The 205,250-nt window shown below is 46.1% G+C and overlaps 4 protein-coding genes across 12 annotated transcripts; 3 read left to right on the top strand and 1 right to left on the bottom strand.

The window, feature by feature from the left end:
* The first annotated feature begins 20,840 nt into the window (after positions 1-20,840).
* DNAAF9 (dynein axonemal assembly factor 9) lies at positions 20,841-136,189 on the top strand. 3 transcript variants are annotated; one of them, XM_053927301.2, is made up of 37 exons: positions 20,842-21,250; positions 37,054-37,133; positions 41,694-41,813; positions 44,793-44,917; positions 45,772-45,868; positions 46,752-46,858; positions 52,202-52,279; positions 62,661-62,759; positions 68,867-68,922; positions 71,923-72,058; positions 74,019-74,100; positions 75,090-75,126; positions 78,007-78,091; positions 79,470-79,546; positions 81,210-81,254; positions 81,578-81,623; positions 83,044-83,155; positions 84,539-84,609; positions 85,561-85,611; positions 86,189-86,276; positions 96,034-96,137; positions 100,381-100,527; positions 101,578-101,666; positions 102,091-102,192; positions 102,705-102,822; positions 104,843-104,931; positions 106,225-106,383; positions 111,568-111,693; positions 116,758-116,795; positions 122,502-122,637; positions 126,130-126,216; positions 128,798-128,904; positions 129,234-129,308; positions 131,113-131,318; positions 132,401-132,466; positions 133,715-133,808; positions 134,355-136,189. In XM_053927301.2, exons 1-37 carry the CDS (start codon positions 21,168-21,170, stop codon positions 134,465-134,467), a joined length of 3,531 nt encoding a protein of 1,176 aa, XP_053783276.1. In that variant the 5' UTR covers positions 20,842-21,167; the 3' UTR covers positions 134,468-136,189. The 3 variants fall into 3 exon arrangements, with proteins under 3 accessions (XP_053783277.1, XP_053783276.1, XP_053783275.1); XM_053927300.2 differs by having other exon boundaries at positions 20,843-21,250; positions 78,004-78,091; XM_053927302.2 differs by lacking the exon at positions 100,381-100,527 and having other exon boundaries at positions 20,841-21,250; positions 78,004-78,091.
* Positions 136,190-146,347: 10,158 nt separating this feature from the next.
* Positions 146,348-156,564, top strand: SLC4A11 (solute carrier family 4 member 11). Of its 5 annotated transcripts, none has more exons than XM_053927306.1 (21): positions 146,970-147,133; positions 147,595-147,647; positions 148,690-148,734; positions 151,021-151,173; positions 151,298-151,347; positions 151,613-151,838; positions 151,938-152,019; positions 152,252-152,375; positions 152,728-152,937; positions 153,011-153,104; positions 153,217-153,342; positions 153,421-153,534; positions 153,625-153,757; positions 154,009-154,082; positions 154,430-154,694; positions 154,771-154,877; positions 154,969-155,137; positions 155,233-155,406; positions 155,597-155,792; positions 155,877-156,046; positions 156,136-156,564. In XM_053927306.1, the coding sequence occupies exons 3-21, from the start codon at positions 148,704-148,706 to the stop codon at positions 156,197-156,199; spliced, it is 2,562 nt and encodes an 853-aa protein (XP_053783281.1). In that variant the 5' UTR covers positions 146,970-147,133; positions 147,595-147,647; positions 148,690-148,703; the 3' UTR covers positions 156,200-156,564. The 5 variants fall into 5 exon arrangements, with proteins under 5 accessions (XP_024415464.2, XP_053783281.1, XP_053783280.1 ...); XM_053927305.1 differs by having other exon boundaries at positions 147,595-147,693; XM_024559696.4 differs by lacking the exons at positions 146,970-147,133; positions 147,595-147,647 and adding an exon at positions 146,348-146,433.
* A 2,423-nt stretch (positions 156,565-158,987) lies between these two features.
* On the bottom strand, positions 158,988-172,385 carry ITPA (inosine triphosphatase). 3 transcript variants are annotated; one of them, XM_071221778.1, is made up of 9 exons: positions 172,001-172,383; positions 167,859-167,916; positions 167,705-167,769; positions 167,014-167,087; positions 166,188-166,219; positions 165,432-165,547; positions 161,284-161,330; positions 160,875-160,951; positions 158,988-159,459 (listed from the first exon to the last, which is right to left on the bottom strand). In XM_071221778.1, exons 1-9 carry the CDS (start codon positions 172,064-172,066, stop codon positions 159,371-159,373), a joined length of 624 nt encoding a protein of 207 aa, XP_071077879.1. In that variant the 5' UTR covers positions 172,067-172,383; the 3' UTR covers positions 158,988-159,370. The 3 variants fall into 3 exon arrangements, with proteins under 3 accessions (XP_071077879.1, XP_045050401.2, XP_024415246.2); XM_045194466.3 differs by lacking the exon at positions 161,284-161,330 and having other exon boundaries at positions 166,188-166,315; positions 172,001-172,385; XM_024559478.3 differs by lacking the exon at positions 161,284-161,330 and having other exon boundaries at positions 172,001-172,163.
* A 4,593-nt stretch (positions 172,386-176,978) lies between these two features.
* DDRGK1 (DDRGK domain containing 1) lies at positions 176,979-187,843 on the top strand. Its single transcript, XM_024559707.4, has 9 exons — positions 176,979-177,152; positions 178,349-178,543; positions 179,783-179,892; positions 180,140-180,241; positions 183,369-183,491; positions 183,862-183,900; positions 186,545-186,601; positions 187,130-187,178; positions 187,543-187,843. Exons 1-9 carry the CDS (start codon positions 177,062-177,064, stop codon positions 187,707-187,709), a joined length of 933 nt encoding a protein of 310 aa, XP_024415475.2. The 5' UTR covers positions 176,979-177,061; the 3' UTR covers positions 187,710-187,843.
* The last annotated feature ends 17,407 nt before the right edge of the window (positions 187,844-205,250 follow it).

Genomic DNA, 205,250 nt, shown 5'->3' with positions numbered 1-205,250 from the left:
GCAGTTTATGCTTCAGAGCTCCCCAAAGTATCAGGCTAAACTTGGACTGCAGCTGGGCCTGCACCTTTGTCTAGTTTCTTCCACAGACCTATCCTGGTTCCCTCACTCCCTTATAGATTTTCCCGAGAGCGAGCCTTGACTTATCAAGTGCAGCTGAATCCCTCTCTCAGGCTCTGCTTCTAGGATGCCCACCCTAAGACCCATCTAGTGGGACACAATGATGAATCGGCCCAGGGGAAGATATATGGCCCTGGCATAGCTAGAGCTTTTGGGGTCATTGATATGGGTTCTGGGATAAAACAGATCTGTCTCTTTCTAAGGTTATGGGCTACATGTAAAAATACTTTAGTGATATATGTTTACTTCCTAACATATATTTCACTCTACTTCTGGTAACAGTATACTCCTTTCTCTTATTCTTGGCTCCTCAACTTGGGTAGAGCTCACTTCTCTTTGAATCCATAGGTGGGCATATAATCCACACTGACCAATCACATACCCATGACCACAGAGATTGTTTAGGGTGGTCATGTGACCCAGTCAGAGCCATTGAAATATGACGTTGTTAAAAGAAAAAACAAACTCTTAAAAATTTTTTGTTTGATTTTATTGTCATTCAAGAACAGTTGTCTGCATTTTACCTCCACCCCAGCCATCCCCACCTGCCTCCCCGATCCCACTCCACCTTGGTTTTGTCCATGTGTCCTTTATAGTTGTTCCTGAAAACCTTTCCCCCTCATTATCCCCTCCCACCTCCCCTCTGGTTATTGTCAGTTTGTTCTTAATTTCAATGTCTCTTGTTATATTTTGCTTGCTTGTTTATTTTGTTGATTAGGTTCCACTTAAAGGTGAGATCATATGGTATTTGTCTTTCACCGCCTAGCTTATTTCACTTAGCATAATGCTCTCCAGTTCCATCCATGCTGTCGCAAAGGGTAGGAGCTCCTTCTTTCTCTCTGCTGCGTAGAATTCCATTGTGTAAATGTACCATAGTTTTTTGATCCATTCATTTACTGATGGACACTTAAGTTGGTTCCAGCACTTGGCTATTGTAAATTGTGCTGCTATGAACATTGGGATGCATAGGTTCTTTTGAATTGGTGTTTCGGGGTTCTTATGATATAATCCCAGCAGTGGAACTGCCAGGTCAAAAGGCAGTTCCATTTTTAGTTTTCTGAGGAAATTCCATACTGTTTTCCACAGTGGCTGCACCAGTCTGCATTCCCACCGACAGTGCACTAGGGTTCCCTTTTCTCCACATCTTCTCCAACACTTGCTGTTTATTGAAAAAAAAAACAAACTCTTTTTTCCCCCTGGACTACAAGCATCAAGAATGAGGGACCGTTGTGAGTAACACGGGTATAAAGCTAACACAACGAAAGATAGGATAGTACGGGGGCGGGGGGGGGGGGGGGGCGGGGGGGCGGTGCGGTGCGGTAAATTGTGTCTTACTCAGTTGACCTTGTTGGAGCTCTTGGTCCCGGCACTGCTCAGACACTCCTACCTTAGAGTACAGAGGCTAGTGAGTTCTCTTTTTTTGTTTAAGCTGATCTGGGTGGGTTTTATAACACTTACAACTCAAACAGTTACGACAGATGAAATGAGGGCAAGCCTGTAGATTCAGGAAAATGCATTGCTGCCCTGTGAAGAGACCCTGGGTGACAGTGAAACCTATTCACAGGAAAGAAAGAATTAGAATTGAGAGATGGAGAGAGGGAAGCAGAGCAGGCGATTGCTATGGGCAATGTTCAAGTGCCAGGAGCGTCTTTCAGTTCTCAATGATTGGAACTAATTCCCTTCTTTTGCTTAAAGGAGGAGTAAGAATTAAGCTTCAACACTTTCAAAGGAAAGAGTTCTGACTTACACAATATCCTTTTTTCCCTTTTCCTCTGAGTCATTATATTTTTTTCTTATTGAGTTGAAGGCAACCTTTACATTCTCTGAACATTGACCTTTTTTGTCCATTGTTTGCTGTAAATAACTTATTCTACCACTTCTCTTTTCCTTTGCTTACGCTATTTCTCAGGGTTGAAAAGGCTGGGATTTTATGGGGTCTAAGTCAACAAGTTTGGATTATTAGATATTGTTCTTTTAGTTGAAAGCGATGAAAACCCAACACAATCTAGTTTGAGTTAAAATACAATACATTAGCTAACAAAATTTGGAATTCTAGAGCTATTTGGTCCTGAGGTGCAACTAGAATCACCTCCAACTTTGTCATTAGGACCATTTCTCTCCCAGTCTGTCCGTTCTCTGCGCTTCTTTCCCATTGAAGAACTTCATCTCTTTTGAAACAGCCCATATTCTTATATTTATAGTTCCAAAGGGAAAAGGCCTTCCTGATGGTGGGGCATAGCAATCCCAGGAGAGCCTGATGGCCTTTATGAGCACTCCAGCAGATGTGCATTGCATATCCATTTCTATCTCTGGTGGCTGTATCGGTCATTTCAAATTACTCAGAATGTGCTCCACACCGATTGAAAACGTCTCGTTATAAAGGATGGAAGAAAGGAAAACCTGGTAAGCATTTGATAGCTACCATGCTCATCTCTGCTTTTATGTTTGGTTTATGAAAACCTTTCTCTCCCCAGATTATATTTGTATATATGTATACATACATATATGTATATATATTTATTTATATATATTTTTAATCCTCATATTTTTTCTTTAAAAATTTGCATTTTCACTTCAGAGTTATATTTCATCTAGAATGTATTTTATTTATGGCATGCAGTAAAAATCTAACAATATTTTTCCCATATATAAAGCCCATTGCCTTAAAAACATTTGTTGAATAATCTTTTCCCTACAGCTGGAAATGCCATATTCATTACAAACTAAATTCTACATTTATGTGGCTCTGTTCCGTGACTGTGCATTTGCTCCATCGATTTGGTCTTCTGCTCTTGCAACAATTCCATGTTGTTCAAGTAACAGTTAATGTCACTGGGGAGCTCTGCTTTTTCCTTGGTTCTAAACTTCTAACGAGCATGGTTTGGACTGTGATTCTCTTTGATCCTGTCTTCATTAATCTGATTTGGCCAATTTTTTAATTTATTCAGTAATTTTAAAAAATTAAATATTTTTATTGATTACGCTATTACAGTTGTCCCATTCCCCCCCCCTTTTATTCCCCTCGCCCTGCACCCCCCCACCCGCATTTCTCCTCCTTAAATTCATGTCCATGGGTCATACATATAAGTTCTTTGGCTTCTCCATTTCCTATATTATTCTTACCCTCCCCCTGTGTATTTTCTACCTACCATTTATGCTACTTTTTCCCTGTAACTTTTCCCCCCTCTCTCCCCCTCCCACTCCCCCCATTGATAACCCTCCATGTGATCTCCATTTCTGTGATTCTGTTCCTGTTCTAGGTGTTTGCTTAGTTTGTTTTTGTTTTTCTAAGTTCAGGTGTTGATAGTTGTGAGTTGGTTGTCATTTTACTGTTCACATTTTGATCATCTTCTTTTTCTCAGATAAATCCCTTTAACATTTCATATAACAAGGGCTTGGTGATGATGAACTCCTTTAACTTGAACTTATCTGGGAAGCATTTTATCTGCCCTTCCATTCTAAATGATAGCTTTGTTGGATACAATAATCTTGGATGTAGGTCCTTGCCTTTCATGACTTGGAATACTTCTTTCCAGCCCCTTCTTGCCTGCAAGGTTTCTTTTGAGAAATCAGCTGATAGCCTTATGGGAACTCCCTTGTAGATAACTCTCTCCTTTCCTCTTACTGCTTTTAGGATTCTCTCTTTATCTTTAATCTTGGGTAACTTAGTGATGATGTGCCTTGGTGTGTTCCTGTTTGGGTCCAACTTCTTTGGGACTCTTTGAGCTTCCTGGACTTTCTGGAAGTCTATTTCCTTTGCCAGATTGGGGAAGTTCTCCTTCATTATTTTTTGAAATAAGTTTTCAATTTCTTGCTCTTCCTTTTCTCCTTCTGGCACCCCTATGAATCAGATGTTGGAACATTTAAAGTTGTCCTGGAGGTTCCTAAGCCTTTCCTCATTTTTTTTGAATTCATTTCTTCATTCTGTTCTGGTTAAATGTTTATTTCTTCTTTTTGGTCCAAACCATTGAGTCTGGTTCCTTCCCATCACTGTTGGTTCCCTGTGCATTTTCCTTTATTTCATTTTTCACAGCCTTCACTTTTCCTCTATTTTGTAACCATATTCAACCAGTTCTGTGAGCATCCTGATTACCAGTGTTTTGAACTGTGCATCTGATAGGTTGGCTATGTCTTCATTGCTTAGTCATATTTTTTCTGGAGCTTTCATCTGTTCCTTAATTTGTGCCATACTTTTTTGTCTCAGTGTACCTATTACATTGTAAGGGGCAGAGCCTTAGGCATTCACCAGGGCAGGTGAACCAGGTGTTCAGGTTGCTATGTTGCTGTGTTGCAGCGCTGTATGTGGGGGAGGGGTCCATGATGGAACAGTGCCGCTTACTCAGCTCTCCGCCCCCTTTCAGTCACTTCCTCCACTATGCAAAAGCAAAGTGGGCCTTTCTGGTGCTGGTTCCCAGGTGGATGTTTTTGCGTACCTTCTAGGACCCTGTGGGTCTCTCCAATGGACTCTCCTGTGAGACTGGGAGTTTCTTCTGCTGCTGCCTCAACCCCCACAGGTTTTTTCGGTCAGGGGTTTCCAGGCTTTATTTCCCGGCCCTGGAACCCTGGGTTGCACCCTGTGCCTCACTCCCCAGTTGTTCCTCCTGGTTTATCTGCATGCAAATGTGGGACCACCCACTCTGCTGGCTCCTACCCACCCCAGTCCTCCAGCAGCTGCCTTGCTGTGAGTCCTCTCCACCCCAGCTGCCTGTCTCCACCACTCCTGCCAGTCTGGGTAAATATTTCTTCTTTAACTCTTTGGTTGCCGGACTTCCATAGAGTTCGATTTTGGGGCAGTTCTGGCTGTTTTTTATTTTTGAATTTGTTATTGTCCTTCTTTTGGTTGTGCAAGGAGTCAAAGTGTATCTACCTACGCCTCCATCTTGGCTGGAAGTCCTTGTCATTAAAAATTTTATTTCAAATTGTTAGTTTTTACCAAAGCAACAAATGAAAATGATTTAAACTCTTGTTTCATGGATGTAAAATTTTCTCTGGTCTCTCAAAGAATAGTAATTACAGTACATTTTTACAAGTTTATTTCTGCTCCTTGTCATTGCCTTTGTTTCATGTTCTTCTTTTTCTGAGTAGGTCTCTGATTCTCATGTTAGCAGCTTTCCACATTAGGTGACTTTTGGCCCTCTATTGATATGCATATGGACCGGAACTTATGTTTGTAAGTGGAGTGTATTGATTGGGGCCTCAGAGTCATGGGCAAGTACCTGGAAGTTTCATTGGCAAACTCCTCCAAATGCCAATTTCTGTAACTATTTTTCTCTGGGCTGGCCACTTTCTCAAGAGAAATCTCCTCCTCTCATCTGCTTATGGGAGGGAGTGTATGTGTGAGTGGAAGGAAGAGAGTGCATAGTGGTGCTATCTGCCCGGCTCAGAGTACAAATAATGCCAGGGTCGCCATTCAGAAGGCAAACTTCATTCAGCTTCCCAGGGTCTGCCTCTCCCTCCACTGTGTCAGGTCTCTCTAAGTTGAGAACTTTGAAGTCTAACCTTTTCAGATGATGAATAATTTTTCTGTCCTGGTAGAGGAGGGCCAAGGTTTTCAACTATATTTTCCATTTCCAGAACCAACCCTCACTCCTGTCTTCAGAGATATGTGGCATTTCCAATCTCTGAGCCTTTCTAAGGTGCTGAAGCACAACTTGGTTTTCCTTTTATCAACTCACCCCCGTCTACTTAGCAGGGGTGAGGAAACTGCAAGCAATGTTAGAGCAAAAGTCTGAAACCAAAGGACTGTGAGCAGTAGTCAAAATTTTATTTAACTCATCAAAGAAGGAACCAGCAGGTAGACCACACACACACACACACACACAAAAGCTGGTTTGCCAGTGCCTGAAAAACAGAGAAGTGCGTGTGTGTGTACAGAGTTAGGGCTAATGAAAGGAATTCCAAAGACAAATTGCTAGGTAAGAATCAAGACTGGTTAACTTTCTGCAGGGCAATAAAATCCTCGTGTTTAACCACATGACCGGGCTATAAAACCATAGAACCTGCTGGTGTCTAAAGTTAGACTGTAACTATATAGGACCATAAAACTCTGTTTTTTCAATAGTTGTGACTCAGTTAGATACACTCTGATGATGGAATTACATTCCCCAGGACACAAGCTTCTATTTTCATCCAAACAGGGTTTGAGAAGATATTTCCTTGATATCAGGAAACAGTCAATCATAATTTTGCCTTTTTTCCAAGCGTGGAATCACTTTCTCTTTCTCCCCTATGCCAGGTGATAACATCTAACATATTATTGACATCAGCCCTAGCTGGTGTGGCTCGGCGGATTGACCTGCAAACCAAAGGTTTGTGGATTTGATTCCCAGTCTAGGGTACATGCCTGGGTTGCAGCCCAGGTCCCCAGTAGGGGGCGTGCAAGAGGCAACCACACATTGATGTTTCTCTCCCTCTCTTTCTCCCTCCCTTCCTCTTTCTAAAAATAAATAAATAAAATCTTTAAAGAAAATTTTAAAATAAATATTATTGACTTCACTAACTCAGTGTTACCCCAATGTCTGTTATTTTTTCCTTGTGGGTTTTGTATTTTTGCCCTAGTTTACTGTATTCTAGTAAGATTTGGAGGGGAATTCAGCATTAAAGCATGAGCTCAATTACCCATTTTGGGGTTTTTTTTAAAGATTTATTTATTTATTTTTATAGAGAGAGGAAGGGAAGGAGAAAGAGAGGGAGGGAAATATCAATGTGTGGTTGCCTCTTGAGCACCCCCACCCCTCACTGGGGACCTGGCCTGCAACCCAGGTACATGCCCTGACTGGGAATCAAACAGGCGACCCTTTGGTTCGAAGGCCGGCAGTCAATCAATCGAGCCACACAAGCCAGGACTCAATTACCCATTTTTGACCACACATTTCTTTCTGCTCTCTACCTTCCAGGACTTTCTTAAAATTCCTGGTTTGTTGGTTTTTCAGACTCCTGATGTTGTTATAGACCTATTAGTTTCTCTCTTTTGTGTCTTTTCTGGATTTCATTTGGAGTTTTCAGCAGGAATGACAGTGCATGCTTTTCACCATCTTGAACCAGCCCTTATGCTGATGATATCAATGTTTGATTCCAAATATCAATCTCACCTTCAGGGATGGAAGCAAATGCTTCCTATTAGATACACATCACTGTAACTTGGCAAGAAGGCAAGAATTAGTAGGTGTCTTTTCTCCCAGTCTCTCTACTTCTTACTCCTCCCTCTCCACCACTATAAGACAGATACCCCTAAGATGGTCCTTTGAAAGGGCTTCACCTCTGCTTTTCAAACTTTAATGGATGTAAGTAGCACTATTATAAATGAAGACTCCACCCCCAAAAGATGAGGAAGGTGACTTGGAATCTATATTTTAAAGAGGACCCCATGTCAAATCTGAGACAATGCCAGCCTCAAATAAATGATGCAGGGATGGACTAGAATATATTGAATAAAAAGGAATTCATTCATTTATATTGATATTAACACAAAACATGTTAAGGGAGGTAGAGAATAAAGTTTTTCATAGGAAAATGCCAATTGGTCAATGTAAAAAGATGATACAAATGGAAAAATCATCCTTTTACAAACATCCTAGTAATAAGGGATTCAAATGGGACTCATCAATGGAAGGTAAAACCATTGCAGAGAAAGGAGTTGGGACAAAAGATAGTCAAAAGATCTGAAAGTATCACCCTAAGAATATTGAGTAATTACAGAGAGGAAAGATGCCTTTACCGTGGAGAGATCTGGTGCTCACCATCTTGACTAAGGGATTACACTTCGCATAATTACTAATGTGACGAGCTGACTGATGTGATGCCCTGAGATGAACACTCTATCACTTCATATTTCTATCAAAATTCTGAACACAGATTTATTTTTTAGAAAACCATATGAAATCAAGGCCCTATGCATTATGATATCATAGTGATTCTCACATAATGGCTTATTTAATGGACATGATCAATCCTTTGAAACTTTCAGTTCCCTTGTTCCACAGAAATGACCTTACATTCTGGAAATCACCAGAGAACGCTCTTGTGTAGTCCTCTCAGAATCCTCCATTCTCCCTCTGCGAATGTCACCAGTCAAGCTTCTGTTGTATGAAAACAACGAGCATTGTGTCTTCCCTCCTGTTCCTTACATCTTTGTGAAATGTATCTGATGCCAAGGCTGAAACTGCTGAAATATACCTTGAGGCCACTTTCTTACACGATAGTCTTTTTTTTTTTGAGTTCCTTTTCTTTATTTTTTAAAGTATTTTTTATTGATTATGCTATTACAGTTTTCCCAATTTCCCCCCCTTTATCCCTCCTTTGCCCTGCTCCCCCATCCTCCACCCCCCCTTAGTTCATGTCCATGGATTGTACATATAAGTTCTTTGAGTTCTCTGTTTCCTATGCCATTTTTTATCTCTCCCCCTCTGTTTTATGCCTACCAATTATGCTTCTTCTTCCCTGTTCATTTTCCCCCTTATTCTTCCCTTCCCACTCCCCACTGAAACCCCTCTATGTGATGTCCATTTCTCTCATTCTGTTCCTGTTTAGTTGTTTGCTTAGTTTTTGTTTTCATTGTTTTTCTTTTCTTTTAGGTTCATTTGTTGATAATTGTGAGTTGATTGTCATTTTATTGTTCATATATTTTATCTTCTTTTTCTTAGATAAGTCCCTTAAACATTTCATATAATAATGGCTTGGTGATGATGAACTCCTTTAACTTGAACTTATCTGGGAAGCACTTTATCTGCCCTTCCATTCTAAATGAAAGCTTTGCTGGATAGATTCATCTTGGATGTAGGTCCTTGCCTTTCATGACTTGGAATACTTCTTTCCAGCCCCTTCTTGCCTGCAAGGTTTCTTTTGAGAAATCAGCTGATAGCCTTATGGGAATTCCTTTGTAGGTAACTCTCTCCTTTTCTGTTGCTGCTTTTAAGATTCTCTCTTTATCTTTAATCTTGAGTAACAGGGATGATGTGCCTTGGTGTGTTCCTGTTTGGATCCAAATTCTTTGGGACTCTCTGAGCTTCCCAGACTTCCTGGAAGTCTATTTCCTTGGCCAGTTTGGGGAAGTTCTCCTTCATTATTTGTTCAAATAAGTTTTCAATTCTTGCTGTTGTTCTTCTCCTTCTGGCACCCCTATAATTTGGATATTGGAATGTTTCAGGTTGTCCCAGGGATTCATAAGACTCTCTTCTCTTTTTTGAATTCTTCTTTCTTCATTCTTTTCTGGTTGGATGTTTATTTTTCCCTTTTGTTCCGAATCATTGCTTTGAGTCCTGGTTTCCTTCCCATCACTGTTGGTTCCCTGAATATTTTGCTTTATTTCATTTTGGGTATCTTTCTTTTGGATTTTTTTTCCCATTTTTCAACCAAGCTCAGTCAGTTCTGTGAGCATTTTGATTACCAGGGCTTTAAATTCTCCATCAGATAGGATGGCTTTCTCTTCATCATTTATCTTTCTTTCTGAAGTTTTGCTCTGTTCTTTCATTTGGGCCCTATTTCTTTGTCTTGGCGCACTGGTCTGGTTGTTCTGGTTGATTTTTCTTTAATTCCTTGGTTGTCAGAGTTCCATGCAGTCTGATTTTCTGGCTCTTCTGGTTGTTTATTGATTTCAGATTGGTTGCTATCCTCCTTTTGGTGGTTTGAGGAGTGAAATGTTTCTGCCTACGCCTCCCTCTTGACCAGAACTCCTCTTACATGATAGTCTTAAAGGGACAATGTTAGACTTCCAGAATCTCACTAAGATTTTACATGACAACCACACAGTTTCTCCTCTTAGCCCCTCCCTCCCTAGAACTAAGAAATGGGTCCATGGGGGCTGGCCAGGCGACAGTGGCACAGTCAGCACCATCTAGCCAGACTTGCTCCCTGAGCAGAGGCTTCTCATTGCATTCATCCACCCAGTCATCCAACTCGCTCTGGACCTTTCTCATCAGCCCACTTGACCCCTTAGGGAGTTATAACAAGAAAGTGTTTTACAAGAGGACCCAGACACTTGTGGATGAAATGGCTGCCAAAGCAGGAGAGGGAGGTGAGAGATTTAGAGAGCAGCAGCTGCCCTAATCCCCTCTTCTCTTTGTTCCTCCAGCAGGAACTCCCCTTGTTTCCCTGTGACCTTGAGAAACAGGCCCTCCTGCAGAGCCCTGTTCCCCTTCGTTATCCAAACTGTACCCTTCTTTTTTCATTTGTACTAATGATAACAAACAGGCACATTGTTCCTCATCTTTAATTTTCCCTTTAATGATGAATTTTGAAGGTCCTTGTTTATCAATACCTGTAGGTCCCTCATTCTTTTTTCTGGCTGCATAATATTTTATCATATGAGTGTACCAAAATTTATTTAGCCTGTCTACTATGAATGGACATTTAGATTGGTTTCAATTTTATTGGTATTATTAACAAGCTGGCAATTGGTATTAGCATGAATACCTTTTGATTCAGTGAGGATTACATTTGGCTGAAGGTAAAAGAAAATTTAATTTAAAACAGTTTAATCAAATGAAGTATATATAGTTTTCTCACAGAAAGGCCTCAGAGGAAGGAATTCCAGGACAGGGACAGTTGATCAATAGCTTTTTCAGGGAGTCTGGCTCTACACACTTTGCCTTCCTTTGTGAGTGTGTGTGTGTGTACGTGTGTGCGTGCATGCTTCATCCTCATACTCATTAAATGGCTTGAGCTCCTCCAGACCTTGCTTCTGCATTGCAGGCCAGAAAAAAAGACAAAGGGCAAAGAGCCAAAAGACACGTTCATGGGTACTGTTCTTCGACTTTTCTTTGAAGTTCAACCAGTGTCTTTGGCTTATATTTAATTAGTCAGAACTGTGCCGAGTGGCTACTCTGGCTTCAAGATGATAGGTTTTTATTGAGCTTATTGTTACCATTGACAAGATCAAGTTCTTTTCTGTAAAGGAAGAAAAGAAAAATGGATATCGGTAGACAATTATCAGTGCTTGCCACATACTTAAACATGTATAATGTCACACACATATTTTTAAAAATCTGTAGGATAAAGTGGAAATTTCTGGGTCAAAAGACATGGACAGTGTGTATATTTGTGATTTTTGTTAGATATTGTCAAATTATCCTCCATAGAAGTTATACCAATTTTCACATTTCCAGCAAATGTAAGAATACGTATTATTTTAACTTGGCTAATCTTATGGAAAATTAAACTTTAATCTGCATTTCTATTGTGAAGAATGTAGAATATGTATAACTGGTTTGGTTTCTCTGGAGAAACCTGACTCGTACTGTTATATGCAAATATTCTTGTGTAGCTCATTGAGCTCTGTTTTTCTAAAATTTATCCCTATTAATTTCGTTGCTGTATAATATAACTTTGAATGAGTATGCCACATTTGATTCACATTTTACACTTGATCCCTTATTGATAGATATTAAACACCCCCTCTGAAATCTTACTGTTACAAAAATGTGCTGTAAACATTTTTGGACTTACTTCACATGTCCCCATATGAAAGAGTTTCTTTAAAAGTGGAATTGCTGGATATAGGACATACAAGCACCTTTTACTTTACTGGATATTACTGAATTGCTGTCCCAAATGGTTATATCAATTTACCCTCCCACCAGAAGTACATGAGAATTCCCATTTTTCCCACACCCTGACAACACTCAATAATGGCAAGCTCTTAAATTTATTTTTTTCCTAAATTAATGGGGGTGATGCTATCTCATTATTTTAATTTTCTTTTCCCTCATTACTAATGATGTTGAGAGTATTTATTGAGTTTCTTCAGCTTTGAATTATCTATTCTAATTCCTTGGTCACGTTTATGTTGAGTTGTTTGTCATTTTTATTGCTTTACAGGATTCTTTGATAATCTGTCAGTAATACTTATTGCAAATATCTTCTCCTCAGGGTGTGTCTTGCCCTTTAAAAAATGTTTTGTTGAGAAATAATCCCCATACCTTAAGATTGACCCATTTGCAGTATACGGTTCGCTGGGTTTTTGTTATAGCCGCAGAACTGTGCACCCACCACCACCATCTAACATTAGAGCATCTCCAAGAGACATCCTGTATTTATTAGTCACCACTCTTCATTGGCCCTCTCCTCCAAACCTCTGGCAACTACCCATCTACTTTCTTTCTCTGTAGGTTTGCTTACTTTGGACCTTTCATAAGAATGGAATCATGCAATTTACAGCCTTCTGCAATGGCTTCTTTCACTTAGGGTAATGCCTTCAGGTATTATCCACATCACAGCACGGGCAGTTAACTCGGTTATACTATGCATTGTTGTACATATGTTTTGAATTTGAATTTGGCCCAATATATCAGTCTTTAGATTTCTGATTTTTCTATCTCATTTAAGAAATCCATCCCTTTCCCTGAGTTAAAAAGATGTTCTCTGATAACTTCAAATCTTTATTTTTTTTAAAGACTTTATTTATTTACTTTTAGAGAGAGGGGAAGGGAGGGAGAAAGAGAGGGAAAGAAACATCCATGTGTGGTTGCCTGTCACTTGGCCCCCACTAGGACCTGGCCAGAAACCCAGGCGTGTGCCCTGACTGGGAATCGAACTGGTAACCCTTGGGTTTGCAGTCCATGCTCAATCCACTGAGCTACATCAGCCAGGGCCAAATCTTTATTTTTTTGTATTTAAATTATCTTCTGTTTATTTTGCATACTATGTTACATAGAGATTTCATTCTTTTCCACATGGGTAATCAATTGTTCGGCACTGCTTACTGAATAGTTCACCAATTCCCCTACTGTTTTCTAATGCCATTTTTATTATACAACAAGGAATCATATATGTTTAGGACTGTTTTCCTCTCCCTGTGCCATTATGGTAGCTATATAGTAAATCTTATTACTAATATAGCTTTATAATAAGTCCCATTTGGTAAGGCAAGTTTCCTTTCCTTGTTCTTCTTTTCCACAACTGACTTTGCTAATAACAACCCTGGGGATTGGTTTTTAAAGTGCCATTAAAAATATCCTGTTAGAATTTTGTTGGAAATTGCATTGAATTCATAATTTGGGAGGAATCAACATTTTAATGAGCATTTGAAAAACCATGGGATCTATTGCCTCCTATTCCACCTGTTTTCCTTTGTAGTTCTCTCTTTCCCTCTGCTCTGAAGTGAACCCTGAGGTAAGGGTTTGAGTGCAAGTACCTCTTTCACTTGGGAGGTAATCCCAGTGCAAACCAGCAGGAGAGCGGGGAAAAGATTCAGGAAAGGGGAAGTAGCTCATGGAGTTATCAGCTACATTCTGAAGTAAGTTATCACTGTGGGCAATATCTACTGAAGAACCCTGGGAAATGCTCTGGAATATGCATCTCAGAGTTGTCCCTCCTGAGGAGAGGGAAGTGGAGTATTTATTCAATTCCCTTCAGCCATGATTGAGGGCTTCTAGCAGTCATTAATTCCCCAGCACCTCCAGCCTGGGGAGGTGAGCCAGAATGTCAGACAGGAAATGGTTAAGTGCCAAGGAGCACCAACTGTGTCTGCTCAAACCACCAAAGGGTGTTTTGAAAAGTCATATATAAGCAAGCCTCTCCTCTGCCTAACATCTTTTACTGCAGAGAAGTCCAAAATTGTTAGTATGGCCTATAGGGTTCACCATACCAGCTCCCTTCCTGCCTCACCCTGCCACCTCCTGTCCCAGGAAGTTTAATCTCGGGCCATATCGCCCCACTGTCCATCTGTTCCTTTAGAAGCAGCTGGATTCCATCAAACTCTCACTTCTTTGCATTTATTGTTTTCTCTGCCTCTAATGCCCTTCCCGTATTCTCTTCCTTGAAAAGCCCTTCCAGAATGTAGAGTGGTTACCAACATGAACATTGAAGAAATATAGAGCTAGAATCAAAACTCATTTCTAACCCTGGCTGATGTGTCTCAGTGGATGGAGTCTTGGCCTATGAACGGAAATGTCACTGGTTTGATTCTGGGCCAGGTCCCCGGTTGGTGTGGTATGTGAGAGGCAATCGATAGAACATCTGTCTTTCTCTCCCTCCCTGCCCCTTTCTCTGAAAGTAAATAAGTAAAATATTTTTTTAAAAATAGCCAGCATTTGCTTTGCTTAGTGGAAAATGCAAGATGCTGGGATACAGAGAGGGACATGTAAAGTTGAGCAGGTCTGGGGGTTTGAAAGAAGAAAATGGGACATTGGTATAAAATAACAGGGGTTCAGGGAGGGCCGAGGACGTTTGCAATCTGTGCTGTGGTGTTTTTCTTCACTGTTTCTCCATGGAAATTTAAACAAAATAGTTAAATAATTTGTCGAGGGAAAAAACCTGTTCTGATACTTATTTGGTCAAGTCACTTAACATTTATGACATTCAGTTTCCTTACTTATATAATAGAAATATACCTAATTGTTACCTTATAGAATCATTGTGAGGATGTATTATATATGTTGCTCCATAGCAAATCACACCCCTAAAGTAGTGACTTGTAACAAAAAAAAGTATTATCTTAAAGAGTTTCAGGAGCAGCTTAGCTGCTTCTAGCAGCGGGTCTCTCCATGTGGCTGAAGTCATGATGTCAGCTGGGGCTGTAGTCATCGGAAGATTTGCCTGGAGCTGACATGATGACAGTCACATGACTGGCAATCTGGTGCTGGTTTTAGGCAGGAGGCTTCCATTTCTCATCATGTAGGTCTCGTAACAGAGCTGCTTTAGTGTCTTCATAGAAAGGCAGCTGCCTTTCTCCAGAGCAGGTGATCTAAGGAAGGTGCTGCATGTGTCTTTTATGACCAACATCTAGAAGCTTCACATTTTGACTTCCGCCCTACTTTATTGGTCTCAGGCCAGAAATAATTCAGCGCGGGTGGGGATTATACAAAGTCATGAATACGGGAGGTAGGGCTCATTGGGGCCTGCCTTGGAGCTTGGCTACCACAAAGATTTACATGAAAGGTGCTGATAACACAGTGTTTTCAAATTATAGCTTTTTATTATCACTCATCTTCTGGACTGCTTGCATAAATATTACTCTTCAGAGATGCTCTCAACCACCACAGGAAGTTATGAAATAGTCTTGGCAAAAAAAAAAATTGAATCTGTTCAGACTTTTTATTATTTTGCACTTCAAGATCATAATTTGAGGCATTGAGGGGAAGGCAATAATTATCTCAGGTAAGGTCTCTTAGCTGGTCCAGGCCTTTGTACCTTTCTCTGTTCCCACAAGCCCAAACACCATAGCCAGCTACGTTTACCTCTCAAATACATGAAAAAAAATTGTACAAATAAATAAATGAAAAAATGTCCGAACTATGGAATACTACTCACCAGTAAAAAGAAATAAACTACTAAGATATATAATAAGGTGAATGAATCTCAAAATCATTATGCTGATTCCATTTATATAAATTTCAAGAGCAGACAAAACTAATCTGTGGTCATCAAAATCAAATCAGGGTAGGGGATTTGGCTACAAAGGGGTCCCAGGGAAATTTTTATGGTAATGGAAATGTTCTGTGTCCTGATTAGGGAGCAATGATTCTACAACTGTATACATTTGTCAAAACTCACTGAACTTTACATTTTATTGTGCATTCTATTGTATGGAAATTATAGTTCCATAAAAAAAGATTACTGGTGAAAAACTTTTAAAAGACCTTTATTAAGTGGACTACATATAGTATCTCAGATCATCCATGAATAGATTGCCAGATTTAGCAACAAAAAACAGGGGGGCCCAGTTAAATCTGAACTATATCTAATTGCTTGTGCATATGTACCTACATGTAAAAGAAAAATAATATGGGATATACACTAAAAAGGCATTTATTACTTATAGGAAATGTTTTAAGTATCTAAAGTATATACTTTTTCATTTAATTATATCTTTCTGACCATTTGGTTCTCCTTCATAGTTCCTTGCTTTATAAAATTTGCTTATAAAATTCCTTGAAGATACAATCTATGTTCATTTTTTTTTGGTATCATAGTTTCTACACTGACAGCATCTAACTAATTTAGTTCTTTTGTCTTTTGAACATGCATTAATGAGAAAAAATGCTCAACATTAGTGTTACGAGCCAGCATATCTAACATGTACTGGGATAAAGTTAAGAACCCTGAAAATAGCTCTTATAAATTTGGTTTGTTGAAGCAAATACCATCTTTCATGGTATGACTTGTTTTTCCTTTCTTCAGTATCATGTTGCTTCTCTTGGCCAATAACTTTTTAAAATGTGATTGGTCCACTGGCAAAAAGAACACTGTCATCGATATTTATTCCTTTCTACTTCAACACTACATGTGATGATTCCACTTGTTCCCATGCTGGAAGAGTCTTAGTAATATTGATGTAAAAGAATCAATAAAATTCTTCCTGAGAGGAAATCCACTCCAAAAGGGAGTCATGACCAGCGCTGTAACGATCACCCACTTCAAGTCAGAATTTTTTTGTTCATGTTCATAAGTACTGGTTCTATTAAGAACAGCCTTGATACTTAAAGGAATAAATTTTTTCCATTAATGCATTCATCAGTTCCCTCAAGCAATGGCCTTGCTTCAATAACACTGTTTTCTTTCAGTTTGCATAACCCTATTCTAACAAGATAATTATAAACTATGAACAAAAATAAATAGGATTTCCCTTCACAGATTAGTTTTAAAATTAATAAGAATTTTGGAGGCCTTTTCTTTAGAAGTAAAGTATGATTTCAGTGCTTCCATTCCATTGAGGATTCTCTCAACTCCATTTGTTAAAGAGAGTTCATAGGTTTTTGAAGGCAAAAGAAATGGAGAATACTGAATGCCTATGAAATCATAAAAATCTCTTAATCGGTCAGCTTGAACAGTATAAATGCTGGCATAAGAGAATAATCTCATGACAATTATACCCGGGTCAGTAGGAAGGACATCCGATGCTATGTGAGCAGCAATATGCAGAATATGAGCAGGGTGGCCAATAGCTTCCATAGCATCATTCGTGCCTTACTGCCACTTTGAGTAAACAATGTCTGCATCTCCTGCAAACATCAACCAACATTTACATTTGTATTATTTCCACCAAAGGAGTACGATTTTCCTCATTAACTCCTAACTCCGTAAGAAAGTCTCTGCAAAAAATTGTTCATTTCTGAAGTCTCTCTCATCTGGAAGGGATTTTATTCAAAATAGCCTTACAAGTGAGCCTTTTTACACAAAGAGTAATTCACAAGCAAAGGAAACATTTTTTCTGCATTGTAATTACTTGCATCCATGATGATGCCAAACAAAAATGAGCCATTTAGAGCTTTGATAATCACTGCAACTGTAATGGAGTTATTACATTTTTAATTATTGCGGTAATTTTGTCCTGGAATTGGGAATTTTGCTTGCAATTTTGGAATTAGAAAATACTCCCAGTGGCCGTACATTCAAAGAATCATCTGAGCTGAAAGACTGATAACAATATACAGTGTGGGCGGCCATTACAGCTTCTGCTGTGATTATTTTATCTTCTTCATCTAAATGAAAATCTTGTTTTATTGTTTACTTTGATACAAGTTCAGGAAACCACATATCTCTTATTCTTAGCTCTTACTATATGCTGGCTTAATCTGACTTTGTGCCACTTTCCATATTGAACAAACACTTGCATACTGCACAAAGATCTTCAGAAGGACTTGTTTCTCCCTTAATAAATGTCCAGTGTTCAGAAAATTCATCATAAAATTCACACATGCATTTTTGCATTTTGGGATCCAAATGAAAAAGAGGTAACAATGTTCAATGAGGATGCCAAGACGATTCAGTGGGAAAAGAATAGTCTGTTCAAGAAATGGTGCTGAGACAACTGGATAGCCACACGCGAAAGAGTGAAGTTGGACTCTTACCTTTAAATCAAATATAAAATTGAACTGAAAATGGATCAAATACCTAAAAGTAACAGCCAACGTTATTAAACTTTTAAGAGAAAACGTAGAGGGAAATCCTCACGACCTTCGTTTAGGCGATGGTGTCTTAAATAAGACACTAAAAGCACAAGCAACTATAGAAAAAAAATGGACAAGTGGGATATGATCAAAATAACAAATGTGCTTCAAAGGACACAGGATCAGGAATGTGAAAAGGCCACTCACAGAACTCTGATTGGCGTGGCTTACTTGGTTGGGTGTCATCCAGCAAGGTGAAAGGTCACCCGACAGGGGTTGCAGTTTTGGTCCTGCTCCAGGCAGGCAACAGATGCAACAGATGGATTGTTTCTCTTCCTCTCTTTCTCCTTCCGTCCCCCTCCTCTAAAAATAAATAAATAAAATCTTTTTTTAAAAAAAGCAACCCACAGAATGGAAGAAGAATTTTGCAAATCATGTATCTGACAAGGGACTTGTAACTAGAATATATCAAAAACGATTACAATTTAATAAAAAGACAACCCAATAAAAATGGGCAATAGATCTGAACAGATATTTACCCAAAAGGATATACAAATGGCTAATAAGTACATGAAAATGTGCTCAACATCATTAACCATCAGGGAAATGCAAACCAAAACCACAGTGATGGTAGTAAGAATATGATGTTATATACACAGATGCCAAATTATAATGTACACCTGAAACTTATATGTTATAAACCAATGTTATCTCAATAAAAATAGACTATAAATAAAACAAACAAACAAACAAAAACACAAGGAGATGCTACCCACACCCATTAGGGCACGTATAATAAAAAGGATGGATAATCAGCATTGGCAAGAATGTGGAGAAATTGAAACTTGAATATGTTGCTGGTGGGAATGTAAATGGTGCTGCCACTTCGGGAAACAGGTTGGAAGTTCCTCAAAAGTTTAAACACAGTGTTACCATGTGACCCAGTAATTCTACTTCTAGGTTATATACCCAAGATAATTGAAAACATATGCTCACATGAAAACTTGCAGGAGAGTGCTCACAGCAGCATTAGCTAAAAACATAGAAAAAAAGTAGAAACAACCCAAATGTTCATCAACTGACAAATGGAGAAGAAAGATGCGATATATCCATGCAATGGAATATTATTCAATCATAAAAAATGAAATCCTGGTATGAGCTACTACATGGATGACATTTGTAAAAAAATATGCTAAATGAAATGTCAGTCACAAATGGCCACAAATCATATGATTCTGTTTAGATGAAATGTTCAGAATAGGCAAATCCATATGTAGAGAGAAAAATGAGTGGTTGCCCAAGGCTGGGATGGTTGGGGAGGAGTAGGGGAATGACTGTTAAAAGACACAGAGTTTCTTGTTGGGGTGATGAAAGTGTTCTAAAATTGGCTGTGATAGTGATTACACCATTTCATGAACATACCCATAGAGGTGTGTAAAAAAAAAAAAAAAAAAAAAAGGTAATAGCAACCATAACAAGAACTAAATGGTTGTCTTTGATAAATCTCATGGCTGAGACATTGCATTTGTCACAAGTCCAAACTTATAAATAACAGCAAGAATTGAATCTTGAAAGGGTTGCAAACTTCAAACTTGCACGGGCAGGGGGCGGGAATGTTGAACTCAGTATCTGATACAAAAGTAAAGATGAATTTCTCGTCGGTCAGCAGAGGAAAGCTGTACTTGTAAGGCACGGTCTGCCTAAACAAAGCTAGGACTCATCCTACAGGTTTCGGGAAGCCTAGCGTTCAAGGATTGACAGTTTCAGAAACGAGAGTCTCCAGCGATTGACGGACTTGCAGTAGTTCTATTAGCGTGGTCACTGTTGTAAGGCAACTAGGACCGGCTAACTCTCAGAAGCCTGGTCCCTGGAGTGAGGCACTTGCTGATTGGCTGTGGTCAAGAAGCGTGGAGCTGTCAATGATTGGTTGACTTTCAGAAGCTTGGGACTGTAACTGATTTACTAACTTTCAGAAGCACGGTTACCGGAGTGAAGCTGTTGTTGACTGGCTGATTTTCATAAGTAGCCACTGGAGTGAGGCTGTCGCTGATTGGCTGATTTTCAGTCTGTGGACTGATGTGAAGTTATCTCTATCTTCACGACTTTTAAACTTGAGCTAAAAATCTTTTCCTTCCTTGGATGTGAAAAATAAGTACTTTGAATTTCTAGTCCCTTCTTTTGGTCTTTCTTTAGGTAAGCCTGCTGGAGACACCATATGATTGCCCAGATCTTTTACTTATGAAGGTAGAATTTTCAGCTAGTATTCCAGTTTAAGCGATTTAAGCGCCAATTACCTTGGTGGAAAAATAGCCTTAATATTTTGTAATTGATTGCAAAAAGATTAATACAGGGCATTTAAGGCATCCTGACAAAGTCAATACATGGCGCAGGACAAAATCATTAAATACGTCCTGTATGTACCACGACTCCTGGCCACCCTGTCAATGACGTATTTTCCTCGTTTTACACACACGAAAAAACCGAGACTCGGTGGGATTACGCCCTTGCGCTGGAAAATGGGTCAAGATCTGAACAGAAATGGCCCGGGATCTTTTGGGACCTTATGAACCTCTAACGCCTGTGTCTGGAATACAACTGGGCACGTATTGCTAACCAGAGGTCAGCTTTATGTTTGAAGGGAGGGCATGCAATTGATTAGCGGCGGGTTTGAAAACAGTAGCGAGGTACCACCTGGGAGACTGCGGGAAGCAAGCAAGGCACTAAGGTACTGTCGCTGTTACCACTGTCGCAGTTAGCGGCTGTCTCAGAGGAAGGCTTTGCTGGAGGTTGAAGCCGACTCAACAGGGCGGGGCGGAGCGAGGCCCCACCCCCCGGGCGCATTCGTGTGCGTGGCTGGGGGCGCAGAGATTCCCACCCCAAGGTCTGGGGCCTCAGGGCAGGGCAGAGTGACAGCTCGGTAGCCCTCTCTCTCCCTGGGTACCGGCAATCCCTGCGTCCAGCCAAAACACCTCCCAGTTTAAGGAGGCCGTGGCCCTGGGTCAGTGCGCGGACCCCCCAGTCCCAGCCAGTCGCCACGCCCCCACCCCAGCTCCTAGCCCACAGAGGACTCCGCCCCGCCTCCGACGTGCCCCAGCGCGCTGCGCCCCCCGCCCACCCGGCACGCCCAGCCGCCCCGCCTGGCCGCAGAGGCCCTGGAGCCGCCCTGCGGGCCTGTGCGACCCTCGCAGCGGCACGGTTCTCCTGCGTCACCCGCCGTCCGCCGCCATGGACGTGTATCCTCCACACCGGCTGGGGTTGCCCCGCGCGTGGTCCCCCGGCGGCTCAGGCCGCGGGTCGCCCTCTGTCAGGTATGTGGGACCGAGGCTGCAGAGGGGTGACCGGGCCCGGGATTGCGGGTTGTTGGGGTCTGGTGACGCCTCCTAGTGCAGGGCGTGGCCGGGCAAGGCTTCCATGCGGATGGTTTTTCCTTAAACGGCTCCGTTTCCCCAGGAACGGCACCCTGTGTAGAGGCTCCCACAACGGCTCCCTTGTGAAGGACCCCCTACTGTGAAATCACCACCCCATAGAATGTTTCCCCCAGCAAGGATTTCCCTGTGGAGAATCTCCATAGTGCCTTCTCTATGGATAGGTCGCTTTCCTGCCCATAGATTACTGCCCCTAGAAACCGCTAGAGAGACGCTCCCCATAATAGCTCCTCTGTACAGAACCCCTAAATGTGCTTCCCTAGAAACAGCTTACCTCTAATGCCCTCTGTCTTGGGTCTCCTCTAGAGCCTCTCCCTTTAACAGAGGCTTCGCTAAACAGTACCCCGTTCCGGATTCCTACATGCATATGAACACTGACAGCATCTTCCCTATTGCGCATTTTCTCACCTCCCGCTGCCCCAGCCTGCGTCGCGATGCTCCCTCACTCCACAATGAGGAGCTCAGGCTGAGGGGAGTTGGAGGTCATTAGGGGCGCAGGAGGGGAAAACTAACTGGATGGGTAGGAAAAAGAGGCCTAGGAACCCTGAAAGCGGCAGACCCCAGGCCCCTAAGCCTAGAGACAGAACTCCCGGTTGCCTCAGTACGGAGAGGGTGATATTGGAAAGGGTCCCCTCCCCCTTTTCATAAAGGAAGATCCGTTTTTCGATTTCTGCTCCTTGTGCCTTTGGGGCTGACCTTGATAGTCTGAGCATTGTTTGTGATGGAGCTGGTCTGGGACCGCCTGCGGAATGTGGAGGTTGGAATGATGGAGGGATTTGGCAGAGACCATTGAGAGGGAGGGAGGGAGAGAGAAGGAAGTGGGCTTTGGTTCTGCTAAACTGCCATTAGCCCAGAACAGGGGTTTTTTGGTTTGCTTTTTCTCTATTTTAGCCACTTACGAAAGCAATTATGGTATTGTTACCTTGAAAGGAGTTGTGAACTTAGATGTTAGTACTGCTTTTCCTATATCCTTGTGTGGGAGATTAAGGCATTGTATTTTTAACTGTTTGCTCACCGATCTGTTTTTTGTTTGTTTGTTTGTTTGTTTTTGTTTTGTTTTAACTAAACCAAATTCAGGCAGAGCAAGAACTAAAGCTTGATATCCTGTTCTCTTCCTGGCATTCCTTCCCCAACCCCAAGAACTAATAATGCATGTTTGTTGAGTGAATAAAGGATGGGGGAGGTGAGGCTAGATTCCCATGGTTACATTTGAGAGTCCTTATTTGCTTTTAATTTGGCAGGTTACATTGTTTGAACTTCTCCTCTGCCCTTCAATGGAATCCCTGGTGGACTTAACAGTTCCCAAGTGTTTAGCTGCTCATGATAACCATCTCCAATGTATCCTAACATCCTAACATTTCTGGAAGCAAGTTTCACTGTTTGAACATTTGAACATTACGTAGAATGAAACCACACAGAATACTTTAGAACCTGGAGCAGCCATCTGTTAAATCTAGGCTCTGTGTAGTCTTGGGGTTCATCCCAGGTCATTCTGAGCTTAGGAATCTTGAGTCTTTGAGATTTTTATGGGAAAAAAAGAGTGTCCCAGTAAAATCCATCTCTAAAATAACTGCTGTCTTTCCTGTTTCTAAAAAATGGCATCGTGAAGCTTTTTTCAAAGTAGTGTTTTTATGTTAAAAAGATAAATGTTGGTTAGCCTTATTAATCAAACTCTGAATCGTCCACCAAGTGGTTTGAGTGAAGCTTGTTAGTCTTCAGAAAATTATTAGTCTTCAAGGGGTAATGCCAGGAACGCCAAGACCTGGCTGTTTTGTACCTTTGGTAAAAGAAATTTGGTGCGGGTTCCCCTCCTTTCCCCACCTCTACACAACTGAACATGCTTTTCTTACCCATTCAAGCCTTTCCCTGACTTTGACATTGAACATTTTTAGCAAGTTTGGGCTCAGCATTTTCCTGTTACCTATACCTGGCTTCTTTGCTGCACTCTGACTCCTGAGTGATGAAAGAGGCAGGCCTAACTGGTGAAGTTACATTCCTAAAGACCCAGAGACAGCACTTTGCAAGCGTGTGGTTTAGCAGTGGTGTTTATTTTCACAGATGAGGAATAGAGATCAGGAATTAAAATCTTGTTGCTTAGAACTAGAAGTTTCTTTTTAAGGATGTTGTAGTCATTAGTGCTCTCCATCAAATATTTTTGGTTTCTGTCTCCTGGGCATGTGGTACAATTGTACTTGCTTGTCCCCTTGAAGTTGGATTTAGGTATGGCCTTGCGAGTTGCTTTAGGTCGGTGTAATGTGTGCCGGAATGATGCCTATACCTTCTGGTATGTAATTTACCACTCTCTCCCTCTGTTTTGGTGACTGTTGGTGCTTCAGATGATGGCTAGTCCATCCTTCTGGGACCCGGAACAAGCTTCCAGGTGACTTATGTCTAACAGGTAGATTAAGCAAGAAGTAAAGTGTTGTTGTTTCAAGCCAGTTCGTTGTTTCGAGATTTGGGAGTTACTACCAAGTCACTATCTTGACTTGTACTAAGGAACCAGTGGAAAAAGCCAAAATATGCTTTCCTACTTCAAAATCTTTTTCTGCAGAGGGATCCCCTACTCAGTATTTGTTTAATTTCACTGCCTCTTTATACAAATAATCCAACATTCACTGTGCTAGGTGTGGTGGATTCAAACAAATAAGGCAGACCCCTACACTCAAAGAGCTCCTTAATAAGTGGAAAGAGACAAAAACAATAAAAATTGTGATACGGAGTGGTGACAAATAAGTGCTGAGGAAGAAATAGGGCCAAAGGAACAATAATAATGTAAGGGGCACAGTGGATCTGGGTCTCAGCTCTTAGAAGAATGCAGTTGCCATTTACTGATTTGGGAACACTAGAAGAAGAGCAGGTTCGTGGAGAAAAGAGAGTTCAGTTTTGGCCTTGTGCATTTTGAGTTGCCCAATAGATACCCAAGTGGAGATACTGGAAAGGCAGTTGGATATATGACTCCGGAGTTCAGGAGAGGGAGGTGACGGGACATTCCACCCATATGCTGATAACTCCCAAATTTTGATTTAAAGCTGTGAGACTAGGTAGAGATGCAGGGAGTAAATGTAGACAGAGAAGAGGACCAACATCGAAGCCGTGGGTGTCCCCGGTAGAAAAGACAAGTATAGTAATGTCGTCCAGCTTCGGAGGGAAAATGGTTTCCGAACTCTGGCATAGCAGAAGATTCAAGGACAGTTATGGAAAGGCAAATGATAAGTACTGTTGGTGAACTGATGAGGACTGACAATAGACAGATTTGGTAATGTGGAGGTCATTGGTGGCTTTGATAAGAACACTTTTGGTGCAGTGGGTTCGAGCGACAATAGGAGGGGAATTGATGACCCCTCAGTATAGATAATCATAGTGATTTTTTTTTCAAGGATTGTGGAAAGGGAAAGCAGAGTAATAGGGCTATGGCTGGAAGGGCATGTTAGAGTCCTTTTTGTTTTTAGGTGGGCAGATGTAATTATAGCATGCTTGTGAGTTGATGGGATACAGAGAGGCAAACTGATGATTAAGGAGAAAGAAGGGACAGTCACAGGGGCGAATTCCTTGAACAGGTGAGAGAGAATGGGGTCTAAGACATAAATGGATATGCTGACCTCAGGCTAGATTAGTGGGTGGACAGTTCATCATGGACACAAATGCTGGTACAGTGGTGGCTTTGTGGTGGAAGTAAGTGGAAGTTCTCTTTTGATTACGTCTATGCTTTCAGCTAAAGAAGAAGGAAGTCCGTCAGCTAAAAATGAAGAGTGAGGGCGGTGCTGGAAGTTTGAGGAGAAAGAAGATACAGCATTCATACAGGAGAATTGGGGGAAGTGAGCTGATAAGGAAATATTTTAGGATTGCCAGGCAGCACCCAAAGTACCCATTTGGTATTTGTTGTCGTAAATTTAAGATGAAACTCAGCATGGTCGTATGCTTTTCCTTCAGCTGTGTTGAGCTGCTTGGGTGTGGACACTATGGGAGGGAGTAGCTGAGGGGTAGGATAGAGGTCCTCCTTAGAAGACAGGGATAAAGGAACTGAGATATGAGGGCAGTGGAAAGAATATCTGTGCATATTGAGATTATCATGAATTAAGGTGGGAATGGTAATAGCAAAAGAGACAAGGATCCAGAATCTAAAATCTTTAGGGTATGTTGAGGACTGAATGACCCAGAGGTTTGTAGATATCTGATGTCTGTAACAAGGAGGGATAGGGGGTGGTTATCGATGGCATGAAGAAATCATGCAAAATAAAATTTCTCAAAACCAGAGGACATGAGTTTCCAAATTAAATGTACTCCCCAATAATCCAGCACAATTAATTTAAAAATAGCCATGCCAAGGCACATCATCATGAAAATTTTGAGTACTGTAAAGACAAAAGAATATCTATAAATCACATAGATAGGGACAAGAATTATGGGATTGATTGGAAACTATAAGATAATGGAGCAAGCAGTGCCTTCTGAAGGAAAATGGATTCCCACCCAGAATTCTGGATTCAGCCAAACTCTCAGGCAGGCTTGAGGGCAGGATAAAGACATTTCACACATGTAGACTCTCAAAGTTTGACCTTCCATACAAGCTTTATTGAGAAGCCATTGGAGGATGTGCTCCAGCAAAACAATCTGATTAAGGGTTTCCTGTGCCGGAGCTCCTCTATTCCGTGTACAAGTCGGATTTCTTACTTGTTAAGGGACTCATAAGGAAGGCCCTTCTTTGCTACCCCTGGAAATTACCGAAAGGGTGGGACCATTTTCCATTGCCATTTCCCACAGTGCTTGCCCTCGTGCTTACTAGGTTGGTGTCTGGCATATAGTCGCACTCACCAAATATTACTTATTGAATGGATAGAGGAAAATTACCTGTGAAGCTGTGGGCTATGTTAAACTTCACGGGTGTTCAGAGAATATAGAATCACAGTTGTGAGCTAGAGGGTGAGAAGGTGGTTTGTGATAGTGGCGTTCTGCAGGGATGACGTAAGTAAAGCCTCACAGAGGCAGGGTCTCTCTTCAGGGGAGGTGTATTGACCAGTTACCATGCGCATGTTTCTCTTGGGTTTTGTCGATGTAATCCAGATGGTCCTTGCCTTAAGAAAACTCCAGATGCAAAGCAAGACTATGACCTTGTATGTCTGAAAACGTGAAGTTTCACCTCCAGTGTACTCGCTTGGATGCTGGCCAGGGAGGCTTGGTGTGGTGCCTATAGAAGGAAAAAATGAATGCTGAATTCAGCTTTTATGGCCTTGTTTCTGGACCAGGGGTCTAAGTATCTGCCTTTTCACTTGTGAGGGAAAGTAATTGTGGATGCTTTCTGAATAAAGACTTTGAAACGGACTTTACAAAGAGCAGATTGTGTGAGGAAATGCTAAGAAAGCTGGAGAAGAGGAAGAAAATGGAAAATAAGATGCTACACACTAGAATATAGTGAACAGACTTCCAGATAACATTTTCCATTTGTGGTGAGTAGCACTTTCTGAAGCTCTTGAATTTAGTTTGCAGAGTGTCTTGTGTACCCCAATTTGTGAAATATGTGTAAGCATGAATTGCAGTTGGGTACAAGTTTTAACCACTTTAGATGAAGTGACCTATCAGTTAGGAACTACATTTGGCAGCTGGTAAAAGTCACTTAGCAATATTGACTTCACTTTGGGGTGTATCTGTCTTGCAAATATGTCTAGAGGAGAGGGCAGGCTAGGTCTGGTATAAAGTAATCAGGGAACCAGGCCTCTTCTGTGTATGTATGTTGCTGTCTGGAGCTTCCGAATTCCATTCTCTAGAGCTTCACGGTCACAAATGGCTGTAGGCCCTCCAGCTGTGCTATCTTGTGGACAGGACCAGCGATAGAAGGAAAGATAAAGGACAGCTCCAGGTGAGTCAGTTCCTTTCCTTCAGAGAGCTTCTTAGGCGCCGCCCACCAAATGGCTTCTGCATGACTCATTGGTCAGCTCTGGAACTAGCAAGAGTTTAGCAAGTTGTTTGAAAAGTCTAGTGGTCTCCAGATGACAATCAAAATGGGAACGAAAACTATAAAATACCTAGGAGTCAACCTAATAAGGAAAGTGGAAGACCTCTCGAAATACAAATTTAAGCCCTGGCTGGTGTGGCTCAGTGGATTGAGCAGCGGCCTGCCAGCCAAAGGGTCAAGGTCCGATTCCGAGTCCCCAGCACATGACTGGGTTGCAGGCCAGATCCCCGGAAGAGTACCTGGAAGAGGCAACCGCACATTGAAGTTTCTCTCCCTCTCTTTTTCCCTCCCTTCCCCTCTCTAAAAATAAATAAATAAAATCTTTTTAAAAAATTAAAAAATAAATAAAAATTGAAAACTTGACAGAAGGGTATAAAACAGAGAGGAATGGATGGAGAGACGCGTCATGTTACTGAGTGGGGCGCTCAGTATTGTCCACACTCAGTATGATCACAAAACTAAATCTCAATGGGAATTTTTATGGATCTTAACAAGCCGATTTTACACTTCATCATTAAGAGAAAATATTCAATAAAAGCCATGGGATCATTGAAACAATGATAAGAAGGACTTACCCTAGCAGATATTAAAAATAATCCAAATACTAGACAGTTCAAGAGATAACATACTTCAAAGCTCTGATTATTTTTAAGTGTACTGTTTCTGTGAGAATAGATAAATGGATCAATTAGAGATAGAAAAGATCCAGCTACTTAACATATGTTAAAAGGGGCATTCCATCTCAGAGTATTATATGATCTTTGGACAGTCATATTTTGGGGGTAAAATGTAGTTATATTTTTGCTTCACAAAGGTAAAAAGCAAATTCCAGAGGACCAAAGAGCTAAATGATTAAAATACACACATGTAATTAATGAAATATTGGCAGTTTTTTAAAAGATTTTTTTTATTTTTAGAGAAAGAGGAAGGGAGGGAGAAAGAGAGGGAGAAAAACATCAATGTGAGAGAGAAACATTGATTGGTTGCCTCTCATACATGCCCTGACTGGGGACCGAACCCACAACCCAGGTATGTGCCCTGACCCCGGGGGTTTAACTGGCGACCTTTCGCTTTGCCAAACAACACCCAACCAACTGAGCCACACACTCAGGGCATTGGCATTTTATTATACTTGTATAATAAATACTAAATGAGAAAGACACAAAAGGGAGACATAAAACCCCTAAGCTTCAGTGTAAAATTAAAACAGACTTAACTATATACAACTTTTAAACTTCTGCCTGAAAAAGATACCATCACATAGTCTAGAAGTTTGAAGCAAATATTTGCAGCATATAGCCAAAACAACTTTTAAAATGTGATGGAATATACAAATTACTTGGGGACAAAACCAAATAAATGACCAAGTAGAAAATGGGCAAAGAACATGAATATGCATTCATAGAAAAATATAGATGATTAATAAACATTCGACAACCTCCCTAGTGATTAGGGAGAATATAGTTTATAACAGTGAAAATTCTAACCACTAGATTACCATTAGCTGAAGAGTAATAGCACTGTTTAGAACGTTGTGGGGAATAGGTGCTCCGAGAAATTGCAGGTGAATGTTTCAAGGAAACAATTTGGCAAGATCTATCAAAATTTAAAATGCAGGTACCTCTTAACCTGACAGTGCTACTTTTAAGTCTTTAGCTCCAGAAACTTTTTGTACTTGGCGCCAAAGATGATTGTATAAGGTTGCCCACTGAAGCATTGTTTGCTATTACAAAGTAATACAATTCCGAATGTTCAGTCCTACTAGCTGGTAAGTGACAACAAAAGAATCCCTGACTGTTGTGGCTTAGTTGGTTGGGCGTCGTCCTGCAAGGTGAAGGTCTCAGGCTCGCTTGATTCTGGGTCAGGACACATTCCTGGGTTGCAGGCCCCATCTAGGTCCCAGTCCCAGTTGAGGCGTGTGCGAGAGGCAACTGATCGGATACTTCTCTCTCACACTGATGTTTCTCTCCCTCTCTCTCCCCGTCCCTTCCCCTCTCTCTAAAAATAAATAAAATCCTTATTTAAAAAACCCAAAAGAATACAGTACAGTAGTAAGCAGTTCATCACCAAACCATTATTGTGTGAAATGTTAAAAGGACTTACTTAAGAAAAAGAGATCAAAGCTATGGAAATAAAATGGCAACAAATACATATCTATCAACAATTAAATCTAAAAAAACAAACTAAGCAAACAAGAAGAACAGAGACAGAATCATGGACACAGAGAGCGTTTTTTATGGTTCCAGATGGGAAGGGGTGTGGGGGAATAGGTGAAGAGGCGAGGGGATTAAGAAGCACAAATAGGTAGTTACAGAATAGCCATGGGGAGGTAAAGTACAGCATAGGAAATGGAGTAGCCAAAGAACCCCTGGACATGAACAATGGTGGGGGGATTGCCTGAGGGAATGGGGGATGGTGGGTTGAGGGGGGCAAAGGGGGAAAAATTGGGACAACTGTAATAGCATAATCAATAAAATACAATTAAAAATACAATACAGTAGTTTTTAAAGTGAGGTTGAGTTCTAAGCATTAACTTGGAAAGACCTTAAGGTATAATGGTAGGGAAAAGGACATGTTTCAGAACAGTTGCATACCTCACAATTATGATTTTATATAAGAACAACCCCCCCAAAAAGAAACTCACACTATGTATTTTACTGAGTGTTACACAAAATTGTTCACAGCAGTTTTCTATGATAAGATGAAATCAGATTGGTATGAAAATTCCAAACAGAGCATACATATAAGGAGAATACGTTTGTGTTTTAATTATTTAGTTTTGAAAGTCAAAAGGTTAGCCTAAAATTATGGAGGGAAATCAGGCAAACATAAAATTTTCAATTTGAAATACAAACAAGAAAATAAACTTGGCTGTGTACAGTAATTAATACACAGTAATTGATATAAAAGCAGTGAGCAGCAAACTGTTACCTTATAAATCAGAAGATGGGTAGACAGAGATGATGGTTTAGAGGTTAAATATATCATTTCTGGGACTGACTTTACTGCCAGGAAATCAGAGAGGCGAGGTCTATCAGAAAGAAAAGACTGGGAGTCAGGGTACCTGGTTGCTCAGGTCCTGGTGCTGTTAATCTTTACTCAGCCTTGTGATCTTGGGCAAAGTGCTTCTTTTAGGTTTTGGTTTCTTCATCTTGTGGTGTGTCTACATCCTGAGTCTGAATTCAAGGAAAGTTAGAAATAAAGAATAGTATACAAGCAGCATATTTAACATAGACTGCATTATTGCGTCTGCTGAGTCTACTGGTATCCTAAAGGAGGGACTTTGTAAAGTCATGGGCAACCAGAGGCCATCTACCCAGGATGTGCCCGCTGTGCTCAGGTAGACCTGGGAGTCGGGGGGCAGTACTACTGCTGGGTGGGCTCGGTGCATGTGTGAAAGTTTCTGTTAAAAAAAAAAAAGTCTGGATGAATACACAATGGTGGGCTCTGGGAGTGAGGAACAATGAGAACTTTAGTTTTATATCAAATTAATATTTTATATGCCTAGTTGAAAAATGCACTAATGTAGGTTGAAGCAAATGTGCCACGATGTTAATGGTGGTTAATTCTGGGTGGTGGGAATGTGGGCAATGGTAGTTTTCTTCATATGTACTTACCAGGTCTTTTTTCAAGTAGGCAAATATTTCAGTTAGGGATAAGTTTAATGGTTCAGTGACAAATAATAGGCTATGTCTGGTTAAAAATTAAATTTGGGAAGCAAGGAAATGTACAGAGGAAAAGGAGGACTGAATTTAGCTTTATCCATTGGACAAGAAAGTAAGAAATACCAGTTAGGATAATGTTTTACTCTTCAGGAGTAAAACATTGTATGTGCTTCCACTTTATTTGGCCAGGATACTTGTAGAAAAGAAACTCTCTTTGTTTCTGTGCTCAGTGTTGTCTTGGCTTTCCACAGCAGAAGTGGAGGAGCTGCTTGTTTCCTGGTCACAAGATCTGTTTATGTTTTGTCCCTGGCTCCTTGTAAGTTTGAAAACCAAAGAGTTCTTGGTAACCTTGGCAGTCAGACAGTCTACTGCCCAGATGGGTTGGGAAGTGGGCCAAGGGACCAATGGGATGAAATATTGCTAGTGTAGAGAATGATTGCAAAGTCAGTCTTATGTCAAACATGAAAAAGTGCGGAGGAACAGGTAACCGTTTCCCAGGGAAAGGAGTTGTCTTCCTCTGACATTGATCACCTTGCCGTGTTTGTTCTGCCGCTTCTAAAACCCTGAGTCACTCAGCATGTTCCGCTTCCCTCCAGCCCCAGATTTATTGTTATGAAAATATTCAGACAATACAGAAAAAGGTAAAAGAATAGTACAATGAATGCTTATTACACCCACCACTTAGATTCAACAGTTTTTGACATTTTGCCAAGTATGTGTTATTTTTATTCTTTTTTTTCCTCACTCTTCTGTTCTCTAAAACCTTTTTCGAGTGAGTTGCAGGCATCAAGACACTTCACTCCTAAGAAATTCCTCACGCATCTGGGAAGAAGAAGTACACTGTACTAACATAATATCATCTCACCTAAGAACGTTAACAGTAATTGCTTAATGTCATCAAATGCCCAGCTCATATTCAAATTTTCCCACGTCTCATGGATGCTTCCCTGTTGTTTTTTTTTAATCATACTACATTTCATACATCGCATTTACATTAGAAGAGTTCTCGCTCTTTGTTCTTTTTGTTTTATATGACGTTGACTTTTTATAACTTAAAAAAGTGTTTTAATTGTGATAACATACACATAAAACGTGCCGTTTTAACCATTTTTAAGTGTACAGTTTAATGGCATTAAGCACGTTCACATTGTTTCGCCACAGTCACCACCGTCCGTCCACAGAACTCCTCGTCCTGCCCAACTGAAACCCTGTGCCTGTTAAAGAGCAACTCCCCGTTTCTTCCCTCCAGCCCTGACAACTACCCTTCTACTTTCTGTCTCTGTGAACTTGACTGTTCTAAGAACGTCATAAAATGGAATCGTACAACATTTGTCCTTCTGTGACTGTCTTATTTCACTTACCCTAGTGTCCCCAAGGTTCAGCCCACATATTTTAGCATGTGTCAGAGCTTCCGTCGTCTTCAAGATTGAATCGCATTCCACTGCAGGTACTGTGTACCCCACAGTTAGTTCCTGCATCTGTGGGTAGACACTTGCATCACCGCTGTGAACTTGGGGGTACAAACATCTCTTTGAGTCCTGGCATTGAACCCTTTCTGGATATGTACCCAAAGTGGCATTGCTGCATCATGTGGTAATTCTGTTTTTAATTTTTTGAGGAACCTCCACACTGTTTTTCATAGGGGCTGCACTGTTTTACATTCCCACCAACAGTCTCCAAAACTTTCCATTTCTCCCCATCCTAGGTAATACTTATTTTCTCTTTCGGGGTTTTTTTTTTTTTCTCTTTTTTATGGTAGCCATCTTAATTTTTGTGGGAGTAGTATCTCTTTTAGCTTTTGATTCTCATTCCTGTAATTAGTGATGTTGAGCGTGTTTTCATCTGTTTAGGCCATTAGAATATCTTCTTTGGAGAAATAACCTATTCAGTTTTGAATAGGTTTTTTGTTTTTGTTGAATTGTAGGACTTCTTTATTTATTCTGGATATTAGCCACTTATTAGAAGAATTATTTGCAAATATTTCTTCTCATTCTGTGGGTTGCCTTTTCATTCTGTTAATTGTGTCCTTGGATGAACATAAGCTTTTAATTTTGATGAAGTCTGATTTATATATTTTTCTTTTGTTGTCTGTGTTTTTGATGTCGTAGCCAGGAATCCTTGTCAAGTCCAATGTCATGAAGCTTTTTCACATATGTTTTCTTGTAAAAGTTGTATGGTTTTGGGTTTACATTTAGGTCTTTATTCTCTTTTAAATTAAACTTTGTATATGGTGTAAGGTAAGGGTCCAAATGCATTCTTTTGCATATGGATATATAGTTTTTTCAAAACCATATTTTGAAAAAACGGTCCTTTCTCAGTAAATGGTCTTGGTACCTTTGTCAAAAATCACCAGAACCACACTGCTTTGATTACTGTGGCTTGGCAGTAACTTTTGAAATCAGGGAGTATGTCCTCTAGCTTTGTCGTTCTTTTCAATATTGTTTTGGCGATTCTGGGTTCCTTGAGATTTCATGTGAATTTTGGGATGGATTTTTTGATTTCTGCAAAAACATGTTGGGATTTTGATAGGGATTGCTGCAGTTGCTTTGTGTAGTATTGACAGCTTAACAGTATTAAGTATTCCTGTTCATGAACACAGATGTATTTCCGTTATTGCCATCTTTAATTGCTTTCAGAAATGTATTAATGATCCAGTGTCTCTGAATCCTCACCAGCATTTGGTATTGTCATTGTTTGTTATTTTAACTTTTCTAATAGATGTGAGGTAATATTCTATTTTTAATTTGCATTTCCATAATGGATAATGATGTTGAAAGTGTTTTTATGTCCCATCTCTGAATCATCTTTGAAGAAATGTTTCCTCATGCCTTTTGCCCATTTTCTAATTGGATTATTTTTTCCTGTTGAGTTTTGAGAGTTCTTAATTTGTGTGTTATCCTTTGTCAGATATGTGATTTGCAGATATGCTCTCCCTATTTGGAGCTTGTCTTTATTCTCTCAGCAAGGTCTTTCACAAAGCAAAGTTTAAAAATTTGGTGAAGTCTAATTTATTATATTTTTCTCTTATGAATCGTATTTTTGGTATCAAGTCTAAGAACTTCATCAAATCCTAATTCCTAAATGTGTTTTTGTTTCTAAAGATTTCATACTTTTACATTTAAAAAATTTAAATGTATGATCTATCTTGAATTAATTTTTATGTAAGGTGTTAGGTTTAGGTTGAAGTTCATGTTTTTGTCTGTGGATATCCATTTGCTCCAGCACCATTTATTGAAAAGACCTTCCTTTCATTGAATTGCTTTTGAACCTTTGTCACAGTTAACTGTATTTTTGTGGGTCTGTTTATGGATACTGTGTACTGTTCCATTGATCTATGTGTCTGTCTCTCCAGCAATACCACTCAGTCTTGATTACTTTAGCTGTGTAAGTCTTGACATCAGGTAGAGTGATTTCTCCCACTTTGTCCTTTTTTATTTTTCAAAATTGTTTTAGCTACTCTAGTTCCTTTGCCTTTCCACGTAAGTTTTGAACTAATCTTGTCTATAGCTATAAAAAAAATCTTGCTAGAGTTTTGAGAGGAGTTGTGGTATACCTGCACATCAATTGGGGGAGAATGGGCGTCTTCACTGTGCTATATTTTGCAATCCATGGACATAGTATGTCTCTCCATTTATGTAAATACTTTTGTATGTAATTTATCAGTATTTTGTGTATGTCTTATGCATGTTCTGTTAAATTTTATATTTAAATTATATTGTACTTTTAATTTTGATTTTCATGTGTTCATTGCTTTTATATAGAAATGTAATTGATTTTTACATGTTGGTCTTACGAACTTGTTGAACTCACTTATGAGTTCTAGGAGTTTTTTGTAGATTCTGTGAGATTATCTATTTCATTTTCAATCTATGTGCCTTTTATTTTATTTTCTTGCCTTATCTCATTGTCTAGAACTCCCAGTATTCAGTTAAATAGGGTGGTGGAAGCAAACATCCTTTCCTGTTTCTCATTTTAGAGGAAAAACTTGTAGTCTTACCACTAAGTATAATCCCAAGTTTATTTTGAAAGTTTTTGTAGAAGTACTTTATCATAAAATTGAGGAAACTTATCTATTCCTAGTTTTCTGAGTGTTTTTATTGTGAATGGGTATTAAATTTTATCAAATGATTTTTCTGTGTCAGTTATATGGTTGTGTGGGGTTTTTTTCTTCTTTAGCCTGCCAGTATGATGGATTACATGATTGACTTACCCATAGGAACCACCTTGCATCCCTGGGATAAACCCCCTCTTGTTCATGGTGTATATATAAGTCCTCACTTAGTATCAATGATAGGTTCTTGGAAACTGTGACTTTATGGAAGACAGTATATAGCAAAACTAATTTTACCATTGGCTAATTGATAAAAACAAGTGTTAAGTTCCTTTAGTATATTTGTGGTCACAAGAACATCACCAAACTTGTAAATAAAGACTCAAAACACTTCTGATATTAACATTGAAATAAATGTGAGCTATATATACATTTAAGAAAGATTAAAAAAAACAAGTGAGGTAATTATTTTCCAATCCACTCATTCCAGTCTCAGGTTGCAGGTGACTGGAACCTCTCCCCGCAGCTCAGGGCACAAGGCAGGGACCAACCCTGGACAGGATGCCCTTCCATTACAGGGTGTACTCATGCACACACCCACACCCACATTCACTCACACCCGGGCAGTTTAGACACACTAATTCACCTAATGTGCATAACTTTGGGGTGTGGGAGGAAACCAGAGTACCTGGAAAAAGCCCATGCAGACATGAGAGAACATGCAAACTCCACAGACAGTGGCCCTGGCTGAAAATTGATTTTTTTTTCTCATCAATGTTATAATGTTATTCAAGGACCTACTGTAACTTCGTGTATGTTTTCGAGTTCTGTTTGCTAATGTTTTATTAAGGGTTTTTATACCTATGTTCATGATAGTACTGGTCTTTTGGGTTTTTGGCTTTTTTTGGGGGGGGTACTGTCTTTGGTTTTGGTATTAGATGAAAGATTATGAACATCTTTAGGGAAGACAGTGATGATGATCACTAAGTCATGGAGTGGATGACTTGGGGCGTGGCAATGTCAGGAAGAACCTGGGGAGACAGGAATCCAGGGAGGAGAAATAGTGTTGTTGTCTGGAAGTATTGTTGCGTGGGTGCATGTAGGGCAGCGTACCAGAGCAGATTCAGTGAGGGTGGGGGGTGCAGTCCGACTGTCAAGGATGGAACAGCTAGTGTAGTTGGCTTACAGAGAACCTTAGTTAATATTGATGTGGTAGGGCAGGAACTATATTGACTGTAGGGAAAAAATTAATTGTAGGAGTGCTAGGGATTGAATAGTGGAGGTAGATCCTGGACCTGGATGTGACCAGAGGAGACCCAGTAGAGGGATCAGTCTTGAGAAGGAAATTGAGCACCACTCTCTCCAGCTGCTGGGAAGGAGAAAGGGTTGGTGTGGAGAGTGTGGGGTCCCTAGAAGTGATATGAATGTCTGGGAATGCCTCTCCTTATGCTTTCTTTAGGAGGAGGGGGATATTCCTGAGGCCAAAGGAATAATAGATCTGCACCAAAACGGGAGCAAGTACCCTGTGCTGACATCTCAATGGGCAGAGTTGTGATGGCAAATCAGAGCTTTGTATAGGTCCTTAGACCATTTTTTTTAGTTTGTATCTGTTTGGTTTTTTGTTTTTGTTTTTGACAGACTGGTGAGGACCACAGTTAGGGCAAATCAGTGTGGAAACTCTTCAGTCATCCTCAAAAATTGGAAGTCATTGGAGGTCTTTTCTGCCCAGCCGCTGAGTCCCAGTATTGTCCAGCGTTGAGCATGAAAGGGCCTTTGGCTTCACCCTGTGCTGAGCCAGAGAGCCTCTGACCATCCAGTTTGTAATCAGCAGCTCCTACTTACTCTTCTGAACAATTCTGCATGGTCACTTCTGGAAAATAAGAGAAGGGAACACTTCCTGATTCATTTTGTGGTTCTGATACCAAAACCAGACAAGGACCAGTTTCCATCCCTAGCAGTCATTCCTCCTCATGCCTTCAGGGGCTGGCACTCAGGGAGCTGATTTCTGTTCTTGTCGCAGCTGCAGCCGACTCCGCCAGGTTCAGAGCATCCTGACGCAGAGCAGCAAGTCTCGACCCGACGGGATCCTCTGCATCCTAGGTGAGTGTTCTGAACATGGTGGGACTCGGGCCTGGGGCAACTTGGCTTCAGTTCACAGGCAGATACTGATAGTAGTGTCACTGTGAGGTAAGCTGTGGGTTAATGCCCCCCGCTCTAGTTCCCCTGAAATCGGTTGCTGTTTCAGTGAGGTTGTGTGAGATATCAGTACGACAGGGAGCTCCTACCACAGAGCTGGCACACCATACATATTACCTCATTTCTCCTCCCATATTACAAGGGAGCAGTTCATTTAATTTAAAAATTAAGGCAATACATGAGTAATAATGAGCAGAACTTCCTAACCATCCCGGTTACCCCGTTCCACTCCCCAGAGATAACATTGTCCACTGTATCTTTCTTTGTTAACACAAATGGGAACATTTTACACATATTGTTGTTAACGTAATTTTTAAAATTTTCACTTGATGGTATTATCGTGGAGTTGTTTAAATATCAAATTGACTACTAAATTAGTAGTAGTACAACCTTTGGCATCTCTGGGCCATGTGGGAAGAAGAAGTTGCCTTAGGCCACACATTAAATACACAAACACTAATGAAAACTGATGAGCAAAAAAAAAAAAAAAAAAGATTTTGAGTAAATTTATGATTTTGTGTTGGGCCACATTCATAGCCATCCTGGGCCGCATGTGGCCAGCGGGCCCCAGGTGAACCCCTGGACTACTCAGATATAGAATACCACAGTGTTGCAGAAATTAATGTGTTTGAGCTCAGGTGAGAAGGTGGAAGTAAAATGTTAATAAAACTTCAGGACAGAACCGTATGTGAAGGGGAAGCAAGAAATCAGTGAGGGGACTTGTATATTCTTAAATAAGCTTCTGAGGTTTAGTGGATTCTTCTTTCTGGGTGGTTAGAATTGTCATAACAACTTATTGTTGGTTGATTGACTGAATCTAGCTTTGTAACCCCTGGAGTACCCTTCAGAGCAACTCTGACTCCACTCACCTCCACTGCAACATCTGTCAGTTAGTTATTGTGGTGTAGGAAAGGTTCTAACTGGTCTTCTGCCAGCCTTCTGAAAACAGCTCGATGGCACAATAATTGACACATAGTGAACTGCACATATTTAAAGTTACAGTGCGATAAGCTTTGACATGTGTGCGAAACTACCACCACAGTCAAGGTGGAGCACCTATCCATTGTCTCCGTGTTTCCTTGTGCCCCTTGTAGGTTCCCCATTCTGCACCCTCCCCACTCCCAGACAACTATGGATGTGCTTCCTGTCACTGTGCATTAGTTTGCATTTCCCTCAGTTATGTAAATGGGATCATACAGTATGTTCTCTTTTTACCTGACGTCTTTCATTTAGCTTATTTATTTTGAGATTCATCCATATTGTAGCATGCATCGTGTAGTAGTTCATTCTTTTGTTTTGGTGATTACTATTTTATTGTATGTATATACCAGTTTGTTTACCCATTCAGCTGTTGCTGGATATTGGGTTTCTGTTGTTTGCCTATTACAGACAAAACTGCTATAAACATTTTTATGCAGAGTGATTGTAGCACTTTATATTCTTTCCAGCAGGTCATGAGAGTTCCATTTCTTTTAGCCCCTCGCCAACACTTGGCATGGTCAGTCTTTTTTTAAAACAGCTTTAGAGCAGTTTTAGTTTAGTTCGTAATCTACTGCTACTTGAAATTGTTCCAGCTTTAGCCATTTGGAGCTCTGTCAATTGCCAGATAGCACAGAGTTCCCATGTACCCCTCACCCAATTAAGATGCAAATTATTAGCATCTTAAATTAATATGGTACATTTGTCACAATTAATGAATCAATGTTAATACATATCCGTACTTTCTTCACATTTCCTTAGTTTTTACCTAAAGTTCTTTTTCTGTTCCAGGATCCCATCCAAGATACCACATTGGATTAGTTGCCATGTCTTCCCAGGCTCTCATTGACTATGACAGTTTCTCAGACTTTCCTTGTTGTTGACCTTGGCAGTTTTCAGCAGTGCTAGTGAAGTATTTTGTAGCATGTTCCTCTATTGGGGTTCTCACATTTCTCGTGATTAGACTGGTGTTAGGAGTTTTGGGGTGGAAGACCAGTGAAGTAACATGCCATTTTCATCACGTGATATCAAGGACACATACTATCAAGGTGACTTTTCACCGTTCGTAGTGACCTTGGTCAGCTGGCTAAGACGGTGTTTCAGGTTCCGCACCGTGACATACTCTCCCCCCCTGCCCTCTCATACTGTCCTCTTGGGAAGGAAGTCGCTGTGCAGCCCCCTCTTCAAGGAGTTAGGAGTGATGCTCTGTCACCTCGAGGAGGGGAGGATCTACCTAAATTATATGAAATTCTTCTGTGTAAGAGATTTGTCTTCTCTTTTATTTTTTTTAAAGATTTTATTTATTTATTTTTAGAGAGGGGAAGGGAGGGAGAAAGAGGGAGAGAAACATCGATGTGTGGTCACCTCTCGTGCTCCCCCTACTGGGGACCTGGCCTGCAACCCAGGCATGTATGTGCCCTGACTGGGAATCGAACTGGTGTCCCTTTGGTTTGCAGGCTGTCGCTCAATCCACTGAGCGACACCAGCCAGGGCATCTTACTGTTATTTATTTATTCAATCATTTGTATCAATATGGACTCATGGATATTTATTTTAAAGTTTGAGTTAAAAATCTAGTACTACTTCATTTATTTGGGTGGGGGAAAGGTAGGTTTTCAGTTGTGAGTATGTAAAACAGTTTATTCTCATATTATTATTTATTCTCGTATTATTTTCCATATGAACACCTGTAAACCTGCTTTTGCCCCTACCCTGTACTTTGAGTTATAATCCCCTACTACTTCAACTTGTTCCGGCTTTAGCCATTTGGAGCTCTTTTAATTGGCTCCTATATGCCTGTGTTCCTGCCTTTGATACACCCCTATCAAAGTTTTTTTGTTTGTTTGTTTATTTAGCATTTTTGTACTTTCTGGGGCTATAAGATGCTCCAGGCTTATTGTGCATTTTCCTGTTCCAGTCCTAAAATCAGCCATTTCTCTGAGGAGCTCTGATTTCTTTAATGGAGAATAGGATTAGAAACCAGGATCTGGACACTGAGTGTGCTTAGTGCTGCAGGGGTGTCATTCTTGCTAGGCCACGTCAGCTGACAGAGTAAGGATATATGCATGTGTACATTAATTGGTGTGTATACACACACATCTATAAATGTTATGTATGCATTTGTATCTGTATTAAGCTAAACATGAATTCATATTAATGCCTTCAGCTCTAACCCATTGTCAGATGGATCGTTCTAGCCTCCTCCTCTTGCTCATCTATGAACTCCCATTCCACCGGTGAGAAATGAGGCACCTGACATCTACCATCCATTTACTCGTTTGATCCCAGTGTGCATGTGTAGTAGCATCGGATTGTTACCCATAATGCCTCTGTGGGGATCAGCTTGATCAGCTAGAGCACGGTGCTTACTTACAGTTTCTTTTGCCTTTAATTTTACGTGGTCAGTTTAGTGTTCGCAGTTTATGTGGCAGTGTATATTGCTGGAACCCTTAGAAGAGGACAGGCTAAGACTAGGCCTGCCCTTTCAACCTTCGGCATTATGTAGGCCGTTCCTGCTTTTGATTCTTTTTCACCCCTCCCTTCACTGAAGAGTTGGATGGGAAAGAACAGGGCTGTACTGCTTTGATCTCAGCTGAGAAGGGAGGCCTCCCATATTGTAAGTCCCCTGATGCAGGCAGTCCCTAGGCCCCTCTGGTCTGAATAACCATTACTTCTCACTTTTCACTGGTCTGATGACCGCTGGCAGTTCTTTTCCCCAAGCTCCAGCCATAGTTCCATTCTTGGAGCTCTTCCTGCCTCCTTCCTCTTAGTCTCACATGGACAGCTGCCCCCTGCCCCTAACACATCCCTCTTGCCCAGAGCTGTAGATACCCAGGAACCGGGCGATACATGTGTCTGTGGCATTGAAAGGCAATAGTGAAGGCAGTGTTATTTCTTTGCCGTTTTATTTATCTCTGACCCAGGCCCCTGGACTGCGAACTTCATGAGGGCCCTTTGTAGGCCCAGCACACCCACCAGCATCCTGCTCAGTGCCTTGGGCCTGGTAATGTTTGCGAAATGATGGGGGGTGGGGTGGTTCCAGCCACTTGTCCTCTTCTTGTTTCAAACCACCTCAATCCTGTTTTACTTGACCCCACGTGTTTTGGTAAGGGTCTTTTTGAGAAGTGAATATTTTCCTGACACCAATTCCCATTCCAACTGAAAATATTCCAAAAGCTTTAACCAGCCATGATAGGATGTGGGTTATATTTTCCGGTTCCTTCTGTTCTCGAGAATTGCTTTTTGGCAATTAACACTTTCAATTATCTGTGCAGTTTGACTGTCTCTTGAATCCGAGCAAGGGTGCTTGGTACTGAGGCCTGCTTCTTTCACAGAGAGTGGCTCAGTGTGGTTTCTGGTACCGAACTGGTCTAAGCTGTCGCCTCTTACTTAACCATCAAGGTTTTGCTGGGCAGGGCAAACTCTTGGGGCTCATTTGCTCCCCACAGTGGAGCACAGCTGATCAGAGCCTTCTTTGCTTTGCAGGAATCGATAGCAGGTACAATGAAGGCTGCAGAGAGCTGGCCAATTATCTCCTCTTTGGTTTGTACAATCAGAATGCCGGTGATTTTGAAAAAACGGGGTTTTCTGAAGAAGTTCTAGATGGTAAGTACATTTTGATAAACTCTGTATGAAAGAGTAATAGGTGGTTTATTTCTTCAGATCCTTATTTCATGGTCTTCTTATGGAAAAAAATATCAAATTTAAAATAGCATGAAGCCCCAATAAATTTTTACTTTTTTATTAATAAAAAAACAACATTTCTTCTTTGTTTATATATCAAGTAATACGCTCTTGTGAGTTACCTACCGGATAAGAGACTAGCAACAAGTAGTTTTCAGAATATGTTTGTTGGGTAAATCAGCTTTAGAGAAAAAAGTAAACATCAGTGTTTGGCTTCGGATCTTCTCCGACAAGGTACCAGTTTTCCTCTGAATGGCCTACTGCCTCTACATGCTGGGAGGGTTCGGATTATGTGCATTGTCCTGTGAAGCCACTTTCAGCTGTGAGTCAAGGATGACCCTGCAGGATATTCCTACAAGGAAGACTTCATGTGGGTCTTCAGTTTAGGAACAAAGGCTCTTTGTCCTGCTCTGTCTTTGGGAATTGTTTCCTGTGTGACTTTAATTCATGACGATGCCCATGGCTACAATGAGGGCTTTCTGCTTACATTCCCTTTTCCTCAGCTCTGAGACACTCACCCTGTGTTGGTGCTGCTGTGGCTGATGCCCAGGAGCTATCTCTGGTATCACATACTTAGCATCAGGACTTGTCTGCCAGACGGGTCAGGAGACACGGGAACAGACAAATCAAATTGGACAGGAGACAGAAAGCTCTTGTGAAGCAGCTGGGGGACGCTTGAAAGGAAACATCTGATGTTGATAGAATCTTGCTGTGTGGAGCTAGTACAGTGGTTCTCAGCTGGGGTTAGTTTTAGCCCCTAGGGGATATTTGCCAATAGTTGAAGCCATTTTTGATTGTCACAACTGGGCAGAGTGCGCAGAGGCCAGGGATACTGCTAAACATCCTACAAGGCACAGGGCAGCACCCCCAAACAAAGAATTGTCTGGTCCAAACTGTCAGTAGTGCCGGGGTTGAGAACTCTGGTCTAGTGTGTGTGAAAATTCTTCTGTAGTAGAGCCCTTAATACTGTCTATCCTTAGGGATTGAGGAAAGATTTCTTGCTTATTCGGAAGTACAGAAAGAGGCTGGAAGGATTCCTTTCGTTAAATTTTTTCTCAATTTGAATTTAGCTTCAGATTTTGATTTTAAAAAATGTTTCTGTGCACTGTAAGCATCTCCTGGTTTGGAAGGAATTCATCTTGGCACCTCCTTTAGAAAGTTATAAAAAGACAGACGCTTGTACCGGCCGCACATTTCACGTCAGCCAAGGTTGCTAAAGACGTAATAGTACTGAGCTGGAGGAAATAGTTTAAATGCTCAAAGGAGTGCCTTTTTTTTTTTTTTTTTTTTTGATCTTTGTCTGTCCTGTCACCTGGCACAATGGGTACTTATGAAGTGAGGATTTTCTTCAAACTTAATAAATTCATATTTTAAATTGAGGTAGTTGGAAAGCTGAGAACACCAGGTTTATGTTTCTACATTTCAGTCTCTAATTATATGAAAGGAAAAGAAGCCAACATGAAGGAATCATTTTTAAAAGAAACTTTTAAAGTAGTTGACATCTTTATCCAATTCTCTTATGCTTGCTGCTTTTACCTGACCGTGCACTCTATTAAATGTTCTTCATCGTGATGCCGTCAGTCCTAAGAAATCCTGAGATTTCTTAATTAGGTTTAGTAGCTATTACAATATTTCTTTTACTGAATTCTTCGCAGTGTGTTACACGTTAGAATATATGCTACACAGGAAGCCGCAGGCTCCCCAAGTGACATCAAACTCTTCACCACTCAGCAGGCAGTCTGCCTGTGATTCAGGGCAGGGCTCTTGCAGAGGGCCTGGGTGAGGAAAACCAGCAGATGAGAGGGACTCCTCTCCCACCCCCTGCAACCTCTTGACTCCAGGGCTAGCCTGAGAGCCAATGGCGAAGCTGCTCCATACTGTGCTCCCGAGAACACCTTGGGTCTGACCGGGGGTGCAGCTCAGAGTGGTTTACAAGGTCACCATCATGGAGCTTTATGTCAAGATGCCACCAGCTGTGTGGTCAACTGTGGTCAGTTTTCATCAGGCTCGTGTTTTTGTACATTACGGCCTGTCGCAGTGTATTAACATGTTGGCATTGCTGTAAAACTGCTGCCTCGGCCACCTTCTCCGGCAGCTGCCCTTGGTCATGGCTCTGCCTTCTGAGGAGCCACGGAAAGGAGCCTCTGCTTTTCTGCTGGACGTATGACTGCTCTCTTGCTCAGTATTCAGCTGCTTTAATAGTCCTGCCCTGTTCCGTGGCTCTTCTTTTAGTTTATCTAAGTTTATTTGCTTTCTTGGGATTGCTTTATTTCACCACCCATAGATGGTTACTCCCTAAATTTGTAAGTTGCTGATCTATTTATAGAAGCCCTGTCCACCTGCCCGTACTTCCTTCCTCCTGGCCTTTCCTGTGTACAGAGTTCACCCCTGTACACAGTCACCCTTTCCAGAGCCAACAGTGTCCCTTGAGTCAGACGAGCCAGCAGCCAACAGCTTTAGACACTGATGCCTGTAGGACTAGTCACCGGCCGCAGTCCGTGCTGTTTGCCTGCCTCACTTGCTTTAGACCGTGGAGTTTCCATTTTGAATTCACCTCTGCAGTGAAGTACACACAGCTGAGTTTTGTACCACAGGTTCGACTGTGTTGTACTTTGCAAAACACTCCGAAGGCTGTTCTTTTTACCTCGCCCGTGCCTGCATGGCCACGACTAGAGGGCCACAGTGGTGGGAGCGTCACACGGGGACGAGGAAACCCTTGCTGTCCGCACTGAGTGTTCTTCAGTCATTTCGAAGCACGTTGCTGAATTAAAGGATTTTCAGTGTAGAGTTTTGTTACATTGTCTTTGAAGTAGTTTTAATGGTTTTACTAACTATGTGAGCAAAAAGTGTCTAAAGAAAATGCTTTGACAATCTTGTGTTTTAATTTTGGTTTCCTTACAGATGTAATTATACTGATTAAATCAGACAGTGTCCATCTGTACTGTAATCCTGTAAACTATCGCTATCTCTTACCCTGTGTGGCACATTGGCGGAATCTGCATTTCCACTGCATGACCGAAAACGAGGTGAGGAGAAAAGATAGAACAGGCCCTTGGAGGCACTCTAAGAATATTCTTCCAGGAAAATGCAGATCTGGAATAGGAGTCCCCTAAAAAAATCAAATTGCAGAGTGTGGTTACACCAAAAAGTTACTTGTTTAAGTGGAACTTCTCATACTTCATTATGCGGCTACCTTTTGGATAAATTGTACGCCTGAAAGAGACAGAAGGGACTCTTCAAATTGGGACCTAGTATAGGCTTGTGAACATGCCTTCCCATCCTGCTTCGTCACCAGCCTGCACACTCTCAGGGGACTGGTGCCTACATACCCCTCCAGGAGAACTGGATAAGCTTTGTGACATTTCCGTGTTTGGATTTCTTGGTATCTGTTTCTGTTTCCTTTGAGCTGTTTCAAGGATTTGGCTGGGAATCAAGTTGGGATTTCAGATTTAGGATTTCATGGAAAATGTGACCTGATGTGGGTCAAGAACCTTTCTTTCCATGTGAGCGTTTGTGGGATTTTTGAGGACAAGTTTTCTCTCTCTCTCTCTCTCTCTCTCTCTTCCCCCCCCACTCCCTTTCTCTCTCCCTCTCTCTCCCTCCCTCTCTCCCTCTCTGGCTCTCCCCCTCCCTCTCTCCCTCCCTCCCTGTCATGTTTAGGTGTGTGGTCCATTTTGAGTTGATTTGTATAGTGGTATGAGATAAGGGAATGAGAGTGTTTCTGACCAGAAAACATAAAATGTTGGCATTGGAAACACCCTCCTGGGTGCAGTCTTTTGTAAATGTTTTTGGGGGCAACTCTGATAAAAGGCAGAGAAAATATGGGACTTTGCATGATGTCTTGTCAGAGCCTGTTTTCCTTTCATTTTTCTCTTTTTAGTATGAAGATGAGGAAGCTGCAGAAGAATTTAAAATTGCCAGCTTTGTGGACATGGTTCGAGACTGTAGCAGAATTGGCATTCCTTATAGCTCCCAAGGTGAGTGAGTGGCGTGAGCCATTTTAACCTTGCTTGGATGGTATGTGAATCCCATGGCCCTACTTCTTTCACTGGAGGCATGCAGCTGGGAAACCCATTGATCTGTTTTCACTGAGTCAGAGGCTGAAGCAGAAAGGAATTTGGGAACTTTCCTATGTCAGCTTGTATTCGTAACTGACGTTTCTGCAGCAACAAAGCAGGCCACCTACAGTCAGCTAGAAGAACCCATGATAAGGCATTTACCACAGTTGCCATCTAGTCTGTACCCCCCAGGGTGGGTAGAGTGTAGACGTGAGGCCTCTTAGTAATAAGAAATAGTCATCGGGTAGCTGTTAAAAATATGCTGACAGTAAGGCTAAAAAATTATGGGTAAAAGTATAGGAAAAAATCAACAAGTTTAACAGTGCTTACATCTTATTTGCAAAAAAAAAAAAATCCTTGCACATTGAAGATGCTGTTACAAGAAAGGAAACTTTTTGATTTGGCAATTTTCTCTTGAAGAAGTTGCTTGGATATGTTTCTTAAGGGAGAGGAGCCAAGTTTGGGTCTGTTAATAATTATATCCACTAACTGATGCAAGTCAGATGTAATAGGCCACTACTTATTTATTTATGTATGTATGTATTTATTTATTTATAAAACCAGAATGTGAAAGTATACTATAGAGAAACCTGAATTTATGTAACTCGTTTATGGTTTGAATTTTCCTCGGCTTTCACTTTTATTTCTAGTGTTAATATGTAATCATTTTATCTGTTTCAATTTTACGTTGCTAGATGCGGCTGTGGTAAGAAACGATGCCTGTCTGACCACATTAGATCAGGTTTAGACTGTTATATCCTGGGTGGTATCTGATACATGTTGTTGTATTTGATTCCTCTAGGTCACTTGCAGATATTTGATATGTTTGTAGTGGAGAAGTGGCCAATTGTACAGGCCTTTGCACTTGAGGGCATTGGAGGGGATGGATTTTTTACCATGAAATATGAGGTAGGTATAAAACGTAGTATGCCTGGTGTGCATTGTTATAATACTCTAAAAAGCTGTCAGTGACCTGTTAAAAGTTAAAAAACTATTAAGGACCTGGCTGGTGTAGCTCAGTGGATTGAGCATGGGCTGTGTACCAAAGGGTCACCAGTTCGATTCCCAGTCAGGGCACATGCCTGATTTGCGGGCCAGGTCCCAGTGGGGGCCACATGAGAGGCAACCACACATTGATGTTTCTCTCCCTCTCTTTTGCCCTCCCTTCCCCTCTCTCTCTCTCTCTTAAAAAAAAAAAAAAAAAAAAAAAAAAGCTATTAAGGATAGAGTAAGTGGGACCTTTGGAAGCAAGGCCCAGGGCTAATTCTGACCCTCCTTCTGAGAAGTAGCAGCGTCCCCAGAAAGTGAATGGAGGTTTGTCTGGCAGACTGTGTAATGTGGAGGAGCATAGGCTGTAGGGAAGTGCTGAAGAGAAGCATACCACTGAGCTCCACTTCTCCCTCTCCGAAACCACAGTATTCTTATATTGACTACTAGTCACAGAGCATCGGCAGGCTCTGGGACCTGCCCCTGATAGGAAGTTATGCTCTCTAATTTAGAAGAGTAGGGGCTGGAATGGAAGCAGGCCATAGGAGATAGAGAGAGGCAGTTTAACACTTTTAGTAATAATGATAATACTTATTGTTAATTATATAAACTGGGCATTTATAAACAGTGCCTCCTGTATGTAAGGCACTGTTCTAAGCACTTTATATGAATTGACTTTTAATTTTTATAGTAGTTACTATTATAATGCATATTTTACGAAGAGGCTAGATGAACTTCCCAAAGTCACAGAGCCAGTAGCTCTGTGAGCGGCAGTGCTAGGGTCCAGTCCAGAGAGTCCGGCTTCAGCGCCTGTGCTCCTGACCCCTGGGCTGCCGCCGGATGAGCATTGGAAAGCGGTGCCCTAGGAGGTTGCGTGATTCATGCAGCCTGAATGAGACAGCCCTCCAGCTCCTGCCTTAAGGTGCATCACACCATGAAGTCATAACCAGAAGGAATAAAATCCCCTTCCAAAAAACCTTCACAGGGCAGTGTAGATCTTTGCTGTAGGGTGGTGGTTTTAGAGGGTGGGATGTGCCATGAGGAGGAAACAGCACCCATCATATAGTCAGGGCAGGGGAGGTGGGACAGGTCGGGCAGGGAAGGTAGAAAAGGATCTCAAGATCCCTTTCTGAGATCCTGTTCTTCTCTGTAGCTGCTAATTCTCATTCTCTCAAATATTTTCCTTTGTCTCCACCTCATTCCTCACTACAAACCGCCACTTTCAGTTCTCTCCCTTACCCTATTCTTCCTAGTCTTTTAAGGTATGGAGCAGTTTGGCTTACTGATGAGCTCTGCCATTCTATTCTCTACTCCACTCTGGTTCACCTATCAAAGGCCCAATAGAAAGGCTCTTACCTCCTTGAAAGACTAAGAGAAGGAGAACAGTTATTTATAATTTTTTTTTAAAACTTCTATTGTATTGCATGGCCGTACCCAGAAGAAAGTTATTAATTCAAAGGGTGTTTTGTCCCTGATGTAGTGGATACAGGAGTGAGGAAGCAAGCCCAGAGCCACAGAGCATTTACTCGGTACTTAGGCTAGGCCAAACTGAGTTATGGGTATAGAGCACTCTTCCTGGGAAGCAGTACGGGGAAGTTCCTCTACTACAGCTTTCCCTGCCTCCAACATCTTTCTTCTTACTCTCCAGCTGCTGGAACTGTGACCTGGTAATATAAATTTACATCAACTAGCTCCCCAAGGGGAGGATTCTAATAGCGAACTTCTGAGTAACGAGAGTAACCATAGAGCAAGCATTCATTCACCTTTTTTATGGACAAACATGAGACCTTTGTACTGAAAGGTAGAATAAGACTTATGAAAAGATTCAATAAATATAAGAAAGAGACCTTAGTTTATCGGATGCATGGACAGATCAGCATGTTTTTTTAAACAGATTTCTCCAGGAAATAAAATAAAAATTTTTAAAAATATCTCTTTTGGGTCTTTAAAGAGTGGAGTTTGTATAAAGAAAAATGAGATACGGTAGGTAGAGCAAGCAAATTAAAAAGGGAGATGGATGACATACAAGGAAAGATTGTAATAAGTCTCAAAATTCATTAATAGAGTTAAAATTTGAATTTAAAAAGAAAAGTCAAATCCAGGAACTCACAAAAGTCTAATCAGCTGATACACTTGAGAAGCTGTTTCAGAATACAGAGGAAGGGGCTGAATAGATTAAATCAGTAAGAAGGAGGAAGATAAAATGGGGGATAAAGAGTGGAAATTGGTGGTATTGAAAACTAAGGAATTAATTGAAAGTTGTTACGTAACAGTCTGGGGGGGGGCCCACCCCCCCACACACACACGCTGTTCCTCAAGTGACAGACGGCCAGGCATTTACCACCTGCCACCTCCACCCTCGGGAAACCAAGGAGCAGAGGTGAGCAGGCAGGAGCTGTCTAAAGAAATTGAAAAACAAGACAAAAAAAATAGAACTCATTGGCTGGTGTAGCTTTTGTCGCCTCAGAGTGAAGCCCTCCACATTTTGACATTGAGAATACAGCTGGGTAGGGATCCTGGAGTAACAGCCTCTCCCCCTAAAATCCTTCCTGGCAGTTGGCAAATTCTGTGGAAAGCATAAAGCTTCCAATCAGCCTTACCATTTGAAAATGTAAGCAGGCCACCAAAGATCACGAGACATTTGATTAAATGCCTGTAACTTAAAAAAGAAAAAAGTCACGATTAAAAAAGGAAGGACTGATTGAATAAGACCCAAAGATAATTTAACATATACAAGAAAACTCAAAACACAAACCCTTCATCGGGTGCCCAGAGTGATGTAAGATTTTTGGCAACCATAGAACAGGTGTTATGTCGTGATAAATGAATGTAAGGAAAATAGCTCTGGAAAGTTATAATTGATAAAATCAATAGAGGAGTTGGAAGGTAAAGTTAGGGAAATCTATACAAATGTAGAATAATAAAATCAAGGAGGTAGAAAATAGGAGGAAAAATTAAGACATGGATGACTGATCCACGAAGTCCGATATCCAACCAAGTGTAAGTTCCGGAAAGCTAGAACAGACATGCCAGAAGAGAGGAAACATGTTTAAAAAGAACACATCTCTCCAGTGATAAAGAGAAATCAGTGCTTTTAAATTAAATGACTTAGCAACCATGAATGGGAGGGAAAAACTTAGATCTGTCTATGCCATTTTTGAACACTAAAGATGAAAGAATACCATAAAACACTTCCAGTAAGAAAAAAATAAATCACCTACAATAAGACAACAGGCACTGTATTTTCCTCCTTCCCCAAACAAAACAAACAACAACAAAAAAAAACGAGACATACACTGAGCAGAATATGAGAAGCAGTAGTTTCAAAATACTAGATGTGAGGCAATGAAGGATAGTAATTCCCTGAAGGCTAGAGATGAACACAGTGGACCCTATGATTGCCCTAGCTTACTTTGAGAAAATTTCCAGGCTGTGTAACCAGAGGAAGGGGGTACCCAGGTGGATCCCAGTGTACTTCCTGAGTTGAGAGTCTGGTGAGACCATGGAAGCTAGAGTAATAAAGAAGAAAGAATTGCCCAGAGAGACAGACTTCAAGATCTGCCAAGATTCCCCTGCCTCCCACCCATTCCAGATTTTCAGCAGATTATTGATCACTGCATTCACGCCTGAGGTAACTACCAAAGGTGTGGGGGGCGGGAACAGGAAAGTGGCCATGAACAGTGCCTGATGCACGCTGAGACCTGGGAGCGCCTCGTTCCCCCGTTAGACTGAACGCTGAACCCATAATTCACGGGGCACTGGGTAGGGTCCTCAGGAGGGTTTTACCTTGGTAATGGTAAAATTAGCCCTAGACCGAGCACGGCTCTAGACCCTCTGAATTTAAAAAAAAAAAAAAAAAAAAAAAAAAAAGACCTGAAAGGATCAACCTGTTTGCAGGTAACTTAACTGCATCACAAAAGAAAAGCTCAAGAATATTTACAGGAATACAAAAATACCTAGCACCCAACGAGGTCAAGTTCACAATGGCTGGCATCCAAACATTGTCAAGTTTACAAAGAAGCAGGAAAACGTGACTGATAATGAGGGAATCAGTCAAAATCAGTCAAAATTCCAGGTCAGTCAAAATTGACCTGGAATTGACAGAAATATTAGATATTGCAGACAGGGACATTAAAACAGTTATTCCAGCTGATTTCATATGTTCAAAAAGCTGAAGGAAAGATTGAACATGTTAAACAAAGACAGAAAAAGAATTTAAAAGGCCCACATTGAACTTTAGGATTGATTTTTGTTTTAATTAAACAAGGGAAAAAAGTGAAGCTGTTGATAGCCCTAGGAAAAACAAAATTTGTTTATAAAAGCAGATAGTACTATTAGTATGTACTTGGTCTGCAATAAATAAGATACATATGGTGTTAATATTATAAATACTGAGTACGAGTACAACCAAAAATCACAGTATAGTATTAGATGATGTTAGTGTGTGTGTCTGTGTGTGTAGAGAAAGGTGTGGGAATGGTCATGGTTGTAGAAGAGCTGTGTGTTTGCCATAAGCCAGTATCTAATTTCTAAATTGGTAAGTCAAGGAATAGTGATATGTTATAACAAAATATGGAGGTAACTACTGGAAGAAAATGTTAAGACTTTTTTTTTTTAAGATTTTATTTATTGATTTTTAGAGAGAGGGGAAAGGAGGGAAAGAGGGAGAGAAACATCAATAAGTGGTTGCCCCTCCCGTGCCCCTTACTGGGGACTGGCCTACAACCCAGGCATATGCCCTGACTGTGAATCGAACCAGTGACCCTTTGGTTCACAGGCTGGTATTCAGTCCACTGAGCCACACCAGCCAGGGCTGTTAAAAACAAGTGGTTGCCCCTGATGAGTGAGAATAGTGGAGTTTTGTGAAAGGTAGGAATAGGGGAATAAATTTTTATTACAAGACTTTAGTACTATGATATTTTTAAAAATCCATGAGTATGTATTATTTTAATTAAAATTTTATTTTTAAAGGCAAAAAACTGTATCTGTGTATGCATATGTGCATGAGTGTATATATATATATATAAATATTTATATGCCTATCATTGAAGATATTTAAAAATGTACTAAAGTTTCTGAAAAGATCGCTTCCTTGAGTGGGATAGCATTCATTAATGTGTATAGGTTCTAGTGTAATTGATAAAAATTTCATTATTCTAATCACTGAGTTCTCACCAAGATGGTCATTTCTGAACGTCAGAAAATAATCCCGGCTGCCCCAGTGATACTGACCCTGTCATTCTCATGTTCGCCCATGTGTTGCAGCTGCAGGATGTGAGTTTGAATCTGTGGAATGTCTACAGTAAGATGGATCCTGTATCTCTGGAGAGTTTGCTTGCAGAAGTAAGAAGCCAAGGTTTATTTTACTTACAAATATTTCAACTAGCTCACTGATCTACGTAGCGTATGTAACTTGAAGAAATGCAGGATATATTTAGTTTACTGTAGTCAAAGAATTAAGCCGTTGCTTCTCTGGTTATTGTCTTGAACTCCATGAAGGTAGAAGGGGACGTGGAAAAGCGATACTAACTCTTCCACAATGAGGAAACCTCACCTGAGGTGAGACCAAGGCCACCAGCCTGGTCCAAGGTTTAGGCTTTCATCTAAAGACATTCTTCTGTTGGGCTGGACTTTAGAAAAACAACACAGAAGGTGTATTTTGCACTCGTTCTCTGCTATGGAAATACTTAAAAAAGATGGGGTACGGCTTAAAGGAATCAAGGATTAAAGAAAGGGTCAGCAAACTTTTACTGTTTAAGACTAGATGGTAATATTTTAAGTTTTGTGTGCCCTGAGAGCTGCCACAGACAATGCTTAAACAAGTAGGTGTGTCTGTGTTATAAGGAAACTTTATTTGTAAAAATATGTGGCCTGCCCACAGGCCACAACTTGCCAACTCCTGGATTAGAGAGTCAGGCATAAATTTTTCATCTGAACTTTGAAGGAAGTATTTAGGGTGGGAAGAGAAACTTGCAATGACGGAGCAACAAACAAAAAAAACTAAGAAATAGTGCTTTGGTTAAACAGCTCACTAGTGTCTCTTAGTGGTCATGGATAGAGATGCATGGAAACAGAACAGCTTGTAGCCTTTAAATGAAATTAGCTGTATATCAAGGCCCTGCCCCCAAAATGAAAACTACACACCAGTCTCACATACAAACATTAATGCCTGAATTTTAAGTAAAATATTAGCAAACAGAACCTACTATCATGTTAAAAGAAACTTCCTAAATAGAATGCCATTAGTTGCGGGGGGAAAAGGAAGAAGAGAGATAAGTAGCTTAGGAATTTCTGAAAGTGTCAGACCCACGTCCCTCCTGGCATGCAGTGCCCTCGATGTGTAGGTCACACGTGGAGGCTAGACATAGTGTTACAGTTTTGAGAACATCTCGAGCATCTCTGGAGTTAGTGCACAGTGACCACTGAGGAGAACATTTTTAATTGCAACATCGTCAGTTGCAACAGTGACAACCACCATGGGCTGAATAGTAAGCCCTTTCTTGGCTTTCTAACTTCCTGTGAGCTTGGTATTCTTAGGTGGTATCATGAAGAAGTGGAAGGAAGCTCTTTATGTGTCTAAGACTGTACTTCTTGTCTATCTGGAAGAGTGAAGGCTCAGAGCCAGATTTAATTTTATTTAGAAATAATAAAGGAAAATGGTATGTCTTGGACCAAAATGTGGTTGAGCACATTTATACCCACTACATTACAGAGAGCTCTTCCAAATCAATAAGAAAAACGCAACAATGAGAACAGGGTGACAGCAGGAATTGGCTATTCGCAAAATGAGAAATAAAAATGACCTTAGTTTTCCACTCCCAGTTAGGGAGATAGAAAGTCAAAAGAAATCATTGCTGCCACTGTAACACCCAAAACAGTCTGAATAATCAACAAAACAATAGCTTAAAAATAAAACCATTAGAGAGCTGAAGATGCTAAGAAAACTAAAAGAACTCAGTTCTAGAAAATGTAGGGCCCTTCGCAGAATGCTTTTCTAATTTCTGGTGGAGCAGCAGCAGGAGGAAGAATACCATATTCAGGAATAAGTAGGAATCAGCTGACCTTTAAAAGAGCTGTGTGGGGTGAGTCAGCAGCTACTCATCAACTCTATCCCATACACCTTTACAAGTGCTAAGGGTAGTCATCAAAGGCTAGGAGTCAGGCAGGAAAGCTGAAAACCATCCCCCCTAAGGCACTTGACATTCAGCTATCACCTGGATTAGAGCAAAAGAGCAACCGATTAGAGGCATTGCAGGTATTTACAAAGTATAAGTAGCTGCCTTCTTAAGGCAGGGGGTAAAGCAGCAAGACAGAGAAGGATCCCCTTATACAGAGCCAAGGGGACTGGAGAGCTAAGAGAACTCCTCAACAACCAAAAAAACTGGTAGCCAGCTTATAAAGCAGGGACAGATAGTCCATGATTCACAAAACTTGCGGCTCAGCTGTAAAACAGAGATTTCCAGAATCTTGCCAGTGCTCTGAGCAGAGTCTCTCCCGAAGTTCATACCTACCCTCAAATTCTTTTAATTTAGTGATAAACCAAATCGAACTACAAATGCAATAAGATCCAGACCCAGGTCAATTACATATCAAATTGCTTAGATCCTTACGCTAGCAGGCTAACAAAAGAAAGACTGTGTCCTTCCCTAGAGGTAAAGTAGTATTTGCCTCAGTTTTTACTGTACTTTCACTCCAAATATGTGGCATATGATTAAAAAAATTATAAAACAAGAAGAAGCAAGAAAATTTGGTCTGTGGTCAAGAAAAGAAATAGTCAATAGAAGCAGACAAACAGCCCCAGATGTTAAAATTAACCATTAAATTTATATAACTAATAAAAATGCCAAAGAAGGGAATCCCGGCCAAGATGGAGGCATAAGTAGAAACCCTTTTCTTCCTCGCACAACCAAAAGGAGATTAACAACCAATCTAAAAACAACGAACAACCAGAATTGCCAGGAAATCAAACTGCACGGAACTCCGACAATCAAGGATTTAAAGAAACACGCACCAGACTGGTAGGAGGGACTGAGACAAGCAGCCGGGTGGGCAGAGAGAATCCATGGCAAGGTGGCGGACCACACGGGCAGGGTGGGGCTAGCTAAACGGGAAACTAAAGACTCGAGCTAGCTGTCAACTGCCAAGGGGGTTACCACAGCAGGAGAAACTGTCTCACACAACAGAGCAGTCTCACAAAACAGAGTTGGCTGGAAAGTGGGGCTAAAGCCCAGCAAGCAAGCCGCATTGTTCCCTCTCTGACCCCTCCCCCACAGACAGCACCATAACGCAGCAAAGAGGGTTACCTTGCCCAGGTGACTACCTAAGGCCCTGACCCCCTACAACATAGCAGGTGCACTGAGACAAAGAAACATGGCCCAAATGAAAGAACAGATCAAAACTCCAGAAAAATAGCTAAGCGACAAGGAGATAGCCAACCTATCTAATGCAGAGTTCAAAACACTGGTAATCAAGATGCGCACAGAAATAATTGAGCTCAGACGCAAAATGAAGGAACAAATGAAGGCTACAACAAAGTGAAAAAAAGCAAAATAAAGCAAAATATACAGGGAACCAACAGTGAAGGGAAGGAAACCGGGACTCAAATCAACGATCTGGAACAAAAGGAAGAAGTAAACATCCAACCGGAACAGAATGAAGAAACAAGAATTCAAAAAAATGAGAAGAGGCTTAGGAGCCTCTGGGACAACTTTAAACATTTCAATACCCGAATCATAGGGGTGCCAGAAGGAGAAGAACAAGAGCAAGAGGTTGAAAACTTATTTGAAAAATTAATGAAGAACTCCCCCAATCTGCCAAAGGAAATAGACTTCCAGGAAGCCCAGAGAGTCCCAAAGAAATTGGACCCAAAGAGGAACACACCAAGGCACATCGTCACTAAGTTACCCAAGATTAAAGATAAAGACAGAGTCTTAAAAGCATTAGGAGGAAAGGAGACAGTTACCTACAAAGGAGTAACCATAAGACCAACAGCTGATATCTCAAAAGAAACCTTACAGGCAAGAAGGGGCTGGAAAGAAGTATTTGAAGTCACGAAAGGCAAGGACCTACATCCAAGATTACTCTATCCACCAAAGCTATCATTTAGAATGGGAGGGCAGATAAAGTGCTTCCCAGATAAGGTAACGTTAAAGGAGTTCGTCATCAAGAAGCCCTTACTATGTGAAGTGCTAAAGGGACTTATCTAAGAAATAGAAGAAGATCAAAAACTATGAACAGTACAATGACAACAAACTCACAACCATCAACAACCAAACCTAAACAAAAAAAATAAATAAGCAAACAACTAGAACAGGAACAGATTCAGAGAAATGGAGATCACATGGAGGGTTTTCAGTGAAGAGGGGAAAGGGAAGAAGAGGAGGAAGGAGCAGGGAATAAGAAGCATAATTGGTAGGCATAAAATAGATAGGGAGAGGTTAAAAATGGTATAGGAAACAGTGAAGTCAAAGAACTTGTATGTACAACCCATGGACATGAACTAATGGGGACGGAATGCTGGAGGGTTGGGAGAGCAGGGCAGAGGGAGGATATGGGGGGGGGGGGGATTGGGAAAACTAATAGAATAATCAATAAAATATACTTTTAAAAAATGGGGGGAAATGCCAAAGGATATGGAAGAGAAGAAGACAACATGCATGAAGACATGAAGAATTTCATCAGAGACCTGAAAACTGTAAATAGAAACACATGGAAAAGCTAGAAATTGAAAATACTATGTAAGAAATGAAGAGTGTATTAGATTGGCTTAGTAACAGACTAGACAGCAATGAAGAAAAGTTCGGTGAACTTGAAGATAGGTCAATAGAAAGTTTCTAAAGTGAAGGACAAAGAGAAAGCAAGGAGAGTGGAAAAGAGCATCCAGTATCTGTCAAACAATGTCAAATGATCTAACATGGTATATTTAGAGTCACCGAAAGAGAGTAGAGAGAAAATAGGGCAGGAAATTTGAGTTGATAATGTCCAAGAACTTTCCAAATTGATGAAATACTTCAATCCACAGATCCAGGAAGCTCAGTGAACCACAAGTAGGATAAAGTAAACATGTATAAAAATGACTTAAGAATTTGTTCAGGGATCTCTTGTGGCGAGTCTACAAATGTTAATAAAATCCAAATCCAACAACCAAAAGAAATTAAAATGCATTTCCAGTCATTACTTATGTCTTTAAAAATTATTTATTAGGGAGCCAGTTCATACCCATATTATTTGTTAAAACTTTTTTCTTCTTCTCCCTTTTCTTTATAGTGTTCAAACTTCTCTAAACCCCTTATTTTCTCCACCATCAAAATACTTTTTCTGTTCATATGTATTTTCCCTTTGCCAAGACCTGTAATCTTACAGCCAGAATTGGCATCTAGGCTTTGATGCTTGTTGGCCAATCACTGCTGGCAGCTCTTTGATGGCCAGAGAACCTACGGCTCCATGCTTCTTTGTCAGGTACCACTGAGCCAAAATACCGTCTCCTCTGAGATTTGATTTGGAAACACGTTCAAAACATGTTTAGTGAGAAAAGTAAAAAAGCAGAGTATATTTTCATTTTTGTAAGACATTTTGTGTTTCCGTGTCTTAGAAATTTCAAGTGGTAGACTTAGTGGTCTTTTTATTACGTTACTTACTTTTATTTTCTCATCATCACTGCATTATGTAATTCTTAAAAAATACTTTAAATACTGTAATTGAGCTTCCTCTCCCCTCTGAGCACCCAACAACCGCCGCTGCCAATGCCAGCCTAGGGCCGAGTTCTGTCTGAAGTTCAGCATCCTTCCCCACTGGCCAAGAGCCAAGGCATACTGAGTGCTTCTTGGGGTTTTCAGACCTTTGCTGCTTATCTGACCTTGATATCTATCTGGGCTTGTCTTCTGGATTTGACCTGGAAGAGTCGGAGCAGATAGACTTTCCCTTCTTCATCATGAGATTCAACTGACCCGTTCCACGTACATACACAGTATCCATTTCCACAAACGCACTGTTGGTGCTGGGGAAAATTACAGAGTAGTGTGTCTGGTGGAAAGCACACAGGCTCTGGGTATCTCTTACCGAGATATATTTCCACTTTTGCTGCTTGATAGTGTTGCGTCCTCAGGCCACTTTACTCTTCAGGGCCTCTGTCTCCTGTCTATAAAGTGGGCATTGAGAAGAATATTAGGAAGAAGAAGAAAAAAATATATATATACATTTATGAACCATATATAATGCTAGTTATTTGGATGTGAGGGAGAATATATATATGTGTTATATATATATACATAGGAAGAATACATATCATATATACATATATATAGGAAGAATACACATATACACACACATGTAAGAAGAATATAACATCCATGTATATACATAAATGTGTGTGTGTATTACCACATATAATTCCAGTTATTTTTAGTATGAAAATTTATTGCATCTTCCGTTTTACTCCTAGCATGGAGCTGAAAGTAGTACTAAACAGTTCCTTCTACCTTATTCTGTAGTTAGTACTGACACATCCATCTCCCTCAGGGAAGTTCTGAAGGTTTCTGGCAGCAAAGTGCCTATTTTCTTCTGTGTGTCCCCAAAGCCCACAATGTTTTCCACATAGAACATAGAGAATGGCTCTATAACCGCGTCTTGTTACAGACCCCCACCAAGACGGGTACCGCCATGTAGGCCATTAGAATGGAAACATACCTTTTGAGCTTGTTTCTAAGTATAATTGAAAAAATGAAGTATATTCTGTACTAATAGCTATATTGGATCTTTTTGTTTTTCTAAGATTCACAAAGTGAAGCATTCTGGTATTATCCAAGGGATTGGACAGAGCTGAGTGAGAAAAGCACAGACCCACGCTAGGTTGGACAGCCTCAGATACGGCTTCCCTGAGGCCAGGGATGCATATTATGGGTGTCTGAGAGAGCAGACAAATGTCAGAATGTCGAGGGACAGGCTCAGATGTTCTCGGCCAGCTGGGGTTGGCTGACAGGCAGGCATTTGAGGGTCAGAGAGGTTAATTTCCTTGTGAGGTTACACAGCCAGGAAGAGGTAGAGCAAGGGCGCCAGCACAGGTATTTCTGAATCTAAACATACTTTCAGTGCTAAGTTGTAGTGGCAGCCAGCTGGAAATGGGAAGTGTACCTGGCACTAGAAGAGTTGAACGTTGAAGGTCTGTGGTTAATTAGAATGTTGGCGGAGTGGCAAGTGTACTTCTCTGCAGAGCCCAGGAAGCCATGTGGGAGTAATCTAGTGCCAAAGTGGAAAGACAGCCCTAGACCTAGGATCAGGGCCGCTGATTAGACCTGATAGTAGTGGGTCTGGATCTTAAACCAGAAGGTCTGGTTAACTAGGCCAAGGCACAGGCGTGGTATGGCAAGACAGTCTGTCCCAGGCAATTGTAGATTACTATATATTTGTAAATAAAATACATATGTTAAAAGAAGGATGAAAGAATATTTTCCAAAATGTTATAATGTCCTTTATTTTCTGAGTTTTCCGTAATGACTGTAAGTTGTGTTTTTGTTTTTAAAGACTCTATTCAAATAACACAGACTCAGAAAATAACATAAAAGTAATGTATAACCTAATAATTGCTATAAAGTAAAGCAATAAATGGATTGCTTCTAGGGTACTAGCTACCCGAGAAGCAATCCATCACCTCCTTTCTCTTCCCCTAAGAATAACACTGTCATGAATTCTTTGTTTCTTCATAATCTAACTTTTTAAATTATATTTTATTGATTATGCTATTACAGTTGTTCCAATTATCCCCCTTTGCCCCTGTCCATCCAGCACCCGCCACTCCCTCAGGCAATCCCCACACCATTGTTCATGGCCATGGGTCATGCATATAAGTTCTTTGGCTACTCCATTTCCTATACTGTATTTTACACCCCATGGCTATTCTGTAACTACCTATTTATACTTCTTAAGCCCCTCACCTTTTCACATTCTCCCGCACCCCCCTCCCATCTGGCAACCATTAAACCACTCTCTGTATCCATGATTCTGTCACTATTCTTATGTGCTTAGTTTGTTTTTTAGATTCAATTGTTGATAGATTTGCATTTACTGCCATTTTATTGTTCACAGTTTTGATCTTCTTTTTCTTAAATAAGTCCCCCTAATATTTCATATAATAATGGTTTGGTGATGGTGAACTCCTTTAGTTTTTTTCTTGTCTGGGAAGCTTTTTATCTGCCCTTTGATTCTAAATGATATCTTTGCTGGGTAGAGCAATCTTGGCTATAGGATCCTGCTTTTCATGACTTAGAATATTTCTTGCCAATCCCTTCTAGCCTGCAAAGTTTCTTTTGAGAAATTTGCTGACAGTCTTATGGAAACTTTCCTGTAGGTAACTAACTTCTTTTCTCTTGCTGCTTTTGAGATTCTTTCTTTATCTTTAACCTTTGGCATTTTAATTATGATGTGCCTTGGAGTGGGCCTCTTTGCATCCATCTTGTTTGGGACTCTCTGCGCTTCCTGGACTTACAAGTTTATTTCCTTCATCAAATAAGGGAAGTTTTCTTTCATTATTTTTTTATATAGATTTCCAATTTCTCTTCTCCTTCTGGCACCCCTATGATTCAAATGTTGAAGTGCTTGAAGTTGTCCCAGAGGCTGCTTACTTATTTTCCTATTTTTGGATTCTTTTTTCTTGTTGTTCTGATTGGTTTTTTGCTTCCTTATGTTCCAAATCATCGATTTGATTCTTGGCTTCATCCAAGAACAATGAAAGAACAGAACAAAACTGCAGAAAAAGAAGTAAACAAAATAGAGACAAGCAATCTACTAGATGGAGAGTTCAAAACACTGGCTATAAGGATGCTTAATGAACTTAGGAGAAGAGTAGATGAGCTTACAGAGAACTTCAACAGCATGAGAAAGGACATAGAAACCATTAAAAAAAAGAACCAATCAGAAATGAAGGAAGCACTAAGTGAAATGAATAATTTTCATGGAATCAAGAGTAGAATAGATGAAAATGAGAAACAAAACAGTGATATGGAATATAAGGAAGCCAAAACCACCCAATCAGAAGAGAAAAAAAAAGAATCCAAAAAATGAAGATAGCATAAGGAGCCTCTGGGACAACATCAAGCATATCAACTTTTGCATCATGGGGGTGCTGGAAGGAGAAGAGAGTGAGCAAGAAATTGAAAACCTATTTGAGAAAATGAAAAAAACTAACCTAACCTGATGAAGGAAATAGACATACAAGTCCAGGAAGCACAGAGAGCCCCAAACAAGATGAACCCGAAGAGGGTCAACACCAAGACACATCATAATTCAAATGCAGAAGGTCAGAGACAAAGAATTTAAAAGTAGCAAGAGAAAAGCAGTTAGTTACCTACGAGGGAGCTCCTATAAGACTGTCAGCCAATTTCTCAACAGAAACTTTGCAGGCCAGAACAGAACGGCAAGAAATATTCAAAGTGATGAAAAGCAAGACCCTATAACCACAATTATTCTACTCAGCAAAGCTATCATTTAGAAACAAAGGACATATGAAGAGCTTCCCAGACAAGAAAAAGCTAAAGGAATTCATCACCACCAAACCAGTATTATATGAAATGTTAAAGGGTCTTCTTTAAGAAGAAAAAGGAATAAAAAATTAAAAATATGAACAATAAATGGCAATAAATACATATCTATCAACAATTGAGTCTAAAAAACAAAGTAAATGAAGAAGCAGAACAAAAATAGACTCAGGTACAGAGAACATTTTGACAGTTGCCAGATGGGAAGGGGATTGGGGATAGGGGTGAAGAAGGTGAAGGGATTAAAAAGTACAAATTGGTAGTTGCAGAATAGTCATGAGGATGTAAAGTACAGCATAGGAAATACAGTCAGTACTGTTCTTATAACTATGTATGGTGTCAGATGGGTAGGAGATTTATCAGGTTGGTCACTTAAAGTAAGTTATATAATATCTAATCACTGGTGTGTAAAACTAATATATGGCAACTATAACTCATAAATTAAAAATGATTTAAAAAAAAGAATATTGAGGTAACAGAAACTTCACTTGAACCTAGAATTACAATGTAAAATCACCTACTTCTGAATTTGTTAAATTCTAAAATGAAATGATGTATTATTTCCCCACCAGTTCACGTCCCACAATAACTTTATATTTAAAGCCTGTATGTGTGTGTGTGTGTGTGTGTGTGTATCTGTATGTACATACTTTCAGTGAACTTGTTTGAATGAAAAAATCAGTGTGATTATTTTATATAATAAAGAATAAAAAACTAAGTTAAGGATACAAAATAAAGAAAGCAGTTGGAGGCCATTACTGTCCTTTTTAAAAACAGCTTTATTATAGTTTATTTACCATACAATTCATCCATTTTAAGTGTACAGTTCAGTGGTTTTTTTATAGTAAATGTACAGAGTTGTGCAACTATCACCATCATTGAATTTTAGAACATTTTCTACTCCCAGCCCCATGCAAACCACCAATCTAGCTTCTGCCTCTATAGATTTGTCTTTCCTGGGTTTTTCATATAATTGGACCATATACAGGTGGCCTTTTATATCCGGCTTCTTGCACTTGACGCGTATTGAGGTTCATCCAGTGGTAGCATGTGTTAGGAGATTGCTGCCACCTTTTAGAACAATGTATATTTAAGTGATCTGGTATTTTGAGGTCAGTTACAGTTTCATGGTTCTGATTTTCTAAAGTACCTCATTTAAATGACTAAATGCATTATCTTTTTCATTTTCTTCCTAGGATTTGATGACTTTTGAACATCAGTGGACTAGCTTCTTTGCTAATTTTGACACAGAAATTCCTTTCCTGCTGGAACTTTCTGAATCTCAGGCGGGTGAGGTATGTGTGGGAAGAGTCAAAGGGAAAGAAGAAATTGGTTCATTTATTTTTTGTTTTTACCTTTATTTAAATTTTTTGTCAGAATTCAACACTACCAATCATAATTTGTTTTGGTTATCATTTCCTTAAGCTTTGCTGCAATCCTCTAAAGAAGTTGTTAACCCTTGCCAATCTGTATATAAAAAGTTGAGGTTTTTTCTATGCTTTTCTACAAGGATACTCATTTTTTCGTGTGGTGGTGCCTCTATCAGCCAGGAATTCCATTAGGCACTAATTAACAAGCCTAGGAGTAATTTTCTACCTGTGAGTAGTACATCTTTGTCAGTTGAACCTCCAGGTAATGCCATCCTTTCTTTCTCAGTAGTGAAGTTACTAGGTTCTGGCCAAGACCCACTATGTGAGTAAACTGAGGTATCTAAATTAAGAACCAAGCCACAGGACTGTCCCCAAAACTAGTCAACAGGAATGATCAGAAGAGCAACCTTGAGCTTGCACTTGAGCCTACCTAGGGCTTGCACTGCCAGCCCTCAGTTCTTTTTTTTGCTTTGTCCAGTGTGGCCCAGACTAGGCCTACCCCAAATGCTGGGAACTGGAGTTGATCTTTGTTGTCATGCCTTTTACTTTTACGTCATGTTGTAAACCCCGCAATATATTGCCACTATTTTTGTTTAAATAGTAAGTTATCTTTTTAATCTTTAAAAATGTTATTTAAAAGATTTAAATAATTTTAAAATCTTACCTATTTGCCCATGTAGTACTCTTCCTGGTGCTCTTAGTTCCTTTATGTAGATCCAGGTTTCCATTTGGCATGGTTTCCTTCTCCCCGGAGGGTGGCCTTTAATATTTTTTGTGGTGTGAATTATGTCTGAAAAAAATTTTATTTCACCTTCATTTTTGAAGGATATTTTTGCCATGTATAGAATTCTACGTTGACATTTTTTCTTTTCAGTACCTGAAAAATGTTCATTGCCTTAATTGCATTGTTTCTGCTGAAGTCTTTTGTCTTTTATCTTTATCTTTCTTTCTTTTTTTTTTACATAAATGGCTTCCCCCCACCTCTGGTAGCTTTTAAGATTTTCTCTTTTATTACTGGTTTATGAATAATTTGATTATGATGTGTCTTGCTGTAATTATCTCCATGTTTCTTGTGTTTAGATTTTGTTGGACTTCTTAGATCTATGGACTTACAGTTTTCATCAAGTTTGGAAAGTTTTTGGCCATTCAATTTTTTTTCTGTCCTTTCCTTTAGAGACTCAATTACCTCTATATTAGGCCACACGAAGTTGTCACACCTGTCATAATGCCCTTTTCAGTTTTTAGATTCTTTTTTCTTCTCTTATTACTGGTTCTGAGAGTGAAAGATATTCTAAAAGTTCTACTCAGTGACATGTCTCTCCTTGCTTCTTATTCTCATTCATCCTCTCTTCTCACTCTCTTCCCACTCACTTTACTACCAGTTGGTAACAAATCTCTGCAGTTTCTGGTGTATCTTTTCTGTCCCTTGCACAAATGATCAGATACATGTGTTATTTTTTTTTTATCCTCGCCCGATGACATTTTTTTTTCATAGCTTTTAGAGAGAGGAACAGAGAGAGGGAGAAAGAAACATTCGTGTGAGAGAGAAACATCAATTGGTTGCCTTCTCGACCAGGGATCGAATCCACAACCTGAGTATGTGCCCTGCCCAGGAATCAAACACACAACCTTTCCGTCTGTGGGATGCTGCTCCAGACAGCGGAGCCACACTGGCCAGGGCACATGTGTATTTTCTTATATCCATTTCTTTTATTTATTGAAGGGTAGCATATTATATGTAGTCATTTCCACTTTGCTTTTTTCCCTTTAACAATATATCCTGGAACTCTCCAGGTCAGTTCATTGAGATCTTATTTTCTGTTATAGTTCATAGTATTCCACTATATGGATTTATCTTCATTTATGCATGCATTTAGGTTGTTTCTGATATTTTGCTATTGCAAACAGTGCCATAGTAAATAACTCTGCGCATATGTATTTTCATACAGTTGGGGGTCTGTATGTCTAGTAATGGGATTGCTGAGTCAAACGGTAAGGGCATATGTAGTATCGCCGAATTTCCCTTTGTGGACAGTTTGCATGCCCCGCAGCAGTATCTGCAAGTGCCCGTTCCACCACAGCCTCACCGATAGAATGTGTTGCTATACTTTCAATTTTTGACAGTTTCGTAGATGAGAAATGGCATCTTGGTATTATTTTAATTTGCATTTTGTTTGAAGGCCATTTTATATTCTCATCTGTTTTTCCCAATTGAACACTTGTATTGAATATAATAATGTTAACTGAACTATAGAGCATAAGATTTAGGTCTTTTTTCCCCCTTAGTTTTAAAGAGCTCTTTATATGCTTAGTCTATGAACTTTTTGCCTGTGGTATATATTTCAGATATTTCCTCAGTGTTTATCAGTTGCTTTTTTTAAATTTATTTTTGTCATGCATCTTTTTTATCTTTATATAAATTTGTTACTATTTCCTTGTATTGCCTGTGGATTTTATAGGTAAAGGCTATAATCTAAGTTGAAAGAGGAATTCGCCTGTTTGGTACTTGTATGGTTTAATTTTTAGAATTTAGATCCCTGATTCATTTGGGATTTTTTTGTGTGTATAATGTAATATATGGATCTAATTTTATCTTTTTTTCCCAATTGCCTCCCCAATTAGAATCCCAGTTATTCAATTCACTATCTCTGTGACCTGGGACAGCTTAATTAACTTTCCTGTCTTAGCCAGCTCATCTCTAGAGAGCGGGTAATGATAGAATGAACTTCATAGATTGTTATTGGAGCAATCTGAGATAATGGATTTAAATGCCTATCACAGTTCACGCGGTAAACCGTCAGTAAGTTTTAGCTATTGTTATTTTAATATACAAAGAGGTTTTACAAATTAGTAAGACAAACACCTAAACTCCAACTGATAAACATCCAGAGGATATAAATAATAGTTAATTACCAAAAGGAAATCCATGTCCATTGAACACATCTAAAACATTCTTCATTAAATACCAAAGGGATATAAAATCAAACAATAATGAAGTACCATTTTTCATTTATCACCTTGGCAAATATATTTTAAAATGGACATTTAATGGACAGTGCTTGTGGGGATACCCTGAGGTACACATAATCTTGTATTTTAAGTAAAACTATACATTGATAAAACTTTTTTGAAAAGCAATTTGGAAATATAGTTCTGCCTTTTTACCCTACAATTTTATTTCTAGATCTGCATTAAGGAAATAATCAGAACTATAGATAAAGTTTATGGAAAGTTTGCTACAGTATTATTAATTATATGAGTTAGTAGCAATATCAATTTCCAAGAATAGAGGACTACTTAGTAAACTTTGGTACAATCATACATATTATATGGATGTACCTTGGGAAAAAGATTTGAAGAAAATGTACCAGAATGTTAACAATTCTTAGATTGTAGGTGATTTTTATTATATTCTAAAGTAAATATGTATTAGTTATGTAATTGGGGGGGAATCCAATAGATGTTGGTGAAGGGAATTAAAAACTTTGAACCCTTTTGGCATAGATCCTACATATCAATTTTTTGATTAGTGGTAGGTCTAGCGCTATGCACGGCAAAGCTGCGAAGTACTTCTGTGATTTCCTGGGAAACATGTGTCAGGGTACTTCTAAGTTCCTTGGATTCTTCCTCATTGGTGATTTTAAATTAGCTCATTAGCATTAATATGTACTTCTTTATTGAAAATGAAGGAAAAATTTTAATAGAAGGAAAAATTCCCACATGGCTAGTAACTTGGACCATAGATGGTGGTTATTCCAATTTCCTTTCAGTAGTTAAAAACTGTAAAATTTGACAAGAATTTATTTTCCTTTCTGTTTCTTTCCCTTTTCTTTTGCAGCCTTTTATCTTTGCTAGGTTTTTTGTTCTTATTTTTTAATATATTTTATTGATTATGCTATTACACTTGTCCCATTTTTTTCTCCCCTTTATTCACCTCCTCCCTGTACCCCCCGCCCCACCATCATTCCCCCACCTTCGTTCATGTTCATGGGTCATACATATAAGTTCTTTGGCTTCTCCATTTCCCTTACTATTCTTAATCTCCCCCTGTCTACTTTGTACCTACCATTTATGCTTCTTATTCCCTGTACCTTTTCCCCCATTCTCCTACCTCCCCCTCCCTGCTGATAACCCTCCATATGATCTCTATTTCTGTGAATCTGTTCCTGTTCTAGTTGTTTGCTTAGTTTGGTTTTGGTCTTTTAGATTTGGTTGTTGATAGTTGTGAGTTCGTTGTCATTTTACAGTTCATAGTTTTGATCATCTTCTTTTTCTTAGATAAGTCCCTTAAACATTTCATATAATAAGGGCTTGGTGATGATGAACACCTTTAACTTGACCTTATCTGGGAAGCACTTTATCTGCCCTCCCATTCTAAATGATAGCTTTGCTGGAGAGAGTTATCTTGGATGTAGGTCCTTGCCTTTCATGACTTAAAATACTTTCCAGCCCCTTCTTGCCTGCAAGGTTTCTTTTGAGAAATCAGCTGATAGTCTAATGGGAACTCCTTTGTAGGTAACTGTCTTCTTTTCTCTTGCTGCTTTTAAGATTCCCTGCTTATGTTAAATCTTGGGTAATGTAATTATGATGTGCCTGGGTGTGTGCTTCCTTGGGCCCAACTTTTTTGGGACTCTCTGAGCTTCCTGGACTTTCTGGAAATCTACTTCCTTTGCCAGATTGGGGAAGTTCTCCTTCATTATGTTTTCAAATAAATTTTCAATTTCTTACTCTTCCTCTTCTTCTGGCACCCCTATGATTCCAATGTTGGAACATTTAAAGTTGTCCTGGAGATTCCTAAGCCTCTCCTCATTTTTTTTAAATTCTTGTTTCTTCATTCTCTTCTGGTTGAATGTTTATTTCTTCCTTCTCCAAACCGTTGATCTGAGTCTCAGTTTCCTTCCCTTCACTGTTGTTTCCCTGTACATTTTCCTTTATTTCACTTTTCATAATCTTCACTTTTCCTGTATTTTGTGACTATACTCAACCATTTCTGTGAGCATCCTGATTACCAGTGTTTTGAACTATGCATTTGATAGGTTGGCTATCTCTTCATTGTTTAGTTGTATTTTTTCTGGGGCTTTGATCTGTTCTTTCATTTGGGCCATTTTTTTTTTTTTGTCTAGGTGCACATATTACATAGTAAGGGGCAGAACCTTAGGTACTCACCAGGATGGGGTAACCCACGTCATTGCATTGGGACACCGTATGTGGGAAAGGGGTCTGAGAGGGAACAATGCTGCTTGCTCAGCTCTCAGTTGGCTTTCAGTCACTTCCTCTGCTACCCACAAGCAAATTGGGCCCCTCTGGTGCTGATTCTTAGGTGGGTGGTTTTGTGTACTTCTAGGACCGTGTGGGTCTCTCCAACGAACTCTCCTGTGAGGCTTGGAGTTTCTCCTGCCACCGTAACCCCCGCAGGTGTTTTTAGTCAGAGGTTTTGAGGTTTTATTTCCCCGAGCTGGAACCCTGGGTTGAGTGGTCTGTCTCTCTCCCCAGTTGTCCCTTCCATTTTATCTGCATGCAAATGTGGGACCACCTGCTCCCCTAGCCACTGCCTCACCCACTCTACCAGCTACCACCTTGCCACAAGTCCTCTCTACCCTCCTACCGGTAGTCTCCACCCCTCCTACCGGTCTGGATGAGTGTTTCTTCTTTAACTCCTTGGTTGTTGGACTTCCATACAGTTCAATTTTCTGGCAGTTCTGGGTTTTTTTGTTTTTAAATTTGTTGTTCTTCTTTTGGTTGTGCAAGGAGGCAAAGTGTATCTACCTACGCCTCCATCTTGGCCAGAAGTCTGAATCTATCTTTGCTGTTTTTTTTGTTACCTGTCCCTAATATTCATGTTGTTATCCAGCACATGTGCTTCCATAGTCTTATAACAATCTCCCAACATGCATCTCTCTCCATAGCTCTCACACACACACTACGTATGTGTGTACATGTATTTATACCTACATACAAATATACACGAGAGGTTTTGTGATTGTTTTATAAAATTATGATCTTAATATATACAATTTTGGCTTCTTTTTTAGCCATTCAGAAGTTATTTCAGTCATGGAATGATTTCCAGCCATATAACTGAAAACAGGTGAGGTTCGCGGGGAAGAAATGGAAATGGTAATAGGGAAAATGAGGTTGATGAAGGAGGGTAGAGGTGGGGAGCATCTAAGCCTAGAAGCTAGAATCAAATTGAATAACAATAAAAATTTAAAAAAAAAAGAAGAAGATGCTAGAATCAGGAAAATATGGGTTGAATTTAGTCATCGCAGGATAAGAAATCCATACTCTGTAAAATTGTCTGTGTCACTGCTTTTGTATTTTTTTTAAATATAGATTTATAGTAAACTAGCATTTAAAACATTGTAGCTTGCTGAAAGCTAAAGAAAAGAATTTTTATTCCATTCCTGGCACATGAAAGCTAGAGGAAGCAGAATGTCCAAGGGCTGGGCAGGGCCAGCAGTGGCTTGTGGGGAATAAGAGGGATCATCCCGTCATGTGAAGGTTCAGCCCCAGAAGACGGGGCTGTGAGGGTACTTGTGCATTTGTCGTCTTTGATGTGTTTCCTTCAGCAGCTCTCATCGTGATAACCGGGACAGCCCGGCAGAGGATAGTTCCTCTGATGGACAGATGAGAGTAGATCCTTCCTCTCCTCCCCACTTCCAACCCTGTCTGGCAGTGAGACACATTACCCCAGCTGGGCTTCAGTGATCTTCTTCTGCCCAGTGTCACTTAACTTGAAGTAAGCTTCAGAAGAAAAAGCAGTCATGTCTACTGAAGCTTAAGGAAGGTTTTTTTTGTGTGTGTGTGTGTTTTTAAAGGTTTTATTTATTTATTTATTTATTTTTAGAGAGAGGAGAAAGGAGGGAAAAAGAGGGAGAGAGACATCCTTGTGCAAGAGAAACATCGATCAGTTGCCTGTTGCATGCCCCAAGCTGGGGCCCCGGCCCACAGCCCAGGCATATGCCTGACTGGGAGATCAGACCTGTAGCCTTTTGGTTTGGGGGACAATGCCCAACCCACTGAGCTTCACCAGTAAGGGCAAGGAAGTATATTTAAGAGTAATGAAAAGAAATGCAAAGAATTTTCCATGTGATAAACACTAAGAGCTATTTAAGGAAAGGGCAAGGGGAGAAAGGAAACTCTCAATCTGTTTTAGCTGCTATAACAAAAATACCATAAACTGGGTCACGCGCGCGCGCACACACACACACACACACACACTTATCTCTCACAGGTCTGGAGTCTGGAAAGTCCAAGATCATGGTGCTGGCAGATTTGGGGTCTGGTGAGGGCCCACTTCCTCATAGATGGCTGTCATCTCTCTGTAACCTCACATGGCAGAAAGGGCTAGGGACCTCTCTGGAACCTCTTTTAGAAGGTCCCCTTTTATAGTCCCATTAATGAGGGATCCACTTTTAGGACCTAATCACATCCCACAGGTCTTTTCCTCCTAATACCATCACTTCAGGGATAAGGATTTTAACATACAAATTTATGAGGACACAAACATTTGGTCCATAGCAGAACTGTTTTTAAAAAATATCCTTTAGTCATTGAATATTGAGAATATATGACATAATAAGCAAGAGATACATGTTTAAAAAATAAACCAGACCTGGTCTCTGCCTTCATAAAGTATATAGTGTGGTGGAGAAATAAGACATTAATCAAGCAACCTCACAGAGAACTATATAATTACACACGCCAGTGCCACGTAGGGAAAAAGAACATGGTACTGTTAAGACCATAGCTGGAGAGTATGACCCCCTTTGGGGGAAGATCTGAATGATGAGCACAGATAACTGAGAGGAGGGAGAAAAGCAGTGGTTCTGAGATGAGGACGTAAGGAACGTAAGAGAAGGTGAGTTTGGCTGAAGTATGGGAGTTGGGAGAGAGTGGCCTTACACGGACCTACAGAAGTTGGCCAGGACAGACCATGCATGTCCCTGCTGGCCATGTGAAAGATTTCGGCCCTTCTTTTGAAAATAACATAAAGACATGAAAGGCTTTGCACGTTTAAAAGATTGTCCTCTGCAGTGTGGAGAGGAGACTGTCGGAGGGCAAGGGTGGAAGCGGACTATGTGGGAGCCTTGCAGTCGTGCAGGGAGGAGACGGTGGCTGGGCTCGTGGACATGTAGATGGAGGGAAATGGAAGTTGGAGTGAATTTGTGTGGGTGAGTGGATGCAGACGTGAGGGAGCAGGAAAAGTCAAGGAGGCCCCTCAGGTCTGGCTCAGTCCCTGAAGGGATGATGATGCTGTTTATGTACTGCAAGGACTTTCAGAGAGCAGATGCCTGAAGGTAAAACTCTAGGAGTATATAGAGGCCAGATAGAGGAGGAGGAGGACTGGTGAGGGAGACAGAGAAGGAACAGCTTTTGCAGGGGGAGGGTGTCAGATGCTTCTAAGAGACGAGGAAGGGAGAGCTAATGACCATCCATTGGGTTTGCTGTATGCTACATGAAAGGCATCTGGGGACTTTTGCAAGGGCAATTTGAGTGAATTGTCTGCCGGTGCCCCTTGACAATATAATGCGGGGGCTGAGAAGTGAGCAGACAGTGGAAACAAAACACTGGCAAGTCCAGCCGAGAGAGGAGGGAAGAAGGGGAAGGGTGCAGGGGCAGGTAGGTGTGGTGGTGAGAACACTTGCGATCCTACTCTCTTCCTTCCCTCCTAAAAGTTACTCAGGGATTGCTAACAGCCCTACCACAGTCTGTCTACAGTCTGGGTATCACAACTGCTGTCATTCTGTAAAATTTGTATTTCTGTTACAATGCTATTTTCTAAAACTGGGATTTTGCTCCATCACTGCAGACTTATGGCACTTTGTGATCAAGAAGTAGGACAAGCTGAAAATAAAAACCTGGCTTGGGTTTAGTTATGTCCCTAACTGGCTAACTCACGTGAGTCAGTAGGAGGAGGCCGCGACATCTAGCATCCCCTCCCAACCGGCAAGGAGCGTAGGTGGACGACACTGACCGCTTTGCCTAGACTGCGGGAAGACACTTAGAGAAGCTCGAGGCTTCGCCCACTGGGAAGTTGCCCTGGCCAGGAATCTCTTCTAATCACGCTTTTAATTTGCCGCTCTAGCCCTAACAGGCAGCCCTTTGTTCTCTTTGGTAATCACTCCACACGGGAAAACCTGAACGCTGGCAGCTTTAACTTCCCCTCTGAAGGGCACCTGGTACGCAACACTGGTCCCGGTGGGAGCTTTGCCAAACACATGGTGAGTGGCCTGACTGCCAGGTGCTTAATTGGTTTCATTATCAAATAGGGAGGAGGGGAGCTGGATAAAAGGAACCTTTTCCAGTTAGTGTGTTCATTTAACCTTGAACGTGAAGTTGTTTTGGAATGAAAACAAGTGATTAGAAACTGACTATTTTTATATAAGTACTAGGTATTATTTGAAAGCATCCCATTTAATTGTTAAAAATTTGAAGGAAAAAAGTTAAAAAATACTTTTACAACCAAACTCTTCAAGTCGTAAGAATAGTATCGTCAGTAGAATAAGAATTTTAAATCAGTTTGAAAATAGACTGTCATTCCAAGCCAAGTTTATTATATCTTGACCATTACATTCCAGGACATAAACCTTGAGATTTTGTCCTTTTATTGAGGGTGCCAGGGAGCAGGTTCTTGCACTTGATGGTGTATTGTCTGCTACATTCTTTTAAGGGAAACAATAAACTGAAATATGAGACTCTAATGATTATAAGTCTGTGCCACTGTAATGGAATTTTAGGTATTTTCAAAATGTCTCTGACAATCAAGAAAGCTGGGAAGTAGACACTATTATTTTTAAATTTGGATTTAGAGAACTTGAGCCCCAGTCCTCTCTGCACTGAGACTCCAGGTGTGTCTCCAAGCCAGTAGGGGCTGCGGGGCTACATGAATGGATGTGTTGTCAGGATCTTGCTGCTTTGTGAAGGGAGGGTGCAGACTCTCTGGGAGGAGTTCTTATGGAAACCCCCAGGCAACAGGGGAGACAGTACAATGAGCCAGAGGCATTGGGAGCCCCCGGCAGCTGCCCCTACAGAAAACGTTAAACACAACCCACTTCCTTTCAGATCAGCATAAAACCTTACGTCAAAACCTATTTACCTCAGTTTCTGCTACCTGATGTGCCCTGTCTAGCCTTCAAGAACGAATTACAAGGCGGGCTAAAAGGCGAGAGAAAGCACACTCTAAAGAAGAATGCAGCCATGGGAAGCAGAACCCAGATGTGACTCAAACTTTGTAATTATGATTAATATGTTAACAGTTCTAAAGAAAAAGTAGGCAGCACGTGAGAACAGATGGATAATGTAAGCAGAGAGATGAAAATGCTAAGAAAGAATCAAAGGAAATGCTAGAAATCAGAAACAATATAACAGAAATGAGTGCTTTTGATGGATTCATCAGTAGACTGGCAATGTTGATCATATTCACCGCCGTGAATTACACATCAGTCAGAATAAGTTCTTATTTCAAATCTGTAACTTGGAATCACAGTATTTGTAATATTACAGGGAAAAAAAGGTGATGTATTCTCTCATGACTTCCCTAGACAAATGGAGTAAAATAGGACAAACATTTGTGTCACGTTTAGCTCATGTGTGGTAACATTTTTGTGTTTTGTACCTGCTCTCCTAGGAAGGCTGATGAGATAGATAGATGTTTGATTTTCAAAGGACAAAAAAGATACCATTACATCTCTGTAAATGAACAATAAACAGGGAAGAAGAAGAAGAATTTTAAAACCCAGAGAACTTAGCATTTTCTCTTCTGCAAGGCCTGTGTGCAGAGATGAAATGCAAGTGAAGGTGGGGACCCGGGTAACACCTGCCTTTCCTGAATTTGTAGCCGCCCCCATATCTGCCTTCACGTGGGCCAAGGTCCTCGCTGTGGAAGCTCTGGACTGAATATGAACAGCAGTCAATATCCGAGCACGTTTGCTCTTTAGCGTCGTGGGCAGACTGAGCGCCCAACAGCGACCTCGTAGATAGCCAGGGTTAAAGACAAACACGTGCGCACCAGTTACCTTTGGAAAAACAACTATTAAAGGTGACCTTTTCCCCATGTCTTTAAAAAATAATACATCAGCTGTTGGTCAGATAAAATTGATTTCCATTGACTGATATACTTTTTGCTTCTGTAGTCATACACACCTAAGTCCTTTTTTATTTTTACTTTTTTCTGACATCCAGGTAGTACAGTGTGTCTCACCAAAGGGACCCCTTGCTTGTTCAAGAACGTACTTTTTTGGAACTACTCACATTCCTTACTTGGGTAAGTCCCTATAAGTCATCTTCTTATCAACTAATGAACAGTTCCTCCCATGAACTAGAGGTAGACTCATGATTTACCACTTTGCTCAGAAGCTCATGATGCCCAATTTGTAGGCCTCCAAACTCCCTCTCTGATTGCAGATAGAGGGTGGATTGCTTAACACCTTCCTCACAGAATGTGTTTCAGGAGGGAAAACTATTGGCTCAGTATATATCGGGTCTGACCACGTGTAAGACCGTGTGCTCGGTGTCGCGGGGAAGGCCAGGATGAACAAGTCCTAGTTGGAGGTGGCAGGAGTGTGGACTGCATTGGGAGTTTCGGTGACTCAGCCAGGTGCCTGCCCAACTCTTTGTGAGGAAAGTGAAGAAAGGCTGTGGCAGAAAGGTACCCAGGACCTGGGAACATTCACAGGAGCAAGGGCTCCATGTTGTGGGGCCATCCAAAAAGATTGACCAGAGCTGCCCATCTTGCTGGGGTAACCGGAAGCTGCAGGTATCCAAAGAGACATTGAAAAGAACCTCTAGAGTCTAGAATGAAAGGATCTCAGCACTTGCTCCGCAGTACGTCAGAAAGCAGCTTTTCTTCTGGATGGTGTTACATGAGCCAGGAAACTCAGAGAAGCATGATTTGGGCTGCATAACTAAGGAAATTAAGAAAGAGGCAGAACTGAGCCTGCTTACTAATACCTCCTACTTTAAAAAATTAAAATAAAAGCAAAAAACTTCCAGAGCCTAAGATTCTGGCTTCTCTGGGATTTAGTGGTGATGCTGAGTGGGTTGTCAAAGACAGTGTCGGGGCTGAAGGACCAGGAGGACCCTGAGAGGATCTTGGCTTCGCTGTCGTTTGTGCCTGTACAGTATTTAACTTAAAGAGGAAAAAATGTAGTTCTTGACATCTCCTTTGAATTAAATTAAGAAATTCTACTCTCCTTGTGAAGTGTTTGCGTCTCCTGTGATCTTATCACATTCTTATTAGGTCCTCTTTCACAGGTGATGACAACAAGTTGCCCAAGAAAACTGAACAAATGTAAGTCTTCATTTCTATCTTATTTTTTCTTTTTCAAAGTTGAGTTACTCAAAGGTTGGGCTGTCCTGTCTACTTCCTTTAGGGACCAGCAGTGGGTAGGACATTGGCTTAATTCGGTGAGCAGAGTTCTGTGGTTTCCCAGGAGGTTCCCAGCCCCTTTCTGTCAGCTGGGGGTCCAGACTGACAGACCTTGCCAGCTTTGCCAGCTGCTCCTCTCTCCAGAGCTCAGAGACTTCCTCCCTGCACATCTGTGCGTTTGAACGGCGTGACTCTTCTGCATAGTGCATTTTTTACTGGGGGATCTCCTAAAAATAAAACATCCTGAAACCCATTGGGAGAATCTGAGAAACCCGCTCTGGTCTGTGAGGTGTTTACTCCGGCTTTAACCTCAGACCTATGGAACAGCACCCAGATGTGAGCTCAGGCTGTGCAGCCTTAGAAGGGTCCTGCTGTTGGCTTCTCGCCCCGCACATACAGTAGGAAATCAAAAACAGGAAATTAACTCGTTAATTCTCGTATTAGTCTGCTTGGGCTGCCATAAAATTTCACAGATTGGGTGGCTTAAACAGCCAGAACTTTATTTCCTCACAATTCTGGAGGCTGGAAGTCCAAGATCAAGGTACCAGAAGAGGTGGTTTCTGGTAAGGCCTCTCTGTGTGAATCACAGACCACTGCCTTCTCGCTGTGTCCTGGCACGGCCTTTCCTCTGTGCTCATGTGGAGGGGGAGAGAGAGCTCTGGTGTCCCTTCCTCTTCTTAGAAGGGAATATAATCCCACTGCAGAAAATCTGGAAAATAGAGAAAAGAAAGTAAGATCCTCCATAACTCTTCCTCTTGGCACTACTCAGTCGTATGTTAATGTATATCTTTCTGGGTTTTAAAAAATTATACATTTAGGTTTTGTGTAATTATAGTATATTGCTTTTTGTGTGGGGGGGGGTTTTCTTCACTTTACCAACAAGTCAACCACATTCTAATCTGTTGGTGGGTATCTGTAGTCTTGCTTTTTACCTGCTTGTGCTTCCTTGCTGGCTGTACTTAGCCACTGCCCTGGGTCATCATTCTGGACCCTTAGACATCTCACCTAACCCAATTCCATTGGTGTCCAGCTTCAGGGACTGGTATTGGGGGGTGCTTGGACCCACATCAGAGAATCTGCTAAATCACAGAGCTGGTGGAACTCTTGGACCTTGTGATATCCCAACAGCAATGTCATCCAGGCACAGAACAGGCTCTTCCCTTGTCATAGGTCGTAGGCCTCTCTCTCATCCAGGCTATGTTATGAGTCAGTAGCCAGATAGCTTTGTATTGAGCTTTTGTCTGAGGGCCTGTATAGAAGAAGGCGGGGGTGGGGGTGGCGGGCAGGCGTCAAGGGGGAGACCTGAACAATGTTGGTACTGAGTGATATTTGAATCAGGCTGGGTTGCAGAGGGAGGAAGAGCACCTTTATGAATCTTTGGGGTTGGCCTCTGTGAAGCTTCACGCTTAGTGTCAAGGCATAGAGGATTCTGGTTTTTACCTGGAAGTGGCCAAACTCATTGGCAGTGTCCCTGCTGGACCCCCTCCTTCCAGGCGTACCCCTTTGCCATCTCCTGGCCAACAGTCTTCAGGATATGTTGATCCTTGGGGCTGTCATTTTGTTATGTGTACTCTCTACCCAACTCAAACCTCCTACCTACAACATGCGGGCGTGGTGAGGGAGCCGCGGAGGAAACGGGCAGCGTGAGGTGGTACCGTGGAAAAGCACCAGGCTGAGAGCGGACCCGAGTCCGAGTCTGCCGTTAATTTTCTGTGGCCTTGGACCCCTTATTTCACCTCCAGAGGCCCTACCTGCTTCTTCTGTAAGACAAGAGGGTTAGACCAGATCATTTCCGTGTTCATTCCTTCTTTCAAACTCCTGTCTCCTTCCTTGAGCTATTTCAAGATTCTCGGGCAAAACAAAGACATGTTCTTAGGTAAGGCTTTACCACTTCTTTGCCAGTCACCTCCCTTGCCTTTAAAGGCCTCGTGGAGGGGCCTCTTTTCTCTATAATTACACTGACAAGATTCTGGATCTCCTTGCCCTAAAGCTGTGACTCTCGACCAAGGGCAGTTTCACCCTTCCACTCCCACCAGTCCCCCCACCCCGCCAGGACAGTTGGCAGTGCCTGGGGAATTATCTGTCCCAAAATGCTGAGACTGAGGAACCCTGCCCTAAAGGCAGCCAGACCTACATCTTCTGGGGGCTTTGGTGGTGCTCCCAGTCTGGAAAAGAAAAATCCCTTCCCATGACTTTGGGAAGCGAGAAGTCAGGGAGAAAGAGCAGGACCGGCGAGAGGAGTGCTTTGGGGGCGACCGCTCTCCCTGAGAAGCCGTCTCTATTCTCTAGATGAGGTAAGCTGCTTCGAAAGTGGTCTGCAGCTGTCAACTTGAACTTAAGTGCAGCCCGTCTTCTCCCCAGAGCAAGCTCTTTTGCCCCCTGAGGTCTCCCACCCTGAGGTGCCAGTAGCTGCCAGCCCTCAGCAGCCCCGGGGAGATGCCAGGCAGGTGCAGTGCGCTCGGCCCCTGGAAAAGCGGCAAGTCTTTATCACGACACTGAGGGGCTGGGGTCCTCGGGTAGCTGCTCCCTGTGGGCCCAGACAGTGTCCTTCTGTTGGATTACAAACAGGGAAGATTGAGCAAAATTAAGAAGAGCCGGCTTTTCTTACAGTTTAACAGAGGAGAATATAAATCAGATGGGACGGATGGCTTTTAAAAGGTTTAGGAATCAATGCGTTCCATTTTTTCACTTGTCATTCTGTTTAAAAGTCGGTCCCGTAGGGAATGTCATTTTTGTGCATGCAGCTTTTGATGAGACCTTGTAATGCTGTAGTTAACCCATATTTTTTGTTTTTAAAAGTAGGCTCTTGTCCCAGGTATATGCTGCTGTTATTGAGGCTGTTTTGGCTGGCATTGCATGTTATGCTAAAACTTCCAGTCTAACAAAGGTAATTTGAAGACCATCTTTCTCTTTCCTTAGAAATTATTTTAATGTAAAACTTGCTGTCCATCTGGGTGGGAGTTATTGTTTTTGTTCTGTTTTGGGACACTTTGTAGTACTCAGTGTTGTGTGAGCTGGGGCCCCCATGGAGCTGGCACCAGACAGAGATGCTTTTAAAGCCCTGAGCTTGCGCTGCCTGTACTGCCTGTGACCAAGCCGCCCTTGTCTTATGGATGACAACTAATCAGCACTTCTTTGTAGATACCCAGTTGTGTTAAAGGAAAATCATCCTATAGCACGTTATTTTACCTAATAGGTTTTTAAAGGCTTTTGAATGTTAAATATGTGTATATGTAGTCTTATCCTACTGTGAATTTTAATAAAATCCAGTAAGTTTGTTTTGAGCTACATAGTTTATTTCCTATAATTCAGCATTTAAAAACTAAAAACAACTACTAAAGATGAGAAAACCTGACTCACCTTTCCCGGACAGCACGTGCGTTCTTGTTCTCTGACCATTGTCTTCCTTGCTGTTTTGTGGTCGCCCTGCCCTGCTGAGTTGGATTCCTATATCTGACCCAGCAAAGAGCTGAGGAGTCGGCTTGGCGCCTCCCAGTGCCAGTAGGACCTTTCCTGAAGGAAGCCATTTGACATTGGAAAGGTTGTGTATGACGTAGATAGCAGAAAGACGGTAGCATAGTCACCAGCTCCTTGCCATCTCCCCTCCACCGTTGACTTAAATTCGGTGCAGACCTCAGTTTTCACACCTTTTTTTTCTTTAATATTGCATTTATTTATTTTTAGAGAGAGGGGGAGGGAGGGAGAAAGAGAGGGAGAGAGAAGCATTGACCATTTGTCTCTCACACACCCCCAACTAGGGACCTGACCCGCAACCCAGGCATGTACCTTGACCAGGAATCGAACCTGCGCCCTTCCAGTTTGCAGGCCGGCATTCAATCCACTGAGCCACACCAGCCAGGGCCATACCTTTGTTTTTTTGACGGATCTTTTGTAACTCTAGGTATTGGAGTAGTCTTAGCATTGGGCAGACTCTCTGAGGGCAGGAGTCCCTCCCTCAGGGCCAGGGGAGAGGGGAGCAAAAAGGGCATTTCCAGACCTCACAATGGCACCTTCCCAGCAGATCAGGTTCCAGTGCCTACCTACCTGAATGAAGTATCTCCTGTGAGCCCAGCCTGAAGAAAGCGGGCACCTGTTTCCCTTAACATGATGTTTTCACTTTAATCTATTGATGTATACAGAGTAGTCACGTAGAGGGGAGGGACACAGTGTTCTCCTGGCCAAATGTTAGAAGGGCTCTTTCTGTCAGTGATGTACGCTTTCCTGCTGTGGAAGCTAATGGTTTCTGGTTTGTTATTGGTTTATAGGCCAAGGAGGTAGCTGAGCAGACCTTGGGATCTCAGTTAGATTCCTCTGAGCTGGTGCAGTTTAAGGCAGCCCTACGGTAAGCAATGGCTGACATTTTCTCTACAAGGAAATTTTCTAAATGTCTGTTTTTGTAAACACCCTTTTCTCCTGGTAGTTGATATTCCATTTCCCCTTTGAGAAATGTTCAATACTGTCAATCAGATGTGTGAAGGAGAGTCTTCATGGTCAGGGCTTTGAGAGGGCAAGGAGCCAAAGATGGAGGAGCTGTACGAGAAAGCCATGTCCTGACACTGGAGTGGGAGGCAGGTCCCTACCGGGACCATCGGACACCTGACGGACGTAGTTCAGACGTTAGAAAGGTGAACATGTGTGGTGAGGAATGTCAGGGTCAGGGGCCCTGGGCACGTGAAGACAGTCACTGCTTAGAAGAGACGGGCCCTGGGCTTATGTACCTCTCAGGTGCAGAAAGCCTGAGCCTGGCTGTGTCCCAGGATCTAGACAGTCTGGGAATCTGGCTGCCTTGGCAGTCCTCCATCACCTCTCTCCTGGCACATCACAGTGGGTCTCTGTGTGGCCCAGTCCACTTCACCCACTGTCCTATATGAGGACCATCTACACACACTTTTAACAAAGGAGTCAAAAGGCACCAATATTGAGGAGTTTCTTTAAGAACACTTCAGTTATGTGCCCTGTGGTGCCTCACATTTTCTTACATCTGCAGCCCTGGGTAGCGAGAAGGAACGCTTAGAAAGATAAGTCTGTCCATTGATCCGACAAAAATTCCATTTCCGCATTTCTACGAGTGGAGGAAGGAGCCGGATCTCTTTGGTGAAGGTTTTAGGCTTACTGCAGGTCTCCTTTCCTCTGGGTCTTCTGGATCTTGTAACTCTGGCCCTGAGAGGGGAGGGAGGGAGGGAGGGAATTTTTTCCCTTTGTGCCTTGCACTGGCCTGAACTGTCTTCCTGGGGACCTAAGTTTGAGGAAGCTCCTTTACTTTCCAGCTGTGTGACCTTGGACAAGTTAGGGAGCTCTTTGTGCACCTATTTCCTCATCTCCTCACCTTGTAGAGTGAGTGGGTATGTAAATGTTGGCTGCCGTCAAGATGAGGTCTCCTCTATTACCATTGATGTGGCCGGCATGGTCATTCCATTCCCCCTTTCCTTTGGGCCTCGCCTAAGTCACTCAGCCTCTCCAGGGCAGGCCACCTCTCAATCCCAAGGCCTAGGGACACCACCCTAGCTGGAGAAAGGAACAAAGAGAAAACACCAGGCTGTGGGTGGAGAGTCCTCCACCTAGAGCCCCACTGCCTTCTCTCCACAAGGTCACTTCACTGAGTACCCTCAAACTGCCTCAGGTTAGCAGATCATCTCCTGAGAGGAACACAGGGCCTGGCCTCTGCTCAGACCCCAAGCACGGACGGCAGCTTGCCCCAAAAATGGTGAAGGGAGAGGAGGATGAGGACCTTATGTCAGGCTGGGGGGCAGGAGGCCCCGGGCCAGTAGAGGGTCACTCTCAGCCTGCAGTGGGCAACAGTCCTGTCGTGTGGTTTTCTCCTGCCCTAAGACAGCGCCGAGAATCTGCACAGAGGCCAGGACTGGGGTTAGATGCGGGTCCCCCACACGGCAGCGTGCTGTGAGGGCCCTGCGCAGGTGCACGCGGCAGCAGGTGTTTGGGGCGGGCGCAGCCCAGGGGCAGCAAGAGCCTACTGACTTGGGTTTGGTTTTGTTTTTGGTCTACAGCTCCAAGATGGCTTTTCATATACATGCTGTGAATAATCAGGGAAGGTAAGTATATATTTCTGGTACGTCCTCATTTGGGCAAGTTTTAGAAGCAAAAAAAAGAAGAAAGCTACCTTGTAACTGCTGATATGGGTTGTCGTCTCACAGTTCCACACCTGCCAGTGGCATCATTCCAGGGTTGGGCCCGTGGCTGGCTATGGTCAGCTGAGACACTGTATCCTCTTCTCTCCCAGCGGCCTATGTTCGAATTCTGTGTACATGTAACCCAGTGTTCTGAAAATCCCTGAGAGAAATCTAAGTTGCTGCCAAGTTGAAAAAAAGAGAATGTTGTGAGTGTAATAACTGTCTCCCATCCTTTCCTTTTCTAGAATTGTGCCTCTGGACAGTGAAGATAGCTTATACTTTGTAAAGACGGTAAGCAGAGCTCTTACAAGTCAGCTGGCAAGGAGTGGCCTGTGGAGGGACATCTACGAGGGGTGAGATAGGAGTGGGTGGGAGTCTTAGGCAGCCCATCCCTCATCTGAGGAAACTGGTCTATTCTCAGAACTGTTCCAGCTGCAGCAAGGGTGAGTCTGTGCTTTCTGAGGATGCCCAGGCAGCTGTGCCAGGCCCCCCACATCCACATTCCCATGCCTAGGTTCCTGTGGGTCCAGAGTCTAGCTGGCTAGAGAGAAGGCCCTCTCTTCCTAAGGTTTGGGAGGTTTCCTCCAGTTGGCTGAGGTTGCTCTGACCCCATGTGGAAATGTGAGCTGAGAACAAGCCTGCAGCAACACAGACCCCAACGAGGTTTCCGTGACTTCCAAGTGTTCCAAGGCTTGTGTTGAAGCCCTTAATAGGGGCTTGTGAAAATAAACAAGAACAAACAAAAAACCAGGGGCCTGACTCTCCAGGGCAGTGGGGGTAGTCAGAGAAGAGCTTTCTGGCCCATGTGCTGGGGGCAGACTGATGGGCCAGGAGAATGGTTTAGCGATACAAAAATATGGGCTCCCAGGTAAGCTACCATGGCCTAGGGGAGCCAGTTGCTCCCAGCCACAAGCTGAGTTCTCCATTTACCCCAGTGCATCCTGCTGTGAAGAAGATTGGCAAGTGATGCATGAGAGGATGGTAGACACCCAGCCAAGGTTCTGTTGCAGTACGCATGGGCACTCCTTATATCTTGAGTCTGTTTGGCTGCTACTGCCTGAAGGCACTGGGAACTAGGTGGGCAACCGCAGATGACTTGATGCAAGTGCTAGCCCACCACCATCACCCGTGGAAAAGCAATAGTCTTATCTCATCTACAGAGAGTAGTACAGCGAGGGTAATTATTTTTATAACAGATTTTTATTATTTTTAGAAAGAGGGAAAGGGAGGGAAGAGGAGAGGGAGAGAAACATTGATGTGTGAGAGAAACATCGATCAATTGCCGGAAGGGAAGGGAAGGGAAGGGAAGGGGAGTCAACTAGGCCCTGGCTGGGTTTCTCAGTTGGTTACAGCGTTGTCTTGATACTCCAGTGTTGCAGGTTTGATCCCCAGTCAGGCACATAGAAGAGTCAACCAGTGAATATATAAATAGGTAGAACAACAAATTGATTTCTCTCTGTCTCTCTCAAATCAATAAATTTTTTTTTAAATGTTTTTTTCTAAAGAAGCAATTTCCAGGAAGCCTATGTTATCCTGAGGTCATCTCCCAGTTCTGAGACCTCTTTTCAGATGACTGGAGTTTTGCTTGGAATCTCTCCAGTTCTCTTCTGAAATGTACTTGAAAGCAGCATTTTGTGACATTTCTTACAGGTGTGTCCCTGAAGGTTTAAGACTGACAGCTGGCCTAACTCTGTTTTCTAATTTCATACAGGCTAGTATGACCATCTGCGACATTCCCGACTTGCTGGGAGGAAGGGGATGCTTCGGGTCTGTGGTCTTCTCAGAATCATTTTTGACGTCTCAGATCTTAGTTAAAGAAAAGGGTAAGTGTACGTGGTCTCTGGAAAGCAGAGCTTGAAACTTTATTTTTGGCAAAATAAACCATAAACGAAGTCAAAAGACCAGTAAAAACTGGTAAAAAATATTAGAATATTAATGATAAACAAGGGGTATATATATCCTAATTTATGAAGATACAAACTAATAGGGAAAAGACTAGCTACCCCACAGGAGATGGGCAAAAAATATGAACAGGCAGTTCACAGAAATGGAAAAAAAAGAGTTACCGTATTTTGCCGTGTATAATGCGTACTTTTTGCTCAGATTTTTGAGGGAAAAATAAGGATGTGCATTATACATGGGTAGTGCCTGAAATACCTTGTATCTGTTCTTGTGTTTTGTAATTATTTGTTACATGAAATTTCTTGTACTGTAATATGTTAAAAAAAATACATGCTGCCCTGGCTGGTGTGGCTCAGTGGATTGAGCCCCGACCCGCGAACCAAAAAGTTCAATTCCTAGTCAGGGCACATGAATAAAATCTTTTTTAAAAATGCTAAAATTCCTTTATAATACAAAAAACAAGTATCTAAGTGTAAATTAAAGAATTAAATTAAAAAATTAAAACAAAAAATTCTTTTCCTGAAAGTTTCCCAGCCGAAAACATGGGTGCGTATTTTATACACAAGAACGCATTATACACGGCAAAATACAGGTGTATATATATGTAACATATGTATTATCTTTTTTTTTAGATTTTATTTATTTTGTTTTTAGAGAAAGGGGAAGGGAGGGAGAAAGAGAGGGTGAAAAACATCCCTGTGTGGTTGCCTCTGAAGCGCCCCCTACTGCGGACCTGGCCCACAACCCAGGCATGTGCCCTGACCGCAGTCAAACTGGCAACCCTTCGGTTTGCAGGCCGGCACTCAATCCACTGAGCCACACCAGCCGGGACTATTTTTACATATACATATATATGGATATGTACAGCCTTAGTACTAGACAAGTAAAAGCAATTCGAAACAATAATTAGATTCATTTTCTTACCTATTACCTTGGCAAGAATTTCTAGAGAAGGATAATAACCAGTGCTGGTAGGAGGATTTGTTTGATTTTTAATATGTTCACACCTGTACTACCTTGATAAAAATTAAAACTATAGATAAGAAGGACTATTTTCCAGAATTCTTCATTTAAAAGTTTCTAATACTGTAAATAATAATAGAGTTCATCACTATGGGGGGACCTTTCACTGGTCTCCCTGCCCCCTGATGAGGAAGTTTTCATTTGCTGAGAGCATCAGACTCTATACTAATAAGAGATGTCTTCTCCTCCCCCCTGAGAAGGGAAAGGGCATAGCTGTCTGAGGCCTGCAAGGTGGGCTCAGGTGGCAGGCAGTAACCTGCATGTCTGTGGTCTCCCTACAGATGGCACTGTTAACACAGAAACCAGCTTCATAGTGCTGACAGCCGCCATACCCAGATTCTGCTCCTGGCTGGTTAGTGTCATTCATCAGGTGAAGTGGATATAAATGGGGAGAAATCTGGGAGAATGTTTGGTAAAAAGCCTTTTCCTTGGCTCCCTGGTGGATTGTCAGATCCCGAACTAGCTGCTGTTCGGGAATGGAAGTTTTTATTCCAGCTTTTTCTTTATACAAATGAATCTAGTTTCTCTAACTTCATGATTTTGGAAAACTTTGAGAAGAAATGAACTAAGTTGTCTGGGTCCCTATTAAATTTGGGAAAGGAAAAAATTAATACCCCCATTTTACAGATGAGGAGACTGAGGCTTAGAAATTGACCCACCTGTCTGGGGTCACATATAGACAGTGAGGAGTGCATTATGTGGCTCGCTTCTTTGGCCAGAATCCTTGCTCCTGAGTGTGTACAGCGGTGTCTGTCTGTGGAATGGTCCCATTTTCATCAGTAGGACTTGGTTTGAAACTGGTGCCTTAGGACGCAGGAAGTAGGACAGCAGTGAATCTGGTAGTGACCCGAGTGCCCATTTTAGAAGCTCTTCATGTTCTGCTTCTCCAGTTCCGGCACAGACAGAGAAGAGCAGGAGTTATTATCCTCAACGTGAACATGTCTAAATGAGAATGCCCCCAAAGGATTTTAATATGTTCTCTTTCTTTCACCCCTAATAATAGTTGTTTTTCTCCGAAGTGCGGTGTAAGTAGAGACTATCCTCTCCACATATCACAGGCTCATTTAGCTGAACCTCAGGTCCCCGTGAGAGAGCCCATCGTGGCCTTGGGCCCCGAGCTTTGATGACCAGCAGCCAACTCTGCCAGCCATGAGGACCTCAGACTGGATTTGGTGCAGGGACTGCCCAGTCAGACTCCTAGAAATATTCAGATCCAGGGGTGGGGTGGGGTGGAGTAGGAAACACCTAGCAGAATCTTGCCATTGAAGTAGTCACTGAAAATCTGTACTCCTTTTGGACACAGGTGGAAGATAATGAAGTGAAATTGTCTGAAAAAACCCAGCAAGCAGTGAAGGTAAATAGCCTTTTTATTCTTAATGTTAACATCATAGCAAAATGAAATATAAATATTTTATGTAAAGATCATTGAAAATGTCTCATTTTAGGGCTAATCTAAAGGATCTGTACCTCTTTGTCTCAATTCCTGTTCACATTTTCCCTCCTCTCAGCAGAGCTCTAGAAATAGCCATTTATGCGGTACACAATTACAAGGATTCTTTCTGCCAGTTACACCTCACAGTGTTGTTTTTTCAATTTCCCAATACTATTAAAAGCAGATCTCAGATTGGCCAGACATATAGAGCCGAGGGGTCAAAGCTTTAGGCCAAGAAGAGCCACCTCCAGATGACAGAAACTGGAACGTGAACAGGCATTGCCAGCTTTGGTGCCCGGACCCAGAGAGGGCCTTACATTCTTTTTCTGAGCACAAGTCAAAGGATTCCAGTAACATGACAAAGACTCAGGCAGTGCCAAAGTTGGGTTTATCTGAGGCTGACTCAGCAGCTTTTGTAGGCAAACTTGGCCAGAGTTTTGATTCTGTGTATGTTTCTGCTATGAATCACCTGCTCTTTGTGTTTGTTTGTTTTTTAAAGGGGGATGAGTGTTTCCTGGGCACTTTTCTAGCAGGAGGAGAGGGAGCGTATCTGTATTCCAATAATTCACAGTCCTGGCCTGAGGAAGGTGAGCTGTGTCTTGGTCCTTCTTTTGCAGGTGTTGGCATGTGTATTGTGATTAATAATACATCTGATGTTTGAAAAGACATGTTGGTGTAGAAGTGTTTTCTTCCAGCTTCAATCCTTTGATCCACCCACTTTGCAGAAGGAGAATCTTGTTCTAGAAAGGGCTGGCCCCAGAACTTCACCGGGTCCTCTTGCTGCTGGCTGAGAGCTGCTCTCAGATCTAGAGCAGCAACATGTCCAGAAATAGAATCTGTAGACCTAAATGAAATCTGGATGAGTTTTCTATTGCCGTGTAACAAATTACCACAAGTTTCATAGCTCAAAACAGTACACATTTATTATTTCACAGTTCTATAGGTCAGAAGTCCAGGCAGACTTGGCTAGATTCATGTTTAGGGATCTCATAAGGCCGAAGTCAAGGTATCAGCCAGACTAGGCTCTCTCTGGAGGCCTGGAGAAGAACCTGCACCCAGGCTCATCCAGATTACTAGCAGAATCCAATTTCTTTGGGTTGCAGGACTGAGATCCCATTTTATTGTTGGCTGTGAGCCAGGACAACTCCTAGCTCCTCATTCCCATGGTCCTCGCCCTGTGACCTTTCCATCTCTCAGCAACAGAGAGCCTCCCTTGCATTGTTGGATCTCTCGCATACTTTGACTCTGAATTCCGCCTCTGCTACCAGCCAGAGAAAGCTGTGCTTATGAAGGGCTCCTGCGATGAGAGGAGGCCCACTCAGATAATCTTCCTTTTGCCCTAGTAGGTTACGTGAACACAGGAGTAATGCCAGGGATGAACGTTATAGGGGCCATGTTAAATTTCTTTCTTACCACAGTCTACCCTCTGGCCCCCCACAATTCATGTCTCTGCCACATCCAAAATACAGTCACCTCCTCCTAAGGCCTCATCCCATTATGCTAACAGTTCAAAGTCCTAAATCCCCTCAGCTCAAACATCTAAAATCTCATTAAGATCATCTAAATCAGGTATAGACCAGGCCCTGCAGTGTAACCCTTTGAGTACCACTCCTGAATACATTTCCTCTCCAGCTGTGGACTTGTGAGACTGAAGAGCCAAGTCGCCTGTCCCAGCCCTCCCAACACTCTAGGTGGGACTGGCGTAGGGTAACACTTCCAGACATTCTGGTTCATAAAGGGGGTAGATTGGGGATAAAAGGGAGTCACCAGCCCACTGCAGCTTTGAGATCCAGCTGGGCAAACTCCAGTTCCGGGATTGGGATTCGTTTTTAAGGCCTGGAAATAGTCCTCCAGGGCTTTTAACGCTGCCCTCTGGGATCTTTTTTTTTTTTTTTTAAAGATTTTATTTGTTTGTTTTAAGAGAGAGGGGAAGAGAGAGAGAGAGAAACATTTATGTGAGAGAGAAATATCGATTAGTTGCCTCTGGGAGGCTCCCCAACCAGGAACTGATCCTGCAACCCGGGCATGTACCCTGACCGGGATAGAACTGGCAACCTTCTGCTTTGCAGGAAGGCGCTCAACCAACTGAGCCACACCGGTCGAGGCCTAAGAAACATTTTTCAATCAGTTCTATTCTTTCCCTGTTAGATGCAGCCATTTTATATGGGAAGAGTTGTGACTTACTCCACAAATTTTTCAACCTCCACTAAGCAAATCCCCTTTCTAGGTAATTTGTTCCTGAAAATAATTCCCGGGTGGCAGATTCCTCTCCCTCTTCTCAGATCAGCGGTTCAGCTTCTGCTCATCCACATAGGAGACAAAGCACAAGGAGTTCTGGTGCTGCACGAAATGCTGGCGTGGTAAGGAACAGCCTTCGTTCCTCGGCCTCTGCTACAGCCTGTGCACTTCTGCCTCTCCAGATCCTGCTGCAGAAGACCAGAGAGTCTAGGGCATTTGTCAAAGGCAGGGAGGGTGGGACTGTGCTGCCAGCCTTGGTGAGATCGCAGAGTGTCTTAAAGGCAGGCTGTAGACACAACACAGAGGTGCTTGTGCCTCGTCGTAGTTAAGCCAATTATAATATTTAGCAAGGCTCTTTGCCAAATTAGTTTGCACCTCCCTAGCAAAGGGCCTTGTTACAAAAATAATCTTGTATTGAGGTATCCAGCCCGAGTGGGTGTATCCTAAGGCCTCTACTCAAGAATACGGGGCACAGCCAGGGGGGTCTGAGGCCTTGTCGCACTCTCTTGAGACCTTAGATTTTTCAGACTTTCTTCGTTCCCGAGGGAAATGTAGTTTAAATTAGGAGACGGTTTCATGAGGAAAATTCAGTAGGAGCAGAGATTTCAAACAGAAGTCTCCTCTGGCTGTGTGTTAAACGTCTCACAATTGGGGGGTTCAGGTTAGTGTTGTACAGCTTGAAGTTGATACCAGTCGGGGGCTCTCTTAAGGAAAAATAATACAAAATGTTTAGGGGCTCTTTTCAGGGGCTTGGGCAGGTGAGAGGTCCTGAAGCTTAAGTGTCGTTAGTGTCTTGGTAAATCCACTCCTACTTGAGACTGGTGGGTTTGAGATTTATCTGTGCCATCTTCCCAAGGCATTTAAAAGGCTCTGCAGCATGCATTATTCTGATTGATCTTTATATCCTGAGCTGCACGGAAGGTGAACACTTGCCTGAGGTCTATAGTGCAAGTTGATGATAGCGTCTAAAGGGTAGTCCAGGTCCCATTCCCTCCCCCTGAGATGTTTCCAGCTCTGGAACCTTTTCCCTCCCCCAGTGGGAGGGTAACTTCTGCTATCATGAGACTTCTTGTTATCCAGCTTCCTGTTCATTCATGCCCTTCTCGTCCCCACCCTGCTGGCCTTGGTCAGGCAGGCTGCCCAGTACCTAATCCTCAGGAGCTCACTTTGGAGATTGACAACGTAGGCCTGTATCCCTAAACAACGTCTTGTTTTTCAGTGTAACGCAGATAGGATCATACCCTGTGTGTTCTTCTGGAACCTGCTCCTCAGATGTGTCCGGATTGTTGTGTACCGCCATGTAGTTCATCCACTGTGATGGCTCCACAGGTTTCTTTTGTATGAAGATGTGCTGTTTATCCTTTTGACTGTTGAAGGGCAGCTGGGGGGGTTTTAAGGTTTTCGCTTTTGGCGATAGCACTGTTATGAGCATTCTTGTACATGTCTCCTGGTACACATGGCACAGGGAACATGCCTTACAAGCTATCTTTCTTGCTGTATTGTTAAAGAACAAATTCAGCTGAGTAAATGTAAAGATCTACTTGGCTTTGTTCAGCAATTCATGGATTGGGTAGCATTCCATCTAGCAACTGGAAGGGCCCTCTGATGAGCTGTATACAATGAAAGGTTTTTATAGGTAGAAAGAGGGTGAGACTAAGAAGTTAAAAAGAGTGGATTATCTTAAGCAGACAACCTTCCCTTAGCAGGTCGTGTTAGGCAGATTACCTCACTAATGTTGACCAGAAATTCCAGTCTGGGTTAAAATTCTACTCCTGGGAGAAGCTGAAACTGAAGTTAGTTATTAAAGTATGATTTGGTGACATCGGTTAGCAAACGTGACTCCATTTTAGGTTTGTTGTTCCTTTTTAGTAGCATGTAAAAACGATTGTCATCGTTGTCTCGGTCCCCTGATTTTCCTGTTCCATTTCTGGCTATTTGCGCTGACCAGCATTAACTCTGGCTAGTTGGTATGTTGTCCTTCCCTGAATGTTTGCCTCTTTGATTGCTGTCGTTTTTGACATCCCTAGTATAGAATTTTCTGCACTTTGCTTAAATAAAGTCTGCCCTTCCAGAAGGCCTGCCCTTCTTCCTGAGACCACAGAGCTGGAGGGGTGGTCATGTGAATAGCCCCACACTAAACACCACAGATGTCCACTGTTCTCACCATGCTTTGAAACTGGAAAAGCCGGTGTTCATGCTGCCTGTCACCTACCAGACCCAATAAGCAGAGACAGGGATTGAATTTTTACGGGCGCTTTTTTCCAGATGACCTGCGATCTGAGGAGACAGCAGGTTTGTACCCTAACAGACTGTCTTAAATTCCATTTTTAAATGGCCCTTTTTATAAGGAGAACAAAGGTAAGTAAGGGATTTGGAATTCAGGGAAAAGTTGATTGGATTAAAACTGCAGCATCCTAGCCCTAGGCTGTAGTCTTTAGCTGTGTCCCAGGCTGTGGTCCTTTCACTCTGGAATATAATGTCTCAGATACCATCTTGAGTTGCTTGCAGTCGTCCTGAGGCACAGAGTTGCTTGTGGTCTCCTGCAGTCAGGGTGAGTCATACCTTTAGTTCCTGGAACAATAGCTTTTACATGCACTGATTACTAAGCTTATTAGCTGTTACTCAAACTAAAATTCTCCAACTTCCTAGTCCCCCATCAGCTTCAGTAGAATTTCTCAAATAATGCTTCCCAGTTTTGCTGTACAACTTTGGTGCATTCCCTAGTCCTTAAATAGTTACCTAGTTTTGTTGGGAGCGGATTTGCGGATTTGCCAAAGTCCTCACAGCCATTTCAGATGGCCCACCCTTCGGGACATCTGAAAGATATTTTCACTTGATAAGGTTGACAGTTTCTTTCTTCCTGTGCTTTAAAGATTTTGATCCACTCTACTTTTTTTTTTTTTTTAATCCTCACCAATGTTTATTGATTTTAGAGAGAGAGGAAGGAAGAGAGAGACAGAGACACATAGATGTGAGAGACAAACATAGATTGGCTGCCTTCCATATGTGTCCCAACAGGGGGTCGAACCTGCAACTTTTTGGTGTATGGCATGACGCTTCAACCAAGCGAGCCACCCAGCCACCTGGCCAGGGCTCTACTGTCTTCTTTTTCTTTTTAATTTTTTTTTTTTTGTCCTCTTCTGAGGACATTCTTTTCATTGCTTTTTAGCAAGAGGAAGGGAGAGAGAGACACACATTGATCAGCTGCCTCCCTCATGTGCCCAGACTGGGTACTGTGCATGCCGGATGAGGAATCAACCTGCAACCCAGGCATGTGCCCCACCCAGGAACTGAACCCACAGCCTTCCTCTCATACGCACCCCCAATCGGGGACCTGGCCCACAACCCAGGCATGTGCCCTGACTGGGAATTGAACTGGCAACCCTTCGGTTCACAGGCAAGCACTCAATCCACTGAGCCGCACGAGCCAGGGCTGAACCCACAACCTTTTGTTCCGGGTCAACACTCCAGCCAACTGAGCCACCCAGCCCGGGCTCTACTGTCTTCTTGCATTTTTTCTGGGCAGAAATCTACTGCCATTCATATTTTTGTTCCTTTCTGCCTGTGGGGTTTTTTTTCCACTCCAGATTTTCTTTCTCTCTATCACAGATTTTAAGCAATTTGATTTTTATGAGGTGTGGTTTTGCTGTGGTTTTCTTCATGTTGCTTGTGCTAGGGATTCATTTAGCTTCTTGACTGATAGATTTATAGTGTTGTCAAATTGGGGAATGTTTGGCCATTATTTCTTTAGTTTTTCCTCAGGGACTCCAGTTACATATATATGTGGCTGCCTAAAGTTGTCCTACAGCTTCCTGATGCTCTGTACAATTATTCTCAATCCTTTTTCTTTGCGTTTCATTTTGCATAGTTTCTATTTTTATGTATTTTAATTTACTAACCTTTTCCATTGTTGTCATGTTTGTTAAATTAACATTTGTTCAGTGAAGCTCACGGTGCTAGATGGTGAGCTAAGTTCAACAAAAGACCACAAAAGAAATTGAAGTAGAGAAGTTTCACAGGCACAGGTCCTGGAGGAAGTGCCTTGAGGGGGTCACACAGGGAGGGCAAGGCAGGGAGCATGCCTTTGTTAGGGTCCTTGGTTGGAGTGCTTTCGGATACCCAGGCTAAGGTCCGATTGGTCGATTCAAACCAAAGAGAGTGGGTTTTTTAGTAAGTTCCACGGGTCTTACCTAAGGGTGCACAGGAGAAGGCAGAAGGAGGCGGGGGAGGCTTCTGATCACTAGGGCTGTTGGGGAAATTGTATTGGAACCGACATTTGTTTGTGACTCTGCAGGATACTGTCTAGGCCGTGTGCTTGCACAAGGGGACTACGGTCAGTTAAAGGACCCCGTAGGCCACTCGGCCAAACCAAATGGACACCAAGGCAGCCATGCTGTGGAGTAGCTTAGCCAAACTCTCAACAGTTGTCTATGCCAGTGTGCTTAGACTGGACCTTACCTCGTCCAGTGTGCTTTTCTATTCTGACATTGTATTTTTTTATCTCTAGAAATTTGATGTAGATTTTTTTTTTTTTACATCTTGTATATCTCAAGTTAACCTGATTCAGTCTTGTAGCTTCTTTTTTTTGGGGGGTGGGTCTTGTAGCTTCTTGAACATATGGGATACAGTTATAATAATTGTTTTAATACAGCTTTTTTTTTAGTTCTATTATCTGGGCCTTGCTTTTAAGCTTTATTAGGCAGGAAGCAGAGCAGCATTTAATTTAGGGCTAATTTTACCCCACTACAGAGGCAAAATCCTTCTGAGTACTCTACCTGATATCCCTATGAAGTATGAGATTTTCCATGAGGCTGGTGGGAATGGGCAGAAAGCCCAGTGCAAGATATGGGTTGTTGGTCCTTGTTGTATGTAGCAACACACAGTTTTTCCAGGACCGTTTGTTGAAAAAACTTCTTTCCCTTTTGAATTGCCTTTGCACCTTTATTAGATATCACTGGACCATACATTTACTAACACTCCAGGCCTCGGGGTGGTTGACACTCAAGCAGCTTCTTCATTCTCCCTGTGGTACTTTAGAGATTTTATTTTATTTATTTTATTTTTTATTGATTGATTTTAGAAGGGGGGTTAGGGAAGATGGAGAGAAACACCGACTTGTTGTTTCACTTATTTATGCATTCATTGGTTGATTCTTGTATGTGCCCTGACTGAGATGGAACCCATACCCTTGGTGCATCAGAACGAGGACCCCTACTGCTTCTTGAGTAGGAGTAAGGAACATTCTCTCACCTTGGGTTTTCAGACTCAACAGAGTGGAGAAGGAATGACAGAGCCCACTCAGCAAGGGCACCAGCGATGAGGCAGGGAGCCAGAAGAATACATCAGGAGTTGGCTACTCCAGTCACTGAGAAACCTGGCAAAGACATGTCCCTTCAGACCGTAGTCTGACCGTCATGGTCTCCAGCAGATACCAGAAGTGTTATTACTAAAGGTAGATTAGGGTCTAAAAACCAACCAGGGCACTGGCACTGGGCCAGCCAGCAGGTCACCTCAGTTATCTCATGTGTACCCTGAGAACAATGATCCGTGGGCTTGTTGAGGTTGAGGAAGCAGAGAAGGCCCATGGTCAGATTAGCAACACATGGGCTTTGGAGAGAGCAAAAGTGAGGGGGCAAGGGGTGAAAGAGTTGAAGGAGCCCAGCGTGGTACAGTGCCTTGGTGTCAGACAGACCTGTGTTTGTACCTGGCTCCACCATCAAGTAGTTCTGTGACTTTTGGGGAAATCTCTCTAAACTTAAAGTTTCCCCATCAGTCCTATAAGGAGAAGAATACTTTCTTTTATAACTGTTGTGAAGATGGAAAACTATAATGCTTGCTTTATGCTTAGTAAAGTAGAATCTGTTTCCATTTCTTCCCCTGACAAAACAGAGCTTAAAAGTAAATCCTGTCTGCCCTGGCTGGTGTGGCTCAGTGGATTGAGCACTAGCCTGCAAACGGAAAGGTTGCTAGTTCGATTCCCAGTCAAGGCACATGCCTGGGTGACGTGCCAGGTCTCCAGTTGGGGATGTTCGAAAGGCAGCCGATCAATGTTTCTCTCGCACATCGATGTTCCTCTCCCTCTCTTTCTCCCTCCCTTCCCCTCTCTATAGAAATAAATAAAAATCTTTTTTTTTTAAGTCATTAAAAAAAAAAAAAAGTAGATCCTGGCCTGGGAAATCTTCCCTGGAAAGTCAGAAGTGTCTGAGCAATAGGAGAAAATAGGAGAACTGGAGACTTTGAAGGCTCAGTGACATCAGACGATGAGGTTTTAGGGCTGAGATAGTTAAAAGGGGTAGATAGAGGTGGTTAGCTCCATAGCTCAGGGTTCGAGCACTGGTCTTGTAAAATGGATAGACAGATAGATAAGGGAATGCTAATTTCAGAGGGTAGGTTCCAGAGCTGAAGACTCTAGAGGTTAAGATGTTCTGGGTGCCGCTCTCTTGCTATGGAGTTGGGAATAAGGAACAGTGAGGCCAGAACATGGCGTGGGCCATCCCCTGATCTTTCAGAAGGAAGAGGAGTGTTGGCTTTGAAAAAGAAGACTGAGCACATACATTCAGAAGCTGTCAGAGATGTTGGGGAATGATTAGGAGGGCAGTAGATGTGAGCAGTGAAGGAAAGGAGGCGCTCTATCTCTTTGGGAATGAAAATATTATTCCAGCATGAAGGGGAATGGTCTGGGATCAGCAGTGAGGAGCCTTGGGGTTGGTACAGAATGAGGCTGGGGCAGGAGGAGTCGCTACTCGAGAGGGCCCTAGGGCAAGGCTGTGTATAAAGGAGGCCTTGTTAGAGGTGGGAGGTTTGCAGGGCTTGCACCTGGATGCCTTGAAGTGAGCCAGCTGGTCACTGGCTGCTGCTGCCACAGATGGTATGGTCGGCAATAATTCCCTCTGGCTGATCATCTAGTTCTTTCATTGATGTGCAGGCTCCAACCCTCCTCTTTTACCTAAAAACTGTCTCCATTTTCGTTACTTCTGTCATTCCCGTTAACACGCACTCGCGAGCACACACCCTCCCCAAGCCTCTCTCTGCCCCTGAAACCCCCCCTCCTCAGGATGTCTTCAGCACTTGCAGTCCCCAAAATTCCTCACATTGGCCTTTGCTCTTCTTATCACTACGACCTCTGGGGCTGTGGGGCTACCTTCCTGGAGCTACAACCCAAGGAATCAGTTAGATAAGACATAAATGATAGGGTTCCCAAGCCTGTGCCTTGAGCTCCAAGAAGCACTTTCCTCTCTATATGTGAAAACAGGGAAAGAGGCTGTTACAGGAACAGAAAGGAGATAACTTGTACCAGCACCAGAAAACAACTTCAGGAGTCTTATGGATGTCCTGGGTGCTTCATTTGGGTCTCCAAAGCAAGCCCCGGCCCAGCCTTAACTCTGTTCATCTTTTCTGTCCATCTTTCTGTAGTCTGCCCCCTAGGTCCCATACTGAGCTGTTCTGAATGACATTGGGCATCCCAGAAACAGCAGCTCTCCTTAAACCTGAATCCTTGGCCTGAGGACCCCACATCCAATGTCCACATCTCACCCGTTTTGCTTTGTCAACTACAGAACAGCAGGCCTCTAGTGTCTGTAGAACCCAGTTATTGCCTAACTCAGATGTTCCTTTGCCGGAAATGGACCCTTAGGCTCCCTTCACTAGTTCTTCACTAGCTGAGAGCCTAGTGCTCCTTCCTGAGCCTTAGGTGAGGGATGTTGTCTCTTTAGAGCTGAGCCAGCTTCTGCCAAAATAGAGAGGGGCATCTATAAATTCAGTAATGGAGGAGACATACTGAGCCTTTCTTAGTGTATTTCCCAGGAATATACCCATACGTGAATGTGAATTTTGCCTCTCCCCATCAGCAGATAACTTGCTCACTTGTTTTTTCTAATTCTTATGCAGAGATTGTGTCTGCTGCCTCATTTCTCTCTGAGGCTCTCAGAGGGTACATTGGCTTCCCCAGAGCACAGGGCTCAGAATAAAAATCACGCAACCGCAGCGCTACAGATACTATTCTCTAGTTACCACTCTGGTGTGCCCTGGTACCTACAAGAAGGACATTGGAATCCTGCCCCCAGGATCCAGCCCCCCCCAGCTCTGACTGGCTCTTTTTCCTTCCAGGGAAGGTGAATTTCTTCTCTAGTGGCCTTCTGTTTTCTCACCGTCACCACGGAAGCATCATCATTTCCAAGGATCATGTGAATTCCATTTCGTTCTATGATGGGGTAGGTGTTCCACCAGTTTATGGCTTTGGTGTTCAGAAAGATACTCCCACTTCTGAGGGGAAAACCAAGTAACTCCCTGTCCTCACTTGACCACCATGCGACAGGGTGTCCGGACTCAGCACTGCCTTTAAGGCAGGCAGGCAGGCAGGGAGACCGTAGAGAGGCCCTACCACTTTCAGGGCTCTGAGCCCCGTCAACCGTGCTGCTCGGTAAAGGGCTTAACTAGAAGGGGCTTCTGGGTCAGGAGGGCCAGCAGCTACCCTTGGGCAATTAACTCATCCCAAAGAGGATCAGAAAGTAGGCTGAAGGAAGGCCTCCTCCTGCCTAGGAACACAAACTCACCCAGTTAAGATCTGGAAAGAAGCTGCTTCCTGTGACATTGATGGGGCTCCACTCGCCCATTAGCATGGGAAAGAAGTATAAGTGAGGCAGAGAGGAAGAAAAATGGCTAACTTTCCCCAAGAGGACTCAGCCACACCCCATCATGTGTTCAGATTTAACCTCCAGCTGCCTGAAAGTCCCTCCCCCAGAACCATGCTTTACCTTCGCTAGTCTCCACTAGCGAAAGAGTAAAGCATCAACACTTCCCTTTTCCCCTGGGGAAGGAGAGAGGTTAGAGTTTCCTCTAGCCTCCACCTCCTGGCCGGAGCACAGCTCGTCCCTCAGTGTGACACACAACCTCAGCCTCAAAACCAGCTTGTTCGGGAGCCAGGACAGCGGCTAGGTGGCAAAGTTCTGTCACACGGTCAGAAAATGAATTTCATGAGCAATTCTTGAAAGAATTCTTTCTCCCACATAGAACCTGCTGCCTTAAAGGCTGTTCAAAAAGGCAGGCAGACCGATAAGACAGAATGGATGACCCTGTCGGTGAAAGCTTTGATACTAGGTTAGCGAGTCTTACAACCTCAGGGGAGAAAGGACAGAGTCATTCAGGCACTGGGACTGTAAGTTAGCTAATTTGGGGACAAAATAGGGTCTTATATCATATCAAAAATCAAAATAAACTTTGGACAAGTTAAAATTAAATGCTTTAAAATTTTACAAGAAAGAAGAATATAAAAATGAACATTTATTAAACTTCTAGGGACAGGAAGACTTCTAGCTTAGAAACTTCCTTAGATATAAGAAATTATAAAGGTCTGTCAGGTTTGACCACTTACGGCTTTCTAAAATCTTTGCTGATGATTTATTGAGATACACTCTAAATACAATTAACTGTATCCACTTAACGTTTTGACGGGTGTATGCACTCATGACACCACCATCACAATCAAGATACAGAAGACTTTGGTCGCCCCCAAAAAGTTTCCTAATGCCTCTTTGCAGTTCATCTCTCCCTCCCCTGGCTTTAGGCAGCCGCTGATTACCTTCCCGTCACTATAGATGAGTTTGAATTTTCTGAAGTGTTATGTAAGTAGACGTTATACATTCTGTAACCTTTTGAGTCTAGCATTTTTCACTCAGTGTAAGCATTTTTAGATTCATCCACGCTCTGTGTAGCAGTAGTCAGGTTCTTTTCATTGCTGTATTGCTGAGTAGTATTCCATTCCATGAATGCAGCAAAAAGTGTATCAGACTAAGTAATAATTCAAAACTCTAAAAAGTCTCTCAAAGAGAGAATTAAAAACAATTAAGCTGGGGGAAACATTTTTGGTGATTAAAAAAGTGAGTTAATTTCTTCTCTGTGAAGAGCTATATGTCTTAACATGAAAACGCTGAGTCCCAGGTCAGGGGTGTTAGAAAACGTGAGATCAGTTCACAGAGACCGTCGTGCCTTGTTTTATTGCATTTCACAGTTGTTGGGTTTTTTACAAATTGAAGGTAAGACCCTCCACCAGCAAAGATTACAACTCACTTTATTATGATACTCACTTTGTTTTGGTGGTCTGGAACCAAACCCACAATATCTCCGAGGTATGCCTGTATATGAAATCCCATTAGAAACAGCCTCATGGTATCACACATGACAACGAATTAGCAAAAAGTAAATAAAAGGTAGTGCCGGCAGAGGAGAAACGGAGTAAGTATTATAAATGTCCAGCCACAGGAGTGATGAGAGAAGGGTGGGAGGCTGTCTTTGCAAATGTTTACAGATAGTTTGCAACAACAACAAATACAGATAATTTGCAACTACATGACAGATGCTGACAATAAATTAAGTTTTTAAAGCAAGACAGAGAACTGTTTAAAAAAAAAAAAGAAAAGAAAAGATATCCCAGTGCCTAAAAAAGGTAACTCAATGAATGGATTGGAAAAAATGACTAGAAGAAAAAGTATTACATTGTTAGCTGCGGTTGGGTTTAGGTGATGGGACTTTGTATTACCTTTTTAAACCTTTCTTTCCTATTTTATGTTTGTATTTTTTTAATTTTAATTAATGAACATATTACTTTTATAATGAAAAACTTAAATGTTAAAAAAACCCTTTTCCTCTAAGATCCAGAACAAGACAAGGATGCTGGCTTTTGCCGTTTCTATTCAGCATAGTATTGGAAGGTCTAGCCAAAGTAATTATGCAAGAAAAAGAAATAAAAGGCATCTAAATTTGAAAGGAACTAGTAAAATTATCTCTATTCACAGATTATATGAAAATCATAAAGAGTCCACCAAAAAACCCTGTTAGAATTAATAAACGAACTGACAAAAGTTGCAGGACATAAAATCAAAACACAAAAATTCAGTTGCATTTCTATACTCTAGCAATGAACAATTTAAAAGACATTAAGAAAACGATTTTAGCCCTGGCTGGTGTGACTCAGTCAATTTAGTGCCAGCCTGCGAACCTGAGGGTCACAGGTTCGATTCCCAGTCAGGGTGTGTGCCTGCATTGTGGTCCTGGTCTCCAGTAGGGGGCACACAAAAGGCAACCACACATTGATGTTTCTCTCCTTCTTTCTCCCTTCCTTCCCCTCTCTTGAAAAATAAAAATAAATAAATAACGATCTTTTAAAAAAAAAGAAACCGAGCCCTGGCTGGTATGGCTCAGTGGTCGAGTACCAGCTGTGAATCAAAGGGTTGCCGGTTTGATTCCTGGCCAGGGCACATGCCTGGGTTGCAGGCCAGGTCCCCCATGGAGGGCATGCGAGAGGCAACCACACACTCATGTTTGTCTCCCTCTCTTTCTCCCTCTCTTCCTCTCTCTAAAAAATAAATAAATAAAATCTTTTAAAAAATAAAAAGAAAACAATTTCATTTACAATAGTATCAAAAAGAATAAAATACTTAGGAATAAATTTAACCAAAGAAGTGAAAGACTTGTGCACTGAAAACTATAAAACATTACTGAAAGAAATTAAAGGAGACCTAAATAAATGGTAAGACATCCCATGTTTATGGATTGGAAGACTTCGTAGATGACAATACTATGCAAAATGATCTAAAGATTCAATGGAATTCCTATCAAAATCCCAAAGGCATTTTTTGCAGAAATAGAAAAGCCCATTCTGAAATTGATGTGGAATCTCAGGGAACCCCTAATCACCAAAATAATCTTGAAAAAGAACTAAGCTGGGAGGCTCACACTTCCTGATTTCAAAACATAATGCAAGCTACAGTACTCAAACAACAATGTGATATTAGCATAAGATCAGACATACAGAGCAATGAAATAGAATAGAGAACCCAGAAATAAACCCCCACGTGTGCTTAAATGATTTTGACGAGCGTGCCAAGACCATTCAGTGAGGAAGGGACAGTCTTTTCCACAAATGGTGCTGGAACAACTGGATCTCCACGTGCAAGCTGAACCCTTACCTTGTGCCATATACAAAAAATTAACTAAAAATGGAACATACGCCTAAATGTAAGAGCCAGAACAATTAAACTCATAGAAGAAAACATAGGAGTAAATCCTTGTGACCTTGGATTAGGCAGTGATTTCTTAGATACGACACCAAAAGCAAAGACGACAAAAGAAAAAAATACATAAATTGGATTTCATCAAAATTAAAAACTGCATCAAGGGGCACTTACCAGGAAAGTGAAGACAACCTACAGAATGAGAGAAAATATAAATCTGATAAAGGGTTAATACCCTAGAAAGAATTGTGAGATGACATTTTTAGGAAAAGACCCTTGTGCTTCCCATATCTTATATACCGGGGTATTGGAATCACAGCTATATCTGAACCCCAGTAAACCACATAATGTGAAAATAATCTCACCGGAGTTCGTTATATGTATCTGATAGTAGTTGTGAGGACTGGTAACATGCAAATGGCTTTTCTCCCTCTTTTTCTCTTAGGATTCCACCAGCATTGTTGCCGCCCTTCTGATAGACTTCAGAAGCTCATTACTTCCTCATCTCCCAGTTCATTTTCATGGTTCAAGCAATTTTCTGATGATTGCCCTTTTCCCCAAATCAAAGATATACCAAGCATTTTACCCAGAGGTAACACTAATCATTAGCAAAACTACTGTATGTCCCTAGCAGTGTAGGTGGTAAGGCAGTGTCTCAGGGTTAACAGTGAGGTGTTGGGGGACTGGAGAGGGTGGCTGCTTCTAATCCCTGTGGGTCCTAGAATGCTGCCTTGTCATTGAGGGGTGGAACCCTAAAGGAACCGAACAAAAGGCTTTTTAGCAGCTAAGAAAAATCTTCACTGTCCCTTTAAATCCTAATTAAACTCATTTTCCCTTTAGCCACTTGGTCGAACTGTCGGGTCCTACCCACTGTATCAGAGCTTTCTATCCCACCCTAAGTTCTCCCTCCTGGTGGTTCACAGGCCCTGCCCTTGTGAATGGTCACACCTGGCAGGCTGCATATTATAGGCACTCGGCACAGATTGTACGAGTGAGGGAGTTTACTGAGAATTATGCAACCCACTTAGAGACCAAGCAGTAGTTAAAGTCAAACAGATGGCTGGCATTATGGCGGGTGGCAGTGCTTGGAAAGGTGTGATTGCAGCAGCTTGTGAGAGGACAGCGTCTGTTCCTCAGGACAGGTTTGCAGAGCATGGAGGAGGCAAGAGCTGGCCTTGGTGCAGATGGCGTCTCAGGCCAGTCTGTGTCTCTGTCTTACTGCCTGCTGGTCCTTCCCACCTCCTCGTGATTGTCCTTCCGACCAGGAACATGGAGGCAGCCCCTTAGATTCTCTTCAGCCATCCCTTTGCCTCCACACAGAAGTTGCTTGGACCATTCATTCTGTCTGGCCCTCTCACCAATGAAGAACATGCCCCTTCTGCCAGAACATGTTACCTGACACCTTCTTCCGTGCTTCCTGGCCGGTGAAGGAGCAGAATCCCTGGGAGAGGAACCCAGAAAGAAATTCTAGTTTTAAAAAACTACAGAAGAAAATTATTTCAGGCCTCTGTTTTTGAAATAAACTTGTTACAATCGTTTGTACTGACAGCCTAGGTTTTCAACAACCATCAAATCCCCATGTGGGTTCCATATCCTGTTGTTGGGTTTAAAGCGTTCTTTGCCCAAATTCTGTTTTGTTTAGGTCTTCTCCCTCTGGCAAAAGCAAGCTAACTCAGGGCTGTCTTTAAAAGTGATCCAGGAAGATGGATTATCTGTGGAACAAAAGAGATTGTAAGTGGCTGCCTTCAGTGTTTATGCTTGCTTCCTTAAGCTGTGGTGTCTGCTCTCTCTGCAGGGTGACTCGCATTATGTAACACAGGGGGCTTGGTTTCTAAAAGGACCAACATGGTCATTTTCAGTGCTGCCAACTTAAAGATAGCACAAGTCCCTGGGGAAAGAGAAATCCACCAAGAAAGGTGAAATCCACCAAGAATCAGAAACCCATAATACTGCCAAGGGTTTCGGGCCGACCTTCCTATGTGGCACACTAGTCATCATGCGCTAAATCCATGCTTTATTTAAGTCAGTGCGGTGCTTGTTTTAGAAGTGTTGACTTTGTCACAGGAGTCTGGCTTGAAAGCATCAGAACAAGTTATGTAAAGTATGTGCGCTGTAGGGAGATGGAGTTCTCATTTGTGTGCTTTTGCTATTCCAGACACTCCAGTGCACAGAAGCTCTTCAATGTCCTGAGCCATTCTGCCGGGGAGAAACGGAGTCCTCTAAAGCTACTCTCAGCCAAACTCCCAGAGCTGGACTGGTGAGCTTTGGCTTTCTGTGTATAGGTGTTTAATGTCCTGGCTTTTGAAATGTCAGAAACGTCAGTGTTGGTCCTTTCTAAGCTCCTTTTTCTTTATTGCTCCTTAGGGATCATTTTAAAAGTTAGTAGTGACACACCATATACAATTTCATTCTCTAGAGAGAATCTCTCCAAGGTTTCTTTTTTGTTGTTTTCTTTTTTAAAGATTTTATTTATTTATTTTTAGAGAGAGGGAAAGGGAAGGAGAAAGAGTAGGAGAGAAACATCACTGTGTAGTTGCCTCTCATACGCCCCCTACTGGGAACCTGGCCCTCAACCCAGGCATGTGCCCTGACTGGGAATCGAACTGGCGACCCTTTGGTTCCCAGGCCCGCGCTCAATCCACCAAGCTACACCAGCCAGGGCTCCAAGGTTTCTTTTTCATCAATTAAATAACGAATTTCTCATGTGAATGGACACATTCAGGCAAGGCTGGTGATGGTAACATAGGGTCATTACCTTTGTTTTTCTAGGTTTCTCCAGCATTTTGCCATCAGCAGTGTTAGTCGAGAGCCTGTGATAAGGACCCATCTCCCTGTCCTGCTCCAGCAGACTGAAATCAACCCTACTCACCAAGTAGAAAATGACAAGGTACAGCAGCAGCTCACCAAATCTGCTGGGAGTTCATGGGAAGAGAAAGAATCCTGATAGCCTGCCTTTGGTTATTCCGTGTCAGTTAACAAAAGTGGCTTAGGTGGAGTCCCTTCTATAAGACACTCCACCCCCTTGGGCACTGACGTAATGATACACATGAAACCCACTCCATACAGTGACTGTACAGGCATCTACATTAACCCCAGCCAAGCCCCCTGGCAGTGCTGAAGCTCGGGCACCTTGCCCTGCCCTCCCCTTCCTTCTCCAGGCCTTTTGAGTGCCTGCTCAGTGCTCTTAATGCTGTCAGCTCTTTCTGGTTGTGACAGGGCCTTACCTGGCATTGGGTGACACATTCAGCTTAATAAGGGGATGGGCCTTGCTGGCATCACCAGGGTAAGTTGATACTTTATAAACATTGCCTTCCCAAGAGTGGATTGTAATCTGCACTTGCCTCACACTCCTCCTCTTAACCTCTCCCACCATTTCTTTGGAGCCGTATGTCTTTATATGCTCAAAGAGGACATTTATTTCTATGCAAATCTGGAAGACACTCAGCTACAAAAGAAAATAGAAGCACTAAGCAACCAGAAGCCTCATTTTTCCCTTAGGCAAGAGTTTAAAAATGAAAGTGCCTGCTTGTCCTGTTTTGTTAAAAAGGTGCTGTGGGACCGGCCTTAAAGTAAGAGGGAGTCTGGCTGTAAGCCCTCGCGCTGTGGTTTGAGAGGCCGAGGCCTGGGCACTGAGGGACAGGCACCAAGATGGGGAAACCGGGGTGGAGGGAAGAAGAACAAAAAGTCAGTTTCCCATTGGAGTAATCCCTCCCAGGGGCAGAAAGGGAAACAGAGTAAGGGCCTGGTCAGAGGGGGCGGTGGGAGATTTTCTGGTTCCCAGAAAGAGAAGGGACCCGTGGCCATCTCTCTGCTGATGTGACCAGCTCAAGTGATGAGTGCCACCAAGCTGAGCTTTAGTCTAAGTTATTTGTGACGAGGCCTGCCCCAGTGAGTCCTGTGTGTTGTGAGAACACACGTGCTAGGCCTGTGCCATGCTGTGTCATGTGTTATCCATATCCTTCAGCAGTTGCATGGCTCCTTTCCTCCCCCGCTTGACCCTCGTCAGTGAATTTCTTCCAGTTACTTTACAGGATCTGCCTGCGGAGGGCGCTGTTTTCATACGGTTGAGTAGTAAGGTTAGGATGATCCAGCCAGGCTCCTCTTCTCCCCATCAAAATTCAAAGGACAAAAGGCCACCACCAGCCTCTGCTTCTGGGAATTCAACTCCTTGTCATGCTGGGCAATGCTGGTGTGTAAGCATTTCACAAAACCTCTACATGTGGAAATTTGCTTTCCAGAGGCTGGTCTGAGCATGGCAGAGAGGAGTGGAACCGACTCGGAGCTGAGTCGGAAGAAGCTGCTCCTGCATCCCAAGCCAGTTTTTAATCCACAACATCCTACAATGTATTCTCCTCGCAGCACTCGGGACCTCTCCCCACTAATCATTTGTATTAGGGCGAAGTGTATTAAATGAAACCAAATACCTCAACAACAACAAAAGACTCAGAAATACTTCCTACCCTAGTCTGTTTCCTTAGTCAGGTGGTGTGGCGCACAGGGCAGGCAGCCAGACGGAAGCATCTCTGGTGTCGCTGGTGTCCTTCACTGAGGTCATGTGCCAGTCGAGCCCCTGGCATTTTTGCCCCAGACCGCCTTTCTGCCTAGTTTTTTATTGTATTTTAGTTGGTCTAGTCACGGTCTGCTCATGGAGATTATAATAGTAATACAAAACTTAAATGTGTTTGCTGTGTGCCAGACAGTGTTCCAAGCATTTTTACATATATTCACCCAGTTAATCACCACGCCTACCTCGCAAGGTAGGTTCTGTTTTTAAGCCCAAGATCACACAGCTAGTGAGTGCTGGTGCTGAAGTTCAAACTCACAGAACCTGGCCCTGTAAGTCTGTTCTCTCATGCATGCTGCCTCCCAGTTCTACCCCAAACCCACATGGCTTTTCTTTCACGTAGGTCATTGTCAGCATCGTAACTGGCCTCCCAGGATGTCATGCTAGCGAGCTCTGTGCTTTCCTGGTCACTGTGCATAAGGAGTATGGCAGGTTAGTATGGCTGCTGCCTTTGCTTTGGGGAAAGGGATTCTGTGCCTGGGTCTGCCTGGGCACTGGGAAACCCTGGACGTGTTCTGACCTTTGGTGTAGTTGGTATCGGTAAAGCAGTCACATCGATCCATTCTTTTGACACATTTGTAATGAGCACTTCCTGTGCACCAGGCTCTAAGTGTGGAGCACATCTGAACAAACAGGCTAGAACATCTCTGCCCTCGAGGAACTTACATCCCAGTGTGGGAAGACAATTGACCAGATAAGGGAAACAGTGTGTCAGCTAATGAAAAGTGCTATGCAGGAAGTAAAGCCTCAGAAGGCTGTAGGGAGTGCTGGGCTCAGAGGTTGGGGGGTGGGAGCAGGGATTCCAGCTTTGCCTTGGGTGTTCAGGGTGTTCAGGGAGACGTCACTAAGAAGGTGACATTGAGCAAAGGCCGGAGGAAATGAAGGCGTGAACCTGTGGATATCTGGGAAAGCACGTGGCAGCAGGACCAGCACAGGCAAGGGCCTGGGAGTGGGCCAGGTCAGGAGGGCGATTCAGGACCAGGGCGGTTAGAACTTGGGAGCTGGTGGATGTGATCCTGCCCGGACCACGAGAGGACTGTGAGTTCAGGCGCAGCTGGGCCGTGTTGGCTCAGGTGAAATTGGGAGAGTCATTCATCCAGCACTTCCACCTGGCTGGCAGGTTGCTAAACAACCCTTGCTGACTAAACTGGACATTTAGTCTCTAGGCATTCTACCTCAAGTAAGGCATCCTGCAGGAGGCCATAGAGGGATTGAGAAGACTGCAGCCACATAGAGGTGTGGGAGTTTTGGGAGGGAGATTGTGGAAGCTGGGGAGACAACTTTTAGAGAGATACCAGGGTGTTACTGGACCTCCTTTACAAGTACTAAATAGTTAACCAGTCTCCCTCATTTCCCTTGCTTTAGTTCTGTAAACATTCTGAATTCTTCACTCTGCCCATTCTTATACTCAGCGGAGCGGTGTACTGTGCGTCAGCATTGTATTGAACGGCCTTCAGGAAGTGACTACCTGGTCAGGAGTTTTTCTCAACTCTGAAATCTGTTGACCTTTACCCCTGTGGCAAGGAGTTTCCTGTCAAAATCTCCAATGGTTGTGATTTCAAGATATGGGGTTCCCCACCCAGCCGGTGTCTTCTGCCTGCTTCTGTGGTGCCAGGATTGCTCCACAGCCTGTCGGCCTTCACTAGGCAGAATGTCTGGTCGCATTCGCATCCAGGGCCAGGCCTTCAGGTGGCGCCACACTGAGATTACCTTTGCCATTTCCAGGTGGATGGTGTACCGCCAAATCATGGATGGCTCTGAATGTTTTCATGCTGCCCACTTCCAGAGGTACCTTTCCAGTGCCCTGGAAGCCCAGCGGAACCGCTCTGCCCGCCAGGCAGCCTATCTCCGCAAGAAGACCAGACTGCTGGTGGTGTTACAAGGGTGAGCACTGGAAGTCTTCTGGGGACAGTGGGGTAGCGTGGTGGCCTTACCACTACTGGGTTTTTTTTTTAAGACTTCATTTATTTTTAGAGAGAGTGTAAGGGAGGGAGAAAGAGAGGGAGAGAAGCATCAATATGTGGTTGCCTCTCACACACCCCTCATGGGGGACCTGGCCTGCAACCCAGGCATATGCCCTGACTGGGAATCGAACTGGCGATGCTTTGGTTCACAGGCTAGCACTCGGTCTACTGAGCCACACCAGCCAGGGCACCACTACTGTTATTTAATGTGTGGCTGACACGGGGCACAGAACAAACTCCACACCTGTATGAGTGGTGTCTGTGCTACCCAGAGGCCTTCAATGAGCGAGGACTCCCGTTGGCATCCTGTGACCTAGAGTAGCTGGTGTAGCCTACACGTAAGTTTTAAGTTTGGCTTCAACATCATAATATCCCCGAAAGGTGGAGAATTAGGGAGGAGGTTTTCTTGGTAAGTTTCTTTGGTAATCCTTATAATAGTGGTCCCTAACCCTCTTCCCTCACCATGTAGGCAAGGGAGCATCATCTGTTTCAGTCCTCCCTCCTGTGGAGCTGCCGAGATGGCCCCCACGCTCTGATCTCCTGCCCCACCATCTTGAGGATGGCTGGTCCAGGAGGGTTTCCTGAGGCTCTCAGTGAGGAGCTTGCATAGCCCATTTGAACAACGAGTTCCCTGGGAGGCAGGTTTGACCGTGTGTACCGCTGCTCCAAGCACCCTGGCTGCAAGGAGTTGTCCTTGACCACTTGTAAGGCCATCCAGGAAGGGGCCCCATGCAGCCCCATCACCCCCTTAGGCCAGAGGAGAATGTGCCAGAAAAGCAGGCTATACCCTTCCCTGGTGTCATTTTGATTGGTAATCAAGACTCTCTTGGCAGTTCTCACAAAGTGCTTTTGTGCTGTGCTGTATTTTGTGTTCATAATAATCAGTATTTGCAGTTGGCTGATTGTTTCCGGTAAAGAATAGGCCCAGATGCAAAGCTCTGTTTGGGCTCCCGGGTGTGATGGTGAGAACTGGAGGAAAGCCAGGTCGGTGGTCCCGAGGCAGGAAGTGGGCAGGGCTGTGCACCCCACCAGGCCTTGTTCTTACCCCTGCCCTGGGCTTTCCTCTGTCAGCCCCTTGTCCTACTTGTGGGCTGAGGTTGGAAGCCACTGAGCAAGAGCCTGAGTTTGTAACCACTCGTTCTCTTCTGGGTTTTTTCCATCACTCCAAATGGTCAAAAAGAACAGATTGGCTCCTGTCAGAGTTGAGAGTCAGTGGGGGAATGGACCTGGAGTCAGATTTGGCAGTTTTATATCCTACAGCTAAGGTCATTTGCATCGTCTGCCACTTCAGCGAACACCGTGGACTCCTTGTCTCTGATTGTACAAGTCTGCAAAAGTGTCAGCTGTCCCAGCTGCTCTGCACTGCAGTGACAGGGTATGGCCAGGCCACTTGTGTACACTCAGACTGAGACTTTGCCCAGGGTCCTCCCAGGAGGACCTCAGGTTTCCCAGCGGACTGAAGCCAGGACATCAGCTGAGTGCTGTGGCTCTCGCTAAGACGCTGGCCTCACAGGCTGGGCCCCTTCGCTTGAGGGTCGGCAGGGAGCTGTGGCTGCCTCCTTTTCCAATGTCTGTCTCCTTAGGGCTGGACTTGGGAGCCCAGAATTGAGATTGCTGGTGAAGGGTGACCCCAGAAGCTTCTCAAACTGAGAATGTATTCCTTTAATGTTACTTTAATCTTCCTTTATAGGATTGTTTGGGGGAAGCCTGTGGTTAGGGCGGTTTTCTTTTGCCCCCAGAGTGGCCTGGTGCCGTTTGACTTACTGCAGCAGTGGGGGCAGCCGTGCTGAGCTTCGACATCAGGTAGAGCTATTAGTTGTTGCTGTAAAAATTAATGTATTTTGAAATGATGAGATTTTTTAAATGGAGGACAGAACAGTGGTCGGCAGATGTGGGGGTGGGGGGCGCAGGACAGAGGTAGGTGTAGTTATATAGAACTGAAAACATATAACACACAAATAAGTCAAACTGGAGAAATCTTTAAAAAATAATTTTAAGGAATTTTTTAATACTTTTTGGAGGGTTGTAAAATTATTCTTTAAATTATCTGCATTTAAAACAAAGCACCTCTCTCTCAAAAAAAAAAAAATTGAATTAATTTAGAACATGTGCCCAAATTGTAGGCTTAAATTGCAAACATAAAACAGAGCCCAAAGGACACTTGAATGGAATATCTGTTATTTCAGAGGAAAGAAAGTTCAAGTCCTACTGGGCTTTTGTTTTGGTTTTGCTTTGTTTTGTTTTGTTTTTGTCTTTAATAAAGAGAGTACTGACAAGAAAGAGGCAAACATGAAGAACCAGTTTTTTGCCTTCATCATGCATTCGAGCAGTTTAGCCAAAGTGGCGGGATGCAATCTGGCGCCTGGAACGACCTGCTTCCTTCTGTGGTGAGGGCTGCCTCCTCCTGTTTGGGGGCCACACCCAGGATGGTTACTATAGGGCAGAGGCTGGACAGGGAGGCAGGATCTAGCAAGACCCTCTTAATAAGTAGAGTAAATGACACTAGGGCCTTCTTTCTTGCCACACAGTGGCTCTTGGCTCCAGTGCAGAGATGTATTATGTAGAGGCACCAGATGCATCGGCCTCAGCAAGGTGCCTGGGGTGAGTTTTCACTCTAACCTTTTGTATTAAAATAAATGAAGAGTAATGGAATGCTCTGAAAGCCTGGGAATTCCCCAAGCCCCCTTCCTAAGGGTGAACCTGTTATATTAGAATGACCAAAATCTGCAGGACTGGCTTGTAAGTCTTTTTTCAGTTTTTTATCCTAAAAAATAAGAGCCCTGGCTGGTGTGGCTCAGTGGATTGAGCACAGGACTGGGAAGCAAAGAGTCGCAAGTTCGATTCCCAGTCAGGGCACCATGCCTGGGTTACAGGCCAGGTCCCCAGTAGGGGGCGCATGAAAGGCAACCACACATTGATGTTTCTCTTCCTCTCTCCCTTCCCCTCTCTCTAAAAATAAAGTTGTTTAAAAAAAGATAGAACTGCTTCATATTTGTAAAAAGAGAGAGAGAGAGAGAGAGAGAGAGCACCTCTATAGGCTCATATCAAACATGGGAAAAAAGGGCCCCAAGTACTTTCTTTCTTCTTCTTTTGTTTTTTGCTTTTTTTAAAAAGTAGAATCAGGGAAACGGTGATGCTGAGCAGCAAGGCTGGGACACTTACCCACAAGAGTTACATCTATTACACATGACCACAGAGAGACTGGAGGGCAGTATGCAAGCGTCAGTCCTGCTTACCACAAGTGCTGAAGGGACTGCAGTACAGGCGATACAGAGGCTCTCCTGGCATCCAGGCCCACCCAGACACTGCAGAACCAATGGGAAGAACCCCATGTGGTTGTACACACACCTGCCCAGGCCAGGGGAGAAGCCTTCAAGGAAAACCAGTGCGCAGAGGGCTGTCTCTAAAGGCTCCCTGGCTGCCAAGCCCTAATGGGGGAGCTCTAGGATGTAGCCCACCCTATTCTTTACTGAAGCACCGCTGGTTTGTAGGGACCGAGGCAGACCTGCTGCAGCACGGGGGTGCTAAAATTGGGATCTGGGATAGAGCCAAGTGCTGTTTTACAGGTGAGTTGTGTGTAGTGACTCGGGAAATGGCTCAGGGAGGCTGTACCTATCCTGTCAGCCACCACGACTGGCCTCCCTAGGACCCAGGCCCTTCCCTCTACAGAAACTGACCTTTTGTTTTGGTCCATAGGCTGGGTCAGTCGGGAAAATGTTCTTCGAGTGGCCATATATCTACCTGGGCTTGGGCGTCCAGTTCATTCGTTTACCCTGCTTTAGGCACCGTAGATTACACCGTACTCAACTGCCTTCCTTTTAACTGCAGACTCAGACTGTAAACAAATAAATGAGAAAATACAGAGTGTGTAGCTGACATCAGTGCTTTGGAGAAGAACTGGGGCAGGGGCAGGTTGGACCAGAGAGGGGGTTGCTGTATCACATAGGCTGTATGAAGCCAGGGGACACCTCCCTCATAAGGGAGTGAGAGGGTAAGCCTTGCAGACATCTGAGAGAAAAGAGCGTCACAGGAGAGGGGACAGAGAGTGCCCGGAGGAAGTATGCCCGGAATGTTCACGGAAGAGCCAGGAGGCCAGAGTTGCTGGGTCTGGTAAGGAAGGGCATAGTAGGAGAGCAAACTCTTTTCTGCAGTGTGTGTGTGTGTGGGGCGGGGATCTTAGAGGGCTGCTGGGCCATAGTAAGAGCTTTGGCTTTCACACTGAGCGGGATGGAAGCCACGCACTCAGTGGCCTAGCACAATAGGATGAGTCTGATCCCTCTGGCTTCTGTGTTGAAAACAGGCTGGGGAGAGGCGAGGACAGAAGCAGGGAGGCCACTGAAGCAGCTATGGGGCTGATCTAGGCGAGAGATGGGAGCAGTTTGGACCCAGCAGTAGTGTGGGAGTATGAGCAGTGATCTCATTCTGGGTGTGTTTTGAAGGTTGAGAAAAAATAGAGTCAATGATGACCCTAGACAGATCTTTTGACCTAGCAGCTGAAGGAGTGGCGTCTCCTCTGCTGAGAAGGGCAAGGCCTGGGGAGGAGCAGGCGTGGGGGAGGTGGATCGTGAACGTATTAACTTGAAATATCAAATTGTCTCTGGACATCTGGGGTTTGGAGGGAGTTCCAAGCAGGAGATACACTGTGAGAGTATTTGACATGTGTCTGCTGACCTGAAGAGGTCCCCTGGGTTCCCCCATTTCTCTCTTACCCACATGTTCTGTGAGGCGGAAGGAGAGGAAAAAGCTATTTTAAGGAAAATAGATGAATGCAGGAGCTCCTAACGTGATCAGAAAACAGGCCTAAGGACACTGAGTCCCCCTCTCTGAGCCCCAGAGTCACCTGTACGGGCTTACCATACCCTGAGAGTTGGGGGTTGTACCTCTGCCCACTCTTTCACAGTTATGAGGACTAGTGGGACTCAGGGATGCAGAAACACTGGACTCCAGCGGCTCTAAATCGTGAAGTCGAATGACCCGAAGAACCCAAGCACCACTCATTTTGATTTTCCCTCCACCCTTGCTTGCTCAGCCACTCAGCATTCTCCTCTTCCCCTGCCCCGCTGTCCAGCCCGTCAGTAAACTAACTGTCCTTTTTTACCCCCAGCTACACAGATGTTATCGATGTTGTCCAGGCCCTGCAGACCCACCCCGACTCAAATGTCAGGTCCTCCTTCACCATCGGTGCCGTCACGGTGTGCGTGGAGCCCCTGAGCTGCTACATGGAGCACAGGTACACACTGGGGCCACCTCCAGCCCACAGGGCATGGTGGGTCTAGTGTGCGGAAAGCGGTTTTCTCCCACCCACTAGGAGGAGACACATCTTCTGTGCGTTTGTCTTGTGGAACACATCAGTTTACCTTATGCACAATAAGTGTTCAGTTGGTATTTGATTAGTGCCAGGTTCTCAGAGGGCTCCTTTGGACGGGCAGCCTCTCCCCAGTTTTGTGTACTGGAGAGTTGTTGGCCTAAGGCAGTGGCGCTTGAAACAGCATCTCCCAGAAAGAAATGCCCGCGCCAGCCTTCTCTTTTGTCTTTACCGCCTGGGAGAGGCCTGTGTCCCGAGGCCTTGGGGCAGCTCCCAGATATTTTCTCTTATGGTTAAGCCGTCTTAAAGCCGTGCTACCTCAGTAGGTGACGCTTATTCTGACTACTAACACGGGGACTGTTTGTTCTTCTTATTTTGGAATAACACAACAACAGCAAAGAAAATTGGATAATAATTCTTCTATAATCTCACTAACTCAGTGTAACTATTATAATTTTTGTGAATTCCTTTCTGATTTCTTTATGTGCATGCCTTTTTACAGATGTGATGGACATATAGTTTTATATGCATTTTCTTAGGTTAATGTATGTTAACATACATGTTCTTATATCACACTGGTAATTACATTTCGATTAATTATATAATCATGTATGTGGATGAGCATAATTGTCATAACCATTTTTTCTCCACTGTTAGTTACATAGGACGTCTCCAACTTTTCACTGTTATAAATAATGCTGTGGGAACATCTTTGTCCATAGAAACTTCTCGAATTTCAGATTATTTCCTTAGAATAAATTCCTCAAAGTGATTCTTACCATACACTAACTACGTGGGTGGTAAGTTTTTTATTACTTTTTATTCACATTCCCAAATTGCTTTTTGAGTAGGTTTTACAGTTCACACTGTTCCGGAGGTGTCTGGAAGTACCTGTTTTTATCATGAAAGCATTCCTCAGTGGGGACAGTTTTAAGCACTGAATTGTCTCCTCATAGAGCTATTTAACTTCCTCTCCCCGTAGCCTAGTGGAATATATCCTATGCCTGTAATCTTGTGGTCTTCCCAGCTAGTCCGTATAATTATTACTATCTCCTGGTTACTGATTAATCTATCCTTAGACCTTCATCTGAAAAAGCTCCCTTCCTATTTGAGTCCCAAGTTGGTATCTTTAAGTTTCTCATAGAAATTACGTTACAGGTTATGTCCCTAATCACCTTGACTGATTCCAAGAAACGTCTTCACCATTCGCCCTTCTCTTTAGCTGTGACCTAGGTTCTTCTCTCCAGTAGAAAAGCCAAGGGGGTCTGTTTCCTTCTGTCTCGGGGTAGGTTACTAGGGTAGATGCTGAGCACTGCGATTGTGCTTTAGACTGCCGTGTCCCCTCTTCCATGCGACGCTTTCTACCATTCGTGCCTTCTTTTTCTCAGTTTTTTTGAAAAGATGAATTAAAGTAGAAGGAGGTCTCACATGGGACGAGATTATTACCATTAAAAAAAGGGTAGGACAGGATGGTAGTAAGGAAACAATAAATGGAGGTTACACTTCAGAAAAATTAGCCCAGTCAAGTACTCTTCTGCACTTGTCAAAAAAAATTGAGACGAGGAGCTAACAAGTGGGATGGAAAGGGGCTCAAGGAGAAGACGTAAAAGGTCTGGGCAAATGGCAGGAGGGATCTTCTTCTCGGAGTGACGGAAATGTTCTAAAACAATTGTGGTGCTGGTGGCACAACTTTCTAAATTTACTTTAAAAACCGTTGAATTCTACTCTTAAAAACAAGTGAATTTTATGATATGTAAGTTATACCTCAATAAAGCTATTACATTAAAAAAATTGGAGGAGAAAAGGAGTTCAACTAACAAAAGCAGCCAAAAATGAACTGTTAGAGGCCCAGACATGAAGATAATAAAATCACTGTGGCATTGAAAACGTCAGTCAAAGGCAGAAACAACATTCACACCTTGTAGAGCTGCCACTTCCTCCACCAGAAAACAGGGTCTGCCTAACCTGCATTCCTTCACCACCTTGCTGGCTGCCAGTGGGAGTCTTGGGTACATCCGGATGGTAGAACTTAGGTCACATACCTGCACCAGGCTGCAAGAAAGTCTAGGAAAGCTGTTTTCTGCCATTCACAAGAGGGATGGACTGCCTAAGTTCAAGTGTAGGAAATGTGTTTGGTAGGTACGGGAGAGTCCAAAATATGACCGATGTGCTCTGCAGTGGTCAAAATAACACTTTCGAATACTGAAGAACTGGAAATAATCCAAATGCTAATTAGAGACCGGTTAAATATATTGTATTAATGTATATAGTATTATACAAATCAGTTGACTATAAATGTAAAGGTTTGATTCTGGATTCTCAATTATATTCCATTGATCTATATGTCCCTCCGTATGCCACTAGCACACTGTTTTGATTACTGTTTTGCAGTAAGGTGTGAAATTGAGAAGGGAGAGTCCTTCATTGTTGTTCTTGTTTTTCAGATTGTTTTGGCTATTCTGAGTCCCTTGTATTTCCATATAAATTTAAGGATCAGCTTGTCAGTTTCTGTAAAAAAAAAAAGACAGCTTGGATTTTGGTAGGGATTACATTGAATTTATAGACCCATTTGAGAATTATTGCCATCTTTAAAATATTATGTCTTCTGCTCTGGCCGGGTGTTCAGTTGGTTGGAGCATCGTCCCAATGCACCAGGGTTGTGGGTTCGATCCCTGGTCAGGGCGCATGTGGGAATCAACCAATAGGTGCATTGGTGGGTGGAATAGCGGGTCAATGTCTCTCTCTGTCACCTTTCTTCTCTCTCTCTCTCTCAAATCAATAAATTTTAAAAAATTAAGTCTTCCAATCCATGAATGTGGATATATCTTTTTATTTATTTAGGTCTTTAATTTTTTTTAATTTTCACTTATTGATTTTAGAGAGAGAGAAAGAAACATCAATTTGTCATCCCACTTAATAGTGCATTCATTGCTGATTCTCGTATGGGCCCCCCACTGGGTCATCACGATGCTCTGACTGAATAAGCTACCTGGACAGGGCTGGGTCTTGCATTGTTTTCAGCATTGTTTTGTAGTTTTAAGTGTATAAGTCTTGTGCTTTTTTTGTTTGTTTAATTTATTCCTAAGCATATTTTTTATTCTAAATGGAATAAAAATCCTCAAAATTCTTCTTAAAGGTATTCTTTATTATCATACTTTACCATGAAGGAGCCATTGAGAAAAATTAAGTAACTTTCCAAAGGCCACAGCAGTGGCATGTACATAGTTCATCGTGATATAGGATAGGAAGTGAAATAATAAAAGATGAATGCAATTTTATACAAATTATAAAAAGCAGTGATAAGGGGAGAAAGTCAGCTTATGAATTTGAAGGACCGGGATACTGAGGATGCCAAGTTATGAGAAATTATTCCAATTTTAGGGAATCATAGGTGCGTGCAAGTCCTTGTGTTCCGAATATTTTCTTTGCAGCTGCTTAAAGGGAGCAGCTTGATGGCCCCAGCCCCTGTCAGAGGTTTAAACCAGGAGCATCCAGCCTGTGATTGGATCAGACGCCTTGAGGGGGGCCTTTGCTCAACCTTATCTAAAATGCCTCGGGCTTGAACTTCTGTGAGAAACAAGCAGGGTGCTAAGAAGGGCCTGTAAGGGCACATACTCTAAAGTCACAATCACTTAATGGGGACAGATACTTTCTAAGAATATATTTGCTGTGGGGGGAGGGGGCCATTCAATGAACTGTGAGTGCAGAGGACTCAGCAAGTTTTTTTCTTGGGAGGCTCTGGTGTGGATGTTCCAAGAGTCTTGACCTTGCTTGCCCAAGAGTGTATTGGGGGTCCCTCCTTGGAATTCTTCAGAAACAATGAGGGAGTCAGGCAAGAGACTAGATCAGCAGCCCCAAAAGTGGTATTCATCCAGCTCACTCATCCACCAAGTCTGGCTCCAGTGATGAGTGTCTGGATGTTAAAAATCAGACAGAAGAATGAAGACTCACCACCACCAGGGAAATTGCAGAAGAGAAAGCACACACACACGCACCCCTCCGCCAATGTTCTGAACAGCACTGATACCTGCCACTTAGACCAGAGACAACTCAGAAGTATGGCTTCATAAGCATCTCACATAAGCATCTCACTCGCAGGGAAAGAAATCACAGGAGCTCCATGGTGCCAAACAGACCTCGGTCCCTGCACCCACCCTCCCACCTCCTAGCTTCCTGTGAGGCCTAGGCCAAGCGAAGCGCTCAGACTGCTGGGCCACCCTAAACCCCTCTTCCCCACTCTGCTCTTCTACCCAAGGCACAGGGTGGGTGTGAGGACTGCTTGCATGGCGCCCAGCCCCACCGTCAGATAAAAGGCAGCTCTTCTCAGTAGTGTTACCTTTCTCCCTGAGAAGAGCCCTATGACGTTTTAGGAGTTTTACAGCACGGAGAGGTTGAGTTTCTCTTTGGAGTTTCCTACAGAGCTTCCGCTATTAACTAACTCACACTTTGGATCAGTCACCCTCACCTGCTTCAGTTGTGACCCAGTCAGTTTCCTGTTTTTCATTCACTGGCAGTGTTCAGAATGGGATTAAGGTAACCAGATTCTAGTGTGCACACAAGGGGAAGCACGGCAGCTTCCGCACTGAACGCCCCTGGCAGAGTGAGGTGAATGTAATCCTTCTCGTTCTCCCTTGAAGTTCCCCTTTATGAGGACAGTATCTCTTTAAAAACAAATAAACAAGCAAAAAAATCAAAACGAGAAAACCAGCTCTCTCTCTCTCTGTTTCCTATAGTCTAGAGACTGGCCGTGCCCAAGTATCCCCTCTTCAACTTCCCAAGAGTTGGTCACATAGGGACTTTTGTGGGGTTCCTGGCTTAAGGAGCTTTTTGGTTCAAAGCTATGAAAACATCCTTATTACTCAGTGCTGCCTGTCACTTGCCCTATCGAGTGGGTCATTTTAGTTATCAGTGATAGACAGTTTTGTGGGAAGTAATCAATGACAACTCTGAAATTAATGGTTTGAAAATGTTTTTCTTTTTCCTCCCCAGATTTCTCTTTCCTAAGTGTCTTGACCAGTGTTCACAAGGTAAGCGATGTGCTTTCCCCGCTGCTTGCATGCCTTTCAGATTCCGTGCCGATGCAACAGACTTTCCACGCTCCTACCTGCCGTTCTAAAATCTAAAACAAAAACAAAGTTGGTCCCGGGAAAACACTGACACCTTTTATTTTTATCATATTTGATAGACAGGTTTCTTGCAGAGTTTGTCTCTTAATGATGACAGGTTGTCGTGACAACACCTCTCCTGAGCTGGGCTTCCAAGTACCATCAGTGGATTGAATACGTATTCCTAGTCTCTGGGTTGTCGATATCTTGCATTTATCCTACCCTATGAGTGCAGAGTATGGCCCAGTAGGACTTTCTCCCTTAATATTCCCCCTACATACACTGGAATTTTCCACACCTCCTTGGTAACATTTAGAAGAATCTATCCATCCTGTTAGTTACACTCAACTTTGCATTGTCCTACCATCTGGCAACACTGGAAGCAGCACTTTTTAATCATATTTGCTGTGGTGCCTGGAGACCCAGAATAAATTCCGAATTTCCTGCAGTGGTGATAAAATGCTCATTGTTGTCAGAAGACCTGGACTCTGGGCTTCCTGAGCCAGCCCAGCAAGTAGAAATCAGATGGAAGAAAATAACTCGGTGTCCCCAGCACAGCTTTGCCCTGCTGAGCCCACTGCCAGTCCACAGGGAGCAGAGACAGCAGAGCACACCAGAGACCCAGAGATGTTGTCCTGGGAAACCGCTGAGCTGGGTGCTGCACAGCGCCGGAGGCCGGGTCACTGGGGGAGGAAAGTGTGTGTTGGCCTGATGCACCAGCAGTCTCAAGTCCAGCTGCTAGAGGCCCCTGTGGCCTTCCAGCCACTGCACCCCAGAGGCAGAGCGGAATGGAGGTTGCCTGGGTGCACCCACAGTATCCACCCCAGGTAGAGGTTAAGGAGATTCTATGGAGGTTGGGTCAGTGGGCTACGATGTTAGGTTAGATGTCGGGCATGAGTTGGAAAAGGAGGTGTCTAGGATGACTCCTAGGTTTCTAACTTGAGATATTGGGAAGTTTGGTGGTACCTGTCCTTGAAATAGAAAGCACAGGAAAAAACAGAGGACCCGGGGATAACCAAGGAGAGCTGTCTGGTCCTCAGATACATACTTGGTAGTCGTGGTCAAAGCCAAGGGTCTGGGCTGTAGTCAGCTCCTGTCTGCCACATTATTTTCACCCCAGTGTAGCTCGGCTCCTTGACACTTTCTCCCTCAGTGCCCCGCTGCTTTTTTGCACATACAGCGCACAGATGGTTGGGCTGCCCTGGCCAAGAGCCTTGGGGAAGTGCTCTGTCTTCACTGTCCCTGAACCTGGATGCTATTACAGGGCAGACTGCACTCTCTCTGGCACTTAGTAGGACTGTTTCATTAACACTGCCTCCCAACTCAGTGTTCAGAGGTAATTTGTGTCAAATTCTGTGCTTGTGTGAAGCTAGGGATATGGTCAGACCTGGGCAGTTGACTTGGGGCCCTATGTGCTGTTCTCTGAACTCCAAGGGGCTTGTGGACTGACAGTGCCTTGATAAATACCTTCCCCTTGCGTCTGGGCCCACGGAGCCTGCGGACTGGCCTGCCCAGGCTCACCGTGGGCATGGGCTGCGTGGGGAGGGAGCAGATAAAAGGCGAGCACAGTTGACTATTGAAGAATACAGTGTGAACTTCATAGGTCTGTCTATATGCAGATTTTTTTCAATAAATACTGTAAGTATATTTTCTCCTTTATGATTTTAATATTTTCTTTACAGTATATAATACATATAACATGGAAAATACATGTTAATTGACTGTTTGTTATCGGTAAAGCTTTCAGCCTACAGTAGGCTATTAGGAGTTAAGTTCTGGGGGAATCAAAAGTTACTTGCAGTTTTTTTACTATAATGTCCCTAACCCCAAAGTTGTTTAAGGGTCAGTTGTGTTTCCCTCCTGAGTGGAAGGTAGGGTCTGACACTAGTAGACGAACACTTCATGTCCCAAGGGAGCATGCTGCCTCCCTTTGCCTGTAAAAGCAATGAATCAGGCTCCCTGATTTTTGTTGCTTTTACAACAGAGGATTATTTTACAATGAGAAAAGGACTATGTTACATCCCCAAGATAATGTGTATTACAGACATACTAGCGTTAGGAAATAATCTCAGTGCTTAAAAAGCTAGCAAGGCTCATTATGATGTTGGCTTGAGCGCAGAGCGGAGACATTTTACTATCACGCCCTGCTTTCAGAAGTATCTATAGATTGATAAAAGAGGTGATCTTTGTTTTCTCCTGGGCTGCTGGGACCCTGTAGCCCAGATTAGGATAGTCAGACAGACCTCGGAGATGTGTCTCCACTGCTGGGAATGGGCCAGACGGGTGAGGCCTTGGCCAGATCTGGGTATCCACTCCCGGGTACAAAGCAGAAGGAGCCTCCTGCCCAAGCAAAATGAACGCGCCCCCCGCCCCCCCCCCCCCGCCCCCGTGGCCTCTTCACCCTGTGCTCCAGATAGCTGCTGTACCTGCCTCACCGATGGCATTTCCTCTTGGCAGGTGGCAGTTTGCATAGCTGGCCTAAGGAATGCTAGGCATAATCCTTTTGCTTGTTTCTCCATAAAGTAAAGCCCCTTTTCTATGTCCAGCTCTTGACCTAGAATCCCAAGCCCACAGGGTTTGTGTACATGGTACTTGTGAGGCAAACGGTACTTTGGGCAAGGTGTCTCTCGCCCTTTTCTGGCCAGGCCAGGCCTGTGTTTGTACACTGCCCTGGTTGGCGTGTTTGCACTAGTCTGACCCCGGTTTCTCTCGCCCAGGAAGGTGCTAAACAGAATCCTAGGACCTTTGTAGGTCTTTACTCAGCCTTTCCTGGCTCCTCACTGCAAGATGCACCACAGCTATTCTTGTCTTCCACCCTTGGGAATCTCACAGGCCTCTTGCAGGATCCGGCTCCCCTATCTGCTGTCTCTGGAATGTGCTGAGCCTTCTAGAAGCCTGCCTGCTTCCCCACTGTGCCACCTTCTGAGCCTGGCCTCCTCACCTTGCCTCACTCAGTTTCCAGAGGCCCCAGTTACTTCCTGTGGCTGCACCAGGACATGGGGTTCTGGCATCAGGCTCACCAGGCTGTCCTTCCTGTCTCCCCGTCAGCCTCCAGAGTGACCTTCCTAAATGGGAACGGGAGCACAGGCACCGCCAGTGTCACCTTCATTGGGAGGCTTCCCTGACACTCTGCTTGAAGGTGGTCCGTCTCAGTGTTAAAGTTTCCGAACAGAAAGGGCATGTGAGGAACCTTTTTAAATGGAATGAACAAAATGCTGCCCTGGCTGGTGTGGCTCAGTGGATTGAGTGTCAGTTTGCGAGCCAAAAGGTTGCTGGTTCAATTCCTGGTCAGGGCACATGCCTGAGTTTTGGCCCAGGACCCAAGTTGGGGGCGTGTAAGAGGCAACCTTTTGATATTTCTCTTCCTCTCTTTCTCCCTCCCTTCCCCTCTCTCTAAAAATAAAATAAATAAAATCTTTTAAAAAAATGGTAATACATTCTCCATTTGGTGTGAAGCTCCTGATCCCTCTTCCGTGGTCACAAATAGAATGCATCCAGGTGATCTATGAGGTTAGATTCAGTCCCTAGCACTTTGGAACTCTTCTCTCATATGTATGAGTGGTGAGCGGAAAGAAGTATCACTAACTTCTGCTTCAGACCAGAAGCAAGGGCCAGGGTTCCTAGAAGTTGCCTTAAACTGGTGACGGCCACTCATCTGAACCATGGACCCAGCAGCCTAGGCTGGTGGAAGTCACATGACTCGGTTTCCTGCTGGTGGATGAGGCTGGTTTATGTGGTTTCTGTAGAAGTCCCGTCTCAGGCTGGTGCTCAGGTGACAGTGACCGGGGGTGGGGGGGATGGATAGGTTTCATTTAATGAGTTCTCACTACCTGTAGGCCCCGTGGTAGACATTTTCCTGATAATGTGGAGGTACATGTTACCGTTTCCATCTAACGGGAGGAAATTTGGGCAGATGAGCAGAGGAGGAAAGTTCAATAGTTTGCTTGTCGACTCATTCATTGGTGGAGCCCCAAATTCAAACTCAGATTTGCCTGGCCTAAAATCCATGCTATAATTTTTTTTTGAAAGATTTTATTTATTTATTTTTAGAGAGAGAGGAAAGGAAGGAGAAAGGGAGAGAAACATCAATGTGTGGTTGCCTATCACGTACCCCCAAGTGGGGGCCTGGCCCTCAACCCAGGCATGTGCCCTAGACTGGAAATCGACCCAGAGACCCTTTGGTTCACAGGCTGGCACTCAGTCCACTGAGCCACACCAGGCAGGACTGAACCTTTTTATATTCAAAATTAATGATAACACCTGGGAGAATTCTATTAGAAAGTTGAATATAAATGTCAAAAACCTACAAATGAAATTATATTTAACAAAAATTTACGAGGCAGTGGGAGGTACCCTCTTTACATCCTCCAAAGCAGGAGATCAAAAAAGTTTAAAGTTGTTAAATGAAGTTACAAAGAGTTATACTCTTTAAAGATGTAAAAGTATCCACTAGAGGAACTAAAATTATTAATGTAACCAACCACAGTATATGATGGTGGAGAAGTGGGAAGAATTTAAGGATATACCAACTTCCCCATCTATTATATTAAAAAGCAATAGACATTGTCTAAAGGTGACATTATAAAAAATAGTAACTTAGATTTAATATTTTTAAAAATTTTTAAAGATTTTATTTATTTATTTTTAGACAGAGAGGAAGGGAGGGAGAAAGAGAGGGAGAGAAACATCAATGTGTGGTTGCCTCTTGCATGACCCTCACTGGGGACCTGGCTGGCCACCTGGGCATGTGCCCTGACAGGGAATCGAACCAGCGATCCTGTTGTTCGGAGGCCAGTGCTCAATGCACTGAGCCACACCAGCCAGGTCTGTATTGATAATTCTTAAGGCCTGGTGAAAGACACATGGGAATTCATTACACTGCTTTTGTTATTTTTGTATATGTTTGAAATTTTCACAATATTAAAATGTTAATAAGATAGTTGAATAATAAAAATGCAAATTATATAAAATTAGGAATAAGTATGGAAAAGATATAATTCTGTTGGCATGGTGGAATGTGTTAACTTCCCCGATTCTCAAATTCCCTTTGGTGTTGCAGATTTTACTCGCATACTTTCACAGAAAGGTTTGGAGTGGTCGTGGCCCGCTCCACAACCTCATCACATGAGCCACTCTTCCTTATTGTATCATTGTGTGATTGTGTTAGCACCTACCTTGCAATTGAGGGTTTGTGTGTGTGACTGCTTCTTTACTTGCGCTCTGAGAACCTACTGGTTAGCACCTGACCTATGGTTAGTGCCTGGTAAACGTCCGTGGTCTGAACTGGTGAAGGTCATTGGCACCAGTTCCTGAGGAGGTTAGGTGTAGGAGATGCAGGAAGGGCCCTTTGATGAAGCAGCTCAGGGTCTCAGCCAGAAAGCAGAATTGAGAAGATAGGAGGTTAGGAGGTGAGGCAGCTACGGTGTTGAGGCCATTCACTCCAAGAGGTGGCAGTGGCAGAAAGGGGAACAGAATGATGGCTGTGTCTGTTAGTGTTGGGGGTCAGGGGTGTATATCCAAAGGGGTACTGGAAGAAACAATTGGGAGGGAGCAGGGGCTCACTTTTGTGTGAACCCTCAGACCCACTCAGGACTCTGAAGGCTGAGCTATTCTTGTTTTATTCCACAGGCCTGGTGAATAATGTGGTGTTCACCAGTCACACCATGGAGCAGAGGCACCCTCTCCTTGTTCAGCTGCAGAACCTCATCAGGGCTGCCAATCCTACCGCAGCCTTCATTCTTGCAGAAAATGGGATTGTCACCAGGTAAATCTACCAAGTGCACTTCACCCCCAGAGCAGGCACTTTCTCAGACAGGGCAGACACCCTCTGGCAGTGTACCACAGGGTCTCTTCACTGTGTCTAAGACCTGAGCATTTATGGATGTGCTTTTGATGCTGGGTAAACCACCAAGAGGACCCTATGTGGCAATATGCTGTCCTGTTTTTAGATAATTTGGTTTGATGCATTTGCATTTGTATTCATTAAGGAATGGAAATCAAGAATTTCTCAAAGTTCCTGTGTTATCATGTAAGAAAAATGGGATAGAGGACATAGAGAAATTATCTTTTTACTTCATGGACTTGGGTTCAAATTATAAACTAAAAGAAGAGGTGTGTGTGTGTGTGTGTGTGTGTGTGTGTGTGTATGAAAACATCTGGTTGTGAAGCAGTTTTGTTTGCTCAGTAAGGAGACTAAAAGGTGTGTATTTTTATACAGTTTTGACTCTTGAGCAATGCAAATATTTTACATATTCAAAAATTAAATGAAATCAACAAGGAGGGGAAAATCTAAATACAAACAGAAAGTGAATCTACCTGCATGTTGAAGTAATAACCACACACACACACACACACATTAATGCAGGTAACTTTTGAACATAATTCTCTCTCTGTGTTGGAATCCTGATTCCAAACAGCATCACTGATTAGAGAAGGGAGATCATAAATATGAAATGGGAAAGGTGAGGAGAACCCCTGCAAATGTTGGATTTGAATTTGGGGGAGACTCAGAGTAAATTTGTTACTTCAAAAAATACATATTTACGAGCTCTCTCCACTGAAAGGGACCAGAAATACTAATACCACAGTAGCAGTAGACACCCCTACCTCTAAACCGTGGTTTCTCTGCACCGATCCACTGTTAGTCGTCCGCGCTCCTTGGAGAGTTGGCTGATTGCAGGTCTAGGGCAGGGGAAGTACAAGGTGAGCCTGGAACATTTTATGTCAAAAAAGGAAAGGTTAGTGTAAATATGCTAAAAGGATACAGGAGCTGGCTTAAGAAGCTCTCACTAGCCAAATTTGGGACAACTTGAGCATAAGAGAAAATGATAATAATGGATTAGAGCACACGGAATTAAATAAGTCTGTGGTGATACTAACAAAATGGGGAGGGGTGGACAGTGAATCTTTTTTGACAGAAGAATGCTAACAAATACAATAAGGATTGCTAGAACCAGAAAGGCACCATCTCGTAACCTTTAGCACCATACTTGATTTAGGCAAGAATCATCAGTGGATAGTAAACGCAGCGGGTGACAGATGGTTGAGGAACAGGATGTTTGCGAGTCTCAGAGAATTGCTCCGCAGACCACTGACTCCTTACAAAGAGGGAAAGTACCTGCACAATGGTGGGGCGCGGGGGCGGGTCCTGTAGTCACGACACTGACCAAAGGATTAAACTTGGCGATGCCATCGCGTGCCGCCTTATGTGATGCTGTGGGAAAGACACAGCAGCACCTGGGTATGGGTATTAATCTTGCCAAAAATGTTTAATTGAATCTAGTCAGGAGGAAACAATCAGACAGACCCGGTTGTGTGGCACAAGACCGCCACCGTGTACTCTTCCACAATGTCATCACCATGAGAAACAAACAAAAAGAGTTGGAAGAATTGTTCCAGATTAAAGGGAAATAAAGATTGTAGCCCTGGCTAGTGTGGCTCAGTGGCTTGAGCACCAGCCTGTGAAATGAGTAAATAAAATATTTTCAGAAAGAAAGAAAGAAAATAAAGATTGTAAATTTGATAAGTGATCCTTGATTGGATCCTGGGTCCCGTTGCCCCCTAAAAAGGGAAAATTTGAAAATAGATGTATACTAAATCAATATTTCTCCAACTTTTAAAAAAAGATTTTATTTATTTATTTTTAGAAAGAGCAAGGGAGGGAAAAAGAGAGAGAAATGTCGCTGCATGAGAGATACATCCTCTCACACTCCCCCAACTGGGGACCTGGCCCACAACCCAGGCATGTGCCCTGACTGGAATCCAACCAATGACCTTTTGGTTCACAGGCTGGCGTTCCATCTACTGAGCCACACCAGCCAGAGCTCTCACTTTTGTTTGTTTGTCTGTTTTTAGACAGAAGGGAAAAGAGGGAGAAAGAGAAGGAAAGAAACATTGATGCCCTAGAGAAGCATCAATTGGCTCTCTCTCACACACCGTACTAGGGACCCGGCCTGCAACCCAGGCATGTGCCCTGAGTAGGAATTGAACCCACGACCCTCTGGTTTTCAGGAAAATGCCCAACCCACTGAGCCACACCAATCAGGGCTACTTCTCCAATCTTTAATGTGCATATGAATTTCTTGGGGATCTTATTAAAATGACCATTCTGATTCAGTAGGTCTGGAATGGGGCCTGAGATTCTGCATTTCTGATGAGCTCTCAGGTGACACTGGTCCACAATATTCAATTCCTTGGTGTGACAATAGTATTGTGGTTCTATAAGAGAATGCCCTTGTTCTTAGGAGATGCTTACTGGAATATTTAAGGGTGAAATAACAGGAAAGAAAAGGTACACATATGTGCTTACAAGATCTGTCTAGAAGGTATGCAGCCATGTAATATGAAAATAGAGGCATCTATTGAAGAAGATACGAGATATAAAAAACATTGTACATAGGACAGTGACACCTTGGTCCCCTTCAAAATAGGCCCCTTGGGACCACACTGTTCTCCCAATCGCTGTCAGCTGTCCCATCATATTTTCCTGAATCTCGTCGACAGTCTGAAATCTCTTTTCTTTCAAAGGTGATTTTGGTTTTGGGAAAAGCCAGAAATCACAGGGCGCCAAATCTAGGCTGTAGGAGGGCTGAGTCACCTGGGTGATTTGATGTTTTGCCAAAAAACTCTGCATGAGATGTGATGCATGAGCAGGCACGTTGTCGTGATGAAGCTGCCAATCACCAGTTGCCCATAGCTCACGCCTTCTGAATCATCTGAATAGTTTGTTCAAGCTTAACACAAAATTGATGCAGATTAATTGCCCTACTCGCTTGATCATTTTGAATGTGCCCACCACACAGTACACATGCTCACTCAACAGCATCTACTGCCCCCACTGACTAGGACAGTGAAGTCATTGTTCACGCATGCGCATTCCAGTCTTCTCTCCTGGCTGCCAGGTTACATCGATGTCACGCAAACCCTTCTCATTATATTAGCAATGGCTGGACTTTTTCCAGACAGGCCTCTTATAAAGAACTTCCCAGACAAGGAAAAGCTGAAGGAGTTCATCACCACCAAACCAGTATTATATGAAATGTTAAAGGGTCTTCTTTAAGAAGGACGGGAAAAAAGATAAAAAATATGAACAATAAAATAGCAATAAATACATATCTATCAACAACTGAATCTAAAAAAACAAAAGTTTTTCTGGACAGTCCTTGTTCACTGTGTATGGAGACAGTGGGGAAAGAGAGCAGGGTGCACAGTTAAGATTGATAGTCCTACTTAATCTGTTTCCTGTATGTTTTCAAAGGAATGAAGACATTGAGCTGATTCTGTCCGAAAACAGTTTTTCAAGTCCTCAGATGCTACGATCTCGATATTTACTGTACCCTGGCTGGCAAGTATCATCATTGCAAAGTAGCTAAAATTTCTTTGTAAACGCAATGATTCATCTCTTTACAGAAAACAAACAAAACAAAAAAGAGACGAAGATAAAAATACCAGGTGTGCTCTACGAGGGTGACAATGGCAGCTGGAACAACTTGCCATGTCCCAATAGCAGCTGGCTTTTCCAGGAGCCCAGTGCTTCCCATCTTGGGCTCCAAATTGGGAGCCTGGCTGAATGTCGAGTTAGCGAGACATCCTGTGGGCACCAGGCACAACCTCTAGTGAGGCTGAGGGGGCTGGCACAGGACCAAGGAGTTGTAACCTTCCCAGGTGAGAGAGTTGCTTCTGAGAATACAGTCTGTCCTCTAAAGTTTCCACCCGACAGGTAGGTTCTCCACTGATGGGGCCCAGGAGATGATGCTTCTCTGCCGGCAGCCTCGCAGCCTGTGAGCCTCTCCTCCAGAGGGGAGAAGAGAGGGAAGAGACTGCCAGGTGTACTGTAGTCACACTAATACCAACAGCTCACGAGCACTGGCTCACGAGCACTGACACACGGTTCTGAGACTGCGCACCCCAGTACGGTCACCACTGGCCACATGTGGCTATTTAATAGAATGTAAATGACTGGAAATTACACAAAATGTAAAATGTAGTCATTTAGGCATATCATACTTGACTGGAGTCCCATCGTACTTAAACAGTAGGGAAGTAGATCATCCCTTTGGCTTGAACAAGACAATTATATCTTAGCTAAAAAGAAACAGATGGAGCTTCTGGGGTGAAACCCTCCGGTGGCTGCAGATCCTGACCCTTTTGCTGCCCACACCTACGGGCCTGGGCCTGAGGCTTCTGTCTGCACCCGGTGCCTAGGGAAGCACCCCTCCTCCAGCCCATACTGACTCACTGTGGGCACGTGAACCCAGCTCAGGAACAGACTCTGCTGGAGGCATACCGATCAGGAGAGACCGGGGCGGGAGGGCTTCATCAGAAGGCTCTGTGAGTCTGAGTCTGAAGCCTTCCCTTTGACAGGAAAATCAGTCCTTGTAGAGAATCAGAGATGGGGCGGCCTTAATTTGTTCCTTGGGCTCAGGTAATTTAGTCTTTTAACAAGGCGGCAGCCATTAGACCCCTGCTCATCCCTGTACATCCCTGTACCCCCCTCCCGCCGTGGGTCGGTGGGGCAGGCCACCCCCTCATATGAATGGGCACCTGCCCCAGGACCACTCCGTTCTGCGCTTTGCAGATCCTCAGCCATCCTCTCACGGCCCTGTCTGTTCTCCTCAGCCTCGCCCCCACCTTCCTGGTGGAAGAGTTTCCGGTCTGGGAAGAAACCTGTTGCTCTTCCCTCAGCCCCTCCAGATTCCCCTAAGGATTCGGGCTCTGAGCACAGAAGCCAGAGAAACCCATGGTCTCCAATTTTGGGTTGGGGGAGGGGAGAAAGCTCGTGACGGTCTTGTAAAAAAATGTTATGCCACCACCACCTGACTTTAATAAGAAATCACAAGAAGTAAGATGCTTCCAACAATAGAAAATTCAAAACTGCAGTGCTATTTTAAAACAAAGGAAACTAATGAGAAAATACAATAGATTGGAGGGAAATGTTTGCATCAAACGTGGCAACGGGTTAATATAATATTTGAATATTTTGTTTAGCTATTTAAGAAAAATAACCTAGTCCCTAGAGTGGCAGGCACTTGACGTAGGATCAAGTATAGCTGGCAACCGTGGTAACAGTCCCATGTCAGTAATACGCAGAAATGGAGGGTGATGTCTCGCTGTTATTCTGATGGGTACTATTACACTTAACCAAAAATACCTGTAGTAAAACCATTGCCGGGGGAGCTGTTGTGAAACTGAGACGCCCATCTGCTGCTGGGGGTGGGACAAATTATCGCCCTTGAGGTGGCTACACCCTCTCCCGGACCGATTTCAATCATGGGGATTCATCCGAAGAAAATAATTCAAAAGAAGAAATGACAGTTTCATCACCTTGGAAGCTAGGTGATGGTTTGTTATACTACTCTTCTATCTTTGCATGTGTTTGAAATTTTCCATAATAAAAAATTAGTTTTTAAAATGCTCCAAATGTGGCCATGTTCTTAATGAGTCTGTGGCAAGCATTATGTCTGCTGAACTCAAAACTGAGAGAATAGTGCAGAGATGCCCCAGCCCTTAGGTCCTTGTAGAGAGTGTACACAACCAAATACACAGTCTGTTAAGCTGCCCTCAACAATGGCGGGCCCTTGAAAGAGTGGGAGGACATTCTGAGGAAGAGCTCTAAGGGTGCCATGACCCCCAGTCTCGGGGGGGCACTGCAGGCTTCAGAGGGGTCTTGGAAGGGGTCTTTGACTTCAGGAAAGTGCTAGTCTAACAGAGATAAAGCCTCGCTGCTCTAATGGGGCAACCCATCCTTCCTAATCTCAAGATGAAAGAGACATGTGTACTTTAAATGTCTTATATACAAAATTGCCTACAAGTAAGGGAGAATTCAAATAGTATAGGATAAATGGTATGTAGTTCATTCCAAAGGAGAATATGTCACTCAAGGCCCCAATTACTTGTGCTTAAAAAGCTTTTTAAAACTTTTAAAGGTACGAAGGTAAATTTGATCCTGGATCAGTCTTTCCACTTATGGTTCAGATCTGTGTATGGTTTGGTCGTCCGTTGGAGAAGACTCGCTTTGTGGCCAAATGTAAAGGTAAGCCTTGGCTGGGACGAAAGAACACCCAGAGTTAAGTAGCTAACACCTGCTTCCTGGCACCATGTTAATATTCTTACTATTCTGTGTGCTGTCTCTTCCACTCCATTTGGTTCCGCAAACAGGCAGAGGGATTTGAGAACGCAGGAACCTCCCACCCCTAGAAACAATGGCAGAGCCACTGGGGAGGGGTGGGTGGGGATAGAATCCATGAACCCCTGACCCTAGAGTAAGATCCCTTTCCCAGTCCCTGACTCTCCAAGCTGTGCCACCCTGAAGTTGGCCTCCACCCCAAGGCAGGTGACAATTCTGTTTTCTTCCTCCACCAGCAATTCAGTCCTCCATCAAGCCAAGTCCCTTCTCTGGAAACATCTACCACATCCTGGGCAAAGTGAAGTTTTCAGGTAACTGGGGGGTTGGATTTGGGAGCCCTGCGCTATGGCGTTCATAGCCTCCACTGGTCTTCTGCAGACCGCTGATGCCTCTCTGACTCTCTGTCAAAACCCCTCCCCTGTGGGCCGTACACCATTAGCCTCTTCCAGTCGCCCCCCTCGGCCAAGGGCCCTCCTTCCTTCAGGTCCTTCTGCTCCGCAGTGGAGGCCCCGTCTGTCCTCCTTCCCCTGGATGGTCCGCCCAGGGCCTCTCCTCACAGCAACTTGACTTCCTTGTTCCAGAGACACAAACCAGCATCCATGGCTTCTTTCTAGACTTATCACCAGGAGCTGCACCAGCACTGAGCTCTCCAGCTCCTGGTCTGTTTCTATCAGTCACTTGCCTTCTCCCTTCTCTCCAGTAGGCCTGTTCATCAGCCTTCGACCTCTGGAGCCCTGAGACCTGAAGTCTGTCTTTCCTGGGCTGGGGGTCAGGGAAGGCGGCAAAACAAGAAGGAGTTGCTCAGCTCAACGCTGAGGAAAGGGAAACTGTTCCAGAGAAAAGGCACAGCATGTGCTGTGGACCTGAGGCAAACAGGGCACACATCAGGAACCAAACAGGGTTTACTGTGGCTGGGTTCTAGGGCGAGGGAGGGATTGTGTCTGTTAGGGTGTCTTTGGCTCTTAAAACAGAAAACCCCAACTCCACTAGCAGGTGTAGCTACCTAACAAGAAGTGAAGAGACTGGGCCCACTGAGGACCTAGGTATAATGTGTGGCTCTGTGACCTTCTGTTCTTGGTGTCAGGTTGTCCTCAGGTACCCAGCCCTCATGGTTGCCAGGTAGTGCTGCAGGTCTGGGTGTGAAAACCAGACACAATATCCAGCCAATGGAGAGGCAGGCTCTTCTCTTCCTGGGGTGTCTTTATCAGTGCAGACACCCTTGCTGAGGTGCCTCCTCCCAGTTCTACAGCAGGTATCTGCTCTCATTGGCCAGGATTGAGCTACTGTGCCTTCCAGGACTCATGACAAATGGGGACTGGTGTTGGAGGAAAAGGGGGTGCTGGGCAGGCAACCATCGGCATCTGCTATAGGGAGCCGCTGAGAGTTGCAAGCATGGAACCATCTGGGTCTTTAAATGGAAGAATTACATAACATAACCTGTGAGAAAGAATCTCTCAAAGTCCTTAACCTAGTGGCCTAATTGGCACTACTGAGTCTGAACTTTGGCCCTCTTCCCTCAGGCACCAACACAAGCCCCCGCCTGCTTCGGAGCTCTTAGTGCCTTCATCTTCCCTCTCCCCCATCATGAGCTCCTTTCCTTCTTTATTTATACCTATTCTTGGCCCCTTTCTTGTTCACGCTAACCTCTCTCTGTTCTGGATCCCGCTCTCATTCTGCCTTTTAGGGGTACCCTGACCTTTTCTCATGTCTCCAGTCAGTCACAGCCCAGCTCCCCAGCCTGTAACCCAGTCACATCCTTCCAGTTCCCATCCCGGTGACCCTCCTACAGCACTTTTACTGCTGACATGCCCTCCCCCCTTGGCTTTCAAGCCTCTGCGGAGACTCACCCCCTCCACCTCTACCAACGGGGGTTGGGGGACTTTCTTTTACAGTCCCCTTCTGGGTTAACTGCGTCCGTCTGATCACTTGAGTCGGCCAACCTAGAAACTTACCGTGCTCCTCCCTCTCTCACTTCACACTCCCTCGCTCGCCAGTGATCATGTCAGCTCTGCGTCTCTTGAATCTGTCCCCGACCGTCAGCCCTGTGTCAGTTCTTAGTGCAGCCTTGTCCTTTTGGGCCGTCGTCTCCAGGACTGACCTGTGTTCTCCTTGCAGACTCGGAGAAGACCATGGAGGTCTGCCACAATACTCTGGCCAATTCCTTGAGCATTGCGCCAGTCTTGGAGGGACCCACACCGCCACCCAGCTCCCGAGGCACACCTCAAGACAGCGGTGGGCAGCAGGGGTGCTACCTTGTGTTCATCGGCTGCTCCCTGAAGGAAGAAAGCGTCAAGGACTGGCTGCGGCAGTCAGCCAAGCAGGTGGTCTTTGAAGCCCCGACAAACCTGGCACAGGTGTGACTAGCACACCTCAGGGCTGCTGCTGGCCTTGAGGCAGAAGCCCCTCACTGGTGCCTGCCCATGGCCCACCCCTCAGGCTCAGCCAGCATTTTCAGGGACCCTTAGAGAGTGGAGGCAGCCACTTGGGGCAGACTCAAGGCTGGCGTGTTCTCGCAGCCATTTCCAGTTTTACTTCCAAAGGCAGACTGGAGTTATGAGGTGGGTGAAACCTAGTAGTTCCATGTGGACCCGGGGTCAAACTGGTATTTCTTAGCTGAACCTAATTCAGAGACTCTCCTGAAGAGACTGTCAGAGGTTCTGAGCCCAGAACCCCCTATTCTTGGGCTTTCTCTCTGGAAAAGAATGAACAACAAAGATAACATTTAGAGCCTTTTGCAATCCAAGACTCCAAGCATGCATAGCGATGACCCTGGGCCCTGGAGACAGGTGCAGGGGAAGAGGGGCTTGCCTGCAGATGCGCTCAGCTTCTTTAGCACCGCACCACAACCATAACCACCACCACCAAAAAAAACGGACTGGAGTTAGAACTCTTCGGTACACTGCAAACTTTGGTGCTGAGCTTCTTAGCACAGCGTCAGGGGTTAGCTCATCCTAGAACTCTGGAAATGGACTTGGCCGGGGCCTGGGCCTTGCAGCAGCACATTTGGGACCTGTGTTTCATACTGAAGAATGGCTGCCTGTCGGCTGTGTCTTGCTCAGACACACCTGATAAACTAGGTGGTACTTGACCACAGGACCCCGTCCCTTTGTCTGCACGCCTGTCACTGGTGGGCCTGAGTGCCGAGCATCTGCAGAGGCAGGAACATGCCTATTGGCAAAAACACTGGCCTTCCTCTGCTGCTGCTCCCAGCACATGAGGCCCTGTCATGGGAAAGTGGTCTTCTCAAGGGGCAGACAGGCAGGATGTTGTGTCCAGGCCATGGGCGCACTTGCTTTCCCCTCCACTGGGGCCTGAGTCATATAACTGGCCCCTTGAGCCCCCACCGGCCCAGGTGCTCCCTCAGCTCTGTTGGGATCTGACCCCTCCCTCCATCTCTGCACAGAAGCCTCAGAGGAAAGCCCTGAAGACCAGGGGGATGCTGACCCAGCAGGAGATCAGGAACATCCATGTGAGTACCCTGCCCAAGGGGCTTGAGCCCCCTCAGCATCCCAAGGCCCTCATGGGCTTGTGTAGCTTCCGCCTTTAGGATTTGCTGGTGTTCCCTGGGCATGAGATCTAGGAGAACCAATGTCTGTGGGAGGAACTTGGAACCCTGCTTTGTCACCCTGTTCAATCAGCTGAAGAAGTCTTTGTCTCCTTCCCATCCCCTTGTCCTGGATAAACCAACAAGGGCCCAGGAAAAACTGTCTAGATCCTGAAGCTGTTCACAGCAGGGTGTGGAATCCTGAGGCCAGGATAAGAGGCCCCTTGATGGACCCTCCCGTCCTCCAGGCTGACTCCCAGCCTCTGCCCTAGTCCCTACCCCATAGGGCCCTTTTCCTGAAAGGTTCGGGGGCAAAGGCTAAAAGGAACACAGGGTCCTGGCTGGGTTGCTGAGTTGGTCGAAACGTCATCTCCTGCACCAGAAGGTGGTAGGTTCAGTCCCCAGTCAGGGCTCGTGCAAGAGGCAACTGATCGATGTTTCTCTCTTTCCCTTTCTCTCTCTCTCTCTCTCCCTCTCTCTCTCTCTGTCTTTCTCTCTCAAAGCAATGAAACATATCCTCAGGTGAGGATTTAAAAAATAACCAAAAAAAATTCAAAATTAAAAAAATAAAAATAAAGGAACACAGGGTATAGGCCCCGGCATGGGCTGTGCCACCCGTCCCAGTCAGGAGCAGGCAGGCAGGAGAGTGCTCTGGGACGGCAGGAGCCCCTGCTCTGGATGTGGGGAGGCCCGTCATAGCCAGGCCCTACAGGACCTGGGCAACCCTGGGTGCTCGTGGGAAGGACACCGTGGGCAGCTCAGAAGGACGTCCTTATAGCGTGTGCTCCCTCAGAGGCAGACAAACAAAGGTTTGAGTGAGGCAGTTTATTTGGGAGACGACTCTAGGAGACACCGGTAGAGAAATGGGAAAGTAAAAAAGAGAAGAGGGGGAGCAAGCCCCAAAGGGCTTGTTATCAAACCAGTACCACTGTAGACGACTGGAGCTGAAACTCCTCAGGGACTCCCAGAGTTCCTCCCTAGGAGCTGGGGGGCCCTCCATCTGTCACTGCCCAAGAGCTGCCGAGGGGAGGTGTTAGTTTCCTGGCACAGAGCCTTCCACGGCCTGCTGAGTGGGCAGTCTTGCTAGGATAATAGGTTTGGTGTGGTTTTTAATGAATGAGTGAATGAAAGAAAGTGGTCGGATAATTCTAATAGGACTCGTTTTTCCTAAAGGTGAAACGCCACCTGGACCCCCTACCTGCAGGCTACTTTTATAATGGCACCCAGTTCGTCAATTTCTTTGGTGACAAGACTGATTTTCACCCACGTATCCTTGGAATCTGGGGCAGCAAGGCTGGGTGGGGCGGGGGGGAGGGCGGTGTTAGAGACGCGGCAGCCCAGCCCCAGGAGCAGGCTGGGTTCTGGGAACACACAGCAAATCACAGGTGGACTTCATTTCGACTTCTTAAAGTCATTACAATTGAATCTCTCCTTCATTCAGTGATGGCTGATGTGGGTTGAGTTTAAATGCAGCCGTGCTGGCACCTTCAGCTCTGTGGTTATCAGGGTCGTAATTTACAGGTTGAGGACTGGGCCTGGTTCCAATGGGTAATCTGTGAGAAGGAGGATAGGGGTGCTTCTGTGTGCCAGTGAAAGCTGCAGGGCTCAGCTCTAAGACCCTGTGCCAACCCCTGTCACATCCTGTGTAGCCTTGGTGCTGCCAGGGTATAAAAGAGCCCGTCAGACACCCTCTGTGTGGGCTGGGCACTCACTGCCTCAGAGTCCCCACCTCACCTGCCTGCAGGTCGCTCCGGGCCAGGGCAGGCTTTTCTGGCCTCGAGGTTCATAACTCTCTTCCTTAACAAGATGCCAGTCATGGACCAGTTCATGAATGACTACGTGGAAGAAGCCAACCGGGAAATCGAGAAGTATAACCGTGAGCTGGAGCAGCAAGAATATCACGACCTCTTTGAGCAGAAGCCTTAGAGGAAGGCTGCAGAGTGTCCACTCTGGAGGTGGACAAAAAGGGGTGTCTTGGCCCCAGTTCCTCTAGGCCCCTCCCTGGAGGGGCTCTTTGTTCTCCTTGGCCTTTGAGTGCTGGCTTGAGTGCACGTTGTCGTTGTCTTTATTCTCTCTGCAGCGCTGAAGAGCATCACCTGCACCACTGATTGGGGGGAGGGGTCCTCACGGAGGCTGAGCAGACAGTGACTGGGCCGTGTGTGTGGCTGGCAGTCCAGGACCTCTAGGTCTCTGATAACAGTGTCTCCTTCTGGCTGTTGAGGCACCGTGCGAGGATGGGGGGAGCATTTGGATTGCACAGAGGAGCTACTGGGATGCAGAAGGAAACCTAGCCTCCCCGACTGGGACCACCCCTTGGGGGAGGGCCAGGCCACCGTAGACTTCAGGCCTCAAGACAGTGACCCAGAAAAGCCCTATCCCCAGTGCCTGCCTCCCTGGTCAAGCCCCTTCCATTGAAGGAGCTGGCCCTGCTGGCCCCGGGCCCGGTCCTGCAGGGAGCAGCATAAGTCCTTCCCCAGCCCAACCCAGAGCCAGCAGCTTGGGCTGAGATGAATAGCTTGTTTTAAAATGAGGGGATTTTCCTTATGGACTAAATGGGAAAGGTGTGCTGCTTTCCAGAAGTGTGTGGCTTTTGAATTGACACAAGCAGCCCCGGTCTGCCTAATTCAGGGACCAGAGCAAGCCTGTTGCTGGAACCTCCCTGGCGATGCTTTGCCTCACTGTTGAGGGGGAGCATCCCGCAACGGCTGGGTCTTAAGCACTGATCACCTTTGGGGTGTCCTTGAAGGGGGTTCAGTCTCTAGTACCCAGCTCTCCCCTCAGCCTTACCGAGGAAGGCCTGGTTTTCAGCCACAAACTCAAGAAAACGCGTGCCCCCAAGAATTGTTCCTGGCCCTGGGCCTTTTGGGCTCCAGAGGACCAGCAATTTCAAAGAATCCCAGTATCCAAATTAGAATTCCTTCCAGTGGCTTTGTTTTCAGATGAACCATAAAGCAGAGGGGAATTACAAGTGTGTTCCCATGCCTGACCTCCAGAATTCGTGTGGAAAAGGGGGGTCATGCGCACTGATATTTAGGTGATGTCTGTTTGGACTTCAGCGCCTCAGCTGCCTAGATTGTAAATGCTTTCTGAAGTTCACATGGTTTTTTTTTTTTGCATGCCTTAGGAACAGCCACATAGGTGAAACCAGCAGTGTTTCCAGTAATGTAGGGGGTTTGAGAAAAGCCCCTGGTGCAGAGGAGAGTTAGAGAGAGGACGGAGCACACGTGGTCTGTGCCTGGTCACACGGAGGCCTGCATGCAAGTCCTAAAGCAGTTGTTACAGGGGCTTGTTGGTGACATGTACTGACTTATATTAGAAAAAACAATTCGTATTTGAAGCCAAATGAACAAAACCCCAGAACCACTGATTAAGAAATCTTGCATGCAGAAAAGCTTCTGAAAAGGCCCATGTGCTCCAGTCCCAGCTCCCATAGCTACTGGCGACAAGGCTCCAGGTGTGGAGCCCAAGTCAGGGAGCCCCTGATGTCTGGCTGGCCAGAGCTTGGGGTTCACAGTGGGCCTGCCTCTACTCCAGAATCAATAACATAGATCTTAAGTGCAATTGATTAAATAAGCAATGAGTTACTGTAGCTTCCTTTAGCTCTACTGAGCTCTTTTTAAAAACTCAAACTTGAGCAGCCTTAGAAAAGGGGGAGTGGGGTGGGTGGGTGGGGTGGGTGGGACCATAGGCCATTTCCTGCAGGTGGGTTGCTGTGAAGTTTTAAAGCAAGCTCCAGATCTGGGAGCTCGAGCCATTTCCTGGCTGCTGCACAAGAGAGTTTTTAAAGAGGGGTCGGAGCCCGCCCATAACAGCGGGTCTTCCCACGGCGTGGGGCTGTACTTAACACGTGGTGGGCTTGGTTTCTGACCATTGTCCATGGAAATGCTCTCTCACCAACTTGCCCCACTGTCCCAATTCCTCTCCTCTTAGAGGAAAAACTGTGATTACCTCAACTCGAATATGAAACTGTGATTGCAAAAAAGTCAAAACGTTAAGTCTAAAAGCCAAAAGGCAAAACTGGCTACGGCCTCCTTAGCCACTCCTCAGCCTGCTCAGGAGTGTGAAGGGGCACATAGGTGACAGGGCATTTCATTCCTGGGGGCACACTTTCTGTGCCCCCGATGAAGAGGCAACACTAGCAGTGCGCAGTGTGAGCTCCTTGAGGACGGAGGCCAGGAGGATGCGTCCTCCCCGCACTGCCCCTCCCAGACCTGCGGGCCCCTGGGTTCTGACTGTGAAGTTTAACGTCCACTTGATTCCTCCAGGGGAGGGTGGGGCCTTGGCTGTCTCCACAGGAAGGGCCCTGACACTGTGCTTTAGATTTTGACCTTAGAAGTGGATACAAAGGACCCAGCGAAGACATCGGGTGCGGATTCCTAGGAACAGGCGGGAGTCCTCCAGGGGCTCACATGCTTTACACCAACTTTCCTGTTAGCAGCTTCAGTTTCGTATCACCCAGAGTGAGTGTGATAATGTTGAAATCGCTGAAGTTATGGGTCATTTTACGTTTTGATGTGGGATTCTTCTTTCATTTTATTACTATTTTGATTTGAAGGAGGAGGCAGAAATTGGAGAAAAGGGACCGCCCTCGGAAGGGGCCGCTGACCAGGGGTCACGTTGGCCCCCCTAAGTCCTGGGGGCTCTCCGACCTGAGGCCTGGATGCTGGGGCCTGCAGGTCACAAGAAAAAGTTCCCTCCTGAATTCAATTAGGATTTTGGAGAATTTTTGCACAGTAATAAGCTCTGAGTTGCTCTTCAGGCTTCTCAAAAGGGAAAAATTAACTCAAAGATTGTAAGCTATTAAGTATTCATTCCAGCCGTGTTGCCGACCTAGTTGGATAGTTGTACCTCAAAGAGTAGGTGAGAAATGGCTTCCTCATTGTCTTAGGTTGTCAAATACTAATGACAGAAGAAGAGCTCACTTACGTGCCAAAATTCACTTTTATACTAGTTTTTCAGTGCTTTAATATTTGTAACTTAAATTTTACAACTCATTTACAAACACTACTGTAACTTCAGTGAAACTGAATTGTGTGATTGAAGCTTTTTGCTTATTATAGTATTTATTACACTACTTAATTCAGTAAATATATAAAAGTAGTCTTCAATTTATTTTTATATTATTTTACATGTTTTTACCAGCAGTCGTGTATTTGAATTTACCTTGGTAACTGAGACATGCGACGGATCAATAAACTATCTCTGCACAAGCAAGGCCTCCCTAAGTTGCCTGTCCCCGTAGCCTCAGTCCGGAGGTGTCTCTGTGAAACCGGAAAAGACACCGCAGTTCGGGCTGCCTGTCACTGCCAAACCCAATAAGCAGAGACACGGATTGAATCTTTATGGGCGCTTTATTCAGATGGGCCACGATCCGAAAAGATGATGGGTTCATACCCTAACAGACCGTCTTAAATTCCACTTTAAAATGGCCCTTTCCGTAAGGAGAACAAAGTGTAGGTAAGGGGTTTGGAACTCAGGGAAAAGTTAATTGGATTCAGCATTCTCGCCCTGGGCGGTGATCTTAAGCTGTGCCCCAGGCCCTGGGCATCTCACCCGGAGTACAATGGCTCAGATGTCTTGAGTTGCTTGCAGTCCTCCTGAGGGACAGAGGTGGAACTGCTGATGGTCTCCTGGGGTCAGGGTGGGTCACACCTTCAGTTCCCGGAACACAAGCATTTACATGCATTGATTACTAAGCTTATTAGCTATTACTTAAACTAAAATTTTCCAACTTTTAAGTTCCCTATCACCTGGGATGGGTGGAGGAAATGGCCCACAGCCTAGGATTGGGACTTTCCCCTCAGCTTCCCCAGGAAGCCTCTCTGCTGCGGCTCCCACTCTCCTCCCCATGCCCCAGAGAGGCCCTCAGAGAATAAAATTCTATGTGGAGACCACCCTGGCTTGGGTGTGGGAGCTCTGGAGCACTCCCAGAGAAAAGCCATCCCACCCTCCTGGGTCCCTATGAGAGGTGGCATCTGCTGACGCCCCCACCCCTGCTTCGGAGGGCGGGACGGAGCTGCAGGTGCTTTGAGTTCTAGGCTGCGGCAGGAACCGAGGCTCCAGAGGCTGGCCCGCTCATTTAACCCCGGTCGGAGCTCTGCAAGGCGGTTGCTCCGCCCTACTTTACAAGTGGGGGGCGACCAAACGCAGTTAGGTACAACCAAATGCAAAACCAGGGATGCAGTAGCGGTCCCAGGTGACAGAGCCACTGTCCTTGCCCGCTGTGCATCTCAAACGCCCTCCCCGGACTCCCAAGAACATGGGACTTGGGACCCACATTCCAAGGCAGAGGGCACCACAGCCCTGGACCTCTAGAGCAGCGATTTTCAACTGGCGCGCCACAGGACTTGCTAAAACGTGCAATACCTGACTGTAGTCAGGGACACCGACCTCTTTTCCTCAAATAAAATGACAACGGGCAACACAACGAAAGCCATGTGGTGTAAGTGAATCAAAGATTTGTTATCAGGTCGGCAAAATATTTTTTTTTTGGTGTGTGAGACAATTTTAGAAATTAGTTTGCATGTGCCTTGAGATGACAAAGGTCGAAAATAACTGCTGCAGAGGAACAAACTCCAAATACCCAACTTTCCCCTCGCAGGGGCCCACCTCACCTGCCCGGCGGTTCCTGCCCAGCGCCAGGATGGGTGCTTCCCACCGCAGGTGGCCTGGCGGGGCTGCCAACAGGGCACCAATCACACCCCCACTGAGCAGGGAGGTGCGGCCTCCTCCCTTTCCAGAAAAGGGCTGACTAGGGAGGGGCACCACCTCCAGGCAGCACGTCCACAGAGACCCTACTTCCTGTCCCAGCCTCCGGACAAGGGAAGTGCCCCGCTGGGAAGGTTTGGAAGCTGGCCCACAGGGGAGGTTGCAGGCCCTCCAAGATGCTGGGGGTGGGGATGTTGGGTCTGGAGGTTCCATGTGATCAGTTAGGTACAAGCAAATGCAAAACTGCCTGAGAGGAGCCAAGAGAACTGGGGGAGCAGGTTGGCAGCAGTGTGGTGTGCCTGACAACCAACCGCTTTCCCCAGAGCCTCCCACCTACAGGGCCAGGTTTGAACCTCAGTGGAGCTCCTCTGCTTGCCCTTCCCAGAAACCGCCAGGGTTTGGGGGTTACCCACAGAGAATTGCCAGGGAGGTGGAGGAGACAGTAAATGAGGAAGGACTCCTGGGCTGGATGATCTTTGAAGGCCAGGATGACTTACAGGCCAAGAAGCCTGGGAACCAAGAAATGGGCCTATTCCCAACCTGGAGCCCACAGGGGATGACTGGGCATGCTTGACCGTGGGAGCCCCAGAATCAAGAAATGCTGGCAGGGCAGGCACTTAGCACGTGTAAGGGAGTGGAGGGTCTCAGGTGAAGCTGCTGAAAATCATGGGGCACTCTGAGGAGCTTGGGGAAATAACAGTGCATTAATATCTATCGTGCAATACAACTTAGAGAACAGTTATGCCCGAAGAAAATGACCATATGCCCCAGTTCTCGCCCCTGACGGAAAGGGAATGGCTTGGTTCCCGGAAGGGGAGTCCAGGGCAGTACCAGCTTCAAGTTCGTCTGGGCCGAGGCACTCAGATCTCATCGGAGCCCTCTGTCCATCCATATTCTCCCCTGGCATGAAGCTTCCTCTATGCCACCAGCAGCCTAACACCCCGAAGGCAAGACTCACCCTTTCTCTCCAGACACAGCCCAGAAGTCTGAGGTCCCATCCCCGTCCCTGACCCAGTCACAGTGGTCAGGAGTATTCCGACTGGCCTGGCCAACACTCACTGCGCACTTTTGATAGAGGAACTCAAGAGTTAAAGACTGTAGCCCGATGGGATAAGTGTAACTGATTGATGCCTGTGGAAAGCTGTTATGCCAGGAGGTCTGCAAGCAATTCAACCATTCCACCTTCCTGCCCCAGGAGGCCTGCAAGCAGCGGAGATGGGCTGGAGACGGAATCTGAACCATGGTGTTCCAGGGCGGGGACCTCAGATAAAGAATTGTTGATCAACAGATACAGAAGTACTAGGAAAATCACAGCTGGACTGCAGTTCTGGCCAATTAACCTTTTTTCCAAATCCCTCACCTACCCTTTCTTCTCCTTATAAAATGATTGGTTTGAAATAAGATGTGAAGACGATTTTTGAGGATACGTAACCCCCTGCCCTCTCAGATCTCCAGCCATCTGAATAAAGCACCCATGAAGATTCAATCCATGTTTCTGTTTGTTGGTTCTGGTAGTGACAGGCAGCACGAACACTGGCTTTTCACTTTCAAGGATGCCCCCTCCCAACACCAAGCCCACTGGGGAGCTGAGTCCCCCAAAGAGGATGCTTTCCAAACCAGCATTGCATGTCTCCATAGAGGCCACCTCTGAGCTTTTCTGTTAAAATCAGAATCTTACTTGATTTTTTTTTATTTTAAAGCTTTTTATTTATTTATTTTTAGAGGGGAAAGGAGGGAGAAAGCGAGAGAGAGAAACATCAGTGTGTGGTTGCCTCTCACATACCCCTACTGGGGCCCTGGCCGGAAACCCAGGCTTGTGCCCTGACTGGGAATCAAACCGATGACCCTTTGGTTCACAGGCTGGCGTTGAATCCACTGAGCCACACCAGCCAGGGCATGATTTTTTAAATTCTGCTTTCTGCTTGTCTTTTCTAGTACAAGTGATAGCAAGCACCAAGTTGTTCCACTGTGGTGGTGGTGATTTTTAACCAAGGGAAGAAACAATTTTAATTGAAAACATTCTATCCACTAAGATCATTTCCCCCTGCAGACTGAGAAAAGGCCACCATTATTTGGCTCTTTAGTGCCTCAGCATACACAGGAACACCAGTGTTCCCCTGAAGCCTGTTTAAGAATTTTTCTTCCTACACAAAAGAAAAATCATGTAACGTGGAAGGTGACTGCTGCTCCACATTGGTGAGGTCAGACGTGGACCAGCTAGAAAGCGATTTTGAAGGAACAATTGACAAGATAAAGTGACTAATAAGACGAGAGTGAAGGGGGTGACCTCAAGGTAGAAGTGGAAAAAGCCAAAGTGGAAAAAAACCCAACACTGAAACAATTCCAAAAACTTTTTGTTTCATCCTCCAAAAATGTGAAGAAAAATAAATTTGTTTATTCACAAATTATTACTGTTTTGCCCAGGCCTCTGCATTGCTGAATTGAACAGTCAAAATCACTTGCTAAAAAAAAATTGCATCAGGGTCAGTAAATTTTATGTCAAACTAATAAATGACTATAAATCTCTTAAAAATGGTAATCAAATAACGTGTGGACTTATTTCCATTTTATTCTACAATTATTACTACTTTTCCCACACCAATATGGAAGTTTAATTTTTTTTCCTTTCGTGGCTTCAAATACTTAAGAAAGTTTACATCTTTACTCTGAAGTTTCATGCCTGGATGAATGTACAAGTAATAGCAAAATAAGGACAACAGGAAGAGGAAAGATGGTTAGATAACCAAAAAGTCATGGAATTTTCTAGCTAAAAAAGACTAGATTTCAACCTCTTTGTTTTATAGATAAAAATTATCAGAGACTCAGAAAGGCCTGAGGGTGTTACCCTGAGTCTTCCTGCTGACTGTCTCTACCCAATGCATCCAGCTTCCTGCAGGGGAAAGCTGGTGTGATTGGTGCTGGAGGCAGGGGCTGCCCTGAGTGGCTGGCTCCAGACAGGACCTTGGGCAGCCCCTTGACAGGGGACCAGTGAGAATGAGAGCCATGGATGGGGAGGACGTAGGGTGTACAGAGTGGCCAAGGGGGGCAAGGATGGCCGGGAGGGTAACAGTCTGCTGGAACACGGGAGGCTTTCAGGTGGTGGGTGCTGGGATTCAACCTGGAGGTAGATGAGGGTGGGGAATGAGAGTCAGCCCTGTGGCTTTTGTCTTGAGGCTCTCTGCACTCCTCAGCATGCCCTGGGGAGCTTGTTGTAATGCAGATTCCTGGTCTCTTCAGAGGACCTATCAGTGAAAATCCAGAGTCCAGCTAGGTCGGGGCGGGCGGGATTCTGACGTGATGCATTCTGACCCTCTGCGTTGGAGGGTCTTGCTAGGGGAAGCCCTGGGGCATCAACATACGGAGTGGTGCTTGGTTATTTCCTACAGCGTTGGAGAAGGGTGGGGGAAAGTAGGTCGGTGTTTGGTGGTGTCTGTTCTCTAGGAGCCTTTTGGCTGAGATGCTAGGCTGTGGAATTGGAACCCAGGTCGGAGGGCAGAAAGGCCCGACACAAGGGCATTGGAGCAGTCCTGCAACCTTCCTGCCCAGCAGTCCACAGCCAGATAGAATCATGCAGCAGTGCCATTAGGCCTCTGACAGGGCTGAATTCTGACTATGAGTATGGATGGCAGTGGGACATGGGGACCCAGAAGAATGTCATCGTGAAGGAAGCAGGTCCTTGATGGCCCCCCCGCAGGGCTCCTTGCCCTCCCGGCAGCCCCTAGAGGAGCTGGACCTTTCTCTAAGGAGCGGTAGATGGCAACCAGGAGAGGGCTTAATGCTGTGTTAGTTGGGTACCAAAGGGTCTTCCTCCCACCCACCCATAGGGCCTGCAGATCTTCCCTGGGAGACGGGGGAGGCCAGTGGAGGCCACATCCCCTCCCCCAGCCCCCACCAGCATTACCAGAGGGATAGTGTGAGAACAGCATCTCTTCTTTGGGACAGTCAGGACTGTCTGCTCTGGGCAGTGGGAGTCCCAAGAAGCTTGTAAAACCGAGAGTAACTCCAGGAAAAGCTGATGGCTGCAGGTTGCGGGAAGCTACATTTGCCAAGAGCCCAAGGAAGACAAGGGCAGAGAGAAGGAGCAGACTTGAAGTGGAAATAAAAGGACTTAGTAACAGCTGTGGAGGCCAGGGTGAGAGGAAGGATGCAGGGGTGTCAAACTCATTTTCACAGAGGGTCACATTAGCCTCGCAATTGCCTTCAAAGGGCTGAATGTAACTTTAGGACGGTATAAATGTGACTACTACTCCTTAATTAGGGGCAAGGAACCCGGCACTGCCACCAGGTAAAAACAAGGTGTGGGCCTGATAAAACAAGGTGGAGGGCCGCATTGGTCTGAGGGCCTGGTGTTTGCCACCTGTGGTGTAGAGGGAATCAGGAACACCTGGCTGGAAAACCCTAGTGGGAACGGAGGGTGCAGGACAAAGAGGTCACGTGGAGGCCTTCATTGGCTTGAAAGCCTCTGGGATCATACACAGGACATCGATCACACGTGCAACCTGTCACAGGTTTACCCAGCACCTACACACGCCACAGCTGCGCTGGTGAGAGACGAGCACATGGCCCCACTCGGGGCTCCAGTCTGTCCTCGGGGGTGGGGTCCAGGCAGTAGAGTAAAAATGAAGGAGGTTGTGCTGTAGTTAGGGGCCATGAGGGTCTTCCACGGAGGGCACAGGCACCTACTTTTGACCGTGTGTCCAGGGAAGCCTCTCAGAGACAAGGACGAAAGGAGCCGTGGTAAGAGCTGCGCACCTGCCCCCCAGGCACCAGACTACCAAGGCCTCCAGGCAGGCCGGCTGGTTGTACCGGAGGAACAGCTGGTAGCCACCGTGGCTGGAGCAGCAGGCGTAGGAAATAGGCAGGGGCCAGGTCATATAGTAACCCCTACCCATCCCCACACTCCCCCAGGTCACGTTCGGGTTGTTTTTTTAAGTGCCACGAGAAGCCATTGGAGGTGGAGAATGGGTTATGGGGGTGCAGGGGGGGTGGCATGGACCAGTTGAAATGATGGGCAAATCGAGATGATGGACCAGGCTGGAGGCACAAGTGGGCAGAACTGCTTTATTCCGAAGGTAAGCCCCACAGAACTTGCTCATAGGTCAGATGCGGATGAGTGCGGGTGACTTCCCAGGTCCAGAGGCTACTTTTCCTGAATCTCATTTGGATTGCCTATTAGCCATCCAGGCCAGCATGGGGGGCTGGGATAAGTAAGCATGTTGAAATCAGGAACTCAGTGACTATCAGCTGTGGCTGGTTGACAGCCATGGATTCAGCGAAAGATTGGCGTAGGCCGAGGGCTGAGGGCTAGGTCAGTAGGAGGTAGGAGGGGAAGTAAAAGTTGCAAGAAAAAGGAGGTACTAATGGTGCTGCGTGCTTGCTGGGGGTGGGGGAGGGGCTGGCAAGAAAGCTGATGCAGAGACAGGGAGGAGAGGAGTTTCTGTGGAGCAGTGAGGACAAAAGATGGGTGTGAGCAGGTTGAAGGGAAGCAGGGAGAGGGCGTGGAGACAGCGGAGTAGAGATAACTGGAGAATTTGCTCTGAAGGAAGCACGGCTGAGGAGTTGGGTGGTATCTGGAACAAGTTCAAGGAAGTGTTTTGGGTTTTGTTTTTCAGTGAGATACTATAGAATTACTTCTCGGTCCACTCTAAAATCTACAGGCACAAGGGGAAAAGCGAGCTGGAAAGCCATTACGTGGCTTATGGACCCCCGTGCTCACGGTTGTGTCCACAGACCAGTGAAGTCTGAGGCTGCAAGTGGGGGAGTGAGGAATGTGTGTGCTTATGTCTGTGTAAGGACCCAGTGGGGCACAGGTGAGGAGACCTCGGCCTCTGATCCACAGAGGACAGGTGAGGGTTGGAGGGCTAAAGGAGACAGCTTCTCACACTGCAGCAGGGTCAGAACACCTGAGGCTGCGTGCGGTGGTTACTAAGGGGTCAGTTCCTGAGAGTTAGGTCCCAGGTTTATGGACCAGTGGGAGAGGCCTCGGCTGTGGGCCTCCTATTTTGTCAGGTGACAGAGGAGGTAAGGCTGCAGTAAGAACGAGGCTGCCCCTCCATTCCAGATTGGCTTCCTGGGGCAGTTGGGTTGGAAGGTCCAGGTGTTGGACCCCCAGGGAGCTGCTGGTGATGCAGGGAGGCTGATGCAGAACCTAGGTATTACCACAGAAGGCGCTGGGGCCAAAACGGTGGCTTTTCAAGGGTCCAGCCCCTGCATCCCCAAGCCAGACTTGTTCCCTGTGCAGGCAGCCTGTTCATTCTTCAGCTCCCCCTCTGCCCCCATCCCTCTACCCCGTGACTCCAGGAGGCTGTGCCACAGGCTGGGGGTTTAGCTAGAGGATGGAATAGAGGGGGTACCCAGGATAAACTGGTTTCTCCTTCAAGGCCCTGCTCACTCCAAGAAAAGAAGCATGCAGCCAGTCCCTATTCAGGCCACCCAGGCAGGCAGCTGTCTTCCTCAATGGCTAATGAAGTAGCAGGGGGCAGGGTGCTCAAAGGCCATCCCTACCCCCAAGCCACTCCTCTGTCAAGAGGGGCACCCCATGGCTTTGCTCCTAATACGCTCATAACTTCCTGGGAAGGAAAACAGAATCAGTCCCACTCACCACGTCAGTGTATGGGGCTCCCCTAACGCTCCAGGAGCCCTTGGGGGCTGCAGGACAGCCGCTCTGCAAAGGTGGGCTCCCCCTCTGCTTGCCGGGCCAGCCATCTGCCATGACGGGGGAACAGGGGCTCAGGACTCCGACCCAGTCGGAGCGTAGGGGATCCCTGTTGGTCCTAGGGCTGGCGGCCTGTGTGGAGGCGGTGAGAGGTTAACACTTGACAGTGAGGGAGATCCTAAGTCAATCCAGGGCCCGACAGTTGTGGAATCATTTGCTGAGAAGCCACCCAAGGCCGGGTCAAGGGTTTCATCGCAGGGGCCGGCCAGACCTCAAAGCAGCGCGCGCCCACCTGCCCGCGCGCACTACCACCTCCCTGTACAGACGCGCGCGCCCGCGGGCGTACACACACGCACTCACTCTACTAGTAGACCAGGAGCCAGAGAAGGCGCGTCCCGGGCCGGGATCCCGCCTATTAGGAAAGGAAAACCGGGCGGTGGGCCATCTTGGGAAGGAAAAAAGACGGGAGCCAAGACCTTGACCCAAGAGAAAGCCGAGGACGCGACGAGGCCAGGGGAGAAACCGCGAGGTGCGCTGCGAGCAAACCCGATGCCGCAGAGTCAGGAGCGCCGCTGGCTCCGCAGGCCAGGGCGTAGCCCAGGGAAGGCGCGCCGGGCGGTCTGGTTAGTCCAGGCGCGCTTCCTGGAGGAGTAGGAAGGTTTACCGCCAGAGCAGCAGGGATAAATGGAGGGGGCGGAGCAGGCGGTGGGCCCAGCCGAACGGAGGCCCCCATGCCAAGAAGAGGGGGCGGAGGCCAGCAGCGTGCTTAAAGCCGACTCTGAGGAAACCCTTTCTCGACCCGATGGCGTGACTCTGTGGGTCCCTGAGCCCAACGACTTTCTTCCCAGAAACTTACCAGCCCCGCCCAGCCCCTAACCCTGCGCGAAGCTTGGGCGGCCCGAGGAAGCCGTGTCTACGCGTTCTGGTTAAACCGCCACGGTCTTCCGGGAGCAGCCCGTCCGAAGCTGACCGGAGGGCTGGTGGGCGGGCGGTACCGAGTCTTGGGCTGCACGCCCCCCGCGCAGGGGCGGGGCGGCGGAGCGGCTTTAGGACCCAGGCGCAGCGCGGGGGTGTGTCGCCAGCTCCCTCCGTTGGCCCGCCTGGGACGCCAAGTTTGGGGTGCAGAGGCACGGAGTGAGGATCCCGGGAGTGTGCGCGTGGGTGCAGCCGTCCGGCCGCCGATCGCCAGGGCCGCGGCCACCAAGCGTGTGTTTATTTCGAACCTTGCGGTGGGTGCCTCAGCCGGCGGGCGCGGCGGGAAGGCCGTCTGCTCTCCGCAGGGAAGGCGTGCTAGGCAGGGACGCGGAGCCATCGGGGCACTGGGGGGAATCACGTGTGCCGCCCCTGCAAGGGCTCCGAGCATCGTGGGCGAGAGGGTCGTGGGGGCTTCCCAGCTGGGGTAAAAGTGCGGGGGTGAGTTCGGTCTCGAGGGAATGGGTGTCCCAGTGGGGTAGACAAGCGGAGGAAGGAGACCCAGGGAAGGCATCGTGGACAATGAGCGCTGGATTAATGCTCTGCATCGCCGTGTTGAGATTCTTAAGTTTTTGAACCTATGAGGTAGCCGGTGGAGGGCTGGCGGGGGCTCGGAAGTGGGCGGGACGGAGCGGTGGGTTCCCGAACACCTCTAGCGTTGGGCTTGTCAGAGCCGGACGCTGCTGCCTCCGAAAGTCTCATTTTACATTCTGTGCAGAAGCCTGCCCACTGGTAGGGGTCCCCGGACTCCTGACTGTCCCCTGTGCGGCTGTGAGCAGTCTCCAACGCGGCTTGGGCACCCGAGAGCCAGCGCGGGGTTTGTACAACATTTACTTGCACGTGGGGCGCCGGGCATGGAAGTAGGGTGTGCACCGTAGCCACCCTTCCAGACCCTGGTCACCCTCGTCCTCTGCCCATTTCTGCGGCCTCGGCTGCCAGCTTTACTGCCCCTGCTCCTTCCTCCTTTCTGAATGCAGCCGGGGTTCCCGCTAGTCTGTCGGCATCCTGCCTCCCTCTCCGCAGACCCCCCAGGGTCTCCGAGCCTAGAGGCGCTTTCCTCTCGTGCGCGTGGCCCCTCCTGTGGCTTCCTTCCTTGCACAGCGCGGCCCCAACAGCCGGGACCATCCGGGGACCCGGGGTGGGGGGGTGGGGGAGCGCGCACAGCTCCCCCTTCCCACCCCCCTTGAGGACCAACGGCTCCGCCTCCCAGGAGGCCCAGGGACGTGGCTGTGGCTCGAATGGAAGAAGGCAAATAGAGGGAAGCCGTTGCCCCTTCGCTCCCGTGCTGGGGCACGTGAAGTTGGGGGCGGCTACACGTGTGATGGGTGTGGATGGCCGTCAGTACGGACATGAGAGGACCCATGTGCGGGGAAGAGGGCTGCGGCCCAGGTGCTGGGCTTGGCAGGAAAGGAACAGCAAAAGGAGGTGGTCCTCTACTACAAGGAGGGTAGAGGCGACTTCTCAAGAGACCAGGCCACCGAGTGCTGCAAGCAGTGAATCCCTCACTGTCTCACGGGGTACTGTTAATTACTCGTGGAGAAAACATGCTGAAAACATCTCTCAGGTCTCTCACCTGGGCAGCCCCTAGCAGATGGGCTAAAGAATTACAGGCTTGACTTCCTCCAGCTCCTCAAGAGGGCCCTGCCTAGTACTGTTCCTTGCTGGTTTTTCTTCGAGGTTGGCCTGGGTTGGGTCCCTGGGAAGGGTAAGAAGAAATCAGCAGGGCTGGTGTGGGGTGGAGAGCAGATGGGCACCAGAGACTGTCCAGGGCTGGTCCTTGGAGCTGGTAACAGTTCTTTGGCTTCCCTTGCAGAAAACTCTTCCATCATGTCGCAGAATGGATACGTTGAGGATACAGGTGAGTACACTCAGGTGTGGGTATGTGTGCAGAGAGAGCTCCTTGGTCAAAAGCCTCTAGGGGAGCTAGTCCATCCACCTGGGTGTCCACAGCATTGGCCACCTGTCTGTGGCCCTCTGCTGATGCCGGGATACCTTTGGGGCCTACCCTTCAGGAGGTTGTGGTGTGGTCAGAGAGGCAGCTGAAACTGCCCTGGACACTGGTGGGTCTCTGGTGATCTTGCAGTGCTGTGGCCCCTCTCTTGGGCTATATAGGCCATCTGGTGATGTCCCATGGTTCACTTTTACAATGTTCTGGTTATCTGACCAGCCTTAGGCCAAGTGTTGGGATGCCCACATCCCTCAGTCCCTGCTCAGCCCTGTGAGGGACAGGCTGCCATTGTCCCTCTACAGAAATGTAATTCTGCTTCTGCATTCCCTGGTAGCTCTAGTCTAACTCGCTCTCCCTCACGTCTCTGGACGAGCTCTGCGCTGTGTCTCCTGTGCCCAGACCCAGGAGCTGGCCTAACTCAGAGGGTTGTCTAGTGGGACGGTGCTTGTAGAGTAGTGATGTGCTTGTTCCCAGAGTCCCTAGGGCATGGCGGCTGCATGTGCCAAGCTGCTGGCAGGGGAGTTAGGCATGTGGCTGGGCTGTAGGATGGAGATGGGGACATGGCATCCCAGGAGCCTTGCAGGGACCTGGTGGTGCCAACTGGGCAGGACCTAGGGAGAAGGGGGCAATGTGAGGGGCAGCACGGGGGAATAGTGGGTGCTTTGGGTAACAGGGGAGGCTGGGAAAGGTTGGGGCTGGAGAACCAGGTCGACAAAGCAAAGCGGGCCTGGAATTGGACGGGAAGTTTTTCATGGACATGAGCTCCATGATAAAGGTCAGAAGGACACCTTTTGACCTAATAGCTCTGCTCCGGGCTCTGGGTGTAGTGCAGGCCTGGGGCTAGGTTCCACTAGTCCGTAGGGGCCCTGATAGGGCAGGCCTAGCACCTCCTGTCCAGAAAGGGCCCAGGCTGAGCACAGGATGACATGGGGGGGAACAGGGCCTGGGATGTAGAGAGGAAACCAGCAGGCAGGAGTGGAAGTGAGTCAGGGTGAGTCACTGCCTGGCAGGTATAGGCGTGCTGCTGACCTGTCCCTGTCCCCGCACAGGTGTTGGACATTGGTGGGGTCTGGGCGACAAGGGCCCCTTTCCTGGGATCACCCACAAGTGGTGAACCATAGGGGACCCATAGTCAGGAAGAGGTGCCAGCTTGGCGGAGAGTCGAGCTGGGCCCTTGGGGGACTCACCAGAGAAGAAGCATTCTGTGAGCTTTGAGGAAGGCTCTCTGGGCCTTCCACTTGGAGCACAGGAGCTGGCATACCTGGGGTTCTGGCCAACTGGCCTGAGGTGGGGAGTGACACTGGATCTGAGGAGCCAAGGGTGAGGACAGAGGTAGCGGGGCTGGCTCAGACTGTGTGATCCCAGAGGCTTTGGAGAGCCCCAGTGGGCTTAAGGAAGATCAGATAATTTCCACCTCATGGGGAAGCCTCCCTATAGGAGGGGGCCTGTGCTGTGGGGCAGTCTTAGGAACTGAGAGGCAGACCAAGGGGTCCATGCTCTGGGAGTCCCCAAGTACCATGGCATGCCCCTCCCCCAGCCTGGGGGAGGGCCACGAGGGGGACGGGGCTGAGAGAGGCCTCCCTTCAGCAGGTCCCATCTCCCGTCAGTCCCTGGCTCCACTTCTCTGGCCCTCCTTCCTGGGCCTCGTCTGATGTCTGAACTGTGTCTCCCAGCTTTGATGCTTTGCTTGCAGGCCCTCCCTGGGAGAAAGCACTGCTGGGCCAGTGAGGTGGGGAGGGAGGGCTCTGGCTTGCCTTGGATCCCATCTGGGTAGCCAAGCAGGCACTGGGTCCTGTAACCTGGAGTTTCTCGGAGGGCAGGGTTTAGGCAATCCTAACTGTGTCATTGTACCACGTTCCTGGCTCGAAGTTTGTAGAGTGAACGTGATTTTTCCCAGCCGGAGGATACGTGTGGGTCAGAACAGTGCAAGGCCCAGTTCCTGCAGCTGAAGAATGTTGGAGAAGGTTGTTGGGTGGGGGTTGACGGGGCAGAGCCAAGACTTTTTTATGCTCTGTCTACCTGGCCTGAGGCTGCCTTCCTGGCCCTCGAGGGGCCTCCCTGACCACTCTCTGAGAGTGTACCAAGTGGGATGGCCCAGGGTCCTTGCTCCTTGGTCTTGAAGTCCTTCCTGGGGTGCAGTGCTGACGGCCAGGCCCTCTTGGGGGGGCTCTCTCTTGGTGGTGGTGGGGTCTCCAGGCTACCTGAAGTGTGACACAGATGATGCCTCTGAAACCCACGAGGAGAAGCTGGGGGAAGAGGCCTTCGACACGGTCAACTCCTCCATCGTGTCTGGCGAGAGCATCCGTTTTTTTGTCAACGTCAACCTCGAGGTGCAGCCCACCCAGGCTGGTATGGCAGTTGTAGCAGGGACAGATTGGGGGGGAGGGCAGGGGACTGGGCAGGCATGGCCCCAGTCTGCCGAGAGAGACCTGAAGAGGTGGGTGGTACCCTGAGCCCTCTCCCTTTTTTCTAGCTGACAGTGAATTGCCTGATGGCTGCGGGCTCCTCCACACCTCCCGCAAGGTGGGTGGCCCATCTGCAAACCTGGAGACACTGGGTTCTGGGGCACTAGATCGGAGCGGAGGCAGCTGATCACCCAAGATAGCTCATGCAGCTCCCCTCTCGCTCTACACGGGGATCTCACACTAGCCCAAGGCTGATCTGCGAGCGCCATCCCTCCCGGAAGGGGATGCTGGTCCTGATGGGAAGGAGCAGCCAGGGACTGTGGAGGAGAGGCCCAGGCAATGGCAGCATGTCTCACTCATGGGCCATTGTGGGATCCCCCCAGTACCTGAAGTTAAAGAACTTCGAGGAAGAGATCCGCGCGCATCGGGACATCGATGGCTTCCTGGCACGGGCCAGCATCATCCTGAATGAGCCGGCCACCTCGCTGGATGACGTGCTGCGGGCCATGGTATTCCGCGTCGCCCGCGACCCCAACAACGTCGAGCCTGACTGCAACTTGGACCTGCTCATGTCCATGCTCTTCACTGATGCGGGGGCCCCCATGGCAGGTGTGGGTTGGTTACGCCCGCCTCCCCCTCCTCACCTGGGCGGGCAGATGAGGGAGGTGGGCCGGCTGACCCTCCTATCCCCCTCTCACCTGTCCTCAGTCCACCTGCTGTCGGATACCATCCAAGGAGTCACTGCCACAGTCACGGGGGTGCAATACCAGCAGTCGTGGCTCTGCATCATGTGAGTTGCCAGGCCACCACATCCGGCCTGCCTGTGTCCTGTTGGAGCCAGGCGCCCACGTCCCTGCAGAGGCTGGCCCACCCAGTCTAGGGGAAAGGATGTGAGCGCTCCTAACCCATTTGATCGTCTTTTTGTCCCTAGCAGAAGTCACTGGGGGGTTGAAATTGGGTACTCTGGGTGGTGTCCCCCCTCCAAGTGTGGCAACTGTGTGCTGTGTGCCCTCCCCTGCCAGCTGCATCTCCAAGTACCTGCATAAGCGGCACGTGTGCATCAGCCGCCTGGATCGCCCGCAGAACTGGGGGGAGAATTCCTGTGAGGTTCGGTTTGTCATCCTGGTGCTGGCCCCACCCAAGATGGTGAGGAGAGGCCTTTGGGGGGGCTTCCGTTCTGGGCAGGAGGGTTCCAGGTCGCCTTGGAGGCATCTCTCCATGTGCTGGGGTACCCCACACTGGGCCTCTGAAGATCTCATTCCCACCCTGTCCTTTCATCTCAGACCTCCTGGGTTTCTCTGAAGCATTCTTGCTAGGTCCTCATCAAGCCCTAACTTCCCCAGAGATTGCTGGAAAATTGTAATTCCTCTCTGATGGAAAAGAGATACTTTTTAAATTATTCAAATGTAGGGGCCTTTCTTTGGCCTGCCCCGACCTAAACCTTGTAGTTGGCTGATGATGATTGGCAGATGTGATTCCCCCCATGCCCCACCCCCAGAAAAGCACGAAGACCGCGACGGAGGTGGGGCGCACCTTCGCCACCATGTTCTTGGACATCACCTTCCGCCAGAAGCTCCTGAAGACCCGCACAGTGGAAGAATTCAAGGAGGCCCTGGTACACCAGAGGCAGCTGCTCACCACGAACCAGGCTCCAGCCCCCAACATGAAGAACTACGTGAGCTCCGTCTGCTTTCTGAGGCCCCCCCAGGTACGGGGTCCAGGGGGACCTGGGTGGGTGGCGTGGGGCGTTGGCCTCAGTACTAACTGGCACCCTGCCACAGCACCTGCAGCCCAAAGACTTTCTCCCTGTGGGGAAGGGCATCCGAGAGGACTTCGCCCGCAGGTTCCCCGTGTATCCACTGGACTTCACTGATGGTACGTGACCCTGTGGTTCCCCCCGAGCTTGGCCTGTGGCTCCGACCACAGGACAACAGATGTGCCTGTTTGGCACCCCCCAACACACTCTCTGTCCTGTCCCCCATCCTAGGCATTATCGGGAAGAACAGGGCAGTGGGCAAATACATCACCACCACCCTGTTCCTCTACTTCGCCTGCCTCCTGCCCACGATCGCTTTTGGGTCCCTCAATGATGAGAACACTGATGGGGCCATTGGTGAGGGGCTGGAGGTCGGTGGGGAGGGCTGGGTGGGGCCCAGAATTGTGCTGCCCTCCTGACCACCCGACTCCTCAGATGTTCAGAAGACCATGGCCGGGCAGAGCATTGGGGGCCTCTTGTACGCACTGTTCTCCGGGCAGCCGCTGGTGGTGCTGCTGACAACTGCGCCGCTGGCCCTCTACATCCACGGTGCGGTGGGGTTGTGGTGGGGAGAGGGCGTGGCGGTCCCTGGCCCAAGCCTGGGGCCCTGACTGTCCGCCCCCGTCCCGCTGCCTGCAGTGATCCGCGGCATCTGTGACGACTACAATCTGGACTTTAACACCTTCTACGCTTGGACAGGCCTGTGGAACAGCTTCTTCCTCGCTGTTTATGCCCTCTTCAACCTCAGCCTGATCATGCGTCTCTTCAAGAGGTGACTGGGCCTTCCTTGACCTGCTGGGGCCTTCAGGCAGGAGGGGGAGACCATGGCGGGGCGTCTGGGTCAGCCTCCATGCCAGCATCGGACGTCCTGTAACCCTAGAGGGGGTGGGGTGCCCCCAAGGGGAAAGCTTGGGACTGGTCGTCCTTGTGGCAGTAGGAGGTGAGGGGCCACACCGAGGATCAGGGGAGCCTCCCCCCACAACCAGTCACCCCCATCTTATGAGGCATATCACCCCCCGGCAGGTCAACAGAAGAGATCATTGCCTTGTTCATCTCCATCACATTCATGCTGGATGCTGTCAAGGGCATGGTCAAAAGTGGGTATCTGGCCAGTCACTACTTGTCGTAGAGGGATCTGGGTTAGTGGGTTACAGGCCGTGCCTGGGGCAGTCAAGCAGCATGCAGGCTAAGGTGGTTCCCGGGCTCAGGGCACTCTGGGGAGCAGCATCCTTGTGCTGGAGGGTGACAGGGCTGCCCCAGGTAGGATCCAGAGGCACTTGGCCAGGCTTGATGAGCTAGCAGAGACAGGGCAGAGGAACAAGGACAAGTGGTAGGAGTGCTGGGTGGGTGGGCAAGTCGATGGGATCCTGGCTTATGCAGAAGACCAGCTTCTCCGCAGTCTCCCAGAACCCAGTTGGCTGAGGCCTTTGGCCTGTATCCACAGTCTTCCAGAAGTACTACTATAGCAACCCCCATGGGAACTACAACATAGATCGCAGTTCCCTGGTGAGCCTGCTGGGCCTCAGCACCAGTCTCAACGCCAGCTTCCACACTGCCCTCAATACCAGCCTCCTGGGCAGCCCGCCGGAGCTGACCCCAATGAGCATCAATCCCAACCAGTACCCGGGCCGGGATACTGCTGTGCTCAGCCTCCTGATCATGCTGGGCACGCTCTGGCTGGGCTACACCCTCTACCAGTTCAAGAAGAGGTGAGGGGGACCTAGAGGCGAGGGTAAGGGGATGTGAGCCCCTGGACCATACTGATACACCCACCTGTGCCCCCAGCCCCTACCTGCACCCTTACATGCGGGAGACCCTGTCAGACTGTGCCCTGCCCATCTCGGTGCTCACCTTCTCCCTCATTTGCTCCTACGGCTTCCGGGAAATTAAGAGTGAGTTGTGGCTGTACTGGAACAGGGGCAGGCTTGGGTGGGGGGCCCCCATGGAGCTGGTGGCTGGAGCAGGGTCTGTACCTGGCTGCAGTGAGCAAGTTCCGCTACAACCCCAGTGAGAGCCTGTTTAAGATAGCTGAGATGCAGTCGCTGTCCCTGGGGGCCGTCGGCAGTGCCATGGGCCTCGGCTTCCTGCTCTCCATGCTCTTCTTCATCGAGCAGAACCTGGTGGCTGCCTTGGCCAATGCACCAGAGAACAGGTTTGCAGGGCTGGGCAGGGAGGGCTGAGCAGGGTGCCCCACCCTCCTGGGGGCCAGCAGGGGTTCTATCCACAGCCCCTGACTTTCTGCTGCAGACTAGTGAAGGGCACGGCCTACCACTGGGACCTCCTGCTCATCGCCATCATCAACACGGGGCTGTCTCTGTTTGGGATGCCCTGGATCCACGCCGCCTACCCCCACTCCCCACTGCATGTGCGGGCACTGGCTCAGGTGGAGGACCGTGTGGAGCATGGGCACATCTGTGAGACGTGAGTGTGAGGGTGGCACCACGAGGCAAGAATCACGTGGGCTCTAAGATGAAGTAGTCTGGAGCCCCATGTGACCTCGGGAGGGATGGGGCCCTAAAGTGTCCTAGCCTGGGAACCACATGTGACCTGAGATGAGGTGTGACCTAGTGGCCCAGGGCTGGAGCTGATCCAGTGCTCTGGGACCACGCAGGATCGTGAGCGTGAGGGAGACGCGGCTGACCAGCCTAGGTGCCAGCATCCTGGTGGGCTTCTCCCTCCTGCTGCTGCCCTTCCCGCTGCAGTGGATCCCCAAGCCGGTGCTCTACGGCCTCTTCCTCTATATCGCCCTCACCTCCATCGACGCCAACCAGCTCTTTGAGCGTCTGGCCCTGCTGCTCAAGGACCAGGTGAGGATCTGGCCTGGAGCAGGGCTGTGGGTGGCAGGTACAGCGGCACCAGACCTGCCCACACCTGGCCCCTCCCACCCACAGGCCTCGTACCCACCCACCCATTACGTCCGGAGGGTGCCCCAGAGGAAGATACACTACTTCACAGGGCTGCAGGTCCTGCAGCTGCTGCTGCTCTGTGCCTTCGGCATGAGCCCCCTGCCCTACATGAAGATGATCTTCCCCCTCATCATGATCGCCATGATCCCCATCCGGTAAGGGGGGTGGCGGCCGGGAGGGGTGCCCTCCGCCTCCCCCCGGACCCCGCATTCATCCTTCTGCCTGTCCTCCCCTCTCCCCCCAGCTACAAGCTGCTGCCCCAAATCATTGAAGCCAAATATCTGGATGCCATGGATGCTGAGCACTGACTGACGGGCCCTGGCACACCCTGTTCATCTGTCCTTCCTGGTCTTCCTAGCCTGGCTGTGCCTTCTTATGGGGAGGTGTGGGTGTCTTGGAGTGCTGCTCTATGCCGCGCCCTCTCCCAGCTGTCCCAACAGGCCTAGGGCATCTGTGACTTGTGGGGGTTCTGTGGTGTGTGCCTGCACTCCCCATTGCCCTTTGCTTTGGGTGAAAACTGCTCAGGGCAGCCTCTGCCCAGGGTGGGACTAAGCAGGACGGATTTTCTTTTGATAAAAGAGTCAGATGCCTGAGAGAGAAACCATTTCCTTGATTGTGTAAGGAATTCACTGTACGCACATTAGAGAATAAAGCTCCTGTTTCTATGCTTCCACGTGCTGTCTCCATCCCTGTTGCCCTGCCCCAGCCTCTGAAGGCCACCTGAGGGCCCTGGGGAGGAGGGATGAGAGGGGTTCCCACGTGCCGGTTGCCCTCTGTGTGCTGTCACCTCTGCTCAGCACAGTGGACGCGGGCCCAGCAGGGAAATGTGGAGGACCCAGGAGGACTTTGTGCTGCCAGGGACCAAGGGAAGTGTCTACGAAGACCCTGAGAGGGCTTGGGGCCAGTGAAGAGCATGGCTGGTGTGGAGAAATCAGCAGGGCTGACAGCAAAGGGCCCTGACCCCGAGGCAGCTGCAAAGCAGCCTGACCTGGGACTGAAAACAGGCGTGTGTAGGTCAGACTGGCAGTTTTGAACTATCTGGTCTGTTGGGTAGACCCTAGAATTTATAGGTAGGGGGTGTGGGGTGGCACAGGAGCTGCATCCCACACCAGGGCAGCGCAGGGGACGAAGGGAAGTGGAAGAAAGCAGACAGTGGGGACTGGGTGGATGGAGGGGAGGGGCTGCCACGTTTCTGGCTCTGTCATTTGGGGGCTGGCCACGGTGCATGACAGTGGCAGCAGGCAGTGGGGGCCACCCATCTGAGGCTCAGGGGAGCCCCCCTGTCCGTACCTAGGAGCAGCAGCAGTGATACACAGAGCGCCTGCCTCATAGACACCCCATTACATCATCTTTTAGAACTTTGGCTGGACAAATATTTACACCACAGACCAAGGGCGCAGACGAGAAGACTGCTACATCCAAAACCACAAAAAAGGACTAAAATCTCGATATACAAAGAATTCTTGTAAACCAGCGCAAAGACAATGCCTCTGGTAGAAAAGAGGCAAAGGCTGTGAACAGGAGAAGGGGAGGCTGAAATGGTAGCAGGGATGGCGAGAGATGCTCAGATGCTCAGACACCCTGGAAATCTAAGAAATGCAAGCCAGCAGCAAGGTGGCACCTTCCGCCTGGTGGACTGGCAAAAATCAGGCTGGCTGGACCATCAGGAGGGAGATAGGGGGGCCCTCGTGTACTGATGGAAGGAGTGGGGACGGGGGCACAATCAAGACATCTCACGCTCTTAACTGAGCAATGCTGTTCTGTGGGGATGGGTAGCCAAAGTTAAAAAGGGGGACAGTTGAGCGCTGGCCTGCGAACCAAAGGATCATCAGTTCGATTCCCAGTCAGGGCACATGCCTGGTTTGCAGGCCAGCTCCCCAGTGGGGGGCATGTGAGAGGCAACCACACACTGATGTTTCTCTCCCTGTTTCTCCCTTTCCCTCCCTAAAAATAAATTAAATTTTTAAAAAAAGGTGGACAGAAAGTGTATCATGTGCCAGGACAGAACTCTGGGAAAGAAGCTGATTTAACAAATAGGGATGCCTTGCCCCAAGCTGCATATACCTGCTGCACCCATGTGGCACATGAGCCTTTGGGGCCCCCTCCCCAGTAGCCTGGGTATCCCTGAGGGTGGGGTCACGTCCAGAATCACCAGGCAGACCCCCCCAGCACCCCACATCAGCCCAGCCCAGCCAGACATCATCTGCCACCAAGGAGACAACTCAGAGGAGGCTCAGCTGCTGGCGCATTCTGGGGAAACGACCCAGCTGGGCCTCAGAGGGAAGAGTCGGGGGCAAGACCTGGCCTTAGCCGCATGCACAAGGGGAAGAAACAAAGGTTAAACCTACGTGCCAGACCACACTGCTAGGACTAAAGGAAATGGCCTGGAGGGTCCGGGCCCTTCTCCAGAGCTGCCTGTGAGCACAGAGGTAACCCTGGGAGTGACCCACCAGCACTGAGGACTGCGCCATGCCCCCTCCCCTGGCCGCGGCACACAACAGGCTTTCCTGAACATCCTCAGGGGTGGGCACCTCCTCCTCACCAAACACCTGCAGGAAAGGCAAGGGAACCACCCCAGGCCTCCAAAGTCTCTCCCAGAGAATGGTTTCACCAGGGCATGGTGAGGTTCTGGGGCAGCTGGGCTGGGCCTCCTGAGGGGCCTGAAGGCCCCAGGTGAATATGGCATGTGAGCCCAACTGGGGTCAAGGACTAATCCCTGTCCCTGCCATAAAAATGCACTTGGCATTATAATCATTAGCCAACATTTGAGCTGCTAATAATAACCCCGCAAAGCAAAAGCACTAGACATCCCACATAGCCCACCTCCAACCCAGCAAACACTGCGGAGACCAGCTGGGCAATGGCATCATCTGATGGGTGGGTGGGCAGCATAGATCTGTATGGAAAAGGCCAGCCCTCGATCTGAGACTTAAAGAACGAAAGGAAAGACGCAACACTCAGGCCAGCACGGGCATGCGAAAGCTCTGGACACAGCGCTGTCCTTGTCCCCTCAACACCCCTTGCCTGCCTGAGAAGTTTCCTACTCCTGCCAAAGGGGACTCAGGAGATACACACCTGCCCGAGGCAGGTTTCAAAGCAGGTACATCCAGTTTATTTTGGAGTGCCTTCCAGAATTTTTATTTGCAACATTTTAAAAACGCTAAGACTATTTGTGTGGTTCTTCCCCAAACCTTCAATCCTGCCAAGGCTAGTTTAACACCTGATCCGAGGCTTTGGAGAGACTGCTGGATTCCCAACAGCAAGAGAGTGGTGTCCCTTGCCCAGTTTCTCTAAACAGAGCCACCTGCTTCTCCAGACTGGTGAGGCTGTCAAGTCTCAATACCCCCAGGAAGTAACCCTGAAGGACATACTTGGCCGGGGGGGGGGGGGGGAGGGGGGGGGGCGCCTGCCCTGATGGGCCTCAGGCTAGCCCTCCCCAGATCCCCGGCAAGCATGCTCATTGCTGGCCCCAAGAGAAGTCAGGCCGCCGAAGTATTCCTGCAGCTCACGCAGGGCCCGGAAGCGATGGGAGATGGCATTCTTCTCAGCTTTGGGCATCTCTGCATACCTAAGAGGTGACAGCAGCAGCTCAGAGTAGGGACACCATGTCGGGGAGGGCGTATATCCCCCACCCCATTCCATAGCCCAGAGCTCAAGGAGTCCCCAGGAAAGGGTAATGGGGCCACCAGCTCCTAGCAGCCAGTTAAGATCTTAAAAATTGCCAAGTTTTAGATTCCCCGGTAGGTAGAAACCCCTATTACGGAATGGGGAAGGATACTGAACTTGCTCTAGCATGTCCAGAAGTCATTAAGGGAAGCTAGGGACGGAGACAGAGCTGCATATCTGTGGACAGGAAGCCATGGGGACTGGCAGAACGGACACAGCAGTGTCCTCTAGTGCACTGCGGGGGAGGGGGCCACATGGGGCAGCCGGCCAGTGGCCCATCCTCCGTGCCAGGACTCCGGCGAGGTGAGGATCCCACACCCCAACGGTGGGCTTCAGATCCATGCTGTCCAGTATGTGGCCACTAGCCACATGTGGCCCTTTAAATTTAAATCAACTACAACTGAATAAAAAGAATTGCAATTCCTCAGTCACCCTAACCACATTTTATTGTCTTATAGGGTCTTCCTTTTAATTTTTTTTTAAGACAGAGAGAGAGAAACAACAAATTATTGTTCCACTTATTTATGCATTCACTGGTTGATTCTTGTATGTGCCCTGACTGGGAATCGAACCCACTACCTTGGCAATGGGTAATGCTCTAACCAACTGAGCTACCGGGCCAGGGCAGCCCCAACCACATTTAATTTTTAAATTTTTTTTCCAACCACATTTTAAATTCCCCACAGCCACTTGTGGCTAATTGCTCCTGGACTGGACAGCGCAGCTATAGAACATTTCTGCTACCAGAGAGCATTCTCGGACAGTGATCTTTTCTGTTGTCCTGAGCCATGTCCGGCCTTTGTGAGGTCTCGGGCCGTGCTCCCTACGGGTCCTCCAGCCTGGAAAACCTGGCTCCAATAGAGGCCAACATGTCCCATGGAAATAAGAGGGGAAATGGATATGAAATACTGAGATCACTCAGCACTGTGGGGGTTTGATGTGATGGCCACCAAAGGCTGCAAAAGTGTTAACATTTTTCCAAACTAAATGAGGGGGTCAGAAGACCATCCCACAAAACTGTCAGATATATACAGGACAAGCCACGGTCAGAGAGGGAAAGCCACTGAAGTCACACAGCGGTTCTGCTGTGCGCTGGAGCCTGAGCCTGGGTCTCTCCCAGCTACGCCTGGCTGCCTTCCCCACCTTGGACTGGGCCACCCGGATTCCTTGCGTCCACCCCAGCAGAGATGCCTTCAGCTGGAACGGCACCCTCAGAGCCTGCTCCATCCACATCCGCGTGCCTGCACACTTGGGCGGGGCACCGACCCAGTGCAGATCAGGGCTAGCCTGACCCCAGGAAGAGCCTGGGCTCCTTACGTTTGCTCGTATCCATCCGGCTGAAAGCAGGGGTCCCAGCCAAAGTCCCGGCAGCCTCGGGGTACCACAATCCGGCCCTGCCAGAGGAAAGGGAGACAGGTGTCACTGGGCATGGAGGAGAGGCACTAGGAGGAAAGTAGTAGCCAGTCTGAGTTTAGTTTATGGATTTGGTTAAATCCTATTTACTAATACATGGTTTCAGGGGTCCATGGTACCTGCAAATGTTTGCTAAACATGTAAATAAAATGCACAGTGGGACAGCTCTCCCCTCACACCCAGGGAGGAACCACGCACTCAATATCCCCAGAGCCACCCTCCCTCCAGGCAGCTCTAAGCTGTGACCTACTGAAGAGAGTCAACTGCGAAAACCTGACAGAAAACATTTTCTCCCACACGTGAAGCGAAGGGCCCTGAACTGGGCAGACAAGCCCCATGCCTGCTCCTGTGACCGCATTTCTCGAAATGCAAGGGAGACTAACAATTAGGTGAAAACGTCACAGAAATTACTTAGCGCGATGTTTAACATATAAACGAGCCCAATAAATACTGGCTGTGATAGGTAGGTTCCACCGGAAAAATGTCAGAGAACTAATGACGGTCCAGGGTCATGAAGTGTCCTGCTGCCATGAAAGCAATAAAAGAAAAAGCTAATTTAAAAAAATGTAAGAGAGGTAGTAGAGGACAGGGACTAGCCACATAAATGTCCAGTTATTTGGACCAAAGGCAAACTCTGCTCCTGCCAGCAGGGAGCTGTGAGCCTGAGGCGGTCACCGAGCTTCTCTGAACCACACCCAAGTAACACATGTGTTTGAACATCTGCAGTGAGGTAGGTAGTTATGTCCACGCTGGGGTACAGGAGGCCCGGCCTTGCTCTCACAAAATGACCTTAAGCAAAACAGGCATCAAACCAGTAAACAAGTGACCAAAGGCAAAATGTTTTACAGGGAACAAACAGGGAGCTGGACTCGAGAACAGGATGGAATGACCTGGGAAGGCCTCAGGGGTGCCAAGGCCCAGAAACGGAGAAGCACTTGGCACATCTGTGTTGAAAGGCCAACGTATTTGGGTTCAGGTGAGAGCAGAACATGGGGAAACAGGGCCACCTCAGATAAAGTGGGGGCTGGGGAGCAACAAAGTGCACAAAGCAGCCAAAGCTGGGGAGACGAGAGGGGACGGCGGGGACTGCAGTGCCTGGACTCTTATCAGCAAGGCTCATGGTTGTTCAAACTTCTGATTTTTGAGAGAATGTTCCTGTGTTCATAGTATTCAGAAGAGCCAAAATGTAGAAGCAATAAACGTCCATCGATTGAGAATGGACAAAGAAAATGTGGCATAGACGTAATGGAATGTTATTCAGCCTTAAAAACAAATGAAGCCCTGGCCGGGCGGCTCAGTTGCAGCATTGTTTGATCCCTGGCTGGGGCGCATGTGGGAAGCCACCGACTGATGTTTCTCTCTCCCACTTCCTCTCTCTAGGATCAATGGATATGTCCTCAAGTGAGGGTAAAAAAAATTATGAAAAAAAAATCATGAAATTCTATTACAACATGGATCATCCTTGGGAAATAAGAGTAAATGAAATAAGCTAGTCACAAAAAGACAAACACTAGAGGATTCTATAAAGTGTCTCAAGTTGTCAAAGTCTTAGAAACAGAAAGTGGAATGGTGGTGGGCAGGGGCAAGGGAGAGGGGGAAAGGAGAGTCGTTCTATGGGCACAGTTTCAATTTTGTAACATGAAAAAGTTGTAGGCCCTGGGGTCAGAATGTTGTCCCGACATGACAAGACTGTGCCCAAAACTGTGGGTTTGGTCCCTCGTCGGGGCACATACAAGGCTCAACCAATGAAGGCATAAATGAGTGGAACAACAAAATTGATGTTTCTCTCTTTCTAGCTCACTCCCCCCATCTAAAATCAATTTTTAGGAACTTCCAGTCAAGATGGAGGCGTAGGTAGATACACTGTGTCACACAACCAAAGGACAACAACAAATTTTAAAACAAAAAACAACCAGAACTACAGAAAAACAAACTGTATGGAAGTCCAACAACCAAGGAGATAAAGAAGACACATTCATCCAGACCAGTAGGAGGGGTGGAGACGGGCAGCCGGACAGAGAGGATGAGTGGCGAGGTGGCAGCTGGCGGAACAGGCAGTCCCACATTTGCGTGCAGATAAACTGGGAAGAACAACTGGGGAGTGAGACAGACCACACAACCCAGGGTTCCAACGTGGGGAAATAAAGCATCAAAACCTCTGGCTGTAAAAACTTATGTGAATAGTGGGAGAAACTCCCAGCCTCACAGGAGAGTTCCTTGGAGAAACCACAGGGTCCCAGAACGTACACAAACCACCCACCTGGCAATCAGCACCAGAAGGGCCCAATTTGCTTGTGGGAAACAGGGGAAGTGACTGAAAGCCAGCAGAGAGCGGAGCAAGCGGCACTGTACCCTCTTGGACTCCTCCCCACCACACTGCGCCATAATACAGTGATGTGGGTTGCCCCTTCCTGGCAAATACCTAAGGCTCTGCCTCCTACAACGTAATAGGTGCACAGAGACAAAAAAAGATGGGCCAAATGAAAGAACAGATCAAAGCTCCCAAAACAGAACTAGGCGACAAAGAGATAGCCAACCTATCAGATGCACAGTTCAAAACACTGGTAATCAGGATGCTCAGAAATGGTTGAGTATGGTTGCAAAGTAGAAGAAAAAGTGAAGACTACGAAAAGTGAAATAAAGCAAAATGTACAGGGAACCAAAAGTGAAGGGATGAAACCATAACTCAAATCAACAATTTGGACCAGAAGCAAGAAATAAACATTCAACAGGAATAGAATGAAGACACAAGAATTCAAAACTATGAGGAGAGGCTTAGGAACCTCCAGGACAACTTTAAACATTCCAACATCCGAATTATACGGGTGCCAGAAGGAGAAGAGGAAGAACAAGAAATTGAAAATTTATTTGAACAAATAATGAAGGAGAACTTCCCCAATCTGGCAAAGGAAATAGACTTTCAGGAAGTCCGGCAAGCTCAGAGAGTCCCAAAAAAGTTGGACTCAAGGAAGCACACACCAAGGCACATCATAATTCCATTAGCCAAGATTAAAGATAAGGAGAGAATCTTAAAAGCAGCAAGAGAAAAGGACATAATTACCTACAAAGGAGTTCCCATAAGACTGTCAGCTGATTTCTCCAAAGAAACCTTGCAGGCAAGAAGGGGCTAGAAAGAAGTATTCCAAGTCATGAAAGGCAAGGACCTACATTCAAGATTGCTCTATTCATCAAAGCTTTCATTTAGAATGGAAGGGCAGATAAAGTGCTTCTCTGATAAGGTCAAGTTAAAGGAGTTCATCATCACCAAGACCTTATTAAAATGTTAAGAAGACTTATCTAAGAAAAAGATGATCAAAAATATGAACAGTAAAATGACAATAAACTCACAACTACCAACAACTGAACCTATAAAACAAAAACAAACTAAAACAACTAGAACAGGAACAGAACCACAGAAATGGAGATCACATGGAGGGTTATCAGTGGGGACGGGGAGGGAGAGAGGGGGAAAAGGTACAGGGAATAAGAAGCATAAATGGTAGACAGAAAATAGACAGGGGGAGGTTGAGAATGGTATGGGAAATGGAAAAGTGAAAGTACTTATATGTACGACCCATGGACATGAATTAAGGGGGAGGGAAATGCTGGTGGGCAGGGGGGAGCGCAGGGCACAGGGGAATAAAGGAGAGGAAAAAATGGGACAACCTTAATAGCATAATCAATAAAATATATTTAAAAAATCAATTTTTAAAAAGTTCTAGAGATCTGTTGTACAATAGTGTGCATATAGTTAACACTACTGTACTGTACACTTAAAAATGGCGGTAGATGATTTTATGTGTTTTGAACACACACGTTAAAAACCACATAGTGCAGACAGGACGCCTCTGTGGTCAGCCCCTGTGGAGTCTCTGGGACAGGGCTTTGTGGGATACAGTGGGACTCGGATTTTATCCTGAACAGAAGGGACAAAGGGGGAGTGAAACGCCAGAAGGTGCACTCTTGTCACCCTGCCACAAGGACGGAATACATGGACAGGGGGGTGGGGGTGGGGGGCGACAGCTCAGAGAGTGGTGCGGACCCTGTGAGAAGCAGGTGAACCTCGCGGCAGGTAAGCAGGAGGTGTTGAAGGGCAGTTGGGAAAGGAATGAGTTGGGGAGAAGATTCTATGTAAACGTGAAAAGCTGGAAAGGCTATGAGATTTTCAAGGGAAGCTGTAGCCTCAGTAGTTGTCCTCTTTAGTTTCCACATCTGCTTCTCAGGAGGGCATACGGTGCAGACCTCTGGGTGCACGTGAGCCACGTGCGTCTCCCTCAAACAGGATCCTCAGGGAGCACACAGATTTCAGGATTGACGGCACTTCTATTTGTGGTGCCCAGGGGCAGTTCTGGGCAAAGTCCTGGAGACCATCCCCTCTCCCCTCCTTCAGAAGACCCCAGGCGGTCAGCTGGAGTCGCAGCGCCCCCTAGCGGCATGTGGTAAACCAGCATGGGTACGCACCGAGGTCCGGCCCCTGAACAGGAGCACAGGCTCACTTGCAACCCCAGTGCTGAATGCGAATGTGCAGAGTGCATAGGCTGACTTGTCCTCGAACCCGGCCAGGAGTTGGTGGAGACCTGCGGGCAAGTACAGTGAGAGCTCAGTGCAATCTGTCCTGCCCAGCCACCACTCCCAACCCTGAGGCCCTGAATTAGGGGGAAAGCACCAAAGTGGGGGGCTTATGTTATCAGATAGGCTTTGTGCTGATAAACCTGGAAGTTGGATCATGAGGACATAGGGCTCATTATTCTATTCTACTACTATACGTGTTTAAATGCTCATTAATATAAAGTGTTTTTAGAAGCACCTAAAAAGGGAACTTTTGGGCCTGCACCTGTAGGTGACAGGGCATGCACTGCTGGGGCCCAGGAGGGGAAGACCCCAGTCCCCAGGCCAGGCACTGGCTGAGGCAAGGACAGGCAAGCAGTCAGTAGGGCCAGTCCTCTCCGCCAAAATCAACGGTAGTCCCTTTGTCCCACAAATTCACAGCTCCCACCACCCCTTTGCCATCCACTCCTCCCACATCTCAGTGCTCCCTGAGCTAGGTGTGCATGGAAAGTGGGAGCTTCGGGTTATAGATGGGGAAGCTGAGGTGAACAGGCCCCGTGCTGGGGCTGGAACCTGAGATTCCTAATTACTATTTGGGGCCCTCCCCTAGCCCACCGCCAGATTCTCAGCTCCCAACAGATCCAAAGGAAGAAATAAAGGGGACAATACCTTCAGGCTTTAACTTCTCCAGAAACCACTTTCTGCAAGACAAGTAAAGGCAAGTCGGACACCAGGAGAAGACAGATCTAACCAGCTTCTTCTTTGGGGTGCACCCCCACCCCAGGACAGATGAGGGGCTGACATGATAAAGAATGTCTCTCCTCAAAATGAGGACAAATCCTCCAATAGGAAAAAGGAAATGGGGGCAAAGAGGCAATGCTTAGAAGAATCAACAATGCAATGAAGGCCTCCAGCTGACTGGTAATTAGGGAAATGTAAATTAAAACCTCACGCGGCAGCATTTCGCACTCGCCACATTGCAGATATACAGCAGTGCATCCTGTAAGCGTATATGGGTGCTGCTGCCTTGGCAAACGTATTGGCAACCCACAGTTAAAGATACACGTATCCAAGACCCAGGAACAGTGCTGCTAAGCATTTGCTCTCCAACCCCAGAGACAGGTATTCAAATTGGTACCCTAGAGATACATAAAGACCTTCTGAGGGGGTTCAGGGCACTGAATATTTTAAGAAAATCCATTTTCAAATCTTGGTTTCCTTATTTTCTCTTTCCTGAAACCGATCTGCCCATGAATGTACCTCTTCAACAGGTGGGTCTCCCTTGCACATCTCCACTTACACAATAACATTCTCACACTTTACAAAAGAAATGCATGCCTTTCCTCCAACCCTAATCCTTCCTCTGGACAATGTGAAATATCAGTATTGATGCCAAGACAGTGAATGAACCGCAATATCAGGTAACCAATCATTTCCAAGTTCAGGTGGTTTTCTGGGTAGGACTCTGCAAGGGAGGGTGGGGGGGAGCACTCACATGTAGGGACCAGGGAGGCCCCCTAGGGCATTGAAGCACAGACAGGTGTCTTCTACAAGTACAGGCCCCTTCACCTGCAGCACAAGGAAATGCAACCCTGAGACCTACCACCAGCAGCAGGCCCTGCCGCAGCAGGCCATCCAAGCTGGGGCAGGCCCACATCTAGTTGGGATCTGCCACTGTCACAGCAGCAGCAGCAGCAGAAGACAAAAGTCCACTTACTACTAGGATTAGCCCTCGGCTTATCTCTTATATCCCTCTTAGAGTTAAGAACACCAAAGCCTTGGCAGGTTGTACAGACTGCTCCAGGCACAGCAACAGAAAAGATGGGATTCATACTCAGGCAGCCTGACCCATCAGAAAGTGCTCTTTCTCAGGCCCACAGAGATAAGTGAGTGCAGGGGTGGGTGCATGGGGGGAGAATGCAGGGACTGGAATGCATGTATCTGAGAATTAGGGAGAGAGAATTATGTGTGTGGCAGTCTGGGGAGATACTATGCAGTCATGCTTGAGAAAGGCAGTATTCTAGGGCCAACACGAACTGACCCCAGAATAGCTAGGCCTGGGCAGGTCCTTAAAGTCATAACAAACTGTGCCCACCTTATTATTCTCCACTTATCCCCAGTAGGCACAGGCCCCAGGAGCCCCCAGGACAAGAGAAGTGAGTGGAAAACACATGCAGAGCAAGCACCTGGCGGGCTGCCTCCCGACACTTCTGTATGGAAATCTCATCAGGCTCTCCCTGGTACTCCGGCACTTAGGGGGAAAAAGACACAGAGAGTCAGGTCACCAGCAGACAGAGAAATCAAACCGTCTTTTAAAAATAAAACAGAACAGAGACATACGGTCAATTTTCTGTGCCACCAAAGTACATGGAAACTTGTCTCCTAGAATCTGAATGACCTGTTCCAAAATGAAAGAACATTTAACACCATTTGTTAACGATTTCCCATCATTACACAAGCTGCCATCCACCATTCTCACGAGGCAATTCTCCTGCCAGGCCCCTAGAGCTTACCAAGTCAGGCCCCTGAGCCTCAGCCCAGCCTGCAGGGTCCACCCCAGCAGGTCATCTCCCTCATCTCCGCAGTCTCCTACTTCAGGTCTCGGTTTATGCTAACCACCCACCCAGAACACCCTCTTTCCTTCTCAATGCCCCCATATTCCTAGGCCAGGAATTCTCTATCAGGTATTACCCAGAATAGAGGAGGCCTGTGAATTTGGACAGGGGGAAAAACACCTATTTTTTAAAATTAATTTATTTTTTATTGTATTTATTGGGGTGGCATTGGTTTAAAAATACCTCCTTATGAGAGAACCAAGATGGCGGCGTAGGTAGACATACTGCGCCTCCTCGCACAACCAGAACTGACAGAGAATCGAACAGCAAGGGGGACCAACACCAAGAAAATAGAAAATAACCATTCATCCAGACTGGTAGGAGGGGCGGAGACGGGCACCGGGGTGGAGAGGACTCGCGTGGCTGTGGCGGGACTGAGACTGGCGGAGTGTGGGACAAATGGTGCAGGCAGTCCGAGCACTAGCAGACCCTGCGGCCCCACATCTGCACAGATAAACCGAGAGGGCCGGACTCAGAGTGGCGGAGAGTGGGGCAGGCAGAGTGGCGGGTAGCACCCCGCGGCACCAAATTCACCCACAGATAAACCTGACGAACGGCGGGCAACGAAGCAGACCGTGCAACCCAGGGCTCCAGCTCCGGGAAATAAAGCCTCAAACCTCTGATTGAAAGTGCCCCGGGGGGTTGGGGCAGCAGCAGGAGAGACTCCCAGCCTCACAGGAGAGGTCGTTGGAGAGACCCACAGGGGCCTAGAGTGTGCACAGGCCCACCCACTCGGGAACCAGCACCAGAGGGGCCCAGTTTGATTGTGGGTAGCTGAGTGAAGGATTGAAATCCGGAGGAGAGTGAGGCAGGCGCCATTGCTCCCACTCGGCCCCTCCCCCTCGTACAGCGTCACAGCTCAGCGACCAGCATTACCCCGCCCTGGTGAACACCTAAGGCTCCGCCCCTTAAAGTAACAGAAGCGCCAAGACAAAAAAAAAAAAAAAAAAAAATGGCCCAAATGACAGAACACTTCAAAGCTCCAGAAAAAATACAACTAAGCGACGAAGAGATAGCCAACCTATCGGATGCACAGTTCAAAGCACTGGTTATCAATATGCTCACAGACTTGGTTGAATCTATTCGAAAAACAGATGAAAAAATGAAGCCTATGCTAAGAGAAACAAAGGAAAATGTACAGGGAACCAATAGTGATGAGAAGGAAACTGGGACTCAAATCAATGGTGTGGACCAGAAGGAAGAAACAAACATCCAAACAGAAAAGAATGAAGAAACAAGAACTTGGAAAAATGAGGAGAGGCTTAGGAACCTCCCGGACGCCTTGAAACGTTCCCACATCCGAATTATAGGGGTACCAGAAGGAGAAGAGGAAGAACAAAAAATTGAAAACTTATTTGAACAAATAATGAAGGAGAACTTCCCTAATCTGGCAAAGGAAATAGACTTCCGGGAAGTCCAGGAAGCTCAGAGAGTCCCAAAGAAGCTGGACCCAAGGAGGAACACACCAAGGCACATCATAATTACATTACCCAAGATTAAACGCAAGGACCTACATCCAAGATTACTGTATCCAGCAAAGCTATCACTTAGAATGGAAGGGAAGATCAAGTGCTTCTCAGATAAGGTCAAGTTAAAGAAGCTCATCATCACCAAGCCCTTATTATATGAAATGTTAAAGGGAGTTACCTAAGAAAAAGAAGATCAAAAATTGGAACAGTAAAAATGACAGCAAACTCACAGTTATTAACAGCCACACATAAAACAAAAACGAGAGCAAACTAGGCAAACAACTAGAACATGAGGGTTGTCATTAAGGGAGTGGGAGGGGGAGAGAGGGGGAAAGGTACAGAGAATAAGTAGCATAGATGATAGGTGGAAAATAGACAGGGGGAGGGTAAAAATAGTGTAGGAAATGTAGAAGCCAAAGAACTTATAAGTGTGACCTATGGACATGAACTATAGGGGGGGAATGTGGGAGGGAGGGGGGTGGGCAGGATGGAGTGGAGTGGGGGGGGGGAATGGGAGAACTGTAATAGCATAATCAATAAATATATTAAAAAAAAAAAACCTCCTTATTTTCAGTAATCCCTAGCTGAAACTTAGCACCTTTTTCAATTGTGAATATAGAAGCAAAGTAGAATTAGTAGTTCCAATGACCTTTAAACATATTAAAATCACAGATGTCCCCATGTCCCCTTACAGTAATAGCAGATATCTCAAAATATTTACAATTATCATTATTTTAAAATTATGGTAATTACACACACTGCTAGACTGAATCCTTTAATATGTCGATAAAGTAGATGTAACTGATCACAAATATCTGTAATATTTTGAGAATTGTACTTCAATAGATTTCCGTTGTAATTCTATGTATTTTCTTTGCATAGTTAAAGATATTTTCCTGACAAAGGGCCCAGAAGCTTCGTCAGTCTGCCAGTGGGGTGCCATGGCATAATGAGTTAAGACTCCCTGTTTTACTAGCCCTGGCCAGGAAGCTCAGTTGGTTAGAGCATCATCCCAATAAGCCAAGACTCTGGGTTTGATCTCTAGTCTGGACACATACATACAAGAAACAACCAATGAATGCATAAATAAGTGGAACAACAAATCAGTGTTTCTCTCTTCCCCTCTGTCTCTGAAATCAATAAATTTAAAAATTAAAAATTAAATAAAAAGGGAGCACCTTGATTTAAGTATTAAAAACAAAAAGCCTCCCTGTCTCAGGCCAGCTTCCACTCCATCCTCTCCAGCGAGCTTCTCCTGGCCACTCAAGCTCCTTGTTTCTAAATGTGGGACAGCCATGTTCTCAGCTAGAGGCTGAGCCAGGCTTGGGGTCTGGCACCCATCATCTTGCATGGGGCTCTGTTCAGGGTGGTGCTGCCTGTCTGCTTGACTGGTCTGGCCTCAGGATCTCAGGACCTTTTATCAGCATAGGGCTCTGGCTCCTGAGAAGGCCACCCTGTCCTGAAACAGGAGTGCCATCAGTCCCTATGCTGTGCACAAATGAAGGGTCCTCTAATGACTGCACCCCACTGGTCCGCTTCAGATGTATCTAGTGGGCATCATCGTGATTCCCCACACAGGACCCCACCTGCGTGGCCATAGCTGACTGAGCAGGGGCAAACCCTTGACCTAAGCAAGGCCAGTCAGAGCTGGTGTATGGCAGAAGCCTCACTGCCCCTCCATTAGGGCAAGAGGAAACAAAAAGACCCAAATAGGAAAAAGGATGATCATCCAGCGAGACCTACCATGACAGGACAGCCCCTCAAGAGACCCCTGTTAAGGGACATCACAACGTTGTACTTCCACAAGAGTCTGGTGGTTTATATGAGCTCCCTAATGTCTATTATTTGCAGCCAAAGACGTTTCGTCAGCCCTTAGAATCCTCACAGCTAGCCACAAAGTAGCCAGGAGCTTTGGATCCACTGCTTCCTTCACTGTCTCACTATCCCCATTTCACGGATGCTGAAAGAGGCTGGGAGAGGCTGAGAACCACATTTCTAGACCACGGTGGGACGTAGACGGCTCAGTTTGGATGTCCGTTCTATGCTCTGTCCGGCCCCTGCCACCCCCGCGCCAGCAGCGAGGTCTGCATCAGCTCCAAATTGGTGTCGGGATCCCGGTTTGAGGTCTAGCTCAATAAGTGACCTTTGGGACAGGTGCTAAGGGCCCCACCATTCCTTCGGCTCCCACAATCTCTGTCTTTTTCCGCACCGCCCGACTCCGCGCGGTCCAACCCCTTCCACACCTGAGTCAGACCTATCCCGGCAGGTCTGCCTCTCCACTCCTCCTTCGCGTCTCCTCCTACATGCTTCCTCCTCCTGGAAGCTACTTCTCCGCCGACCTGACCACAAGCTACCCACCCAGCCGCCTCCTGGCCGGCCTCCCACACCCTACTGGTACCTCTTCCAGTTTCTTGGCGTTCCCCGTGACAAACACTATCTTCTTCCCGGCCAGGGAGGCCGCCATGGCGAGCCTCGGTTATCTGGCAGTCCCGCCGGAAGCCCCTCTACCTCGGGTTACCGGCACTTCCGGCTGGAGGCGGAAGCGGATGGCTGGGCGTCCAGCCAGTGGTCCCGGTGAAGACGGTATGGGATCCCGTTACGCGCCTCTGGCGGCGATGACAGCCTACCCGCCTTAGCGGGGAAAGGCCGCGCTGGGCGCCCGGAGTCCTTGCTCAGGCACCTGGCGAGCAGAGTGCCGTTTTTCTCCATGAGCAGCCTGGGCGCGGGGCGCTAGAGTAGGAGAAAGTGGCGCGGCTCCCCTGTGCCGAATGCAAGGGTCTTCCTAGGTGCAGATTGAGTGCTCGGAGACCACTCTCCCACCAAGGGACGCTTTTTTCACGGACCAGAAGAGACCTCCAGCCACCCGTCCCACCAACGCTTTCACCCCTCTCTGGTACTTGGGTACCGAGGGGAGCTGGAAAAGCCCTCGTCCCTACCCCGAGGCCGCTGATGAGCGGCACCTCCAAGGCTGACTCTGAGAACAGTCTTTTTTGGGCCAGGGCTGCCAGTCTGAGGTCGTTATCCTGACCTCACCTTCAGCCCCGGTCTTTTAGCTCCTCCTCCCCCGCTAGCTGTGAACTACTTGACTGTGAACTTAAACTTGGCATAGTCTAGCAGGAGTGTCCAACCTTTTGGTGTCTCTGGGCCACACATTAAATACATTGTGAGATGTAATCACACACACAAAAATCTCATGTTTTATGTAAATTTATGATTTTGTGTTGGGTCGCATTCTGGGGCCACAAGTTGGACACCCCTGGTCTAAATAAAGCAAGGCTGGTCTTTTCACCCATCCTCCGGGGTTGGGACTTGAGTATCTTGATTCCCTTGTCCCTCCAGCCTCCCAATTCATCATCCCTTCTCCATCCTCACTCAGTCAGATCTTTGCATCCTGAATATAGAAAAGAACAATGTGCCCCAGCAGACCCTCCTGGGTGACAGGCCCTGAACCACGGCTGACCCCCTCATTGGGCAAGTCACTTGTCTCCCTCCTCCAGGGGCTCATTATAATTAGGGCAGATTCAGGGCCAGCTCTACTCCTGGTGAAGCAACTTTCGACAGAGGAGTATCAGTACTCTGGAGTTCTATCAGTACCTGGAAGAATTTGCCTAACGTTAATGACCTCTGATAATCTCTACTTTTTTTAAGACCCCAGAATTCATCCTTAGGGAATATTTAGAATTCCATGCTCTCTAAAAACTTTGCTCAGTGACCATAGCGTTAGTATTGCACAGGCTAAAAGGCATTACTGTGTTCTAGGGCAGGTCCTAAAGTTTCTGGGTCAGTGCCCTTTCCACAAGGTGATTTGTGAAGCTCCATGGAGTTGATTTTGGAAGTAGTGGGTTAGAATTAAGGAGTGGGTAGCCCTCTCTCTATGTCATCTATTTTCCTTCTTCATGACATCATAGCAAATCCTCAGGGAGGTGGAGGGGCAGAGGTTTCCTTGATCCAAGCGGACCTCCTGGCTGTTGAAAGCTTCAGCTACACCCTTATGCTAGGAGGAGCTCGCCAGGGACTGGACACAGGCACCTGGTGTACCTCAGACAAGTAGTACCATGTGCCGTGGGCAGTGCAGCGACCCTGGGAGGGCTGGGCACTGAGAGAACCACCTAGGTTGGGGTGGCTGATCAGTCACAGCTAGCTGTGGCAGCTCACAAAGGGTTAATAAGCTGGGAGTATTGTAAATGGATATTCAATTTCAATAGATAGACCTCACTCTAAATCTGAAGGCCTTGGAGCCCAAGAGCTTGAGGAGAAAACAAAAGTCTGTGTATGTGTGATGTCTGGTCAGGACTCCTGGTTGGAAGTGTCAGAAAATCCTCTTAGGCAACAAAACCAAAAAAGAAATGCACTGATTAGTTCACTTAATTGTTGAGTCAACCTATAAAGAGACAGTCAAGTTCTTAGTTGCTCTAAACAGAAAGAAAGGAGATTGCATCATTCATTAATTCATTCAATAAACTATGCTAGAATTAAAATGTGTGTGTGAATTTTTACCCACTTTAGTAAGGGGTAGGACTGGAAATCTCATTAGAATCGCACTCTCCTCAATTGGGGAAACCCTGTTAAGCAAAGAAGGATGGTTCTTGCCCTCAAAGGAGCTTGTCAAGTCCTATCAGTTCTACATCAGAAACAGTTCTTGAGTCATTCCCCACCTTTTCACCCCCACTGCTACTGCCATAAGGCCAATGCTGTTCTGTTCCGTGGACCAGGAAGATGGCTCTCCCTGCTGTTTCCCAACCCCTCCTGTCTGCCCACAAACCTTAAGCAACATGCTTGGAGTCCAGGACTCTGAGAATCCGAGAACTACAAATGAAAGGCAAAAAAATGGTATCTGTTGGAGGCAACAGGAAGAATTATCTCTATTGACAGTTTGTTTTGCCCTTCCAGGCAACATTCTGAGCTCACACAAATTATGAAATTGTATAAAGTATTTAACTTTTTAAAAAATTTATTGATGTGTGAGAGAGAAACATCGATTTGTTTTTCTACTCATTTATGCATTCATTGGTTGATTCTTGTATGTGCCCTGACTGAGGATCAAACCTGCAAGCTTGGCTTATTGGGATTACTCTCTATCCAACTGAGATACTTGGCTAGGGCTAACCTTCACTTTTTTTTCTTTTTTCCTTCTTAATTTTAGAGAAAGAGAGGGGGAGGAGAGAGAAAAAGACATTGATCAGTCACCTGCACATGCCCCAACCAGGGCAGGTCCCTAGTTGATTGAACCCACAACCCAGACACATGCCCAACTGGGAATCGAACCTGCAACCTTTTGGTATACAGGACAATGCTCCCACCAAATGAGCTATCCAGCCAGGGCTAACTTGTACTTAAAAACTTTTTATTATGGAAAATTTCATACTTATACAAAAATGACAAACTTAGAAAAGATTAGTATAATAAGCCCCCATCACCTAACTTTAACAATTATCAACATTAGCTATTTTTATGAAATCTATCCTGCCCATTTTGCTTGTTTAAAATTTAAAATGTAAATTGTGAAATATTCCAAACTTATAGAAAATAATAAATGGATGCTCAAGTTCCCACCATTCCAATTTAACAGTGTGGTAATATTTAGTGGCTTTATTTTATTTTTTAGATTTTTTAAAATTTATTTTTTAGAGAGGGAAAGGGAGGGAGAAAGAGAGAGAGAAACATCACTGTGTGGTTGCCTCTCACACGCCCCATACCGGAGACCTGGCCCACAACCCAGGCATGTGCCCTGACTGGGAATCAAACTGGAGACCCTTTGGTTTGCAGGTTGGTGCTCAATCCACTGAGCCACACCAGCCAGGTCTGTTTAGAGGTTTTGAAACATGCATATATGTTGTCACACTGCACATAAGCATTTGCAATAATTTCCACTTAACAGATATTAACGTGTCATATTTTTTCAAATCTCCTCCCCCCCCCCCCCCCGTCATTCACACCATTGGTTCTGGAATATTTATGCTTTCACAAACACAAAAGGTTCCATACTACTGGAACCTTTATAGCAAACCCCCACTAGTTATTTGCTTTTTTAAAAAAATCTTGAGTTTACATTCTGTCCCAGTTTTTTGTTTGTTTTTTTAGAATAAACACCTTTATTACACGTGCTAAGACAGGAGGGATGAGGATTTATTTGCGTTTTGGGTCTTGGTTTTCCTCAGCTAGAGCTCCAGCTCCTTGCCCTCTAGCACATAAGCATCTGCTTGGCCTTATTGGCCTGGTCTTCAAGAGACGCATGCAAGAAGCTTGCCCTGTTGGAACTGCTCTAGAAGACAGCTGATTTTGGCATTCTTTTCCTTTCATCGTATTTCTTCTGAGTTTTCATTGATCTTTTTTTTGTTGCAAATCCCTTCCTCCTCTGGAGTCACTTTGGCTCCCTTCCTGAGGCCGGGGGCAGTGCCTAGTGGGGCTCGTACCACTATCACTATGGTGTGCTGTCAATGAGCATGATGCAGTTCTTTACTGCGGTCTTGGTACGGACCAGCTTGTTGTTGGATGCACGTAGACAACATCCATAATCCTTGTTTTGTGCACACCACACTCCAAGCCCCAGGAGAAGCTGCCCACGTCCAGCCTCAAGGCTCAGTACTTCTTGTTGCCTCCCCACATGTGGGCTGTGTGTATGTGGTCGAGGCCAATCTTAGTATGGGCAGCAGGGCGCCCCAATGCATAATTTTGCTTCTTGTGGGTAGGGCTTTCTCTTGCCCCTGGTCTTGCGGTGCTTGTGCCATTTGTTCTGAGAGATGCCCATGGCTTGGCACTGGCTGGAAAGAGCCTATGTGCAGTTTCTTTCAAAACAACTTTATTGAAGTATAACTTGACCCCAGCTTTCTGTATAGATTCTTAAGAATTAAAGGGGAATTTAAATTCCCTGTGGGTAATTTCCAAGAGCTCACTATGGGAAACTGGGTCATTAATTTTTGTACAGCCTAATAAAGCTAATTTTACTTTAAAATGCATATAAAATTGGCAGTACAAAAATATATCACTATTTAAATGGAAGATTTGGTCTCTCCCGCTCACCCTTTTAACAAAGTCAAATGTCACAGATACAAACGTACCTCTGCCCTTAACCTCATCCATCGTCTTCTCTCCCCAAAGGTAATCGTTATCCTGAAGTTGGTGTGTGCTATTCCCAAGTCTGTTTTTGTACTTTTTCCACCTAGTGTATGTTTCCATAAACACTACATGGTATTGCTTAGTGCCTAAAGATATATATTAATATTGTCACACTGCATATAACCGTTTGTAATAATTTCCACTTAAAGTATTTTTTACGCCCCCAAAATTCATTTTAAAATAAAAAATTAAGGTCTCAGTGAAACGTGCGGCCTGGGCGGGGCCCAAAGTGGTGGGCGGAGTCTAGAATGGGAAACGGGAGGGGTCGTATGGGCATTGGGCGGGGCCTGGGAGATTCAGGGCTTGAGGGTGGACACACAGGTCCCACCTGGAAGCTGTCGTTATGGTGGCCCCAGTGGTGTACCTGGTGGCGGCGGCTCTGCTTGTCGGCCTTATCTTCTTCCTGACTCGCAGACGGGGCCAAGCGGCAGCAGGTAAGGGATGCCGCCGCGCCAGGGCCTGTGGGGCTGCGTTCTCTGACTTCCTGACCCGTGGTAGGCCGTCGCGCCGCGGCTACTGCGCATGCGCCGGTTGTCGTGGCGCCGCTGACGAGGATCTAGGCGCCGGGCTGAGCTCGAGTGCTAGCGCTTACCGCGCTAAGGGGGACCCGCTGGGAGCAGGGGCAGCAGTGCTGGAACCCGCACACGGGATGGTTGCGTCCCTACACCTTCCTCCTGGTCCCAGAAGACAGCCTCGCCCCATCCCTGTCTTTGCGCCCTGGCACTGCAGACCTATACACCCAGAGGGGCTAGGCCCTCGCGGACACACGCTGCCATCTCTCCATGGGGCGATGCCCCTCTGAGCCCGTTGGAGAAGTCGCAGGAGTTTCCAAACCTCCCAGGCTGACTCCAGAGCCGGTGCCAAGAAGGGGACACTAGAGAGTATTTTCTGCCTACTCACGAGCTGGAGAGAGCACGAGGCAGCTCCAGGGAACTGCCTGAAGCTCTCTCCACTCAAGGAGACACCCATGCACCCTCCTCCCTGTTCTGCTCGATGATCAGAAGGCCATGTCATTGATTGGCCAGGGCATAGAACAGACACACCCGGCATTCCTCACCCCACCCCCTTTTCAGCATTTGGCTTTGTGGTTAATGTCTCTCCCCCTCTCTGGGTCCACGAGCTACTTCAGAGCACCTGCATGCTCCCAGTGGAGAGAGAAACTGAGTTAAGGCAGATAGCCAGCATATCTTCCTGGGAGGAAAGGCAACCCCCAGGTGAACTCTCTGGTTGCGATGTCATATAAAACTATGGCAGGTGGTATTAGGCAAGAAATAAATGCAGCCCTGCAGTGGGCATTTGGGTGAGGTCTGGAGTGGTCAGAGTGGGCTTCCTGGAGGAAGTAGAGCCTAAGCTCCATCTTGCTCCATCAAGGTGGTAATTTCCTGGTGGGCCAGCTAGAAAGGTGGAACCTTGAAGGGAAAGGCAGGAGGGAAAGGGTGGTCTTGCTGCATAGGACCAAGGTGTAGGTCTGGGTTGTAAAGGCCCCAGTGGTCTGAGAAGTTGGGGTTTGTGCTGTGTCCATCAGGAGCCTGGAAGAAGTTGAGGACGATGAGACTTGTAGGATATTGCTCCCCTGCCATCAGGTGGGTTGGGCTGCCGGACAGCATTATGGTTTCTGTCTTCCCTACAGCCCGCGGAGAGCCACTGCACAATGAAGAGCCAGTAATAGCAGGCCAGCCTCGGCCCCTGGAGCCCGAGGAGCAGAGGGCTGGGGGTAGACCCCGGCGCCGCAGGGACCTGGGCAGTCGCCTGCAGGCCCAGCGTCAAGCCCAGCGATTGGCTAGGTCTGAGGTGGATGAGAATGAGGAGGAGGTCGTCATCGCAGGTGAGCGGGGCCACATCCTGGAGGGGAAGAGAACTGGTGTGGGGGTGAGAGGAGCCCAACAGCTGGGTGGAAGGGTAGGATGTGAAGCCACATTGTGGGAGGGATGTCTGGGAGCTACAGGATGAGGGATGGCCAGGCTTGGGAACCGGCCTTTGATCCTAGGGACCAGAAGTTCTAGATCCTGACCCCCGTTCCATTGGGCCAACACCCTCTTCCTTCATCTGGGTTCTTGATGTCCAAGCAGGAGGGCAGGGGTCTTTAAATTGACCAGAGGGTTCCTCGGTTCACTCATTATGCCCCAGCACTCTTCCTGGTGTGGGCACACTGATGCCCTGAGGGCCTCACCCCAGGGCCAGAGTTCCTGCTGAGAGTGTCTGCAGTCCGGAGTGCGGTTGCCATAACCCGAGAAGAAGAGTTTGAGGATAGAGATATTCTGTTGACAGAGGCCTCTATATCCCTGGTACTGGGAGACCAACAGAGCCCTTGGGATTATAGGAAAGAACATCTCTCCAGTGCTCCACAGCTGTCTTGAGCCTGAGGAGGAGACATTTAGGTCTTTTGTCCTTATACCCTTGGAAATTAGCTCCTTTGGCTCAAAAAAGAGGCCCTCTGTTGCACCATCCCTCCCGTCTCAGACTTGGAGTCTTAACTTCATTGCCTCTCAGGAATCAGTGGGTCTTTACCTTTCAGCGTTTTGGGCCCTGGGGTAATCCTGGGGTTTGGGCTGTCTTTGCCTTGGGTGTGGTGGGTCAAAGGGATAACTGTGGCCAGGGACTGAGTCCAGAACTCTCAGCAGTTAGGATAATTGGAGATTTGAGGCGGGTTAGGGGGGTGGTGCTGGGATAAATTTCCCCTAGGGCTATCCTTCCCTGGAGCTTTGGCTCAGAGACTGAGAGCAGAGAACTCGGCAAAGCCCAGACAGTCCTGTCTGTGATTCACAGACATTCAGCTATTGGAACCTGATGCCTTCCTCTATGGCTATGCAGCATGTAAAGTTAGCATCTCCTCCCTTGCCCCGTGGACCCCTCACCCCACCACCACCTCTACCACACGCACGCCCGGGGTTTGAATTTCTGCATTCATGGCTGATGCCTCTGGAGGGCAGAGCTGGGCTGATGACATTTGCAGGTGGGTGGAAGGGGAATTGGCCATGAGGACAGGGACAAATGGTGGGGTGGACCCATCATCATTGGTCCTGTCTAGCCAGGACCTGAAGTATCTTTCTCTGATCACACTCAGCCCATGAGGAAGAAAGCGAGAAGCCAGCAGAAACTCACCTGTCAGGGAAAATTGGAGCCAAGAAACTACGGAAGCTGGAGGAGAAACAAGCACGAAAAGCCCAGCGTGAGGCAAGCAGGAGGAATGGGGAGCAGCTCCAGGAAGTGGGAAAGGACCCTGCCTTCCCTGTCCCGTATGGCAGACCCTCCCCCTGAGGCTCTTTGCATGCTGAGCTGGTGTTTGCTGCTTCCCTAGCTTTGTCTCCTGCGGTCTTGGTTGGTGGCCTGGCCCAGGCACTGCCTATGGCCTGCCCTGTTTGGGAGGTGGGCCAGCTCTAGCCGGAGGTAGGGATGTGCCCCTATGAAGGCCTCTCTCCAGGCAGAGGAGGCTGAGCGTGAGGAGCGGAAGCGCCTTGAGTCCCAGCGTGAGGCAGAGTGGAAGAAGGAGGAGGAGCGGCTTCGGCTGGAGGAGGAGCAGAAGGTAAGGCCGACCCCGGATCCTGACTTCTGACTTCTGACACCTGACCGGGCAGCCTTGTTTCCCATTTGGCTCCCCAACTCCTCCAACCCAGAAGATGGGCCATAGACCAGGTGCAGGGGCAGGCTCTGGTTTACTTGGTCCCTGGGCTCTCGGTGCAGCCTGCGTAAAGCTGCCACGGAAAAGCAGAGCCTGAGATGGGAGTTTTTATGCATGTGATGTATCGCACACACCTGGAGCACTTGAACAACACTGAGATGGTGACAGTGGCCAGAGCGGGGTAAGCAAGGAGGGGGTCAAAGAGGTAATGGGAGTCTGGATCCCAAGGGCCTTGAGGCCATTATGGGTCACTGTGAGAGATGGTGGACTCTGCCGGAGCCTGGTCCTCAAGGATCTGGCATGGAGGAGATGCTCCGGGATGGGGCCACTCTAATAGAAGTGGTTAATGAGCATTCGTTTGCCAGATGCTTCCTTCCTTCTGAGAACCAGGTGCCCAAGAAAGGGATTATCACAACAATGTGATGTGATCTAGGGTGAGAGCCAGGGCTGCCCAGCTGGGAAGACCCCATAGCTTGGCGCCTTTGGGCTCTGACTGGCCTCGTTGTCCCGGGGAGCTGGGTGGGGGAAGGCCTGACTCTGGGTGCTGCAGCAAGTGGACCGAACACAGCAGAGGGAGGCATCAGCAGAGGGTTTTTCACCTTTATCAATACTGGCTCTGCCTAATGCACCTTCAGTATCCTGGGGCTCTTCTCCCCTCACTCAGTTTCCCCTGGTACTAACATCTTCCCTTTTTGTGGCATATTTCTCACAACTAATATGGATGCATTATTAAGTAAACCCCACAAATTGTTCAGATTTTATTAGTTTGCCCCCAATATCCTTCTTTTTTAAAATTAAATTAAAAAAATTGATTTGAGAGAGAGAGAAACATCAGTTTGTTGTTCCACTTATTTATGCATTCATTGGTTGATTTCTGTATGTGTCCTGACTGGGGATTGAACCCGCAACCTTGGTGTATTAGGACAATGCTCCAGGCAACTGAGCTACCCAGCCAGAGCCCCAGTATGCTTTTTCTTTTCCAGGACACCACATTACACTTAGTTGTCATGTCTTCTCAGGCTCCTCTGGGTTGTGCCAGTTTCTCAGACCTTCCTTGCTTTTGATGATCTTGATTGTTTTGAGGAGTACTGGGAAAGTGCCGTATTTTGCTATATATAATGTGTTCTCATATATAATGCGCATCCACGTTTTCAGCCCAAACTTTCAGGAAAAAAAATCATTCATTTTACTCTTTTAATTCAATTGTTTGTTTGTTTGTTTGTTTATATTTAGAAACAAAACCAATTATCATATTCCAGGGTATTATTTTGCATACGAATATTACTATTGCTTTCTACAGTTATACTTCTCACACGTAATCATAAAATAATTAAAAACATTTATATAGATACAAAATTAGTACTTCCCACGTATAATCACATCCTTATTTTTCCCTAAAAATTTGGGCAAAAAGTGCACATCATATGTGGCAAAATACGGTCTTTTGTAGAATGCTCCTCAGTTTGTGTCTGGCTGATGTTTTTCTCCTGGTTCGACTGGGTTACGGAAACCTGGGAGGGAGACCACGCGTGACGTGCCGTCTTCACCGCAGCGTATCAGTGGTACCTGTTATCAACTTGACTTGTCAAATGTGATGTCACCCTAGATTGCCTAGGGTGTTCGCCCATTTCTCCACCTAATGCTCCTCCCCGCTTCCCATACTTCTTCAGGAACAACCCACTGTGCACAGCCCGCACTGCAGGGGTGGGGAGTCAGGCTCTACCTCCTTGGGAGGAGAGCATCCCCCAAAATATTTGGAATTCTTTTGTGTGGAAGATTTTTCTTCTCTACTTATATATTCAGTTATTTATTTTTATCCACATGGACTCACGACTCTTTATTTTGTACTTTGTCTTATAATGCAATACTGTTTTATTTGGTTGCTGACATTGCTCCAGCTTTGGCCACGAGGAGCTCCTTTAGCTGGCTCCTGTGTACCTGTGACATTTCCTCATTGTCTTCTCACTGTCGGCACTGCGAGATGTTCTGGCTCATCCTGTGTATCCCTGCCCCAGCTTGAGCTTCATGCTTTAAAAATATCTTTCTGAAAGCTCTGGAAAATGGGTTAGGTTGGAGGAGGTTGTCGCGCTAGGCGGTGGTGGTGATGGAGTGACATGCATGGGCTAAGAAGCTTTCTGGAAGTTAAAGAAGGAAATGGTACATGGGACCTCATTCTGACTGGGGCAGCTGGCCAGGTGACTGTGTGACTCACTGAGCCAGGGACTCAGGAGGAGGACCAGACATATGGGGAGTAGATCACAGGGTCTTTCTGGAACATAATTCAGTTTGAGGTGCATATGTGACACATGCCCTGTGGGTGTGTCATGTGGGCAGTTGTGTCCCTGGGAGTAGAGATTCGGGCAGGGATACAGCTGTGGCAGATGCTGGCGAGGGAATGGTTGTTGGTGCCGTGGGCACGGACAGAGAGTGGAAGAGGGAGAAGGCACGGGGCTGAGTGATGGAGGAGGCAGAAGGAATGGTCCCAGGAGCTAGAGGGAGTTCAGGAGATGGTGGAGTCTGGAAGCCAAGGGAAGGAAGAGGGAGTGGTCAGCTCTGCCCAGTGTCAATGAGAGGACAGGGCTGTGAGGCCCGATGGTTGTCCCTTGGATTGGGTGGGACCAGAGCATGGGTGAGGCAGCAGCAGGGGTTGTTCCAGAGGAGCTGGGTCTGCAGAAGGCAGGTTAGAGTGGGCCAGAGCGGGGCTGGATGCATGGTGAGGGAATGGGGCGTGGGTGTTTGTTTGAACATGGGGGAGCAGGGGGTGACTGGAGGGTGCTGTGGGTGGGGTTATGGTAGGGCTTCAAGGAGAGGGAGAGCATTTGTCTGGGAGGTGACAGAACTGATGACAGATGGACCCTCTGCCTTCTGTTCAGCATGGGGGCCAGCGGGATGGGGTCTCTCAGGAGCTCTGTCCCTGAGAAAGGGCTGAGCTGTATGACCTGGGGCCCTGCCAGGGCAGCAAGGACCAGAACAGGGATGGGGTGGGCACCTGTGCCCGGATACCTGACTCTTGCCCACTCTGTGTCCACAGGAGGAGGAGGAGAGGAAGGCCCGGGAGGAGCAGGCCCGGCGGGAGCACGAGGAGTACCTGAAACTGAAGGAGGCCTTCGTGGTGGAGGAGGAGGGTGTGGGCGAGACCATGACCGAGGAACAGGTGGGCCTGCCACTCCTGCAAAACCCTCCCTGCCCCGACCAAGGCGGGCCTGTGGCAGACCCAGGGCTGGCCACTGCATCCCGGGCACCCTGCTGCTCCTCGCCCGCCTCCCCAGTCAGGCCACGAGAGATGGGTGGGTGTGATGGCAGTAGTCCCTCACCTGCAGAGGCCTTGTCCTTAGAAGAGGTGCCTCCAAAACCCTCACCGTGGGAGGCCGTGCTGCTTGCCGGGGCAGGTGGCACATGCAGGTGGTTGGGCGGCACAGAAGCAGGCACACAGGCAGGTGGCACTCAGCTGGGTAGGAGGGTAGGCACCGGCCACTGCAGCCCCCGCAAGGGGCACACTCACTCTGGTTTCTCTGCTCCTCTAGTCCCACAGCTTCCTGACAGAGTTCGTCAACTACATTAAGGTAAGAAGCCGAAGAGCAGGTCCTGGCATCAGCTTCCTGCTGTGTGTGTGTGTGTGTGTGTGTGTGTGTGTGTGTGTGTGTGTGTGTGTGAATGTGTGAGAGAGAGACAGAGAGACATGCATGTTCCCCTCAGGGCCGAGAGAGAGCAGACCTGAGTGAGGGCTGCAGGGGTTCCGCTCAAGGTCATGCAGGAGTGGGCAGCAGGACCGAGAGCGGCCGAACTGCTGGGCTCCTGGGCAGGGGAGCCTTCTCCTGACCCTGACGGTGGAGAAGGGCCTGGGTCTGTGTGGGAGGTGTGAGCCTTTAATTCCTTCCTCACGCTCCGGGTGTGACAGTTCTCCCGTTCTTCAGACCCCACGCTCAGTGAGTCACTGTATTTCCGAGTTTCTTCACATGTGTTTTCTGTCAGTTCTGTCACACGGAGGCTCCACTTGACTGAGGCTCCACACGTGGCATCCCCTGCCGTGTGTTCCTGACCTGGGACTTGGGTCTTGGGGAGTGAGGGGAGACAGTGCTGTTTCCTTGGGGATGGAGGGCAGGGTGGCAGGTGCGTCCCCTTCTGTCTGCCGGCCGCGGGTTGTATAAGCGCAAGCACTGTCCCGCTCCCCTGTGCTACTAAGCAACTTCTCGTCTCCCACAAAGGATGCGACAGGTTTGCAAGTGCAGCTGAGAGGTGCAGAGGCGGCTGAGGGAATGAGTACAGAGGTAGCGGGGGTGGGGGCGAAACTAGGGGTGCCAGGGAGCCAGGGCTTGCATAATTCTCTTCCCACCTCCTTAAAGAGAGCAGTGATTAGATGCCTCCCAGCGACCAGGGGCTGGGCTCACAGCCTGGGGGCTGGGGTTTCCTAAGAGGAAGAAAGCTTCCTCAGGCTGTGCCCATTCCCCTGGACGGAGCCTTCTCCACCTTGGCGCTCGGAGTGAGGGCCACAGCCTGGGCAGGACCTCTCACGCTTCCCTGCTGCTGTTTGGAACTTTCTGTCCCCACATGGGCCTGTGCGTTTCCTCCAGGAAGCCCTCCTCCATCAGCTTTAGCTTACCTCCCCCCCCCCCCCGCCCCGTGCTCTACAGCCACCTGAGAAAAGGCCCCTTGCTTCCAGTGGCTCTGGGGGAGCCATTTTCTGGTGGTTCTCTATAAAGTCTTCTGGACCTTCGAGGTCTTTCCAGCCTTCCCTGTCTGATTTTCCCAGAGTTCCTGTCTGCAGGGAGAAGGAGGGCTTTCAAAATCCAGCCCACCTGCCTTCCTGGCTCCGAAGGGGTGGGCCCTTTTATTTCAGGGTTTCAGAGCTGGTGGCGCATGTCTGTGCCCAGCATAGTCTACGTGAGGCGTAGGTCTGGCTCGTTGTTGTCGGTCGGTCCACTCTCTGTTCCGATAAGGGCTAGGTTGGTTGGTTGGTTGGTTGGTTGGTTGGTTTTTCCAAGCACACTTTTGGCCCCAGCATCCCTCAGACTAGGTCTAAAGGAACCACCTGGGGTGACTTCCTGCTCCCACTCTGAGCTGTCTCTGAGAACCCAGCACCTACTTCGTAGGTAGAGGCCAGCTGGCCAGGTCACCTTGGGCTCGCCCATTCCCTGGTCCAACTGCCGCTCGCTCGCCTCCCTGCCTGCACATTCTGTTTGGCATTTAGAACAGTCACATGCCATCTCAGCCCGGGAGGTGTCACCGTGTCACTCCTCCCCCAGCTCATTTGCTGCAGAAGAATCACGGAACATAAAAGACTGCCTTCTTCCCAGCCGAGCCGCGTGCTGTCTGTAAGGGAGGCGGGGGCAGATGCAGGTGTAGGACCCAGCCGTGGACCCTCAGCTGTACCCCCCGGACTGAAGTTTCTGCTGTGGGTTTGAGGGAGGCCCGTGGAAAATGGCTGTGTGCAGAAAGCACTGAGAGTGTGAGCGACAGTTATTTTAAGAGTGGGCCCAGCAGCTCAGGTGGTGTGGAGAGGGTGGTAAAAAGGAGTGTGGAGATTTCCAGGTCTGGGGCAGTAAGCAAAAGCAAGGTGGGGGTGAGCCACACTGCCTCTATGGAGACCCCTGCTTATCCGGGCCTGTTATCTGCTCTCCCCTGGTCCACATTCTTGCCCGCCTCCCCTGCCTGATCGCGAGCCGGAGGCAGAAGCTATGTTTCGGTCACCCTTGCGTACCCCACATCTTCTCAGTGCATTGTCCTGTTGTCCTGGCAGGTCCTCAGCAAACACAAATTCTGGTGACAGTTTTTTAAAATAGCTTTTGGTGACTGTCATGCCACCACCACCCCCACCCCCCCACCCCCGCCTTCATCTTATGGTGCTTCCCCTTCCAACCTGTCCGTGATGTTAAAAATGTACAGCTGGCTACAGAGGGGAAGGCGGCAGCTGTGCTTGGCTCTCCCCGTGTGTGTCTGTGTCAGTGTGGTTGCCAGTCCCGGGTGGGGCCTGTGGCCAGGTGGTGGTTTTAGTCAGATTCCTCCCCACAAGCAGGGGAGGTTATGAGTGTGTGTGTCTCTGTATGTGGGTGGTTGGGAGAGTGTGTGAGGGGACTGAGGCTCTCCTATAGGAATCTGTACAGTGTTACCCAGCCCCACAAAGCGGCTCAGATCAGAATGCAAAGCTCAGTTTGTGCTGAGAGGGATCGGCCCACTCAGCCTCTCTCCTTTTTCTCCCTGTCTTTGTAGCAGTCCAAGGTTGTGCTCTTGGAAGACCTGGCTTCCCAGGTGGGCCTGCGGACTCAGGTAAGCCCTGCAAGGTGGCCTTTTGTTTGGCGTGGGGCTGTGGGGTCTGTGTGGCTGTCAGAGGGGCCTACGCTAAAGATGGAGGGTAATGCTCCCTCCACCCTGCCCCGACCCAGGCGGGAGCAGAGAGTAGGACTCCCGCAGCATTCCCAGAATCCTGCCTTTCTGCTAGATGGAAGAATAGGCAGGGAAGAAAAGAAAAAGTCCCATCTCTCCAGCAGCCCCTGTAACCAGTACAGCCAAAATCCAGTTACCTTGACAACTCTCGCAAACAAGCTGTACCAGCCTTCATGGCCAAATGTCACCGCTGCTCCTCTTCTGGTTGGAAAAGCGCCTCTCCCGGGGGTCTTGCAGGGCCCCAGGACCAGAGCTGCTTCTCCCCTTCTCCCCTCTGGAGGAGAAGCACAGAGTCACGTTGGGTGGGGGAGCAGCCGTGGGAGCGGGGAGAAGATTTGGCTGTGGAGGTTGCACGTGCCTTTTCTGGGGATGGCAGTGCCTGCTCTACTCTGACAATTGTTCTCCTCGCAGGACACCATAAACCGCATTCAGGACCTGCTGGCGGAGGGGACTCTAACAGGTGAGACGATGAGACTCAATCGCTGCAGGCCTTGGCCTTGGGGAGGGTCTAGCCACAGGGGGCTCCAGGGTCTTGCTGCAGGGGCAGGATGATAACTGCGGGTCGGGGGAACGCCGTGCAATGAGGGACACTGAGCAGGGGACACAGTTACAAGGAGGACATGCCAAAGCCTGGGGATGGCTCAGGGTGACTAGGACAGGCAAGAAAGCCTGATTCGACACCTAGCCAGGGTTGGACGCAGCCAGAAAAGGCCGTGAACACCTGCAGGGCTCAGAGCCGGTTGTGAAGGGGTGGGAGGGCATTGTCAGGCCAGAGGGGGAGGGCCTCGAAGACTCCGCTCCACGACCTGTGTGTGTCCCCACAGGTGTGATTGACGACAGGGGCAAGTTCATCTACATTACCCCGGAGGAACTGGCTGCTGTGGCTAACTTCATCCGGCAGCGGGGCCGGGTGTCCATCACCGAGCTTGCCCAGGCCAGCAATTCCCTCATCTCCTGGGGCCGAGAGCCCCCTGCCCAGGCCCCAGCCTGACCTAGCCCATCTCTCTTGGACTCAGAGCTGGGACAGCCTACCTGACCATTTATTTATATCCCTCGCCACCATCCTAGGGCAGTGGTGGGGCATGGCCAGGCAGTTCTAGATTAAAGGCCTGTGAGTACTGCTGAGCTTGGTGTGGCTTGGTGTGGTAGAAGGCCTGGCCTGGGATCCCAGGTGAGCAGGTGAAATCTAAGCCTCAGAATGTACGGGGGAGGGAGTCGGGGAAGGTGGAGTATCCTACCGAAGCAGATGGAAGTTTCCTTCTTATCAAGCATTCATTCATTTATTCAAAAAAAAAAAAAAATACTGGGCATTTACTATGTTCCTTCATACCCTGCAAGCCAGGCTCCCAAGGCCTGGGGAAGGTCTTTCTCTCCTTCCTTCCCTCTTCCCAGAGCGGCCATGACTCCCCCAACTGGAGTGGGAGGTCTCACCATTTTTTATATGGACTCCGGAGCCCTAAGGAAGACTGAGAGCCCTTAGGGAGAGAGTTAATGAGCATGCCAAGGGAAGGGTCCTAGGGAACTTTAGCCTTTAAGAGGGGGGGAAGGGAGGTCATGGAGGGCGAGAGGCTGGGCCAGATGCTTGTGGGGCAAGTGAAAGGAAGCGGGGACCTGCTGGAACTGGATGGAACTGTGCCATGCGGGGGCATCGCTTCCTGCAGCCCATCACATGAATTCCGCTCTACATTTTTGACGCAAAGTCTATGTGGTGTGGGCGATTCCACCCACTAGTGGGTGTGAGGACCATATGCTCGGGAGTGGGTGTGAGATGGGAGATAGGTGTCTGCTATAGGGTCAGTCACTCTGGGTCCTGCAGGCTGGCATGAGCATGAGGGTGAGGCATGTGCTAAAATGTGTATTCCTTGGGCAAGGTGGTCCCTGAACATAAACCACCTACTTCCTCTGATTCCTGGTGGTGGAGGCATCAGCCTTCTGTTCTGGCGCAGGAGGAAATTCTATGGGGATGGAGATGGGGAGACGGGAAGGACAGCAGGCTCCAGGGTGGGGCCTTTCCAAGGGGTTGTCAGGGGTGATTTTCACTCATTGAGTGAAAGCAGCATTAGCTTTCAGAAGCATTAACTGGAGAACCTAAATTCCAAGTATGGTGTGACTTTGCTACTTCTGTCAGCAACAGGCACTTGGAGTCACCCAGAGCTAGGAAGGGCCACCGGCATTGTTTGGAAGGCCATCTGGGAGCCCACAATCTAGTGGGAGAGGAAGGGAACAGACATAGGTACCCGCAGCCTGAGATAGAAACAGAAGCTTACAAAGGGGGAAGAAGAGATGACTTATAGTGAGAGCAGCAGTCCTCGGCCCTGTTTGCTCGGTGGTGTCACGTGGGGGGTTTGCAGCAGCCTCCCACCAGACTGCACCTCAGACTCGTTCACTTCGACTCTCAGGGTGGAACCCAGCCTGGGAGCATCACTGGGAGATTTAATGTGCAGCCATGGTTGAGAGCCAGTGAAGGGGGGGGGGGGGGGGGCGGGGTGCAGAGGCAGGCCATAAGGTTGCAAGTAATTAAAATCCCCACTGGAAGGGGTTTCTTACAGACCAAGACAGCGGCTCCACGGGTCTCTTCTATCCCTTCCCTCAGCTGTCCTCAGCCACTGCCATCCCGGTAGCTAGAAGGTTATGACAGCCCCGTCAGGACACTGCCCACAGGCCATGAGTGGGGGAAAGGCACATCGATGCCTCACGTGCCCTAAGATTCTGCATGTCCCAGGGGCTTAGTATGGAGGCAAAAACCTATAACCCTTCATGCATTATTGAGTGATCCATCTACTGATCCAATAAATTTATCAAATGTGCAATTATTCTAGTAGTAATACGTTAACATTTTTCTAAATATGTACAAATTGCTTCCATAACTAATAAATGAAAACTTTCAGGATTAACCACTTACAATTTTTCAAGCTTTTAAACATTAGTTATTATTTAAATACCTGTAAGCATTTAAAATCCCCAAATTTGATATATGACATTATTGTAAATGCTTTTGTACCTTAAAAAATAGACCACTTGGAGCGTCATCCCATAACTGAAAGGTTGTGGATTCAATTCTGGTTGGGGCACATACCTGGGTCTGGGCATAGAAGTGTGTGACCCCTGGTCCAGACTCGCATGATCCCTGGCCCGGGTGCCAATCCCTGGACTGGGTGCCTACGGGAGGCAACCAATCAGTGCTTCTCTGTCATATGATGTTTCTCCTTCTCTCCCCCTCTGTCTCTAAAAGCAATGAAAAAATTGCCCTGACTGGTGTGGCTCAGTTGGTTGAGTGTTGTCCCACAAACCTAAAGGTCACCTGTACAATTCCCAATCAGCGCAAATGCCTGGGTTGCAGGTTCAGTCCCCAGTTGGGACGTGTACGAAGGGCAACAGATCGATGTTTCTGTCTCACATTGATGTTTCTCTCCCTCTCTTTCTCCCTCCTTTCCCCTCTCTCTAAAAATAAAATAAATAGCCCTGACTGGTGTGGCTCAGTGGATTGAGCACCAGCCTATAAATCAGAAGGTTTCTGGTTCAATTCCTGGTCAAGGCACATGCCTGGGTTGTGGGCCAGGTCCCTGGTTGGGGGCCTACTAGAGGCAGCCAACTGATGGATGTTTCTCTCACACATCACTGTTTCCCTCTCCCTCCCTTCCCCTCTCTCTGAAAATAAATAAAAATCTTTTCAAATAAAAGATTTTTCTAAAAATCTTTTCTAAAATAAAATCTTTTAAAAAAATGAAAAATAAAAGCAATGAAAAAATGAAAATCCTCAGGTGAGGATTAAAAAGAAAAAAAAGTAGATCAGGCCTACATAGTATTAAAATGATTACATTACTGATCTATACACGTATAACAGTAAAACTGATTCAATACCCTGAACATGAATAAACACTTCAACACCATGGATTTACATTTGTTTATTCACTAGCTCTATTTTTATTTCTTCCTGAGAATATAGTTTTCAGTTGTCCTGGACCTCCAGCGTGGTTATCTCAGGTGGCTGAAGATGTAGATACAACTGAACAATGGGGATTCAAAACTGGGGACCCAGGACTTTGCTGTGCTCCTGTCTGAGCCCTTTGCCCATTTTGTGGCCCCTCTTTTACAGTTAGATTTTACCCTACATCAGGAACTCTAGACCAGGGATTCCCAATGTCTGGGCCAGGGACTGGCCTGTTAAAAACCAGGCTGCACAGCAGGAGGTGAGCTTTGATGTAATGCGCTTGAATCATCCAGAAACCATCTCCCCACTCCCCCACCATTTGTGGAAAAATTGTCTTCCACGAAACTGGTCCCTGGTGCCAGAAAGGTTGGGGACCGCTGCCCTGGACTGTTGACTGCAGCTAGTCACGTAAGTTTGATGTTTGTAACTCCCAAGTTACAAAATGCTTGCTATGCCTGCGTTGCGTACCTGATCTTCACAACCCAGCCCAGCAGGTCTCCTGATAGCACTTGCTCCCGGCCAGTCCGGACTCAATCTATCACAGCTTCTCTTTTCTATGCACCTTCGAGGCCTGCTATTGACAAGTCTGTGCGTGGAGAGCCATATGAGGCAACTTGTCTTTTCAAAAATGTTTATTTTCAAGGTTGGCCATGAGTTGAAAAGTTATTAAAGCTGAGTAATGGCTACATGGAGGTTATTCTCATCTATTTTTATACATGTTTAAAGTTTCCCATAACAAAAAGCTTAAAATTAAAAACAATGAGCCCTAGATGGCCTCACGTGTCCTTGGCTCCGGCTGAGCCTCAGAAAAGGGGCCAATGCCCTGGCCACTGAGGCTCAGTTGGAGCATCATCCCATAACCAAAGGATTGTGGGTTCGATTTCTGGTCAGAGCACAAACCTAAGTTGTGGGTTCAATCCCCAGTATGAGAGGCAACCAGTTGATGCTTCTCTCTCTCATTGATATTTCTGTCCCTCTGCCTCTCAAAGCAATGAAATCACACAAGGCCACCAGCAGTCACTCCATTCACCCAAGGATTGAGTAACTAGCCCCAGCTGCCGCAGTGGCACTGGTGCAGCGTGCAAGGTGGACCTTTGTAATACAAAAATTATTTAAACATCTGAAATGTGTGTTTAAAAAAAACTACGGAGAGCCTACTGAATGCAAGGCAGGATGCCAAGCATGCCAGGGAGCTACAGTGAGCAAAACATGGCCCCATCCATAAGTGGGGAGGGGGCAGTGGTATTACTCTAACAGGGAGGCCACCAGTCACCCAGCCAGCAGGTGCACAGTCCAATGCTGAGTATTCACAAGGTGAGGTCTTCCAGGTCAAGGAGAGGATAGGTTCAGAGGATGTACAAGCTGTTGGGTCCCAGAGGGGCACGGTGTTTTGGTGGAGGAAAGGGAAAGGCCAGGGCAAGGAAGAGATGGGGTAGAAAGGGAGGTTGCAGTATGGCTGGGCAGGGTGGCGAATGCGGAGCCCAGAGGTTTGGTCTATATTGGGGGAGAATTTATTGCTTTGAATTGGTAACTCATTTCTTAAACCACCTTTGCAATCTTATCCCACAAATCGTTATTACTGCATCTGTTCCTCCCTCCACACCCCTGCATACTGTTGGCCAGTTCCACCTCCAGCCTTCACAGGTGCATGCCCCAGACACCTCCAGTCCCAAGTCCTGGCCCCAAGATCGGACACTTTTCCAGTAAGGCTGTGTTTTTTAAACTTTTTTTTGACACTATCTTTTAGTAAGAAATCCATTGTACATCAAGGACTCAGTACGGATGCGTGCCTACATGCAGATAACAAGCAAAGCTTTACAGCGGTGGCTTACCGTAATTTCATGCATGTTGACATTTGCTTCTCTGTTCTGTCCCATTGCTCATGGTGGCTAAATTGACTTTATAACCTACTAACAGATCTCAGCCTGCAGTTTGAAAAACAGGGTTCTGGGGAGCCTGTTCCTTTTGTAAGTGAGGACAAGGTGAGGATCAGTAACTGAGTGAAGAGTTGTGTATCGTATATAACTTGATAGTCACAGAGTTGTACTGAAAGCAACTTAGGTTATAGTAGTGACATTGAAAAGTAGTTTTACTTGGTTTATTCTGATATCATACATAGTTTTTGGCTGGTTAATACATTATTTAATTACTTGTTACAGCAAAATGTATAAGGGAACCTTATGAGAACGTACAAAATACAAATACTGTCATGCTAAACTTATTTAAATATAAATGTTTACATGTAATCTGCTAGATTTACTCTGACTGGTTTTAGTCATTTTCATTTTCTTACATGATTTTACAATTTGACTTACATTTCCACCATGATACAAAAGACACATTCATAATAATAACACCAAAACTAAAACTGTATCCTGAGTAGCTGAGATTTAATACCTCTGTTGTTTTACTTTAACGATTTCTAATCAAGGTAAGTCAAGTCAGTTTGTTGTTGAGCTAAACCCCACAGTTTACATCATAGGGTAGTTGTATGGATGCATGCTTGATGTCTAGCTTGGCAGTTGTCTTAATGCCTTTTTAGTTTGTGCATATTGCCTCATGTCAAAAGGGACCATAGTGCCTTGGCTGGTGTGGCTCAGTGGATTGAGTGCTGGCCTGTGAACCAAAAGGGTTGCTGCCGGTTCGATTCCCAGTCAGGGCACATGCCTGGGTTGCAAGCCAGGTCCCCGGTAGGGGGCACACAGGAGGCAACCACACATTGATGTTTCTGTCCCTCTTCTTCTCCTTCTCTTCACTGTTCTCTAAAAATAAATAAGTAAAAATTAAATAAAAAAACCAGAGACCATAGTAACAAAATTATTGAACACATAATCCGTCATTGTTGGGAAATTCTCATTTTCCACATCTCAGCTACTGTCCCTGCTGGGTGATAGCAACGCAGAAGTTCAGACCCCAAAGGGAGTAATAAAGTTTTATTTAGCTATCGCCATGTCTGTCTGCAAATGATAATGTAAAAAGATGACAAAGAAGGCTTTCTGCTGGGCAGATTTACCCTAGCTTTTATTTGTTTTTACATATTTTTTATTTTCATAGAGAGGGAGGAAAGGAAGAGAAACATCAGTGTGCAAGAGAACATTGATCTGTTGTTGCTTGTACGCCCCCAACTGGTGTCCTGGCCTGCAACCCAGGCATGGGTCCTGCCAGGGAATCAAACCAGCAACCTTCCAGTTCGCAGGCCAGTGGTCAATCCACTGAGCCACACCAGCCAGGGCTACCCTAGCTTTAAAAAAAAAAAATTAAATCCTGTAACATTTTTGGAGTTTGCACGTTTCTGTAAAATTGGTTAAGGATTCGGGCATGACCATAATTTTCATGATGCAATAATCATTTTATTATTATTCTGCTTGGTGCTTTAAGAACCACCATGCCTCACAAATAGATGTGAATATAAAACTCACTTGGGATGGTGGGTGAAGTGATGGCTTCTATTCCTTTTTACTCTGTTTGTTCATATCTTGCAATGAGGTTTACACTGTGTAGGTACAGATGAGTCTCTCTGTTAGTACTTACATAAAGCATCAATTATGTAAAAACAGAAAAGAAAAATTAAATGTTACAGAGGGACTACGGGGAACATAAAAGCATAAACCATCTATCTTAGATGAAATGTGCAACTAGTAAAGAACAATGGGAAAAAGGAGAATACAATTGAGTTTGTTTTTCCCTTTAACTTTTTTCATGGGCCGTGGGTGTGCGTGTGTGCGTGTGTAAACACCAGCTAACGGCTTAGAAAATGGCTTGTAAAAGACACTAGCGTACATGGATCATAAATGTTTCCGTTACAGTTTTATATTGGGTTAGATAACCTCCAAGACCTTTACTGTTTATTCCCAGGAATTTTTGCCCAGTTCCAGAGGTTTTTATTTCCTCATAAAGCAAGCACAGCTATAAAAAGCTTTAGCGTGGATTAAAGTGTTCTGTCTGCCCCCCGCCGCCCAGTTTGGTGTTTGGTGTTCACTGGGATTGCCTGATCACCCCAGAGGGGAAACCCCAAGCCCTCTTCTGGGTAACTCGGTGGGTAGGATTCCAAAGGATCTCAATAGTCTGGTAATTTGATTTTAATTTGCATCTCTTTAGTACCATCGAGTCTGACGATGTTTTTAACAGCTTATTGGCTATTTGTATTCCGTGAATGATCTATTTCTATCTTTTTACCCAATATCTATAGGGATTTTGTAGTTTCATTAATCACTCAGGAAATGAATGCCGAGTGTCTATTTTGTGCTTGCATTAGTTTTCTACTGCTGCTGTAACAAATTCCCACAAACTTAATGGTATAAAACCACACAAATGTATTATCTTATAGTTCTGTAGGTTAGACGTTCCACGTGAGTCTCACTGGGCTAAAGTCAAGATGGGGCTATGGTCCTTTTGGAAGCTATTTCCCATCTTCAAGAGGCCACCACGTTCCTTGGCTCAAGGCCCCCTTCCTCCACCTGTAAAGCTAACTATGTTGCATTTCTCTAACCAGTCTTCCATAATCATTAGATCTCCCTTCGCTTTCTTCTGTCTTTTTCTCCCACTTTTAAGGATGCTGTGATTACGTTGGGTTTGCCTAGATAATCCAGGATAATCTCCCTATTTTAAGGTTATCTGATTAAAAACCTTATTCTATCTACAACCTTAATTCTTCTTTGCCACTTAACCTAACATAGTCACAGGTTCTGGGTATTAGGACTTGGATATCTTTGGGGGCTATTATTCTGCTTACCAGAAAGATGGGGATATGCAATTTTTAAAAAGGTTCCTGTCTACGTGGATGCTGCAAGCCAGTGGGAAAGACAGATGATTAATCAACCACAGTTGTCTTTTTTTAAAAAAAATATGTTTATTTCTTTATTTTCAGCAAGAGGGGAAGGGAGGGAGAGAAACATCGATGTGAGAGGAACATCCATTGGTTGCCTCTCATATGCGCCCTGCACAGAGACTGAACCCGCAACCCAGGCATGTGCCCTGACTGGTAATTGAACTGGCAACCTATTGCTTTGCAAAATGATGCCCAACCAACTGAGCTACACTGGTCAGGGTACAATTTTCTTCTTTTATATCATTTGTCAGATGTTGACGTTAAGATAATTCTACTTTTATAAAGTAAATTTGGGAGATTTTCATCTTTTCCTATGATTTGGAATGATGTCTTTTTTTAAAAATTTTTATTGTTGTTCAGTTAGTTGTCTGCATTTTCTCCCCATCCCTCCACGCCACCCCAGCCAAACCCACCTCCCTCCCCCGCCTCCACCCTCCCCCTTGATTTTGTCCATGTGTCCTTTATAGTAGTTCCTGAAAACCCCTCTCCCCACTCTCCCCTCCCACTCCCTGGAATGATCTCTTTATAGGTTGGGTAGAACTCAGCCATAAAACAATCTAGTGCTAGTGACATTTAAAAAGGTAGATCTTCAATTCCTTTTGTAGTTATTGATCTTATTAAAAATTGTAATTAAAATAATGTTCAAGTCGCTTTTTCCTATTTGGAAGCTTCAGTGCAACAAAACAAAAACATATTGAAAAAAATAGCTCATTTTTTTAATAGATAAAAAGATTGCATTGTAGAAACCTCTAGATTTATGCTTGGCTTACTCCTTCCCCTCAAAGTTTGTAAGTGGAATGCTACCTTCTCAGTGAGGCCTTCTACCCTACCCAAAACTGGGACCCCCCAGCAATCTCAATTTCTTTGTCCTTTTCACCTTCTAATCCAGTACATATTTTACTTATTGTCTTCTTCCACTAGAATGCAAATTCCATAGGGACAGGAGTTTGTGAGCAAATATTTAATATCTTAATAGTCTGCTGGCATTAAATTTTTTATTTAATTTTTTTAGAGAGGGGAAGGGAGAAAGAAACATCAATGTGTGGTTGCCTCACATGTGCCCCCCACCCCCTACTGGGGACCTGGCCCACAACCCAGGCATGTGTCCTGACTGGGAATAGAACCAGCAACCTTTTGGTTCACAGGCCAGGGCTCAATCCACTGAGCCACACCAACCAGGGCTGCTGTTACTAAATTTTAAGAGCTTACCTGTTTATTCTTTTAAACACTTCTTTATCTTAAATTTTTTTTTATAAAAGTAATACATGCTTAATGAACTAACAAGCAAAATAGAGACAGACTCATAGATAGAGAACATCTGGGGTAGGTGGGGGGTGTGGTTAGGGGTGGAAGGATCAAGCCAAAAGGAAGAAGGACTCACGGACATGGACAACAGTGTGGGATTGAGGGGGGAGGGGATATATGGTAATGGGAAAAATACAATAAAAAAGAAAAAAGAAAAGTAATACATGCTGATTGTAAAAAACGCAAACATTATAGAAATGCCTAGAGTCCTGTCTTCGGCATACGCCCTGCAAGCCCACCATCTCGAGGCAGCCACTGTTAATAATTTGATATATATCCTTTCAGAATTTTGCATGTGTATATATTCATTTTAAAATAAGAGACAAATTAGAGTATAGTATGCATACATATAATTCTGCCCACTTGCTTTTTTCACTTAATATAGTCATCTTTCTATGTCACTACATAGACATCCCTGTCATTCTTTTAAATATCATTCCATTGTTACATTGCATCAGACCCGTGATTCATTTAATCTTCTATTTATAGATTGATGTATTTAATTTTTTTTTGCTATTACAATCAGTACATCAGTGACTTCGTATATGTCATATTACTCGTGATGGCATTTCTTCCCAGAAATGGAATGGCTGGGTCCAAGAACATACGCTTTTCACATTTTTCTATGTTCTCGCAAAAGGCTGTGCCAATGTATACTCACAAACACTGAGTTTGTTTCTCTACACCCTCACCAAATGGAGATATCACAGTCTTTTAAATTTTTGCCAATCTAATAGACTCTTGCTTCTTATTTTTTATTTTCCCGGCTTTATGGAGAGGAGAGATTGTTGTCTTAGTCACCGCCCCTTTGCTCCATTGGTAAGGGAGGGATTCCCACTCTGGGATTAGGATGCTGTCCAGATACAATTCCTGACACTGGACGGATGAGTTCGACAGCAGTCTATTGGTTACATGTCCTCGCAGCTCAGGGGAGGAAGATACCATAAGCTGCACAGGACCACACATGTGTTCCACTCAGGACTACAGTGAACAACCAGAGATTGTGGGGGGCAAGCTTTTTAGTGGTAAGAAGATGAGGTGACCCTTAGTTCCTGTAGGAGATGCAATTGGCTTGTTTGAGTAATTCCATGGGCTGGTAGAAACCAGCTACTCAGAGATAAGCAAGAGCTGCACCTGGTCCATTCAATAAAAATTGTTTGACTAGGACCCTGGCTGGTGTGGCTCAGTGGATTGAGTGCCAGCCTGTGAACCAAAAGGTCACAAGTTCTATTTCTGGTCACGGCACATGCCTGGGTTGAGGACTAGGCCGGGTCCCAAGTTTGGGGTGTGTGAGAGGCAACTGATCTATGTATCTCTGGCACATCAATGTTTCTCTCCCTCTCTTTCTCCCTCCCTTCCCCTCTCTCTAAAAATAAATTTAAAAAATCTTTAAAAAATAACTGGTTAGGGCAGCTTTCGGTTAGGCCACTTGAGGTCCCTCCTGCTTTCACCAGATGCCAAGGTAGCACAACTAATGAATCTTCAACCGTCATGACTAATTATGATTAATTAAAAGGATTATTTTTGGATACTGACTTCTGAATGACTTTTTGGCATCTATGATTGTTATTTTCTTATTTAACAAACTCATGGGTTATTCATTTCATCTACAATGACATTTAATTTTATTTCCTTGCGTTTATTTAGGAATTCTTTCACCGGAACTATCTTTATTTGGAATTGGTGTGAGGGGAAATGTGGCTTCATAAAATGAAATAGCATGCTGACTTTTCTGGCTCTTACAGATTTACAGGGTGAGGATTATCTATTTATAAAGTTTGAGAAAATTCTTTCATTGAAACATCTGAGCCACGAGTCTTTTTTGGACATATTTGTTGGATAATGTTTTCCACCTCTTTCTTTTTTTTATTTCCCAGAAAATGGCCCACTTCATCCAGATTTCTATATACATTACCACAGAATCAGTATGGTACTCTCTTATTTTCCTGGTGTTCTTAGGATGCAAAACCACATTCTCTAAGAATATTCTCTCAAACTTAGGAGCAGAAAACTATAAAGAGAGATTGAGATCAAGATAGATGGGGTGGAAACTGACTAAAATAAAAGGAAATTAAGCAGAATTAAATATATTATTGGAGAAAACAAAGAGTACTCTTGATGGCGCTGAAGAAAATTATGCCCTGGTTCCTGTGGCTCAGTGGACTGAGTGCCTGGCGATGTTTCTCTCCCTCCCTTCCCCTCTCTCTAAAAATGAATACATAAAATCTTTAAAAAAGAAAAATAAAATTAAATCCACAATGATGAAGGAAAAGTCGAGTTAGTCTCCCAGGATGCAGAGAAAAAGGACAAAGATTTAATTGACAATGGTGACCCAATGTGATAATTTTAGATGAGGGGAAAAAAAACCCCAAAACAATCTGTTCACAGAATAGATAGGAACATATTAGAAGAAAACTTTTCTAGCTAAAAAGACCTTCTATTTCTGGAAAATTAATAGGAAATGGCCTGCACTGAGACTTATACTAGCAAAATGTTTGATTGTGAGGGTAATAAAAAGTTCCCAAAACCACCAGGTGAATTGCTCACCTAAAACAGACTGGCGCAGCTTTGCTACCATTTGTTTTGAGATATAATTGATATATAAAATTACAGTTAACCCTTGAACAATGGAGGGACGAGGTTGGGGGTGCCAACCCCTGTGCAGTTGAAAATCCTTACATAACTTTTGACCCCCTCAAAACTTAATTTAATTACTAGAAGCCTACAGTTGACCAGAAGGCTTACTGATAACAAACAGTTGATTAGTATATATTTTGTATATTATACATACATACCGCATCTTGACGTTTGTTTACATTTCTCTCAACTGTATACGGTACCATATATAGTCTGTGTGCCCAAGTTCTGATAAATTTTAACTCATAGATTTGTGTATATTTCATGATAGTAAATTGTAAAATAGATTTACACATACTTCATGCATTCGTGATATACCTGACTTTTTCTTAATTATTTTTGTATTTCTAGACCATGTGGTTCATCTGCAAGTGTTTTGAAATTGTCACAAATCTCCAAAAATTTTTCCAGTATATTTATTGAAAAAAAATACATACTTAGGTGGACCTGTGCAGTTCAAACCCAGGTTGTTCAAGGGTCAACTGTATAGGGTTTCAGGTACACTTGGTACCACTTTAAAAGCCAAAAGATAATGGGATAAGGACACAAGAGTCTTGAGGGGACAGTTTGAGCCTCACAGTCAGGCCACTATTTGTGGGAAACATTCTCACTGAGGACGAAGGCTGAGAAAAATGTAACATTTGGTGGGGGTGCTCCCTGAAATCAGCAGTTAAGCGAGAGGTCTGAGTGAGGAAAAGAAATATTAGAGTCTGAAAAAACTGGCAGTGACATTGATACCAATTAAACAAGGGCTGGCAAACACCAAAAACAATGACTGAAAAGAGGATTTAGTGGCTTAAAAAAATTGTAAAAAAAAAAAAAAAAAGCTGGGTCTATCATCCTGGATTAAGCGGACAAATATAAGTAGGTGTGAGGGTAGCAGCCAGGAGATGGAAAGGCACCTTAAGTTTTTCCTTACATAAAGAGGAACATGAAAGTGATTTGTCATTGATTAATAATTTGAAATATACACTGTATTTTTATTTAGTAAACTTACAGGCAACCACCAGGAGAATTTAAAAAACTGGCTTTCTGCTTTGCAAAACACTATAGAAGATCAGAGCAATTATGGAAAAATATGGAGAAATTCAGAATACAGGAAATAGCAAAAGTAAAAACTTAAAATAGGATGTCAGATAACCAAACTAATCAGCTATAACAGCAGAGATACAATGGGTTAAATCTCAGCCAGAGTGCAGGCACTGAGGATTTTTAGGGCAAACCCCTTGTACCTCTACGCTTTTGCTAACGCTGAACCTTAGGCCTGGATGACTTTTACGCCCTATTTAAGGCTAAGACCCCAGTTCCAGGCAGAGCTCTTCCTCCAGGCAGTCCTCCCAGGCCACCCCTGGCGGAATGAGCACCTCCCGCAAAGAACGCGGCATGTGAGTGAGGAGCTGATGCTTCGAGTCAAGGAGGAAGTCCCCACCTTACTCTCTCACCCCAGGATGCCGCGTGCGGGACGGAGCCGGGCCTCGTCCCAGGTGCGGGGCACAAGGTGAAAGCGCTGAAATCCTGCCGGACTGTAATGTGTATCTTTCCCCGTCGCCCGCCTTTTCCCCTACACAGTGAGTATTCCTGAGCAGCACTTTTCAAATCGGCTCGGTTTGCTAACGGATGCAGTCACTGCCCGTGGAAGCCTCCCACACACCCGCCTGTTGTCCCCGCGCTGGGTGGGTCTTCCCATCGTGGGGTCGGATCCACCCGTGACAGCTCGCCCCGCCCCCACCTTGCAGACTTGCAGAGTCTCACGGTGTCCACTGGGAGGCCGCGTCGGAAGAGCAGCAGCCTGAGAGGAATAGGGCTCCGGGCTCTGCGTCAGCAGCCCCTTCCCCAAACCACAGGGGCTCCTCCCTGTCGCCAAAGATGTGGGGTTCAGGGAGGGCGTGGTCCCACTGATATGTTGAAGAGACCAGGGGGCCAAGCCCAATGGGCTTGAGGGTAACAGGCGACAAGCAGAGGAGCTCGTGGCTGACTTGCGGCGCCCTGGAGTGGGTGAAACAGAGGGGTCCCACGTGCGGGCTAGGACGCAGCGACCACAGGGTTAAAGCACTGTGCCCCGCCCCAGGCCGAGGATTGGCGGCCCCGGGGGGCGTGGCCGGAGGGCGGGCCCACGTTTGCCGCAGCTGCGGGTGGGCGGGGCCTGGGCGGGGAGCGGGAGGGGCGCGAAGCGGAGCCGGGCCCGCGCCGCGCGCCCCGCCGGGCGGGCTTCGGGCTGCGCCAGCTAGCCGGGCCGGTGGCGTCGGTTCCGAAGACCCCGTGCCGGACCTTGAAGCAGCGAGTAAGTGAGGCAGGCCCACTCGCGGCGCCCCTCCCGGCTCCGACCTATCGTTGTGCCCTCTGCACCACGAAGCTGGTCCTACTGGACCCAGAGCTGGGGAGGGGGCGCGTCCCGCTGCTGGGGTCCTGGGGGGGAGGGGAGTGGAGATGAGGCCGATGATGTCATGGATGCTTCGTCTGGCCTGGGGAGCTGTGGAGGCCGGAGGGGGTGCGGCTCGGATTATGTCACCTCTTCCCTCAGCGCCCCGCCCCCTGGGGCCACACGCGTTTGTGGGGAGGTGCGGGCGGGATTTCCCCCACCGCAGAGACCCCCAGGCACATTCTTGGGACGGCCTGTGTTCCGGGTATGTTATCTGCGGCTCTGCGGGCCGTGGGTTCTTGGTGAATGGCGAACACCCCCACCCCTCAGCGAAGAGACTCGTGTGTGCGCGCGTGTGTGCTGGGGGGGGGGGGCGCTGTCAGCCCCCACAGTCTTGAAACAGGAGCTTCATCAGAACCAGGATCTTGGGGATGGGTCCCCTTCCCTCGTCGCCAAGGGAAGATGGATCTCCCCCTCACACATCCCAAACAAGTTCTGGAGACCTCTGCACCCCCAAAAGATTTACAGTGCCCCCAAGCTCTTTTCTCCCTTAGTCCTTCTTCCCAGAAGACCTTCCTGATTTTTCCTGTCCGGATTCATTGCCTCTTTGCATTGCTCATCACTAGCAATCCCACACATATTTTCTCTGCATCTCCTTAGTGCCAGAGCCCAGAGACCCCCAGGACTTTGCCATCTGTGCCCCCCTGGGCACCCACAGGCCAACGCCAGGGAAGCCTCAGAATGAAGTCTGCCTGCAGTACCCTGAGCCAAGTGCTCCAAGACCTCTTCCTGCCATGGGCAATCAGGGATGCTATGCTGGGAGCCAGCATTTGGATTGGTCCTTGAAGGATGCAGGATGGATACAGAGATCTGGGAAAAGATAGTGTGTGGAATGGAGAGGGGCTCAGGTCAGGACAAGTAGGATGGGCCGTGGGAGAGGCCTCGGGGGCCCTGCTGCAAGCTGTGCTGTGGTTCGGGGCTGAGAGGAATGCCAGGCACTTTACCCATAGTACATATACTTCTTAAGATTCCTGTAAGGTAAGTGTGAGAACCTGAGGTGAAATAACCTGCACGCAATTCCACCCCTAATTTATACTTGGAGCTGAGGCTCCAGATCTCCATCTAGTCTACTGCGCTTGGTGCTGCTCATGGAAGAATTTGGACAGAGCAGGGACAAGATCAGCTTTGGCCTTTAGAAAGAGTCCCCTGGCAGTTTCATGGGAGAGGGAGTGGAGGGGAAGAAAAGCCAGCGAGGAGCTCCCAGCAAGGGTGCTGGCAGGAGGCGCTGCTGAGATCTTTAGGATGTGAATGGCCAGGATTTGGGACCTCTGAGACCCCAAGAGAAGGTGGAGTGTTCCTAGCTTTGGGAGGGACACAGGTAGGGAGCAGCTAGGTGGTCACTCTAGGTCAGAGGGACCTGCCCAGGTAATGCACAGATAGAGTCCATTTGGCCCCTTTGTAACTGCTAATACTGTAAGTAATGTCCCAGGCCCTGAGGATTGGTGAGACAGAGATAGAGGTAGAGTCGGGCAACAGACTGCCATCCAGGCTGCCATTGCAGACCACACTCGCTACCGGGGCCAGTTCAGGACTCTGACCCATAGATGAAGGAAGCTCAGCTAGCTCAGTTTCTGCCTACTAGGGAAACAGATGCTCCTCCTTGTCTTGCCAACTCCCTGCTGGGGTTTTAAGGAACCAGACTTGGAATAGGCATCAGGTAGGGAACGCTTTCATGGGGTTAACCATGACAGGTTAGAATTATGTTAAGAAACTCTTTGGGGAGAGGCTTGAGGTGGAGCTGCTTTGAGCTGGCAGTAAAGGATTCCCAGGTAAAGCACGAGTATAAGAGATTTAGGAGACAGTCCTGGGACCTCATTTCCATCCCGGACTCTGGGTATCTGAGCCTGGGTAGGGACCACACACCCCCTAGGGAAACAGTGGGGCAAAGTGGCATATGACCAGCCCCAACCTATGGTCAGATTCTTCTTTCCTGGATCTCAGAGAAGGTGCCACCAGTATTGCATGCTTGTGTTGCACCTTATAGTGGACAAAGCACCTTCCCAAACATTATTATCCCCTATTACTCCCATTATCAACACAATTGCTTCTGAGGTTTGCTCATGCCCGTACCCAGGCCTCTGACGCAGCCCCCTTGCCTAGATCTCAGTCTCACTATTGGAGCCTTCCTTTGGCATATGAACATACTCAGGTTTCTACCATGTTTAATTTTAAAATTAGAAAAAAGCCTTTTGATCCCAAACCATGTATATCACTGCCTTCATTTAGCAGGGAACCTCCCATCTTCCCTCCAGACCCCTCTCCTCCTGTAGTTGGGCTTTGCCTTGTACCACCTTTCCGATCCATTCTCTCATAAGCACCAGTGGTGTTTGCACCCGCCAAACCCAGGGCACGTTCGCCAGTCCCGGTTCTACCCAGCCCCTTTTTAATACCAGAATTGCACCCACATTCTTCAAGGCCCCAGCTTGGTCTGTGAGGCCTACGTTTTCCTGGCCTTCTTTCTGGCCCCTCACTGCCTCCCAGGCTTCTGGGGCTCAGTTACCCTAACTAGATGCTTGGCCCCACCCACACTACCCTTGAATGCTGATATTCCAGTCTATCTATCCAGGGTGTGAGAGAGAGCTTTCTCTGGTCGTCCCCAAAGCACCTACTCCCCCTCAGACATTCTCCCCCTGTCATGTTAATGTGTCACACCCACCCTGTTGCCCCAGCCCAGATCCTCCCTTGCCCCCCCCCCCTGCCCTGCCCCACCGAACCCCATCTGTGTGAACTTTTGGCAGTTCTTCCTTCCAAATCCTGCCCAGGCCTTCCCACTGGTACCAAGCCTCAGGCCACTCAGCCTCCATCCTCCCAGTCCTCAGTAGCTACCTACACTGCACTAGGGATGGTGAGAAAAGGGGATCGTGATTAGGATGGGAGGGTAATTTCTGAGCTGAGGGGTAGCCAGGTTGGCGTATGCTAAGAGTGGAAACAAAGCAGGGAATAAGGAGAGGCATGGGAGCCAGGCACCTGGGGCACCCACCGAAGTAAAGAGGGCCTCACTCTCTCTGGGTCTGCATTTGCTGATCCTGCACTTCTCTTGTGCCCAACGGGACAGATTGGCCCAGGGAGGCAGGTGGGAAAGTGCTGTTCTCTACACCTAGGGAGCAGGTGCTAAGAGAGTGGAATTTCGCAAAGGCAGTGTGGACTGGTTTGGTGGTGGACTTTCAACCACCTAGGGCCATAATTTCAGGAGTGGTGGCCAGAAGACACCTGAAGGGGAATAGTTTTGCCCGGCTCCCCTAGTCTGGTGCCTGATAGGATGGACACAACATTAGAAGAGGGTGTCTGGGTAGAAGACAGTCTGAGAAGTGCCCAAGGGCCTGTGGGATGCCACCTGGACCCCTTCACCTTGGTAGAGGAAGGCTCCCTGCCTGGTTTCTGATGAGAGTAGGAGGTAAGGGCCTGAGGGGTG

This window comes from Desmodus rotundus, chromosome 6, assembly GCF_022682495.2.
Source record: "Desmodus rotundus isolate HL8 chromosome 6, HLdesRot8A.1, whole genome shotgun sequence".
In the NCBI taxonomy this organism is placed as follows: domain Eukaryota; kingdom Metazoa; phylum Chordata; class Mammalia; order Chiroptera; family Phyllostomidae; genus Desmodus; species Desmodus rotundus.
This window is presented reverse-complemented; position numbering and strand designations above follow the sequence as displayed.

Excerpts from the sequence above, each read along its gene's own strand:
- DNAAF9 (XM_053927300.2), top strand. The coding sequence starts at position 21,168 with ATGGACGTGTATCCTCCACACCGGCTGGGGTTGCCCCGCGCGTGGTCC. Across the intron at positions 84,610-85,560 it reads CCAGATTCTGCTCCTGGCTG|GTGGAAGATAATGAAGTGAA; the intron begins GTTAGTGTCATT and ends TTTTGGACACAG. Across the intron at positions 132,467-133,714 it reads AGGAGATCAGGAACATCCAT|GTGAAACGCCACCTGGACCC; the intron begins GTGAGTACCCTG and ends TTTTTCCTAAAG.
- ITPA (XM_045194466.3), bottom strand. The coding sequence starts at position 172,066 with ATGGCGGCCTCCCTGGCCGGGAAGAAGATAGTGTTTGTCACGGGGAAC. Across the intron at positions 167,088-167,704 it reads GTCGGGAGGCAGCCCGCCAG|GTGAAGGGGCCTGTACTTGT; the intron begins GTGCTTGCTCTG and ends CTTGTGCTGCAG. Across the intron at positions 160,952-165,431 it reads TGTTCAGGGGCCGGACCTCG|GGCCGGATTGTGGTACCCCG; the intron begins GTGCGTACCCAT and ends TTCCTCTGGCAG.
- SLC4A11 (XM_053927303.1), top strand. The coding sequence starts at position 148,198 with ATGGGTGTGGATGGCCGTCAGTACGGACATGAGAGGACCCATGTGCGG. Across the intron at positions 152,020-152,251 it reads CAGTCGTGGCTCTGCATCAT|CTGCATCTCCAAGTACCTGC; the intron begins GTGAGTTGCCAG and ends CTCCCCTGCCAG. Across the intron at positions 153,535-153,624 it reads GCTGGCCCTCTACATCCACG|TGATCCGCGGCATCTGTGAC; the intron begins GTGCGGTGGGGT and ends CGCTGCCTGCAG.
- DDRGK1 (XM_024559707.4), top strand. The coding sequence starts at position 177,062 with ATGGTGGCCCCAGTGGTGTACCTGGTGGCGGCGGCTCTGCTTGTCGGC. Across the intron at positions 177,153-178,348 it reads ACGGGGCCAAGCGGCAGCAG|CCCGCGGAGAGCCACTGCAC; the intron begins GTAAGGGATGCC and ends TCTTCCCTACAG. Across the intron at positions 179,893-180,139 it reads CACGAAAAGCCCAGCGTGAG|GCAGAGGAGGCTGAGCGTGA; the intron begins GCAAGCAGGAGG and ends GCCTCTCTCCAG.